This window comes from Betta splendens, chromosome 14, assembly GCF_900634795.4.
Source record: "Betta splendens chromosome 14, fBetSpl5.4, whole genome shotgun sequence".
NCBI classification, from domain to species: Eukaryota; Metazoa; Chordata; class Actinopteri; order Anabantiformes; family Osphronemidae; genus Betta; species Betta splendens.
In genome coordinates this window covers 7,570,884-7,812,075 of record NC_040894.2, presented here as the reverse complement: position 1 = coordinate 7,812,075, position 241,192 = coordinate 7,570,884, and the positions used below count along the sequence as shown (strand labels likewise).

At 44.5% G+C, this 241,192-nt stretch overlaps 20 protein-coding genes and 2 long non-coding RNA genes across 47 annotated transcripts; 11 read left to right on the top strand and 11 right to left on the bottom strand.

Annotated features, from left to right (window-relative positions):
- Positions 1-6,328: 6,328 nt before the first annotated feature.
- Positions 6,329-8,262, bottom strand: LOC114870029 (leucine-rich repeat neuronal protein 4). The gene is made up of 2 exons (XM_029174632.3): positions 8,143-8,262; positions 6,329-7,483 (listed from the first exon to the last, which is right to left on the bottom strand). Exon 2 carries the CDS (start codon positions 7,472-7,474, stop codon positions 6,797-6,799), a length of 678 nt encoding a protein of 225 aa, XP_029030465.1. The 5' UTR covers positions 7,475-7,483; positions 8,143-8,262; the 3' UTR covers positions 6,329-6,796.
- A 2,749-nt stretch (positions 8,263-11,011) lies between these two features.
- Positions 11,012-14,991, top strand: si:ch1073-224n8.1 (zinc finger protein 70). Its single transcript, XM_029174219.3, has 2 exons — positions 11,012-12,191; positions 12,283-14,991. The coding sequence occupies exons 1-2, from the start codon at positions 11,480-11,482 to the stop codon at positions 13,239-13,241; spliced, it is 1,671 nt and encodes a 556-aa protein (XP_029030052.1). The 5' UTR covers positions 11,012-11,479; the 3' UTR covers positions 13,242-14,991.
- A 1,369-nt stretch (positions 14,992-16,360) lies between these two features.
- ltbp3 (latent transforming growth factor beta binding protein 3) lies at positions 16,361-35,291 on the top strand. 4 transcript variants are annotated; one of them, XM_029173954.3, is made up of 27 exons: positions 16,363-17,008; positions 25,823-26,086; positions 26,192-26,331; positions 26,407-26,512; positions 27,529-27,615; positions 27,752-27,868; positions 27,936-28,091; positions 28,209-28,355; positions 28,480-28,557; positions 29,118-29,243; positions 29,475-29,600; positions 29,681-29,809; positions 29,896-30,015; positions 30,100-30,222; positions 30,303-30,425; positions 30,529-30,648; positions 30,818-30,946; positions 31,204-31,371; positions 31,456-31,536; positions 31,664-31,792; positions 31,875-32,012; positions 32,096-32,236; positions 33,062-33,190; positions 33,806-33,967; positions 34,049-34,135; positions 34,243-34,371; positions 34,453-35,291. In XM_029173954.3, exons 1-27 carry the CDS (start codon positions 16,771-16,773, stop codon positions 34,602-34,604), a joined length of 3,645 nt encoding a protein of 1,214 aa, XP_029029787.1. In that variant the 5' UTR covers positions 16,363-16,770; the 3' UTR covers positions 34,605-35,291. The 4 variants fall into 4 exon arrangements, with proteins under 4 accessions (XP_029029789.1, XP_029029787.1, XP_029029785.1 ...); XM_029173952.3 differs by having other exon boundaries at positions 29,115-29,243; XM_029173956.3 differs by lacking the exon at positions 33,062-33,190 and having other exon boundaries at positions 16,361-17,008; positions 29,115-29,243.
- A 4,957-nt stretch (positions 35,292-40,248) lies between these two features.
- LOC114869139 (spectrin beta chain, non-erythrocytic 1) lies at positions 40,249-75,424 on the top strand. 5 transcript variants are annotated; one of them, XM_029173047.3, is made up of 40 exons: positions 40,249-40,742; positions 46,796-46,962; positions 57,831-57,982; positions 58,240-58,413; positions 58,755-58,846; positions 58,967-59,047; positions 59,703-59,818; positions 60,070-60,182; positions 60,293-60,480; positions 60,598-60,715; positions 60,871-61,029; positions 61,119-61,421; positions 62,228-62,381; positions 62,483-62,877; positions 62,979-63,242; positions 63,326-63,537; positions 63,624-63,761; positions 63,876-64,095; positions 64,217-64,753; positions 65,011-65,213; positions 65,310-65,400; positions 65,540-65,686; positions 65,777-66,040; positions 66,229-66,453; positions 66,558-66,647; positions 66,778-67,056; positions 67,138-67,268; positions 67,350-67,554; positions 67,661-68,035; positions 68,124-68,368; positions 68,458-68,596; positions 68,712-68,796; positions 69,062-69,258; positions 69,408-69,532; positions 69,614-69,689; positions 70,312-70,386; positions 71,318-71,496; positions 71,630-71,803; positions 71,950-71,992; positions 72,078-75,424. In XM_029173047.3, exons 2-40 carry the CDS (start codon positions 46,806-46,808, stop codon positions 72,288-72,290), a joined length of 7,134 nt encoding a protein of 2,377 aa, XP_029028880.1. In that variant the 5' UTR covers positions 40,249-40,742; positions 46,796-46,805; the 3' UTR covers positions 72,291-75,424. The 5 variants fall into 5 exon arrangements, with proteins under 5 accessions (XP_029028880.1, XP_029028879.1, XP_029028882.1 ...); XM_029173046.3 differs by having other exon boundaries at positions 40,250-40,742; positions 46,775-46,962; XM_029173049.3 differs by lacking the exon at positions 70,312-70,386 and having other exon boundaries at positions 40,250-40,742; positions 46,775-46,962.
- Positions 46,956-49,827, bottom strand: LOC129605090 (uncharacterized). Its single transcript, XR_008696601.1, has 3 exons — positions 49,748-49,827; positions 48,818-48,892; positions 46,956-48,012 (listed from the first exon to the last, which is right to left on the bottom strand). It is a non-coding gene; the product is annotated as an uncharacterized LOC129605090 (long non-coding RNA).
- Positions 75,425-76,647: 1,223 nt separating the features above from the next.
- On the top strand, positions 76,648-84,048 carry dpf2 (double PHD fingers 2). 2 transcript variants are annotated; one of them, XM_029174035.3, is made up of 12 exons: positions 76,648-76,802; positions 78,127-78,287; positions 78,362-78,469; positions 78,559-78,737; positions 78,818-78,910; positions 78,995-79,073; positions 79,474-79,515; positions 80,777-80,914; positions 80,998-81,129; positions 81,205-81,317; positions 81,655-81,736; positions 81,819-84,048. In XM_029174035.3, the coding sequence occupies exons 1-12, from the start codon at positions 76,771-76,773 to the stop codon at positions 81,899-81,901; spliced, it is 1,242 nt and encodes a 413-aa protein (XP_029029868.1). In that variant the 5' UTR covers positions 76,648-76,770; the 3' UTR covers positions 81,902-84,048. The 2 variants fall into 2 exon arrangements, with proteins under 2 accessions (XP_029029868.1, XP_029029869.1); XM_029174036.3 differs by lacking the exon at positions 79,474-79,515.
- A 312-nt stretch (positions 84,049-84,360) lies between these two features.
- Positions 84,361-100,524, bottom strand: LOC114869393 (sodium/potassium/calcium exchanger 3). Its single transcript, XM_029173612.3, has 17 exons — positions 99,875-100,524; positions 96,244-96,354; positions 91,402-91,478; positions 91,243-91,317; positions 91,079-91,163; positions 90,664-90,767; positions 90,511-90,585; positions 90,404-90,429; positions 89,470-89,523; positions 89,242-89,384; positions 88,975-89,135; positions 88,667-88,898; positions 88,379-88,545; positions 88,090-88,204; positions 87,886-87,998; positions 87,706-87,771; positions 84,361-87,612 (listed from the first exon to the last, which is right to left on the bottom strand). Exons 1-17 carry the CDS (start codon positions 99,975-99,977, stop codon positions 87,502-87,504), a joined length of 1,818 nt encoding a protein of 605 aa, XP_029029445.1. The 5' UTR covers positions 99,978-100,524; the 3' UTR covers positions 84,361-87,501.
- A 3,436-nt stretch (positions 100,525-103,960) lies between these two features.
- On the bottom strand, positions 103,961-127,997 carry zmp:0000001168 (signal-induced proliferation-associated protein 1). Of its 5 annotated transcripts, none has more exons than XM_029173028.3 (16): positions 127,867-127,997; positions 114,513-116,098; positions 114,288-114,412; positions 114,022-114,210; positions 113,417-113,591; positions 113,041-113,144; positions 112,462-112,619; positions 111,482-112,088; positions 111,121-111,395; positions 110,135-110,533; positions 109,902-110,028; positions 109,675-109,804; positions 108,668-108,766; positions 108,021-108,093; positions 107,563-107,641; positions 103,961-106,854 (listed from the first exon to the last, which is right to left on the bottom strand). In XM_029173028.3, the coding sequence occupies exons 2-16, from the start codon at positions 115,624-115,626 to the stop codon at positions 106,711-106,713; spliced, it is 3,798 nt and encodes a 1,265-aa protein (XP_029028861.1). In that variant the 5' UTR covers positions 115,627-116,098; positions 127,867-127,997; the 3' UTR covers positions 103,961-106,710. The 5 variants fall into 5 exon arrangements, with proteins under 5 accessions (XP_029028861.1, XP_029028859.1, XP_055370622.1 ...); XM_029173026.3 differs by lacking the exon at positions 127,867-127,997 and adding an exon at positions 126,938-127,290; XM_055514647.1 differs by lacking the exon at positions 127,867-127,997 and adding an exon at positions 118,806-118,934.
- Positions 127,998-129,504: 1,507 nt separating this feature from the next.
- Positions 129,505-136,004, bottom strand: LOC114869132 (histone acetyltransferase KAT5-like). 2 transcript variants are annotated; one of them, XM_029173031.3, is made up of 16 exons: positions 135,918-136,004; positions 135,771-135,837; positions 135,125-135,193; positions 134,863-134,999; positions 134,485-134,553; positions 134,293-134,400; positions 133,585-133,755; positions 133,421-133,498; positions 132,938-133,000; positions 132,411-132,659; positions 132,228-132,317; positions 131,987-132,127; positions 131,797-131,890; positions 131,527-131,686; positions 131,339-131,420; positions 129,505-131,212 (listed from the first exon to the last, which is right to left on the bottom strand). In XM_029173031.3, exons 1-16 carry the CDS (start codon positions 135,945-135,947, stop codon positions 131,078-131,080), a joined length of 1,743 nt encoding a protein of 580 aa, XP_029028864.1. In that variant the 5' UTR covers positions 135,948-136,004; the 3' UTR covers positions 129,505-131,077. The 2 variants fall into 2 exon arrangements, with proteins under 2 accessions (XP_029028864.1, XP_029028865.1); XM_029173032.3 differs by having other exon boundaries at positions 133,421-133,495.
- Positions 136,005-137,457: 1,453 nt separating this feature from the next.
- Positions 137,458-150,292, bottom strand: abcg4a (ATP-binding cassette, sub-family G (WHITE), member 4a). Its single transcript, XM_029173842.3, has 15 exons — positions 149,750-150,292; positions 147,699-147,918; positions 145,097-145,214; positions 144,885-145,017; positions 144,754-144,804; positions 144,525-144,670; positions 144,318-144,441; positions 144,040-144,154; positions 143,806-143,945; positions 142,998-143,096; positions 142,747-142,915; positions 142,564-142,664; positions 140,984-141,142; positions 140,788-140,906; positions 137,458-140,713 (listed from the first exon to the last, which is right to left on the bottom strand). The coding sequence occupies exons 2-15, from the start codon at positions 147,907-147,909 to the stop codon at positions 140,488-140,490; spliced, it is 1,911 nt and encodes a 636-aa protein (XP_029029675.1). The 5' UTR covers positions 147,910-147,918; positions 149,750-150,292; the 3' UTR covers positions 137,458-140,487.
- Positions 150,293-150,457: 165 nt separating this feature from the next.
- tcnba (transcobalamin beta a) lies at positions 150,458-152,698 on the top strand. Its single transcript, XM_029173844.2, has 4 exons — positions 150,458-151,538; positions 151,610-151,751; positions 151,834-151,967; positions 152,212-152,698. The coding sequence occupies exons 1-4, from the start codon at positions 151,463-151,465 to the stop codon at positions 152,271-152,273; spliced, it is 414 nt and encodes a 137-aa protein (XP_029029677.1). The 5' UTR covers positions 150,458-151,462; the 3' UTR covers positions 152,274-152,698.
- Positions 152,699-162,517: 9,819 nt separating this feature from the next.
- Positions 162,518-168,559, top strand: LOC114870039 (transcobalamin-1-like). Its single transcript, XM_029174645.3, has 5 exons — positions 162,518-162,637; positions 162,969-163,007; positions 163,723-163,858; positions 163,986-164,122; positions 168,016-168,559. Coding segments are annotated over exons 1-5 (375 nt in total). The 5' UTR covers positions 162,518-162,636; the 3' UTR covers positions 168,078-168,559.
- Positions 168,179-170,215, bottom strand: si:ch211-117m20.4 (sushi, von Willebrand factor type A, EGF and pentraxin domain-containing protein 1). 2 transcript variants are annotated; one of them, XM_055514719.1, is made up of 5 exons: positions 169,926-170,215; positions 169,670-169,834; positions 169,420-169,587; positions 169,145-169,345; positions 168,179-169,043 (listed from the first exon to the last, which is right to left on the bottom strand). In XM_055514719.1, exons 1-5 carry the CDS (start codon positions 170,011-170,013, stop codon positions 169,030-169,032), a joined length of 636 nt encoding a protein of 211 aa, XP_055370694.1. In that variant the 5' UTR covers positions 170,014-170,215; the 3' UTR covers positions 168,179-169,029. The 2 variants fall into 2 exon arrangements, with proteins under 2 accessions (XP_055370694.1, XP_055370693.1); XM_055514718.1 differs by having other exon boundaries at positions 169,920-170,209.
- A 456-nt stretch (positions 170,216-170,671) lies between these two features.
- hinfp (histone H4 transcription factor) lies at positions 170,672-173,660 on the bottom strand. The gene is made up of 9 exons (XM_029174535.3): positions 173,198-173,660; positions 172,882-173,108; positions 172,683-172,794; positions 172,412-172,564; positions 172,254-172,331; positions 171,948-172,068; positions 171,730-171,868; positions 171,510-171,634; positions 170,672-171,426 (listed from the first exon to the last, which is right to left on the bottom strand). The coding sequence occupies exons 1-9, from the start codon at positions 173,352-173,354 to the stop codon at positions 171,057-171,059; spliced, it is 1,482 nt and encodes a 493-aa protein (XP_029030368.1). The 5' UTR covers positions 173,355-173,660; the 3' UTR covers positions 170,672-171,056.
- A 361-nt stretch (positions 173,661-174,021) lies between these two features.
- dpagt1 (dolichyl-phosphate (UDP-N-acetylglucosamine) N-acetylglucosaminephosphotransferase 1 (GlcNAc-1-P transferase)) lies at positions 174,022-177,593 on the bottom strand. Its single transcript, XM_029172757.3, has 9 exons — positions 177,016-177,593; positions 176,761-176,881; positions 176,467-176,680; positions 176,187-176,333; positions 176,010-176,094; positions 175,729-175,917; positions 175,524-175,611; positions 175,152-175,307; positions 174,022-175,054 (listed from the first exon to the last, which is right to left on the bottom strand). The coding sequence occupies exons 1-9, from the start codon at positions 177,180-177,182 to the stop codon at positions 174,989-174,991; spliced, it is 1,233 nt and encodes a 410-aa protein (XP_029028590.1). The 5' UTR covers positions 177,183-177,593; the 3' UTR covers positions 174,022-174,988.
- Positions 177,594-178,054: 461 nt separating this feature from the next.
- c2cd2l (c2cd2 like) lies at positions 178,055-191,479 on the top strand. 2 transcript variants are annotated; one of them, XM_055514531.1, is made up of 16 exons: positions 178,056-178,255; positions 178,333-178,356; positions 178,578-179,018; positions 185,331-185,426; positions 185,673-185,792; positions 186,068-186,178; positions 186,686-186,799; positions 186,881-186,985; positions 187,074-187,201; positions 187,289-187,353; positions 187,610-187,731; positions 188,212-188,383; positions 188,491-188,589; positions 188,934-189,067; positions 189,670-189,883; positions 190,250-191,479. In XM_055514531.1, the coding sequence occupies exons 3-16, from the start codon at positions 178,656-178,658 to the stop codon at positions 190,498-190,500; spliced, it is 2,094 nt and encodes a 697-aa protein (XP_055370506.1). In that variant the 5' UTR covers positions 178,056-178,255; positions 178,333-178,356; positions 178,578-178,655; the 3' UTR covers positions 190,501-191,479. The 2 variants fall into 2 exon arrangements, with proteins under 2 accessions (XP_055370507.1, XP_055370506.1); XM_055514532.1 differs by having other exon boundaries at positions 178,055-178,356; positions 188,973-189,067.
- Positions 191,480-191,838: 359 nt separating this feature from the next.
- LOC114869001 (histone H2AX) lies at positions 191,839-192,494 on the top strand. Its single transcript, XM_055514533.1, has one exon. It carries the CDS (start codon positions 191,931-191,933, stop codon positions 192,357-192,359), a length of 429 nt encoding a protein of 142 aa, XP_055370508.1. The 5' UTR covers positions 191,839-191,930; the 3' UTR covers positions 192,360-192,494.
- A 1,790-nt stretch (positions 192,495-194,284) lies between these two features.
- On the top strand, positions 194,285-213,551 carry phldb1a (pleckstrin homology-like domain, family B, member 1a). 9 transcript variants are annotated; one of them, XM_055514525.1, is made up of 25 exons: positions 194,285-194,424; positions 194,654-194,801; positions 197,843-197,941; positions 198,390-198,513; positions 199,177-199,347; positions 200,281-200,406; positions 201,389-202,284; positions 203,867-204,103; positions 204,177-204,308; positions 204,408-204,545; positions 205,014-205,142; positions 205,746-205,901; positions 205,976-206,086; positions 206,162-206,464; positions 206,613-206,735; positions 206,877-206,996; positions 207,211-207,351; positions 207,667-207,786; positions 207,874-207,952; positions 208,111-208,255; positions 208,602-208,692; positions 209,431-209,577; positions 209,855-210,074; positions 212,133-212,218; positions 212,627-213,551. In XM_055514525.1, exons 3-25 carry the CDS (start codon positions 197,882-197,884, stop codon positions 212,765-212,767), a joined length of 3,996 nt encoding a protein of 1,331 aa, XP_055370500.1. In that variant the 5' UTR covers positions 194,285-194,424; positions 194,654-194,801; positions 197,843-197,881; the 3' UTR covers positions 212,768-213,551. The 9 variants fall into 9 exon arrangements, with proteins under 9 accessions (XP_055370500.1, XP_055370501.1, XP_055370502.1 ...); XM_055514527.1 differs by having other exon boundaries at positions 194,373-194,389; XM_029172750.2 differs by lacking the exons at positions 194,285-194,424; positions 194,654-194,801 and adding an exon at positions 196,148-196,300 and having other exon boundaries at positions 206,162-206,251; positions 206,333-206,464.
- On the bottom strand, positions 203,440-207,313 carry LOC129605109 (uncharacterized). The gene is made up of 2 exons (XR_008696634.1): positions 207,186-207,313; positions 203,440-204,212 (listed from the first exon to the last, which is right to left on the bottom strand). It is a non-coding gene; the product is annotated as an uncharacterized LOC129605109 (long non-coding RNA).
- A 4,907-nt stretch (positions 213,552-218,458) lies between the features above and the next one.
- Positions 218,459-223,191, top strand: atf5a (activating transcription factor 5a). 2 transcript variants are annotated; one of them, XM_029174264.3, is made up of 4 exons: positions 218,459-218,696; positions 219,591-219,923; positions 220,153-221,338; positions 221,420-223,191. In XM_029174264.3, the coding sequence occupies exons 2-4, from the start codon at positions 219,698-219,700 to the stop codon at positions 221,604-221,606; spliced, it is 1,599 nt and encodes a 532-aa protein (XP_029030097.1). In that variant the 5' UTR covers positions 218,459-218,696; positions 219,591-219,697; the 3' UTR covers positions 221,607-223,191. The 2 variants fall into 2 exon arrangements, with proteins under 2 accessions (XP_029030097.1, XP_029030098.1); XM_029174265.3 differs by having other exon boundaries at positions 218,461-218,696; positions 219,591-219,839.
- Positions 223,192-223,645: 454 nt separating this feature from the next.
- On the bottom strand, positions 223,646-229,515 carry stk36 (serine/threonine kinase 36 (fused homolog, Drosophila)). 2 transcript variants are annotated; one of them, XM_029174521.3, is made up of 21 exons: positions 229,280-229,515; positions 229,079-229,177; positions 228,855-228,995; positions 228,672-228,749; positions 228,453-228,583; positions 228,119-228,368; positions 227,952-228,045; positions 227,682-227,848; positions 227,404-227,576; positions 227,216-227,321; positions 227,001-227,132; positions 226,722-226,898; positions 226,553-226,644; positions 226,373-226,436; positions 226,186-226,293; positions 226,031-226,105; positions 225,835-225,952; positions 225,617-225,743; positions 225,319-225,499; positions 224,240-225,127; positions 223,646-224,011 (listed from the first exon to the last, which is right to left on the bottom strand). In XM_029174521.3, exons 2-21 carry the CDS (start codon positions 229,160-229,162, stop codon positions 223,919-223,921), a joined length of 3,279 nt encoding a protein of 1,092 aa, XP_029030354.1. In that variant the 5' UTR covers positions 229,163-229,177; positions 229,280-229,515; the 3' UTR covers positions 223,646-223,918. The 2 variants fall into 2 exon arrangements, with proteins under 2 accessions (XP_029030354.1, XP_055370673.1); XM_055514698.1 differs by having other exon boundaries at positions 229,079-229,515.
- Positions 229,516-230,793: 1,278 nt separating this feature from the next.
- adamts15a (ADAM metallopeptidase with thrombospondin type 1 motif, 15a) lies at positions 230,794-239,594 on the top strand. Its single transcript, XM_029174231.3, has 8 exons — positions 230,794-231,928; positions 234,496-234,628; positions 234,732-234,899; positions 236,346-236,629; positions 236,718-236,895; positions 236,989-237,161; positions 237,738-237,913; positions 238,061-239,594. The coding sequence occupies exons 1-8, from the start codon at positions 230,993-230,995 to the stop codon at positions 238,851-238,853; spliced, it is 2,841 nt and encodes a 946-aa protein (XP_029030064.1). The 5' UTR covers positions 230,794-230,992; the 3' UTR covers positions 238,854-239,594.
- The last annotated feature ends 1,598 nt before the right edge of the window (positions 239,595-241,192 follow it).

The following is a 241,192-nucleotide window of genomic DNA, read 5'->3' as shown; positions in this document are numbered from 1 at the left end:
CTGGCATCAGGACAGACGGTCATGTCGCCCACAGTCTGCCCACCTGCTCCTGGCGACCGGAGCCTTAATAGCAGCATATGGCGTCCGAGACGTCTGCTTCATGCTGTTACAGGAACAAGGAGGTTTGTGTAATCATCGGGTCAGCATGGTTTGGAGCTTTAAATCCTAATTATAGTCGCATTATATTACATTAATGAGGCTCTGCTTTAGTGCCTGGTTTTAAATAGTAATCTCTGTCCCTGTGTTGTTCATGACAACAAAAGCTGCACATTGTGTTTGTTGAGCTTTTGATTCGTTTTGTTTCCTGTGTTCAAGTAGCTGCTCCCGCGTGTTGTCATATGTCCTGCGTTGCACTGAGGATGAGCAGAATTTCCATCTGCTTGAGCTTTTGTTGCTGAAGGTTGTTTTGACAGGAGCTATGCTAATAGTGTAGTGGTTGTTATTCTTTGAATCTAAAAGAAAAAAGACAAGACTGAAAAGCAAATTCATACATGTTTGGGAACTGTTATTAATTTATGCTAAGTCTTACTCAGGTGTGTGTAATTATGCTCATGTACTGTGAATGTTAATGAGCCATTTGCTGCACAGTTTGTGGAATTTGGGCAGATATGCAAATTAATGCAGGACTTCCTCAAGGCCCGATAGGAATTTTAGAAATTCTGCCCGCATTGGCCTCGAGACGGTCCGTTGGTCAGTCAGTCATGCTGGATTGATTGACAGGGCGTTTTGCAGACGTTCCCCAGAGAATGAATGCTCGCGGCTTTGGTAATCCCTTACCTTTCCTCTAGATATCCAGCAGTTTGGCATCTGTGCTTCAGGGTGAAACGTCCCCTCGTCTAACGATGGCCGGTTTACCGGGGAACAGTTTCACAGGCGTTTGAGGTCCGTGGCGTCGACGCGTTCTCGTCTAGCGCCACCGTGAGGTGAACGCGTTTGGGTGTCGGCGCGCGTCATTTTGGATGGTTTGAAATCTGCTGCATTCGTGGTTCCCAGAGGGCGAGTTTTAGCCGGTTCTAAAAACAACTGCAGCATATTTACCATTGCTGCATGTACAGTGCTCAGCAGTTTTTAATTGCTTCCTGCGTTTGAAGGCTTTATTCATGTGGCCCAGCTCATTGTTGTAAAGCATGAATTGATTTTTAAACAGATTTGACACAGGACAGGCAGATGCATGCTCTCTCTCTCTCTCTCTCTCTGTGTGTCTCTCTCTCTTTGATGCCCTTCAAGGGAATGTTTTCCATGTAGAGGTTCAAGGGCAGAATCTAAATGTCACAGAAAAAGGAAAAGAACAACCTCAGCACATCCTCCATCTCTGTAGAGTTGCAGTGCATCATGTTGCAGACGCACGCTGTGATTCCAGCTGCATGACTGCGCTGCTTCCTGGTGTATTATGTGATTATGTGCCAGCGTTACATGACGCTGGAATAGGTGTTGAAGGCTTGGGTTGTTGTTTTTTTTTTCTGCCACGAACAGTGTGTCCTCTGAGCTAAAGCGAAGAGAACTGGAGCAAGAAATTACATGCGTCCGCTGCTCCCTTCCAGCACCACCCCCACCCTCTGCTGCACTACCTGTGCTTCTCTGTAGAGGCATGTTCACTTGATTTGTGAGGCTGATATTAAAAAAAAAAAAAAAAAAAAAAAAAAAAAAGTGGCCTGAGTCTTGACACATGACCACGGTGCACATTTGTGTCTTTATATCTCCAGATGGCTCCTCCTCCTCCTCCTCCTCTTCGCCAGCAGGAAAATGACCTAGATTATCCAGACGGGATGTGTTTGCATACATGTTGATGGCAGCGTCCGTCAGGAGGCAGCGCTCTCGCCAGCAGCAGGGATGTTCTTACTGTAACCGGAGCGCCACGCCTCCTGCCTCCATGCAACGCGCTGCAGAGCCACAGATCCCCGCTGTCCTCTGGCTGCATTCATGATGGTGTTAATGGCTATTGATCCCTCTGGCTGGCAGACAGCCAGCGCACATCCTGCTAGATGGATTTATTTTTGCACTGAATCCCGAGCCGCCTTCCGTTATTACACTCGGCAAATGTTTTAGGTATCAGAAAAAGGTTTACATCTCTCTCTCCTCTCTATTATCATGAATATTCAGCAAAGGTCAAGTCCTTGCTCTCCTCCTGAGCTCTCTATCCCCCTGTGACTGTGTCCTGAATAATCTGTCCCTGTTTCCTCTCTTGTTCCAGTGCCTGTTCCTGCCCCAGCTGTGGTGTGTGTGTGTGTGTGTGTGTGTGTGTGTGTGTGTGTGTGTGTGTGTGTGTGTGTGTGTGTGTGTGTGTGTGTGTGTGTGTGTGTGTGTGTGTGTGTGTGTGTGTGTGTGTGTGTGTGTGTGTGTGTGTGTGTGTGTGTGTGTGTGTGTGAGAGATAATAGGGGTGGGAGGGGAAATTGGGATTTATTTTGTTTAACATCTGGTCGTCTCTCAGTCCTAGATTTATGCCTCAGTTGTCTGATATGTGAATGTTTTTACCAAATTAAATGTGTGTCATATCATATTATAATAGATCATTGTTATTATTGAGGTTGGGATGTTTTTTCATGCAGCTCAAACTAGGTTGGGACTTGATGTCAGACTGGCAGTGTGTCCAAGGATATGCTCCAGTGCCCCCCTGACAATAAAACAGGAGGAATATGGTAAAAGCAGGTAGACACACAGACAGTGATGCACACTGACAGTTTAAAACCCAGGCTCCCTTTTAGGTAAGAACACTTTATAAAGCATATTAAGAGCAATCTCCTCCCCACCGACTGAGAGGAGCTCCAAACTAGAACAGTGCAGGCGCTCTGGGAGGACAACTTAACCTCACATGGTTAAATACAGCTCTGCCTCCACGTCCCTGCAGGTTTCCCTGCAGCGTTACACATTCAGCTGACGGCACCATGGCTCTTAGCGAAGCCTTTTACACACCCAGTCAAAATACGCCACTGCTCATGCATTTAGAGGGGACGGTAATGACCAGTGGACTAGTTTGTCAAGGTAACGGCACAAACAAATTAAGGCAGAAGAAACTAGGTGTGAGATCAAATTGAGATTTATGTGTATGAGCAATCGGCTTTTATAGCATTCATGTTGTGGCCAAACAAATCAGCGCAAGTGCTGAAATATTCTGCATCTGAATGACGAAATATTCTCATTTTGCCGAGACCCTGAACTCAACACCACCATTTAGTTTCTACCCGTTCTTTTAAAAATTGGTTCTTGACGTAAACTCTTTCAGGTACAAAAAATAATGATAAAGTGTGTTTTTATGCATCTGGTGGAGATTGATCAGCTGGACACTGACACAAGAACCTGCTTTCTAGTAAAGGGGGAAATTTTCAGGATTCCTTTTTGTGAAATAGGTGAAAGAGCGCGTGGGTACAGTATGTGTGTGTGTGTGCGTGTGTGCGTGTGTGCGTGTGTGCGTGTGTGCGTGCGTGTGTGCGTGCGTGCGTGCGTGCGTGCGCCAGTGCTGATGCCAAAGTGATTGATAACTCTCCTCTCCGAGCTCAGTGTCAACCTCCTCGGCTCTGTCCTGTATAATGCCAGGTTGCCATGGTTACCCCGGCTCCTCATACGAGGAAACGGGGGTAGGCGGTGGGGGGCTAGGAGCGATTTTTCCTCCTCTCCTTTATGAAATGCTCGCGCTGAGCCTTCCCGGGCGGCTGCGAGTGGAGCGCTGACCCGCCTGTCGCAGTGGATGAACGCTCTGGGAAAGCGGAGGCAGGAACAAACGTTTAGCTGCTGTTGTTGTTGTTTTTAATATGAAAAACCTCTACTCCCTTCCCTTTGATGTAGGAGTGTGGCTGAGCTGATTACTACAGCAAACACATTTTCATCCCTATTAGAGCAACTAATTTCAATCTCCACTGCATTCTGGCTGCGTTGATGCCAGCGGTGGCTCTTTGAACTGACGGCGCTCTTGGCAACAAGGACCTCTAGTGGTGGAGGAAGCATGACGCCGGATGCGTTTAGACACAAGTCTGAACCATGAAGGAGGTCAAACTCCTGGCTTTGGCTTTTGTTACTTTTCATCTGTGACGATGCCAAAGGAAGAGACGGGGTCTAATACACGCCCCGCTGCATTTGCAGGAACCCTGATCCTCCTTGGAGCCGCATCCGAGTCACACGCTGACACAGAACTTAATCTTTTTATATACAGAGATGCTGTGTGAGCCAAGACAGACACACACAGTCTAAGACATAACAGAAGTAAACAGGATGAGATGCCGGTGGGGTGGGGGCTCAGTTTGTATAACCACCCACTTACACCAATGGTTTCCGCAGCACGGCCCTATTACTTCCACTGGATGACATCGAGTCCATTACAGGTCAAAGTTTGATGGACACCATTTTTTATTCTTTAATTTTACAGTGGACATAAACTGAACAACCTTCCCACATGTGAATAAACCGCTGTGCAGAGGAGGGTCTCATAGCAGTAATGGCTACTGATGGGTGCCTGACCTACATTTCATGGTTGTAGACGCTGACCTCAGGGGGCAGAGGTGCCTCTGCTGGTGGTGGACTAATAATAAAGGGTTCATTTGCAAAGGAAGGGATGTAATGTAATTTACTGGATACATAAGGGTAAATTGTCATGAGATGAACCTTCAGCTCCAAGGTATAAGTGGTTTTTATTTCTATTATAAGACCAAACAATGTGCATGTGTTAATCAGCCAATTATTGCGTCTCTGGCGTTGTCTGCAAAGAACGTTGACAAGAAACGGTGGAAGACGCTTCACGTCGGGTTATTTGCTGCTCGTCTGTCGCGCCACTTTGTTACATAAAGTTATGTCGCCCATTGTGAGCATAATGATAGCGAGCAGCGCCGCTCCACAGAAGGATATAAATACTTGTCCCATCTCTAATCGTGGCGCACCTGCGCGCGCGTGCAGGTGGCTCCGTCTCTGCGAAGAGCCGCTTTGTCTCGTGTCGCTTCATCGCCTCACGGTTCAAAGTGCCGCCGCCCGGCAGCGGCGTCTAATTAGCACCGGCTCTAATAGAATTATGCTTTGTAGGTATAATTATTATTATGATTGCGTGTTTCTGCATTAATGTGCCCTGCTGCCAGATGCTACAGACAGGTCTGCTCCTCCGGGTTTCCATGTGACCAGCAGAGGGCAAAAAGGAGCCTGAAGGCAGCAGAGGCAGGTGCGTGGAGACGCGTTTCACAATAAAAGCTCTCACAACTCCAGTAACAGCGTTGTGTCTGTGAAGGCGTTCTTAATGAAGATGCTCATAAAAGACTTGGGTTGTTTCGTCATCCTTTCGTGTGGTTCTCATTTTTATTTTTAGATCTTATTTTTATCTCAGCTGAATCATTACACACACCACACACTGATGATTGTTATTGTTAGTCACACTGTCTTAGTTAAACTGTTCCTGCTGAAGGTCGTCACAACGTGTTTTACCGTGACGTCCCACAGCGTGAAATCAGCTGATTCACGCTCTTACTATTCAGGTGAAGAAGCAACAAGTAACATGAGTGAGGAGCTTCCCGGATGACACGGCCGTGAGTCAGCGTGACGTGTCCCGTCGAGCTTCCTGGCATCACAGACCTGGAGCTGACCTCGCACCAATACCAGCCTTGCACCCGACTCAGCAGGACTGAAAATGATTCCTGCCATCAGCCTCTCTCATAACACGTACAGTCCAGTTCAATTCACCAGTAAACATCTAGGATTTTATTAACGTTATTGACGTCATTCAGAAAGGAAACCTACTGACTATGAAATAGGATGCTGTCAGCGGGCAGCGACCAGAACAATCGTCCTGTGTCACTGCTTGTGCCTTTAATTGAACATATTCTGCACTTTCTGGACTCGTTTGTGTGTTTCTGTGGCCTCTTGTCCCAAACTACCTCCTCGTTTGGCTCATGCTGACTTCATATCGTAAAGACAGCTGGAATAAACAGGCCGACTCCAAATTATAGATGTTAGATGAGTGCTAAACAGCTGTGTGTGTGCGTGTGCGTGTGCGTGTGTGTTGTAAGTTTTGGAAGAAGAAAGACGCCCAGAAGCAGCGGAACGGCTCTGTGGCACCAACCAGAGCAAAAAGAGATTAACACATGACTGCGAGACATGCAGATGGAGGCTCGGGCGTGAGATAAACTGGGAGGATTTGAATATGGCACTTTCTTCTCGTCCTCATCGTGACAACAAGGAAAGACGCGAGGAGCCTGGAAGCAGCGTGTCAGCGGCCCAGTGCTGGAGAACTGGGAGTCTCAGCTGGCACGGGACGAGCCGCACCAAATCCATATCCTCTGGAAGACCGCGCTGTGACAGCTGGAAAAATGTACAATGACACAACTTCCGACAAAAGGACAGATGGAAACACGCGACTCAGGAAAAGTTTCACTTTTAATTAAACGGCGGGAGCCATTAACAGACATTTATTGTCCAATAGAACCAGTTCCAGCAGCTCAGTTCTATGTGCTCTAAACTTTAGTGTGCTTCTCCAAACTTATTTGGATTCGTTTAAAACAATCATCATGTATTTCAAGTTCATAAATACAGCATACATTCACATAATCTGTTATGAAACACTGGACATAATGAGCCTCTCACAGAGAGTTTCAGGGAACTTAGTTCCAACAAACTATATTGGATAAATATGTTTTAGTGTGGCGTCTGTTCCTATTAAATAATTATTCTAACATTAGAAAGTTATTCTGACGTGGGGGAAACTCAGTGACATTTCCAGTCAGATATATCTCTCCGTCTTCCTGCAGAACCACAGCTGGAGTTGGGAGCGTCCCCGGACTCGGCCTTATCTCTCAGAGCGTCCAGTCTGTTCTTTGTTCACGGCGTCTAATGAGTGTCACGCACAGAGATGCTGGCCTCCTGTTTCCGCTGTCTCCTGTGCCAGAGCAGGACCCCCAGCAGAACCAGGACCAGGAGGACCAGAGCGCCGCCGATGAGTCCTGCTTTCAGAGGCAGGCTGTTGTCTGTGGGGTGGTACATCCTACAAGCCTCTTGGCCCCTTCCATTGTCATTCAATGCAGCTACACAAACTTCTGTTATGTGATCTATGTGACCCAGTGCTCCGCTCCTCTGGTCCTCCCTGAACATCTGCGTCTCCTTCCCTCCTACTGTTACAGAATAAGATGTAACATATGAATAAGGGGCACACCACTGGATTATAACCTCCGACCCATTCCAGGATACAGATTTCATCCATGGAGCCTCTGGAGGGACATTGTGTAACGTTAACCCTGGACATGAGCAGCCAGTGGAGGCCGATAGGTCAAAACAAGAGGTCTGATTCTCCAGACAGGGGTTGTAGTTGCAGCGCTGAGGTTTCCCTCCGCGCGTCGGCCCTTTCGCAGGCGTGGTCGTCGTGGTGATTTCGTCAAGTTGATCATAGTCGTCAGTCGGGTTCGCTTCCGCAGGCTCTGGCGACGACACAGGCAAGGGAGCGTAACCCTTGAAGGAGACCAGGCCGGTCATCACCAGGGGGAGGAGGAGGTCTCTGATGAGAATCGTCATGATGGCTGCCTGGAGATTGTAAAGAATTCCGTCAGTATGTTGGAAAAATCTGTTTTCGGTGCAGGAATAAAAAGTTTCAGTCCGCTGGGTTTACAGCTACGAGCAGAGCCGCTGTCTTTTGAATAGCAAAAAAGAGCCTGAAAGGGATGATGTAGTTATTTGTCCCCTGATGCGTGCACTGCATGAAACAAATGGCTTAAACGTGAACCAGCGTTGAAGCTGGGAAATAAAAAATCTCCCTGTTTCAACTTCTGAGAGGAAGAAGGTAACCAACATGTGGATGCGTCGTTAGCTTGTGGCTAATTTATGGTCCGTGTAAACATCCACTCAGAGTAGTCCTCATTTGTGAGGATTTGGAGGTACTTCACTCAAATGCAGCATTCCAGGCAGTGTTGCACAACAGGTCCAAAAGCCTACACACACACAAAACCAGAGCACAGCCCCGGATCCAGTTACAGGACTACATGTTCCAGCATACCTGGAATGATCTCTGTGGTGAACACGCATGGAGCACTAACAAAGAGGTCCATTCAGGATCTCTCCCTGTCTCTAAGTCAGGTCCGAGGGAAGCACCGACTCAGTGCTGATCCGCCTTGAGCTCTTTGTCTCTGCCATAACTCAGCTGCTGTCAAGCGTGAAAAAGGACACAACAAAATATAACAACTCACCTCTAAAAGTTTGTACTCCTCCAAAATAAGAGCGAGCGCCTTCTCCTTGTCTTCCTTCCACTTGCTCTGCGCCCCTTTATATGTTTGCCGTCTCCCCAACAATGACCTCCTTCTTTTTGCCCCCCCCCCCCCCCCCCCCCCCCCACACACACACACACACTCCCAGCCCTTCCACACCAGCTCCACCTTCCTCTCTGCTAAATGGCTTTGCAATGTGGCTGAATCACTGAATGCGGGCTCAAACTGCTTCCCGTAACATCCCTGCCCCATTTATAATGAAGTGAACAACGAATTCTTGTTGCAACGGTTAATCACAGCCTGTGTCCCTTGTTAATGAGCTAATGTTGATGATAAATACTCTGTGTCACAGCTTTGATTCATTTTGAAACTGCCATCCTTAGCGTACGTGGAGGAATCCACGCAGACCATCAGATCATCTTAGCCGTTAACCCTTCACCTAAAATCTCTGATCACTGCTGTAAAACCAAAGGGACTGAAAGTGTTCTGCAGCTGTTCCGCTGGCAGGCAGAAACATACTGGTGTGAAACTGAAGCCGTTGCTTTACTTGAAGTCATCACAATATGTGGCACCACTTTTATTTTCAAAAAAGAATAAAACTGGACATGATACTTTGTTCATGTGACACTTTATGGTACGTGACAAATATTTCCCTTCATAAATTGTATAAATTATACAATAATACGTTTATATGTTTATTAATCCAGGCTTAACTGTGTTAAATATTTGCCTTATTTTATAGTAATTCATGTTTACAGTGAAGTAAAATAAATGTTTAGCTAAGAGTGTTCGGGAATCAGCAATAAACTAAGGCACCAGCGCTTTTAGGCTCTAATAGGAAATGTGACGCTGGAACAAATAATACGAAGCAGTAAAAGCTGCTTAGTATGAAATATTTACTGGAAATGACACCAACATAAGCAGCTGCTAGGAGTTAGAGGGTTTTGTTATGCAAGCCTGAGGCGCACGGAACCCTCTTTGCCGTCATTTCATCCCCGACCACTGTGGCTCTCTGGAAAGGGTGTGCTTTCCTCATCAGAAACGACTCCATAAGGAATAAATTACTTTTATATATGAAATGGAAGTGGCCAAGATTCTACAAGGCCCTGTTCTAGTAGAACCAGACGATGTGCAGAGCCGTGTTTGACTCATAACCAACATGCTGAAAGTTTCGTAAATTTCCATATAATTCTTCCTACTTTTTCTACAAATTATAGTAAAAAAAAAATTAATGATATCAAATGAAAAGGAGGATGTTAGGAAGAGTAGTGAGATATGGTGGGGGACATTTTTAATAGCAGGTAATAAAGTCTGCAGCCAGTTGGACTAAACACAGCGTAACATAATTCTGTGGGAAATAAAATGATTAAAAAATAGCCATCATGAGCAGTTATGTTCATGTTTATGTGGAATCAGTGCCCTAACAGCTCATACTACCTGACCTCTGCGTCACTAACAAGCAAAGCAGTCTACACTGCCTCCTACAGGCGGCAGAAGATAAAAAGAAGATCAAATAGAAAAGTGGTTTTGGGTGTATTAAACAAAGAGCCGGGCTGCGTCTGTCACTCTTCAGCTATGCAGCTGGGTGTGGTGTGTGTCATTTACTTTTTATGATGGACTGCACTATGTGTAAACCATCTAAAACCACACAGTCCTTCATTTAAAGCTCAGTGTGCAGTGAAGTCTTGTTAGATTGTGTGTAGTAGCATGGTTCTGTGTTTTCAGCTTGTTTCTCTGTTCGTACAATAATACAATACTTTAAAAAGCTGGGCAAATTTTGAGATTTGCATTAAAAAGAGCAAATGTCAGCACTTCTCATTAAATGGCTGCTTCGCTATTGCAAATATTAGGCTATTTTTCCCTAAATTGTGACTTGTAGGCTGACAATAGGCCAAACATACCTCTCATCACCTCCTATTAACTGTAACAGTAAGGAATAAAATGTAACAGCCAATAATGGTCATCCTATTTAGTTTATTTGCACTGTATTTAATCCTAATAATATATTAATTGATTTACTTTTATTATTTATTTAATCACACACACTCACACACACAAACACACACATCTTTGTCAAGATGTCCTCACTTTGGTAGGAAAATCTCTCTCTCTCTCTCTTTCTCTCTCTCTCTCTCTCTCTCTCTCACACCTCACACACACACACACACACACACACACACACACACACACACACACACACACACACACACACACACACACACACACACACACACACACACAATCGTCTCCTCTATGGCCCAGTGTTTTTTTTTTTGTATTTCTCACTATAATGATAATGTAATTTTTTTGCCTAGTTGAGTTTTAGCCCAATCTAAATATCCTGCCTGTCTGAAATTTTTGTGACTGACTTTTCTGTGCATTATCATAACTGCATGAACCCACCAAGACACATTACTTTTATATGGAGACCTACATTAATTAATCTTATGTCATCTATGTGCACTATCGTGTCTGCTGAAATAAAAACGCTGGATCATTTGAATGGCTCTTTAGTAAAAATGTCGGAATCTAAATCTCACTAGATAACTCCCTTTTGATCGGACACTGAGAACCAGCCACTCAACAGAGGTAGACATATTGCTGTAGGATTTGTTCGTTGCTATTAATGCATCACTGGCAATATAAAATATTTCTTTACTACCAAAACCAAAAAAATACTTATCTTCAACTGCCTTTCCTGAGGTTAAGGGAGTATTTAGGAATACGCACCAATAACTTGATACGGTTAAGGTCGACAGGGTTGAAGGGTTAACATATTGTACTGTAACGAAACGAAGTTGCCTTTGAGTGGCTATTCAGGGCAAAACAAGCACATCAAGCAGTAGTATGATGACGTCATTTCTGTGCGACAGGCCTCCGAGCACCACAGTACCAGTGCAGTTTTGCAGGCAGAAGCTGGAAATGGGTGAGTCGCTGTTGAGGGCCACGGTGTCATCAGAGTCTTGGAACAGTAGTTCTCGGACTTGACTGGCGCGTTTAAATACCATCTGCGCATTTCGTCTGCAGACTCACACCGTTTGCAACAGTCCGCGTTTGCCTGAGTCCCGAGCTGCTCGCTGGAAAGCTAGCAGGCTAATGTTAGCGCGCAGAGCCAGGCCCACCTCAGAGTTGACGTTATATTCTTTTTGTCTGTTAAACAGATAGCGAGGCAGATGTAACTGACAAAACTTCACTTATTAGACTTTACTTTTCTCTCTAAAACCCTCATCACTGGTCCATTCGGACTGCTATTGTAGCGCACTGCTCGTTCCTGCAGCTTGCAAACGCAAAGTTAGCTAACTGGCTTAAAGCTACAATTATGACTTCGAGGAGGGCAGGCTATGCTGGCAGCATGGATTCCTCAAATAGCGGCGGCAGCGCAGCCCACAGCGCGAACCGTAAACAAACTATAATCAACATACCCGAACGGACCGGGACCGAGTCGTGCTACGATCGCAAAGCGGACAAGGGAGGCTACGGAGCTTCGCAGGGCAGCATGACTGTAACGTCGCTGAAATCACGCCTGGCTCCGACTATTCAAACGGCCATGTCCGCAGCAGTGGACACGCTGTTGGGCGAAGTGGTGCTGGTTCTTAACGAGACTCAACAGGAGTTGCTGCACAAGGAGCAGGAGAATGAAAGGCTCAAAGTGCGGCTGGAAGTGTCCGAGAGGGAGCTGAAGACTTTGCAGGAGTGTCTGTGCAGCGCTCAGAAGCTCATAGATCAGCTCCAGATCTCATACACAGGCCCTCAGACGGTCAGTCCGTCCGTTTTTGCCCCATCACTGTCTTCCATGGCGTCAATGACTTCAGGGTTGGACCGGGACCACCAGAATCCTCGAAATGTGAATGGAGCCGGCGTCGACCTGGGACTAGCTGGCTCCGTGGACGAATCCCTTCATGGGTTTGAGCCGAGAGATGACTACAAAATGTGCCAGCTATCAATCCAGCCAGATGGCTCTGTCACCAACCACGCTCTGGACTCGTTTGCATCCAACACGTCTCACATGTGCTCTGAATCCAGCAGACCAGGTAAATCTTCCTTTTCTGGGCATTTCGCATTGACTTACTGTTGTCATGGACATATTGGTTAACATCTCTGTACGTTGTGGGTTGTTTTTAGATGAGCGCCAGCCTCAGGGGCCAGGGGGGCCGCCCAGGTTTGAGATCAAAGAAGAGCAGGGAGTAGCTTCGAGCTCAGGTCAGCCCAACAGGAAGGAGCCTGGTTTGCGTAACGACAGCAGAGTTGGAGATGGAGACCGTTCGTCCCATAACGTTGGCGACCTTAGTTACGTCCAGGTCGGAGAAGGAGGTTCCCAGCGTTCGTTTACTCACGCCCTGCGACACCAAAGACCCGTGCGAGAATGCAGTGATGCCTTGCAGCAGGGTGGACTAGATGGGCAGAAACTGATGGGCAGGACTGGGCGAGGAGACAGTGTTTCCCCGGGCAGAGCAGACGACTCAGCGGGACCCTCCGCTTCCGACATACCTGGGGAGCCCTCCGGAGATCGGCCTCACCACTGCCTGGAGTGCGGAAAGACTTTCCGCCTGATCTCCAGCCTGAAGAAGCACATCCGCATCCACACGGGGGAAAAGCCCTACCCCTGTGCGGTCTGTGGCCGCCGTTTCCGGGAGTCGGGAGCCCTCAAAACCCACCTTCGCATACACACGGGCGAGAAGCCGTATTCCTGTTCCGAGTGTGGAAACTGTTTTCGCCACTTGGACGGGCTGCGCAAACACAGGCGCACGCACACCGGAGAGAAACCCTACGTGTGCGCCATCTGTGGGAAGCGCCTGAGCCGCCTGCAGCACCTCAAGCACCACCAGCTCATCCACACCGGAGAGCGGCCCTGCTGCTGCCCCTTCTGCAACCGCAGCTTCAAGGAGCCGGCGGCGCTGAGGAAGCACATCCGCACACACCGGGAGGAGGGCGGCCACATGGGAATTGTCGCCAGCGACGACACAGACCCAGATGCCATGGACGACATGAACAACCTCCATCCCGCTGCTCCATCCCCTCAGATGAGGTTTGGGGAGTGGGGCGCGGAGGAGGATGACAGCTCAGTTGTGGACTGTGTTTAGATGAACATCAACAGCAGCTGTCTTCACATCCTGGACAGGTGTGTGTATTGTACCATGACGGAGAAGCTTGACTCTGCTGCGTGCTGGTAGTAAAATAACGGCTACACGTAAGCCTAGCCTAGTTTAATTTACGTTTGACACATTCATGTTTTACAGTGTTACATGTAAAAATAAATTTCCAAACATCCACTGTACATTCTTCACGGGACATTCATCAAACAGCAGCAGGTTGTTCTGCTCAGAGGGAGGTGCTGCTCGACGTTACTCAAACACTATTTTGGTGCTTCAAGCACTTGGTCAACCACCAAATGAGTCACTGCTGCTGCTGTTTAACATCGTTCCCACCTGGATTTAACCGCTACCATTCCAGATATAGGTAGAGAAAAGATGCATAGTGCTGGTTCATGCTTCGCGTGTAGGCAAACCACCAGCTGGGCACGTTAGAGTGAATGCAACCTCATGTCCACATACAGAGTGTTTTGGTTACAGTCTTTATATGTTGACAAATGACCATGTGGGAGAAAATATTCTTGGTTTTACACAGTATGAATTAATGTAGACTAAGTTTATGCTTTGTGTCTTATCGTGACTAAGACCTTGTGCTCTGCTTGAATAAAAAAACATTTGAATCGTATGTACTGCATCATTTACTGTTGGGATATTCTTTTCTTCACTCTGTAACTGGTACATTGGATCCGGTCCTGTTTTAAAGACACAAACCTTTTCTTGCACCTGGCAGCAGTTTTTCCTAACAAAGTCATTTCTAAGCTGAAAATCTGAATTCACCCTGCTGTTTGTCTTCATGAAGCATGAACCAGTTAGATATTTTAGTGGATGGGACCTTATTTTAAAGCCACATGTTGCACTGTCATGCAGTTACATAACCCTAAAGGGTTTGAGGAGTATGGATGTTTTTTTCTGCGCCTAAACAAACTGGCTTAGTGTATATACAGAGGCTGTGGGTGTCAGTCAGCATGTATCCACAAAAGCAGCTTGATCAGCTCTGTCATGGACCAACACTTAGGATTCCTTTACGTTTTTAGTTTTTGCCTCTTTTTATCTGCTACTATACGTCTAAGGAACTATTTCATGTTCTGACATTTGTGTGTGTGTGCGTGTGTGTGTGTGTACATGCTGGCCTGTTGGCTGTAAATTAGTGTAATTACTTTTTTTGGTTTATTAAGGGTTAACATTGTAGAAAACTGTGAGACAATAAGATCTCTTTGTTAAGAAACACACTTTTAAAACATTATGCTAAAACACACAATGTGTATATATGTATGTGTGTGTGTATATATATTTATATATATAAAATATTGAGTTTCTTCCTGATGTTCTTCCTGATTCTCTGATGTATGATGATGCATCGGTGTAACAGCTTTTCTCTCTGGCATCATTTACCTTGTATACTGCTTCCATTGAAGATCTCTGCGTACATTTACAGCTGTTAGTCACTTTCAAAGCCACTCGACAGATTAGACATGTCATTGTACGCAGGAACAGGATTCAATTGGCTAGGGTGTTTTTTTTTAGCCCAGATAATCATATTTATTGTTTTTGTATTAAATACTGGGAGGCCTTTGCATGTAGGTTTAAACTGAAATGACATTATTCTGTAAAATGTCAGTGTTAAATGTGAAAATATTGCCTTTTTTATGCTTCTGTGTTCAACCTATACTCCTTCACATCACATTCATCTTGTTACCTACTGTAAATGTTACTATATTAAAGGGCCTTGTTTATACATGTACTTTTCTGTGATTGTTTTTTTAGACAAACACCCAGATGGTCGACATAAAACCTGTAGTCAGAGCGGATGGAAATAATCTATTAACTGTCCTTGCGTGTTGAACTCCACTGACCCTGGACCAGCGCTTCCACACTGACTGAAATGTTGCCAGGCAGATAGTGTATGTGCTGTGGACACGCCCGAAGACAGATCCCAAAATTACACCTTGATGTTCTCTAAATGCTGAATAACGTCATTTGTGTTCTTAAACACAAAGTGGGATTTGAGGAGGTGCAGAAAAATGACTGCAGTTCTGCATTTTGCAAATATCAACAGAGGCTCTTTGAAGTTGAGAAATGAACAGTATATCGCTCTTCGGTCTGAATTACAAGGGTTTTACAGCTGGAACGTGTTCAGCACTTTTTTTGTTCTCAAAGTTGAACCATCTTCAAATCAAACTGTTTTTATCTGCAGGCTGCGTGTGCTGTTTGTCATTACTGTCTGGCCACTTGATGCTGCGGTTTCAGTTTTCATAAGGGGAAGTAATAATATTGCACTAATAATACTCGGCCTCGGTGAGTGTGTGCGACCCGCAGCGTGTCCATGTGTGTGTCTTGGCAGCCGATGATGTTCTGATGGCGAGTAGCAGAGACGCACAGAAATGTGAGAGCAGCCTGTGAACTCTCCGTAGGACCGTGAGGTCATTTCCTCCGCGACTGAAAGTAAACATTCACTTTTCAGAGCGGAAGTGACTCAACTTTCTCTCTCTCCGGCCCTTTGTCTCCACTCCCACCCCCGGCCCGTGTGACCCCACACACCGGCTGACCCCGCGATGGCCACTGTTGGTTCACATGCACTGATTGGACTGACAAGTGTTTGTCCGCTCACTCTTTGGTGTTACATTCACTGACTAATGTCTGGGACTGGTTCCGTTCCGTGGATGGAAGCAGCTTGGCCACATGGTTTATGATGCATATTTACAGTATAAGCAGCCTAGATTCGTGTCTATCCGTCTATCAGAGTTTTTGCTGCTGACCTCAGAACAGCCCTGATGTTTTTCCTGCTTCTGTGTTAGTCATTGCAGGGTGAGGATAATGGCCTTGTGTTTGGACTCTCTGAGGTCCTACAGTAGTAAGTCTGAGGTGACTACCTTGGCTTAGTAACCCCACTTCATATCCACAGCTCAGGACGCTCATAAAATGTATTTTCAGCAACTTTCTCCAAACACAAGATGAAGCCAATCTGTGAGTATATTTTATTTCGAGAGTGACACGCGCAGCTGTGCAGCTGTGATTTGCAGAGTGGGATCTGTGCAGGGGCAGCGGCGAGGAGAGGAGGGGTGTTGGAGGAATAACCAACAAGGAAACCACTCTCAGCTTCGCTCCTGCGCCGCCTGGTTGGCGCGCGGCCAGGCTCCTCCGGAGAGGGCCGGCTCGCGCCTTCCCCTCCTCTCCTCCCTCCGTCCTCTGCCGAAAACCCGCAGACGCGCGGCTCTGCGCAGCAACAGGCGAGAAGAAGGGAGCGGCGACGGCGCGCGGGCCACTTCTTCCACGGGAAACCTCCCGAAGATGAGAAACGCGTCGGCGCGGACGGATCCCCGGGAGTTGCGACGGGAGTGATTTGCTTTTCCTCCAGGAGAAAACAGCCCGGATTACGCGCGTTGCTTTTCCGCCGCATGAGACGTCAAAGTCCGCCTCCACCAACAAAGCGGGCGCCTTTGAGCCGGACCGGACCCCCCCCCCCTCCAGCTCGTGATTTAATGCCCCCGGGTCTCTGTGGAGGCCAGTGAAGGATGCCAGGATGCCCTCTCTGATCCCCCATCTGCTTGTCATCTGGATCAGCGTCCACAGGCTGGCGTGGTGCACGGAGCGCTCCTCGGCACGGGAGCGCTTCAAGGTGGTCATCGCTCCGCTCATCTGCAAGCGGATCTGCCTGAAGGGTCAGTGCCAGGATACCTGCGAGCAGGGCAACAACACCACGCTGATCGCCGAGAACGGGCGGGGGGCCGACACGCTGATCGGACAGGGCTTCAGGGTCGGTGAGTGACCGGACAATGCTGTTTATTTATGAGGGGGTATAATTAGTCCGCTGCCATTAACTCCCGTGGCTGCTCTGACCTCTGGGTTTCCAGTCTTTCTTTAGAGGCCTGTGGTCGCTGTAGGGGTTACCTGCCTGTAAATATGACATGGGAATAAAGTTACACATCAAGAAAACCAGACCTCCCCAGTAACTGCCCACTCTCTGTGAATGTCTGCCACATCATACATGCTTCTGGTATTTAAGACATCATTCCGTGCCTTTAATCCCACTTTATGGTGTTTATTTGTATAATGACGTTGTGAAGGATCTCTATAAAATTCAACATAATGCTTAAATTAGACTTAATAATACAGCACATTACCAAGCCCAGTTTTTAATGTGAGACACTGGTAAAAAATCTGAACAGGTCTTGACTAAAAGTCTGTTTTTAATGCAATACAATGTAAATTCAGCATAGGTGACTCATTGTTCTTCTGTTAGGCTCCTATCTACTTTCCATTGTATCACTTCATGGCATCACAGTGTTTATGTCAAGTCAGTTACCCTCCACTGCATTTACACTTTAATTAGTGAGACACGGCTCATTACGCAGCACAAAAATGTGCTTTTAAGGTCTATACTTTCCCTCTGGACTCCTGCGTCTGGTTGGCATGAGTGGAGCCTTTCTGCGCCGTATCAGATCAGCTGTGGTGAGTCGTGGAGCCTTAAAGTCTACGTGAGCCTCCAGCTCAGAGCTGGAGGCTCACTGGTTCCCTTCAGGCTCTCTGTCCCTGTGAGGAGTATAAGATACTCAGCAGTAAAGGAAAATGGAATCTAGGATTATAGTGAAAAAGGCCAGTGAGTAACGAAGGATGTGACTCCTCACTCACATCTGTGAAAAGTGTTCTGCCTTAAATGATGAGTCAAGTTATTTCTCTAATTTTCTTCCTTTTTGTTTTGCCTCTACACCATGAAAAAAGCTGAAATAGCCTCGCGTTTTGAAGGAAACTGTCCAGTAAAAAGCACCAGTTTTTGTACTTCTGTGGAAATCACAATCCTTTTTCATTCTGTGTTGTAAAAATAGACACGTTCAGCTGAAATGTTCCTAAAACCTCTTTCCCTAAATCCCTCCCTAATTGTTAGTTGTAAGAACAAAAACACCCCAAATCCTTAAGCTACTTATTGCATTTTTGCAGTATAGTCGTACAGATGTCACCCCTCCAGCTGTTTTCTTCAGTTTGCCCATGTGGAAGTGAGCAGGCCGCATTGAACGGAGTGAATCACAGAACCGTGACAATATTGTTCCACTTTGACTCCATGTGGAGTCAGAGACTTGGCTCGGACGCCCGCCGTCTCTCCGCCCACTCGTTGGTGTGTCACGTTTTGGAGCGTCTGCGTCAAATGGTTCCAGAGAGACATTTCGAATTCCAAAAATACCTCATATGGATTCACATTTGGTCTGAATAGTGAACCCCACCACCCCCAACCCCCATCACCTGTCTTCCCCAGTTTACGGTTGAAGAAAGTGCACAAAGATCCTGTTTGAGCTGCGTGAGCCGGCGATGGAGGGTTCAACTCCGGGTTTGAGAGCAGGCGTGTGTTGTGTAGCGCGGGGGCAGGAATGTGCGACGGACCAGTGGAAATTTCTCTCTCCCGTGTTAAAATGGCCACGGCTATCGCGGCAACGACATGAAGACTTTTCCATATTGGAGAGGCCGTGACGTGAGCGCGGCGAAGAGGCCCGACCCGAGCCCGTCCAGACTCTGGTTCCTGCCTCCGGGTCCAGATCGCGTGGAAACGGAGACAGGACGTTCAGTAATTGTGTGCATTTGGCTGGAGGTTCACGGGCCGACGAGCGGAGAGCCAAGAAAGCGTCAAGGTGATCTGGATGTGGGAATATTGGCAACAGATGAAGATCACATTTACGGCCCGAGCTTTTAAAGTGCTGGTGATTTTCTGACAGTGATTATTTTTACTGTGCTCGTGGGACTAGAGCATGTGGGCCAGCGTTCAGCCACAGTCACTCAGACGCTGCTCTTCCTCTTCGACCAGCTGTTGAAAACAGCAGCAGGACGATCGCTCCTCAGGTCATTCGGATGAATCCTCGGGTCCCGCGGTTCTGCGTGGTCCCACGGTGGTTCCTGGCCGACCCCGAACTCCCCCACATGTCACCGCCTGCAGATACGAGTGCATTTATGGCACGCAAACGCTGTCTCAAACAATTGCCCCAGTAGCGCAGTACATCACATAACTTTCAATCAAGTCATAAATATGAATTATGACCTCTTTGATCTGAGCAGCGTGTGATTACGCTGCCTCAGCCTGGGACGACCACCCAGACGTTGAGACAGAGCAGCTCCTCCACTGTATATCAGGACAAACCACACAAAAGCCCGACTGGGTCTTTGGGATTTTATGTCCCATTTGCAGGAATTTCCAGTGAAGTCATTGTCACTCAGACAGTCTGCGATCGAGCAAATTAGTAGCAGTTAGACTGCTGTATGTGCGGGTCTATTTAATGTAGAGTGTAATCGTTATTTGTTCATATACTGCCCACATTATCATTAACAGCTGAGGCCCATGTGCTGTGCTGGTGTGTTTTCTGGGAACCTACCTGTCACTAATAGGTTTACATTCCTCCATACGCTTCCTAAAACGGATGAAAGCACAAACACTTCAAAGGCTCTCCGGCATTTTGGCAAAAGTTGACATGGACTTTTCCTGGATAGCGTGTGTTTTATAGTTGAACGTCCCGTGTCTCAATTCTCATTATCGGTGTTCGGTGCATATTTCTGTGAATCTCAACGCTTCAGGAAACCTCAGATGAACCTTCTCCGCTCTGGTCCACTTCTATCTCTCCTCTGAACCTGAGTCAGTTTGCTGGCAGACGCAGACAGTCCTCATAATTACCTCCATATGTTTGGCCGACAAAATATCCAATGTCCAATTTATGTTTTTCTTTTATTCCCGGCATTTGAAAGCTTGCTGTAAATATAGTCTAGGGAGAAGCAGAGAGCGTGACACGGAGCCTTGGATGCTGTGTTTTTGTTTGTGTGTGTGTGTGTGTGTGTGTGTGTGTGTGTCCACTTGTGAGACGGGAGCGTTACTATGTTTCAGCAGTCGTCACAGATCTTCTTTCATGATGAAGTGGCTCCATAAAAATCCGCGTCTCCGCTCGTTTCGCTTCTGCTTCTGACTGATGCAGCTTTTCCAGCAGTCGCTAACACGGAGGCACCTCATGGATCAGCCGCGTCGACAGCAGCCGCTTGGCTCCGGGGCCGAGCTCCGAGCCGCGTCCGCCGCCTGCGTCTCCTCAGCATCCCGTCTTTATCAGCGCGGGCGCCCGGCTGCTCGGGCGTCTCGTCTTTTTCTTGCACAGGAAGTTGTCTTATCAGAGTCAGGCCCGGGCTCGTCTCCCCTAAATGGGGCATTAGTAGCGGTTGATGCGCCCGTGGTGCTATATTTAAAGGGAAATGACGCTGTGATTTGTTTTCGTTTGGGGTCAGAGGTCCAGAAGGCAGAAAAAAGACTGGGCTGCTTCTACCTCCTCCATTTGAGCAGAGAGTGTGTTTTAGCTCCCAGCCGCACGTCCCTCGTCCAACACAGGCAACCAGAAACCTGCAGCACTCCGGCTTTTTGCCACATTTTGGCCGGAGCTCAGAGGCGAAGCCGGGCGCCGCTCCCGCGCTCACACCCTCCCGAGTGTAAACACACATGTGCGAGGGAGGCCCGCGCTCGCTAAGTCATTTAGAGCTTATTCATCATCGAAGCGTGCACTCGCTGAGCTGTACATGCACGCTGAGGGAGACCTCCACCTCTGCTCAGAGGAGGATTCTTATATTTTCGGATGCACATTCTGCCACGTCTTAATGTCTATTTATGCACCTGGGGAGAATGACACACGCGGTTATTTGGGGGCTGCCATTTTCAATAACCTCATACTGTACCTACGTCTCGCAAGGACACGAGCGTCAGTATGTGATGTATGTCTTTATATAGATGGAGAGAATATATGTAGTGTGTGAAAACCAGCAGCCACTCGACCGACTCGTAAGAGTTAAATGCCCGTATTTACATTCATCAAGGTTGCACCACATCACACTCAGCAGGAGATCCCTATGAAACCAGACTCTGTGTCGTCAGCTCTGTGTGCAGGTTGTTAAGGAGACAATTAGACTTGTGTTTTTATATATCTTACGTGACCAGTGTGTGTGTGTGTGTGTGTGTGTGTGTGTGTGTTTGAACCCAGCTCAAACAAACAGCCTTCTTTACCATCTTTAACACTCTCCTCCCATTTGCTTGGCGAGGGGGGGGGGGGGGGCAGTTATTTAAAGCCGCTCGGAGGAATGCGAGCTCTTGGGACTGCACCCTCACTGTGCAGCTACAGGACCCTGTAGCAGGAGCGATCAGCCAGGGTAAACAGGCTAGCGCGGCCTCGGCCTGCTGCCGTGCGGGTCTACAGATGCTGACCTCCCCCGCGCTGAGGATGCCCCACGGCTGGTGTCTGACGCTGCCTCACCCGCCCGCCCTCCCACGCCCTCCTACACCCTGCTATAGCCCAGGCTTTTCAGACAGTCATTATGTGACGTCATCCGTGTCAGTGCCGAGCTCTTATCAGACTCTCAGGCTTTTTTTTTTTTTAACTAACACCTCTGTTGGAGGAGCTTGACAGGGCGATGCTGGATTTGTGCTGATTGAAGAGTGAGGGAGACAGCGTTGCATGCCTCGATGCCATGTTAGAATCTAATTGTTTGGAACTAAAGATGGATTCAGATGAGGCAGATTCGAGCATCGTTCTCGTCCTCCGCTCACTTCCCGGAGCTCGATGGTTAATGGAGACTCTGCAGGGGGTAGAGCTCCGCGTGTGAAGGCAATGATTTCCAAAGGCAGTGATTATGTCATTTACTCCCAGTGTCTGGCTCAGCAGCAGGACTCGGAGCCGCTCAGCACGTTACACTTTGTCGCTCGGTGCGGTACAGCATGTGGTCTCGCAGTGCCAGCCGATGGGAGGCGTGAACGGCGGATGCGGTTTTGGTGCTCTGAAACGGATGGTGAATGGAAGCACATCGTTCTCTCTAAACCCTGTTTACAGCGTTTGGGGCCCGGTGCTGCTCCGTCCCAGTTCATTAGATGGCAAACACTGTAAAGTAACGTCCAAGTGAGCCACACACCTGTGAATATAGCATTCCACTGTCAGGACACAGTCAGGGAAGACAATGTTTTTTTGTGGAGCAGCTCTGGAGCTGCCAGAGGAACAGTGGCCTCTGTGATTGTGAAATGGAAGCCCGGACTCGGCTTCTGAGGGCTTTCCAGCCACAGGGACACAGAGTAATCACAGAGGGATGATTGCAATGTGAAATAGAGATGCACGAGTCCAGAGACTGGGGTGGTTTCAGGATGACAGCGAGCTAAACAATAAGCCAATCCAGCGCTAGGGTGACTTCAGGCCAAGCCTTTGACTGAGCTCAACACACCGCGGGACCTGACGAGGCCTCGTCCAGCTGATCCGAGGCTCAAACCTGGAGGAGGGAGTGAATTTACTGAATCACAGTGAATGTGAGTCAGGCCGAATGGGCCAGAACTCGCTGCGACCCTGCTGAGTGAACGGGCCACACGGGGGAGAGCTGGGGCGTCTGCAGTAGCTCCCAGTCTGCTGAGCGGGGGAGTGTTTCAGCTGTGGTTTGAAAGGCTGTAATTTGTTGTTTTTGTGCTGGGAGGGTGCGGCTGTGGCAGCGAGGGCAGAGTGGGACGGGGGGGGGGGGGGGGGTATGCGTCATCTCTAGACAGACAGGAGTGAGTGGGAGGCTGGTCACAGGGCACCCACAGTGCAGCGGTTTATTTGTCTTTCTTTCTTTCTTTCTTTCTTTCTTTCTTTCTTTCTTTCTTTCTTTCTTTCTTTCTTTCTTTCTTTCTTTCTTTCTTTCTTTCTTTCTTTCTTTCTTTCTTTCTTTCTTTCTTTCTTTCTCTCTCTCTCTCTCTCTCTCTCATCATGTGCTTTTATGGACATACATGCCTTTTTTTATAAGCATGTCGCGGCCGTCACACTAGGGGTGCTTTACTTAGCTGTTGAGGAATGTACACTATGTTTTCCTTAAAGTAAAAAGGGGTCTGGGAATCACAGAGATCCCACTGAAACGTGGGACACATTGTTTTTTCTCCGGCTCTCTGGTTTTTACATTTGCTCGCTTTTCCCAGATCTGCTGGACAGCGATACGCTCCCTCCATTTCACCTCCCTCCCGTTGGAGTGAGTCTGCGTGTGATGAAAGTGGAGCTCTCGCTTACATGAAACACTCAGGAGAAGCGCTTTAAGACTTTTCCTCATCTTCCTCCCTTTTCATTCAGTTCGGTTGGCTCCTCTCGCCGCATGGGGAAATTATAGTGTCTTGGAACGTACCTGCCAGCAGACGAGCATTATTAAGTTAGGGTTCAAAGGGATGCAAGTGTTTTTTTAGCTTAACTGAATCCAGATTTTACATTGCTGTTGCTGTTTTGCTTTTGATCTTAGCACAGTGTGTTCCCCTTCAATCTGTTACTTACCTTAAATGAAGTAACTGAATCCCTACGTTGTGCAGCTTTACGAGTTTACAAAAGAACAGTGTGGTTCTCCCTGGATTCTGTGACAGGAGCATGTGGAAAAGACGGTTCATCCCACTGTAGCTGCTTTACATCAGCCACTCGTCCCTGTTTATGCCTCGCATTCCCTCAGACCACCAGATAACGCCTCCGTGTGTGTTTGATTTTTAATAACGCGCCACCTCGCGTCTCAGGAATGCGTTGGATCCTTAAAGACAAAGGCGTGGTAGAACAAAGCGTGGAGCAGCCGGTCTGACGGACGAGGGGAGTCGAGGGGAGCATTTTTTGGATCATAAATTCCGCTAATGAACTGAAGGCGATGATTGCGAGGGAAAGTCCGCCGGAGCAAAAGCCTTGTTATGATGTCGACTTTAAAGCGCTGCGTTCTTTTTAATATGTAATGTGGTGCAGTCATTTAACCGCAGCGGCGCTCCAGGAGACGGCAGACCGCCGGCTAACGGCCCTCACGCGCGCGCGAGCGCACGACATCTGCAGAAGACATTAATCGGCGCGTCGCTAGCGTGGCTCCATCAGCGGAGAGATCTGCTGTGTTACTGTGAAACACAAGTTATTCAGTCGTCCTGGAGCCGGGACGCAAACAGACACGAGACGGCTAATTTAAAGGGAATCCAATAATCTGGGTAATTTGGTTGTGTTGGCACCGGGTCGTTCAGAGCTTCGGTGTGTTGTTGTGTGGAGCTGGAAGATTCGGAAACTCCCCGTAGGATCGGTTCAGCTCCACGAAGAGTTCTAGACATTTATTCAAACAGCCTGATACAGATACAATAAATTCAAAAGCTCCAGTAAGAAAAAGTACAAAAAACTAATAAGAAAGGAAATATATCACTTTATAAGTTCTGGATCTTATCATTCAACACATGAAATAAGTCTTTGACAGCTCATCATCTTTTTCTACTTGTAATGAAATTAGAGACTAAAGAATGAAGCACAAGTTACCATGAGGTGATGAGGTCTAACAGATGTCGGCCCGTTGATGTATTTCCCAGCATTTGTACAACAAACTCTACCATAAACTCCACAAAGTCACAACTCGGGCGTCTTTCCAACATGAAACCCCCCTAAAAAGTGAATCACACTGCGCATGAACCTGAAACACGGGTACAGCTATGACAGAGCAGGACAGAGGGAGAGGAACGTCTCTGAATGTTGGACTTTGCTCTTATTCCACAACATTAGACTCTTTCCTCACCTGTCTGACATCTGACAATGAGTCGCCTCCCTCCCTTTGTCCTCGTGGTGTCGTAACGTGCCGCGCTCAGACCCTCAGCTCAGACTTTCCCCTGCGTCGCTCCTCCGGTCTGGGCTTACGTTGTGTAATCGCATTTGGCAAGAAGTAGTTCTCCTCGGAGTCTGAAATTCCAATTTGCAGCCCCCACACCCTTTCCTATTTCCCCCTAATTCGAAATCCACCGCCGAGCCAGTGTGGCCCATGGAAAGCGGGCTCTTATGTCATAGGAAGTCTGAGGAGGTTCTGGTCCGCGCCGCGCGTCGCCATGTCCAGCGTGCTGCCTTCAGGTGCTTCCTGTCAACTGTCTCATTCTGCTTCTGAAATATCCATCTTCCTCCTGGTTAAACACCCTACTGTTGGCAGTTTCATTGAAGTCCCTTTTTTGCCTGACTTTCACTATATGAGGATGTCCCTTCTGTGTTTAAAGTGATCTAGTCCCATAATTACACTGCAGCCCAGACTCCCTGGCAGTGCACGTCAAATTATTTCCATGTGTGCACTCTCGGCCGCTCCTCTCTTATGATACATTCAAGTTATTTAATGTCACAGTTACAGTTTAAAATGAACACAAAGTGACATCTTGTTTCGTCAGAATATTTTGAGCTGGAGCTAGTGGGTTTTGGGAACCTTTACTTTTAGGCTCACTTCACTCACAAACATACATGTAAAACAAAGGAGTTATTTTGGGTTTTGACTTTTTTAAAGTCTTGCTGGTGCAACTCTGGGATACTGGTTGTGTTGTGGGAATTCTGAAAGCAGACCACAATGGGACATCCATTGAAAGTGCACTGAATACCATGTATGCCACAGGCTTTTCTTCGGTCAGCAGCTTTCCCATAGATTCCGAGAGCTTTCCCATATGTCAGAATGGAGCTGCGAGGCGAACCGACGACTTTACCTGCTGCTGCCTGGCTGGAGGGGACCTGTCAGTCCGTCCGTCGAGCCCACGGGCCTCGTGAACCTCGCCGGCACCATTCTCACCCCCCCCCCCCCCCTCTGTCTCCCCGCAGTCGTGTGTCCCCTGACGTGTCTGAACGGAGGCGTGTGCAGCTCCAGGAAGCACTGCCTGTGTCCGCCCGGCTTCACCGGACGCCTCTGCCAGTTCCCGCTGCAGCAGACGCACCAAGCGCAGGCGGCGCGGGGCAACAAGCAGCCCGTGTATCCCATATCTCTGAAGCCTGATGGCCAGAAGCTGGTGGAGCAGCCGGTGGGGCGCATGCAGCACACAGTGTTCACGCTGCCCTTCACTCACTTAGGCTACCACTCATCAGAAGGTATCTCGTCCACTCCTGCACCCTTCCGCTTGTGGGGAACGGTGAACGCCCACTTTCTCACGCTCCATCCTCTCCCCTGTTACTGTGTTGTGTGTGTGTTTCCAGTGCAGATCAACGTGCGCGTCCCCCACGCGTCCGTGGAGCACTCGCACGTCAAGCCGCCCCACAAGACGGCGCAGCGGCCGGCGCCGTCCAGACACAAGCCCAAGGGCCGCTGCTTCCAGGAGACCACGCCCAAGCAGGCTGTGAGCGCCGCCGCCGGCCGCCTGTTGCTTTGGCCTGCTGCCTCCCTCTCACACAGTCCCCTCTCGTCTCCGCAGTGCAACAGCACCCCGCTCCCCGTCCTGACCAACCAGGAGGATTGCTGCGGCAGCGTGGGCAACTCATGGGGGCAAAACAAGTGTTATCAGTGTCCCAATCTACCAAGTGAGCGACTACAGACATCCCTTCTGCTTTTGTAACATTGCATTATTTACTGCCACAGATTATTCTGGCAGGATCCACATCTTGTGTGTTCCTGCTGATAAATGACTGTTTATTAAGCCAGGAATGTTCCCAGCAATTTATACCTTTCACCTTGTGAAATTAGAGCCCCGGATTAAAAACAATCCAGGCCCCCTATAAAAAAGCGTGCGCGAGGATTTGCGGTGAGGCGTGTGAAATGGTGGAGCGGAAAAATGCAGAAGGAATTGGGAGAACTGCACACGGAGACGAGAACGGATACTGTGGAAAATAAGCCTTTGCTCTAAGTATGTTCCTGCAGACCTGCCCAGTCCAGGACTGTCATCACGTTGCTTAAGAGTGGATTTCAAGAAAATCTTGGCCGCTCGTGTTTTTTCCACTCGCCTATTATTCCGTCTCTCCGCTCTGACTCAGACAATGCAGCCTTTGACAAACCCTGATACGTACGTCTGCTTCAGGGAGCTGGATTCCCGCCTGGAGTGCCGCGTGTTTTGTTACGTGTTCTACACAAACTCCTTCTTAAATGAAAAAAGGCAGGCGTTTCATCGGGCGCCTTCAAACTGTTTGCGCGAGTGCAGCCTTCCCACAGCTCTCCAATAAAACGCACTCGCATGTTCGCGCTCCCTCCTGGAAAACAGAGCATTCTGCGGCGCGAGAGGTTCAGGGCTCATTCGGGGCAAGAACGGGGATAAAGAATTGTGATGACCTCAGAGCTCATGGAACACTTCAGTCTGTTCTGTGACAGGCAGGTTTATCAAAGGCGTCGTAAAAACCCATCGGAGCAAAGAAGGAAAACAAAATAAAGACGAAAGGAGAGTTTGCCTGATCGTAAAATCTGGATGAAGGACTAGTTCAGTGGGCTTTTTGGCTTTTTATTTGATGCCTGGAGAATCACATAAGTCATATGAAGCTGGTTATTCCTACATTAGCTGAGCACAAAAGCCTGAAAACCAAACTCATGCCTTGTTCTCCTGCCTCAGATGCATCGGTCAAACAGACCATTGTGGAGGACTATGGGCCAACATGTCCACAAGGCTATAAAAGATACAACAGCACACACTGTCAAGGTAACAGATGAGAGTTATATGCACGGTTTCTTATTAAACCTACGGGTGGAGGAGGAGAACTTCTAGCATCTCTTGCTTTTAAATGCTTGGCTTTACATGTATATGAATGGAATCCCTTTGTTTTTGCACCCTGAAGACATCAACGAGTGCTCCCTGCAGGGCGTTTGTCAGAACGGGGACTGTCTGAACACACTGGGCAGCTTCAAATGCTCCTGCAACAGCGGTTACGTGCTGGACAGAAACCGATGCGTCGGTGAGTGAGAAGCCGTACCCGTGTTCTCTCAGCCGCTTCCGGCCGTGACCGCTGCTCGTTTGTCCAGAGTCTCCGCTGGAGTCGGCCCAGTGCTTCCTGATGGCGTCCGAGAGCAGGGGCTGCGAGCACCCGCTGCCCACCCACATCACCCGGGACACGTGCTGCTGCACGGTGGGCAAAGCCTGGGGCCGCGGCTGCGAGCGGTGTCCGCAGGTGGGCACAGGTGAGAGAACCGAGGCTGAGAGCGAAGGAGCTCAGACCAGGAGCTGTGGCAAAAAGCTGATTTAGTGGCTTAACAGTGCGCATGGAGTGACATGAAACGATGAACTGGTCTCCTCAGTGGCCTTCAGTAAGATCTGTCCTGCTGGGAAGGGCTACTACCTCCAGAGGGAGACCGTGGCCTTCTCCTTCAATCACGACAAGCCTCCGGAGGCCACGCCCCCTGTGCAGCAGGCTCCCACCAGCACCAGCGCGTACCGTGTGCCAGGTAAAGTCCCACCGAGCAGCCACACTTTATTCCTCTGTTACAGCGAGGGGAAGTTACCTTCACAGCGACTGAGCAGGGGCGAGGCTTAACCTGCGCTTTCACTCCGCTTCTGTTGCATCCACAGTTACGAAACCCACCCCTCCTCCCATCGTCCGGCTGACCCCGGGCTACGGCCCCCACGAAACACAGACCAAAGTCCTGCGTGAGTTTCCTACAAACAGGCTCGAACACATTGTTGCTCGTTAGGATGCCGGTTCTTGCTTTATGCGTCTAAAAGCTGCACAAATCCGGTTTCTACTTTCCCCAAGAAGTAGAAAGTATGGTGGTGTTTGATCCATTATTCATAAGTGACATAAGTCATGGTGGCATGCACAGGAAGTATTTCACCTCATATAACACTTCTTATGTTTCTGATTTGCTTTTTGATCCATTTGTGTTCAGCAATGAAGCATGAACCAGGCTTAAGGCCGCATTTGAATGAATGTGGCCTCTAAATGAAAGCAAGAAGCAAGTAGAACTGCATCTCATGCATATATGTATATTGTATATATATATAATATATATATATATAATGTATATATATAGATATATATATATATATATAGATATATATATATATATATATATATATATATATATATATATAATATATATAATATATATATATATACATATATGCATCTCATGCATATATGTATATTATATATGTGTATATATATATATACACAATGCATTTCACTATGCATTTCCTCCTTCAAGCAGAGACAGATGAATGTTCACTAAGCAGGAACATTTGTGGCCACGGAGAGTGTGAGAACAGCCCGAACGGCCACATCTGTCACTGTCACCCCGGCTACCATCTCAACCCGCAGAGGAACATCTGTGAGGGTAAGCGGCAGCGGTGGAGATGGTGGAGGAGGAGGCAGAGATGAGACCGTGATAAGAGCCCTGACCTGCATGCCCTGTTCCAAACAGAAATCAGAAATCATTTTGCCTCTAAGCAAACATTTGTCATTACAGTTAGCAATAAAAACTGGTCTAATACTGTCCATATTATGCGGTCAACAAATGTGCCATTGTTGTTTGACAGTGTTTTGGTCTCCCCACTCTCCTGTTCAGATGAATGTGACTCAGAGCCGTGCGGCCACGGCCGAGGCTTTTGCGTCAACACAGATGGAGGCTACCGCTGCTTCTGTCGTCAGGGCTATAAGCACCTGGTGCAGCAAGGGAGACTTAAGTGCGTGGGTAAGTTGAGCTGTGTTATTACTTATGTTGTTTCACGGGTTACCTGGTTAAACACTGGCTCCGTGGGTTTTAATCCGCAGATGTGAACGAGTGCCTGAAGCAAGACATCTGTGGAGCTGGGGGCCAGTGTGAGAATCTGCCCGGTTCCTACAAATGTGAATGTTACAGCGGCTTCAAGAGCAAGTCCCACCGTCATCCAGCCTGTGAAGGTAGGACACGCGTCATTAAGGCGTCTTTGGCTTGTGTCTACGGTATAATCCAGGCATAGACTGAACCTTCTGCTCCCCGTCCACAGACATAAACGAGTGTTTGAATCCTGACGTGTGTCCCAACGAGCAGTGTGAGAACACGCCCGGCTCCTTCGAGTGCGTCCCCTGTTCCCCCGGTCACGAGGCCCGCGGCGGCGCCTGTTACGGTGACTTTTACTTAACTTTTGTGTCAGAAAAACGAGCTGGAACGTCTCCGTTTGTGTCATCTGACATCAAATATGCTCCCTTAGACATTAATGAGTGCCAGAAGCCTGGTGTCTGCCCTAACGGCCGCTGTGAGAACCTCCCGGGCACCTACCGCTGCCTGTGCAACGAGGGCTTCCTCCCGTCTGCCGACAGCAAAGGCTGCAGCGGTAAGGAGGCCTCCCCTCCCATTTACATGCTGCCGCTGCAGGGGTTTAATGACTGTTCACTGCTCACGCTGTCTCACCAGACATTGATGAGTGCGAGGACGTCAGACTATGCGCCTATGGCCACTGCATCAACACAGAAGGCTCCTTCCAGTGCCAGTGCTACCCTGGATACCAGCGCACGCAGGAGGGCAGCCACTGTGAAGGCATGAACCCAGACCAAACCACATACTGTAGAACCAGAATGCATTTGTTCATTTGAAACATCATCACCACTCATCAATAAATGCTGAACATGATTTCCTTCAGACATCAACGAGTGTGAAAGGCCGTCTAACTGTCAGAGGGGCCACTGCATCAACAGCATGGGCTCGTACCACTGCAAGTGTGAGAAGGGCTACATGCTGGTGGGAGGCAGAAGATGCCAAGGTCAGTCCCCCCCCCCCCTATCAGTAAATGAGAAATGAATGTGTGCGATAGTAAGTTGCCTTTATTAACGGTACCGTCTGATTCCTGGAACCTGGAACCAAACGCTGTTTGCTTTGAAACGCATACTTGCTGGCGTGACTTGTGCGGACATGTGCGACTCCCCTTTCAGACATAGACGAATGCGCCACAGACAGAAGTCTCTGCCAGCCGTACGGATTCTGTGAGAATAAAGCCGGCTCGTACGAGTGCGTCTGCAACCACGGCTACGACCTCTCCGAGGACAAGCACAGCTGTGAGAGTAAGCGTGAAGGGAGTTTAATGCTCGGTCGCTGCCTGTCTCCAGCTCAGAACGTCACTGTTCACATTCAGACCCAACCTGACACCTTGAAATCCACATAATTATCAATCATTAACATTCCAGTGCTACGTGAGCCAAGTCACCAACTTTAAAGACGTATTAGAATAACAAAGCTTGACAAGACTATTTCAAGACCAGCCCAGTGCAGATCTGCAGCCAGATCATCCTAACTTTCACCGTCTTTCCTCGCGGAGCAGTGCAGAGGATGCAGGAAGAGAAGAAGGAGTGCTACCTGAACCTGGACGACACCGTGTTCTGTGACAGCGTCCTGGCCACCAACGTCACCAAGCAGGAGTGCTGCTGCTCCATTGGAGTGGGATGGGGAGATCACTGCGAGATCTACCCCTGCCCCGTGTCCCAGTCAGGTACGGTCTACAGACTGTCCAATAGACTTAACTCTAGAAGGGTTCATTATTATCTTATGCATTCTTTGTATATTTTCTATGCAGCTGAGTTCCACTACCTGTGTCCAAACGGCCAAGGTCTCTACTATGAAGAAAGACTCCAGTACAGCCTCCCAGCGTACCATGGTAGATATACACATTGGCTTTTATTTGAATGAGCTCATTCTGTGAAATATGGAAACAATGTATATTGTTATCAGGATGTTAGTGTTGCAGCTTTAGCAGATGCAAATCTGTTGCTTCCTGTTTGCAGATATCGATGAGTGCGCTTTGTTCGCGGACGAAATCTGCAAGAAAGGTCGCTGCGAGAACACGATGCCGGGCTACGAGTGCTACTGCCAACAGGGCTTCTACTACGACGGCAACCTGCTGGAGTGCATCGGTGAGGGGTTCAATGCGCGCTTCTCAGAGCAAACAGCTGTCATGAAGTCACATTGTGCCTAATGGCTGCGTTTTGGCCTCAGATGTGAATGAATGTCACGACGAGTCTCTGTGCACTAACGGTCAGTGCATCAACACCGAAGGATCCTTCTACTGTAACTGTAACCAGCCCTGGATTCCAGACCCCTACAAGAAGAAGTGTGTGATGGCAACAGTAGCAGGTGTAGATATGTGTCTTCTCTTTTATTTTATAGCTACTGAAAGAATATTCGTGAGCATCAAGTCAATAATTCTTCTTGCACAGATGTGAATGAGTGTGAGGACCCGCAAAACTGCAAGAACGGCCACTGTGTGGACACTCCGGGCTCCTACTACTGCATCTGCTCTCCGCCCTGGACCCTGGCCACCGACCGCAACAGCTGCGTGACGCCCGAGGAACAAGCTGGTGAGTACAGACCTGCCGAACAACAGCAGCGACAGGAGGTCGCTCTGAAAACAGGAAACCAGCGCGTTGGCTTCCTAGGAGGCAGTGAGCGCTGCACGCATGAGGGAAGACCTGGGTCATGGAGTACAGTGATAAATGTAACGCGATGGTGAAACTCTTCCCCCGTCGGGACGTTGAGCCGTTGAGCTCATAATTTGGACGGCTGTGCAGAGATCGTGTTACCGAAGTGCAAATGTGCTGCACTTTCGTTCCTCCGATACTCGGATTGGCGCATGTTTCCGGAGAGCAGGCTTCCGAGACGAGCAGACTAAGAATGCACTGGATTAAGCTCGAGTTCCACCATTTGCATGTCGTCGCAGCGCGGGCCCCGTCTTTTCCGCCGCAGCGCTAACGTCAAGCCTGCGTCTTAGAGCATTTCATATATCAGGCTTTTTTTCAAATTTACTCCACCGCACAAATGAAATGCTGCTGCTTCAGCCAAGCTTCCTGTTTGACCTTTAACCTTTTGCATGCAACGATGGTGCTACAGTATGTTCAGCTTTTCGATTGTAGCGGAAGGAATTGGGTTGCATGCGATCCTTACAGATAGAAACATAGAGGACAAAGCAGGTGGTGGCCACAATACAAATTAGCGTAGCCAGTGCTGCATCTGAAGCTAAAAGGTTAAATTAAAGCATTTCTTAGTTAATTAGGCTAGTTTGTAGCTAGTTTTAAAGCTGACTCATCGTACAGCCGTGCGTTTGTTACTGTGGCCACCACCTTCTATAAGAGCTGGCCCATAGCAGATGTTCATACTGTAACCAGTGTCTGTGGTGCCCTTTGCAGATGTAGATGAGTGCCAGGACCCCTCGTACTGTAAGAATGGGAGGTGTGAGAACACGCCCGGCTCCTTTCACTGCTTTTGCGACCCTCCCCTCACCTTCAGCGCAGCGTTGAAACAGTGCGTCTTTGACGGTGGGTAAAAATCAGCGTCAGCTCGCTGAAGCCTGACTCAGCAAAACCAGCTTCAGTGTCCTTGACATCTGCCTCTCATGTAGCTCCTAGTTAGCACTTCCCAGTTTGGGCCCCCAGCTTTGGCCTGTACTGGGCCGAAGCTAGTTTTCCCATTTACCCCCCTTACACAGAGTTTCCCATTTTTGAAGAGGTTCCACTTTGCATAAATAGAGAGAGTCATAAATGCAGCATTTATGTGAGCAAATCATTTAAACCTGAGAAAAGGTGATTACGGTATTTTTTCCAGCATGTATGTATGTATATATGCATGTATGTGTGTATGTATGTATGTTTTTTACTTTGTGCTTTATATATAAAACAATATTTTATTAAATTATATCTAATATTTGAGCTATTCCTAAGCTTATTGAGTCCAGCTCCAGGTACAAAGACAAGGAAAACACATTCTCAGAACCACTTTGATGAATGAATGTTTGTGTGTGGTTGCACTACTGTGAATGTTTCCACAATCAGAGAATATAAACAGAGGTAACTAATAAATCTAAATAATGCCTCATTATTCCTAACATTTCTAACAGCTCCCGTCTTTCCTTTGCCCCCTTCTTTCGAACCCAGATCGCACCGCAGCCCACAAGGACGTGTGCTTCCTGCAGGTGGACGAGGGCCTGATCTGCAGCGAGCCGAGGAACGGCATGGTGGTGACCTACTCGGAGTGCTGCTGCCACTATGGCCGCGGCTGGGGGCCCGAGTGCAACACCTGTCCGTCCAGGAACTCAGGTGAGCGGGTAGAATCCCCTCTGCCACGCGTCGGCTAGGCTCCATACAGTATAACACACCGCAATCATCCTTCGTGTTCAGAAATGTTCAGCCGTCTGTGCGAGATGCATCTGGAGACGGAGTCTGATGGAGAGCAGGATTTCCTGGCAGCTTTTGCCTACAACCCAGGTAGAACAAAACTATTCAAGATATAATCAAGTTGTATATTTCCCAGAAAATAAATCTTCTGCTTTATCGTGCCTCATCTCTTCTGTTTGCTTACTTGTCTGCACAAGGCGACAGCTCTGAGGAGGATTCAGATGAATGTAGCTGTGCAAATGGCCGCTGTGTGCGCTCCTACCTGGCCACCATGTGTGAATGTAACACGGGCTTTAGGCCGGACCACTCCCGCACCCGCTGCATAGGTCTGCATTTGCTGCCATTCACTTTTTTATCATTGAGAAAACCTATTTTGTGCAAATTGACAAGTCCCCGCCTGGTTTCAGACATCGACGAGTGCGCCGAACCCGGGGGCCGCGGCGGCCTGTGCAAGAACGCCCGCTGCGTGAACACCGCCGGCTCCTTCAAGTGCTACTGCAAACACGGGTTCGTGCCGACGCGCAGGCAAAACATATGCGTCCGCCGCAGAAGCCGGTAGCCACGGTTACAAGCCCCATCTCCATCCCGCACACGGAGCCCGTGCTCAGCCAGAGCCGACGCACAGCACAGCCTCCCCTCCACATTTAGAGAAAGAACCCACGCAGACGGGAAATAGGTTTGTCTGCTTAACGTTTTTGTAATTATTGTTTTGAAGCTGATATTTTTTAAGTTCAAAGTGTGCATTTTACATCTTAATTTGAATCTGTGTTGAAGCTCTTGTTCAGTATTTGCATACTGTAGGAATGCCACACTAATGTTTAAATGTTATGGTTGTTCCCATTCACATTCTCCAGTCCACATTTTTAAATGTGTAAAGCTAAATTGTCGTCTGAATTGTATTTTCCAACAACATATTGTTGATTTTGTGTTATTGTACAGATTGTCTGATGGATTAATGGTTTTTGTTTGACCCTCCTTCCCCTGTTTACTTGTTGATGTAACGTATGAGACAGACTGAAGTTTTTGTATAATTTGACATGTGCACCTAAGTGGACTTTTAAGCTAGGAAAAACTCATGCACTTAGCGGTGAATATTAGTGAGCATATATGCTAAATGTAGCTTGTTCTGAAACTCCAGGAAAGTTTGACCTCCGTTGTCATAACTGCTGCATCGAAATATTTAGAAACCAAAGACGGTGTTGAGATGACAAGAAGCTGATTAATAAAACAAGATGTTTACCTGTGATGCATTTGTATTAATCCGCCAGCATTGCTCCTTGTTCACACATAGAAGATTACTATATAATTCCAGAGTTCAGATAGTTATTTTTGAATCAGAATCAGAAAAAAAGCTCAAAAATTCTCAAACTCCTCAATGATTTCCAGTTTAGCTCGAATGTCTTGATTTCATGATTGGTAAACATTTAACTTATTCCCATGAAGACTGTTAACCGAACACACATCCTCTGTCAGGTCTTGAACCCTGACAAAAATATTAAAGTGTATGTTTGTACAACATGGAACCTGAAGGATCGTCTCGCTAAATGCCACCACCATCTAGTGGACAAACCTATAGGGTGATGTTCTAAAACTCTGTTCATGCCTGTATGTGATGGACTTAAATTAAAGATTCACGTGTTTTCCTTTTTAATGACGTGATGTAAATGATTTGATTCAATTTGTTTGTACGCTTAATAATATCTAAGCAAAAAAGAGTAATAATAATAATCGCAGTGCGACTATGTGGAGTAAATGTCATCTCATTACAGCATTTCGAAAACCTCCACTGTAAATTACGGTCACAAAACTTTTACTGTGTCGTGTCTTTGTTCCCTGTGATGTAATATAGATAAACTTGACAACACACAATTTCTTGATTCAGCAAATTACCCATAGTCCCCGTTCAATCAATACATGTCTAGTGCTAACAAGGCGCCCTGACTACAGCAGTGTCTCCCCAACGTCTCAACCAGCAACCTGCAGTGGCAGACAGACCCAGAAATAACCACAGGGAGCGAAAAGGCCGACGCAGGAGGAAACAAATGAGGCTCCACGCCTGCTGAGACAGTCTATAAGTCCAGACACCACCAAGGCATTTGTCTGTGTCTCCCTGAGCTGGGATTTGTTCATTGACCGGACCTTTTTATTCTTGTTTGCTCTCCTCAGCTCACTCCCTTTTGTACAGTTTTACTGTATATTTTCAACATGCATTGTTTATAGACTCAGCATCACATTAATAATCCTTAATAAAGTGTACATAATACCCCTGACATCTCACACTACTGTTTTGTTGAGATGTGGATACAGTTCAGTAATTCTATCTGACTTCTCAAATGACAACATTCATTATAGCAATGCTGCTGGTATTACGAGGCTGTTTCTTTGTAGAGCGTGTGATCTAATAAATGCATGCCTGCATACAGTAGGAGAGATTTCTATTTTTAAAATAGACCAAATGCAACTCACAGGATCCTCCACCAGTGGGCGCTGCTGGCACAGGCACAGACCTGTAGACGCTCTCCATGAATATAATTGGGTATGTGCTGTTCACAACCGCATCATGGTGTACAGTAGTCAGCTCTGCTTGCAAAATGGATTGTGTTTGTCCACTCTGTGAGTGACCCAACTGCTGTTGCAGCAAATACTGTATGAAGTTTTGTTTTCTTTAAATTTCTTCAATACTTTTACATACTAAATGCAGAATAATAATTGTTTGTTCTTTTTGCACAACTAATGATGGATGCCATTGTTGTGGAAATTAATATTCACATCACACCTGTTGATTTGTTCAATTACTTTCCAACACATACAGATGCATCCAGAGTAAATAAGGATCCCATACAGTACGTTCATAAAGTTATTGATATATATGTAGTTGTTTTTTTTAAATAGTAGTTGTCTAAGTATTTGCTCTCTCTGCAACCTCATGCATTGTGAGGACGCCAGAAAAATAAAGCCCTGACCCCCAATGACCTCATCCCACCAACAAAACCAAGCGGAATAGCGTCTGTCAGAATCAAACACACAAGGCTGAATCTACTTTAGGTTGACATAATTTAAAATATCTGCTGACAAGACAAAAACAACCATGTCCAAGTGTCATGTTTTGGGTACAGGTCTAAAGTTAAAACTACTTAAGGCTCAGGTCTCCTGTGTCCTGTATAAGCAAATGTGTCTAATGTAAGGTTGCCATGTGACATGTTACAGATCTTCCCTACAGATTTGCTCAGCAATAATTCAATGTCATGTCTCTCTTCCTCCAAAGTGATGTTTTGTCCAGGTCTATATGTTCCTCATCCTGTGCAATGAGTCACGTTGCACCATAGCAGCACATCTCCTCACCGTCCTGGTTTCATTCTGTCGAATAATTATATAATTTTAAACTGGAACAGCAGGGTGACCTCCAGCAACTAGTTTAGGGGGAGAGAGATAAGAAAAGGCACAGGAGAGACAGAGAATGAGCAAGAACCAGTACAGAAATAGAGCGCGTGTCCTTGAAAGATGACTTAAAAAGTGGTGGGGGATTTATATAAATATCTTAGTAGGTCGCATTGACCGGAGTGTAAGCCACTGAGTACCGCGGCTGCAGACTGCAGCTTCACTACTTCAAACACACCTTTAGCTGATTTGAGAAGCTCAGGGACAAATGACATAACGTGGAAGCTTTCGCCTGATGAAACAAAAAGGCAGATAATCTGCTGTTTCATGACCCTTAAAACAAATGACTCTACTGTATATTTATGATGGTCATTGCAGCTATAAGTTGCACAGTCACTACTCAGAAAGTAATGATAGTAGGCAGATAAGTGGGTTATTTTACAGCCCCATCACTTTCTGTCCATGGTTTTATGACCCACTGTAATTTGTTTGCTGTGGGTTCCTGGAAATATTAGCTATGAAAGCCTGTTATTTATCAGTAGATCTCACAAACGATTTGACCTACTGTGAAACTCGCATTAGCAGAGAGCGATTTGGATGTGTGGCCAAATTAGGGAGAAAAATTACATGTTATCAGCGTATCAAAGATGTAGCTAATAAAGAAACATACCAAGGAGCAAACTTGCCTTGTAAGGAAGACGTGCTTTAGCTAAATTTAAGGGGCATGAATGTAGGAATTATGCTCCTTAAAAGAATATATCAATCTGTAAACTATGGTGCAGGAAGTTGTAATGAGAAAAGCTAGAGAAACAACAGTGAAGTGTGTGTTACTGTGATTACTGTGACTCTACCTTCATTTTGGACTCCACTAACTTTTTAATATACTACATATATGGTGGAAAGGGTCTGATTATTAATGCTTTACCTTACAGGACCAGGGTCTTTGTCTTGGAGCTGCTCCAGGTCATAGAACAGTTTGTCCTTTTGTATCTGCAGTAAAACCTCACTGTGCTTTTTCAGTGTCTGTCCCTGTTTTATTAAAGAGCAGCACAGAGACCCCCTCCATTATCCAGGATTGGAGTCATATGATTCAGCTTTAAAGCTGGAGTATCAGTCACACACACACACACACACACACACACACACACACACACACACACACACACACACACACACACACACACACACACACACACACACACACACACACACACACACACTGGGAAAACTATTCCAGCCTGTGTCCACCTGGCTATGAAGCAACACAGTCACTTCCAATCCCACCCTGGTCACCATATGCACTAATGATGACCCCGCCCGCCCAGGTCCTGTCTATAGTGAGCAGACAGTGGGGGATTTAGCTCAAACTGCTGCAATCTGCAGAAAACACTGTGCTGGACACACTCTGGGAGCCAGTGGCAGCCTTATATCCCGCGCTCAGCTTTTTCCCTTTGTCATGGTGGATTGTGGATGAGCTCTCTGCTGGGGTGTGAGCCTGAGTACGGGTGGTGTCTGGGGCCAAGGGTGTAAACAGGTTGTGTGTGTGCTGACCCATAAGCGTACAGATCATAAGGCATACGGTAGAGCTCAGACGAGTGATTTGCTTAACAGATTAAAACATTATAATTAAACAATGCATAACTGAGTACATACAAGAAGACATTACTCTATGTGTAAGATATGTGATAGATCTTTATCATGAACAATATGAAACAGCAGAAACATGTGGTCTTCAGCATATGGATTTAAAATGTTGAGTCACATGAAGCGGATGTGTCATTTCACTGAACGCAATCAGAGAGACTTCACGGTCGGCATATACTGTACGATGTTTGAGGCTTCTACAGTATGAATGTTGACACACAGAGACAAACCCGTCAATTGCTCTTAAATCAGTGTGATCATCAGTGTCATTAAACCAGCTTCCCGCATTGTTGTCTTTAGGCCTCTCCCAGTAAACATCTGGCCACTAGCATTACCGCTTTACGCGGTAATATCCTTCCTACATTATGTTTCATTGATGCTATAGCTTCAGTGAAGACGCTCCACTTCACTGCACAGATCCATTCACAGGGAAAATGCAAACTGGAGGCACGTCCACAACACAGCCGAGCTTTTTCATTGCCACTAACTGCTTATAATGAGTAGCGTGCTATTTCCCAAACTGTTAGGACCCATCATCCCACAAAGCCCTCGCCACCGCCACTTTGTTGGTTCAGCTACACCCATACGCGTCCACGCCCAAAGACGCAGAAGTGCTCAAAAATAAGTTAGGTGTCGGGCCGACAGAAGGTGTCGGTTCACAGCGGCTCAAGGCACGAGGAGCTCCATGAATAACCCAGGTCATGAATGGAGGATAAGCTGAAAGGAGACAAGAGTTTGTGAGGCTAATTAGGTGTGAGATACCTCAATTAACCACTGAAATGTAATCTGGGGGGGTGATGTATAGGTACAGTGTGAACTATCAGGGAGTTGTTGTTGATAACACTGATAAGTCGAATCCCATTGATCCCCTACATAATAAATACCTTACAGGAATCAGGAGGCTTTTAAAAGGTCTGCACCCCCATTTGAAGCAATGGCGGAGGATCCAATATTTACACGGTGATATTTGGAAGGATCCGTTAGAAATGAGGCTGATGGAGCGTTAGCACCAGGGACAGCACCAAGCTCAGCAGCAGCAGCAGCAGCAGCGTCTCCTTCACGGCGCCGTGGAGTTCCTGTTCCTGCACGGCGTTTCCCATGTGACCGCGAGGGGGTCAGCGCAGCAAAAAAACCCACCCACGCGCACGCCCACCGACCCACCCACGCACGCGCACACGCCGAACTACCACGTCCGCTCCGAGCCGTTCGCCCTGTTGAACGGGAGCGACTGAGGTGCGGACGGTCCGTCGGATGCTCGGCCGCGCGGGGAAGAAGAAGAAGAAGAAGAAGCTGCCGCCGCTGCGGATATCCGTCTCCTACCTGCCTCCAAACGGCTTTATCACCCCTTCCCCACTGACCGATTTGTGTTAATGCTTGATTTAAAAAAAAAAAAGTAAAAAAAGCTTGGATTCGGTTTCGTAACGCTCGGGCGCTGCGCCGGTAGCGACGCGGACGCGGACGCGGAGATCTTTTCTTGGAGGATGCGGATTTAACGGAAAGACGTTACAACGAGAGGCACCTGGGATTCTAGCCGTTGCCGCTTCGCATTAGCCCAAAAGCGGCCGTCGGCGGCAGGGGAGCGTATTTTCATGCCTGGCGAAATACACACGCAGTGAAGCGGCACAGGAAAAAGAAAAAAGCCCGCTGCCTCTTTGACAGAAAAACGAAATAAGTGGTGAGTGTTTGCCTCCGTTTCCTCCCACGAGCAGCAGCCACACACCAATAACAAAGCGAATGACAGAGGAGCGGCTGACGTCCAGGTGACTGCTGCTAGCTTAACCGCTGCTATTAGCCGTTTACTGGTAACGTTGTTGTGTCCTCGGAGTCTGAGAGAGGATGCGGGCTAAAACGAAGCCGCCTCCGTTCGCGGCTCGTTCGCTGCCCGGTCGGATGGCGTGCGTGGCCGCAGCGCCCCACGTCCCCCCACACGTCTGCCTCCTCTTGCCTTTGTTTGAGTCGATGTCAAACGCAGCCACATCCCCCCCCCCTGCGTGCGCCGTGCAGCCGTTCTGTGGGGTCTTTGATTCGGCATCTGCCGTTAAAGCGGCCGAGCTTCGTCGCCGGGTTGTTCGTATCATTCCTGGATGCTGGTTGCATTTTTGCTGTCGACATTGGGGGGATGTGTGGCTGTGTTGTGGGCTGAGATTTGTACTGCGTGCCCGGCCTAGAGTGAGTCATAGCGGGGGACACACCAGGATAAAGTATGTGAAGTGGTTGGTTTATTACTAGAAGCAACCTGTAAATAAAGGCCAGAGAACACATTGTTTTCAAAGGGGTTCCAGGACACGACCCCCAGTCACATCAGGACAATACAGTGGCTCTATTTAGCAGGCGTTGACATGCTGGTCACCACGTGTAGAACCACGACACGGATACATTACAAATTGATGGTTCTTGTGAAATACCAGTCAAAGACACGGACCTTATCGTGAAATCTACTAATAAGCCATTATTCTTCATAAGCCCGTTGAAACTGTAGGTGTTTGTACAGCGTATATGTGGTAAAGTCTGTCCTGCAGAGCGGTGGTTGTTTAAGGCAGACTAGTATAAATGCACGATTTTTAGTTTGTAAAATCATACACGGATTTATAGAAAGCATTCATAATGCAATAAATAGTCATCAAGTGGGTCGGATGGAGACTAAAATGCAGAATATGTTAATATTGACTTGTTTTAGCGATTGCATTTTTCTGTATATATCTATAATGTGTTTATAATGTAATCTGTTTTACAGTGTTTCCTACCTAAGAAATTCCATATGACTCTCTTTTATTTAGTGACTATACTGCTGCTTTTCTAACTGGTTACTCACTTACAGTACCAGGATCTTTATATAATCTCAGTGCCTTAAAGGTTTTGGTCATGGCTTCAGTTGAATAATGAAGCAATAAAACGAAATTTAAATATCGTTGGATTAAATACAAGCAATTACAAGGTTAGGGTTTCTTTTTGGAAGACTTGCAAGATTTGTCAACAGAATAATATAAGCAGCATGCTTGAGTCACGCTTTGTTTTAGTAAGTCTTCAAAGATGCCACTGGAGGGCGCCATGTTGGCTTCCTTACTGCTCATGTTGAAATCATCCTCATGGAGTATTGTCTGCAGGCAGTGTTAGGTGTAAGGTTGTACTAGGTCACATGCAGTATGTTTAATAATTAACAAGGTGTCTTTGGAGCTGTGGCTGAAATGTATCCGCAGCTGCCGGCTGTGATATGACACCAAATGGAAAACTACAAATAAAATAACAAGACACTTAATGTACCAATGAGGAGAAATTAAAATTCATCTAATATAAAAAATGGCCACATTATGAGTTCATGGTTCTTTTAATGGCACTGTATTCTTAACAAGGCTAATTTATTTTGAAATTTATCCATTAATTAATTTATTCTTTGCAAGGTGACCTTTTATTTGCAGGATGGGTCCTGTGTGTTTCTGTTATGTTTATAATGATGAGGATAATGAAAATGGAGTGCATACGAGATGTCACACACTAGGTCAAATCAACATTTTTATAAGACGGTAATCTGTGTTCATGTTCCCGGTGAGATCAACTGATCATTGTATCAATGGCTGCAGATTGAAAGAATCTTAGAGTCTTTTTAGTGGTGGAACAAATTGGTTTGTGATGATGAGTAGTGGCTGTGAGCTGGTGGATGGCTGTCTAGATGAACAGCATTCAGCATTGGAATGGCATTGTGAATGTGGGCCCCCCATAGTGCTGATTCCAAAAATCCCTCTCCAACAAGCTTTTTTTAGTTCCTGCCATTCACACTTTCTTTGTGCTGCAGTGAACCATATCATTAACCCAGTGTATGCCTTGTGTGCTAATGCTGCTTTCTAATGTGCAGTTCTTCATGCAAAGGCTCATTTTTTAGCCTTAAGTACAGTGGTGGGTTAAGTACGGGTGGCTATTATGGCTGTTCTGTCTTCCAACCTGCCACATGCACTTGTTTCATATACAACCCATCTGGAAGCTTAGTTTTTTTTATAATCTGCTGCAAATAAACAATCAAAAACATTTAGTATGGCATTTAGCATTTTTTCATTTCTTTCCTTTGGATACTTTGCATTAGTTCTGTGATGATGGCTGGACGAAATTGTAGAGATACATTTGATACATTATATTGATATGGTTTTATTTTTCCAGTAGCATTGTCCATGCCTATGATCCTAATCAGTCCTAGTAGTAATAAACTCTTATCCACGAACACACACAGGAGCAGTTCCAATGGCTACATTTGGTTTTAGTTGCTTTTAAACAGGCAAAAGCTAATCAATCTTGGAGTAGCATTACCAAAGCAGAATAATTTTTTTTAGAGTATGGTTAATTTTTTCATCATGTTCCATTGTGTTCAGATGTGTTTAATGCCTGCACCTTAAAGTACACGTGGCTACGTGTGTGTGTGTGTGTGTGTGTGTATACCACACACACGCTGCCCAACTGTGTGATGAATATGATGCTACAGGTCAACAAAGGATCTCCGCTGTCCTATTCAACAAGGCATTCAGGCCAGGATCAGCAGCCTGTAGAAGGGCCTCTGATGCATGTGAGCCTCAGGCTGCCTCTTCTCAGCAAACAGGAAAGGCTGCAATCGCTGTCCTCAACTCTTTGCTGACTCCTTCATTGTGGAACCCGCTATGTGGGCCAAAACGTGTGCTGCGTTAGGGTTCTGAATCGTCTGATGTTTGGGGAAACACAGGATTGTACAGTATCTGAATATGTTGAATTCCTAGAAATTTGTTTATGACAACATTTGTTGCTTTACAGTCTAGTGTAATTTATATTTAGGTTCTTAGTTAAATGTAATTTAAAAATACGTTATGAGTAAAGTAATGTCTGTTACTAATACATGTATAATACCAACAACATACTGGGGGTTTTCTGGTGGTGGTGGGGGTTATAGCAAGGTTTATAGATCCTTTGTCTGGCACTACAGGGAGTGGTTTTGTATGTCTACCCTAATTCCCCTGGTACATGGTGTCTGTGTGGCTGTGTAATGTGCACAGGCCTAATTCCCTGCAGGCAACTGATTGTGGGCTCTATTTTGTTTTTCCTCTCTCCCTGATTAATAGGTTCAGTGACAAACAGACATGCTGGGTAAAGGGAAATGGTTCTGGGAGGGAAAGAAGGATGGATGATGAAGACAGAAAGAGGTGGTGGTGGTGCAGATTATAATGCCTCTGCCTTGCTGTCCTAGCTATTGTCAGTCTACTGTGAATGGTGTGTGTGTCTGTCTGGTCAGAAGCTAGAGTTTAACCTTGAGGCATTTTCAGATGACCTGCTTTTATTCTCCCATTTCCTATAGGAGCACTATGTGCTTCCAATCGTTTGCAGCATATTTTTAAAATTTATTGAAAATGATATTGCAATAATTGTAATCTTTTGCATCTTACTGCAAAATCATATTGACATATGACATATCTACATAAAAGATTCATTAGATTATTGTGTGTCCTGTTGTTATGTATTTGTGGATTAGACCTTGAAGGGATTTTCTTCATAGAACCCCCTTGTTGTTGTGGAACATCTGTCTGTCTGCCTGCCTGTCAGCATTTTTCTGATATAAGCAGTATTCTTGGAAGTTGTACTTCATACCTGTAGGACAAACACCTGATGTCTTTAGAAGGTAGGCTTTTTCACCATTACAGAGAGGTATTTTAGTGTTATTTTTCTGTCACTATGTGGTTTAGGCAGTGGAAAATCACTCAGCTTGCGTGATTGTAGGTGTTGACTCAGGCCCTTCTGTGCATTGAATCCTGACACATATATGGTTACATGCCCAGTGGGTGGCTTTGCATGTGTGGAGTTTAGAAATGATGTGTGTGGTTAGTGACGGTGTAATAGTTCAGCTTAGATTACATGTATGCGTGTGCATGTGTGTGTTCGTTCGTGTGACCGTAGCACATTAGACTGTGCCATAGCAGTAGGCCGGGAGGTTGCTTCTCACTCCACAATGGATCAGACAGACAGATCTTCTTCCAGCCCACAATAAGGAAAGGATTGCCCTTGATTTGCCACTGCCAGACGTCAATGGCCCTGCCCCTTGTCTAGGCTCAACCCTAGCTCCCTCCCAGAGACAGACTGTCATGGACCTAATTGTTGCCAGGCCTGTCCCAAATAGTGTGTCCTTTTTGAGACTGCTTTCATCCTCTGACATTTGGTTATTTAAGCTGCATAGAGCTCTTTATCGTCTGCCCCACACTTGCTCATGGCTTTACTAATTTTTTTTATTAGTTTACACATTGTTATTGTATTTAAGCAAATATCCACAATAGAAAAGAAGGACTTGTAATACCACAGACTTGTACTGTAATACTACAGTAACTTCTTAATACACACACTACTGTACTGTATTGTTAGGGTAACAGCCCATTCTTGGGGTGCCAGTGAGTGGGGAGGTGAGAGGTTGGGGGGCAGTGTGGAGGCGTTGTTCTACCTTCTTCACTAATCCCTGCATTTAGTTTCTATTCCCAGCCATTTAATCTGCCACTAATAGGATTTGCAAAGGTTTTGTTTTATGTTTTGTAGTTTGGATGTTTTATGTGGCTTATCAGATGTAAGGTAGTGTTTTAGGATTGAGATCATATACAATGGTTGATTAATTAAAATGTGAAATTCTGTATATTAAGCACAAGTACGGTATAATATTTATGTATGGGTTAGTAGAAAGCAGAATCACAATTCACAAGTGTTTAACAGTTCAAAATAGATTGATTTGATTTCGTAAGAATAACACACACTTTGCTGCTGTATTTTGATGTTTACTGATCAAATCACAAGTTTGACAAAGGTTCATAACCACAATTAAAAACAAAAGACCCCTCAATTCAAGCGCAGTAACTACAACTACTAATGTGGGTTAGTTGTCAAATTAACAAATTACCAAGTGAATGCTCTATAAAGACAAGACACTTTTTTGTTTTTGTTTTAAATTATCATTCTGTATCATGTGAAACACTATGCTATATGAGTGGCTTCTGACTTTCTTGGAGCTCAATACATGAGATTAGTGGATCTGCAAATGTTTCAGCTGGGGGGTTCTCTGTGGTAAACATAGAAGGATGATGATCTCATTTTTCACAACTACTAGACATGGCATTACTAGACTGGCTACTCAACCTTGTCTAATATTCTGATCAATGCTTAAACAAATGACCCCATTCGGAAAATGGGTCTCTCTTAATCCTAATGTACAGTAGATTCGCCATTAAGTGATGGTACGTAGTACTCAGGTCAGCATCTGTTCATGTCATATTCAAATTGGGTGAAACTACCGCAATAATAAATTAAAAGTAATAAAATATGTGTGAGGCGTAATATACATACTGTAATACATTGTTTATGACTACAACTAAGACTAAGTTTTTGGTTGATTAACTTACAGTACCCCCTTCTTTGCAATTGCTGAACCTATCTCAATGTCGTTATCATCTATTGTACTCCTGGCAGTTAGAATTTCCAAGTCTCCATTTGCATATGTCATTTGCAAATATGAAACTATTGTGTAGCTGTGGGTGGGTCTAGACCGTATTGGTGATGTTATAGAGCATTATTTGATTCTAGATGGAGTAGAATTAGATGTTCTTCTTAACTTAACATCATAACCCTGAGTTTAAAAGCTATTAATGGTACTGTAAGTTTTGCGAAGTGTGCGGTATCATGTACTAACTTTGGATATGTTTGTGCGTCTGTGTTTAAATGCAGGTTGAATGCTTTTTTCCCCAGCCTGGACACCATGAGCACCATCTCGCCGACGGACTTTGACAGCTTGGAGATCCAGCAGCAGTATAATGACATCAACAACCGCTGGGACCTGGCAGCAGAGACCGACTGGGATAATGAAAACAGTTCAGCAAGACTTTTTGAGCGCTCCCGCATCAAGGCTCTCGCAGGTATGCTACAGCTTATACTCCATGGACAGGGCTGCCATGTACTTAACTAACTCTGAGAACACAGCTTCCTCAGGAACTAAGAACAGAGGTTATTCTTAAGGCCAGTTCATAAATTTGGCATATTTTCTGTGGATGGCAGATTCAAGATATACAACACTACAACACTACAAACACACAATTCTAGTACTGTATCATTATTGTAGTATTCTGAACATATACACATTCACACAGATGTGTGACAGTCTGGGCGTGAACTGCTGAGTCCTTAAATGTGTGCCATGAGTTTAAGAAACCTTAGACAAATTCACATGCTAACTGTAATGTGTACAAATTTAATTAGTTTCTGTAGACTGAGGAGCAAACTTAATTCTTTTCTGTCCCAGAGAGACAGTTCTCCCTTAGTAGGGCAGGACAGAAATACTTCTGAAAGGAGGACAAAGCCAGGGAGTTGTATAGTCACCAACGGCACTTATAGAAATAGGTGGCAAGAGTAGACTTCAGAGTTCAGTGGTAGTGAAAATCCTCCTCTGTTGTGGCAGTACATATAAAATCAATTCTAAATGCCGAAGGGGTGGAGAAGAGAGCGATTGCTGATACCAAGTTAATGTCGGTCCAAACGCTGTTACTTTTCCTGCTTACTCTTGGCAGTCTTGATATCCCTGAGCTGTGAAATTACACATGACTCTGGCCAGCAAATCTTATTGGAGGCTCCACCTTAAGAGACCAAGGTGAACCCTAATGGCTTGGTTAGCTATTTTAGTACGCCCTGCGTGTGCCTGCATGAGCGTGTTTGCTTGTTAACTAGCCCGTACCTCCCTGGTTTTAGATTCTCCAGATAAAATGTCTGTCCTTATTATTCATAACAAGCTGTAGTACCATGGAGCTTCCAGTAGAGGGGAGCATCAGGCAGGCACCCAGATGCCCTACACACGCAATAAAAGCAATATACTCTAATCTTTGTGCATATCTTTGAAAGATAAAACTTATTTTACTTACAAATATAACAGCTCCTTTCCATATGCAAACAACAGTCACTGTCTTGTCTTCATTCTGGTTAAAATAAAGTAAAGATAAGATAAAAACTGCATACGTATGTTTCTGAAATGACGCCCCTTGTGTGTGTGCATGCATACCCTCCTGTGGGAATACCTGTGATACCATCTTTGTGTGACAAGTGTGGGCTTGACCTGCGCATTCTTTAACGTGCTTTAGCAGATAGTTTTCCCTAAGCTGAGCTCCTGCCCACCTTTTTATAGTCTTTCACTGAATATGAAGGCCTTCTTCATGCTGAGGGTGCTGCTCACTTGGGCATTTTGCTTTCACAGTCTCTCAATCAAACCGCCTCTGCCGTTCTTCCCATGACGTGTATATGATTACCTCATTTCCCGGTCATCACTTTTAAAGACCTGTGAAATAAATTTACTGATGACGTGACAGCAGTTGGTGCCACTTGTTATACACCAGTGAACCTTCCACGTGTTAAGAGCAAAGTGATTTGCATAAATGACTCACTATCTACCTTTCTGTGTTGTGTGTTGCAAGGCAAGCTAGTCAGACTTACCTTTTGCAAAGTAACAAACTTCAGACTTTGATTTTAACAACTTACTCGTGAAAAGTCATGTAGTAAGAAAGGTTGTGGAATTCATACTTAGGGTATGAGTCAATCTTTCTAAACGTACAAACATGATAAATGTTCTCTCAGTATGCCAAGTATAGTGTATTTGAATTAGACAGGTACTGTATGTGTAATGACCTGCTGTAGGAAAAAGTCAGTTAAATTTGTCTCTGGCTACATCAGAACAGAAAGTGGGTTGTTACTAGCTACAGTGGGTTCCCCTGCAGATCAGATACTTACCACTGTTTTCATTATAGTTCGGTCCTCTGACACCTCCCTCCCCAATGGTTTCTTGGTTTCTTGGAAGGGGTTGTGCTGCAGGATGGGTAGAATTTACAAGCTTGGCAATAGATCTCTCCTTACCCCTTCTGGCTGTGCTTACTCCCACCCCCCCAGTAGCTCCTTTCATCTTTATAGTCTGGGTCTGTTCATGACTTTAGACCAGCACAGATAGTTTTCTAAATCCTGTGGTTTCACTTTGCCCTTTGGTACAATTTTTCACTGTTGTTATAAGACTTGTCAATTCATTAAGTATGTTTATTTTTTAGATTATCTGAATGACTGGCTGCTATTATCAAGTGGAAACTCCCCTAACATCAGATTAGTCTTTATTAGAATTGTGTGCATGATGTATTACCAATTCTCTATTTTTTTACTTCTCGCTGCTTAGTCATTAACAGAAGACACTTTTCTCTAGACTTCATTAGCACAGTTACCCTGCATAAAACCCTGAATGTCTGAACGCCTTGGGCATTTTGTCCTCTAACGCCAACTATACAGATCCTCCCAGCTCATCAGGACAAACAGATGAAAAAACAAGCAGACCTTTTTACTAATGCCCCCTGACCAGACCAGGAAGCCGACCACTATTAAGAAAGACTGTGACCTTAGACCTGACTCTGTTTACAGGCTTGTGTAAATTTTGCACACATGGTCATTTTAGTTACATACTGTATCATTTTGGTTCCTATGTAGCTCGGCTTATTTATGTCATTTTTTTACCACCATTAAGAGAGAGACCAAACTTTATTCAAAATCACAGCTAATAAAATCTCACGTACATAAAATCTGCTTGAGAATTTGAAATATGACACATTTCTCCACCAAGATTGGTATTGATTTCTAATCTATTCAGTGTTTTGCAAATTGTAAGCACTTGCTTCCACCCACCTGCCTCGCAAGCAGACATTCAAGTTCAATTTTAAATCTTGTTCAGACAGGAAGGACCTTTAAGTGTTGCTATGACTTTCTCAACTGTTTCCTTCCTGTCACACTGGCTTATGACAAAGCACACACTGTGAACTGAATAGGGGAGTTCAACTGTTATTGTAGAAAAAGAAGATGAATAAAGAGGGAAACCCACAATGAGTTAAGACAATTTAGCATGACCGGGATCTTCGTGATGAACCTTCTTGGCAGGCCACATCCCATTGCTCCCTGGTATTAAGGTGGAGTTAAGTAATCCGCCTCAAGCTACGCTGAGCAAAGAACTCTAATGGTTTAGTCCACCTCTACACCACCTCCCTCTTATCCTCCCACTGAGTTCTTACTTGGTGCTCCTCCCTCAAACACACCTTATGCAAATCACATTTCAGAAGGCACAGCAGCTTTTGTTTACACAGCTTTCTAACCGTGGCTGGTTACCCACTCTACTGTGCTCTGCTTGTGTAAGTAGAGTTCAGAGCTCGGAGGAAAGGAATAGCCTGTTGTTACTGCACTGAGGCCACCTCCGTGGTGAAATCTTTCACAGGATGAGGTGAAAGGAGATGAGAGTTTGTGATTCAGCTTTGGGTAAACTGATTCTTTTGGAAAAACCTCCACCCCTGCACTCACTGTGGTGATTCCATTGGACAAGGCGGGACAGTAATTGAACAAGAGAACAGGCGGCAATATTCTCAAGCTTTCGTTGAACCTAACTGAGGCATAGCTCTAAGGGAAACTTAAAGGATAAGTCAAGACTTTTTGGATATACAAAACACTTTTTTGAAAACCTCTTAGGATTCCATATATTATAGGTTGCTTCTGGTGTGCTATGCCACAAGATTCCCATTTATTTTTTTGTCTGAGAGAATTACTTGTTTGAGAGATTTGGAAAAAAAAGCCATGGAGTGGGACCACAGGGACAGAGAGCCCTGTCTGTCCCCAGCAGCATTTGTCAATCAGGTGCAATATTCTAACATCCTGGAAGGAAGATTTAAGCAGCTACAAGGTAAGAGTCATACTGACCTGTGTTTGTAGGACATTTTACTTCATTTGTGTGTTTGTAATATACACTATGTTTACATAAGTGTTACTCTTTAACACACATCCTGTTGTTTGTTGAGCAGGAAATATTCAGTTGTATTGGCAGGTGCTATGCTTTTAAATCGGTATCTGAGGAAGCGGAGGTTGAAAAGACTAATTTCAACGTGCTATTATTTCAAAGTTTAGAAATATTTCAAAGCTATAGCGGGCACTGTAGGCTTCAGCTCGGCTTTAAATCAAGCATCGTGGCACCTGATCACAGGGCCACCTGTCCTTTCTTATCTTATTACAATGCACGGCTCTGTCTGTGGCCAATGCCTGTGAGGTCCTGCACGCACAAATCACAGAGACCATTGATTGTGACATAGGACTTAGGAAATAACGTAAACTGAAACACTGACACGTACATGATCTATGATCAACAGCATTGCCCCGGTCTAAAACTAAAAGGTGAATTCCAAGAGAATGTTGCACAAACCTTTTAGATTTGACTTAAAAGCGTGTGATAAACTGCAGTAAAAAGTGACCAAAGACTATTTCAGTTTTTTATGATACATTTTTAGGATATTTGTATTATGTGGTCTGTTCTTGTAGACCTATTCTCCTTATTACAAGCAATGAAATAACCTATTTCCAGCAGCTGTGTGCATATTCCTAATAGTATATATTTATGAAGTTGTATGTTTTGCAGTGTTTTGCTAGTTTCCGGTCTCTGCTGTGTGCAGATGAAATTGTTGAGATGCGAGTCTACTTGAGGCACAAGTCTATTTTCTCAGTTACACATTCTTTGAGTAGACCAACAACATTTCAGTATGGCATCGTCACAGAGTCTCCTAAAATCTTATTGGCGTGTTCAGGAAATAGCTTGAGTTAAATCTGAAACATGTCTAAGTGCCTTTGAACGCATGTAAAATGCGCGCTGGAAATAGTATCTTTAGTGAAAGTAGGATTTACAGCGTGCACCATCACACAAATAAGCCAACACACTGCTGTGTGAGTTGTGGGGTCAAATGTACAAACCATGTGCTGATTATTCATACTTCCATGCAACCACAAATATGAAACGTTTGCTAAGTTTGTGCATTTTTTTGACAGGAGATGATGTAAATATAGTCAGGCGCTTATGGCTCGAGACGCACAAACACGTTTTGGCAACACCCACTTGTACTTCCAGTTTGACTACCCTTGAGGCTCGTTCTTTTTGTCACTTCTTCCGTTAAAGCATATGCCCTACATAGTTACTTATTTGAAACCCTGGCATTTTCTATAATTTTTGTCTGTTGCAGGTAATACTCAAAAAACAAACCATGTAAAAACTCACATTGCTTTAATAAATTAACACAATGCTTGTGCTGATGTCCTGCTGAGTTCCATTAATAAATGCCATGTGAGTTTGGTTAAACAACATGGTACTGGGTCGAAAAGACACTGACCTAACTACCTGACCCCTCTAAGTCAACCAAGTTAAATTAGACTGCCACTTCCTTAGTAAATTGATTGCACTTTGAAACAGAGACTGATTTCACACAGTGGTGTCAAGGTAAAATAATTGACCACATGTTTGCTTTAAAAATATATCCGACTAATTTCCTCAGTAAATGGTATGGAGCGAGTGTCTTCTTCTGATTTGTTTTCCCTCTAGGTGTTTCAAGGACTCTTTCAAGGATAATGCTGGGAGCTGTCAGTGTCATGTTTTCGGGAAAATTTTAAGTTCAGAGGCCTCTATGAAATCAATATTGAAACTCAATATTTCTAACATTCACTGTGAAAACTCTGAGTCTCATGGCCTCCAGCTGTCACGCAGTGGTATTACAGTACGGTGAGAGTTCACTGAAACGAGTGCACATACCTGTGCTCACAATGGTTTCTGTAGCCCCTAATCATCAACATGACGACTAGATTCCTGCCCAAGCTTGGAACTCCAACTTCATTCTAACCCTTTAATAAAACCAAGCATGACTCACACAAATACAATATAACCTTCTGTTTGCAAAGTTATACTCGTGTGGACAGTTTCTTCTTGAAAAAGCAACAAGGTGTGATTCTAGGAGCTTCAGGGTAATTATCGTCTCTTTGTCATTCTGCGTCCAGATGTTGTGGCTGAGAATTGCCTGTTCCTGTCTTTTCCCATGGGCATGGCCTTGGCCAGCCCTCTCCTCCCCTATCAGCTGCACATGGCATAGAAAGGCATGATCAGTATTTGCACTCCCTTCAGTAATGTATGCCATACTGCCCCTTTCATCTTATTCAGTAGAGCATTTTTATGTTTGTTGAAATTAACCTGTTTTGAGACAAAACACATGGTGATGTTACGTATCGAATACGTGACCTTACTCTGTTAAACATGTAAAAATGCCTCATGCTTCATCTGGCAAGGCAACGGTTTTACCACAGCCCTACTTTCAAAGTACTACGCAAAGGAAGGGTAGTTCCGCTTTTTTAGGGAGAGAATGTCAGAGTATGCTGTGCATCTGCATGGGGTGTTTTTCTCACTGTGTTTTGCACACACGTTCCTACTCTCCAATATAATTTGAATATTATGAATAATTAACCATACTACAAATTCAATATACCACAGAGACAGCAAGCAGATACCAACTTGCATCTTCTTTAAGATTTACCTATAAAAAAAAAATATTTACAAAAACTTTTTAACTAAAGAGACCTTTACTGTACTATAGGAAGCATACAGGTTGATTCTTTGAGTACTGGTAGACCAGGGCCTTCCTTAGGTACTGTAATGCCAGAAAGGGTGAGGCCAAAGCCCTTCGTTCTGGGTTTAACGTATTTCAAGACAAATTGAAGGGGTATGGGTAGAGACCAGGAAGGTACATGATCTGGGCAGGACATTGCAGTTGATGACTTATGTATCGATGGTGCTTAATGTTTACCAGCCTGGCTAGAGGTCAAAGTGCGTTATTACCTCTGCCTGTATCTCCCTATAAGGCTTTGTACATATCGGAGAGTAAGTAAATGAACGGGCAAAACCTGCAATACACATTTGCTGCAACTATGTGAATTGCTTAGTGTGATGAAGTATTTATGGATGATCTCACTCCTTTTTAACTGTGCTGTAGTGATGACACTGATTGTGGGTAAAGAGCATTGGCGACAGCAGGTCGACGTTCTTGTGTGCATATATACAGTAACAACACACAAACATTTCTGTTGCTCAGGTATATAAACAAACAACATTTTTGTTTGTAGAAGTCAGAGAGCTGTGTGTGTCACAGAGCTAATTGAACCTCTCCAAAAGTAGTAGTCTTCAACTAGCTTGTGTCATTGGCACATATTTTGAGTCTTTTTCTAGTATGACGGTGTTGGTGCATGACCAAGCAGGGTGTTAAATCAAACAAGTGCGCGTTGGTGCCTTGTTGGCTGAGGAATATGCTGTGTCTTAAGATAATCACATTGTGTGCTAGCAGGACATGTCCTGTTCAAACAGGTCTCAGTTAGATTTTTGTTTCTGACTTTCAGACTATGAATAAATGGATAACATATTTTCGGTCCTCCGTACTAATATTATCATCAAACATTAGCCTGAAATCTGTAGACAGTATAGACAGGATTAACCTTCTGGCGGCATATTTGCTCAGATTACCTGCAACGATCATTATCAACAGTGTTTGGAGGTTAAATATGAAAGCAGCAGTGAGCTAAGCCTCAGCAGTTTAACTATAGAGAGGGCACAGACGGAGTGCCCCCCCACTCTCCTCCCTGCCCTGACATATACTTAACGCTCAGTACCAGAGGCAAACACGTTCAAAGTGACTGGACTTGCCCAAATATGCTTTAGAAACGTTCAGTGACGTCTCTAACCACTAGGTCTGCAAACATGTGCAAAATGTAGAACAGAAACGTTTAATCACTGGGTTTTTGTAAACACAGAGACCCCAAATGAAGGCTTTTAAGGCACCTACTGCTGTGTAACATGTTTTAAAATTGGGACTAGTGTTCCTTGTTCTGTGTAGAGTAATTACTGTCCAGGCATTTTGTGTGCTGTCAGACATCTGAAACACATTTTTTACCTCACCTTCCAGTTTTCTGCTTTAGACACTAAGCATTTATTGCTTAGGTTATACTGTAACACACAATAAACCATTTTGAACTGGATGTGCAACCACTGCAGTTGACGTATCCTCCTATGCTCTAACCGTACAATCCACAAATGTCACACTTAGAGAAAACAGCTGCACCAGGTTTTTCCTATTATCTATCATAGAACAGCCGATGACAAAGTTGTGTTTGCTTGCTGTAATGAACAAACATGTCAGATACTGATGTCTGTGTTTGTGTTCTCGTTCAGTAGCCTTGTTATTAGAAACAGAACACCAGAGAGGCAGCAGCCGTCTCAGGAGGAATGTACACTCCTCTAGTGTAGTCTTCCTGCAGCAGTAATCCACCTCTGCGGGCTCATTGAACAAGTTCAGTTCACATCCGGTAATAACTGAATCACCTGTTAGTGTGGCAAAAGAAACAATGCAAGTTTAGCCAGATAGCCAAAATCAGAATTAGATTATTACATAAACAAAACAACATCAATGAAGTAGGGCTTTTTGACCCATAGTAGCTGTTTGAATGCAGACCCATAAGTTTGTCTTGTTTATCTGATATCCTTGAGTTAATGTAAAAACATGTATCCAGGAGAAAAGGCACTGATACTGTTGCTGGAATAGCAGAGAAAAGATTGTTTCTGGCTCAGTTCCAGCCTTCGACTGCATTGAAGTCCTGTCACCCACTTTAAATGAACTTTCCTCCATACAGCCCCCTCAATATTCACTTTTACATGGTAAATACAGTATGTTTCTTTACTTGTAGATCTACTTCCTGAGATTTGAATGCACAGCTTCTTATAATGCATTGTTTGAAGCCTCTTGTCCCAGCACAGTGCTGTCATACAGTACTGTACTGTCTGTCTGCGTAGTTAGATGATAATATCTTTTACAAAAATAAGAAACAAATGACCGCACCCTAAGATTCCACATTCTATTAATGTGACTTTGTTTTGAACGCCACCGGATAAATACTAGTTTTAGACAGGCTTTTGTGTGCTCGCGTCTCACACCTTACTCAAATACATAACCAGTGACATCATCTGCAATGCACACAGGTTCAGATAGGTCAATCAGAGCACATAAAAATACATTTTCCTTAGATCAACATTCGGTTGTGTGTTTGATATCTGTTCATGTGTATGTGTGCACACCATTGAACCATGTCTAGCGAATGTGCCCCTGACTGCTGCACCAGAATATAGTAAAGGTACCCAATAACCAGACACTGACTCTGTAGCTATGTAGTCTTGTCAGAGATATCTCCATTTAGCAAGGTTGTGTTTAGATCATATTTGATGTTGTACTAAGTTTCGTATTAGAAGAAATAAAACCCAGTTTGGATATGATTCATTTGTAGCTACGTGACTTGTATAACACTGTAAATTCAATGACACATTGATGACACAGTTTTTCCCTGATACTTTTGCTTTCTCTCTTGAATGCATTATTTTCTGGCCATTTTGACTAAATTTCATTCATTTGACTAAACGATAGTTTGGACAGCCAAACAAGTGTAAACGTGATCATAGAATCTATTCTGGCCTTGGGCAAACGGAAGTTCTGCAATATTCCTCCTAGAGCTTTTCATTTAAAAAGACGTGAAAGTTTGTGGTTACGCTCTGTATTCAACAAGAGGAGCTCTCTAGAGTGTCGCTAAAGAGGAAGCACCTTCAGCTTGCAACAGGTCAAGCGTTATGTGACACTACGCCGCCTAAAAAGGCGTAGCTGTAATTTCAAAATGTGTCCTTCGTTTTACTGACTCTTGGTGGAGGGGTTGCTTGCATAATGTGCAGTTCTTTGTGGCCTCACATTGATCTTACTGTATTGTGGTTTAGAATAGTGTTTATGTACATGTAAAACACACTGTATTACAAACCATTCGAAATAGTTTTTTCTAGTGTTTTCTAAGCATCCTATTTTTCACTATTCCACACCAATGGCCAATAATACAGTAAATAATAATAATAATACAGTAATTTGTTTTAATGCAGTTATTACTCTTTTAGGCCTGTTTTTAAGTCTTTGTTTTGTAGCACCTGAGGTATTCGTCATAGAGTTGTGGGGCTTTGTTTGTTGCACCAAGCTGCTTTGAAGTGTATTGTAGAGAGTCTGTGCAGGGTATTCCTGCTTTGTGCAGTGACTCAGTCCCTGTCAAAGAGGTTTTCTTCTGAAGAGCTCACTGTTAATGGTTTGATTAAACATAATATGAAAATGTAACGCCTACAGTTTGTATTCTTTTAAAATGATTTTTCTTCATGGGCGTTATAATTCATTCCACGGTGCTGCAAGTACAGTAGGCTTTGTTTTGTTAGCTTATTAGTACAGAGCTGCTCCTCTGATCCATCATCTGTATGCGTACGCGTGGTTCTGGGGCTTGTTAGGTTCAGCGCATTAAGTACAATGTTAGAACAGTGTTTTCAGAAGGCACGGAGACCTCGTGTCCTAGAAATAAGGTCAACTTGTTAGGTGGTGGAGCAGGATTAGCTTCTTACTCCCCTGGTCCATATGTCTGAGCTGCTGTTACAGCTTAATTTACTGTGATTCCTTCTTAGACCTACTCTCATAAAACAATAATAAAACACTCACTGTAAATGTCATCAGCTTCATGAGTAACTTTATGTAGTCACTTTACTTTTCACAACTTTGATCATTGTTGCAGTTAACAACATAAACATGAGTGGAGCTTTCATTGAACATTAGACAAAAAAGTTGTTACACTGAAGTTAAGCTGTCAGTGGAGTGATCCCAGAGGCTTAATTGCATAGCTTATCTGTGAATTTAACTGCTCAGGACCAGGTCTTAAATCCTTATGATTCTATGTTACCTGTGTGTGTTAGGTGTTTTGCAATGTTGTAGACTACATCAAGGCTGGTAGTTTTTTTTTGTCCACACTGTCGGCGGAGTTCCTGGTGCAGTGTGACTTCACCCTTTGTCTCCTTTTTGGAATTTTGCAGATGAGAGAGAAGCAGTACAGAAGAAGACCTTCACTAAATGGGTGAACTCCCACTTAGGTAGAGTGACCTGCCGCATTGGGGACTTGTACACTGACCTGCGAGATGGCCGAATGCTTATCCGCCTTCTGGAAGTACTCTCAGGAGAACAGCTGGTCAGTATCCCTCAGATACCAACTTTCCCTGTACAAAATCTGCCCCAGACAATCTACGTGACCTTCACACTGCACTAGAAGTGCAGATGAAGGACAGATGTTGTACTTAACGCCTTCACTCTTTTATTGTGACTTCTCCTCACTTGTGAATGTGTGTGTTTTCAGTTCCTGCCCACATTGTGTCTGCATGTAATTTATGATTTCTTTGTTGAACATGAACCAAGCTCCTCTTTATTCTTTTTTCATAATTCCCACAGCCAAAGCCCACTAAGGGACGCATGCGTATCCACTGCCTGGAGAATGTTGATAAAGCTCTGCAGTTTCTCAAGGAGCAAAAAGTGCATCTGGAAAATATGGGCTCACATGATATTGTTGATGGGAACCATCGGCTCACGCTGGGTCTCATCTGGACCATTATTCTTCGCTTCCAGGTATAATATGTATAAATTAGCTGTGTAAAGCTAGATCCTCTCTCATACCAGCTGCCACACTGCAAGCCAAAAGTGAGTTTGGTTTTGGGACATCAAGTCTCTACACGTAGCCTAGTCCATCCTTAGGCACATTCACAAACATGGCAGTACAGAATAATGTAACAGGAATGTTGACAGTAAATTTGTCATACTGTATGACTGGTTTGTCACCAATTTTAATACAGGTCATTGTTTTTAAGTTGTGAAATAGTGACAGATAATAAGTTGAATTAATTATTATGAGAGATGACTGATTAGGAATTACTGTATGTGGCATTAATAAATGAACACTTTGGTGACAGATCCAAGACATCAGTGTGGAGACAGAAGACAACAAGGAGAAAAAATCTGCTAAAGATGCCCTGCTACTATGGTGCCAAATGAAAACTGCTGGGTGAGAAATGAGAGGGAGGCGGCAGGATGGGGGTTAATGACACAGGATAAATACTGCTATTCGTTACTGATAAATCGTGCTGTGTTGAATGATTAATGACTTTAGATCTGCTCTCTGCAGATACCCCAATGTCAACATCCACAACTTCACAACCAGCTGGAGAGACGGTCTGGCGTTCAATGCCATTGTGCACAAACACAGGTCATTGACCTCTTCCTGTCCTTATTTACTATTTAATAATGTGAAATAGAAATGGTACATGTACTGTATTAACACACTTCATTTTAACAAGGCTTTTTTTAAATTGAGAATTTAAGTCTGACTTTCAGAAAGGTGTTAATTATCTTACATTATTTGGCTCAAGATAAGCACCTGTCGCCGTATTGTTAGACTTCTCTGGGGTGCTTCTATCCTGTTTTCTATTTAGGTCTTCTCCCACTCCTCCCATCCCTAAAAGGATGGAAATAAAATGGGGACTAAAATGACCTAGATTGCAGAAATAATAACCCACTTATTTTCTATGAAGTCATACTTGATAACTCACTTGCACCCCCTACTGGTAACAATGTCACATCAATATATAAATGAAAAGCAAAGTTATTGCCTTAAACCCTGACTCTTATAGTATATGCTTTGGACTAGTAAGTGCAGTGAACAGGTTCACAAATCCACATATCCACAAAACTGAATCTAGTGGATTATTTAATGTGATTTAGTCAGTAAACAGAGTTAGTCTTTCTTTCTCCTTTTTTACTGTTGTGCTTTGTCATCATGACTAATTGCATTTAACATACACTATACTCCGCTCTCTTGTGCAGTCTGTTCTTAATTAAACTATAATTCTCTCAAACTGCAGACCTGACCTGATTGAGTTTGACAACCTGAAGAGGTCTAATGCGCACTATAATCTCCAGAATGCTTTCAATGTGGCTGAGAAAGAACTAGGGCTTACAAAGCTGCTGGACCCAGAAGGTGGGTAGGATGCTGTTGACTAAGACACTAAGTTCATGTGTATTTCACCCAAACCGACTGATGGGTGATAAACTGTGGAGGATTACTGCAATTAGTGGTCCCTAAAACTATGTCCAAAAATAAGAAATTGTTTTTTTATTAGACTGTCAGGCTGCTTTAAGCATTTTGTCTGTTTGTGCCAAAGATAATTATTAGAAGTAAAAGTTGGTGACAGTTTTATGTGCAGCTGGATCATGATCTTTCTTTTTCAGATGTTAATGTTGACCAACCTGACGAAAAATCCATCATCACCTACGTAGCCACCTACTACCACTACTTCTCTAAGATGAAAGCCCTGGCAGTGGAGGGGAAACGAATTGGCAAGGTTAGCTCTCTGTGTGTTTCTGTTCAGATATTTGTGTGCATGAGTAAAAGAGTAGCACATGTGCATTTGCCAACAGGTTGCCTTGATTTACAGAACTCTATTTGTTGCAGGTGCTCGACTATGCTATTGAGGCTGACCAGCTGATAGAGAAGTACGAGACCCTGGCCTCAGAGCTGCTCCAGTGGATTGAGCAGACAATAGTCACACTTAATGACCGCCAGCTAGCTAACTCGCTAACTGCTGTGCAGAATCAGCTCCAGGCTTTCAATTCCTACAGGACTGTGGAGAAACCGCCCAAGTAAGCATCAGAAAGCTTTAAAGCAGCTGCCTGAAACCCAGTGAAAAACCCAATTCTATGAATCCAACATGTGAAATGTTGCAGTATGTTTACCAGAGGTGCTGTCTGTCTCTACAGATTTACAGAGAAAGGAAACCTAGAGGTGCTCCTCTTTACTATCCAGAGCAAAATGAGAGCAAACAATCAGAAAGTCTACATGCCAAGGGAGGGCAAACTCATCTCTGATATCAATAAGGTATAGTCACAGCAGGTTGTTTTTGGTCTTTGGTCATGTTTTTAGACTTTACTTAAAAGCAAGTGTAATTTATTCCCAAGTGAAATAATAATGAAGTAGAATATGCATGCCGTTTGCTAGATATCACTAACTTCTTGTTTTCATTGATGTGGCAGGCATGGGAACGGCTGGAAAAAGCAGAGCATGAACGTGAGCTGGCACTAAGAAACGAGCTAATCCGCCAGGAGAAGCTGGAGATGCTGGCTGCTCGTTTTGATCGTAAAGCAGCTATGCGGGAGACGTGGCTGAGTGAGAACCAGAGGCTGGTGTCTCAGGTAAACGGACTTGAAATAAGAACACATGAGTGCATGACTTTGGATGTTTTCTTCTTTAAAGCGATGAACTAATCTCGGTGCATTATCAGGACAACTTCGGGACTGACTTGGGAGCAGTGGAAGCTGCCACCCGTAAACATGAGGCGATCGAGACAGACATTGGGGCATACTGGGAGAGAGTGGCTGCTGTGGAGGCTGTTGCCAAAGAGCTGGAGGCAGAGGGATACCACGATGTGCGGCGTATACTCGCACGAAGGGACAATGTGCTTCGACTCTGGGAATATCTGAAAGAACTTCTGGCAGCACGCAGAGAGCGTTTGAATGCCCATCGCGACCTACAGAGGCTGTTTCAGGAGATGCGATATATTATGGACTGGATGGCTGACATGAAGGTACTGACCCAGTCAACAAACCAATTGATTTCTCCCAATAACAGTGTTTGAGTAGTTTTAGTCATTTAGTCTTAAATGAGGATTTTAATTTACTTTAATTGCTATGTTTTCAAACTGCTGCTATTACTAAACACACTCACCTGATGGCCATAGACACAGTAGGTTGCATCTTACTATAGGTGCCATTAAAAAAGTAATCTTCAGTTTATTTTAGTGGCTCAAGTGATTGAACAGTCGATGGCTTTAAGTGCCTTTAACACAATTTTCTGCTTATGAACTGCATCCTGCTCTAAAGTTAACTACTGACAAAACCACACAAAATAAAAAGTTAACTACTGAGGTTGTGTTTGCATTTCTCATTTGAGAATGCGGATAGTCACTTGTTTAATTTAGCTGGAGACAGCTGGGTTGGAGATATAGTGTATCTGCTCTTGTTTGTCTGGGATGAAGTTGAGTATTCCACTCCTCCTGTAATTTTCTGTGACAGTTGGAATGGTGATGGGTATGTCTCTGTGAATCATTACAATATACAGTAATTAGAATGCGTGTATACCATCTATTACTGGATACATGTGTATGTTGGTAGCACAGTGCCGTACTGTCATTTGATTGGTCTTCTGCTCTAATAGCTTGGATTGGAGGGACATCTCTGGGTTGTACAGTTCTAGCTCCTATAATGTTTAATGGAGTAAAAATGTTCCTCTGCTGAACACACTGATTACTCTAGTACTGCCTTGCTGGTGCTGTTTTGGATGCAGTTTGGACGTCTGTGTTTATTACTAGCTTTTATTCTATGTCTGTTTCAGGGTCGTCTGCAATCTCAGGACAGTGGCAAACATTTGCATGATGTTTTAGACCTACTTCAGAAACACACGCTGGTAGAGGCTGACATTTCAGCTCAAGCAGAGAGGATCAAAGCAGTGCAGGGGGCTGCAAATCGCTTTACTTCCTATGAGCAGCGTGAGTCTTGAAACATTTATTCAAATAATTTAGCAAAATACAAACATTCAGACTTATTCGTTCGCTCACATGTCTAAGTACTGTGTGTTTCTAATTGCCAGCCTACAAACCTTGTGAGCCAGGACTAGTTAGTGAAAAAGTTGATCTGCTGGGTCAGGCCTATGATGAGCTTGGCCAGCTTGCTGGAAATCGCAGAGAACGTCTGGAGGACTCGCGCCGACTGTGGCAATTCCTGTGGGACCTTGGGGAAGAAGCAGCCTGGGTCAGAGAACAGGAGCAGATCTTGGCCAGTGGGGACTGTGGCCGTGACCTCACTTCTGCCCTCCACCTACTCAGTAAACATGAGACTTTCAGGGACGAGATGGCAGCCCGCTACGGGCCCCTGAGTAACAGCATCGCTGCAGGGGAAGCTTTGATTAAAGAGGGACACTTTGGAGCCCCAGAGGTCACAGAGAGGATTCAAGACATACGTGCACAGTGGACACATCTGGAGGAGGTGGGTAGTGATCGTACTGTTTTGTATTTGTTTGACAGTTAGTGGCAGTCATTAACATTTAAGTGTTTTTTGCACAATTCTCCGGTCCTCATTCTCCCCAGACAACTAAACTAAGAGAACAGAAGCTTAAGGAATCCGTGGCCCTGCATCAGTTCCAAACAGATGCCAATGACATGGAGGCGTGGATCATGGAAACGCTTAGACAGGTGTCAAGTCCGGAGGTGGGCCATGATGAGTTCTCCACTCAAACCTTAGCCCGCAAACAGAGGGAGATAGAGGAAGAGATCCAGAGCCATCATCCTCTCATCGACTCCCTGCACGAGCAGGCCCAAGCACTGCCTGAGGCCTATTTACATTTCCCTCAGGTATGCGTGTCTCAGGCTTCATGCTTCTTCAATGACGGCATACAGTTTGTAGTACTAAATTATTGTTTACTGCTAACTGCAAGGTGGACGGCCGCCTGCCTGCTATTGAGCAGAGCTATGAAGAACTGGCGACTCTGTCAGTAGCTCGCCGCCAGGCGTTGGAAGGCGCCCTGGCCCAGTACCGTATGTTCAGTGAAGCTGATGCATGCCAGGTGTGGGTGGAAGAAAAGGAGCAATGGCTGCACGGCATGGAGATCCCTACAAAACTAGAGGACTTAGAAGTGGTGCAGCAAAGGTGAATTTCTGCTAAGGATTATATGTGAATTTATTCAACAACAGTTAGCCTTTTTCAGAATTGATAATATTTTTTTATGCCTGCAGATTTGAGACTTTGGAACCTGAGATGAACAACCTGAGCAACCGAGTCACGGATGTGAACCAGGTGGCAGAGCAACTGCTGAGCTCTGAAAACTGTAGCAAAGACCAAGTTCATCAGACACGAGACCAGCTCAATAACCGGTAAGAACTATTATATGCAGCCAAGTAAAACCCATCACACTACACAACATGTACAGTATATGTAACTAACAGGTACAGCTAATATTATAAATTTGGCATTTTTGTGTCTCACAGATGGACGGAGTTTGAGAAACTTGCTGGTCAGAAGAAACAGGCTCTAGAGTCGGCTCTTAACATCCAGAACTACCACCTGGAGTGTAATGAGATCCAGACCTGGATGAAGGAAAAGACCAAGGTGATTGAATCTACCCAGAGCCTGGGAAATGACCTGGCTGGAGTAATGGCACTGCAGCGCAAACTGACTGGCATGGAAAGGGACCTGGAGGCCATTCAGGTATGAAAATGTCACATAGGTGATTGGCATGAATGGTGAAGACAACACGTGCAATAAATAAATCTTGTATGATTGTGCCTTGTTATTATTCCTGCTTTAAAAACATGTACATTTCTTCTAGGGCAAATTAGATGACCTAAGAAACGAAGCAGAGAAACTGGCCAAGGAACACCCAGATCAGGCTGAAGAGATTCAAGGGCGCCTGGCAGAGATTCAAGAAGTGTGGGAGGAGTTGAATGATACCATGAAGCGACGTGAGGAGTCACTGGGTGAAGCCAGCAAGCTGCAAGGCTTCCTGAGGGACCTGGATGACTTCCAGTCGTGGCTTTCCCGCACCCAGACAGCCGTAGCCTCCGAAGACATTCCCACTTCTCTCCCTGAAGCTGAAAGCTTACTAGGCCAGCACGAGAGTATCAAGAACGAAGTGGATAACTACAAAGAGGACTACGAGAAGATGCGAGCAGTTGGTGAGGAAGTGACCCAAGGTCAGACAGATGCCCAGCACATGTTCTTGGCCCAGAGGCTCCAGGCGCTGGATACTGGCTGGCATGAGCTGCGTCAGATGTGGGAGAATCGCCACAGTCTTTTGGCCCAAGCTTTTGACTTCCAGACGTTCTTGAGAGATGCAAAGCAGGCAGAGGCTTTCCTCAACAGCCAGGTTAGAACTTTTCACACTACTAAACTGAAGCCTAATTAATCAAGGTAAAATCTTACTGGCTCAGTCTCCAGGAACTATTTTGGTTTTCATGTAGGCACCACAGGGGGTCTTTTGAATGGTGTGGCCTGGTAGTTTGAATTATTATCTTGAACTTATTGCAATGCAGTAAGATAAAGATGCAAGCCTAACAAGAAAAATGAATGGAATTAGACAAATAAAATTTAAAATGTTTTAACATTCCATTCCTCTCTGTGTAGGAGTATGTGCTGTCCCACACAGAGATGCCCACCTCCCTTGAGGGAGCAGAGGAGGCCATTAAGAAACATGAAGATTTCCTGACCACCACAGAGGCCAGCGAGGAGAAGATAACTGGTGTAGTGGAGGCAGGACGGCGCCTTATTAATGACTCTAATGCTAACTCTGATAAGATTCAGGAAAAAGTTGACTCCATCCAGGAAAGGTTAGCGCAAAAGTGTATACAGGGAAGAAAATAATTAAAATATGATATTTGAAGAGCCTTTTCTTTAACTTTCTTTAACTTCTAAATTTTCTCTAGGCATCTTAAAAATAAGACGGCTACAAATGAACTTCTGTCAAAGCTTAAGGATAATCGTGAACTGCAGCACTTCCTTCAAGATGGACAGGAGGTAAAATTTAAATTTAGACCCAAAGGAAATAATGATTTTCAACCAAAGGATACACGTTGTAAAATGTGTTTTAATTGTTATTTATAATAATGTTGTCAATAACAATGTTTATCATGTAATGCTGTCTTGTTCTTTATAGCTTACATTGTGGATCAATGAGAAGATGCTGACAGCACAGGACATGTCTTATGATGAGGCCAGAAATCTTCACAGCAAGTGGCAGAAACACCAGGCCTTTATGGCAGAGCTGGCCTCCAACAAAAACTGGCTGGACAAAATCGACAAGGTGTGAACAAAATGGAAAAAAAAACATATTTTTCAGTGCTGGACTTGTACATATACTAATGTATGTGTCTGTGTTTGCTGTCTTTAAAAGGAGGGTCAGGTGCTGGTGGCTGAAAAACCTGAGCTGAAACCTGTTGTCCAGCAGACCCTAGAGGACCTGCAGCGTCAGTGGGAGGAGCTGGAGAGCACCACTCGCACCAAAGCTCAGTGCTTGTTCGATGCTAACAGGGCAGAACTCTTTACACAAAGCTGCTCCTCTCTGGATGTCTGGTTGAAAAACATTGAGGGTCAGCTCCAAAGTGATGAATATGGCAAAGATTTGACCAGTGTCAACATCCTGCTCCAGAAACAACAGGTAGATGCTTCTGTATTATGGTGAAATTATGTGTTAGATTTACATTATTAATTTTTTATTATTATTAAAAACAGTAAGAAGCCTCATGTATTAGTGCCCTAAAATATTGAGTCCAGTAATTCTTACAGAACGATCAGCGGAGACTGTCAGATGTTATAACGTGTTGTTCTATGTCCTCTGTACTGTAGATGCTGGAGCACCAGATGGAAGTCAGAGAGAAGGAGGTGCAGTCGCTCCAGTCTCAGGCACTGGCGTTGTCCCAGGAAGATGCTGGACTGGCAGAGGTAGATGGTCTGCAACGGCGTGTCACTGACAACTTCTCAAACCTTCAAGAGCCTCTCAAACTGAGGCGACAGCGATTGCTTGCCTCCAAAGAAGCACATCAGTTCAACAGGGATCTGGAGGATGAAATCGTGAGTCCTACTTTGGTCCATGTATAAATTAGACCTGCTTTATTGGTTAAGTGAAATGTTTTTTCCTTGATGCTTAGGTTTTAAATGTTCTGTTTTTCCCTCAGCTATGGGTGAAAGAGAGGATGCCCTTGGCTACCTCTACAGACCACGGAAAAGACCTCCCCACTGTACAACTGCTAATAAAGAAGAATCAGGTACATCAATTATAGTTTTTTTCATGAAATGGCAGAGGGGTTACTCTACTACTAGGTCTAGATGGTAAATGTGGGCTGAAGCGTGAGATTTGGCATCCAGATTAACTCTGCTGGTCTGTTTCTGAATCAGACATTACAGAAGGAGATCCAGGGCCACCAGCCCCGCATTGATGATATTCACAAACGAGGCAAAACTCAGAGCCAAGTAGATGGTGAGAGGCATTCTGTGCTAGAGGAGCGCCTTGTTGAGCTTAAGGACCTCTGGGACCAGCTGATTGCCGAGACAGACAAACGGCATGCTCGTCTGATCGAGGCCAATCGCGCCCAGCAGTTCTACACGGATGCAGCAGAGGCAGAGGCCTGGATGGGAGAGCAAGAACTGCACATGATGTCAGAGGAAAAAGCCAAGGTTAGTCAAAAAAAAACATGACCTGGTGCAGCTTTTTCCTATTTTTTGTCTAGGGGAAACTTAAATTTCTTTGCATCCCAGGATGAACAAAGTGCACTGGTGATGGTGAAGAAGCATCAGACCCTGGAACAGGCCCTTGAAGACTATGCCCAGACCATTCACCAGCTGGCCAACAGCAGCCGGCTCATGGTCACCAGTGAACATCCAGAAAGGTGAGAAGGTCTCAACTATAACACATGACTTCTTATAAATAAAACAACTAATCAGTCTTGCTCTTATTTCCACTTCAACAGCGAGAGAATCACTTTACGGCAAGCCCAGGTTGACAAGCTGTATGCGGGGCTGAAGGACCTCGCTGAGGAGCGTCGTGGGCGACTTCAGGAGCGACTGCGGCTCACGCAGCTGAAACGCGAGGTAGATGACCTGGAACAGTGGATCGCCGAGAGGGAGGTGGTTGCTGGCTCACATGAACTAGGACAGGACTATGAACATGTCACAGTGAGTTTTCTTTCCCCCCCCTTCATTCTTGGGAGATTTTAAAGCTTGGAACACGTTGGTAGGAAAAATACAGTTCTCACTTTCATGTTCATTTCTCCTTCAACAGATGCTGAGAGACAAGTTCCGGGAGTTTGCCCGCGACACCAGCACCATCGGCCAAGAGCGCGTGGATGGTGTGAACGCGCTGGCCGATGACCTCATCGAGTCAGGACATCCCGAGAACGCCAGCGTCGCTGAGTGGAAGGACGGCTTAAATGAAGCCTGGGCCGATCTGCTGGAGCTGATAGACACGCGTACACAAATGTTGGCAGCTTCCTACGAACTGCACCGCTTCCATCAGGACGCCATGGAGGTGCTTGGGCGCGTTAAGGAGAAGAGGGAATCGCTGCCTTCTGACCTCGGCCGTGATCTGAACACTGTCCAGCATTTACACAGACAGCACAACACTTTTGAACATGATATCCAGGCGCTCAGTGGCCAGGTCAGCTACTGGTAAAACATCTTTCAGATTCCCTGAAAGTGCTGTGAACTGATTACTCGACAAGTTCTTTTTACGTTTGACCCGCCAGGTGAACCAGGTACAAGATGACGCTGCGCGGCTACAGAAGGCTTATGCTGGAGAGAAAGCAGACGACATCAACAGGAGTGAACATGCCGTCACCTCAGCCTGGGAGGGTCTGCACGAGGCCTGCCAGGCCCGAAAGGTGCTCCTGCTGGACACGGTGGAGAAGTTCCGCTTCTTCAACATGGTACGAGACCTCATGCTCTGGATGGATGGTGTGAACCTGCAGATTGATGCTCACGACAGCCCCAGGTAAATGTCGTTTGAGGTTTATTTTCCAGTTTCCATAAAAGAATGTTGTTGCAGTCAGTGTTACTGTGTAAATCTCTCTCTGTTCCCAGAGATGTATCTTCTGCTGGGTTGGTTATTGCCAATCATCAGGACATCAAAGCAGAAATCGAGACCAGGGCAGACAGCTTTACTGCCTGCACCGAGATGGGAAATACTCTCATCAACAATAATCATTATGCCGCTGATGAGGTATTATGCAGCTGGTTACTGCCACTGTTATTTGCAGTTACTGTACGTTCACGTTCATGCACGTCACTTAGCCCGAGATGTTTGACGTGTCCTGTTCTCTTTTTGTTTGTCACAGATCAGAGAGAAATTGGCTCAACTTCAAGAAAAAAGAGAAAAGATCAACAAAAAATGGCAAGACAAGATGGACCATTTACAAATTGGTATGTGTGCATAAAAGGTTTCGGAGCCTGTAAGGGCACATTTAGTCTGATAGGAACTGGAGGAAAGTCTTGGTGTTGGCATGTTACCACAGGCTGCAGAAAAAAAAAACAGGTCTATCCAGATTAAACCTCTTGATAAAGCTGCTGATATCTATCCTACCATCTAAAGTTTCTTCTTTTGTAAAGACAGAAAGAAAGGTTAAAAGTTCACTGATATGCACATTTGCATTTATTTTTCTCTGCTCCTTTTGCCTTTGCCTCTCAGTGCTGGAGGTGTTGCAGTTTGGACGTGATGCCTATGTGGCCGAGTCTTGGTTGGCGGGACAAGAACCTCTGGTCCGAGCAGCAGAACTAGGCTCAAACGTGGATGAGGTAGAGAGCCTAATCAAGCGTCATGAGGCCTTCGAGAAACTAGCTGCAGCCTGGGAGGACCGTTTTGTGCTTCTGGAGAAACTCACTACAGTACGTAAAACGATGAAAACGTTTATGTAGTTGGAAAGGGTTTGTTCAGAACTGTTTAGAAAGTATGCGATACAGACAACAAAACCCTATCTTCTCAGTCAATTAAGTGCAGAAAGCACATCTGAGTTCATGGTTTATGTTTTTTCCAGCTGGAGGAGCACGAGATGCAGAGGAGGAGAGAGGAAGAGGAGAGGGCACGACGGCCCCCTACACCACCGCCGGCACAAGTAGCACAATCTGACGCAGAAAGTCAAGCACATGATTCCGCAGCCAGGTAAGATCTGCCAAATCACAGCACGTGGCACATTGACAGGGTTGTGTTTCTCATCCGACATGCCTTTCATCTGACACACAGAACCAGTCTGGACCAGACCACACTCAATCAGTCAGTGTCTGTGAATGGAGTACACAGTGACAATGACACATCTCAGGTAAGACAGGGACCGCTGTAGCACATGCCAGTGTTTGACAGACTGTGCTGTCTTGCTCTTCAACCTGAAGTCGTATACATTTAATATTCATGTTTATATATAGATAGAATTGAAAGACACATTGGCTCATCTTTGAGTGTTAATGAGATATTAATGTGGAAACATACAGTAAATTTGCAGAGTAGACATATACCTGTAAGTGTGTCATCTACATGAAACATGTGTACGTGTGTGTCTCTGTCTTTTTTTTCATGTCCGGTCGACAGTGTTGTTTCTGATGTCATTTAATAACGATAATTACTACTATCTTTGAAATGTAACATTTGTAACAGGTTCCAGCTGTTTGATTGATTTCTTTAATGTTGATTTGAGCAACACCAGCCAAGATGTTTTATTAGCAGTGTAACAAAATGATTAAGGCCACTGAGGGATCGTACAAGTTCTTATTCATGACAACAGGGGCCGTTATTCAACAGGGCACATGTAAGGAAAAGGTTTGGCAGGATGAACTCTGAATATTTGCGTAGACACACCGAAGCTCCTCATGTTTTGGATGAGCTCATGACAGTTTACAACAGCTGACTAAATCTTTAACAACTTCTTGTTGCGTTTTTACCACCAGTCCTTATCACTATCGTTGTCAGTGGGAAAGAAATCAGAGGCTAAGCGTGTGTGTAAGCCAAAGCAGCCGGAGCGTGTGAGTACCACGTTGTAGTCGGACTAGTAGCTTTCCCTCGCCCCTCACAGGCTCCGCTCAGCTCCTGGTCAGCCGCTGCGGCGCTCCTTGTCTATCAGGATGCCATTGTTTGCTCACAGATGCAACCATTGCTTTGTTTTTTCACACCCAATGCAGTGTCATGAATGAGCCACATCGCTGTTTGAAGGCATGATGCAGATTCATGAACCCACTGTTTTCATGGATCAGTTGTGTTTCCCTCTTTTCTATGTGCTTATACTGACCAGGATGTGGGTAGCTGTAAATGTGCAGCCCAGAGTTGTTAATGTGGTGAATATTGTCGCTTCAGTCGATTTAAATGTAGCTTGTTTTAGTCTTTCCCTTTATTTGTACACTTCTTGTAATGGGTTTGTTGTTTTATGAGGGGTTTATAGACAAATCTCCAGGGTTTTGTATAATTGGATGATTTATTTATTTCAAAATCATTTAAATTCTACATGTAAGTCAATGTATGTCTGTCTGTGTTCGTTTGGTTATCAATTATTTATCCATAGCTTAATGATCACAACATATGACCTACTTTTTCTTAAAAGGCAAACAGTACCTTTAATATTTGTTATGCCATATAGTATCTGCCGTTGCCAATTTCAACAAATCTAATATCAATATTTTTACTGTCTGTGTTCTGTGTGTATGCATGTGTGGTCATTGTAGTTATGTCTTCCCTATATGAGTGACTTTAATCTATTGTTCTCCTGTAGATGTACTGCTGTATATGATAATGTGGACCCTCTGAAATCATGCTATGCTCTTACCATCATTCTTAATCAGGCAAATGTCATCATGGCTTTTCATATCTGGCTGTCAGTGGTTGCATTGCTGCTCTGACCTCCATCCACCAATTTAGCTCCACCCTTTTTTTAAAAAGCATTATGAATCATTTCAATAACAGGGCTCTGAGTCTGAGTCTGTGAATGGACCTGGGAGGGACAGCGGGCTGGCATCTTCTCGCCTTGAGCCATCTGCCACGCTGCCAGGCCGGGGTGGAGCCGAGTCAGAGCCAGAAGCCATGGAGGGGATGCTCTGCCGGAAACAAGAGATGGAATCCCACAGCAAAAAGGCAGCTAGCAGGTGAGCATTGTTCTGATCAACATAGACTCTGGACAATCGAGACGAGTTATTCAAAAAGTTCATTTAACATAGAAGTTAGAAAGTTAGTTGGATGCATCGTTGGGGTTCTAATCAAATTCTTTTGCTCACATAGGTCTTGGCAGAACGTGTACTGTGTCGTAAGAAAAGGAAGTCTCAGTTTTTATAAAGACAGCAAGAGCGCAAGTAACGGTATTCCATTCCATGGAGAAGTACCCATCAGCCTGGGAGATGCTGCGTGTGAGATAGCTCACGACTATAAGAAGAGGAAATATGTATTCAAGCTCAGGTCAGAGGCAAATAAGAAGTTGTGATTACAGTCTGGATTTCATATTTGAAATGAGAGGCCATGATGAAATACTCAGTGAGCTTAATAGGTGTGGTTAGTTATTTACATTTATGTCTAATTATTTCTTTCTTTCACACTGTGTGCAGACTGGGAGATGGAAAGGAGTATTTGTTTCAAGCTAAAGATGAGGTGAGATGTACAGGACACAACTAAAGGCTTATTACTCTCCCGTGCTCTATGATGAAGTGACTTAATTCTTTCCTTCTGTCCGAAGGCGGAAATGAGCTCCTGGATCCGTTCCATCCTCAGCTCCATTCCTCCGGGCTCCTCCGACTCGCCCGGTGGTCCGCCGCACCTCAGTCGTGCCATGACAATGCCACCCATCTCCCCCAGCTCAGGCGAGGCTGGAGGCGTGACCATGCGCAACAAAGAGGGGAAAGAGAGGGACCGCGAGAAGAGGTTCAGTTTCTTTGGCAAGAAGAAGTAGAACACTTGTTAGGTGATCGATGGAAACAGTAACATTTGTCCAAATTTCAACAAACTGAAGCAGACAGAAAGGAAAGTACAACGGTTCACACAAACACACTGCTCTCAGCGCTGGCCCCGAGGAAATTGTTGACAGCTACTGTACGTAGCCTCCAGAACTTTGTTTCGTTGCTTTCTCTGATCCTCTTCCTCAAGGGTTTTATCTGCCATTTAGCTTTGCGTTCACCAATCTGAATTTCACATTTAGCTGCACCCAAAAAAGAAAGCCGTCATCCAAACAGAATTTTAATTCAGCCAGCAAGAGTTTCTCAGATAGGGTTGGGGTTATCCACGGATGGCAGGTATCCAGATCTAGGTCTAAATCCGGTGTAAATATTGTCTCTTCAATGAGTCTGGACTAGCAGAGTTGTTGATGCTGTGTTACTAATAAATAGATGGATGGTGGCTTTCCGCTGTGGTGCATTCTGGTTTGATTTACCCACTTTTAAACATTCTCTTTGATTCAATCAGTCTCTTTTTCTGTTCTTAGTATTGATGTTACTAACCTGATATAACGATTATCATTCTTCTTATTTATCGTTTGTTTTTACTGGTTTGAGAAAACAGTAATTGGTTTGACAGTAGATAATCTTTATTAATGTTGTGGAGAGACACAAATTTGGTTAAACTAGTGAAAATGTTCAGCTTGCCCTTGTATGTATTTTTTTTGTTTTGTTTTTTTAGGAATGACAATTTATGGCTTGTTTTGAGGAAACAATAAAGCTCATGACATTTTAGGAGTGTGCAGTAAGTGATCGCAACGTTCAGTGGGAAAATTATATATATATATTTAATAAGTGGTTTTATTTTTTATTGTATTTCTAATTTTGCCTGACTTTGATTAATTCTTTCAATTGATCTTTTCTGCTTGATTTTCAACCCTCTTCTGTTCAAGGCAGAGAAGAATAGTTTTCTAGTGTGTGTGTGTGGGTGCGAGTGAGTTGTGGTGCTGTGGATTTTGCACGTTTATGTTGTTCCTGATCAAACAGGGCCAGGTGGATGCTGCTTCTCAGTACTCAAGTGTAGAGAAAAACTCAGCACACAAACCCAAAATAACAGGAGTGGTTGCATAAAATGAGCTTCTGTTGGCTTTTTTTTATCATTTGCAAACTGACATTACCAGTAAAGTTTATTCTTGCCGTCTCCGTCATCTGGTGACTTCCGTTCTCTTGCAGTCTGACGTTGTGAGGGCGTGGGGGTGAAAGGCTGAAGCACATCTTCTGAGCAGGACAGATAATGACAGGTCCCGTTCCAGGTCGGGTGAGGGCTGTGGAAGTGGCAGTGAAGAATGTGATGAGAGGTGTACTGGGCCTTACTTGAACCCACTACAGAAACACTCACCCTCCATTCAAACAGTCTTAATGCAGGTTTTCTTAAAGGTTGAATGTTAGAACATGCCCTGTGGCAGTGATCTGATATATGTAAGTGGATTGTTAATGCATTAACAGTAACTAAAGTGTAGCTCTGCAGCAGAGAGGAGCAACCCCTAAATCATAAGATGAGTTTAGAGCTCGTTCATATGCGGCATGACTTCATGTAAAACTCGAATAGTCTCACCTTCGCCATCCGTTTCCTTATGTGTTGATGTACTTCATACCCACAGGTTGAGAGCAGATAATTTTACAATCATCCACAACAAGATAATGGCAGTTAAATGTTTAGGAGCTTCCTCCAATGCTGCTCATGTTTAACAGAAAAGGGGCATTTACACTAGTGCAACTGTATAAAAGTACATTGATACTGCTAGTACTGGACAAGAATATTGGAGTAACTTAGAAGTAAGGTTTTGAATCTATTGCCAGGATGTGTATACAGTACTTTGAAGGGCTGATTAGTTCATTGGAATGTTTCACCCAACTGTTGTGATTACACAACATCTGGAAGCAAGTGTGCTTTAATTTGCTGTTTAAACAGGTTGGCCTTATTGTCCCGTCCCTAATGAATGTGGAACATTAGCTGAGGTCGGCAACTCTCCAAAGCAGAGAAGTATGCAGAGAATCTGCTCTGAGCCGGTTGCAGTGGGGGCCCGTTGCTCAGTCCTGACCAGACTTGCCTGGTTTGTCAGAGGAGCTCTGTGCGGTGTGGCCGAGCCCCTGGTCCTAGCCTTAAACCAAAAGCTGACCAGGTTAATGAAGTCGTTGCATGCAGAAGTGAGCCGGCGCCGTTTGCTCACGTTGTGCACAATTCCAGGCGGAGGTGTCGTTCTTCCCCAGTGGGTCAGCTGTTCTGGCAGCCGCCGCCACCTTCTCCCTGCCTGGGCCTCGGGACGCGGCTCCCGGGCGGTGGCAGAGGCTTCAAGTTTAAAGGTGACACAGTGTATTTTCTTATCAGCTCATTTGAATGTGCGACGATTCAAATTAGTTTGGCCAAATTGGTCATGTGAAGCAAAAATATTTCTCGTACTTGACGTCCTGCACACGGGCTCTTTCTCACAGACTCACATTGATCCTGTACTGTATGTTTAAAGCGGAGCAGTCTTGTGGAAACGCCCTCAGCTGGCTGTGATGTGATGTTGCATATGGCATCCTTTTAAAATAATATTGTGTGAGCTTTGACCACATCAGTATATATTATCGATGTCAACGAAATGGGTTTTGGGTAATGAGAGTACTTGATGAAGAAAAAACTACTTTTACTTGTTAAGTATTAGATATGAGTGAAAACAAACTGGTGACAATTTGAGCTTCCTTTTTTTAGAAGAAGGCAGGATATTTGCTGTCTAGTGGGAGCTTGTATTTTTTCATCCAGTTGTCTGTCTTGCAGCATTTGATAAGCCTGTTCACCAACCTTCATTTCTCTTTCCTTTTGACAAATGTCTGTTCTTTCCTCTGTTTTTCAGAGTTGTTAATACCACTACTATTATTAATTGCTATTATCATTATTGCTACTGTTGTTACTATTACTACTACTGTTACTAATGCAACTTATTGCAAAAATTATAACTGCTGTCCATTTTCAGGTACGTGTCTGTAAAACCAGACCTTTCCACACGATGTCAGTGTGCTGTGGAGCATTTTCATTACAAATCGAAGATGTTTGTTGACTTGTGTATCTACATCTAATATTAGGAATAATAAAACATGGTTCAATCAGAAACCTAATGGTGTTGGTATATTTGCATGCTACTAAAATAATTGCATCAAACATATTTTTAGTTAAAGAGTCTCTGAATACTAATGTTTTGTGTTATATTCTGTTGAAGATGGTAAACTTTAGTCTTTCTTTAGCCTTTAATTTAATAATTTATAACAAATGTTAACATAAAAAAACAATAGAATGAAAAGTAAGAGCAAGAGGCTTTCTTCTAAATGTGGAAAAGGTTTGATTTCTATCTCACCTCCAGGTTTGAGTTAAAACCTAGCCACACTCCACTACAGCAGCTGTGAAGATAAAGATCTACAAGGAAAGCTGTTTGTAACATAAATGTACTGTAGAACAAGTTTGTGTAAAGAAAAACTTTAAGCTATTTATTGTGAAAAGCCAAAGTATTGTATACAAACGTCAATATAAAAATAATCACGTGTTTAACAGCGAAACACAATTTGTAACTAAAGTAAGTGATGATGTTTGATCTGGTTTTTCCCTCCAGCTTGTAGTAAATTTAATGTAGCAGTGGCGACATCTGCTGGCTAACGTGCTCATTACAGCTTTATTATGCTGTAACGCATCCAAAACAAGAATAAATGTCATGATAAGGCATAATATAGACGAAAGGAAGTATTTTCTACTTAGCTTATTAAATAAAGATGAAGATATGTAATCACAGCAAAACATATTTTATTGTCAAGAGAATATCTTCCCAACAGCGCAGGATTCTTTAGAATCATTAACTAGATTCTATTTCTATTAATCATCAGCACAAATGTTTCTTTTGGTGCACACAATATACTATACAGTGAGACACATTAAAGGAAAACCAGTGTGAATTTATTTATTAACTTGCACTATGTGCATGATGACTCAGTGGAAGGTTAGAAGGACGACGTTAGGTGAAGATCCTCAGATAATATACAGTGACAATGTCCATTCTGTCACAATCAGCACAAAACAAGAATTTGGTATTTGGATAAAATAATTTATTAGATTTATTATATTCCATAACGTGGTGGTAGATGGTCGTGAGTGAGAGTTGACACAATATAGCTTATAATTAAATATGATAACACTGACTCGATGTTTTTTTTCGGTCGGTGACTTATCCAAATGTCTTCCAATAAAACGCACTATAATTTAATTTTATTCCCGCGGCGTGAGTGAAAACACCTGCTGGGCTTTAAATCTAGCTTTACTGCTTTGTGTAATAAAATCCGTTGGATTTAGCGTGAAATCCGTCGGTCCGCAACGTCGCCGGCGGAGGGCGCTGTGCCGCCGCCGACTCTGCCTTACAGTCCAGACAGAGGGCATAAGTTGCCCGGAGCCACTTTCCCGTGTATGAAAACAAGATGGCAGCTGTTGTTGAGAATGTTGTCAAACTGTAAGTGTTGGACTTCTCTACTTACCGAACACCAGGCTCGCTGACACACACCGGGGCCGCTTCGTAACGGCAGCACGACCACACGGCCGCCGACCTCGTCGCTAGCTAGCTTAGCAGCATTCCCACACATTTAGTGAGGTTAGCAACGCAGTGGCACCGTCGTGTTCTCACATCCTGGAACTGAAGAGCAGCGTTAAGTTAGCGGAGCGACGCGCGACGACGCGCAAATCACACGTCCGAGTAACAGAACCTGCGTCCGTTACATGCTGTGTGTTTGTAGCGATGTTACGCTTAATTGTTGCGCATTTCTATGTGAAACGGGCGCAGTGCTAACGCCAGCTAACTAGCATTGAGGTGAGACGCACGCTAACGCGCTGCACGGCGGACGTGTGGCCGCCGCTGCTAGCGCAGACTGGACGAGCGGTTCCGAATGAATGAAACCCAGAACATCACCGCTGTCACGCTGGGTCCACGGACCGTCACCTGCCGCCGCCGCCGCCGCCACAACTTTTGTGTTTACAACCTCATGTTTGTGGCGTGAGGTTGTAAACGTGCCTTCGTTTCCGTTGCTTTTAAGTAGCGCAATAGTCCAGATGACATTTACTGTAACTAATGAGAAAACGGTGGAAAACGTCCAGTCATCACAACATATGCGATCACCAAAACGAGCCACCTGACGTTTAGCTACTCACACAGTTGTGCAACTTTTATCCAACTTTATTTTGGAACACAGCGCAGCGCAGGTTCTGTTTAGGACTTGTGCCAATTCATTATTCAACCAACAAATGGTGAAAAGTTTGAATCCATAGAATAAATATAATCGCATCACGTTTATTAAATGGCGCATTGTTGATGTTATTATAAATGTAGTCTAGTAGAAACACCTCAGTTTATTTTTGACCTCTCCAGGATGAACATTGAGCAAGTTGAACATTATGAAGATTTGTTTTCGTTTTCGCTGCTGATCAGACGAAACAGGGAAATGAAAACTGTGGTCGTGACTTGTTTTTGCAACTCCTTGCTGAAGTTGAACTGTAAATGCCTTGCTCCAGGGTTCTGGTAGCCTCATCAGTTAGGCCTGATGGATGCTGATTAGTGATTAGAAGAACCAGTGCAGAGGTCTCTGTCATGAGGCAGCACAGCCTGTAGCTCGCCTGAAAGCACCATGCACTCGATCAGCTGTTTTTGTGGACAGTTAGTTGACTCTTGAACCTTTTGTTGATGATGTAACAGTACACCTGCTGTTGGTGGAACACGTTCCCTGCTGTGCTCTGAGCTTAGACTCTGGTCAGAGAGCTTCATGCAGCTCGGGGTTCATTTTCAGGCTCGGGGAGCAGTATTACAGAGATGCTATGGAGCAATGTCACAACTATAACGCCAGGCTCTGTGCTGAGAGGAGTGTCCGGATGCCCTTCCTCGACTCTCAGACTGGGGTGGCTCAGAGCAACTGCTACATTTGGATGGAGAAGAGGCACAGAGGACCAGGTAGGACACAAGCAAGTGTTTGTGGGGAACAAAAGTGGGCACTGAATGTGATGTGTTGTGTGGGGTTCTCTTAGGCATGGCCCCAGGACAGCTTTACACCTACCCGTCCAGGAGGTGGAGAAAAAAAAGGCGCTCTCACCCTCCAGAGGACCCCCGGCTCATTTTCCCTCCCGTTAAGTCAGGTACCACATCAGCCTTTAGAAAAAGTCAGAAAAACAGGCACACTGAGAATGAAGCGGAAAAATGTGGTAAAGGTGGGTTTTCTTCACAGAACTAGATTTAGGGTTGAAGAAGGATGCGCTGCTTTCGTCGGACGGCAGCAGCCTGGAAGCCCTGCTAAAGGGGGAAACGTTGGATAAAAGGACGACTACAGAAATCAGAGGCTCTGAGGACGATTCAAACATGAGCGACTACATCGGGGGCTTGAACCCTGCGGCTCGCAATAGAAAGGTTCTGATTTCCAGCAACACATGCTCGCATTCAGAAAAACACAACATTTTCTCATTGCCGTTGCTATTGCCTCAACACAGAGAATCATTGAACCGGACGACTTCCTGGATGACCTGGATGATGAAGACTATGAAGAAGATACTCCTAAAAGAAGAGGCAAAGGGAAAGGAAAGGTAAATAACGTCCGTGCACATACATCACGCCAACCTGTTTGTGTGTCAGCCTGTCCGTCGCCTTAGCAATGTCTCTGTGCTTAGGGTCGAGGAGTGGGCAGCAACAGGAAGAAACTGGATACTGCAGCACTGGAGGATAGAGACAAGCCGTACGCCTGTGACAGTGAGTTCTGATCGCGGAGTGTCGAACAGAACACAGTTTAGAGTCGAGGGGCACCGCAGAGCTGTGATGTTTGTCGTCATTCCTCATTCACACCCTCTCCCTCTTCTCTTAATGTCTCCCTGCATTCTAGCCTCTCTAGAGATCCTGAATGTGCATTTGTCATTATTCAAATGTTCCTCGTACCCGTGTTTCACATCCTTCCACGGGGAAGCAGTTTCTCTTTGGTGTTGTCAGGTTGCATATTTGTACTGCTTGCTGTGTTTTCCTGTACTTCTTCTGTGAAGCATGTACACTTACAGTTTCAGTGCTGACTGACTGATCTTCTGTCAGTTTACAGTATGAGCCTATTTCTCTGAGTCTCTGTCTGTGCTTTCTCTTCTCCTTCTCTTCTCTCTTTCAGACACTATCAAACAAAAGCATATTTCAAAATCTTCTGAAAGAGGTATATTTCTCTCATTTCCTTTTACTCCGGTCTGCCTTGTTTTTTTGTCTCACTGCCTGTATTTATTTTCTGTATGTGTTACCCAGTAGACGCCCTCTTTGTGCACTTTAGTTTTTGCGGTAAATGTTTTGTTTAATTGAATGTAAAAACATAGAATTAGGTCAGGGCTGTGTTATTATTCCCACCAACTAAAATGCAGTGTATAATCAGCCAAAGCTATGAACCCTCTCAGCCCACAGACCACAAAAGCATTTCTTTGCCATGCATCTGGTCCTTAACTCCCCTCAGATTGACATGAGATAAAACCTGGACCCTACTGCTGTTTGTCTTAATATGTGCAATTTGACTGCACCACTTTTTCCCCCTCTGCATTTTTGTCTGCACCCTGTACAGCTCAGTTTAAGTTGTTTAACCTTTAGGCAGCTGTGGGACATAATTTCCCTTTTTAGATCACTGATAATCTTTAGAGGAAGTGAAAATGAGAGAAAGTATGGAAGTGAAAGAAGAAGCACTTTGTCTTTGGTTGTCATCTTATGACACACCAGTGACAACGGCATCTTTGTGAAGCAGGCACAATCCCACTGGTTCAGAGAATTTGGAGCGTGTAGCTGTTACAGTGACCACATTAGTCGACGTATAAACAGCTCTAGTCAAAGTAAACCCAGTCACACACACCTAGCAGCTCAGTGTCTCGTGTGGTGGTGTGAGTGGCTGAGATGCTATCTTGCTTTACTTGGATTAATGGCTACACACAGCTCTGGCTAAGAGCATGTGCTGATGCATGTATTAAAGAGTTACTTTTTTCGCCTTCATTCCCCAATTTCATAACCGCCATGTTTCTTTGTGCTGATCTCGAAGTGAGTAAATATACTGACACGTGAGTCTTAAGGCAAAGACAAATGCTGCATGGATCTCGTTTTCTGCACATCTGGTTATATTCAGTAAAGTGTGAGTGGATAATTTGTTTTACTAGTTTTCCTTCTCATTTAAGTATCCAAAGCTGTGTTTAAATAGGAAATTTTTTGATTAGACAAAAATGCAGAAAGTTCCTATATCATCAAGGCAGATGGCCAGTAAACAGTCTGGATCTTACAGTCTGTCGACAGCAGCACCAATAGTATATTTTGTTAAGAAGTGAAACATTCCTTAAGCACCTAGTCATCATTTTCATTCTCTTCCCCTCCCTTCCTCACTGACCTTATCCAGCATGGACACATTTCTTTGTTTTCATGCATGTTGTGTTCTCTGGTTTTGGTGGTAGTCTGTGGGAAGCGCTACAAGAATCGCCCTGGCCTGAGCTACCACTACGCCCACTCCCACCTGGCTGAGGAGGAGGGTGAGGAGAAGGAGGAGATGGAGATCAACGAGCCTCCCCTGCAGCTTCCAGAGGAGCCGAAGAGTAAGACATCAGTCACCCCTTTCGTCATTCGCTTCGCGTATCTGATGAATAAATCTCTGAATATTATCATCTTTGTTTCACAGCTCCCAAGAAAGGCCCAGATGGTCTTGCGTTGCCTAATAATTACTGTGATTTCTGCCTGGGAGACTCCAAAACCAATCACAAGACCGGCCAGTCAGAAGAGCTGGTGTCCTGCTCTGACTGTGGACGCTCAGGTATATTTGAGAGAATTGGTTACTGTAGAAAAGCTGTAACACAGAAGTGAGACTTGTTTCGTTTCTTCAACGCAGGCCACCCTTCCTGCCTGCAGTTCACGCCTGTGATGATGGCTGCTGTGAAGACGTACCGCTGGCAGTGCATAGAATGCAAATGCTGCAACATGTGCGGCACCTCGGAGAATGACGTGAGTGTACCAGCATTGAGATTGAAAGTCTTCATACTATTCCTCTTTGCCCGCTTAAATGTGGGAAGTTTTGAAAGCAAAGATTCAAGGTGGGTGTCAGCATCTACATTTACTGGAACACCTTTAGCTGCAGTGTAAATCAGCAAAGGCATTCAAAACCTTATTCAGGTGTGAACGGTTAGTAGTGATTTGCCCAGAAGACTTGAAGTTAAGTTGTAATGACATAATGTGTTTTAAGTATTAAGTTATGGGTATAAATATTTACGGAATCACATTTTTTTATATTAAAGGCAGATTGTGAATGAAGGGCTGAAGCGTTTTGTTTCCTTTCTTTTAGGATCAACTTCTGTTCTGTGACGACTGTGACAGAGGCTATCACATGTACTGCCTCAACCCACCTATGTCTGAACCTCCGGAGGGTAAGTCGAGCACATGAGCACACAGGAGAGAGCTTGATGTCGGCTGAAAGGGCTACAGTCAAAACCTCATTTTGTCACTCAGGGAGCTGGAGCTGTCATCTATGTCTGGAACTTTTGAAAGACAAGGCGTCCATATACCAGAACCAGAACGCCCCGCCATCGTGATGGCCGCTCCCCTGCTGCTCGCCTGCACACTCATCACTCAGCCGTCCCACAGCCGCATGGTTTCCCCTCCTCCTCAGAGGGAGCACGCTCAGCACAGACAGATTGTGAAAAGGGAAGTATACCTTTACCTGACTGCCCTCATTTGACTCCATATATGACTGTTACGCGGCATCAAGCTCAGATTTTGCCCTATATGTTTTCACTTCTTTGCCATTTAGCCAAATTGGGCAGTGATGAATTTCACCACACGTACAGTACATAGCATAGAGAAGCCAAAACGACTTCCTGTTTACCATGAGCCTACACAATGTTGCTAAATCCTTGTTGCTATCCTGCAATGTGTTGATTTTGTGACTATAACAGAATAGATCTCAGTTAAGTAGCATGTCAATGCTTCCTCGTCATAGACATTTTATAATATTTATATATTTCTATGGTATATTATAGTGTAATGTATGTACACATTGGACAAAGAATGGCAACCTCTTGGTCTCTTCATAGTGCCTATCGAATAATTATGGTGAAATCCACCAGTTTTTTAATGGCACTGTGGATATTTAGTGATTGAATTGATGGTCGAAGGGATCTGCTGACATCACCAGACATCAAGTCATCATTTTTCATCACATCAAGAAACAATGGCTTGAACTCCTGACGTGCTTGCACAACAGGCTCTAAAGGCTAACGAAATCTGGTCTTGAGTTTGGTTGTCAACTCGTTTTTCCAGTGGCTCACTGAGCCGGCCAGAGATTATGCACGAGGATGTGCTTGTGCTTGTCCCGTTCGGTCTTTGGAGCCTGTTTAACACGACAGCAGGAAAGAAAAGTAGACTCGACGCTGGCACCCCCAACTGAAAAACTTATTCTGCACACCTGGCTCTTCTTGACAGGTTTCCTAATCCCACTTAAATAAAAAACCTAGTTGCATTATCAGCCAGGTAAAGGGATAAATTGCTGTGTTGTAGCAGTTTGCTGATTATGCACTATTTCTTCTATTTGTTGATGCTGTGGCACCACTAGAATATTTAAATGGAAATGAGAACTATGCGACCGTGTAGATGGTCACCTGCTGACAAAGTAAGAGCAATATTAGATCTCCTGTTGGAGTCTGGGAGGACAGGGACGCATAGCGGAGTTAGTTCAGCTCAGATAATGTACGATAATGTAAGGTGTCTTCCCCAGAATATGTTATTACAGATAGGAGCGTGGAAGGCTCCATATTGTAGAGAGAGAGATAAGGTGTATATGTGCAGTCCTGTGGAGAGGCGGCTGTTTCTGTCGCTGCTTCATGCACTTCATAGTTTTATTATGCAATGATTTCCTTCTGTGGCAAAGCTCAAAGAACGTCTGGCTCGGCTCCTAAAGCAGGTACTTTACCTCAAACAGAAACAGTATTTAAAGGTCGAAACGTGCTGTAGATAGACGAGAAGGACCGAGGGACAAATAGTAACACAGCTGCAGTGTCTGCTTTAATAACTGCATATTCTACAGTTAAACAAGTGCATGCTCAGTAATTGTCAGCACTCTCATATGCTACATAGTTGTATCAGAGTTAGATTGGTGAAGGTGTTGGGAAGTGGTGTAATATAAATTAACCCTGATATCATGTTTCAATAGCCAACTAACAATAACTAAAGCATTAGACAAATATACCTTGGTTTTTTTTCTCATCACGTTTTAACTGTTATTTAGAGACAGTGGCTAACAGACTATTTTGCTTTCTTCACCAATGACGTTTGCGTACGCTGACGTGTGGAACATTTTGGGAGCTAAGTGGAACTTACTTTCTAGTAAATCCTATGATCCAGGTCTGGACTGAGCCACTCTCTTCCAAAGCTTGAAACAAGATGCAAAACCCCATAATGTGATTAAGAAGCACATTCTAGAGCTGCACCTTCAGCACTCGAGTGTCAACACCAAGACCAAGTATGCAACATCTGAGGCTGCAGACAGCCCCGTTTTACTTCAGATGATGGTTTCTTGTCTCCAGCTTTGGGAGATAATTGTCCATTATATCAAAATGTTTAGACCACGATCATTGGTTTACCCAGTCAGCAAATTCTCTTAGGGTGGACTTATTTGGTTTGCGATGAAATGTTTTATTGTATGAAGATTGTCTGCAGGAAAATAAAATACTAGGCACTATGACTGGCTGGTGTTGTACTTCAGTGAAACGCTTGTGTTAGACATTATGTTGTAACATGTGATGACACTGGGTGCTGCAGAGACTCATTGCCTCACAGTGTGTCAACATGCAGAATCTGCTTCAACACCGCAGTGACCCCTCACAGGGTGGAGGTGTGTAAAAAAGGGGAACAAACACCAAAGTGAGCATGTGAACCGAGCAGAGCCCACACATTCCAGATATGTTTCTGGTTCACTCCATTAGATGGCAGTCTAGGACTTATCAGCAGGTCACTCGCATTGATTCACACCTACAGAAAATATAGGACAGATAAATTGTTATTGCACATTTTTATTGCACTCAAGATACAACAGTCTATGATCCAATACGACCTCTACAGCAACACATTTGAACTCTAAACCAACATCACAGCAGAACAAACAGGACATTCTGGGTGCTGTGAAACCACAACAAGCACTGAAGCTCAGCGGTTGGATTTGGTGCTGTCGTGGTCGTTTACGTGCTGTGAGAGCTTGCAGCAAAGACTGCGACAGGTGACTCAAAGAACATGTTCCCCTAAATTGTCCTCAGGTAGAGTTGGGAATGTTTAGCATGGAAGAAGATCCAAAGAGACAACTTCTGCTTCCGGTAATGCAAAAATTACCCAAAAAAACAAAAATAACATCTGCAATTAGGTTTCCAATTAATTAGTCTATAAAATGGTAGAAAGTCACATCCTGATTCACTTCCACAGACCAGTATTTAGCTTAAAAAGTAGTATGTGCTATAGACTAGTGAGCCTAAAGACTAATGACAGATTAATGAATTTCTAGTTATTGAACATTTTTGCTGAACATAATTCAGTCAACATTTGAGCAGAAAAGATACAGGGTTTTAAATTCACACTATATTGTGACCAATAATAGAAATGTAATTCTAATTAAATAGAAAAAGGATAGTCATTAAATTAAGCAGTACTTCTTATCCTCCATGTTTGCAGGTAACACTATGAAATACAAAAGTACAGTAAGTAAGTGTAGGGCAAATGTTAGGGCATGAGAATTTTGAATTAACTAGCTTGTAATATTTTACAAATATAAAAATCAATTAGAATAAAACAGGTTTCAGTACGTCAATGTGACTAGTGAAATTTCAAAAAATCTAAACGCTTTTTCAACTCAATTCCACGCACACACAGCGAGTCTTATGTTAACGCCTTAATATTCCACTTAACAAAAGATGCATTCACTCTGTTACAATGGTTCACAAGTAGGCTTACATTTTTCAAAACACCACAAAACTAGTCAGACATTCATTATGTAAAACTATGTTATTTAACATTTATAAACAGTAAAAAGTACACCAAGTAGACAATTATAATAATTATTTAGCCATTTGAGAAAACAATGTCTAAACGCTTTGCTGGAACATTTAGTCTTGAGTTTACGGTTTAAATAACAATAAATAAAACAAACTAGAGTTTAAAAAAAAAAAGTGAAATCAGTTTTATGGGAATTGCCTGTTTCTGAAAGCCAGACAGGCAGCTGGTAAATACAAAGAGATGCAGGCAGTGCACACACAGTGGAGCCTGAACCCTTTACTCACTATTAAGACAAAAACGTGAGTTACTGTTTGTACCGTGCAAATGATCGGATCAAAATGTGTTTGGCAAAGGTATGTGAACCATAAAAATGGAGAGCATCTAAGACCTGGAAGTGGCTGACTAGCAAATACTAAAGTGCAATACGGCAGCACATGAAGTGTCTCCCATCTGAAGAACACGGTGGCAGCATCATGACGTACAGTAAGCTGAGGAACCGATTCTACAGAAGATCCAAGCACCCACATGCTAAAGCTCGACATAGTACAACAGATACACAAGTTATACTACAACAGTTTAAAGCGAAAATTCAATACTTTGGAACATCAGGTCATGAAAGGAAGCCAATAAGCATCCCTGAGTTGAAGCTGTTGAAGTTATTGCTGCAGAATGGGGTCGGACCAATGACTGAAGACACAGGTTCACATACTTTGGCCCCACACAAATAAAAACTAATTGCATTAACCAGGGTCATTTGCCTAATTTGTTTACATTAGTTCCCTTTAATTAGTTTAAGGACGAAAATTCTAAAGGAGACATTTTTTTAAATTTCACAACTCTGAAGCCACAAAAAGAAAATGTTCCAACAAAGTGAAATAATTTCAAATAAACATCGATTGTCGTACCTAAACAGGAAGTTTTACAACTAACCTTTACTCAAACTCATCAAGGTTTGTGACACTCAGAAATACAGAATGTATTAGGTTTCATGGTAAAAGTCCCCTAAAAATACTGCAACACTAGATTAATCTTTTTACGTACAATACTTGCTTATAAGTAATGAGGCAAATGCATGAACGTATTATCACAAGGTGCATTGTCATGTCAACCTTTCTACTGTGAGTCTTTTAGGCGTGGGCCTAAATGCTCAGAGGTTCTGTGCTTTAGTCAGTCAGTTCAGTGCCACCTGCTACATTTGAATGCATTTAAATATCTGCACACTAAAGGTAAAGTCAAAGAGGTTTTACATTCAAAAACAAACAAGGTTATTCAAACCTAAGGCCAACAGTCAATTCCATTAATGTGATGTATGACATGGCAGATTATAATGCCTCATTTCACCTGCAGCCGCTTCCAGCTCAGACTGATCGGACGGACTGTACGAGCGACACGACAGGGCTGTGTTTCTGATTCAATCAACAGGCTAATGATCCTGTAATTAACTAGCTTGGCCACAGTCTCAACGCATTACAAATATAAAATGTATTAATCAAAAGCTCTGCACCGTCAGTAATCAAGAGCCCCTGGAAGGATGAGACGCCGGTGGAACGACTCGTACTCATTGAAGGGAACATAAACCAATGCGTAGAATCTGCATGTAAACATATATTATCATAACTAGTTTGCCGTGAAGCTCATGTGGCAGATCACAGCAACTACTGTTTAAATTAGGAAAAAACAATTTAATGAGATTAAAAATGAATATAAACTATGAAGCCAATGTCAAACAATGGACACTTCATTTTTTTTGCTTATCATTTAAATATTAGTTACGCATCCACACAGTGCAACCACCCGACTCATGTCAGGTGGAATCATGTTACCACATTTGCGCCACTCTCTCTTTCACAGAGCTACTGAAGGCCCAGCGATCCAGCTGCTTCCATCTGCCATGTCATTCAAGGTCTGGTGCCCTGTTCGATCCTGAAAAGTCTCACGTTCAAACACTACACCGTACAAAGACGAGGGGAACATTTGCTGTTTTGTGTAGTTGCATGTGTACAGTGTAACTCTAGGAAACCTACAGAGGTGCACAGAAACGTTCACAAGGAACACAACAACGTTACCACTCTTTTTGGCTTCAGGAACGTGTGGTAGACAGGTAGATACTCATATAGCATGTTGTCTGACGGGGTTGACCTTTGACCCTCGGGCCTCACATCTGCCCGAACAGGATGGAGCAGAGCAGGAAGATCGCATAGAGAAACATCAGGCCCAGACCTAGTCGGCGATCCAGCTTCCAGTGGTTCAGATGAACACTCACCACCTGCAAACAGAGCAGCAGCTGGGATCAACTCCAAAACCAAACACGAATCAGCTGATCTGATAACACTTGGTATCTAGTGCCTATTTTACTTACTGTTAGAAACACGGACGCCAGCAGTAAGACGACAGAATACACCAGCCCCTTATTATTTATGGGGACCTGTTGGGGACAGTTACATGGTCACAACGCAGCTCTTTTTGCTATGTCTCTCGATACTGATGTGAATGAGGAAAATCAGACACAGAGCAAAAGAGGGAGATGAGGTGGGCGTACTGATGATCCGTGCTCCACCACAAGGGTACGCAAAGCCCAGGGGAAACCCAGACCCAGCAGGATGTCAAAGATATTGCTGCCTATGGAGTTAGACACCGCCATGTCCCCCATGCCTGAAAAGACGACGACGAGAGGACAGAGAAACAGTGAAGCACGAGAGAGAAAACCAGAGGGTGGAGAAAAAGAAGATTGATTTTTTTTTACCTTGTCGAGCTACAATCAGGCTGGCCATGCAGTCTGGCACGCTCGTCCCTGCTGCCAGGAAGGTTATTCCCATGATGTAATCTGGGATGTCTAGTGTGTAGCTGATGATGGTGACCTTATAAAAACATTAGGACACAGTGTATTTTCCACTTAACATACAGTACGTCAATGCAAATGAATGTGTGCTGAGGCATGGTGTGTATTATAAATACACCGTCAACACACATCAACCTCCTCAAGCATCACTCCGTTCATTGAACTTGGGGGTCGGACTTCCCCCTCTGCTTACCATCCACACCATGAGGTAGGAAAAGACAGCGATCCACAGGGTGGAGGCCACGAACGTGACCATGAACCAGCGGTGCCAGCGTGGCAGAACACAGTTAGGCACAGTGAGGTAAAGCAGAAGTCCCAGAGGCCACGTGATCACCCACTTCACCCGCGCACAGCAGCCACCTGAGAAATCAGACCACGGTCAATGGAAGGACTTCTGCAAATTGTTAGGGGATTCACTGACACCAACGACTTCAAGTGATTGACATGAAAGTTTCCTTCTGAAACGTGACGCAGCTGGTACCAGGTATGCGGATGGGACTAAAAATCCCATCTTCATCCTCTTCCTCCTCCTCCGGCTGGGACACCGCAACTCCTGGCTTTTCCCGTGACTCTGTGTCTCCTATCCCAGGTCTCCCTCCTCCATTCTCCAGACTGCAGGAGCCTGTTCTCTTCAGGCTGTTGCTGGTTGAGCCTCCCCTTGAGCCGGCGTCACCATCGCGCTTGTTCTTTGAAGTACGGATCAGCCTCTGTCTCTGAGAGAAGGAAGTGGGAGGTGTGGCAAAGGTCTTAAGGTGTGTGTGTGTGTGTGTGTGTGTGTGTGGGGCCTACCTCACTGATCAGCATGCGTCCTGCCATGGTGAGCCTGGTGCGTGGGGAGAAGTGGGGGGTGATCATGATACGCAGACCAGCTTCGGAGAAGGAAAGCTTGTGAGGGTTGAGGATGAGGAGTTCATCCACCATGATGACGGGAGGAGGCTCCTGACTGTGGGCTTGGGATGAACAGGAAAAACAAGTCTTCTTTTTTAGATCCCTTCAAACACCTATGAGCGAATGACTAAAAATCGCCCACTGAACAGAGCAGCGACGGCGTCTGACCTTTGCTGAGAAGCACCATGGAGGTGTTGCAAGCGGAGGCGTCTTCTCCCGCCTTGTCCTCTCTGGCAGCCTCCGACCTGACGCAGCACGGTCCCACGCTCTTGAACTGGCGCTTCACAAACACCATAATCTGGGAGTTAAACCTGCATCCAAACAGATGTGGGTTTAAACATACACGGTGCGGAGGACGCGGTGTCCACACGGTCAACAGCCAGAGATCAGACTTACTTCATGATGATGATGTAGACCACATACATGGTCATGAGCAGCAGGGACTCCCACCTGCACCACAAACAGGACTTGTATTATTCTAACATGACGTACGGTGCAGAACAACAAAATGATAGAGAAGATAAAATACAGATAAAAATAAAAAGGTCTCAGGTGACTGTGATTTTGCATTTACAGAGAAACCCTCACATTCACAGTGTGAACAGCTGGCAAAGTCAGGAAAACATAAATCTGCACATTAGGGTCAGTGGTGAGGTGAAATACAGGGATGCCCTCGGCTTGGCACAGTGTGCTTCAATAACAGGCTGCAGTGGATCACTGTTCACTCTACTGGAACAGGCAGCATTAGATTCATGGATAAATCTAGTTTTTCATTAAAGCCACCGACACCACAACAAAAGGTCCTTGAGCAAAAGGCATCAGGTCGAACCAATAAAACAAACAAGCTTAGACATTATTACGGATAAAGTAAATCAAAATGGCCGCTCGTGTGGCTCTGACAAATTAAATAAATGAAGTCATTTTTACAACAGCTCTTATCGCCACCGATGACTCTAAATGAGTGACTGCCTGAAATATCGATTCATACGTTCAGTTATTTGTTGATCCAAATCAGGATCCAGATGAATTAAACATGTCCTGTAATCAGTGAACGTTGAACCCGCTGACAGCCGTCGTCGCCATTTGAGGAGGAGATAAATGTGCAGATGTGTCCGTATGAATACGTTCCCGGTGTGGATGCGAGTAACGATCCATCAACTCTAATCGCGAAATCTAAAGCCTCTTTAATTAAATTCCTGGCAGAAAGCCTGAGGACCTTTTCCCCAAAGATGCAACTAAACCAGTTCCTACAGCTAATATCTGACGCCAACATGTATGTAGGGCAATATTTCTATAAAGTGTGAACACAATTCACAATATGTGGACTCACCACACCACTCTGGCATCATAGATAACCTAGATAGAGAACAAGATGTATTAAAGCGTACTGTGGGGATTTAACACACTCGGATGAACGTAATAAGAAGAACGTCTGACCATGATGAGAGCCAGTACAGAGAGGATGTAGTAGGAGGAATCTCTAAAAAGGGACCACCACGTCAAAGTCACAGTCTGTAGAGAGAAACAGGGGCTGTTAACGTTCACCGCCTCAACGCCAGCCGTGGCGTCACCGTTTCAACAGGGTTTTACCTGGCCTGCAAAAATCCCACTCAGGCCGATGATGACCAGGATGTTGAAGACGGCAGAGCCCACGATCGTGCCGACCCCGACGTCTCCTTTAGTGATGAAGACACCTGAGGAGAGGAGGAGGAGGGGACGTCAGACATGTCTGTTCAGGGTCTGCCTGCGTTTGCTTCCAGGTTGGGCAGAAATCCCCACAGTCTGTCATCCTCTGTTGTATCAGCTTCTGTGCTTAGACAAAGCCTTTGGTAGGAAAAACAAAACCTGGCTTCGGAAAAGAACTCCGCTTCAGGTTAATTCGGGTAATTTATCACATTATGGATGTTTCAGTGATGCTGAAAAGACAGAGATGCCAATATTTATTTAGTTAAACACCACAGGTGAAGGTAAACTACACTTTGGTGACATCTGGATCCGTACTGACCGATGAGAGAGGTGAAAAGCTCAGGGGCAGAGCTTCCTGCAGCCATAAACGTTGCCCCGGCCACATCTTCACTGAGCTGCAGGTTCTGGCAGATACAAAAAAAACACAGAATATTAAAGAAAAGATTCAATTAAAGAAACTGTGAACGGAGGCTGTGACCTCACCTCTGAAATCTTCTCCAGGGAAGGGACGAAGTAGTCGTCACAGACAATGGCCAGAGCGTAGAACATGTAGATCGCCTGGAAGACAGCGCAGAGCGACCACACACTCAGAATAAACCAGTTACACTAGTTGATAGTAGAGTTCATTGGTTTAGTACTCACACAGAGGACATGTAGAAGCACAGCTCCCTTCTTCCTCTGCTCCTTGGTGAAGATGTCCTCTGGAAATTCATGGATGGCTGTGGGGAGCAGAGGGGGTTCATCACTCTTTCATTCTGAACTGAGAGGATGTAAACTCAAAAACCTGAGCGATATTTTTCAGAATCCTCTGACAGATCGTGCAGACAGTGTTTGTGTTGAGACAGAAAGTGAGGTGGAAGTGAAAGTGGCTGCTTCCTGTCATTCCTTGGGTGTAAAGAAGAAGCCGCTGATGACGGCGTTAGCGTCCCTGCGCTCCCTTGCCGTTACAAAAGAGCCTCGAGAGCGCGGTGCAGCTCCAATTTACAACTCTGGGCCGAGCTGGATGAATTCAAACTACTGGGGAGCGCGGGGCTATTTATAGCCGCGCCGCTGTGTGAGACAACAGTGGGTCGACAGGCGCACAATGAGCGCGGCGCAGCGAGCATCGTGACGGCTGCATGGAAACCCAACAACAGCCTGCGAGGATTAAGAGAAGCTCCCTCGCGACGGAGGGTGCGCGATGTGATCTTTGACACAGCACTGACGGAGAGGAGGCGGCGGCCACGCGGTCCCGGGGAGTGGACAGTAATTTGACCGTGTTCTGTTAAAAAAATGTAAATGTTTGTGCACCAGTGTTTAGACTTGTGCGAGCGTGCCAGAGCGCTGCCTGCCTCCGTGCTCACGGTCCAGGCCTCCAGAGGATGGGAGTTTGAGGTTTGGCACAGCTCCGTCAGAGGAGGAGGAAGAGGCCGCCCTCTCGTGCCAGCTGTTGTATCCGAGGCCGGGCCCGTCCTCTAAATCATAAAGGCTTAGGATGTAAACTGTGCCGAGACGGGAGGCTGCGCTCCCTCCCGCAGCCCGTCGGGCTCATCAGCTGCTGGACATCTGTGCACGCCGTGCCTCCGCGTCCTCCGCCTTCTGCTCCGCGCGCCGCGTCCCGGCCGTCGGCGCCGGAAGCCGCCGGCCCGACGCGAGCTCCCAGGTCGCGCCGTCGCGGGGAGCGCGGGGCTGCAGCTCAGATGGACGCGTTGACGAGTCGCTCTGGTGAAGGCAGTTGCTATGGTGACCCTCTCCCTGGGGGCAGTTTTCTTTTTTTTTCTTTTTTTTTTGATGGGTGGCAGTAGGAAGCCAACAGCAAAGCAATTGCATGAACAGTGAGAAAGGGGGAGGTGAATATGCGTTTCCCATGGTCGGGATTTATGAAAAATGAAAAAAAAGGGAAGTGACAGCAGCTTTGGAGCGTAATGTCTAAAAATATTTATTTTTCCTCACAAACCCTCAGGAGAGGTTTGAGAAAGGGAGGGGGGGTGGGGAGGTCTGGAGACGCACAGAGACAGAACCAGTGTACTGGTTTACGGAAGGTTGCTGGACAGGAATGTGCTTTGCCAAGACCCGTATGCTGCGGTTTCTCAACACGAGACCACAAACTGAAACGCGAGGGTAAAAGATGACCGCACATCTGCAACTTCCCAAATCAGGGATTTAAGCCAGATGTGCCATCGGCTCAACAAAGACGGGAGTTTTGTAATCAGAGGTCAAGCACTGACACTCATTGTGTTCAGGGAAGATTTAGCTGCAGTGTTGATGTATAGACTCTGACAATACAAGTGCCTCCATGCTCCAAAACCACCTCTCGCTGTGCTCGGAGTGTTTTTACTGTCAGTATCACAAACTGCTCCCATAATTCTCCTCTGGCTTCACAAGCTGAAGTACATGTCACCTTTATATAGCAGCTCAACCTCCCTCTTTACTGGACAAACTTGACTGGAGTAGTTGTTTAACTAACCTGATCAGTGAGTGGAGGAGTAGAGAAGTGGAGGAAAGGTTTTATTTATTAATGGAGTAAGAGAAGATCCTGCATTGTTACTTGAAGGCGAGCACCTGCTGGTTCAGCAGGCGTTCTGTATAGAGGAGTTTGTCTTCAGTTAAAAATAGGTCACAACTTTCAGAGGTTTGTGATGCCGTGTGGGTTCTTTTTGAAGCTTTGGCAGAGGAAATGTTTTCATCTCAGCCGTGAGCTCGCATTTGAAGTGAAGAATGGTGTCAGTGCATGTAATGCTGACTGTGGAAGAGCTCTTCATAATAGAGAAAACTCACTCAACCGAGTATTAATGTTTTAGTGACATCTGGTCCAAACTAATTTCTAATAACAACATAGACATGTAGTGAATCACAAAATATTTAGCATCGGATTGGATCGACAAACAAAAGCTCAGTGTCAAGACAATCTTTTCAAAGAAAGTGAAATGTCCAATAAGTCAAAGCACTGATGTGAGAAGCTGAGCTGCAGAAGGACTGAATGTGTGTGAATGACAGGCAGTGGGCAGTACATAATAACTATTGATTGGAAAGTCTGCAGGCCGTCCTAGAGTCAGGCTCCTCTATCGACTTACAATAAAGTCGTGCCACTCACCACCCGGCCGGTGTTGACGCACACGCACGCGCGCACGCACGCACGCGCGCACGCACGCGCACACCAGGTGTGTAATGTAAATTCAATTATGCATTCTTTGATCTAGCTTTTCTTTGAGGCAGTTTCAATACGACGCCGATGAAATGGAAGCGGGGATTCAAACCGCACCAATGGCCCTGATTATCAAACACTGAAAATCATGTTCCACTATTGTGACAGAGTAGAAAAACGACAACAAAAATCTGCCACCAATTTTCCAAAAAGTCAGGCAGAAATTGATCACATTAACTGCTGTTTGTTCTGTATCATCACTGATAAAAGTCCAAGAATATTTGAAGACATTTTTGATTCTGGGCTTTTTAGGAAGGAAAAAAAATACAAATAAATAGGAAAAAACAACAAAACGATGGCTGTGGAAAAATACTATTCTCAGCTGAAGGTCCTTTGCCAAAACAAACAAGATAACAAGCTTCAACAACACGCGGGGTATGAACATTTAATTTACATGAACTGGATTCACTCACCTCCCCCTCATCTCCTCACTGTCTATTTTTAGATCTCTGCTTTGCAGTTTTAATGCCTGAAAGACAGAATTGTCTGGGTCTCAAAATTTAGCATTCAGTTGCCTAGCAACAATGGTCTCCAAGGCATGTCAGATGAGGGCGGATCACACCGTCTCCCTCTTGTTAAGCGATGGAGAGCTAAAAAAAGATAGAAAGAGAGTCGGGGGATGGACATTACTGTGCAATCCCCAAGATAATTTCCCTAAGGTCCAGGGCAGGCTTTTTAATCACACTGCAGATTATGCAACCGCTGCCAGAGAGCCTGCTGAGGAAGAAGGCGGCATCCTCATGGAGCCCGGCTCAATCCGGCATCGTTCTACCTGTCCTGCCTTGGGCTCACCTGCTTGTGCAGTGAATTAGCATTTTACAATATATTAAGTCTGTGGGGCAAAACAAAGAATAGCGTTTTCTATGTACAGAGGCATCTATATATACACACTCCATTAACAGATACAGAGGAATTGGAGCACAGGTGGAGGATGCATGGAGCCTGAATATTCTCTCGCTCGCACCTGATGTGATATCACCGACGAGGATGTGTGACAGCCAGCGGTGCAGCGAGGCCCCGCTAATGTCAGCGCCCACTGCCGCGCTGAGCTCCACCGCTTGTTTCCAGTCAGTCAGTCATCGTGCGCCTCTCAAACATGAGCAAGTCGAGAGTGTTACCGAAAATAGCCGTTATGTCACGAAGATGTAAAACCACAGGACACGTTTAATATTTAATGTTTGTCTCCAAAAATATCCTGGCTGCAATATGGTCTGCTTGGTTTGCAGCAACTATTTCTACAGTAACTATGAAATGCTCCTTCCTTCTAATATTGACTATTACAGTACGTTGGGAGGTTAAACTACGCCTACTGTATGTCTCAATGCTGTTTAGTACAACTGTGTGCTATTATTAAATCTACAATAGAAAAGCCAGTGCCAGATGTGTATTACATAAACCTTTCGCACATAAATTAGGAAGCCCTGACGTGATAATCTTTCCCAACTGCTGAGATAAGCAAAACACAGGAACGTCTTAGAAAGTCTTTACACCGTCACAATGAGCTTCATGTCGTATGCAACCATCACTAGATTCAGAGAATATCAACATGATAAAGCATTTGCTGTGTTCGTGAGCATCCTTCCACATTTCATAGCTTTAGTGGGTTGCTAGAGCTGCTGTTCAGGTGCTTTGTGCAGCTTGTTTGTACAATGTACTATTATGATTTGATCGGCATCCATTTCTACGTGAACAGGACTGACATTTTGTGCATTTTCAAGCTTGAAAGAGCTTGAAGATAAAGAACCATATTTATCTCAAGGCAAAATATTTCTTATAGTGCGTTTGCTTATTTTCTATTCGGTCATTTTTTTTTTTTTTTTCAATCTGTCCAAACTGTTCAGACTCAGGAAGCAACGAAAAGCAGCCCGATGCTTCCAAAAACAGAAACAGACCACCTTATAAAATCTAATCAGACCTTCACACAGCAGCCTCATCTCTACCCCTGACAACTAACACAATGCTTAGTCTGCCTGACCTTTTAGTTCACCTGCAGGGGAGAGGCAGAAATCTGGCTCACTCCACCCTCATGGTTTACCTGCATGCACTACACACATGCACGGTCCAACAATAACCTCAGTAAAACCCCTCTAATGAGCTTTTATACAAAAAAGAACCATAAATAAACTGTGTGTAAAACAGTACATTAATATGTTTAACAGTCAAACAGTATTAGTGCACCACCCGGTTTCTGCTACTTCTGCACTGAATGATGGGGGAGTTCTGCAGACAGCCTGGCAGAATCAGCACGCGTGCGCTGGAGGGACACGCTGCATCTGTGCAGGTACAGGACTCTGACTCACCTGCTCGAGGCTGATCCAGGCTCTGGTTGTCCGACTTCTCCTGCAGAAGCCTGCGAGTCGATCGCCACGTGCCACCGGTCACGCTGGGCCGAATCCCAGAAGACCCGGTCTCTGCGACAAAACATAATATACCAGATACATTATAAGGATTTAAATTAGTGGCAATAGTTTCTTTTTTCAAACACTAACTCAAACTGTTTCTGTGCAGATACATTTGGATCATTTGGATCTCACTACTGCTGTGGATGAAAGCAGGATGTTCAGTACTTCAGCCTGTGCTGCTGTCAGAAATCATTATATGTCAACTTCAGCTCTGCATTTTATTCCTCGTTAGCTAGTCTTCGTGTGGGATTCAGCATTCATGGCTGTACAAGCATGAAATCCATGGAACACCCCACAAAGAGATTTGAGCGATGGTGTCATTTAAAATACACATGTCTTCTAATGCCACCCACAGAAACCTTCCCACCAAGAGCTGAGAAGATAGTGAAGCCGTTCTACCGAGACGCTGTCCTTTTATGTAAGAGGCAGCTTGATGTCTGTGTCTGATGCATTTCGTGATTACCCAGCTCTAGAGTGTACCTTTGTGCCCATTTCCACAGGGCAGCAGTTGTGGCTGAGATGACACGTGAAGGCTTTCATGTTGAGGCATCAAATGAATCTACTTGTATGAAATTCAAATAGGTTTTCTGACACAAAATGGCTCACAAAGAAAAAGGACACAAGTGTAAAACAAAATCTGTACATTTCATTTGCAGATTTGAAGACACCTAATTTACATCAAGAAAAGTTTTAGGATTATCTGACAGTACTGATATGCATTAAAATCCTTATTCACTATGTCTGTATTTGTGAATTCAATAGCCATCATTTATTTATGGCCTTATTATCTTCCAATAAGTCTAAGGGTTCTGGTCTTGCTAACCCTGAACAGGGTTTCCCCCAGGAAGCGGTGCAGCTCAGGTCGTAAGCGCCACAGATCTTGGCACCTTTTGTCTCGTGAACAAGTAGGTCAGCTTGCTTATAAGCCAAGAACGGCCGCACTGGTGAAACATGACGGCTGCAAACAAACTGTATTAATCTTTGTCACCTCTACTACTTGATATATAAATTCATGGCTTAAAATAACCTAATGCTTTAAATGTACTTGCAAAATGCAATGCAAATGCAACACTGCCTTCATTCTGATCCTGACCTTTGAATTAGAGGTTGCTTATGATTTGGTGATCTATTGCGCATAAGGCAACGCTCCTGGCACGCTGACTGTTCATCCAAGTAAGACCTGCTAAAGGCCTAAAATGTAAATATAAAGAAAAGAGGTTTACAGAAGGATTAGTCATGAACGCTGACACAACATAAAATGTGGTGTTTTATGGAAATATCTTAATCCTGCTCCCACATTGCTCCACATAAACACAGTGGCTGGATGTACAAATGTAAGAGTAAATACCATAGTGTTAAGTGTAAATAATATAAATTATAACTCGTCTCTACACATACGAGTCCTTATAACAGCTCTGGCTGTTGAGACGTCAGTCGCAGGCACAGAAAGTGAGAAAAGAACACTACTAATTCTTTTTACTACATCACAGCTGACCACTTGTAAAAGAGTTGACTCCTTAAAGCAGGAACGCCACTGACAAACAAGCTGGACAGACCTCAGTAACACTGAGCGAACCAGCCGATCCCTCCACAACCTGCCATAGTAAAGTCCCTGTCTCCCACAGGTAAACACCACTGCAGCTGAATCTTCCGGATTCACACAGTATTTTATTGGAAAATGTGAGTTTAAGGACCAGCAGTTTGAGCATCTCTATGTAGTAAAGTCCTTCAAATCTCCACGCTGACATTCAGAGAGTGATGCTGGAGTAAACAGAGCTGATGAAACCTTTGGTTTGACCTTAAATGGAACGTAAGCACACAGTTATATAAATTACAGATTAGGACTCGACCATGAGGGCAACTGGAGACTGCAATATTTATCCCATAAATATGTACATTAACATAAACTGTTATTACCGGCTGTGGATCGTGGGCTCTCTCCATGATGCCTTAGGTGTCTACATCATCAGGCCATGTTAAAATCTCATTATTCCCATTCATGTTGCGGAGATTGTCTCAAACCCTTTAGCTCACCCCTCCAATGCGCTGTCACATACAGACATGGCATCGGACATTTTGGTGCAATGAAATGTTAATTATTGAAGCCATGAATGCTGTAGAATGTGCAGATCATAACTGTACTTGTTGAAAATTTTTATATTGGGGTATAACTTCTGATAAATAAATGTGTGCTTTTGCCTGAATCCGATCAATACAACACACCCATACATGGTCACATCAGCAGTGATGCTCAGAGTGTCTAGTATTTTCCATAGTGTAACCTGCTTGTCATCATTACAAACAACAGACTATCAGCTTTGTCCAGGGCTTTTATAGAGTTTCAGCGGAGCGACACGGCTCATTCAGCGGGAGACTCTTCAATAAGAAGGACGGCATGCAACACGAGGATGACAGTTAAATTTAAATCAAACTATAAAATAAAATAAAGTTAGTTTGTCCAAACCTTCATGATGCATGCAGGATTAGTGAAGAAAAACGGTGCTGAGCGTGCGACTGCATAAGTAAAGGTGACGAGAGGATAATGAGCAGAAGGGGAGATGACAGGGGGGGGAGGGGGGCAGGAAGATGCCCATTAATGCATCTAGATCTGAGTTCTTCATTTGCAAGAAATAAAATAGAAATGTGCACATTAAACGAAAACAGATGCAACTGATTTTATAGCGGCTCATGATTTTTAAGATGAAGGAATTTCTGAGCAGGATTATTATGCATGAGTGGTAATGAGAAGCCGTGATATATCTGACGTGAACTACGCTGCATGTCCTTTTATAGATGTACTGTACTCACTGTGTCAAGTTTATTTTACCACGAAGACTGATGAGGAAGCAGCCCGTTGGGAAAACGGGGATTATTTTAATCACATGTGCTTTGTGTGAGTTATATTGTGTTATGTATGGAATGACAGTTAGTGTAAACAACTGGGGATAAATAAAAAATCTATTATCTATTCACTATATTCCCAGCATGGGGAAAGGCGGAAATAGAAAAGAAAAAAACACTATGACTATTCAGGTTCAAGGCTCAGCAGAGTCACTCCTACACATGTCCAGCGATACACAGCATGTCCCCTGAGCTGAATAAATGATGAGTGAACGTGTGGCGGCTCTCCACCAACCTATAACTAAACTTATCCGCAGTGATTGGATTTGCATGCCACAAATTGCTCCTGCTTCATGTGCCGCACTCAACGAACGGTCGCATTCCTGCACAACATAGATCAAAATCACGACCACACGCGGACGGATTTCAGTATTTAAAACAGTGTCACCGTCTTTGTAGAACATGCGTATGAGTAATAATCCTTGTGGAAACATACAGTATTTGCCTTGATATTGGTTATTTTTACATAACCATTATACCTGTTATGCAATTATTTTAATATACAAGATAATAGTGCATACCCCCATTTTAACTAATTACACATCAGAGACGCACAGGATATTGATTTTATTCATTCTTGCGCGCGAGGGCAAGCACGCGCAGCCCAAACGCCCCCAATAGGTCTCACCTGGTGCCTGGATGATCTGCGCGACCCAAATGACGGCGACCAGCCCGACTCCACAGCAGCAGAACCGCTGGAAGGGCCGCCGGTGCCTCGCTGCCGCTTTCATTCCGACCTCATATCCACCAAAAACATCTGTTGCTCGCTTTCCCACGCTCGCTTCACAGTTTCCCTGCAAACAGCTCAGGACGGTGGAAAAAAAAGGCACCTCCAGCAGAAAGCAACAGCGGCAGGCGACTTCTCTGCCAAGTTGTGCCAAAAAAAAATCCCCCGCAGACGATCCTGGTTTTCCCCTCCAGACTCGGAACAGCCGCCGTGCCGCTTCACCCCTTCCGAGCTTTCCGGTCGCACGTTGCGAGTAAATGCGTGGAGACGCTCGCTCCGTTCATGTGTACAGCCCGAAAGGTCGACAGCAAATCCCACAGTGAGGTGCAGCAACAGGAGGCGACATGCTCTGAGCCCGTGTCTTCACCCTCTCTCTCTCTCTCTCTCTCTCTCCTCACACGTGTTATTCTCAGTGGCCACCAGGGGGCGACAACTCCCAGACGCAAACGTCCAAAAGCGGGGAGAGAAAAACGCGAAACAGAGCGACCGCTCAATCATTAACACGCACAAAGTAGAGGAATTTAAAAGCAGCAACTTCCGCCTGTAGCTGCCCCGAGTTCTCCGGCGCGCGCCGCCTGATCAGCTCCTGGCTGGACACGCTCACTGTCCCTAATTAAGCACGCGCGCGGGCCAATCAAAACAGCTGTGCGTCAGACCTGCACCACACTGTGCACCACACTATAACAAATAATAATCCGCTTCACGTGCGCTGAGCTCTGGGGTTTTCGGCTGTGCACCGGACTTGACTGATGTTTACGTGCAGCCTGACAGGTTTGAAAAAGAACAGTGGGCGCAAAAGAGGCCAAGATGTCCTGACTCCTGAGCTCCCAGCGTCACAAACAGACTTCCCACAATGCCTCTGTGCGAAATGGCTGCATTTACACAGCCCTTTATCCAAAGCGCTTTATAATTGCCTGTCATTACGCAGGCACACACTAATGGCAACAGCACACTAAAAAGTTCGAGGTCACTTTGAAATGTCCTTGTTTTCCATGAAATCATACAGACCTTCAATGGTGCAAACTAATCATGAGTTAAAATCCTGTTGTTTTCATCCACGGGGGTCGGTGACATTAACAATAACTAGACTGTATTTCTATTAATGGTGCATGTTCTATGTTGTAGATTTATTACAGTCTCACACACTGTTACAATCATAACGTCTACTTATATAATCAGGTTTTGCACAAATGTGTTTTTTACATATAAACATACAAATGTCAGGATGCACTGTTTGTATCTATATGTTGCATAAGGTCCAACCAAGCATGTGTTGTGGAAGGCGAGTGTTCGTTGACTATGGGATCTCCATTGACACCAGAGCAGCTCAAAGAGACAGTGAGAGCAGGACCGGCCTTATTTGATGTCGGGGGCCTAAATGCTCTTGCTGGACGCCCTGGGGAGGGGACTCTCACAGCTGTCCCCACTCCTTTAAGTGTCTGAAACAGATACTCCTCCACTCTCTACTTTGATAACACAACAGACACAGATACTGACACAGTAGAATCCACAGCATAGCATTGTTTTCTTTACCCACGTCATGCAGTTTGTTTTCATTGTAACAGTAAAATCGGATGTTGTTTCAAATCAATGCAAATTTGGTGGTTTATACAGTGTTTGTGGGCAGTATAGTTGTTGTGCTGCATGAAAGTGGTTCTCTTGTGCAGGTGTTGCTCTTCTTGTGTGCACCCTCTGCAGGCTGCGCTCAGCAGGAGGGGCTTTTAAAGCTCCCCCACCCCCGAGAGCTGCGACTCGCTGCAAATGTCCATCCTGACAGCTCCCTGAATATATATTATTAATATCACCAAGTTACCAGTCTGCCTGTCGGACCAGACAGCTTGTCTCCAACAAAGTTTCACCCACTGTATTATTCGAAGATCAGGCTCTGACTGTCTCTTTGTGTTGTTTCTCTTCCTTATTTTCACAATAGAGACAAAACCCAAACCTGTCACTTAGACGCCTTCCAGATTCACTGAACAGTAACAAAAAGCCTAATAATCCTTCCAGTTTCCCAGAAACTACGATAGAACTGGTTTGCGTGAAGCCGCTAGTGTTCTAGTCTGGTTTATATCTCCTATTAAATATCAAGACTTTAAAAAGAGACGTGGTTTGACATCAGTCTTTAATAGTTAACTTTATGAGACGAGAGCAGGACGCCATGACTTGTTCATCATTTACAGCCTGTTGTACAAAGCGCAGCCCTTTCTTTACAAAAGTTAGTTCTTGAATCGGAGTAAAACAACGACGCACCCCAGTATAAACACACACACACACACACCACAACACATGGCCTCTGTATTTCCAGGACACGGATGAGTGGACGCAGCAATTAGTCCCTGGAGCAGTGTGTGACACCGCCTCTAGTCAAGACTCCATCCTGTGCGAAAGCCCCAAATAAAGACATTGGCGGGTGCGTTGTTGTCATCAGTTGTCCTCCTGTTGTCAGGGCAGGAAAGACGGAGCGCTTCTCTGTGGCCGGTGTTTAGGAAAGTCTTCCAGGGGACAGAGTCCTGGGAAACGTTTGCATGATGTTGTCTCGCTCTACTGCGTTCACGGAACGAGCTGAGGAAAGTGCATTTGTTTCATCTCGCCGGGAGTTCAAACAGAACATACCACAGAACTACTTGATTACAGGATGATTGCGATTGGAAAGCGCAAACTCTCCCACTGAGCTTGAAGCATCTTGCAGCTTTAAAGGTTGATGTTGGCCTGTTATTCAGTTTTTTTTCTGATGAATGATCACTAATGATATTCCCTCAGCCTCCGCTCTATTTGTTTTTAGTACCAATTAGCTAATACAGGCTTACATGCTGAACTTACTGTAGATGATGAACATTGTAATTACTGTAATTGAATCTGTCTAACACCAGCAGTCCTTGTTGGGCTGCGTGTGCGTTTCCTGTGTGGATAAATGCTGGTGTGAGAACGCCACAGACGTAATTACAGGCAAATCATTTCAAAATGTGAATCTAAGCTGAAGATGTGTCAAGGTTCACCCCGTCAGCGTTTCTCACTTCCCTGTAGGGCGAGTGAAGACAAACACACATAAAGCCGTATCGTGAGTTGACGGCCGGTATCAGACGCGTGGAGGGTCAGGGCTGGGGTTTGTCGCCGCGTGTGCTTGCTCAGCTGATCCAAGAGAAAAACAGGAAGCCAAACTGTCCGTTTCTTGGACACTTGCTAAATACAGTACATGCACTTTCAATCTGTCAAGTGTCCTTGACAAACTCTGCCCACTAATGCTCAAATGAACACTAGAATCAAATGGCTGTGATTAAATCCAAATGTAAAACTTTAGAAATGCAGAAATGACTGATGACCAATGTCGACCTGCCAATTAATTTATGGTTGAAATTGAAATGCTTTCATGTGTCATGCAACACAAATTTGATGCACACCTTTTGGTCAATTACACAGAAGCCTGTAGCCTTTGAGATGTGCTGGTTTCCACAGATGTCAGTGTGAGTTAGTGTGTGTTTGTTCGCATTCCTTGCACGTTCGTCCCTCTTGATCAAATGACTTTCACATCCTGTTCTTCTTATTCGGCCGTGACCTTTGACACCCATCACGTCGCTCTGTCCAGGCTTTAAAGAGGTTTCTGCCTGAGCTACTGTAATGACAGCTCCACCTTTACCTCCACATCAGTTCTGCTCTTCATCCAAACTCTTATAATGAACATCGCTCCATTGCCATCAGCCTTTTTATAGTTTTTCATAGACTATTGTCTTTAATGCTTTAAAGTCTATATTAGAATAAATGATAATACACTTTCCTTTTTTGTCAAAAAATAAAATAAATGACAAACAGGAGCTAATTCTAACTGCAATACTGTAACAACTTAGCATTATTTGCCTTTGGGTTATTCCTCACTCTGTTGACAAAACAGATTAGACTGTAGTTTACTGCAGGTCAAGCAGTTAAAGCCTGGCACAACCAAATTACACTGGTTCTTTTTTTAATCAAACAACATCTGTATTTGCTGGATACTTCTGGATTTTCTAAGACAGTTTATTTTTTTAAATATTTAAATACCAAAATATTTCTCCCTTAGAGGAAGCAGATGCCATTAAACACATTCATTTGAATTTAAACTTCAATTTCAATGCATCCTCAGTCATTTTCAGCACCTTTTCCTTTTTAATTCACTTTGAAAAATCATATATTTGATGGTTCGTTTAACAATCGATGGTACTCATAGAGCTGTAAACCTTCAGTGAAGCTTGAGATTAACAACACGCATCTATTATTATCTGTTCTTTTGGATCATGTGTCACTCAATGACTTTTCCTCCCGCAGCGGATGAAAGACCAGCTGTTGCGACGGTCTCTTAGAAAATCCTTCATCTGCCACAGAAAAACCCTCAGTAAGTGCAACCAAAGACAAGGAAATGAAATCACTAAGCAGGGTTAACATACATTACATTTTCAGGTAGGCACAAAGTCAGAGAAATAAGTCTTCACGTACTATAACACCAGTATGACCAGTTTGACCATCCATTCTGAGAGTTTCACTCATTAAGGCGTACCTAATGGTGTCTTAAGACCTTATTAAATATATAAGAACTATAGCTGAAATAGCTCAATAGTAGAATGATAATAAGAACCATAGTCACATTAAGCAAGAGTTGCAGATAGTATTTTGTCATATCATGGTTGTTGGTTCGCTATAAAATAAACTTTATAACCACCTTTCCTTTCTGCCCCATATGATCATTTCCCTCCACTTTAAACAGCTACAAGAAAATCCACATTTGCATGATTAATAAGTTACATTTTTTTATACATACACACATACAGGGGGGAGCTTGGAAGTCGCTGGGCACATTCTCATGCTTGACCAACTTCCTACAATCTAAATAACTATACAAGACACAGTAAGACAGGTCTTCTCACGCCACCGTCTCCCTGTTGAGTCGCGAGGCTTGGGCATGTACAGCAGATCAGCCAGGAGCCTGCACGGGGCAAGATGAACACGTTTCTGCATAATCATCCTGCAAAGGGAGGGCATACACAACCCAATGCACTAAATAACATGGAACAGTTCAGCTGTACATACAGTATATTCACATACTAATAAAGTTTAGATTCATAATTTAATCTTTATATACTGTATCTTAATATGCTGGTACCAGGTATTCACAGTGACTCTAAAATAAAATTACAAGAGGAAGTCTGTACAAGAAACAAGAGTCTAAGTCACTGGCATTTGGCATCCCTTTTTTGTCAGAGTCCAAAGTCTATATAGTTTGAGTCCATCCATTCTGTTTGGGGGGGTTGGGGGGGGGGGGGGGTGAGCTGCCTGGGCTTTTTGTTGGCACTAAGGAGCAGCAGTCCATCTCCTCTAAACATGGCGCCGTCAGCAGTGGACACAAAAAGGTGGGTGGGGGGTGGGGGGGTTCTTTCTTATGTTGAGCAAGACATAACCTCAGGCTGAATCAGCCCTGTCCAGTGCTGATTTTACAAATAATAAAAAAAAAACAACAACAGAAAAGTGCAAGAGCGACACAGGAACACACACAAGCACACGTCAGACTTCACCTAATGTCCTTTACTGCCGCCGCTCATTAGCGGAGCAGTTGTCCAAGCTGTAGACGCCTGCCAAACACTAGACACATACAATATTCTGTATTTCACTACTAGTTGAAGGTGTTGTATTCAGACACCTAAAGCTATGTCGCCAGCTGAAAGAAAAGCTGCCTTTTGGCGTTTCGTAGTTCAGGCCGGCAGGACGTTTTCTACAGTATGGCTGCTACAAGATTGAGGTTAGAAGAAAACAGCTACAGGCAATTATGGAAGGAAGCTGGAGCAGTTCTTCCCCGCCATCGTCTGTGTCTTCAGCAGAGGTAAAATCCCTTTAATACTGGGCTCACACACACTTCCAGGCGGAACAAGCATGCTCAGTTTTTTCTTTTTTTTGAGGGTGACATTTCCAGTTTGTCCTTTCCATTCATGAATTTTTTAAAAGCTATCTCTCCCTTAAAAACGCCAGAATTTCTCAAATACCGTACGCCTTTAAAATGAAGGAGGGCAGAGACCGGTGTGGTTACATAACGGACCTTGCTCTGAGGCCAGTCAGTTAGCATCATTACAGCTTTTGAAGTAGAAGGCTGCCTACGGGCCTGTGATCGTCGGCGTCTCCGCTTTTTTTCCCTCGTGTTTTATTCCAAAGCCTTTCACACTAGCAGCGCCAGGCAGAACCATACTCAGACATTGCAACTACACATCTGGCAAAGAGAGGATAGCGATACTACTGCTCACATATATTACTGGTGTTATATATATACACTTTTGGTCATTTCAGAAAGGACACCACCAAACATGCTATACAGTGTCTCTCAGTCTTCGTTGCCACTTTTTTATGCAAGTGCTATTCGACCCAGTTTGTCAAGTATTGGAAGCTAGGTACAGTAAGAAATGCACACACACGCACGCACACATATCCACACACACACACACACACACACATACACACATAACAACTGTGGTACAGCAGCAGTTTGAGAGCTGCACGTTGGTCAGTCTGTGAATGTCATGGGACGCTGAAAATGTCATTTTTCTCCTTTATGTTGATTTGCATACTCCCTCACTAAGAGCGGCTCCAGAATGTGTGCCGCGGTGATGCACAGGCTCAGGGGAACAGGTGTGTGTATTTGCGTTGGCAAATATGCATGAACAGGAACATGTGTGGAGGGACGTCGCGCGACCGGCGTCCGCTGACTTGTGTGTGGACGTGTGAAGCTAACAGGGTTTGTTGACGTTGCACAGCAGCTCTGTGACTTTGATGAGGCGGGCCACTGTGCTCTGCGACTCCTCCTGCAGCCGCTGGTTGTTCTGCCTGAGGCTTTGCACCTCGGCCTGCAGCACCGCTTTGTCCTCCTTCTCCTGAAAGACATCGGCACACAACAAAACACAAGCCGTCGCTCAGATCGCTGTGGCAGGAACGGGAGGGGAGCGACAGGTACAGCGGTGGCGTTAAGGAAACTAGTGGGCACACATAAACACAGAGCTTGAAGTAAAACAACACAAAGTGTAGAGAAGCACATTACACTGCAGTGAGGAAGAATACAAGTCTGAAACAGTGGCGACACAGATAGTGGCTAAATGGATTTGACTGACATTACAAAGAGTCGAAACGTTCACCATATAGAGTCCAGTTGACTTGATTTAACTTTCACACAACACCTTCATGACTGAGAATCATCACCAGCAACCGTCACTATAGGTTCAAGTGAAAATTCACCAGTACATAATTACTAAGAGAAGATGTTGGACTCATCTTTGTGATAATAAAGCTACTGTATTCTTATATGGGAAAATATAGAAAATATGGAAGTACATGATCAATATATCAGTCAGATCAGAGAACAACTGATTTACAGTGCTGTTTCTCTGCCTGTGCTCAAGAAGGTTTTGCGAGCTCCCAAAAAGATATGAGCCCTCACCCCAAAAGAAGCAACATCAAATCAGTATTTTAAACAGATAGATGCGTTTGTAGTACTTTCATCTCTGCGACTCAGCTGGGACCTCAAACACTACACGGGGATGTGTGCATAAGAAAGAGAAAAAATGAATTAATTTCTGAACGTTTACCTTTTGTAAGTCATCCTGCAGCTTCTTCAGCATGGACTCCAGCTGTGACACCTTCTCCTCTAGGTGGCCGGGAGAGTCACTGCAACAGAAGGAAAGAGCAAACACTGGGTGATCTCTTTCCTTGCATTTCTACCAGGATCTAATGTAGTTCCTGGAGCTGGCAAGCATTCTGGATTAGTGTGCACAGCCATCCCATGATGCACTGCAGCAGTGAGCGAGTGATGCATGATGACTATGCCCTACAATACTAGAAGCAGTATGAGGAAGCTGTTTAGACGATGATGATTAATAATATAACTATGAGTCCACTCATACTATGTATTTAAGTCCATTAATGCAACTTATCCTTAACCCGTATATGTACTTAAAAAAGAAGAGAACTATTTTGTGAACAATAATTATTTAAAGATACTAAGTATAGACACGCTTAACAATCAGCTTGAATTCCAGTAACACACCTGTCCTTGGAGTCCCTCCACTTCCCGTCACTCTGGTCTGTTCCTGCTTGTGAGGAATCGCTGGCTTTGCGGTCTGGGAAAAGACACATTCATTAATATCATTCAAAAGGGTCAGAAACCAAATAAAGTAAAGACGAGGGGACAAAGATGGTAGATGTCCTCTCTTTCTCGCACACAGTCCCGCATGTGGACACTCGCTGCCTCTAAAACCAAGATACTGCTTTTCCTCTTGGAAAAACTTTGTGTCAGTCTTTTTTTAAAAGCACAGATTGGTTCCCATCCGCCCACCGGAGCACTGCTGAGGTCAGGCTCTGGGTGATAAGGCCTGACTCACGCTCGTCTTCACGATTTGCCCCAAAGCTCTTTATATGGACTTGAGGTCAGGGCTCTTTGTGGGACACACCAAATTGGGAAAACCTTAAGAAACAGCATTACACATTGTGCTTTGGGGCACTGTCATGAATGAGTCAGATCCTTCCCCAGAACACAACACGCTGCTGTAGAAAACAGATGCGTCTATTCACACAGCAGCAGCAGCAGCACGGGACAAGTTTATCCTACGGTTTATTACAGTTTCAGTATCTACAGTCATTTGAGGATGAGATGAGCACATGCATGAGTCCGACATGCAGATCCAGTTTCCTCACCCTCTCGGGACAAAGCGTCCAGGATGCTGCGGCAGGCTGTGGCCAGGTCAGCGATGGACTGCCACTCCTCCTCGGTCGGATCTGTCGTCTCTGAGAGAACTGAGAGAGGGACGTCCACATTCATCACTCTATGTTTGAAAAACGTACCGGTGAAGCGCCTGGCGATACTAAAGGCGCTACAGTAATCTGGAGCCACCACTTGGGGGAGCTGCTGTGTCGCTGCTGGCCAGATTCAGGGCCAGCGTACAAGGACGAGCAGGAAATGTCACAACTACATTGTGGCGAACCTACAAATCTCACTGAAACAATAGTCAGACTCTTTGCCAGTTTAGATCATTTTAAAGCGACAGTAGAAAAAGACAGAAGACGTGTCTAAAATGTAAGAGACTTTAAGCTCTCTGTAAACAAATCGCTGCAAGGTCATTTAGTGAAATGATGTATTGTTGTTGAACCGGAGCAGCTGTGATGCAGACTGTCTGTGAATGAACGTGAGGCCAGAAACCTATAGAGGCAGGAGCCGCCCCCACAAATCTCAGAGTCTGACGGGAGGATGAGCAGGCGTGCTCCTCTGGCGGTTAAACAACGAGTCCCGTGGTCTCGGTGGAGGCAGAGCAGATGGTGCAAGAGGGGTCCCTTGATTTGGGGCTGCCTCAAGCTCCGCCCCTCCCACCACCCATCTGTCCCCCTTTTATCCCAGCCATGGCAGGGGGTGGCAGCAGAGCAAGGGTGATATCAGATTAGCGGAATAGGGGGCAGCGCGGTTAAATAAGGAGGGACAAAGGGGATGCAGCGGGGGGCAGTGGCAGGATAATTGCAAAAAGGGTTTAGGAGAGAAAAAACCTGTGATCTGTGGGAAAGGAACTTGAGTTTCAAGCCAGGCAGGGATGATCTGCAATTTTGGGTCAGCTGTTGTTCTAATATCCCCACGTGGTTCATTTTTATGTACAGTAGAACCTAAAGATAATTCAATCTAAACGCATAATCTGCAGGAACAGAGGAGAACTCACTCTTGGTGATGGAATTGTGAAGGCTCAGGGCTCGCGAGTTCCTCTCAGCTCGGTCAATGCTCGACAGCCGCGAGGACGAGAGACAGTCGCTCGCCGAAGCTTTGTCGTCGCCGAACGCGTCCCCGGCGAACTGAGAGAGAGAGACAGAGGTAAAAGGAAGGCAGGCGGCGGCGCGTCGGAGGGCTCGGACGCCGCTCGGACGCCGCTTTGTGTCAGTGCCGCGTCACCTGCTCGTCCTCCGGCGGGACCTTGGGCTTGACGGCCAGGATCAGGTCCGGCGTGGCGTCTCTCAGCTCCCCGACGTTCTCGTAGATGTGGCTGTCCACCTTTAGGCCCACGTTGTCGTACATGTGCCTGGGACAGAACAGACGCAGCCGTGAGAGGAACAGAGGCCGGCGCCGCTTTAAATGTAATCCCGACGTGGAGACGGACCCGCCACCACGTCGTCTATTCCTCTCACCCGTCACACGTGTCGCCATAGGACGCCTGCCTCTCCAGAGAGTGGCTGCGTGTGAGCTGCGAGCTGCCGCCCTCCTGGTCCCGGTCCGCCGGCTGCTCCTGCAGCGACGTGGCCCGTAACAGAGCCAGGCTGGGCAGCGTCAGGGCCGAGCCGTGGCTGCCGTCGCTCGGCCCGTCGTCGCCCGGATGCTCGTCGGCCTCCGCCCGCACCTCCGCCGCATCCACCTGGTCGACCCCGGCCGGGTTCAGCTCCTCCGTCCTCGCCTCCTCCCCCTCCTTCTCCTTCTCCTCCTCCCCCTGCTCCTCCCTCTCGTCCAGCACCCAGGCCTCCCCGGACTGGTCCTCCCCGGGCTTACACTCCGCATCCTTGATGGCCTTCTGGTACAGCTCAGAGAAACTTCTACAAAGCACAAAGCAGTTATTATTTAGTGGGTAGAAAAGCAGGGCGGCTCCCCTCTCTCTGTCTGTGATGAATGAATCTAAAACAGAGCCGCGCTCTATTTGTCTAAGTTGAAATCACAAAGGCACAGATTGATGACATCTTCATGCTGTCACAGGACACTGGGGTGTAAATAAAGGGCGGTTCTCTGTGCTGACAGCTTTGAAATGTGAACCTGCAGAGGTGTTAATAATGGGTTTATTTATTTTAGCAATTTTGCCCAAGGCTGTTTCTGACGTCAGCTTAGACAAACTGTGCAGGAAACAGTGTGTGACGGTGAATATCACTGTGATTGGAGCTCATTAGTCGGATTGATTGGTCGTTAGCCAGCCGGTGTGACACCATCATGCGCCGCAGAATGAGCTTCGACCCCAGGGTGGCACTGACCCCCTCCCCTTTGTTTGCTCTCAGCCTCACTGTCGCCCTTCGCTGGTCCCGCTCCTCACTTCCTGCTGCTTTCTTTACACCCACGTCTTTTGACCCAGACGTGTCCTCGCCCGTGCCCCCCCCCCCCCCCCCCCCCCCCCCCCCCCGTCCCTCCCGCCCACCTGCGAGGCTTGCCGTTCTTCTCCGGCGGGATGACGGTGATGTGGATCTTGTGCGCGGTGCGGAGCAGCCTGGTGCGCTCCTCCGGGCTCAGGTGCACCAGGGAGCGCCCGCACAGGCGCACCACGCGGGCCCACAGCTGCAGGCCCCCGCTCTCGGCGTAGCAGAACCTCTGCAGCTCCGTCACGAAGCCTTCCTCGTTCATCAGGAAGCCCGGCTGGCCGACGCCGTCGCGCAGGGGGGTCACCTCCAGGGCTTCGCAGCCTCGGGTGAACAGCTGCACGCGAGCACGAGGCGACGGATTAACCAAACAGGTATAAGGTGCACCCCTGCCGCATTTCAGACCTAGCTAAAATCGCTCACCTCAAGCCGCTGCACCACCTCTCGAATGTCCTCAGCCTGACTCTCCATTACACTGATTGTCACAGACTCCCCTCGCTCATAGAAGATATCCAAGTATGGCCCCCCCTCTTTAGTCTCTGTCACCGCCTTCCAGCCGATGACGTCCCGGCAGGAGCAGTTGAACACCACCCTGCGTGTGCATCGCTCGATGAGGACCACCGACTCAGCCGAGACCCCGAGCAGACACGGCAGCCTGTGCTCCCCCGCCTCCCCCTCGTCCCCGGCGTTGACCATCACGGCCCACACCAGCGCGCCTGCGCTGTGCAGCTCGGCGCCCCTGGTGCCCTTCAGCTTGTCCTTGCGCTTGCCTCCCAGGGAGAGCAGGGGGAACTTGGTGGAGGAGTCGATGGGTGTGGTGGTCACGTAGTTCTCCGCCAGGTCCTTCAGGTATTCCTGCCGCGTGCGCGTGGCCATGGAGCGGAACTTCTCCGACTTCTCGGCGGCGTTCTCGGCATTGACTGCTTTGGCCAGGAGGAAGTCTCTGAAGGCGGGCGAGCGGGGAAACCGGGCTCCCTTAGGGAACAGCGGGCCGAATAATGGGATGTCTTTAGAGCGTGTCACAGCCACCCTGAGAGGGAACGAGAGAAACAGCAGAGTCAGAGACAAGGAACAACAGACACATTCCATCCATGTCTTGTTCTCAGTGCTGGAGCAGAACTACAAACATTTAAACTGCTGCACAGTTTTGTGTGTTCCTCTAAGTTGTTACTACAATGTAGGCTGAACACGTGTAAGAATTTACATGTAAACATAATTAATAAAAATCACTATAAGGTTCTATAAACTATTACATCTTTACTTTTATAATTAGATTATCCCAACTTTTTCAATTCAGAGTGTGCAATCAAATGTGGATTAAAAAATCCTGTAGATGTTCTATCTTATTCCTTCTTACTAACGGCACCATTTAGCTGAGAGTAAAAAGGTTAATGGAGTCCCACCTGTAGTAGGTGTTCTCAGAACAGGGTTCGTGAACCTGCACGATGATGAAGACATGCTGGAAATGGGAGCGGATGGACTTGGGAGTGAAGGGCAGCGCGCCCGGCTCCTGGAACACGATTGTCACGATGTCGTTGCCGATGTGTCGCTTCCTCAGCAGCTGACGTGACGAAGCAGAGTGTAATTTAATAAACACACACAGTCAAGGCTATGATGGTTAAACTGACACTGTTTCAATGCATTGAATTTTGAGGACTGACTTTAATCCTTGTTTAGCTCCTGCATTAATGTGCAGATGGACTAAAAGTTAAATTCCTCTGTTTTAATGTTTTTCCTATAGTATAAGTATAGTATAGTCCAATTATAACTATAGTTATAACTATATAAACTAAAATCAGTCAGGAGAACAAGAAGGAAGCAGACAGGTGTCAGTGAATGCAGCACCTTCATGGTGGGAGTGAACACTGGGGGGCAGGATTTTCATGTCATGCAGAGCACAGAGGCTTTTGCCAAGGCAAATTTCCAATGACAGTTCAGGGAGTGAAAGAGGAAATCCTACGTCTCTTGGCTTTTTTATTTACCTGCTGCGTGTTGTTGGCTGTGTAGGGCAGCATGGTGGACACATGGAACATGATCTCATAGTCCTGGTAGCGCGTATAGAGGGAATGTATCCCGGTGGAGTCCGCTGCACGAGAGAGGCGGACAGATAGAGATTTAGCGACAGCGTGTGTCTGTTTGTGTGTCTGTGAAACACGAATCAAACGCTCCCCCCGCTCACTGACGGGAGAACAGCCCGGAGATAATCGGCAGTGACTATGCCATTTTCCAGGCATTACTCAGATTACATGTAGCTAGATAGGAGTTATCAGACTTCCACTGATGCCCTTTGGATAACAATACAGAGACAAGGTGAGATGCAGCCAATAGATCCGGGTGTGGTGCGTGTTTGCGGCTCACTCTTGTTGTCCAGCTGAGCTCGGTATTTCTCCCAGCCCTTCAGCCGCACCCGCTCCCCGAGCAGATCCAGGAACTCCTCAAACGCCGGCCCGGAGCTCTCGTTGTTGTACATGTCTTCCTCTGAGCTCTGCCCGGCCCGGCAGTACATCACTCCAACCTTCCGCTGGAAGTTTAGCTACATGGGGAAAAAAACGAATCAACGATTTTATAATAACGCTTGTCAAAGGGAGATTGTGATGGTTATGCAGAGATAGGTCATGCATCACATAGTTTAAGCTACCAAATAAACTAAAAGAGGTTTAGCCAGATGCTGCATCTTTTTAAAGTACAGTATAATAAGTTCACATCACAATTTGCCCTGAGACATAAATTAGATGTACATTCAGATTTCTACATACACAACAGTCAGTGTTTTGGCAGATGAGTTTTCACATTTGCCACAACAGCCACTGAGGACAGTAGATGATAGATGATGATAAATAGCCTTTTAATAGACTCCACACACGTGTTGTGACCTTTCAGAAAGTGTCTTCTGAGGCTTCGTGACGCTAGATGACGTCCTGGCGAGCCCTCAGTCGAGTCTCAGCCGCCGCATCCCTACTCACCCCCTGTTCGTCCAGCTTCAGCAGGGTGTCCCGGACCTTCGGGGAGTTCGACGCCAGGCGAAGGCAGTGCAGGTTCAGCTCAGGCATGATGAACTCCAGCAGCCTCTTGGGAGACAAGCCTCTGGGGGTGGCGTGACGGGCCGCGGACGGCACCGACTCCTCCAAGATGGAGCCGCGCAGCGTCTTCAGCTGGGGAGAGGATTCACACCCGTCACACCCGGGGAAATCAATGACACCCGCTGAGCATGGGAGGGGCGCTGATTTACCTCCGTGGTCCGAAAGACGATTCTGTAATTGTACTGGGCTCCGCTGGTTCCTTCTTTCTCCTCACGGCGAAAACTGATGGCCACCGGACCAAGGCGGTCGTCTATGCCGAAGAAATTCTGGTGTTCTGTGAAGACAAGACGGTCACAAACATACAACAATGAAAAACAATAGGTGGAAGTCAGCAGGGTGTCCAGTGACCGGCACCGTGTTAGCAGCTCACATACCTTTCATGTAAAAGTATTTGCGATAGTAATGGGCTCCCAGATCCGCATGCTCTATGAAGTAGTTGCTCTTGCCCTGCTGCTGGATGTGACTCTCTCGGGGCTCCTCGAGCACCGACACTGCGTCGTTGGGGGTCCGCAGGCTCGACCAGAGGCCGCGCCGGCCCTGCGACCGGCCCAGGCCCACCTGCTCCTCTCCCCCGGTCTCGTTGCGGAAGTGGGGGCAGCTGAGCAGGAGCTCGTTGTCGTTGCCGTCCCCTTCGTCCAGGAGCAGAGACTGCTCCGGGTCCTCGGCGTTCCCCCCGTTTCCTCCCCCTCCCTGGGCGGGTGAGGACAGGGTGGCCTGGCACAGGGGGCGCAGCTGGGAGGCAGCCGAGGCCCCGGATGTGATGTTCTTTTTCCGCCCGATGCTGTCTCTGTTGGTCGCCACCTCTGTGAGGTCAAACAGTATGCTCTGTACGTCATAGTGAGCAAAGTTCCTCACCCAAGCTCCGCCCCCGATGTTGTCATTGGGTCCTGGTTGAGGGATGGGCGCAGGCGCGGGTTTGGCCTTCTTGGTTAGACCTTCAGGCTTTGGCGGCTTGGCGGGCTTCGGCGAATCCCCTGTTGAGGCAGACAGGCCCCGAAAGAAGCCGTCGGGCTCTGGAGGGTTGCCCTGCAGCCCTAAAAGCAGGAAGGGGTCCTTGAAGCGGAGCGCGCTCGGACTCAGGGGCCCCTGGGCATCTGTGCAAGGTTCCTGTGCCTGAGTCTGTCTCTCCAGTGAGGAAAGGCTGCCGTATTCCCTGTGTAGCAGGACACCTGAGTCCCCCTGAGCCCCAACTCCCGCCTTCTCGCCCACTGTCCGGGCTGCTTTCACCCCTGCTTTTCCGGAGGAGTCCAAGTCGCCCAAGGTCACATCGCTGTTGCTCCTCTGCATGATGTGGCCCCGTCCTACCGACCTCAGGCTCAGTCCCACGAGACTCGGGGTGAGGGTGTCGCCATCAACGCCGTCCCCGTCCCTCCTGGGCGGCCATTCCACGACACTGGCATCCCGTTTGGTGTCGAAGTTGACGCTGGCGATAGGTGGCCGCACATTCTGACGCCGAAACTTGCGAATGAACAGGTCATCGGACTGCATGGTGCCTGAGGACGCAGATCAACCGGTTTCTTCTTCCCTCTCACTAAGTGCTTACTGCTCCCACTTTAATTTCCTTATTTGGTCTCGATGGTGACCCAAGAGAAAAAGTCCTCATTCACACCAATTAGGAGAGTTGACCTCTTTCCACGCTTGGTCTCTCATAGATGCCTCTGAGAGTTGTCACACTTTGTTTTCGCGTGTAAATGAGTTCTTGGGATGTATGTGGAGACGACAGAGTGGACCATTCAGCTCGTACTCGCATCGGGGGACCGTCCAGGTGCGCAGATGTGTGCTTGGGTGGTGGTCTGGTGGTGGGGTGCTCCTTCCTGTGCAGCGAGGATAGCAGGATCATCACTGGAGTCCCACTCTGAGTCCTCTGTGTAGAAGAGGCTCTGCCTGTATCAACATGGCACCTACTCGTCGGCACTCCTTGGTGCTTACAACTTCCTGTTTGGTCTCATCCACTGGACACCTGTTTAGAAAAAAATAATAGTCACTTAGGCTGCTGTTACGTAAATGGACAGTTTTATAGTCAACCCGCAGCAGCCTGCTGGTGAGTACACACACCATTGCCTTGGTACCTTTTATTGTTATTCTTTCCATTAAATATTTTCCATTCCAAAAAGTTTCCCTAAATAGTTCCGCAGCGACCTTAAAGCTCAGCACGTCCACCCTGCACACGCTTACAATGGATGCTATTAACACAGGGGAAGGGGGTCTTCCTGGCTCACCGACGGTGTGCAACACGCGAAAAGTAAGTGCAAGTCGTCAGTTCCCTCCCACTCTCGCATACAGTACACACAAACACAGTATAAAAGAACACACAAACAATAAGACAATAGTTCCGTTGCTGGAATTTATGTTTTTTGTCAACACCTCTGAATAGAGCTTCTAGGTACAGCTGTTACGCAGCGGTGCACTTCCCCTTTTTAATTCCTAATTTGTCGAGTTTAGGATCACAACTTACCATAAAAGTGTCTTTGTTTAGGTCAGTTAGATCCGGTTCTGTCATCGTACATTGCTGACGCGCCGTCTTTGACCAAACTGAACAATTACCATAAACTGAAACCGCTTGTTGCTCTTAGGAAGCTTCTTCCTGTCTAGCTGCTTCATATGCATCTTGTCTCTCGTGCTCACAGCCTAAAGAGCAGGTGCAGTGCAGCCGCCAACACACACACACACACACACACACACACACACACACACACACACACACACACACACACACACACACACACACACACACACACACACACACACACACACACACACAGGCTTAAAATACTACAGCGCAAGGAAGTCAAATGCAATCTTTGTTTCCCTCCTTTGCCCTCACATTCTCTCCATTTCCTCACTATGTTATCTGCTCGAGAGACATTGTTATTAGCAGCAATAAATCTTTGCAAGGCTGTAAACAAAAACTGAAAGTTCCATAACTAGATCAGGGAGAGCGATTTTCAGTAGTGTGGCAAGAGATTCAAATGAGTTGCATGCACTTACACTATCTGGAAGACGTTCTGTGATCGAGACGCGCTCCGTGTTTGCAGGAAGTGTTGCTAAAGGCAGATGCAGCATCTCTGAGGTTTTTCTCAACATGGATTATGTTTATTGAAAAAGGTTTCATGCCATATTTGTTTGCTTTAGGCTCCGTATCCTGTTCTTTTTTATAGTAAGTTATACTAAGTAGTATTGAACATACAGTAAAGAAAATGATTTGATATGACTTAATAAACATTGACGTTTATATTTATCTAGAAACTTTCATTAATACTCTTATTAATAACTGAATGAGTCCTGTGATCTCAAAATCTGCACAGCATGGACAAACATGAACATGTTAGAGAAACTATTTTTTTACTTGTACCAAAATCATTCCTCATTGTGAGATGATTCACCTCCCAACAAGCACAGCTTGGTGATCCTGCCCTGAAACAGGCTGACACGGATCATGACTGAGCTTATAAGAGATGCACAAGAATAACAAAATAAACAGATTTAAAAAAAATCAAAATTGCAAATGCAAATCTCCCAAGTGCAACCCAGCCTGATTAAAAAGGCTAATGACATTCTGTGTAATGCTCATCAGGAAGCCATTTACATGTGAGACTGTATGTGGAACCACACATTTCTGGTTCTGCAGTTTTTATGACATAATGTGCTGCATTACATTGTTTATGCTTCTTTCTTGTACAGTAAACTAAATCTTAACAACATTATTCTGTGGACTTATTGTTTCTTTGCCCGTCTTCAATTATAAAACGCAACATCCCGTGGATGTTTCACTATCATTTGGGAAAGTGCGAGCACTTTTTCCTCCACTGTCTCTACGTGGGATGCTGTATCAGTGGCAGCAGGGTTGATTTTAAAAATCACACATTGCCTTCAAGTTGTTGCTTCAACAAACTGAAAAGACAGAAAAACTCCTGCTCCTCCAGCACAGCGAGGGTTGAACTCGGACATTAGCTGGCTTTATACAAATCACTTGCTCCTGAGCTTCTTACAATCCTCAACCCATGGTTCGGCCCTTGTTTCCATAGCAACCTGTCTGGCGCCACCCTTTCTCCGTGTGACATCCAGTGTATCGTTGCTTTATAATGAGTCTGTTTACTCAGAAGAAGGTGGGAGTGCTCCACTTTTGTCAAAGCCGACCAAGACTGAGGTGTTTGGTCATTTTCCCTCAGTAAACAACAAAAAGGCAAGAAAAACAAATACGCAGCATCCCGTGGATGTTTCACTATCATTAAGACCAAGTAAGACCACCCTTCCACAAAAAAATAAATGCATAGATGTAAATAGACTACATTTTTTTTAGTGAGTGACATTTTGATGATTCTTAGATACTATGGAAGACATTATTATTTCTAATAAGCCCTTGAGGCTTTTGTATTCTCTCCCTGGCAAAGATGTGAGACAATACAGTACATTTAACTGAAAATCAGGGCCTGTGTGTTTTCAGTATTTACAGTTGTTAATTAGTCTGATTTTAATTAGCAACAAAAGGGGAACTGCATAAAACTTCAATCACAGAGTAATTAAAATGGTTCATATCTACATAACGTGTCTGCTGTTAATCATCTGTGTTTACCACTGAACAAGGGCAGCAAACACGTTCCCTTTGAAACATCAAACTCTGGAAATAGCGAAAAGCATGTGAAAAAGCCAGACAGCCATTTTCTTACCAATTCAGACACTTGAATCCTCCATCAAATCCTTTAAGCATCCTTCGTGTGCGACCTCTGTTTGAACAGAAACTGTCACAGCTACTGTATAGAGAAGTGTGTGATGCACCTTAGACGTAAAACGGGGGGAGGAACTTGTTCTGTTCCTGTGCCTCCTTACAGTTCTGCTTATTTGGAAACCCATTGTTTTTAATAGCAGAACATTTCCTGCTCCATGCATTAGGGTCATTTGACCGCCATTGTAGCATATGTCCTCCCAACAAAAACACACTGAGGCTTCATTATTCAAAGGAGGACTTGCTTCCACCTTCGAGTTAAGGTAAAGGGAACATAATGAAAGGCTGAAAGGAAAGGAAAGTTCCCCACTAGTCTTGTCACCCTCCTTCAGACAAAGTTACCTTCTATACTGTACAACGATCTTTTGATCTGAAATCTGCTGCACAAGAAAAATATATCAGTTACCAGTGAACCAAACCAAACTCTAACGCAGACATAAATGGCTCATGTCATGGAAACAGGATAGACTGCTGCTAACAGAAAAATACAGAGGATATGATTAAGACTTGAATAACAAAGAGCAGCAAGACAGATGATTATGATTAGGCTGTGGTGGTTTAAAACAGCAACACTGAAAACTTCCCATTCTTCAATTCCTGTTATGAACAGGTTTAGTTATGATGCTGAAACAGAACTATAACGTTTTAAATATAAAGATTAACACTGACGTTCTGGCCCGAGGTGTAGGAGGTTCATTTTAGAAACATGAAACAGCTCCTGGTCCATTCTTAGAACACTACGTCTGATTCTTTATCATTGCGCTGGTATAAAGGAAGCTAATAACACGTAGCAAATACCACCAACAGTTGTAACTGCTTTCACTCTGGCTCATCACATCCACAGAGCGAACGCACTTCACCGCGTTGGTCAGTGACCTCCGATGCTCCACGAGCCACAACTCCACCACCATGGACAGAAACTTGACCCTTCGCTGGACCAGTGCAGGAAACACTTAAACACTTTGTGATAAATAGCTGCGCGGATTTGATTTGCGGACTTTTTGCCATGATTTATGTCTCGATGACCTGCTATACAGCGTATGCTTCCCTGATCCGCAATTGGCTCTTCAAAAAAGCCTTAGTCATTCTGATGATGATACAGACACACTGCGCTCTTCTACAGTCAGAATATTACATCAATCAACTGCTTTTTTTGCAGAGTATTTGGTACCATTTGAATGACAATTGGTTAAAAATGGAAACGATTAAACTGTTTTACTTTAGTTTGGAGGAAATGACATCAGGCATCCGATGACACGATCCTGCACAGATCCCATCACGGCATCGCAGCCATCTCCATCCCAGATGAACCCAGTAACACAGGTCAGGTTCTCTAAGTCAGGGCTTAAACTCAGCCAGTAAATGTAGAAATGTAAAGGTAGAAATGAAGCAACATTTGTGCTTCACTTTGTGTGCTGTGAAGTAATGACCGTGATCAGTCATGAGTCAACTCAGTCTGGTCAGAAAAACAAAAGGTCAGCACTAGGATGAGTGTATATTCATACACTGTACACTGGTGGCAGTACTGCTGGATTGTTTTTGCAGCAGGTTGACTTTGAAGGGTCACGGCTGCCCAGGGTGGACGCTTGGATTAGCTGATAACCGCAAAGGAGATCCACTTCCACGCTAAATCCAGGACAAGGTTAATCGGCCTCTGGCGTAAACTTTCAGGACACAAGCTGAAGTCAGACGAGAGCGGTAAAAAGCCCACACGGTTTTGGGGAAGTCACGGCCACCTGACTTATGTTGCACCCGCTCGTGCGAGTCTGCGTCCTGTGTAACAGGAAGCGGCGGCTGACATCTGAACTTTTAGAGGATGGGTGTCGTCATTGTTTCGACCCAACACTTCCACACCTATGTCAGAGCGGCTGCCATAGTGTGACTGAGGCTGAACAAACCTAAAGTCCACCTTATGCGCTTTTATCATAATTAACAGTGCAGCATTTTGAGGTATTCGCTGGTAAAAAAAGAGCGTGACACAAACCAGTGAGATCTAATCGGCCTTTTCTTCAGGTGAAGCTGCACGAATCGGCTTAACAGCTTAGCAGCAATTAGATGTGATCAGTGGCAAAAGTTGTGCTCTCGCTGCAGCCCTATCAGCTCTATCGCATCGAGCTGCAGCAGCCGCAGCGACCTGCAGATTACGGCTGCGTCCGTCCATCTGTCACATGGGAAGACGAGCAGCGCGTTACACGACGTGGATCCCAGAAAAGGAGGCGCCGTGATGAAATACACCGGGAGGCAACATGCGTAACAGAGCTGCAGTGAATCAATGATAAGAGAGACACTGAGCACGACTTGAACTCTTCCATAATCAATCCCCATTAGGACCCGCTTCACCTTGATTCAGATCTGCAGTGTCAACTTCATGCGACGGCTTTTTAGCGTCTTACTAGAAACAGCCGTTATCAGAGCTGCCCGACTGTCGCTGTCTATCCCTACAAGCTAGTTAAAAGCTGCCCCACTGATTCCCAACCACAAGGTCTAAATCAAATCCTAATCACGATTGATTTTGGGGGAATTTAGAGCCGGGCTCGCTCTCACTTTCGCTATTGATCCGGTGCAGCCCTGGTGCAGCTGAGATCAGGTTGCACGCTCTGCTGCTGCATGTGGGACCGCGGCCTGAGCTGCGAGCAGCACTTTAAGCAGTGGATCTGTATTAATGTAGCTGGATGTGATTCAGAAAACCAGTTCATTCTTATGCCCAACATTTGCTCCAGGGTCCACCCCCACCCCTCACCACCACCACCACACTGCGGACAGCGAACTGGGCCGAGTCCAGAAGCTGCTAAGTGAGTGGTACTGCAGCACTCTCTCTTTGTTACGTGCTTCATCTCCCATCTCGTTCAGACGCTTTGCAAACGTCAGTCTGAGCGATTGGTCCCAGAAGACAGAGGAGCCGACATCCTGGGAACCTGGAGCTCAACGGGGCGGCTGTTAAAAAACAGCTTATGTGCCCAGAAAGGGTCCCACCACCATTGTGAGCAAAGGAAATTAAAAATAATCCATGTCACCACTCGACTTGCACTGAATACTACGGAGCTAATCGTGTTGTCACAGCACTGCGGTGATGCTGAGAGATAGCAGTCGACATCACTTTTATCAAACGTTTTTGTTTGCTTCACATATGACGAGAACACACAGCGTCTGCCGTCACTGAGCAGGAGGACGATGGGCTGAAAATGTTGCATTGTGACTGTCCTGGATGTGAACTCGGAAACTGGAAGTTACCGTATCTGCTGTGACAATAATATTAGTGACGCTGGGTCGAGTGGCCGAGCGTGACTAAGACGTCAGCCGAGCGTCGCACACACATTTATAATGTCTTACTTGTTTGTCGCATGCACGGCTGAGGTCATCGAATGTGCGGCTTCAGCGGCGTCTGCTCCAGTTTCAGTTCATTAAAGCTATTACAGTAAAGAAGTGTCACACGCTTCAACTGGGGCTCGCAGCGTCACGACTAAATGACTTTTATTTGTTTTGTATCGCACTGTACTCGAAGCACAGGCACCGCCGGTGAGCCTCGCTCCTTCGCAGAGCTTCTTCTGAAGTCATTTCCATATTAAAGCCCAGCTTCCTCTTGTAAAACCGTACAGCGGCAGCTTCGAGTGCTTTGTTTCAACACAACCCACTGCACTGTGCCGCACAAAAAGTACCGAACTATCGCACTATTGTTTCGCACGTTAATCGGCAACAACCAACATTGTAGCAGGGAGAGGACTGCCACTTCCTGTGTATCTGAAAATACACCTTGTAGCGGGGCCGTGTGTGAGGCCGGGGGGGTGGGGGGTGGGGGGCGGGGGGTCAGAGAGATTTAGGGCCAAACACAAGAGATCAGTTCAGTGCAATGTTGCTGACTCGATAAAAGCGTTGGACTCTGGATGTGGTGCACGGTTCACACAGCGACAGGAAGAGCAGCTGTCCCTCTGTGGCTGCTGTGTGTGTGTGTGTGTGTGTGTGTGTGTGTGTGTGTGTGTGTGTGTGTGTGTGTGTGTGTGTGTGTGTGTGTGTGTGTGCGTGCGTGTGTGTGTGTGTGACATGAAGAGGAACTGACCTTCAGCGTCATGACTGTATCTATTATGGTGAGCTCAATGCTCCTCTGTTGCCCCTCCGTCGACCGTGTGAGGCTCTGAGTGAAGGAGGTGGCTCGACCGCGCTTCGGCGGCGCCCTCCAGCACCACGGCCGCTCTCAGAGGAAGAGGAGCGGCCCTTGGCCGCTTCCTCGCCGCCCCCACTGTCTGCGAGAGCGCCGGTGAAAATGGCCGCAGAGCCAACGGCGCCTGGACACGGTTTGTGGGAGCAAATGTCTTCACTTACTCTTCATGAGCGTTTCTTATGAGGACACAGCAGGGGGCAAAGACCACCTCTGACTGAACACACTGAACTGTCTGTGGGCATTGGGAGCCCAGTGGACACCTGCTGCTGTACAAATACGAAGCCACACACACACACACACACACACACACACACACACACACACACACACACACACACACACACACACACACACACACACACACACGCGCTCTCGTGCTGTTCACCCCAGCAGCGCTGCACCTTCTGACCTACATGAGGAAACGAGCGGCTCGGCGCCGCGGCGGAAGCTGGTGTACTGTAGCTCGCCTGTGATGCTACAGTACGTGCGTAAGCGCCGGGCCAAAAAGGGGAAGAGGTTCGGCGCGTCCGCGGTTTTTACACCTGAGCGAAACCACCCGGTGCGTCACGAGGGGCCTGCGCGCTGTCACTTCACTACAACGCTCATCTGCAGCTTTGCCTGGAGCCAGCGTTACTGTTTCTGCTGTTAGTGCCTTTTAGAGCCATAAAATAAATACTGTCATGTATAAAGGGACTAAAACAGGTATTGGTGTCACATTTCCAGACAATATGGCACAACTCCATTTGAAAGTAAACACGAGTCACCCCCCCCGAGTCTCACGTCACTTCCTGTGTGCGGTCGCTGTCCCTCCGTGAGGGAACGAACAGCGACGAGAGGTGCCGGCTAAAACCGCCTCCTCGCTGCTGCTGCTGCTTCTTCTTCTTCGTGAGCTGTGACTGAGCGGCGGAGCAGTGGAGGTCGCAGCTCCATCCGACTGTGGCAACACAAAGTGATCCTTCAGCCGATGCAGATGCTTTGAATCTGGAGGATTTTATTTCCTAGCCCGAGAATAGAATCAACCTGACCCAGGTATTTTCACTCTTCCCGTCGTAGGAAGTTTTCTGACCCTTTTGGACGTGACATGATGCAAAGCGGTTGGTCCTGATCTACATTAAACTTCATGGTAAACATATATATGACATAAGTGAGAGGCTCTGACGAAGCATTGTCTGAGTTTTAAAGAGGTGAATAATAATAAAAGACAAGTGTATTATCTACATTCATAGAATGGAACATGCAGGTTTTCCAGTGATCGCAGTGAGTTGCACAGCTGCGACCGAACCCGCCCGGGGCCCACGTTCTGTTAGGACCACCGGCCAACGGGCCAGGTGACAACCGGGCGCGCTGCGAGCGGACCCGCCGCCAACAGCGAGGGCTCCAGGTTTAGCGCCCGTGTAGCAGGTTCCGCCCGTCCAAGCGCCCCCCCGCTGAGCCCCCGCAGGGAGCCTGCCGGGGTGCAGCCATGCAAAACGGCTCCGACAGCAGGAGCGGCGCGATGCTGACTCAGAACCGGCACGGATCTGCCTGGTAACCTCACAGCGCGCTCACGTTTAATGACCGGCAGAACATAACTACGCTCATGAAAATGAAACGGGGAGACAGTTAAAGAGTCACTATCCTTCACATGACGAACTATGATATAAATGCTAGCGCGCTAATGGCTTCAGAAGATATTATCCTCGATCTTCTGGCCCTGACAGTGACTCAGTCTCTATTGCACAACCGTGTGAAGCTGCTAACGAACTGTCATCATGATTATTCAGTGCAAAGCACACAAAGGTTATTCCCTTTTCTAAACAATGCAGCATAATCCTAGTCTTCCTTCAATGTTGATTGTGAGGTTAGCATGATTAATGAATTATTGTTTCAACAGCACCATCTCTATGTTTGGACAATGCAGACAAAGATCAGAACCTGCATCATGACACACACACACACACACACACACACACACACACACACACACACACACACACACACACACACACACACACACACACACACACACACTCGTATACTGTCAAGTGCTGCTGGCTCTGGTGCAGAAAATAAAAGTGGGCCGATCGATTCAAGAGACTCCTCTGACTCTGCTTCTCTCCTACTCAACCTGGAATAGTCCCATGGAGGAGAAAGCCATAACCAGAGGTTGGAAATGAAATGATTGCATTAAAATAAACAAAATTCATCATCATTTTCAGACATTTAATTGACTATATGAGAGCTTAAGGATTCACACTACAGGAGAATGTGTTCAGTGAATATGTCATAACCAGAATAACTTTTTTTTTTTGATTGGACAAAAACATAAAATAGATTTTTTCATGGCATCTTCAGGCCAAGCATTCCATGAAATGAGAAAATAATCCACAGATTATTCAAGAAAAAAAAATCATATTTGTGGCCTTAATCCAAATGTTTATCACTCGTCATCCCTTGAATTCAAAGCTGGAACTCTGGGACAATTAATGAGGTATTTTCAGGAAAGGAAACTGTATCACTTAATTTTTTCAGTGATAGCAAAGCAAGTTATGGACCATGACGATTCACAAAGAGATTTAATGTGTCTAAGGGAAACCAAACCCCAACTGCTAAAGCAAGCATGAGCTAGGAGGCTATAAAATCAAGGCTGGCAGCAAAAAAAGCTGTTTGAAGCCGAGCAAAATGTCCAAGTAAAGCAGAAACAAACCACACACACACACACACACACACACACACACACACACACACACACACACACACGCACACACACACACACACACACAGTTCCAGATGAAGAACATCACACCCTCCTCACAGTCTAGTCATCCCTCCATCACGTCAGGCCAAACTGCAACACTCACGTCAACCACATAGATCCCATATTGCATGAGGATCCGTGCGGCTCATTGTAAATTAAATGGCCTGTCTTTTGAGTGCACTGGCTTATATAACCCCCCCCCACAACCCCCATTGAACTAACTCTCCATCTCTGCCTTTCTTTCTTCCTCAGCAGCCCTGTCCAGCCCCTGGAACCCAAACGTCTCGTAAACAGACTCACACACGGACCCATCCTAATTTAGAGAGCGCAGGAGGTGGCGGGGAAGGAGGGGAAGGGGAGGGGGGCCTGCTCCCGCATCCCTCATTTTCCCTGCCACCTTGAAAACAACACTCAATCCTGGTTTTGTCTCTCCATTCCATCATTGTCTGTGCTCATCACATGCGGCGGCGCTACAGCCCCCGTCGGCCACACGAACCCCCTGCAGCCTCTGACCGACGACCGCTTCTCCCTAAAATTGTGGCTGCTGCCTTTGAGAACACACATCAGGAATAAATCCGGCTCCTCTTTTTTTGTTCCCCGCATCTTCTTCCTCCCTCCCCCCCTCCACCTTGCCCCTCGTCTGCGAGTCCGGCGGCCACAAGCGCCCGACAGCGTGGCTTTGCGGCGGCTTCTTGACGATGTCACGCCGCCGTTTTTAACGCGATCCTGAGGGCGCACAATGGAGGGAGACAGGGAAGATGATGATGATGATGATGGTGGGGACGGGGGGGGGGGGGGGGGGGGGGGGGGGGGTTGGGAGAAAAGGGGGGGAGGAGGGGAGGCTGGGGATGAAATGCGACAAAGGTTGCGAAGCTGGATTCGAACCCTGCGTGTGTGCGTTACGGACAGAACCTCGAGAGCCGAATGCATTTTTAAGGCTGACGGCAACACAATGGGCAGAGAGACGGAGAGGGGGTGAGGGGGGGCATGATGATATGATAATGGCAAGCTGCTATTTTACATCCTCTGTCGCTGTCTCACATTGTCTCCGGTAGCGTAAGGCCAAATGCATGCCTACACAGAGGCACGAGGCCGATCCGGATTCATTACCATCAGAAAGGGGACGCGGGGAGGCTGGAATGTGGATTCTCCGTAATCTGGGTGCAGAAGGAAAAAGGCTTACCTCCACATTTCAACTGCGCTCGACCCTGCCGCGCTTCATCCTGTTCCTCTCTGCCGACAACCTCCCCTTCTGTCTCCCCATGACAGCATTTTTCTGCTATCTATCTCCGCGGCGCGGCTCCCTCTCCTCCTCCTTCAGTTCCTCCTGTCGGCTGCTCTCTTCCTCTCTCCGAAAATAAAAGGAGCCAGCGGAAGACGCACACGTCCCGATCTGTGTGTGCGCGTGTGCGTGTGTGTCCGCCAGCGCTTCTGTTTGCTTCTTAAAGTCAAGAAGCAGGTTGATTTGTGCTGTCCTCCTCCCTCTTGCTTCGAATCTATTCCATTCACATCATGCTAAAGCCAGTCCCCTCTTTCTCCTCCCCCCTGCCTCACACACACACACACACACACACACACACACACACACACACACACACACACACACACACACACACACACACACACACAGCTTTACCCGGCCTCTCTCTCCTCCCCCTCGTCATCCCCTTGTCAGAGAGAGAGGCTGAGGCAGCGACAGACAGCAGCAGCCGAGCGCCGCGTCTTAAACTGAAATTTACAGGGTTTCATTGGGACGAGTTTCACAAGCAAACTCTGCATCAACCGCTCCCACTGTGACACGCACAGGAGGAAATGAGCCCGATTAGATACTGATGCACCTTCTCGTCGTTTTAAATAATGTACAATCAAACACGTGGACTCCAAGTCTAATTCAATGCGTGCCTAAATGACATCACTGCAACCCGAGTGCAACAGATGCTGGTTTGTGTTTGTGTGAGACTGTGTGTTTGTTTGTGGAGACCTCTGTGTGCTCCCCAAACATACTCAGCGTGGGTTGAGACCCCCCCCCCCCCCCTCTAAAAAGCCACAACCGTCCAGGAGGACAACAGCCGGCCCCCGTCATCCACCGCACCGCCTCCCTCAAACACTCACCTGCGAATCTGGACAGAGAAGACGCACTGTGGCGCTCGGCCTCCGCGCGTCCGGCACCATCCCCCTAATTACTGCGCCCGGGCTCGTCCCGGCCGTACCATATGGCCGCGTGCGTTACCAGGTCAGCGGCTGTGGTCAGGGGCTGGGGGCGGGGTGGAGGAGCCTGCCCCGCTGGTGGTGTGTGTGTGCTGAGGAGATAAGACAAATAAAAGCAGACGCACTAGTTGATAGTGGCTGAAGTGCTTTCTTAAAAACAAGCAAACCTCAGTGTGTGCATCGTGTTTTGGGAGTTTCATTGTACACACAAATATTTACAATAGATATTTACAACCGCTAGAAATTTTATTATCATCATCTGAGACCACTAAAACCTTACAGTCTTTACAACACAAAGTCTTGCATATATGGTTTTATTTCCCGGTGCATGATGTGTGATGGTGTGAATCCTCTGAGCTTCACAACGTGTCACACCAGAGGTCACTTAGATAGAACAGCTCCACATCCATCAGTGCTGCAGTGACCCCGTGTGGAAATGTGGCTTTAAACGCGTCCAGCTTCCCTGAGTTTTTGTTAGGATATTAATTATAGATGGTTTCATGGTTAAATGCAGCTTTTAATCTACGGGTCAAACGTCACTCCCAAAAACACTTAAAATTTAATTCATGTAAAACATGCCTACATTTATATTCTACTTTATTTTCTAAAATAATTCATATTTCCCCCTGCAGTATACTGAAAAAGCTTCAAACTATCCGAAATGCTGATTATCTCGTTATAATCTGACAGATTTTTCAGTTCACTATCAATTAATCAACTAAATCTTTCTCCAACAAGCGATTTGAGACGTAAAACAAAGATGTGTGTGTCTGCCACCAGTCGGGACTCAGGATGAGGAATGTCGTATGTGTCAGGAAGACGGGCCCAGTGACTAACGCGTCCAGGATATTAGGTCAGCGTGAAATTCCTCCCCGTCCTCGCGGGGACCTGGGCGACTCTGCCAGGTGCACGCGCAAACGAGCGACACGTGACTTCAACAGAGACACAAAGCTGACGCCCATTCTAACAAAACAAGACTTAGCCCCTTATTGTGTAAAATAACATTAGTACCAAGTGCCTTTCTGTGCCAGCTGTGTGGACTCACCGGCAGCACACTAACTACACAACTATCTGGTCAATTGTGTTACTCACGCGGTGACATCAGGCTCCTCGGTATCATATAGTGTCATTTCATCTCGGAGCATTAGTTGATAGATTGACTAAATCCAGTAACAACATCACTTCGAACAGGTTGCGGTCACACGTGTACGCGCCTGGTCCAATCCTAATCCATACTTTTAAATTGGGTAACGCAATTGACCGTGGTTTGTAATGCTGCCCCCTGGTGGCCGGACTCCATGCAACCTCAAAACAGTCACATAACCTCTTTTGGCACTAATTTACAGGTTAAATAAAATTCCACCTCCTCGAAAATGAAGCGAGCTGCAGCTTTGTCAGTGTAAGCAGTGTGTTTGCTGCACAACCCTGGGAGACTCATTTTTAAAGCTATCCATCAAACTATCTGTGCTCCTCACCTGCATCGCAGTGAAAACTGGCTCTCAAACCACATTATTCATAAATAATAGACAGCAAAGGGATTGATTTAAAGTCACAGATTAAAACATCTTTTAGGCTTTTATACCTTTTTGTTAGCATTTTTAACCAATTTATCAAGTTTTTTTACACCAAACATTCATACGCTCAACTGTGTTTCACATACAGATATACTAAGTATCAACAGGGCAAATTTAACATCCTTTTTGACATGTAAACATAAAACACACACAGAAATATATCACTTGAATTGAATGGTCTTCTCCTGTTAATAATGTGCAGCGTATTAGTACATTAAGTAAAAAAAAAAAAAATGACAACTGTACAAAAAATTTACATTCCTCTAACAGTTCAACATGGCTTCTGTCTTCTAATCAATTTTACAATCAGCTTCAGTACAAACACAGGGACGATGTTTAACTTGGGGAACTGACTGCACATGGTGCACAGAAGGTCATAACAGTGTGTTATCTGAGAAAAAAAAAGTAAAATAAAATTCACCTGAATCATTATATAAAATATAAATACGCCCCACTATTCAAAAAAAAGGGGAATGAAAAGCAGCATTACCGTCATAAAAGATAAACCTGATTTGACCAAGTTGGTTCTTAAGCAGCAATACGTTATGTCTATTTTTGGATTTTTGTGCCCCCCACTAAAGTAATTCTGGCTGTGTGACTATAAATACTTCAACAAGTGAGCCATGTTTGATTTATACGATGACACTAAAGTAGCTGCAGTCCTACGCATGGGTTTTTACGAGCACACTGTCCTCAAGACATTAAAATTTTGCACAATCATAAGATGACTGTGTTGAAATGTGACTAAATGAGCAGATATCACACATACAGCTCTGAAAATGTGATTCCCTGTGCTTTTTATCTATATACACATTCAGGATACATATCCTACAAAGCCATGATTAATAATTGTGGGAGTTAGTATAGCAGGTCCCTTTGACAGTGGGCTCCGGTTCCCAGGAACTGGCTTTTTCACAGGTTTCCAAATCTGCACACGGTAAAGAAATTATTTCTCAAAGTGACACTGTGGAGTGTTGTTCAGAAAGTTGTTGTCCCAATGCTCATTGAGTGGTACAAGACTACAAGTCTAATACAGTATACACCCACTAAGACTTTAAATTAAATGAATGAAAACAAAAACACCACACAAGAAAGTCTACTTGCCTGTGTTCCTGGGAAACATAATTGTCCTGACTTTTTAATTCTTTGTGTGGCAAACACAAAAGAATCAGAGGGGGAAAAACTGCCTGTAATATGTTAACAGAAGGTTTAGGTTCTAACAAACTGGACATTTTTGATCCACAAACCAGCATTTTGTTTTCATTTGATTGTTGGTACAGTATGTTCACCATTGCAGACTTAAATTTACACCTATAATGCACTGTTTAAGTAATAAACAAGAATGTGTCTTTTTGGCTGTGCCACTGTTTGAGAGCTTAAGTTCACAATTTATGAAGAATATTCACAATAAGGTCTCACTCATCTCCAGTGAGTTCATGTTCATTGCTTTTTTTCTTAAATAAGAGTCCAGGGTCCAAAACAGTTTCAAGGTTAGACTGTTAAAAGCTTTGTGACCCACTGTTTCAGGTTTGTGACGGTGACTACCACTTGCCCCTCTTGCTCCAATCCTTGGGCGTGAAGTGAAGGCATTTAGGATCTATGCGCAAGTGTCTCTTCTGCATTGCTCTTTCATGTCCCTCCACAATGTCCTCAGAGAGAGTCAGGATGTACTGACCCTGGATTCAAATGACAAGGCAAACTGATTACAAGGTCATCATTATGCATAAATCTTATCTTAAAAATTAGAAATACATTTTTTTTTATTTATATTTAAGTTTAGTTAAACAGCTCTGATTCCTCACCTTGTAATAGTTGATTAGATTGAGGTACTGAAGTGTTGAAATGACATCCTCCTTCTTTACACTTGTGATCTCACTGATCTCGCTGTTTAAAAAAAAAATGAAAACAACACATAATGGTTAAATTTTCCATTCTGAAAACTATTCCTGAGAAAATAAAATATTACTGAAAAGTAATATTTGACACATACTTGATCGTGATCTGTGGCCTTTCTCCGTTGTCAGGTTTAAGGTCCATGAGAATCTCCAAGATGGTCTGTGACCAGTAGGAACGATAGGATAGAAGCCCTAGGTCCGAAAGCGGCTTTTCAGGGGTGCCGGTCTTTCCCTCAACCTTTGAAAGCTCATAACCTGGCAGAAACATGCAATCAACAGATAATTAGCTGACATGAAATGAACGCATAACTAAAATTACTGTCTATTCTCTGAACATTGTGCTACTGTTTTCATAGGACACTTACTAAACTCAATGAGCAGTTTGCCGTAGCCTCTACGCTGGTAAGGAGGTAATGTCAGGATACAGGCAACGTTATAATCTTCTGTTGACTCTTTTTCCTGCACTCAAAATAAAATGGGTTTAGTTTTGGACATTCCAGGTTTAACAGCGATTAGATTTAATTAGAAGATTGTTTATCATTAGTATTTGTGTACCTTAGAGAAGTAGCCCACTATGTGGAAGCCTTTGGAGTCATATTCCGTCATTACATAAAAAAGGAAAGGGTCTGTGTCGTAATATAAAGTTTTGTGGTCCAGAAAACATTTGGCAAGTAAACACAGGTTCTGGGAATAATTCTGGAAATATATATAAAAATAGACGTTACATCACTGAAAAACATACAACAAAAAAATTGCAACAAAGACTGAGCAGAAATAAAGATATGCTGCAACTAACTTTGTTTTTTCTGCCATCAATCTCAAAAAATGAGATGGTGCCTTTACGGTAGATCTCGTTTCCTGGAGGATGTCTCAGATGGCATTTTGTCTGTCAAAGATGAGCAAAACAAGCATGAGATCACTGTGCAGCATTCCATGAAGCCAGAAATTAATGTCCTAATATAATGATAAAGCTGTTTACCAAATGCCTCTGGAGACATTTCAGGCTTTTGAGGTACTTGAGGCAGAATTCACAGAGGTAGAGAATGGGCAATGTGGTGAGCTCCTGTGGGTACGGCGAGAAGTACCATGGCTTCAGTCTGTGACGTCCCAGCTCTATACACTCTATGTTTTTCATCCTGGTGACAATGTCATCATGGCTGCGGTCAGACACCAGACTGCCCGTCATGCGGGGTGCAGATGGGATACCATCTGAACTGTCCTGGGAATCCTAGTGGCAAACAGTAGACATTAGGCACTGTTAATGTAGTTCTTTCTAAGCAGTTAAAAATGACTAAACAAAGAGGTTCTTGATCAAACGAAGCACAAGGATTCTAAGATGTCTACATTTCTAGATGTTGCTGAAACATAAAATTTAAATCTATTGAACTTATTACTACAAGTACTACATTTTCAGTTTACAGCAACTTTGTTTAAATTTCACCGAAGGCACAGATGAATTTGGAAAGTAATACACAATCATTTGGCATAATAGGGAAAACAACAGACCTCTGGTGGTGGTAGAAAGACATTGGCACTTTGAGGGTTGTTATACTGCAAAACCTTTATCATCTAGCAGAAAAAACACACAAGAACACAGGCTTTAGAAAACCAAACGGTGCAATTGTAAACATGCAAACAGATATAGTGAAAAAGGGTAATGCAAAATTCTCTAACTCACTGGTAATGAAAGTGTGTTAAGCAATAGCAAGTACAGATTTTTACATCTATTCTTAAATATAGCTCTGTTATGACAAATTAGTATGCTTAACCATTAGATCAAGATTGGATTCCACTCATGAATGACAAGGAAACAAATAAACATCCAACAAAATAGAATGGGTGCAAATGCTGACAAATAATTCAATTTGAGAATTGCATCACCTGTGAGCATTTCTATATGTATGTTAGCGCAAACTAAAAAAAAAAGGTTACACATCACTGTTTGCATGTGAAATGACTTGAAATGAATTGTAAACTGAAATTTCATACCTCATCATTTCCCCCACAGTTGGCTTTTCTCTTCCTCCCAGGCTGTGCGGGAATGAGTCGTCGAGCAGTGCCATTCTGCTGCGATACCAAAATAAAACATTCCACATTAAATAACAGATTCTAACGCAAACTTAACACAAAAAATCCCCTCAAACTTTATTTACCGTGGTAAGTGAGGCGAGCGGTTCGTGTTCTTCACGGGCCTTAAAGGTAGTGGTTTCCCTCACAACAGGAAAAACAGAGGCCTGAGTGGCTTCAGTCGAACTTGGCAGAGAGGGGACAGGGGTGGCCGGGGAGACCTGAGGCGCCAAGGGGACAGTCTCTACTTTCCTTTTCTGCAGCAAACAAATATTGTTAGACATCTGCCTTAAAATTAATGTAACAACAATGTAATAACAGATTAAAGACTAATTCAACTTCCAAAGGCCGACCAAACATACAGACTGAAGTCCTCAAGATACAAAACATTTTAAAGCTGGGTACTCCACCAGGAAGGAGTGCCATCTTAATGTTTGCAGTTTGTTCTGTAACAGAGCTAAGACTGAGTTTAATAGCCACAAATTAAATTGAGCAGGATTTACTCATGCCAGGTTAAACTATTCCAAACTATAAATTGTTACCTATTTAAACCTGGTATTAATATGCAACAGACAAAAATCAGCTGCTCTGGCTACTAAAGACAGTGTTAAAAAATTATGAAGATATTCCAATATTCCTCCCCAAGAATTAAATATTGTAACACATAATGGCAACCATCAACACCTTCTCAGTTTTTTTGGCTTTTCACTATTTACTCTATTGCTAATTCAAGGCATTTAGAAAATAAAGCATGTGATGTCTCTTAAACAGGAAATTGTGCACACCCAACATACATTTGTATATACTGTCTGCTGAACTGCTTCCAGATTGATCTGCATGTCTCGATCATTATTTTGTATCACAGTCCGTTTATTTCCATGTAGAGCAGCATGACCCAACACCTGTATGATCACACAAGATGAATGGTAATACCAGGTTTAAACAAGGTCTCAGTCATTTTGTGAATGGGTAAATTCAAGTCGTACCAGTTGGGGGAGGGTTTTGCCTCTGGAAGGTGGTGTAGCAGATTGTAGATTGAGATCTAGACTCTTCCTCTGAATTGAATGGAAAGGAGGAGAAGGAACGTGGTTAACTCACATTCATATTAAGCCTGAAACTAACCATGAGGTAATTCTCAGGTACTCACTGTACACAGTCTAATATTTGAAATAATAAAAAAAAAAATTGACAGTAAATAGAACCAAATTAGACCTATAACCTTATAACTTATAAATAATGTTTCTTAAAATGAAATTTATTCTTGGGCATAAATGATTTATCATCTTTTTTTTTTTTCTTTTTTTTCTTTTTACAACAGATGGTATTTTTGCAGCTGTAAATCAGATGATACTTAATCTACTTACCACTTCCCTCTCTGGAGAGCTGGGACGGGACCCGGGTAGGCCATTCTTTGTTGGCGTTTTTGCTTCCTTCTTAGGGAACTGAAGCTTCTTCAAGTCAAGCCTATCTGACGTGACCCACTCATCCAGACGCTTGTTGACTTTTAGCACATACAAAAAAATTACAGCAACTTAAACACAACCTGATGTGGTGTACTATGAAACGTATTTCAACCTACAGTGAGCGTACAATAGCTGACAGAGTAAAAGACAATATTATGCTTACAGTCAATGTAGTGCACATAGTAGAGTTTTCTTGAAGAAGCTTCCTTCACACTTAAAATTTCAGCCAAAGCTGCAAGAAAAGCAGAGGTCATATTAAAAGGCTAGATCAAACAACACAACAACAGAGATTATAATATATGGAGTTTTTAAAACTCATAAAAACTTGAGTGAGAAAACGAAAAGATCATCAATGGTCTGTACTTGTGGTTATACGCTTGTAATTATAACGCCATGAATTACAGAGTCACTGGGATTTCGGGCTCATTTTGGTTTACTTTCAAGTGTTTTTTAATGTTCTCATTTTCCGTGCTGCCACAATACGTACAGTCAATCTGGACCAAAGTCAAAACACGGTGTATTCTGGTAACAACTGTTGCTGTGGGTGTTATTTAGCTCAACAAATTTGTTTCTTAATATATTGCAGTGAAGTGAATTTTACAAAACTGTCGTTTACATCTGGCTGCGTATTTTCTTCGTCGAGAAGAACAGTGGTTATTAAAATTAGACTCTCTCACGTTGTGACTGCCATGTGTGTTTACGGTGTTTACACCGCTTCAACGATAGGCCGCGGCGTCTTTTAACAACAGCTGAGCTAGTTAGCATTAGCATTAGCTAGCCAAACGCTGGAAAAAACGGACAATACTTACGCCATTCGTCCTCGTGTTCTTGATTTTTACGAAGAACTGGTAGGCGACAGCCTTCAACAATTTCGACCTGTTGAAAACAGTCACTTAATTTACACATTCAAAAGAAGCAATGTCTGTAAAACAAAAGTACATATTTCTGGAACCTACCGATGATGCGTTGTCCGCCATTTTCATCATCTGTTCGAGAAGGAGCAGGGTGTTGTGGGAAAATGCCGGTTCACGTCAAAGATAAATAGACGACAAGATAGAACATCACCGCTCATTGTGAGGACCGGAAGTCGCGAAAGAACCCCGAAGAAAGGAGAAAAGTGTTTAAATGTCCTGAGATAAAGCAGATTTAATTTACAAATTTCTGTTTCAGATATTTTGCCAGCACGTTTACTATGCAGATACAACACTATTTCAAAACAATAACAATGTCTATACCTTCCAGGTCGCTGCTATAGTGCACTGTTAATACTATACTATATACTAAACACTCTACACAGATTGTGAAGACGTTGAAAAACATTCTTAGTAATTACCAGCAGGGGTCATTGTTGTCACATTTATCTGACCTCAAGACAAAAATAAAAATATATACAGGATGTGTACTTCTACTTTCACTAAAAAATAAACACATGTACTCACTGTAAAAAGTACAGCAAAATAAACAGGACAATTAAGTCAAATCTCCTCTCTGCATGTGTTAAGATGTTTCATGATGATCTCATCATTATGTCAAATCAATTAAGACTATGTTTCTTCACCATACTGAATAAATTTATTATGCACATTTGTGAAACCCTTTTAGTAAATCACTTACATCATGCTGCTCTGAGCTTGCCTGCAATAACTGCTCTCACAGTCATTAAAAAAATTAATCTATTAGCCTGAAAAATGTGTAAAGGAGGTGGAAGTATTCATGATGTTCACTTCCTGTTCTGCATAATTTTAAATTTAAAGCAAACAAAATTGTTGTAAGATTAGATAATTTGTCACCCGTTATGATATATATTTAATACAAAGCAACAGACTGGATCTTGCCTATTTCCACTCATTTTTGGACTCTGCTTTTACCCTTGCGTGGTTTGTGATGGTGCTGGAGTCTGTCTCAGCTGCCACAGAGTGACAGGCACGCTGCACCCTGAACAGGTCATCAGTCTGTCACAGGGTTGACATGTGGAGACAGACAACCAGTCATGCTCACATTTACATCTACAGAATGAGCAAATTAGAGTCACCAGTAAACCCAAGTATAGAACCAAGAAGAAAACACATGCAAGCCCTGGTGTGTGCCCAGAAGCCAAGCTTAGTGGGTATTTGAGGTGGTCGTTAAAAGGTGACTTTGACTCTAACATCAGTGTCCATTTATCCATTCATGCTAGAACCAATCCCAGCTGTCAAGAGGCAGGGTCGAAAGTCCAAGGACTTGCTGTTAGATTAGATTAATTTGAGTCTCTAAATTGCCTATCAATATGAATGTGAGTGTGAGTGGTTGTCTGTCTTTATGTGTTGGCCTTGTGACAGACTGGCGACCTGCTTAGGGTCTTACCCGCCTCTCACCCAATGACAGCTGGGACTGGCAGTGGCACATTTTTGAATGGATGTCTCTTTGAACAAACAAGATATAATAATTACAGTTTGGATATTTTTGTTCTTTCACCATCTGCAAATAACTGAACAAAAAATGTCACTGTGCACGAGCAAAGGTTATAAATGATCTTTATTATAATCCTTGAAATAGCGTGTAGTATAGAGAACTAGCATTTTTTGAGTTGAGAAACAACAAATTAAACTGTAAAGGATAAATAAATTAATCAGACTTAAACAACAACCTTTGTTAAACAGCCTTTCACACTCGCGTTCTGCTTATTATTGTTCTCCATGCATGGCTGAGTGCACTAAAGAAAAAACAAAATACAGAAGAAAGTCATCTGAACAAACGCTGACCAGCTGCATCTCATACAGTCACTTTCCTGAAACATGAGTACATTTTGTTGAAACTGAATTATTAGTGGAGTCAAATCATATGTGATAACAATAATTACATTTCTGACATGAAGACACTGGAAAAAAAGAGGACTGGAAGATCACAAAAAGGAAAATCAGTGGGGTATGGGCTACTATAAATGATGTTTGACATCTGTTTTTGAGCACTTTCCTTGCTTATGAAATTAAGATGAACGCTTATCTCACTGAGAATTGTTCTCATTATATTAAATTTTCAGTAGAGAAAGGAGGATTTGTTTATTCTTTGGTACCACACACATTTCTAGACACATTAATATTTCAGCACTGTTAATTGAAGCTCTTCACTTTCTGTAGCTGCTTTTTTCTACATGTCTATTTTTACCCCACAAAGTCATAGCCATTACATATGAACAGATAAAAACAAATATTTTTGTTTTGGCAGTAAAACTGAGTTTATACAACATGGTCCACACACTACAACGTTTTCTGCATTTACATGTTTTTTTAATCAGGGTAAAAAAAAATCCAGCAGCTGTCTACATTGGATTTTAATATCATTTCTTTTCTTTAGTCATTTAAAATCAATGAAATACTTTGAGATTGACCCACTTAACATGTCCACCATATTGGCCTATTTTGAGGTTGAACAGAATCAACAAAGGCACAAAAAATGATGAAAAGAAGCAACTTACAGCATTACTTCCCTTCATGAACTGATGTCAAAGGTTGAAAAAAGAAAGGTTTGAATTTTTTATTGCACACAATAAACCAGGTAGAAACTAAATTCAAATTATGGTCTTATTATAAAAGATATCTCCTGCATTGAGAGGTTTAACAGTTAAACCTCCCAATGCTGACTATTGCTATTAATGAAAAAAACCTGCAGCTGCCTCTTACGTCCTCTGTGACGCAGCTGCTTCCTAAACAGACCGACAGTCTCTATAGCTACATAATAATACGTTTGGTTGACTGTTATTTATTTTTGCCTCCCTCCATCTGGTACATTTCACACACTTCAACATTACCTTTGCACTCTTTCTTCCTTTTTATATCTACACCAGTGATGCACACTTGATTCCAGACATTTCAAAAACGTTACACGAGCAGAGCGTCCACATCTCCTCAAACGTGACAGGTTACATGAGGAAAATAAATCATAATGCTTTAACGCGAAATTTAATATTTCATAAATTTCATTCCTAAAGTGAACATGCAACATTCAGTTGCTGTTTTCCCATTATACTTTCAAGCAGCACTTGTCACATATATATATATATATATATATATATATATAAAATTAAATACAAATAAATTAAAAAGTAATTGTAAGAATAAACATACACAGAAAAGTGCAAATATACATTTGTTTACAGCATGGCATACTCACTGTACAATCATTGATTATATACTCACATAATTTTATGCATTATAATAAGGATTACTAAGAAGCATAGTTTAAGTAAGAAATATTTCATAGCAAGTCTATTGGAAAATATTTGCATTGCCCTGTGACAAGAAGAGGCTATTTTATACATTGCCCAGGATGAATGTGTGTGTGTGTGTGTGTGTGTGTGTGTGTGTGTGTGTGTGTGTGTGTGTGTGTGTGTGTGTGTGTGTGTGTGTGTGTGTGTGTGTGTGCAGGAGAACCAGCACGTATGTTGACATTAAGTGTATGCACAAACAATGAAGCAGAGAAAACTCAAAAATCATTCTAGTTCAGAGGCACAAAAAACTGCCCGGCCAGCATTTCAAGTATCTAGCATTGGTTTGGACACATCGGTCAGACATCAGCGAAGCAGAGAGAAAGGGAAGAATAGAAACAGGAGGGGAGGCGGCTAAAGAGTCACACAACAAGTGGAAACAAGCAGTTCAACAAAGAGTGTTAAAGAGAGACATCGATTAGACAAACATTGCTGTTTTTAACCACAGAACAGGCTATTGCACTTCGTCAGTAACATTGCTCTCGTGTTCGGCTGGAAACAACAGTCACGCTCCCCTCCACCCCCCGGTCCACGGGGCTTCCTCGGTTATGGCAGAAACAAATGTGGGATGATGAGGAGCGTGAGGGGTCATGGGCCGGGTGGCAGCGTGAGAACCACTGCTGGCCACCGTCAGAGGGAGAGCTCAAGGCCTTTTGAAATGATCCACACAAGAAATGGAGGAATGAGGAAAATCATCCACTGGCAGTCGCTTTGTTTTCTTAAGACAAGCCTTTGTGGTCAGGACACCTGATCGTTAGCCAGGTTGGAGTAGTGCTGCAAAACATCTTCTGGCTTGGAAGGCATCCATCTTGAAATGTTGTTCCTGTTCCATCTCTATGGGCCATTTAGGTATAATATAAGTAGAAGTAGCTCTAATCTGGATCTTAATTGAGTTACAGGGTATGACATACTCCTGCACCATGATGGAGACTATGGCTCACCGTGAATCCAGATGCATTAGATTCATGTGGCAGCTTCTTGGTGTGGCCAGATAACCAGGTATAAATCCAAATTTCTCAGTTCATAGAAACATGCTTCCTGCTAATTGGTCAGGTTAAAGGTACTATTATCATCACCCAAAGAACCACCAGGTATGGACAGACAAAAGCTTCCCTTTTATGTAGCATACCAGTTTAAAGATGATGCACTCTGGGTAATGGTTCAGTAGAGCTCCACTGGATGTGTTTAAGTCTTTGTACATGTGTGTGAGGAACAGACAGAGAAGGAGAGACTACAGGTTGGTTGATGCCGTCCAAACCCGTCCGTGATTGTAAGTGAATGGCTTAACGCTCCGACTTGACTTTGTAGCGGAGGACCAGGTAGGTGGCCAGTCTGAGGACCAGGAAGAAAACCCCCAGCACCATGAAGTCCACGTAAAGCTTCGCATCCTCCACGTCCAGCAACTGCAGAACCTCCTCTGGCTTTTGGAACTTACACACCAGGCCCGGACACTCCAGTTCTGACCGGTTCATCCCGTAGATAGAGAGTATGACCCCTTCAAAGCCATATCTGCAAGTCGGGGACGAAGAATCATTTCAAGCCTGGGTACGATGACCCACAGCATACGTAAGTTAGCGTCTTACCTGACGTAGGACACGTAGGAGCTCCACTGTAGGTATTTGGGAATGGTGTCAAAATTGACAAAGAAGCCAGAGAAGAGGAGCACCGGTATGGCCGTGACCGGACCCACAAAAGTTGCCACCTGTGGAACAAAAAAGCGTATCTTGAAAAGAAATTCTTGAAGCGGGTTTGTAACTTCAAGACATAGCCATGCATTACCTGCAGAGATGTAGACGCAGCCCCTATAAGCAGACCCAGGGACTGGGCTACCAAGGCCGTGGAGGTGGACAGGGCCATGAACAGCAGGTAGCGACCCGCCTCTGGGGGCTGCTCCGTCATCCAGTACACAATACTGCAGTACATGATCGGACAAAGCACCTATGAAGGAAAGGTTTTAGTGTCATTATTTTAAGGTTAAAGGAAACCTCAGGTTTTGTTTTGTAAACCAGTCACGATGGAAGCTGACATTATCCAACCTACAACGTAATGAGGCTGCTCTACAGTAACATGTCTGTCCTCTAAAGTTACTGTACAGAGCAGCCTTACTTTAAGGACACCGACCCGTTCTCCTCCCTGAAGGTTCTGATGATGGAGGCCACGGTGAAGCCACTCAAATATGGCTGTACTTGTTGCCCAGCCCCCCTCATACACACCATGGACAAGGACATGGGCAACTACAGCACGACTACAGCGTCTCAAATTTCATCCCAGACTGCTTGTCTCCTTGTCCTTCCTTGCTCTCCTCCTGCTTTTGCTCTTTCACCTATTCTTTAATTTCTCAGTGAATCCATTGTTCCACAACCCAAAGAACTGATTCTGGGCCCTTTTACAGTTTTTATCAGTCGCTTTGATGCAGCCGTCCGATGAAACAACACATTCTCCTAACAGTTCACACACAGGTCTAACAAGCTGCTCCAATGTCATAATGACACACTTTGTTTGCTAAAGGCTCTAACCGTCAAAACATTTGAAAAAAACCCCAGCAAAAACTCATTTAGCCTTTAAACAATACAACTTGCAACCAAGTACATGAACACGTTTAATCAGTCATAACACAGTGGAGATCAAAATACAAATCACTGATCTCAGTGTGAAGCAGTGCTTTATTGATCGTCATTGTAGCCTGTTGCTATTTGTTGTCTTTGTAGTTTATGTCAAATTTACCGTTCCAGATTAAGAAATGCTTTGATTTATTGAATCTATGACATTCATTTTCAAACTGGCAGAAACTGAAATATTGTAAATATTACAGAAAATACATGTAAAATAAACTACAGTCAAATCTATTGGAGGATGAGACACAACCACTGTTAATACTCAGTCTCTGCTTTAGACCTCCTCCATCCATGCTGGTAAAGAGAAACACAGACATGGTTGCATTTTTAAAGGTCTAAAGACTGATAGCAAATTGAAGATTTTTGTGTAGAGTGTCAAACAGGTGCTATGGCATGACTGATGCACTGCTGTAACAGTGATGATGAAAATAAGTGGAACCTAGTTATGCATGTGTTATGTGTTGAAGAATCTGATATATATGTGTTAAATTTTAAAGCATGAAGACTGAGTGAAAAATTTTAAATACCAGTGTTTTCTAAATGAGCACACAGAAGCTGAGAAATGACGGAATTTGTTTGTAAGATTTTGCAGGAAGAGTTCACTAGATTTCACCCATGAGTCAAAGCAGGGAATAGTGTCATACCTCATAAAAATGGGTGTGCTGCTTTGAAAATTGACGGAATATTTGATTTACAGGGCTTGTTATAGTGTTTTAGCGATCAAGAAAAACAGCGAAATGTTACCTGGAAAGGTACGTCAGCCATGGTTTTGGCTAAGTAATAAGCCTTCAGGCTGTACCAGTAGTTGAGATGTTCTCTTACAAACACGGACATCTCGAGAGGAACTGAGGAGAAAGAGCTTTGTTAAGACACCACAAGCAGGAAAAAACAACGGAGTCAATGCCTCCTTTTCCTCACTGGACTTACAGGTAAGGACGGTGGGCATCAGGGCAGCAAACATGAGGAACAGCATGGAGAAAAAGAGGAAGCCGGTGTTGTTGAAAACCTTGCTGGCGTCATTTCCAATTTTAAGGTAAAGCAGGCCAATCAGCACTCCAATAGACAGGTGGGACATCACCCTGAGGTGGGTCAGCACCTTGGAACAGCGCAAGAACAGAGCGTGAACACATGAAGTAGACTCACGAAGAAAAAGAGAAAGGACCGTGTGTTATAATCACCATGTCTCTGCATATTGTGATGAAGGTTCTTTTAAAGAGGATGCAGAACTGTGTGAATGTACTGGTGGCAAAGCTGTGTTTCTCAAGTGTCCCTGTGTCCTGTAGAAAGAGACAGTCCAGTTAAACAGCACATCAGCCCACTGCATCACACACAGAGACCATAATACAACCGCTGTGCTACAATAAGCTGGTAACAGCTGGCTACATCTGGTAATAGCCTCGTATCTGAGCGATGGATGGGAGACATTCATCACAACAAACCTTCTACCTAATAGCAATTAAGTGTGCGCTACCAAATGTCAGACTATTCCCCAAACAATGCTGCTATGGCAGCGTAGACAGATATTTTATCCATAACTAATTAAAAACTTTAAAACAAAACGCGTGTGCACCACCTTTCAAATTGAGATACTCTGAGTAAAAGTACTGGCACAGTGTCATTTGTAATGAAAGAGGCCGTAAGTTACTCGATATCAAGAAAATGATTAATTGCAGGAGAAATCCTAGAGTCTTTGTTGTAAAGGTTACCAGTTGGTGCCTATACGCAAAAGTAGGAAGGTGGACAGAAAGGAATCAATAAAAGAGTCAAACATTTAAAGGTGTAAAAGGGCAAAACAGCACCTGGTGAGTGAGTGAGTGAGTGAGTGAGTGAGTGAGTGAGTGAGTGAGTGAGTGAGTGAGTGAGTGAGTGAGTGAGTGAGTGAGTGAGTGAGTGAGTGAGTAGATTTTTGTTGTCTTTGTGAACACATTACTTGTGAATTTGGGTAAAGCACAGCAACATTAGCGCTCAAAGGCTGGTATCACTCACACTATGGCATTGAGAAGGACAGGAAGAGTCACTCTTGTCTCTTGAGTTCTTCTTGCCCTCATCGGCGCACATACCACCCTGAACCGCCTCAAACAGCACTGGATTTAGGTCCCCGTACTCCCCTGATGCCACTTCAATGACTGGGAACAGAGGAGACTGCTTCATACTGTAGGACTCAATAGCCACACATACAGCACACATTCACTCATGGTGGATTCCACACGTATGACTTACTAAAATCCGCCGGGTTGTGATATGTGGGGCAGTGGAGGCCCAGGTTCTTCAGATACGGGATGAGGTAAGGGACCGTGCCCTTGTATATGCACTGACCCTGACTGAGGATGTACAGCTGGACAAAGAATGCAGATAAAGAGTAATCAACATGCTGTAGGTTCCAACACACTCAGTCTCTGAATAATATATGAACGCCAGACAAAACAAGAGGCCCGAGTATCGACTCCTGCTGCTTGTCAGCTGGATAAAATGAATTACGCTAACCTGTGTTTACCCACCTTATCAAACATCTCGAAGAGCTTGGCACTGGGCTGGTGAATGGTGCAGATGATTGTCCTTCCTCCCTGAGCCAGCGACTTCATGAGGGAAACCACCTGGAAGCAGGAGGCGCTGTCCAGGCCGCTGCAAGCGGAGGAGGGTCAGGCGCTCGCAGAGACGCGTGCATTCAATCTGGAGTGACTGCGAATGGCGGAGCGGCGCTTTACCTGGTGGGCTCGTCGAAGAACATGACGGGCGGGTTGTTGACCAGCTCCAGGGCGATGGCCAGTCGCTTACACTGGCCGCCGGAGAGAGCGTTGGTGCGCGTCTGAGCGCACTCCTGAAGGCCGAGCGCCGTCAGGATCTCATCCACCTTTAACAGACGGACAGTAGCTGTCGCCTCTACTGGTGCGGACCAGGTTCCACAGACTGTGCATAACTGTAACGCAAACTCACCAGTTCTTTTTTGACCTGCATGCTCTCATTCAGTTTCAGATTGGCAGAAACCTGGAACACACAAACGAGCGTGCTCCTTATTCTTTATTGGGACAAAATGAGGTATTGGGGGCTTCTTTTGGGGACCTCACCATCATCGCCTCCCTCGCGGTGAGGTGTGGTAGCAGCATGTCATCCTGCATAATGTAGCAGGACATTTTCCTGAAAGTCCTCAGGTCCCTGGGTCGACCATTCACCATGATCTGGCCCTTCATCCCAGTTTCCCTTCATCCACACAAAAAATAAGCAATAGTGTATGAATGCGGCCATTCTATCAACACTGAATGTAAGATGTAAGATTCACCTGTATCCTGCCAGAATATTCATGAGTGTGGACTTCCCAGCTCCAGAAGGCCCCATGATGCCAATCAGCTCTCTGCTGTTGAATCTTCCCGACAGACACTTGAGGAGAGCCTTGTAACCTGACAGACAGGAAACGGTGCAGTCGTGTTAATTGCTGTTATTTCTTAATTAATTTTTGACGTTTTACTTTCATTATATACCTATCAGAACTTTAATTTGAGAAATGCACCAGTTGTAAATTTCTGTATTTAATATATATGAGCCAACACTGAGATTTAACACGACGCCCTCAGTGGCGCCGGCAGAAAACCGTGACGTCTCTGCAAATGTTTTAAAACGGCCAGTAAAACAACCAGTGTTACAATTAACAGCTACCACACGTAGAATAGATGCAGTAAATACTCGTCGTCCCTTCCTCGCTTCACCCACGTCTTCACTGTCTGCACTCGTGCTTCATCCCGCCTCAGGCCGTAGTCAGGGTCTCACCAGAGCCTCCAGCCCCCTTCAACCCCCCCGCCCCCCCCCGGTATTATTTCATCAGCCAACCTCCACTCAGACAGCAGAAAAACAATGAGCGGAGCAGGCTGCTCATGTGGCGCATACTGATGACCTAACCTGCTGCAGTAGGCCGTGCATAGCAATGCTCTTATCTGTATGAGACTGCAGGCGCATCCTGATCCCCCGTCTCACAGGAGCCACTGACTGTGCAGCACGCCGCTCCGTCTACCGACACCACAAAGACTCACTGACATAACAGCGTTTGACAGCATTTGCTCAGTGACTCTCGGCTGATTTCCAAGTAATTGTTAAGCAAATTGTTTTCATGGCTTAAATGGAATCATGCTTATAACTGGAGCTCACAACACAAAAATATAAATAATGATGGAAATGTAATTATTTCCATTTTTAATGGCGCAAAAGGCACCTCTCTTCTTTATAATTTACATTGTTCAGCAGTGAAGCAATTGCATTAAAGAACAAAATGCAGAGCTGAAAGTATGAGGACGCATGCAAACATTCCTTCCCCCCTCCCCTCCTGGTGTTTCCTCCTCCGTAGCTGGGCTAGTGTTACACCAGTTGTCTCTCTGGGGATGAGACTATGCCTCAACATGAACCCAGGTCACAGCAGCATCATCCCCACAAGATAAATGACTTCCAGAGGGCAGCCTGTACAATATAAGACCCGCTCAGAAGAAAAACAGAAGCAACACATTTACAGCGTATTCATTTATGATGCAGACATAAATAGTCTTCGCTTAGTAATCTCCTCCTGTTTGTCACAGACTTTGAAGAAATGACTCATAGCGCGAAGTGACTCAATGACTGAAACACATTAAATTCTATGTGACATCACAGATTTAGGGCTCTCGATTTCTGTTGCTCATCAGCCTTTGTTCTCTCTTCTTTCCTCCAGCTGTGTAATTGTATTCAGTGTAATTTGACAGAGAAAATTAACCTATATGCTTTTATTTATGGGGATAATTTATCACAGCAGCACAGCTCAGAACAACAGCCCTGCGTAATTACACATGCAGGATGAGAACGACGGCTGAGGACTGCTCTAATCAAACACTGACAAATCCCCCAGAACCAAGTGCAGCATGTCAGATATTAGCCACGCGGTGCCGTAATAAAACAAGGTGAGGCTGGTTGGAGGAACAAGGTGTCTGTGGCAGGACGCTGAGCGACATTGTCTGGGAAGAAAACGTGTGCCTCTTTGTGGTTAATTAGTAAAAGCTGAGACATGAGCATAAATGCAATGCAGCAAAATACTGATTTATTGACCACGGCTCACGAATCCCTGGCTGCTCCTCTTCCTTTCCATGATTCGCCTCATGAATGTCTCCATACATTGATAAAACCCTCTGCCAAACTTTCATAATGCAAATCAATACTATCCTATAATAAACGCACTGTAACCTATAGTGATTCATGGAGGGCCTCTCGTGAGGAAACTATGTTTGGAGGTGGAGTGATGTTTGTCAAGTCTCCCATCTCTGCCCTGTTAAATACACAGACCTTTAAGGTAGATGTATTCATTTTAATAGTGTACACAAGGTGGTTTATTTGACAAGCGGGGATAACTGAGCGTAGGAGATTCTTCCCCATCAGGACATTTCATGAGCAGATCAATCGCAGGCCCGACTGAACGCCACCGCCTATCGACACACAAAGAGAGCCGACAGCGTGCCAACCTGCAAGTGTAAATTATTTACTATGTCTAAACTCTGCTGAGTGCAGCACCGTGTGCAGGCACTGACTGCTATAACATGGTGCAAGTCCCTAAGTGTGTGTGTGTGTGTGTGTGTGTGTGTGTGTGTGTGTGTGTGTGTGTGTGTGTGTGTGTGTGTGTGTGTGTGTGTGTGTGTGTGTGTGTGTGTGTTAGAGAGAGAGAGGGCTGAGCTGGACTGTATGCGCAGAACAATAGAACAAGGCCAAACAGAGCAAGACAGGAAACTCGGAAGGGAAAAATGTTTTCTGTAAATGTCACAAAGGCTTCTTAACGCCTCCCCTGAAATTTCTGCACTCCAAATATTGATCGCCATGGGTGGTGCTCGCTTGCTCATCCATCATAGTTAGTGTTTAAACTGGACCTGCAGTACCTCTCCTCCTCCACCAGGGGCCTTCTCGGATCGTGTAGGAGAGCTCGTTGAACTCCAGGTCCACAGCGGAGCGGCGGGGGAGGTGGGAGAAGCGCTGGGCCTCAGTGATGTGGTTCTCCACTTTCTTCAGGTGGGTGAGCAGCGGCGCCTCCTGCTTAGTCTCCTCCATGGGGATGCTGACCGAGCCCTGCTCCAGCGTCTTCTCGGCCATGATGAAGGTCTGCAAAGACGGAGGGACAAGGCACCTTTCAAACTGAGATGACTCTTTTGAATAAATCTTCAGTACAGCTCATAATATGCGGATGTAGTTTCATTGAAAATAAAATAATGAAACGAAAGAAAACAAAACAAAACAAAACAAAACAAAACACCTATTTTGTGTGATTTCATTTTCTGGTTGGTTGATTGACTGACTTGTTGCCTCAGAAGACGTGTTAGTGGAAAGACTTTGGTATGACTGCAGTCGCTGTCTTTAAACTAGGTGCTGGACAGGATCTGATTATAGTCCATTTAATGGGCCAGCTGCTTCAGGCAATGAGATTGTGAGTGTGGGGGGTTAGGATCTGGTTTCAGCCCTGCAGTGTGCCTGTATTGCTGATTCACATAAAATTTCCGGCCACACAAGAAGTCTGTCTGAAGTGTACAACCGTCTAAAGTCTGATGGTCTATGAGCTGCTCAGTCATCAGAAATGCAAACAATAATCTGTTCCTCTAATTTCAACATAAGCAGAACACTTGACTCTATAGGATATAAGCAGTTGTTGTTTTATACATAAGTCTGCATTTATTAAGCAGATCCAAATGAAATAGATCAATTTGTTATGTCATGTATTCAAATACACTTTTAAACAACAATCAAGTCATCAGATTTAGTGCAGCTTTAGATTATGAATTCAGGTAAATCTCAATTTTATGGATGGTGCTTATTGCTCAATCTGTTACCGTAAATTAATTCAGCTTTCTCCTCACTTATAATGATGAAAATAATGAAGATAATGAAACTAAAGTGAAACTGAAGGTAACAAATATTTATATAAATATAACGAATGATTAAAAATATTACAATCCTAAATTATCTGAAATTGAGTACAGTACATTCTCAAACTTGTTTCACTTATCATTTGCTGACGTTGGAGGTAAACTAAATGTACTTGACTAATGCTACTGTTTACTCATTAATGTGGAAACTGTTGCATCTACATTAGTTAATCTCAGCTTTGACCTTTACAAAGTAGCAAGGAATTTGTATGTATCCATCTGACATTCATTACAAGTTTTTCAAGTACATGATACATAGAAATTTTGCCATGATTCATCAGTCACATTCTTCAGTCAGAAATGTATTAGTGAAGCCTCTGTTTGTTCTACTTTTGACCTCTATAGATCATTGTAGACATCTGTCTTGATGAGATGAGCTGGGATTAGTTCAGGACGCATCAGCGAACGCTAACAAACTCATCAACAAAACATGGCAAAGCAAACAAAACCTCAATACAGTCAGCATGTACAATAATATTATACACATCATCACTGTTGCCATGCAATGCACTGCCTTGCACCTATTACCAGCAGCTACTCTTCATGACCCACTGTACAGTATGAGTAATAAAATATCCTGATGTGAAGAGGACGAGCGCAGAAAACTGACCATGGCTCCTATTGATCATCCTGCCATTAGTGAATTTCCATTATCAGCCTACACATACGCTAAGCTACAAGCAGACTTGACTTAATGGCCTCTCAGTCATCTGGATGCCTTCATGTTCTGTCGTGTACGACCCCAAAGCCAGAACATGTGCGCTGTACAAGTCCCCCAAGGGGATGGGGTGTGATTATTAAAGGTGTGTGCCAAGCATCCCCGAGCTGCCTTGACTTGGCAGCACAGAGGGATGCCCCCAAGAAAGCACCTGTTAACCACGGACTGATGGGAGTGGAGGCAGAGTGGGTCGGCTACGTTATCCATTAACCTGCTCTGCATCTGGGGTTTTGATCGCACAGTATGTCGCGCTGCACATGCACGCGCGCGCACACAGGAGGGCCACGGGACATACTTATTATTGAGCGTTGAAACGAGCAGGTGAGCGGCGGAGCCCCGGTTCCTGCGGATCGGATCCCGTCAGACGAGACAGCGCCGCGCCGGCCCGTCCTCATCAACCAAAAACAACAAGATGCTCACGGTGCGCCACAGTCCGGCGAAAAATCCGCTTCGCGCGCGAGACAGGCTGTGACAGAACCGAGCTGCGTTCTCCTTATTATCAATAACTCCCGGGGCGCGGCGCGCAGCATCCCGCATCCACGACAGCAAGTCCCGCAAATAAAAGCATGCCAGGCGTCAAAAACTGCGTCCCAGAGAATCGTCAGGGGAGCAGAACGCATGTCATGTGTCCTCTCGGCCGGATCGCCGCGTTCGCTAAATCCATCCGTCCTGAGCTCGTGTGGAAACAGTCGCACTCATCCTCGGAACTGTCGTCGATGACGCTATTCTGCCGCTGACATGTGCAAGGAGGCAGTAAAACGGCACAAGCGCTGCTGCGGACGCCCAAGCAGCTCGATATGCGCCGTAGCAGCCGCCGTTATCCGCTCCCCGGTTGGTGCGTCTGTGTACGCACGCCGGTCTGGGATGCAGGGCGTTGCTGGCAGGATGCTGCTGGAGGAGAGGGATGTCGTTATGGTTCCGTTTACACGTACTTCAAATGCTGTAAAATCATCAAAGTTTTAGGAAATAGAACAAATGTAGGACAGAACCTTACAAAGGGAAAATGTATTTCATTATAGAGCGCAAATCATAAGGATTTAACAAGCTGGTGATTTAAGACTGGAGCGACAGTGGGATGACTTCAGAGCTATTATCAGAGAACTGTTAATTGGCTTCTTCAATATTTTAGATTTACTGCGAGGTTTTTATTTCCTATTCCCGAGCTCAAGTTGTTCTCTCGGGGGAAATGGGATAAAAGAGAAAAAGCCGGTGAAACGACAGCTGGGCTGAACGAGAGCGTTGCTTTTCTACTGTTCCACACACAGGATGATGAACACCGCTGTTAACTGTTGGTATGAAGACGGGGAAGGCTTTGATGATATTTGGGCCCCACTGTCTCTTTAAAGGCCGCACCTGCGCAGCTGCCCGGTGCTGATGCTGCAGTGCCCGGGTTATTTTCGGTGGAACAGACGGGGTTACTCGCGTTCAAGCGGGCCTACATGCCTTACATCACCCATGAGAGGAAATCAAAGCCAAATTTAGCCAATCACCTGCCTCCTAATTAGAGCTGTTTGAACTACATTCCTTCTTAGAGGTAGATACCAACAGTATATGTTCAGTCTGAACAACATGTACTGTAAATACAGATTTCAGAACCTCGTGCTCCTTTTATTTTAAATCTGCCTTGATCTCGTGCCGATGAATGAAATAATAAATATAGCTGTACTGATTGTACTGACATTTCTAAAGAAAGACAAATATTACATTAACGATTTAAATAAACGAGAAAATCCTTTTTACATTTTTTACATCTAAAACCAACAACCTCATTCATATCTTCAAGGCAGATCATTAATCAGCTAGGTCACTTCAAGGGTGAAGTTACTGAGTTCACGTACAGTCGTCATATATTAGCTGTGACTGGCTGTCAAATCTTTAAAAAAAGAGAGCAAACACTTATGTTGGCACTGTTGAAGGTGACTGGGATAAAGGTGATGTGGACCTGGTGGGTACAGTATAAATACTGAGCTCTGTGCTCTAAGGATCACTTTGAAAAATTAAAGCCAGGATGGATCTCAGACCGGCTGCTCTGCTCTCTCTGAGCTTTCTCCTAGTGTGGGCACATGGACGTCTCACACATGAAGGTGAATTTATACATTTAAATTTTTGGCTGTGCTATGCCTCACTGTAACTTCACATATGTTATTGCGTGCAGGTTCAGCAACTCTTCCTATCAGACTGACTGTAGTGAACAAGTTGGCTAACACGAGTCCTCAGGCCTTCTCCAGCTCTGTGTTAGAGGGAGGTATACTGGTGAGCGCGTTGAGGAGGCTGCAGGAGGCCAATCAGCGGTTCAAGTAAAATCATACAGGAGGTTCATTTAATATTCTTTTGTTCCTAAAGCTCCAGTTGATCCATGTCCTGCCTCCTATTTGCCAGGTTCACAGTGATAGACAACCCAAACTTTGGCCTGTTTCTAGAGAGTGTGAATGGAGTAGCTGGAAGTGACAAAGATAAGACGTATTGGGAACTCCTGTCAGAGAGCTCAGGAGAATACACCCGGCTGAGTGTGGGTGAGTATCCTCCCCAGAGTTATAATGCATCATAGGGGAGGCTTAATGAGCTGTAATGAGGCAGATGGATTGGTCGTTCTTTCACTTATTACCACAGGTAGACCTTAGTGTGATTATCCTTAAACTCTATTAATGTGACAGGATTGTTTGATGTTTATTTATGAAATTACATAATAACCATTTATTTGTTTAGTGGTGTCAGATATAACCATGTCTAATCTAAACCCGTGTCCCCGTTTGACAGGAGTTGGCTGCTACCAACCAGCAGCAAATGAACACATCGTCTTTAACTTCACCACCTGGTGAAGGGATGAGTGTGCTACAGAGCAGAAAGAAGCAAAAACGAAAAAATCACCTTTATTTGACTCTCAGTTCTACATCAGTCCCTGTTTGAGGATGATCAGGTCCCTTGTATAATAGTGAAGAAGTGAAGAATAACAGCAGCATCTAGTGGCTTTTGGGATTAATACACAACTATAACGTGGGTTTGCTCATATAAACTCAACTTTCCTGGTATATAAAAAAATAAAGTGCCACTGGATGAAAATTATTACAAATACTAACATTTAGATGTTTAGATTGAGTGACAACTAAATAATTGGTTTTATGAAATAAATACAATGAACAAAAAATATGAAGAAATTATGAAAACCTTCACACAAATGATTTCTCCCCAATCAGCACTCCTTTATTCTTTCAAATGTATCATCAGGTCATTATTTTACATGTATTAATTCATCAATTCATGTATAAGAAAATAAAGATTTGATTTTGCAACAAAAATAGATTATTTGTGCTGTTTTTAAAAGTATATTCTCTATAAAGACCATTTATTTATAAGGTGTATAAAACACTCCTCATGTCCACACTCAGCTTGCTTTGTAATAAGATTAAGGTTTCAGCTCCTCCAGGACGTCAACTGTTAAAGGAGAGACACTAATCTGTGTGATTACACTCCTCTCACTCTCTTTATTCCTCCCTCCTCTTATTTTCTTATGTTATTTTTTCTACTTATTTCATACTATATATTGTTATTTACTGTACTTACATTAATGAATTGAGTGAACCTGAAGCACTGAAACCTTATTGTCAAGTTCTTTACCTAAAGTACACACAGAAAAGAAAAACCGATGAAACTGAACTATGTATTTCTGAGGTGTACCAGCTGTCAGTCTCACTGTAGTCAGTACAGTGATTTCTCCATGTCTTATCTGCAGATGCTGAAAAAGAAAAAGAAGATATATTTCTTGCTTGCAGTTTCTCAAAGGAGCAAAGACTCACTGTTTATATTACTTGCTAAAAAGGGTTTTAAGGTTTTTGGTGATAACTGTTTTCCAACCTGCATAATGTTGTTTGGCGCAAAACTGTCTGTCAACTTTGGTCTTAAATTAACTGTGCTGATTACTTGAAATTGAAATGATAATTACAAATGTTTTTGTGTTAAATCATGCATTCTTGCAATGACACCACGTTTGTCATTGTGGTGTTCGATTGTAACAGCTTCACATTGGCAGTCACTTGTGTGTATGACAGCATTCATTCTGCAGGTATTCAAAGACATATTTTCATACACCTGAGCATTTTGTGATGGAACGGAGCCTTGCTTCTGTAACTGTGACACCAACCAGGAAAGATCAACACCAAGTACAAGTACTCTATTGATCCGAGTCTTTGGGATTAAACTGATGTCATGTGTCGACTGGTAAAGATTTACATGTAGTCCTCAGATGAAACAGCATCTTTGGTTACACATGCCTGTATCAATGTCACGGTGGAATAAATCATATTTGAATGTGGGTATCTGTAACAACCTCTGCGTTGTTGTCTTGATCAACAGACATTTTCATTTCATGTGACACTTACATCTAACCCTAACCCCAGGTAATAAAGTACTGTGGTGGAAATTTCCCATAAAGAGGCAGATGAGAGAGTTGTCTTTGTGTGATTTATTATAAAAATAAAGGAAAAAAAATAATGGGGGAAGCAAATCTAAAACATGGATGTTGATCGTGCACATCGACAAACCAAAAACCTGCCGGGAAGATCAGTGCACACACCACGAAGGTGTGATGCAAAGAGCCCAAAATCTCTGCCTTTTAACCCCTTTCTCTGGGTCTGGTGGAATGTCTTTCTGCACCAATAGAGTTGTTTGTGCCACCTCATCTCGCTGTGAGTAAGAATGTGTCTTGTTATCCAAAGGAAGGAACACCAAGCTTCGAAGACAAGATGCATTCGGTTTTACTGCCTTGGGTCTGGTGGGGAGTCAGATAAGATGGAGCCAGAGACTGGGTGTAAGAGACAAACACATGTCATAAACTATTAGTCAGTCAAATGGAACATCAGATGTTTAAACTTGATGTACGACAGGGCACAAGAGATTAGTTGTTCGTGTAAGAATGTTCAGTATAGCACTTAACCAGCGCATGATGACTGTTTTGGATAAGAAAAAGCACAAAGGCACAATTTTTCCCATTACAGTGCTCAAGAAGATACTGTCTATTTCCTGAAAACCTAGATTTTTCTGGGTACAACCAGCGTAAGCGATCCCTCAGTGAACAATAGTTTATCCAGATGCCCAATTATAAGAAGTATTTTCATGCACAAGTGGATATGACCATATGACGTGTACGACTCCAGCACAGTATATAAAACAGCATTTCACACGGCTGCAGTAGTTGTTGATCGAAGAGCGAAGCAAGTACTTCCTACTTCTGCGTTTTTGATAGCAAGTAAAAATGTCTTAGTTTCTTTCTTTATTTTTGTCTTTTAGCAGGGTATATTATTTAGGATTGTCATGCTAGAGTATTGGTAAAACTTCAAATCGATTTTGATGCAACCTATTAAATTTCTTCACAGACGTTAAAATGCAAAATTGTCACTATTGAAGGTGACTGGAATAAAAGTGAGCTCTGTGTTTTTCAGTTCACATCTAAGAGAGGAAAAAACAGGATGGATCTCAGACCAGCTGCTCTGCTCTCTCTGAGCTTTCTCCTGTTTTTAACACATGAAAGTGAAGGTAAATTTATACATTTACAATTCTTGTTTCGTCTTGTTGTAACATGTATTTCATTATGTGTACAGTAGGTGCAACATTTGTCCCCATGAACCTGACTGTAATGAACGAACTGTGTAAGAAGAGTCCTCAGACCTATTCCACCACTGTGGCAGTGGGAGGTATACTGGTGAGCGCTATGAGGAGACTGCACAAAGCCAATCAGAATTTCACGTAAGATGAGATTCCCTTTCATATCCCTACAGTTCTGCCTTTTTTCCTTGTTAGAAGACCAATTGCTTTGGAAGCTCCAGCTAATCCATGGCCTGACTCCTATTTACCAGGTTCACTGTGACAGAGGATCCAAACTTCGGCCTGTATCTGCAGAGTGTGAATGGAGTAGCTGGAAATGTGCAAAATAAGACGTACTGGGCACTCCTGTCAGAGAGCTCAGGAAAATACACGTATCTAAATGTGGGTGAGTATCCTCCCCAGAGTTATAATACATCATAGGGGAGGCCTAATGAGCTGTAATGAGGCAGATGGATTGGTCGTTCTTTCACTTATTACCACAGGTAGACCTTAGTGTGATTATCCTTAAACTCTATTATTGTGACAGGATTGCTTGATGTTTATCTATAAAATTACATAATAACCATTTCTTTGTTTTGTGGTGTCAGATATAAAAATGTCTAATCTAAACCCGTGTCCCCGTTGACAGGAGTTGGCTGCTACCAACCAGCAGCAAATGAACACATCGTCTTTAACTTTACCACCTGGTGAAGGGATGAGTGTGCTACCGAGCAGAAAAACTTCAAGAGCAATAAATAAATAAATAAATAAATAAATAAACTTTATTTCACTCTCAATTTTACATTAGTACCTGTTTGTGGATGATTATGTTCCTGTAAAGTGTAAAGTAGTGGAGAATACCAGATGCATCTAGTGGCTTTTGGGATTAATACACAACCAAAATGTGGGTTTGCTTATATTGCTCTGATTGCAAACAATCAGTGACACTGGAAATTATTACAAATACTAACAGCTAAATGTTTAGAGTGAGTGACAATTTAATAATTAGTGTTTGTGAAATAAAAACCGTAGTCGACTGGTAAAGACTCATGTACATGTGAAGCCTTCTGCTTAAACAGCACCTGTGGTCACACATGCCTGCATCATTGTCACAGTGAAATAAATCATATCTTAAGTCATCTGGTTGCCTCTAATGAGATCAGCCAACTTCCTCATTAATGTCTTGATCCAGAAATACTTTCACTTTATGTCATAATAACTTTAACATTACTCAATAAGGTATATTTACAGAAAAACTAGTTTTACCTAAAACACTAAGAATTGGTGAATCTAAAGTAGAGGCAAGGTACTGTACAGCAGACTTTCACAAAAACATTTCTCAGTGAATGGTTTATCCAGAAGCCCAGTGATGACTACTCTTAAGCAATAATGGATGACTCATACGACTCATACGAGTATATAAAACAGTATTTGGCACAGCTGCAGTAGTTGTTGATAGATGATAGATAAAAACAGCAATAAACAAAGATAATGTAAAGAAATTATTAAAACCTATCCCTTCACACGAATGATTTTTCTCCATTCATCTGTTTTATTCTTTCAAAAATATTAGATCATTATTTCACATATGAGAATAAAGCTTTAATTAATAAAATTGATTATTTGTGCTGTTTTTTAGTATACGGTTTAGGTATCTCTATAAAAACATTTGTTTGTTGGTGGCTTGGTGGCTCAATTGGTAGAGCATTGGGCTGGGGACTGATGTATGTAAATAAAAACAGGACAATGGATGTTTTTCTAGTGAAGGACTTGGTTTGTTGTCAACATTTGTCTTTGCAGACACCAAATGAGACTCAACCTGTTGAGCAACAGGTTATGAATCTCAAAGGTTTGTTCAATATTCCTTAATGTAGAGAATTGTTCAGGTAACAAGATGAGAAGTCTGCAGCCATGGAGCAATTCAACGATGCTGTAGCCTAAAGCTCCTTATTTAAAAAAAAGAAACTGTCGAAACCTATGGTGATGGAGCCTTTGAGGGTTCAAAGTGACCCCACTACCAAATGGGACACTGCATGTATGTGTTAGTTAATTAAAAGTTTCTGTGTAATATTATTTCCAACCCAGCGGTTGGAGGACAGGCTCTAACAAGAGATAATAAGATTAAGTTTTCAGCTTTTTCCCAAGATTAAAAGACGCCTATTACTCTATGTTGCTGGTTTAAAACTGTCTGTAAACCTTATAAGTATTTCTGTATTTAATTTTGCAGACTTGCAATGAAAATCATGGAGGTCTTGGCTGCTCCAGACTTCCAACTTAACAGCTCCACAGTTCCAGCCACATGTATGTATGACAGCATCCATTCTGTTTGTACTAAAAGAACATACTGCACATTAGACACATGTTTTTATTTACACCTGAGCATTCTGTGATTACTTACTTCAGTCACTATGACACAAACTGGAAAATAATAGGAATGTATTTACCCAACTCTTTGTGGTTAATCAGGTGTCATGTATTTGTTGTTAAACTTGCTTGCCTGGAACTGGACGTCCCAACCAAAATGGTTCCAACCACTCTACTGACAAAAACAAATTACCGTAGTCGACTGGTAAAGACTCATGTACATGTGAAGCCTTCTGCTAGTTTTACTTGAAAAACTGTAAGAGTCCGTGAATCTAGAGTAGAGGCAAGGTACTGTACAGCAGACTTTCACAAAAACATTCATCAGTGAATAGTTTATCCAGAGGCCCAGTGATGACTACTCTTAAGCAAGAATGGATGACTCATACGACTTGTATATAAAACAGTATTTGGCAAGGTTGCAGTAGTTGTTGATAGAAGAGCAAAGAAAGTACTTCCTGCTGCGTTTTTGAAAGCAAGTAAGCATGTCATAATTTTGTTCTTTATTTTCATCTTTGATTGGTCCAACTTATAGAATGGCGGTTGTAAGATATGTACTTTATATATAACAATGTGTATTGTTTAGGTGTTTCTACCTGCATTATTAGTATTGTTAACCCTTCAAAGCCATGCATTTTGTAACCTGTTACATTTTTTCATAGAATTAAAAATGCATTTTTGAAAACAAAACAAACACTTATGTTGCCACTGTTGAAGGTGACTGGAATAAAGCTGATGTGGACCTGGTGGTACACTATAAATACTGAGCTCTGTGTTCTTAGGTTCACATTGAAAAGGAAAAGCCAGGATGGATCTCAAAATAGTTGCTTTGCTCTCTCTGAGCTTTCTCCTGTTGTTGACAGATGAAAGTGAAGGTAAATCTATACATTTATACTTCTGGCTTTGTTTTGCCTCATTGTGACCTTAACATAATAATATATATGATATTATTATGTGTAGGTGCAACATTTGTCCCTATGAGATTGACCGTAACGAACAAGCTGTGTAAGAAGAGTCCTCGGACCTATTCCACCACTGTGGCAGTGGGAGGTATACTGGTGAGCGCTATGAGGAGACTGCAGCAAGCCAATCAAGGTTTCAGGTATGATTATACATGAGATTCCCTTTAATATCTCTACAATTCTGCCTTTTTTCCAAAAGTGTTACTGTCAAAGACCAATAGCTTTGCTTTGGAAGCTCCAGCTAATCCATGGCCTGACTCCTATTTACCAGGTTCACTGTGACAGAGGATCCAAACTTCGGCCTGTATCTGCAGAGTGTGAATGGAGTAGCTGGAAATGTGCAAGATAAGACGTACTGGGCACTCCTATCAGAGAGCTCAGGAAAATACACGTATCTAAATGTGGGTGAGTATCCTCCCCAGAGTTATAATACATCATAGGGGAGGCCTAATGAGCTGTCTAAACTTGTGTCCCCATTGGCAGGAATTGGCTGCTACCAACCAGCAGCAAATGAACACATCGTCTTTAACTTCACCACCTGGTGAAGGGATGAGTGTGCTACCGAGCAGAAAAACTTCAAGAGCAAATAAAAAATTAATCAACTTTATTTCACTCTCAATTTTACATCAGTACCTGTTTGATGATCAAGTTCCTGTGAAGCATATAATAAACAAATAAACAATAAGCAAAGAGCACACAGGTAATATAATATCAATAATAATAATATAATAATTTAAAGAAATTATGAAAACCTATACGTTCATAGAAATTATTTCTCTCTTCTTCAGAACTGTTTTATTCTTTCAAATTTATGTAATGTAATAACTTCATCTATATCAAAATAAAAGTTTGATTTTGCAACAAAAATAGATTATTTGTGCCGTTCTTTTATAGCATATTCCTTATGAAGACCGTTTGTTTGGTCTTCACGTAAGGTCTACACAATACTCTTCATGCCCACTCAGCTTGCTTTATAATAAGATTAAGGTTTCAGCTCCTTTAGAACGTTGACTGTGAAAAGAGAAACACATATCTGTTTGATTACACTCCTCTCACTCTTTTTTCCTCCTGTTCTCCTGGACTAAAATATTATTTCAGCTACAGCATCTGGTGGGCATCCATGCATCCACGGTACCACCCTGGAATCATTTAGGTCCCTTTTGGCTGACAGAACCATAAGTATGAACCTTGTTGGTTCTGAATCTTTTTTAGCTCCTGTTATATGGAGTTCCCCAGGGGTCGATTTTGGGGCCACAAATTTTTTCCCTTGATCTACTTTCCCTGGGTTCCATCCTGAGAAAGCATGGCATTTCTTTTCATTTTATGCTGATGACAATCAAGTTTATATGCCACTGAAGAAAAGCGATGCTTTCTGTTTCAAATCACTTCTGTCATGCCCTGATAACATCAAGGACTGGGTGGCCCCAGGTTTTTTAAAGTTTAACACTAAAATAACAAAGTGATAGTGTTTAGACCATATGGCTCCACCAAACCCTCCCTGGTTGACCTAGGCCTTTTGGTTCAGTTTGAGAAGCAGACAGTTTTTTTCCACCTTAGGCAGCTGGCAAAAGTAAAGCCTTTTGTTACACAGTAGCATTTTGAAAGATTTAAAAACAGCACGGCAGCTAGCCTTAGCATATGCCCATCATCCTCGGCCTTACACCGCTGCGCTAAAGTCTCTCCAAAGGAAATATGGCCAACTCTATCACCTTGTTCTGATAGAAATTGCCTTCATACGTATCCTTCAACCCATGCGGGCTGGAGATCCCCAAGGGTTTCAGCCAGTTTGCTGTGTGGATTCAGGCGCTGGTCAGCATGCTACAGTCCTGGGGCCAATAACGAGGAGCAATCCTCACCGTATATCGAATCGTCGCCCACCAATATGACCCTTTTGGTTTCATTATACCCTTCACCAAATGTGCTAGGGTCCTGTTCTAGCAGTTGTGGATGAAGCTTGCTGGGGGATGGGATGACCCAGATCTTTCATAGGGCATTAGGACTACCTGGATTGCATGGGAGAAGGAGTTACCAGGCCATGTATTCTACAATGCCTCAGTAGAACAAGCATATGGATCTGTTGCCTACCTTCGTTTAACAGATGGAAATGGTGCAGTCTGTGTTTCCTTTGTCATGGCACGTTCTTGAGTAGCTCCCAAAAAGACCATCTCAATACCACGCCTCCAGGGACCCCCTTTCTTGTACTTACCCTTTTCACAGTGGCCGTAGTTCCCAGCTCCAGTCTCCAATGACCCCTTGATTACTCACAACACATTTCTTGGTCTGAATTGATTGATTTAGCCGCCAGCCCAACTGGAGGACTTCCTGAAAGTCCAACAATCATGTGTTGAGTGCCAGAAATGGAAAAATACTCCCTCAGTCCCCTGAATGGCTGATCTTCCTGCTTCTAGGCTCCAATTAAATAAGCCTCCTTTCTGGTCCACAGGCATGAATTTTTTCGGCCCATTCACTGTCAGAATTGGTCATCGACATGAGAAAAGATGGGGCATCCTATTTAAATGTCAGACTATACGGTGTATTTATCTTGAGCTTCTTTCAGGACTAGATACAGAGTTTCCTTCTTGCCCTTCACGGCCTTTGTGGCCTGCCGAGGTTGCCCCTATGAGTTACCTTCCGACCAAGGTACCAACTTTAGAGAAGGTGAGAGAGAACTCAAAGAAACCTTTGCTCAGCTCAGTTCTGCCCTTTAGGACACCCTGGCACAGCAGCAAATCAAATTCAGCTTTAATCCACCACATTTTCCACATTTCGGTGGCAGTTGGGAAAGAGAAGTATGATCCATCAAGTCTGCTCTATGGGCAACACTAGGAACCCAAACAGTAACTCCCTCGTGGATCCTGGCCCATAGGGACTGTCTGGTGGGGTCAGGCCAGCTAAGATCCTCATTAAAGGTAAGGGTAAACGTTTTATCCGTCCTGTCAGCCGCTTAGTGGTGCTTCCCGCCCTTCCTGACCACTACCAAGATAAGTGTGTGTAATAATTTTAATATGTCTGCATATTTGGGGGTGGCTGTGGAAAATTACCACCTGTCAGGTGACATAGTGACATCACTATAGTTCCCACTGTCACCTGTCGTGGTCACTCTTACCTGGTTACGTTACAGTGGAACCACTGCATACAAGCAGTGTAAGTTATGTTTGTTTGTTCATTCATCCTTTTAAGTAACGTGCCGACTGCAGTATTTCAAAGGCATGGTTGTGATTGTGGTTGCCGATTACCCATACAAAGTTTCATTCCAGTGCAGTAGCGGCAGTCACTGTGTACATTAATTTGTTTGTGGAGATAGAGGAGGAGCTTATTAATTAGCGTTGTTTTTATTATTTAATTTTATTATTTTCTTTAATTATTCGTTTTATTATGCCATTACAGATAGACCAAAAGTGTCTACTTTCTGATTATTGTGCATGAAGAAATAAACTGGAACAAACTCATGAATTTGTATACGTTTTAATGGACACACGATTTCTGCAGCACCACATCTGAAACCAATACCACCAGCCTTTTAAACCTTTTAAAACTAAGCAGATTTTCTACAATTACACCAACCATGAAAGAACAACCAACGTCATGTGTTTGTTGCTAAACCTACAGGAACTAAATGTCAAACTAAAAGAGTTTCAACCATCATACTGACAAAAAACAAAGAACCATAGTCGAGTGGTAAGCCAACTTCCTTGTTGTTGTCCTAAATCCACAAACACTTTCATTTCATGACATAATAACTTTCACATTACTCATCAAGGTCTATTTCCTGAAAAGCTAGTTTTACTTGGAACACTGTAAGAGTCATTCTAGGTTAGACCTAGGGCACAACACACAAAAGGATTCCTCAGTGATGACAACTAGTCCTAATCATGGATGGAAGACGTATAAGACTGTGTTATATAAAATAGTATTTGGCACAGCTGTAGCAGGTGTTGATAGAAGAGCGAAAAGCAAGTACTTCCTGATTAATCATTTCATCTAACTTTTGGCAAGTTACAAAACTTTGAGTGATTTAGAATATGTTGGCCAACAGGCTAAGTCTCATTGTGTGTCTGCAAAGACAATTTTTGACAACAAACCAAGCCCTCCACTAGAAATATATTCAATGTCCTGTTTTCAGTTACACATTTCCATAATGAAATCAGACTCTGGGAGCAACATAGACAAGGAAACCAATGAGGGAGCCAATCAGAGTGCTGGGCTGCCATGGCTAATATAAACTCCCAGAGTCTGAGCTGGAGCATAGATCTACATCTTCATCCACAGCAGCGATTTCAACAGTAAGGTTTATTAACTTTGAGCTGATCTATTTGCTTTCTTATATCAAAATACCCAGGTTTCAGACCTGAAATATGACACAACAAACATTATCATGATTTACCTTGGCTAAAATACAAATATAATTGTTTTGTTTTTTTTAGCCTAGCCCTTGTTTAGTTTAGCCTAGTTCAGAGCAGGTTACTTTTTTCATTCTTCACATTTGTTTGTCAACGTAAAACTATTTCAGTCATTCTTCAAGGCAGGCCACTGAATACAAAGTGTTTATTCTCATGTGCAACATGAGGAAAATCTGTTTCCATCTACAATTACATGTTTCTTTGTCGTTCACAGTGAGTAGCAGAAGACCTACAAGCAGTGATTCGGAGAATGGTAAAAACTATATAAGTGAAAATAAAACTATGCACAATTAAAATATCCATGCAAAAGCAGCAGGAGTACTGTATTATATATGTGCAAACTGAACTTAGTGTGCAAAGCATGTACTGACTGTTTATTCAAGGCTTCTGGTTGTAGTTTTATAGTGACTGATTTAGTAATGTGTAGTGATGCTTCTCAGTTATATGACAACAATGCATGGCCTTTGCGCCCTGCAGAGAAAGATAGTATGGTACAGTACAGTACAGTAGGTGATCTTCAGTGTCTTAATTCTGGGTGTCATGTCTCACTGTAACTTCCATCCATCCATCCATTTTCTTAACCGCTTACTCCCTAGTGCGGGGTCACGGGGGTGCTGGAGCCTATCCCAGCTGGCTACGGGCGAGAGGCAGGGTACACCCTGGATGGGTCGCCAGTCCATCGCAGGGCAACACATAGACACACAACCATTCACACACACACTCACACCTACGGGCAATGGAGAGAAGCCAATCAACCTAATGCACGTCTTTGGACCGTGGGAGGAAGCCGGAGAACCCGGAGAGAACCCACGCAAACACGGGGAGAACGTGCAAACTCCACACAGAAAGGCACCAGGTCCGCCTCCGGGAATCGAACCCAGAACCTTCTTGCTGTGAGGCGACAGTGCTACCCACCGCACCACCGTGCCGCCCTCACTGTAACTTTACATATGTTGTTGTGTGTATAGATATTCTCCCCATCACATTGACTGTGGAGAACATGATCAGTCATGCAAAACCTCTGCACTACCCCACCTCTGTGATAAAGGGAGGTGTACTGGTCAGCGCTCTGAGGAGACTGCATGAAAAGGATAAGAATTTCACGTAAGACCACACGTGACATTCCCTTTTATATCCCTGCAATTTTACCCTTGTTCTTAAAGACATCTCTCTAAATACCTCGCTTTTCTCAAAGCTTCATCTGATCCATGTCCTGACTCGTATCTACCAGGTTCACAGTGAAAGACGATCCAAACTTTGGCCTGTTTCTTGAGAGTGTCAATGGAGTAGCTGGAAATGAGAATGATAAGACGTACTGGGAACTCCTGTCAAAGAAACCAGGAAAAAAAGAAGAACCGCTTAAAGTGGGTAAGTATTCTCCCCATAGGGGAGGCCTAATGAGTGTATGTATGGGTTATCCTTACACCCATAGGTAGTGTACAGTAATATTTTTTCAATGTGACAGGGTTGTCTGATATTTATCTACATATATATATAATATATACACACACACACACACACACACACACACACACACACACACACACACACACACACACACACACACACACACACATATATATATATATATATATATATATATATATATATATATATATATATATGTGTGTGTGTGTGTGTGTGTTCACTCATTGTGAACAGTATCCTTGCTGTTCCTAGGACTGCACTTTTCTGGACTGAGATTTCGGATGTTTTTCCAGGGATCTGTTGTAGCCACTCCTCCAGTTTGGGGTGATCTAGTGCTCCGATCACCACAGGCACCACTGTGGCCTTCACCTTCCAAGCCTTCTCCAGTTCTTCTCTGAGCCCTTGGTATTTCTCTAGTTTCTCATGTTCCTTTTTCCTGATGTTGCCATCGCTTGGTATTGCCACATCCACCACTACGGCTTTCCTCTGCTCTTTATCCACCACCACAATGTCTGGTTGGTTCGCCATTACCATTCTGTCAGTCTGGATCTGGAAGTCCCACAGGATTTGGCTCGCTCGTTCTCTACCACCTTGGAAGGTGTTTCCCACTTTGACCTTGGGGTTTCCAGTCCATACTCCGCGCAGATGTTCCTGTATACTATGCCAGCCACTTGGTTATGGCGTTCCATGTATGCTTTGCCTGCCAGCATCTTACACCCTGCAGTTATGTGCTGGACCGTCTCTGGGACCTCTTTGCACAGTCTACACCTTGGGTCTTGTCTGGTGTGGTAGATCTGGGCCTCTATGGCTCTGGTGCTCAGGGCCTGCTCCTGTGCAGCCTCCTGTGCAGCCAGGATGAGTGCCTCTGTGCTGTCCTTCAGCCCAGCCCTTTCAAGCCATTTGTTGAGATCAGCCACTTCAGTTATGTTCCGGTGGTACATCCCGTGCAAGGGCTTGTCCTCCCATGATGGTCCCTCTTCCAGCATCTCATCCTCTGTTCTCCACTGCCTGAGACATTCACTCAGCACGTCATCTGTCGGGGCCTTATCCTTGATGTACTTATGGATCTTGGATGTTTCATCCCGGATAGTGGCTCTCACGCTCACTAGTCCTCGGCCTCCTTCCTTGCGGCTAGCGTACAGTCTCGGGGTGCTGGATTTGGGGTGGAACCCTCCATGCATGGTGAGGAGCTTTCGTGTCTTAACATCTGTGGTCTGTATCTCTTCCTTTGGCCACCTTATTATTCCCGCAGGGTATCTGATCACTGGCAGAGCGTAGCTGTTTATTGCCCGGGATTTGTTCTTGCCATTGAGCTGGCTTCTTAGGACTTGCCTTACTCGTTGGAGGTATTTGGCTGTTGCCGCATTCCTTGTTGCCTGTTCAAGGTTGCCGTTTGCCTGTGGTATTCCAAGGTACTTGTAATTGTCCTCAATGTCTGCTATTGTTCCTTCTGGGAGTGAGACCCCTTCTGTGTGGATTACCTTGCCTCTCTTTGTCACCATCCTCCCACATTTCTCGAGTCCGAATGACATCCCGATGTCCGAGCTGTAGATCCTGGTGGTGTGGATCAGCGAGTCGATGTCTCGCTCACTCTTGGCGTACAGCTTGATGTCATCCATGTAGAGGAGGTGACTTATGGTGGCCCCATTCCGGAGTCGGTATCCATAGCCAGTCTTGTTTATTATTTGGCTGAGGGGGTTCAGACCTATGCAGAACAGCAGTGGGGACAGTGCATCTCCTTGGTATATGCCACATTTGATGGATACTTGGGCAAGTGGCTTCCCATTGGCTTCAAGGGTGGTTCTCCACAACCTCATCGAGTTTGCAATGAAGGCCCTTAGAGTTCTGTTGATGTTGTACAGCTCCAAGCATTCAGTGATCCATGTGTGTGGCATTGAGTCATAGGCTTTCTTGTAGTCGATCCAGGCTGTGCACAGGTTGGTGTGTCGCATTCTGCAGTCTTGGGCGACTGTTCTGTCTACCAGGAGTTGGTGTTTGGCTCCTCTGGTATCCTTACCATTGCCCTTCTGTGCTATATATATATATATATATATATATATATATATATATATATATATATATATATATATATATATATATATATATATATATATATATATATATATATATATATATATATATAAAAAACTCCCTTCTCACCCCACGTGGGTGGTCTCATCCACTTTCCAAGCTCGGGTCCTCTACCAGAGGCCAGGAAGCTTGAGGGTTCTGCGCAGTATCCTTGCTGTTCCTAGGACTGCACTTTTCTGGACTGAGATGTCGGATGTTATTCCAGGGATCTGTTGTAGCCACTCCTCCAGTTTGGGGGTCACTGCCCCCAGTGCTCCAATCACCACAGGCACCACTGTGGCCTTCACCTTCCAAGCCTTCTCCAGTTCTTCTCTGAGCCCTTGGTATTTCTCTAGTTTCTCATGTTCCTTTTTCCTGATGTTGCCATCGCTTGGTATTGCCACATCCACCACTACGGCTTTCCTCTGTTCTTTGTCCACCACCACAATGTCTGGTTGGTTCGCCATTACCATTCTGTCAGTCTGGATCTGGAAGTCCCACAGGATCTTGGCTCGCTCGTTCTCTACCACCTTGGGAGGTGTTTCCCACTTTGACCTTGGGGTTTCCAGTCCATACTCTGCACAGATGTTCCTGTATACTATGCCAGCCACTTGGTTATGGCGTTCCATGTATGCTTTCCCTGCCAGCATCTTACACCCTGCAGTTATGTGCTGGATCGTCTCAGGGGCCTCTTTGCACAGTCTACACCTTGGGTCTTGTCTGGTGTGGTAGATCTGGGCCTCTATGGCTCTGGTGCTCAGGGCCTGCTCCTGTGCGGCCAGGATGAGTGCCTCTGTGCTGTCCTTCAGCCCAGCCCTTTCAAGCCATTGGTAGGATTTGTTGAGATCAGCCACTTCAGTTATGTTCCGGTGGTACATCCCGTGTAAGGGCTTGTCCTCCCATGATGGTCCCTCTTCCAGCATCTCATCCTCCGTTCTCCACTGCCTGAGACATTCACTCAGCACGTCATCTGTCGGGGCCTTATCCTTGATGTACTTATGGATCTTGGATGTTTCATCCTGGATAGTGGCTCTCACGCTCACTAGTCCTCGGCCTCCTTCCTTGCGGCTAGCGTACAGTCTCAGGGTGCTGGATTTGGGGTGGAACCCTCCATGCATGGTGAGGAGCTTTCGTGTCTTAACATCTGTGGTCTGTATCTCTTCCTTTGGCCACCTTATTATTCCCGCAGGGTATCTGATCACTGGCAGAGCGTAGCTGTTTATTGCCCGGGATTTGTTCTTGCCATTGAGCTGGCTTCTTAGGACTTGCCTATGCTAGTGACTTATGCTCACTGGATAGCTCAATCGTAAAGTCGCAAGACTTGTATACGGGTGGTCCCCGGTTCGAATCCCCGTTAGGGCGCATAGGCATCCAGTGTGGGTCCTTGGGCAAGACCCTTCAAGCTACCGCCTACCTCATATCATGAGAGACAATGAACCACATGAGATACCGGCTCAGACGTCGCCCGGTCTAACAAGGTCTGCGTCAGGTGTTGGGGAACCAGAGCACCTTGGCGAGAAGTGGGCTACTGGAACAAGAAAGAAATGGCTGAGATATATATCTATATCTATATATATATATATATATATATATATATCTATATATATATATATATATATATATATATTATCATTTAATACAATGAGCATTTCTTTGTTTTGTGGATAGTTTATTGTGACCACTTGTAAGAACAGCGGAGCAGCACAGAATCTGTGTTGAGGAACTCAAATATAACCATGTTTAACTTGTGTCCCATCTGGTAGGAATTGGCTGCTACCAACCGGAGAAAAATGAAGAAATCATCCTTAAGTTCACCCACTGGTAGGGATGAGTTTGCTATTGAGCAGAAAGGCTTCAACAGCAGTTAAAAAAAATCTACTTTCCTTCATTTTCAGTTTCAATCATTACCTGTTTGTGAATGATTAGGTTCCTATTAGGTGAAAAATTGTGCTAAATGTTGTGACCTGACATATGATAACAATCAGAACAGCAGGATCTAGTGGCTTTAAGGATCAACACACAACCAAAATGTTGGTTTGTTCATATAAACTTCACTTTATAGAAAAATACAAGCAAATAATCACAGTGACGCTGACAGGAATTAGATTGTTAACATTCAGCAGTGAATTGCAATGTAATAATTAATGTATCTGGAGTAAATACAACAATGAATAAAAAGCACACAAATAATAGGATTTTTTTTAATGATTTCTCTCCAATCATCACTGTTTTATACTACTACTGTATTAGATCATCATTTTGTATTAACCATCTATATGCAAATAAAGCTTTGATTAACAAAATAGAGTATATGTGGTGTTTTATTAAAGTATTTTCTCTATTAAGACAGTCTGTTTATAAGGTCTATACAATACTCTTCATGTCCACACCCGGCTTGCTTTATAACAGGATTAAGGTTTCAGCTCCTCCAGGATGTTGACTGTGAAAAGAGACGCTAATCTGTGTGATTATACTCCTCTCTCTCTCTCTCTCTCTCTCTCTCTCTCTCTCTCTCTCTCTCTCTCTCTCTCTCTCTCTCTCTCTCTCTCTCTTTCTCTCTCTCTCTCTCTCTCGCTCTCTCTATTCTCCCCTTTCACTTTTCCAGTTCACTTTTATACTCATTGTCACTATCATTGACTCTAAGTGATGAATAGGTAAACCTGGGGTACTGAAACCTTATTGTCAAATCCTTTAGATAAAGCAGGAAAAGGAAAGGAAATCTGATGTTCAACTGATTTGTCCATTAAACTGAACAGTGTAGTTCATTTCTCCATGTCTTAGCCCGCAGATGCTAAAAATAAAGAAAAAACAAATTTTTGCATGCAGTTTCCCGAAGGAGCAAAAATTGTCCACATTCAGGTATATTTTGAGTTTCTTCCAGGACCTACTCACCACAAGAGCGAGCACAGTCACAAATGCAGGGGACACACTGTGCAAAGAACCTCTTCCAGCCGGTCTCCTTCTTCCTACAGTTGTCTATGCGTGTGCAGCCTTGTTTGGGTGGACCCATATAGCTTTTAAACATGCAGGTGGAGTTACAGGTGCCATTTAGTTCCCTCTCACTGACTTCAATGCGCCCTCGCTGACACATTCCTAAACAGGTGGATAAAATCATACAATAAGCTAAAAAGACTTCTACAACATTTGTGACATACACAGTTACTCACTGAGGCATGAAGGCTTTGGAGTCCAGAGGCCATTAGACTGGCAAAATCTGGTAGAGTTTCCCACCAGCATGAAGCCAGAGCGACAGGTGTACCTCACCACTGAGCCCACCCACCAGTCGTTACCGTACACTACGCCGTTATAGTCCACATCCGGCCTCCCACAGTTCACTGCCATGGAAAAGAAAATCCACAGATTAATATGAGCAGACACAGAACACAGTGCTGGCCAGCGCTGATTTGTAATTCCGACCTCTGCACATGGACTTGAAGCCCAACCAGCAGCAGCTTGAATCTCCACAGGGATCTCTCTTCAGCTCCTGGTGCCGCGCTCTACAGCCTCCCACACAAATAGGTGCTGAACCAGACCAGTATGTGTCATCTAGGAAATCTGTTTGGGGAATCCATCCTGTCTCAACTAAAAAAACACAGTCATTTTTTTCTTCATAAACCAGAGGTATTCATTGGTTTAATCTATAGAATCTATAGAATTCTGGTCTTACCACTACCTTCCACTTCAGTCCATTCAGGCAGCTGAGACGTCACTCCCTGGAAGGACTCAGCAAACAGCAGCAGCAGCAGTGGCCAAAACCTCATAACGCTTCTACTTCTACAGATCAGTTTAAGCGAGAAACCTGCAGATTCATCAGCAAAACTATACTAAACATCATCAGCCTGGCAAAGGCAACAAAAATGACATCAAAACATATCCCATGAGGGCTGATTGCACGGAATGCAGGAGTAGAGTGCAGGATGCAACACTTTGACTAAGCTCTGCTGCCTAATCACCTACACACAGTTAATGCTATTACCTACTGTGAACCATGTAATTACTGAAAACACGTGCGATTCTGGAGACTGCAGTGCTACAATGTAGTACACACAGCACTACTACTGTAGTACATATGATTGAAAGCCTAAGTATTGTGGTTTGAGATTAGTTTTATAAGCAAGTAGAATATTTATGATGAGTAAACTGCAAGGAAATTTAATTTCGTTCTTACTATTTTGATTGGTGAGTTTGTGAGGGTGATTATTATGGCACCATTTCAAATTACATTAAACTAATATGTCTAGTAAGGACCAACTTAATGATTGAATACACCAGGGGGAGCCATAATGCAGAAAGACATGGTTCATCTGTTACATACTGTAGAGTAGGAACATTTGCTATTTCTTTGTTAATTAATTATTAAACTTAGTTATAGGCCAAAAAAAACACATACATAAAACACAAATAATCTGAAAAAGTCAAAACTATGTCAATGTGTTTATTGCAAAAACTTATGACACAACTTACTCAAGCGTCAAAAACACAGACTTTGATGCTGTTAGATTCCTTTCATTTAGGCAAACATTATGAACAAAACACAATTTTAGTCAATCAAATCAATGCCTTCAGTTTATGGAAGATGTGTTTCTAAAAGACAATGGTCACCCATAATGCGGTGGTACAGTACGATCTCCTGTAAATTTTACAATAAAATTAAAATAATTTCAAACTAATTGATAGAACATTTGTCCACAAGACTTTGACCTTTCAATTAAAAAGGTCAGAAACAGCACAAACATTTTCAAACACCACAGCTGATAACATCATGCACTGTGATTTATTACACATTTGGGCCGAGTTCTGGCAGTCAGACAACCTGCATTCCATGCTGCTGGGCAGAATCCTGGAGCTGCAGCAAGACAGAGTCCTCCCCTTCCTGTGACAGACCTCCAGTGAGGATGTACAACATGCCCTCTTCCTGACCGCCCTCCTCCAAACTGCCTGTGGGCTTCTCAGTCCTTTGCTCCTCCAGCAACAAACCTCTTAGTTCAACTGGCAGCTCTGAAGGAGCTGCATGTGGCGATGCTTCCCCTAGCTCCTGTCCTTCAGTTTGACCATTGTCTTCATCCTCCTCACCTTGTCTGTTTTGTCGTTCCCTCATCAACTGCTCAGTCAGTTCCACGCTCTCGTAGCGAATTAGCTGCAGCCGCAAAAAGCCGTCCTCATGCTCCTTGTACCTAATGGGATGATCAAACCACAATCTTTGCTGCAATGCTGTATCTTTACAACACTACTTGATTGGTATCAATGCAAGACTTACCTGAACCTGGGATGTCCAGAGGGCCATTTGAATTGGTGCTTTTTATGCAGATGGACAGTTAGGTTGTTACCTCTGGTAAAGCACTGGCCACACACATGACACTTGTAACGAGCTATAAAACTCCCCTAATTAGGAAAACATATGAAAAAATATGAAATAATGTGAATATATTGTATTTTAGGTTTAATAGAAAAACAAGAGTCTCAGGTTATTCACGTACTTCATGTTCCTTTTTGTGATGAATCTTTAAGGTGCCATGGGTACGAGAAGTAAAACCACAACCAGGGATGTCACAGTGAAATGCTGGTTTGCTGCTGTGCGTATCCAGATGTTTGCGCAAGTCAATCAAGTTCTTACAGCTACAATTGGACAAAGAGAAAAAATTTCAGTCAAAATGTTAATAACCTAATGATTTGCTGCAGCTACAGACCACAATACCTGTATTCACAGTATTCACAACTGTATGGCTTCTCATTACTGTGCCGGAACTTGATATGATTGCGCAGAGAAGATGGTGAAGGACAAGTCATGTCACAGAGCGGGCATTTGTAGTGGCTCACTGCACAAAGGGAAAAGACGATCAACAGTGACTAGACATTATACTGTAGGATCATTTTGTTACTTTGTCTACCATCAAGTTAACAAACACTGGTAAAACCAATTCATTTTTCTAATGATACAGACAGTTGTTCAAAAGAATCATTTTTATGGTAGTACTGTTTAAGTGTTTAAGGTGGAACTGACCATGGGTTCTCATGTGGTCTCTCAGGAGTCGTTCTGTTGCAAAACGTTTGGAACAGTGAGAACACTGAAACCTCTGGCCTAGAGAAACATACATAAGGAAATTAAAGCTGAAGTATAAGTAGGTTTTCAGCATTGCTGTTCTGTATTCAGGTTTTTACCTTCCATGGCGCTCTGTCGTATGATGTGGTCAAACAGCTTGGTGTTGCTGGCGTACATTCCTCCACAGCCTGGACATGCCACTACCTTCTCCTGGGTGTGGCTTCGCAGATGCTCCCGCAGCTTAGGACGACCCTTAGCAGTGGCTTCACAATCTGGAGGGTGCAGAGCGTTCTCTCAACCTCCCCATATTTGTATTATGCTACAGACAATCTACTCATTCTTTTAAACACTGAAGACATATCTGAAGATAAACCATATTAGAAATGTTACCTTTCCATCCACAGCGAAGAGGAAATTCACAGTCTCCTGCTGGTATGTCTATACTCAGGCTATGCATCTCCACATGTCGATAAAACCACTCAGGGTTTTCAAACGGAGGTTGCTTTGACAAATGTAGAGAACACATAAATACAAATATGGAAACATGTTTGGCTTATGAAGAAATGATGATGACCATTTCAGACTGTACCTCACAATTCTCCCAAAGGCAGCAAAAATTGTCAGGGATTTCAGGAATGATGTTGCGGTTCTGGTACCCAATGGAGCAGCTCCCGATCTCTAGTTGGGCATTAAGCACCTGCTGGCCCAGCTGCTTCAGCTTGGTGTGGTAACAGTGAAAGAACACGTGACGCCGTAGCTCTTCAGGACCCTCCACAGAGCAGAAACCACAGTCTCTCCAGAGGCAGGTTCTTTCATCTTTCATAAATATCGAAAATTGCATTAGTAATCACTAGTACTAGCGTATAATGTGCTCTACAACATTTCACCACCAATCGAGTCCTTACCTTCTGTTTCTTCGTCGTCCTCCGCCGCGTTTAGAGCATTAAGGTGACTCTCCACATGCTTGCAGAAGTTTTCCATACGACTAAAGGACTCTTGACACGAAACCCATTCACATTCAAGTTTAAGCGTTTTCTTCTGTATCCGCTTATTCGGCGGCATCTTCCTAGGCCCAGAGGTAAAATTCAGTAATTCACAACGAGACCTAAGCTACAATCGTTCCTTGTTTGACATCACCATTCATCCACCAGGTGTTGACGTTGGCTAACATTAGGAGCTGGTTGAGAACTGACCACACAGACTCCAAAATATTAACCGGGAATAAAACTGTTCTAGAAACACCTCCCTAACGCTATTTGTAAAAAAGAGACATAAAAACAACACATTTAACACAAACCATTACACAGTATTAAAATGTCGGACTTATTTTGGCTACGAACCGCGGGCTGTGTGCAGCGCTAACATCCTTCGAGAAACAGATTGCGTTACAAGAGTTCCGGATATGATGATTCTCCGCTTGACTTCAGAGACTTTTAGATAGTCACTAGATTCTCATACTGTACTTACTATAATATTTTTTTACTTCATGCTAAGTTTTTAATTTCACAGTTATTGTTGATATTTATAAACATTGTATAGAATTAATTCTTGAAAATCCTCCTGCATTTTGGTTACAATTCAACTGATCTCAACTTGGCTTCAACTTGTACTGTAAGGTGTGTGTACATCACATTCATTACATGACATATAACATGGTCCCAACATCATATTTCTATATTATCATCAAGAGTCAGAAAGGTTTTACCAAATAAAATGGATTACACAATCATAGATTAAAATCATTTATTTTATAACTCTGAGCCTTCCATCTCAGCAGTAAACAGCATGCGCAGGCAGTTGTTGTTTTTACAATAAAAAAAAGGCCAGTGTCACTTAACTTCACATTGTTGTTTGCTGTTTCCTTAGAAAAAGATAATAGCAATCCAAAAGAACTCATCCATCCATCCATTCATTCATTCTCTACCGCTTATTCCCAGGCAGGGTCGCGGGTGGTGATGAAGCCTATCCCAGCTGTCTTTGGAGAGAGGCGGGGTACACCCTGGACAAGTCGCCAGTCAAAAGAACTCATATGTATCCAAAATGAACTGATCTTCACAATTGTGTCATTAATCAGGACATTGCTCATAATTTTTTCCCACCAGTTCCCCCCTCATGACAATAACTTCTTTATATTTAATTTTATTCACAAAGTCCATTTTGTGTGCTTTCATTCAGAATTCATTCATTAACTGATACTACCATAGCTATGGAAAGGTGTGAATGGTTACTTGACCTCATACAATTTGTGTCATATTTAAGTAAATATGTATCAGCCTTCATTTTATAGAAAATCTACGACCATCAATGACATTTCAAACGATGGCAATTAAGAAACACTCAGGCACTGATGTGCCCTGAACAAGGGAGAATATCCCCCCGAACTTTACGTTCTCAGTAGGAAATACACCCTTTATGACGGACACTCAAGCTTATTGAGATTTAAGTACTTTCCTCCTCATAATTCCCTCAACACATAGTGGAAGAATAGCACTGCTGCTGTGCTCAATGAAACTTTTTTTGTCTGTATGTGAAAATGTCTTACCAGAATGAAACATAACTGAACATTACACTAAGTTGAGTTTGAGTCAAAAAATAATAAATGAGGTAATAGAATCAATTATGAGGAAGATGAACCGCAAGCCAGGAAATTATTTCCATATTTTGTCAGTTTGTGTTCTCTTTGGTTTCATGGAGAACTAAACGTCATAGAAGAGACGGACCAGATGATAACGGATCCCAAAAGCGACTGCACTGCCCATCACCTGGAAAGTGAGACATGGAAAGAAGTAAAACATTTGAATCCTTATTGAATTCAACACCATGATAGTGTATTCGAGCACTGCTTGTGCTTCGCTATACCTGTATGATGAGCATGATGACTGTGAGATTCCTCTCATGGATGGGGCCAAGTAATTTCAGAACAAGATTTATTAGGGTCATGTTGTTGCACTCAATAAAATCATCATCTTTCTCCTGAAATCTTCGCACTTCAAGCAACTTCAATAATTCTGCAACCTGTTAAGAACCAAAGGACAAATTGTAAAACCAATAAACACAAGTGGGTGTGTGTGGGTGGAAGTATTAAGAATTTTAAGATACTGCTTTTCACTCTTGATTTCGTAAGCGGTAAAAACAGCAACTTTAAAGTACCTACAGGTATAAGGTGAAATGTGCCAGCTATGTTTTCTTTAGTCTATGAAAAAAAAAAGTACAAAACAAAAAATACTTTACCTTCATAATGAGATGTCCTAGTTTAGAGAGGTCTTTTCTCTTGAATTTAGAATAACTCATCCCTAGTTTGCCCGTGTCTGGATTCAGTCTTTCATCAACAAGTAAGAAAACAAAAAAGGATCAAAAAACAATGAGCTACACTTTGAGTATGAATGATTCGTTATCACAAAACACAATAATAATAAATACATCAGCAGCAGCATACCTAGGTAGTCGATGTCTGGGACAGGGGATTATGTGAAACAGCTGAGGCAAGGAGTAGACAAAGTTAACTACTTGAGGAATGAAGAACAACAGCATTGTTTTGCTGAAGTGTCCCAGGATGCCAACTACAGCAAAGGTCATCCCAGCAAAGTAACAGAACGTGTCGCCCACAAACACAGATGAAGGGTACCTGGAATAAAACAGGGTATAAATTGACAAATTATATGAAATGTACCACTGCACTTTGAAAAGTCAAAGGTTCTGGTAATAGGTATTACTCACCAATTGTGATAAAAAAGTGCTAATGTTGTAAAGAAAAATGGTATCATAAAGTACAGAGAAAAGACATGATCATCACGAAAATCCCCTGAAAAATAAAACACAAGAAACCCAAAGTCACAAGAGGAAAAGTGCTCAAATATCACATATAATCAATACAGAAACAAAACTACTACGCACCACTGAGCTCCACAAGGTTGAAGATGATAATGGAGCCAGAGATAAAAAGGGCTTGACCAGACTCAATGCCATTGATGCCTGCTAAGATGTTGATGGCATTTGTGCAAAACACAGCAAGCATTCCCATGTAGACATAGTAAAGAATACCTGTAGAGATGACAACTTCCATTATTGAAAGACCATTAATGTTATAGACATATTGGTTGTGATATTAACTGACATGTGTGACATGTGTCTAGTTAACTGTACCATTTATCAAACGAACAACTACACAACTAACCCAAGTCTAGATGCAGCCCCAGCAGGGCTCTGAAGGGCTTCGGCACCACGATGACGGTGTTGCCAAAGTTGGTAAAATAGACCATGAGTAGTGGCAGCGACGCCACTGTGGGGAGCAGAAGTTTGTGTCGCCAGCGTAGGTTGAGCACATCGTCAGCGAAGCCCAGAAAGATCATGCAACAGATGGCCAGAAGTGCACCGATCAGCTGGACAAACTGAGCAAGGACAAGGCAGGTTTCAGGCTGTGTTTCAAATTTGAGGAACTTCACAAAATAGAACACCTCTTTCAACCTACCTCATCGTGGGGGAAGCCCTTGCACTGATCTCCTACAAAACAGCTAAGGAAAGGCACTGGGATGAAGAAGAAGAGGATGATGAGGAAGACTGTGCCACTGATGACTCCTTGTGACTCTGGCCTGCAGAAGTGGATGCCCACAAAGAGAAGCAAAGTTAGATTCATTACAGATTATAAACAATAGTACTAGTTCTGGAAATACATAAAAGCCGCGTCCTTTAAGATCAACTAAAGCACCAAATCAAAGGAACATACACTTCTTTTTTGGAAGTTTTGTTGAGGTCCATTCCGTACAACCTGGCTGAGATAAAATGGTCCTTGAAAGCAGGAATGAGTTTCATTGTGGCCATGCAACCGAGGACCGACAGGAAACCGTTCATCATCAGCGGCAGTACCGGCACTGGTGATATGTTCTCAGGCATTTTGATGTGACTGTTTCAAAAAGATCAGTTCACGTTTCCAGCTAAAGTGGCGATGAACGGGCGTTTGGCTGTCTCTCCACTCAGGCAACAACACGTCATTCCGTCATGTCTGAACAAAATGCAGCTCAGCAACTCCGATGTCGGTAGGTCCATCCGTAGTCCACTAGTCGCAATGGCAATGCATCACTACTACCACAGAATCTACAATAACGACGATTTTATCGGCATACGTCTGATTGTTCAAACTCCACAAATGACAACATACAATCCAGGCAGTCCGGAACTTTAGGAGGGAACATCCGGAAAAACTTCCGGATAAATGCTTCAAAATAAAGATAACTTAGACGCTTCGCAGAGGTAGACGAACATTTAACATATGAAAACATATAAGAAAATAATTCTCAGAAACTGTGCTACTCAGAACACAACACAGATTACAAATAAGTATAGTATAAGTAGCTTGCGTTTTAATTACGAACGGAAGTGACGCTGTGTTCCTTCTGCTATTGGTCCGGCGTATTTTTGCGTTTGTTGTCAAAACCTTTTTAACACGTTTTTTACATAAAGTCATATCTCATAATGATAAAAAATAGCCATCCATAAACAGCATTTAAAGTGTGTTTTCTTTAAATCTTGTATTTACTGTAAAACAGTACTACTAATGCAGCTAACTTATCATAGCTGACTGACACATTTAACTGTATCGAGGTGAATGTATTCATCTTGTTGTCTTATCTTGATGCTTGTTTAATAAATAGATCACCCGAACTGGTGCAGTCATCTAGTATACTATAATGCATACCTTTATTTTGAAGGATTTGCTTAAACTTCCTTTAGCTACAGTATTACCTTCCCGCTGTACAGCGCCCCCTCGCGGACACTGCCATTTATAGTCAAATCAGCATTGTAGAGAGGTGGCAGCGGTAGGAGGGCAGCAATCAGTGGATATAGTAAAACCTGCCGGAGCCTGTAACGCGTTAAAGGAGAGCGGGAGGTTCGGGTTTGAATCGATAGATGACAGTAGAGAGGCGTCAGACGACACGTCGCCGTTGACTCGGAGATGGGTCACACAGGTTTGTTGTTGGCAGCGCAGGATTTCTCCGTGGAGCCACTTACATGTTACCGATGTCTCGCTTTCGATTCCCTGCAGCCCGCACCTCGGACCCTTTAAACGGTAGGTCGGCTCGCGCTGTAGCGACACTTGGTGCTCGATAGTCTCGGTGTTATTCGTTTACTAGCGCGGCGCCGTCTATTCCGTGCATTTACGTAACGTTAACGCGTTTCTGCGCGCTTTAACACAACCCAGGGGCAGAATCGGCAATTTCAAGTTGCGGGTTCAGTCCCGTGTGTGTCTGCGATGTTCCTCAGTGTCTGACCGCTTGCTGCCTCTCACAGTTTACACAGCTGATCCACTCTGATCGTCCTGGTATTTCCATCTGGACCTGATGATATGAGAGGCTCCAGGAGGCGGTGATGGAGCTCCGGGAGTTGGGCTGGCTGGTTCTGGTGGGTCTCTTCTTCGCCTCCTTGCTGATCGTGCTGGGATGGCTCCTCCAGTACTTGCAGACCGTGCTGCGGCTGTGGCGATCCAAAAAGACAGCCAAGCCGGACCGGACGGAACCAGTGTGGTGGAAGGTGTTCTCCCAGCCCCGCGGGAGGCACGCGGGAGGCGTGTGGGGCTTTCTGATGAAGCTCCGCACCGGCCGGGATGGAGCGCCTGCACCCGAGGCCGGGGTCAAAGGCCTCGTGACCTCGCTGCTCTCCTTCAAGTCCTTCAGGGAACACTGGCAGAGAACCTGGCTCAAAGCCCTGAATGAGCAGGCGTGCAGGCAAGGGGTGAGTTACTGATCTGACACGTTCAACCCATGAATATGGAGAGGTGGATGCGCACGTCCTACAAAGTGGAGCTGAAAAAAACATGGTGGCATTGTGTGGTAGAGAACACCTGAAGTTACTTCACTAAGCAAGAGGCATGAATATTTAAAGTAGAGCTGCTACAGCCGGTGTACCCCCCCCGCCCTGGGAGGCGTGTGTAGGCAGGGAGGTGGAGGTGTGGGAGTTGGAGTGTCTCTAATCGTTGAGAGGATGGGGGTGCAGAGCCTTGCGTAACAGCTGTGAATCGATGCACATAAGAGCGAGAGGCAAGACCAGTCAGCATGAACACCCACACCTCGTAAAAATAGCCCGATGCCCCCGGCCTGGGGGGAGAGGGGAGGCGCGTCTCAGCAGGAGAAGGGTCCCCTTTGGCTCAGCACACGATCACACGCAGAAATAAAGCAAAGTCAAAGTGCCGCACACATGATGTTGGACTCACGGGTCGGGTCAGTGCTGCAGACAGGTGTGGGTACGGCACGTGTTACAGTAGAGGCTTATCTGGAGTTTCTAAAGGTCTTTTTCCTTTTCAAGCCTTTCTTTTTATCTGTGGGAATCAAAGTTCAGCACGCAGTCAGACGTTCCCTATGAGCAGTGGTGTGTGTGTGTGTGTGTGCGCGTGTGTGTGCGCGTGTGTGTGCGCGTGTGTGTGCGCGTGTGTGTGTGTGTGTGTGTGTGTTGAGTCTGAGATGAGTTGGCAGTGAGTTTAAAAGAGTCAGATCAATCCAACGCGCTGATTCAAATGTGCCTCCCAACCTCTGGATGTCTGTCAGCCTCCGCCTTCGCATGTTTAGGTTTACGTGAAGGAGGTCGATGGTGCACACTGGTTTGGGACAACTACACTTGGTGCTTAGCCTCACGGGGCTATTAATAGGTCACCGTTTGAGGAGCCAGATTAGGAAGATGTCCAACTGCCTGCCTCAGAAGTCAGGAGCATTCATTACATGATTGAGTTTTCATTATGACATTAACTGATGCTGTAGATAACGACTGTCCGCTGGACGGGTTTCAGATACTCAACTAACAAATACAACAGAATGAAGTAAGTATAATAATAGAATATCACCAGTTTAGCAGGGCACATTGAGGACACGTTACTGTGTTCTTTTACACTGTGTTTGCTTGCAGTGATTGCGTGTGATTGGTTCATGTGCTGAGGCTCTGTGTGCATTTTGAGTGAAGGGACCATGGTTGTTTGCTGGTTATGATCGGCGCCACTGATCCGCTGCCTGGTACCGAACCGGAGCGTCCTCCGCCTGTTTGGGCCCGTGCTTTGGTAACGTTGGATTTCCGGTTCGCTGCCTTTAAACACTGGTAAAAATGACACGTCAGTGCATTCTAGCCATTGTGTCCTTGAGCACAGCTACTGTTCGGGATATGGCTGGTAACTCTAAACGGATACTTGGCAGCGCTCGGTGCACGAGGGAGGCTTGGAAATTACACAAGCTGCCTTTAAGGGGTTGCTATGGATATTTTGTTACAAACCTCTTACATTCGTGGCTCTCTGTGGGCTTGATTTATGTCTGTGTGACCTTTACGCTTATAAATCCTAAGAGAGGGACTTGAAAGAAGTTTAAGTGCGTCTTTTCACCCGGCAGTGACGAGCTGTTTGACGTTCCTCATGCGATGAGTCTCCAGACTGTCGGTTCTGGAGGGGACAGTCGAGCATCCTTGTCTGTTCGTCCGTGTGGTGTTTAGTTTGTCAACTCCGAACGTGAGCCGAAGCTTTTCGAGCTCAGACCTAATAAAATATCTGCCAGTCATTGCGTTTGCGTCAACAATCTGTTTGTCTAAATGCGTCTGGGGAGCATGCAAATGCTTTGGGAGTTTGACCACTGACAGAGATAACAAATCACGAACATGCCTTGATCGGCTGATTTCATCTCCAGCCTGTCTGGCCTAGTGGTTGATGAACGTCTAACTACATAGTTACAGCCGTCATAACGTCTCATCAGCACATGCCAAGGCGCCACATTTAACTGATTTGACTCATCCCATGTTCTGTGTCTTCACCTGCCCTCTGAGATCGGATGGAAGAACCTGCTGAGGAGGTTTGTGGCGATAGGGCTGGAGCGTAACCCGCTGCTACCTGCCGGGCCGGTTGCTGAGGCCTTTTGAAAGCAGACACTGGAGCGACCGCTCTTCACGGCTGCGTTTCCGCAGTCGAGGGAACTCGACGCGAGCCTCTCGGAAGAAACGCGGCTCGGCTTCAGTGTCGCCGTGCAGGGATTAGCAGGCAAATCCTTTATAGCATTAGCCTAAGTACCACTCCGGCCTTTACGGCCTTTAAATTGGAGATGATTTAGAGACATTAAAAATGTCTCTAAATAAAGGTAAACGTAATGCACCTGCATGGAACGTTATACAAATCTAAATAAGAAGCCTTCGTTCCACTGCCCCTATGGTTGCTCACACGGTAGAACAGCCGCTTGGGAAACCTGTTGTGGCTGTTTGTGTGGGAATTAGACACTTGACATCCAACTACTTGGATTTTCAGCTATATTTATGTCTTGAAAAAAAAAAATTTATATCAGCAGGCGTTTTGAAGCACCTTCGTGATCATGAAATAAAATGAAAGATAATGAATCCTATCCTTATTATTGACGATGTTGACGAGGATGTGAGAGAACCATGAAATCACATGCAGATTAACAAACAGCTTTGATATTGTTATTCTTTAATATGCAGACTTGACCTTTTTGCTTTTTTCCTGTCAAGTCTCTGGTTTGTTCCGCCGTAAGAACTTGTCGTCTTGATACGACATCCAACGGGGCCACAGTTGAGTCTGTGTTCATGTGCTGTGACAGAAAAAGGCGATTTTCAGAGCTACTGAACTTCACAGACCAATTCAGATGTTTTTGATCCGTCTGGTCTGGGCCTTATTGATGTTCTCTTCAGTGCGGCAGAGAGTGATGTAAGCCACAAACCCTCCAACACTCACACGGGGCCGCGTAAACACTACGAACTTATAAAACCGCTCGTGCAGTCTGTTGCCGCGTCCTTGTAGCCAAACACCGGTCCTGAGGGGAGACATGACCCTGAGCCCCCAAGTCTGATTCAAAGAGATAAAAACTGACAGGAAGCCCAAAGTTGTTACATAATAAAGCAGCTAATGCATCGTACTACAACATGTGGGTGGTATATGGGGTCAAAGGCTCTAATTGTTGCTGCAGAAATGTTTATCTGACAGGTGAGCTCTGACCTCCTGCTTTACGATGGTTAGTCCAAGTTTGGTTTTACAGCATATCTAAAGGTTAATGTGAATGAAACAAGCCGTCCACAGGTTTGAGCTGTTTGAAGCGGGTAATTTAAGCACGCTGTATTTCTGGGTTTATTACTCTGTGATGCAGCTTGTTTCATGACTCACTTGTTTATTCGGAGAAAAAGTCCGTCTGCCACACCGTTACTGTGGGAGCTTTTGGAAATAACCTCGCCTTGGCAGAATAAACCTGATATGGAGCTGCTCGGATGTCTCTGGATGCATTAGTTTGTGGAGGAGGCTTGAGGGAGCGGACTGGTCGGGACTGATCCCAGCGGCACCGTTAGCATCTGCAGCTGACACACGACGTCAAGGCCTGGACACTGGGCTCAGTGGGCGGAAGTGGACGGCTAATAAAGCGTACAAGTGTGCATCTGCAGGGAAGGAAGCTCCCTGACCATTCAGGATCCGCAATTATGAGGAGGCTGGTGATTATCTTGAGGACTGAGTTCACGTTTGTCCGTCTCTGAGTGTGAACTGCCGGTAGATGAGTAATTCCCTGTAATTATACTCAAGTAGGTTTCTACGTAATGACAGGACACTCGGTGCTCGTTTGCTGTGATAGTGCAGGAAGCTAACCTTTTTATGTGTCGGACCCAGATTTAAATTCATCATCACAACATTTCCTGCACAGTCACTAAATTATTAAGGTCTGTCTGTGGTGCTGAAGCTGCTCTTTGTCTCACCGTTTAAAATCATGATGCACATGATATATTAAGCAGTTTCTTACTATATGTACAATGTGACGTAAGAGTCTTTTTGTTTTTTTTGTTTTTTAAATTTCTCTACATCATTTTAATTCAATTCAATTCAAATTCAATAGACTGAACCGTAGCTTTCTACTGCTCCCCTGTGAATGTGTCTGGCTGTGTCACATGAGCCCTGTCACTGAGAGGCTGGATGCTAACAGCAATATTTCTGCATACTAACATGTTGGGATTTGTCATGTTGTGCGTGTTGTGCGTGTTATAATAGAAAAAAACTACACTTGGTGCTTAGCCTGCAAGCACGTCAACACTTAAAGTCTGCGATGTGTCGTATCGTGAACCTCCGAAACATGTGGCCCAAAAAAAAAAGACAGGAGAGGAAGATGAGGGTCATCGGCCGCCTCAGGGGCCGTGTATTTGTTGTTGACCCACATGCTTTTCAAAGGCGTTCAGCCATTCGGACCCAAAGCGGCGGCGCTGACAAACCTGAAGTGACACCATGGATGTCCTCAGGTACTGTCTCTTTCCAGAAATACCCTCCACATACACAGTCGAACAGCGGTGCTTCACAAGGACAAATCTGGGGTTCTGCTGCTAGAGTTGCCCTCTCCGTGATGAAATGAGCTCCGTAAACTCTGCCAGGAGGAAACGACACCACAGTGCAGCAGATGGCTAACGATGAGGCCAATGGATGTGAAATGTCTGAGTAAACTCCCCTTGGAAGGAGCAGAAACCTCACAGATACTAGTTAGATGATAGATATTCTAGATTTTACCAGACTGAAATAGCCGATAATATAATAATAGTCAGCACGTTATTCCTGATGATTTTGCACAGATTTTCTAGGTGATGACTGTTTGAAAATGCTGACTTACCACCGGTTTAGTGAGTTCTATACAGAAAATATTATAAGCACAAACATAGGCTGAAAATATGATGAGCCTGTCCTCTCTGAGGCGTGCGAGACTGTGATTGACACATCTTGGCAAGCCTGTGCAGCCGTGCGCCCTAAAGCAGTAAGAAGATATGACGTTGTCGGTTTCATTTGTCACAATTTTTTTGTTTGACATCAAAACAGGTCTGTGCTGTAAAAGCATAACTTATCACAGACCAAGGCCTGGGAATGAGCAGTTTTAGACGTGATACTGGGAGGCGTTTGATGACCTGGTAATGATGTGTAATTCTTATGTAATTACTCTTCCAGGTCCATGTTTACGTTCTCGCTTTTGATGTCTAATTAGGGCAAAATGGCAAAAATGCAGTGGAATAAAAACTGTGATGCATGCATTTTTTTTTGTCTGAAAAACATCAGTGTGTTGGTTCTGTGCGCTGGATGTAATAACGGTTGGGCCAGTGAGCCGTACTGGAGGTTCCAGCCAAGCAAAGGAAACACAGCCAGTTGTAGTGTGTAGTCATGTGACTGCAGTGTTGGTCCAGGGAACCTGCGTACGCGTGCAGCATTGCGCTTGGCTTCCTGCCCTTCTGGAACAAACACATACACGCATATGTCCAGACACAGCACAACGTTTGTAACGTCATCCTTTCTTCTGTGCGCCTCCTCCTCCTCCTCTGTTGTGTTTGACGGAGACTGGACTCTTTGGACCCAGACCTAGAGTAACATATGCCTGGACAATTGGGGATTTAGTTTTCTCTCACTTGCATCTTCTGAGCCAATTAAAGGCGTCCAGTGAAACAGATCTTCTGGCACACTCCCACTATGATACTAGGCCACTACTGCTCTGCATCTCACCACTAATAAGCACCCATGCAGTAAGGATTGCCTTGCTCTAAGCATGACTAAGCATTGACTGGCGTGGTCTTAATAACGCGTCCTGCCTTGAGGTCTGAGCAGCCTGAACCAGTTGCAGTTCATTACGATGATCCACAACTTCCTCAGCGGTGGAACCGCTCTTTAATTTACTCTTCAGCCAAACAGCATTGCAGTTTTCTGATAGTGTCTTGAGGCAGTGATCCCTGAGCGCACAAATCTTGGACTAGGCTTAAAACCACGTTTGTGATTGGCCATGCTTTAATAGTAATCTTGGATCTCACAAAATTAGTTAAGGGAGTGATTTCGTTTTTGCACATGCTAATGTTATTTTTATATTTTAAAGTCTGTGATTAGCTAAAGTAGTAAGTCATTTAATATGTGATACAGCTGGACCCTGGTCTACTAATTGGCTGAGACACAAGGCCAGAGGCTGTGTGACCACAGGGCTCCGTGTTCCACGTCGTCCTCTGTGCGTCTCTGCTCTTTCTCTCATGTCATCCTTAGGATTCATTTTATCCTGATTTCTCTGTCTCTCCCAGAGCTCCATCCAGATCACATTTGACAGCGGTCTCCAGCTAACTGCTGCCTCTGCAATAGATAGCGTGACCTGCGCTGACCAATCGCCACACAGAATGGTGAGTAATCATTTCGGCCCATGTCCGCTACAGCTGTGAGTCAACACAGGGAGCAGGCACATTTAAGCAGCCACCCAGCAAGTTTTAATTGGAGCAGTGCAGAACATCACGAGGAATTCTCTACGCAAATGTCATGCACATGAAGACACATGAATTTAAATAGGCAACGAGCAATCCTGTAGTATTGTGGGATATTGTGTTTGTTTTCTGTCTATCACAAAACTACCCCTCTACTTTATGTTATAGGTCTTGGACTGCAAGTGTTGGGTGGACACAGTGACATTTCCTGTGACGGTCACCCAGCAGTCACCTGCTGCTGTTTCCATGGACACCTATCAGATCAACATAGCACCTATGATGGCAAAGGTACAAAAAAAACACACCTCCTGGATTGTCTGCAATTTGCACTTTTGAGGACAGGCCTCAGTAACAAATGAGACTGTCCGAGCATCATTTGCATTGTTATTCAAATGTGTCTTGCCTCTGTCTTGTTCCAGCACTGTTGTTTCAACTTGTTGTTTGCGAGAATTCAGGAATATCATGATTATTTTTATGAACACTACATTTTGAGTCCTTACTGTTTATCTGTCTCAGTTTTACGAGTGTGTCCTAACTCCGGTCCTCATGTCTGTCTCTGTCAGGTGGTGGTGTGTTTGGAGGAGGTGGAGGACGAGGGCCTGCTGATGTCCTGGACTCTTTCCAAGCAGCCGTCTTTTTCTTTGACAGTGTCTCAGTGCAAGCTGCACAGACAAGTGAGAATACTCAATCTGATACTGAAACCACCCCTGTGATATGTCTCATGCCTCAGCAGGGGCCTCCCTTCTGAAACGTTTTACAACCTACAAGGTTATATATATCACAAAAAATACACATCCTCCATAAGGCTGAGGAAATAAATCATGTTTGGTGCGTGAGTCACATTTTAACCGTATAAATGCATTGAGTCATAAAGAAAATGGCATTCTTAAACCTCATTACATAAACCTGTGACAGTAGAACAAGCAAATAATGGGCACCAGACATAGTTCTCAGCATTAAAGACTGTGCATGCTCTCTATACCTGAAAGATATACTGAAATTTTGTAGTATAAAATGTTTTTTTCAATAAAATGAAATTGGTGTCAGATATGACGTAATAAATGGTCAGTCAAATATAAAAAAATGATGTAAAGCTCGTTTTAATACATAGACCACTACTGCTACAACGTGCATATTGATTAATGATGTGGAGGTAATCTGTTTTTGCTTTTCGTTCCTAGGGCGCTGAGGGTGAGGCAGACCTATGCACAATTAAGGGACTGATAGAGGACACTCTGTTCAGCACTCAACCTGCCATGGTCCTCAACCTCAAGACCTCTGCACCCAGTTCTGTGGTGAGAGTACGCAGCAGAACATAGAGAACTATGCAAAATATGAATGACGGCTGTGACACCTTTCTTTCTGAATGCCCATAGTACCCTATGGACCAACTATCAGTGGGACAAAACTCAATATCACAGGGTGTCTTTGTGCAGCGACTACTGCTCCGGCAGCTCACGGTGACCTTAAGTAAAGGTCAGGTATTTTCCTTCAGCATCAGATCATTTCTGTCTGGCTTCCTGTCGACTGCTGGTGGCGTCACCGCGTGGCTGTGTCTTTGCAGGTCAGTGGTCCAGATCTGGGGAGCTGTGCTGTGTTCTGAACCTGGACCAACCCTCCGCGGAAAGGACGACCCGCTTCCTGTCTGTGCCCAGCAACCCCAGCAGCCCGCTGGAATGGAGTGAAGACATTTCTCTGTACGCTGGCATCTGTGGCTAAACTGCTATTAATGTACTGCGATTGTGTCGATGCATGGCAGCAGTAACGTGTTGTTTGTGTTAAAGGGAGCTGGGCCCAGATTCTAAAGAGCTGAGAATAAGACTCCTGGAGCGGAGCGGCAAAAGGGAACGTAAGCCATTGCTTGATAACAGTTTCGTTTTGGCTGCTGTTCAGTAACCTGATCAGCAGGAATGTTTAGACTGCTTAAGCAGAATCACCAGTGCCTATAATGCACTGCTGGCAGCCTCAGTGTAATGGTCTTTGTGAGCATTTTAGGCTCTATAAAATACCTCAAGAGGCTTTTATTGTAGCCTCAGAAAGAAAATGTGGTACATTCATGTATTGCATGTTTCTATATGTGCTAAGATTGTGTGTTTGTTGGACAGAATTCCTGCCTGGTCATGCATCCATTGCTCTGGACCCACGCTGCAGGACTCCCGCTGGGCAGCATATACTGTCAATAAGTCCCGGCCACGGTTTGGCACCAAACGCTACCGTCACGGCTGAGGTGAACGACGAGTTGTTTGTTTTCTGTGAAATTGTGGAAAACAATATGAAAGTCATTATCATTTGAAGCAGAGTTATATCAGAGTTATTATCTAACACAGGCTAAGCTGGAGTGAAACAATCGTAACAGCGGAGGTAGCGTTGTATAACATCTGCTACATAGTTCAGCCTATAGTAGCTTTCCCATCATGTGTGACCCTTTTAGGATGCAAACTATTTATAAATGTCACTAGTCTAACATTTCTAGCAAGAATAATGTGCAGGATACGTCAAATTTGTGAGTTTTACTCACTAATGGATCATCTGAAATTATCTGTGCACGTTGAAATCTCTGCTTTAATTGAGCGACCTCCTTTTTAATGAAGTGCCCTCTTACTTAATGAAGTGCTCACTTCCTATGCGCATTTGCTAAATGAGAAATGCCCATTTAAGCGTCTGACTCCATGCAGTGACCCATTCTTTTGCTTTCTGACTCTTCCAGCTGCTGTATGGGGAAACTGAGGACGGGCACAATGACCACAATACGTTGCCACTACGGACGTCACTCACTCCCACCAAGAAAGTAGATGTGGACCGAACTATCATGCCAGACGGAACCATCGTCACCACCGTGACGACTGTCCAGTCCCGACTTAAAGTGGAACGCAGCCCAGGTAGATAGACAGAGTAAACTATGTCCAGGTCCTGTGTATAATGTGAAATGGAAACAACAACACAACTACTAATGTGATCAGTGACATATAGTTGCAATGCGTTTCAGGTGATTCTCCTTTGCGTTCGCCATCAAAGGTGGAGGTGACTGAAAAGAAACCCACCATTCTGTCCGATGGGAGAGGCAACCCCAGCCCCAACCCCAGCAGTGAGTTCTACACTGAAAGGCTAGACAGTGTTTTACATAACAGATGCAAAGCAGGATAAGAGCCAAGCAGCAGTACAACCTGAGATAAGAGCTATGTACTTATCATGCAGGTATTCTGTTCAGGACCTCAAACCCCAGCAGCACTTGTTCACATGGCTACTTACTGAAATAACGCTATATTAAAGAAAACACAAAGGACAAACATCACAGAATTAAAGCTAAAGGGTTTTGTATCTGACACAACACTTTTAAATGGACGAGAAAAATCTGTTCAACATTCTGTATAATTTCAAAAACCAAACTAGTGTAGTGCAGATTTACATATTCATGCTATCATTGGCCAGGAAGCAGCCGCCTGTCTAATGGCCTGGATCCCGTTGCAGAGACGGCCATTCGGCAGTTGACGGAGTCCGCCACCAAAGTGGCGCGCAAGACACCAACAAAAAGGAGCACGTTGATCATTTCAGGCGTGTCAAAGGTCAGTAAGTGGAAACCTCAGTGAGCTGTTGAATTTGTGCAATCACTGGTAAAAATAAACAAATTGAGTCATTTTCCACTGTTTTAGAAATGCAGTAGTTTGTTTGATTTTTCTATTTTTAGTATCACTCAAGCAGGAGGATTCCGATTACACACACTCCCTTTTTAGAAATGGAAAATACTGTTTCAACACGGTTTGTTTGTTCTAGGATTCACCAAACTTCACTTTGATCTATTAACAGCCTACAAACCCAAATCTTGAGAAATCTAAAATAGAATTGGGAATCTGGCAAAATGAGCTTGATCTAAATTTAGTCCACAGCCCCCACTGGTCCACATTAGAGCACAAGTCTTCTGACCTGATTTTTGCCTGAAAGGCTGCATAAAATATCATCAGCTATGGAGGCCAAACGTAATCCCAGAAAATAAAATCAGTGGAATGTGCAGGTGTCATGATGATTTTTTTTTATTCAGTATTATTCTTTTAAGGCTAGAATTTCATCTCTGTCCCAGTGTCCTCTATGACCTTTTTAATTAGTCACGCTAACATATGTACAGACACATATAATGAAATAAATTGACTGAGTATTGAACAATCAACAGGTTCCCCTTACAGAAGATGACTGTGTGTTATCAAGTAGCTATGCCGCTGCCATGGATGCAGCCATGCATGGCAACCATTTTGGGGCAGGGCATCAACTGGACCCAGATGAAACTACGCCGTCTGATGTCTCAGAGCGTCCTTCTGTGGAAGATGTGGAATCAGATACTGGTTCTACTGGTGCCTTGGAAACCCGTAGTCTCAAGGATCATAAAGGTAACCTGCTCCTGATTGTGTTACTGCTCGGTAGTTGTTTTCCAATTGTAAGTATAATTTTCAATCATTGTATATTCTATTGTATGGTAGGCTTTTCTTGTTTTGAAAGTTTAAGTTATAGAATTAGATTAACCCACTATTATCCTGACCTCATACAGCCTTACAGTTTTGATTGAGCAGTCCCTGATTTACAGAACATGACTGTGTCTGACATGCTGCTTCCCTCTGGTGGCCGTGCTGTAAGGTGCACATTCTACTAAAAAAGCAACGTGATGAGGAAGCAATTTGTCAGTTAGCTTTGAAACTAAATGCTCTCTATGGATTCCTATTTCAACAAATGTCAAATGTTCTGTCTGCTTCATACAGTGGGTTTTCTGCAAAGTGGGTCAAAGCTCTTGTTCCGCAGAAGACAACGGGAGAAGGAGTCTTGCCTCAGCCAGTCCCATGAAGACATCTCCAACATGGGCAATAACTTTGCTGCTGCAGCAACTATTAATCGTAAAAAGTCTGGCAGCTTCTCCAGGCGACTCATCAAACGCTTCTCTTTCCGCTCATCAGGCAAATCAAAAGGCAAAAGCACTGCTACCAATGGAGGAGCAAGCTCACTGGATGCCTAATCATTTTTATACTGTCACTCTGACTTGGATTGTTTCAAGGCATCTGCTATCAGAGGAAATGCTAAGTCCAGCTTGTGGAAGGTCGTACACGCCAGGCAGACTGATACCCGGTGATTGCAGCTCAAAAAAAATCCTGCAGCCAGGATCTTTTGCAGACTTTTCAAGCCAGATAACAAGTTGAAACTGTTTAAATTCTGATGGTTCTGTCATTATTAAAACCATGATCAGGTTCTCCTCACCTTGTGTTTCCAATTCACTCCCGTAGGTGAGAAGTACATCAAAGCAAATTATAAAAACTGCTTTTTTATTGCAATAACTATCATTATTGTGCAGCAAGTCTGCTGACGTGATCAACTTATAATCATCAAAAGAAATTTAGGAGTAATATAATGTAGATGTTTTTAAATTATATTTAAGTCTCATATAGGTGACAAGCTGTTGTAACTATCTGAGGCAAGATCTTTACTCAAACAAAGTTTGTGACGGGTGGTAAGTGGTGTTAATGTACTCAGGGTTAGACATGGAATTGCCACTAACAATTAGCGATGTGAGGAAATGTGCTGTATCCTTTTAATGGCAAAAAGAACCAGTGTGTAAGAAAATGTACATACATTTTTGGCCATTTGTGTTTTGTCAAATGATAAAAACATGTTTTAACTGTCTGTGTTAAATATGGGACTTTAGAACAAGATAAATTATTTTGATTTATTGTTTGTGTTTGTTTGCACTAGTCTAAGGAGAGCAAATAAAAGGGATCACTGACACTGTCAAAGGGACACAAATGAACATGTTCCTTGAGCAACCAAATTAAAATGCTGAAGAAATGAACAAAGCCACTACACTGATTAAAGGCACATTATATACTGTATATATCGCTAGAATGTGACACAGAAAGTGACTGCAATATTTAAAATATGTATGTCTCTTGATATATTGAAGCAGTTTAATTTATTGAAAATAAATTATTTTTCAAGCATCATCTAGTCTCCATCTGGGTTCTTTTTGTTCCTGTATTTATTATTTTGCTTACATCCAGTCTTTCACTAATGTTAAAATGTGTTATACTGAGGAAATATATTTTATCTATTGTGTAATCAATATCAACAAAATCAATTCGGCAGATTCTAAAGAATCGATTCGCATTTCTTTTACTATACAATTTGCAAGCGCGCCAAAAGTTTTGAAGCTGGAGGGAAAGAGTTGGATTGGTCCTTTGTAGTAGAACAGGAAACAGCAGCCAATCTGTTCAACCAATAGTGTGAGACTTCCTGTACCCTTTGACCTATCACATTGGGCTACTTTCACCCCAAGAGCCAATCGTGTCGTAGGGCGGGACAAACAAGGAGGTTTATATCCAGGTCGGGCAGCCTGTCGATCTTCTCGCCTACGAGTTCTCACAGATTTAGTTATTTTCAGCTTGATTATCGACAATGTCTGGAAGAGGAAAGACCGGAGCTAAGGCCCGCGCTAAGGCCAAGACCCGTAGCTCCCGCGCCGGTCTGCAGTTCCCCGTTGGCCGTGTCCACCGTCTCCTCCGTAAAGGTAACTATGCAGAGAGAGTCGGCGCCGGCGCCCCCGTGTACCTGGCCGCGGTGCTGGAGTACCTCACCGCCGAGATCCTGGAGCTGGCCGGCAACGCCGCCAGGGACAACAAGAAGACCCGCATCATCCCCCGCCACCTCCAGCTGGCCGTCCGCAACGACGAGGAGCTGAACAAGCTGCTCGGCGGGGTCACCATCGCCCAGGGCGGCGTCCTGCCCAACATCCAGGCCGTCCTGCTGCCCAAGAAGACCGGCCAGGCCGCACCGACCTCCGGCAAGGCGGGAAAGAAGGCTTCGTCGCAGTCCCAGGAGTACTAGCTCCGCAGCTAATGCCCCGCACCCCAAAGGCCCTTTTAAGGGCCGCCACTCACCGAAAGAGCAACGCTTCCTTTGGCCGCTGACTTGTTTTACTCCTCAATCTGGTTTTTATTCAATAAACGCTCGTTTTGTAAATGCTTGTTGCCGTTAGTGGTGTTGCTAAGCTAACTGTTAATCCAGTGTCTGCTACATGCTAAATTTGTAGCAGCTTTAAATACCACCACAATGTACGTATGTTTAACAGCATGGATTTGGTGATCTACTGGTGCAGTCGTTTTTGGCGTTCGATCGTCTAAAGAACACTTAACTCAGTCGTTTTCGGCCAGATTAACTGTTTATTTATATACTGCCAGTTCACAAGTAATCTCTAAGGGCGCAGTGAGGTTTGAGACTCACTGGGAACAAAACACGCAGATCCTGCAGCAACAACCCACGTGCCTCCTTCCAGCGTGACTGCAGGTTTTGTTCGAGCTGGGCTGGTGTTTACAATAAGCTTAAAGGTTCAAATGAGGCCTTCAGCAGTTGAGTAAAGCAAAACGTGCCTTTTTTTAAAAACTGATTTCTCACACAGCATTGTATGGGTTTAAACGAGTGCTCCAAGTTGAGTATATGGGGTGTCTTTGTGGTTAAACGCTGCATAACACGGTAACGGCTGCAGCCTCCAGGTGTTTCCCTGTTACACATGAAGGAACTGGTGCAGGCGGTTAATGTGAGCTCAGTGACGCCTGAACACCAGGCACATTAGTCTATAAGCCTTTATTTATAAGCATTTAATTTGTCTTTGAGTAACACGTTTCTGAATGCGGTAAACAACTGAGCCACAAGCATTGGAGGAAAACCTCAAATCAGCACAGTGTGGTGCTGTGCATTGCTATGCTCTTACATAACGAGATGTATGTGACACTTATCCATTATGGAAGGCGCTTAGCTGTCTGTCCTCATTATTTAAGAAGCAGGGAACTTAGTTTGATGGTGGGGTTGCACATTGCTGCCTTTGCCACCAGGGGTCAGCCGTTCCACACCTATAGCATCAGTGTCCTATACATGTGCATACAGCCAGCATGTTTTCTTTTTATGACTGGTAGTGCTTCATCTGTTCTAACATGATCTATCATTTACATCTCAAGAGTTTTCATTGTAGAATAAGATTTATTGTATAATAAATTATTTAAAATGCTATCTTGTCTTTCTAAAACCCATAGCTGACTGTTTTTCAGTAGATTCCATAGCATTTGTAGGTATTTTATCTCATCTCTGGTGCAGGTTACTTGTTTTCACATGCCTCAAACACGTCCAGCTCAAACCTTTCCACAGGAGGAAAGCCTGCTGATGTTTCTGTCTGCTTTGACTGTTTTATTGATGGGAAAAGCAGCGTGAACCCAGAACAGGCTGAACCAATTACTTGGGACTTGACAACGTGTCCAACACCAGCAGCCAGGCTAAAAATTCCAGCCTGAGAGGAACATGTGACCCTCCAATAGCTGTGATAACTATAATTTCGTGACTGGCATGTCGTCAGACTTTGAAATCACTGCCGCTGCTTCTCAGCTGTTTTTCTTTTTTGTGGCGGTTCAGCTTTTCTGTAATTCTATGCATAAAAAGAGATGTGACATCACATGTGGTTGACTTTACTAGTCTCTGAAATGTCACTTGCATTGCTGTCAAAGTGAAACCAAACTGCTTATTCCAGATGTCTGTCGGTCTGAATACGATGCAGTAAAGGAGCAGAAATGCTCTTTCAGTGTTTCTGATGGGAGAAATTAAAGTTACGAGCTGCTTATGTATCTGTATCTGAGAATCTGATGTCCAAAGTACAAATCTGCCTGAAGCAGAGTGCAATGTGGGTTGTTTTTAGAATAATGGAAAAGCACTGAAGTGGGGAGGGTAGAGGGGTGGACACAGCAGACAGATGTATGCAGATCCACCAAAAGTCTGAGGCAGCACTGGAGAAATACTGACAGCGTGTTTCCATCTTCAGGAGCAACTGGGAGACTTTTCTAGTGAACAGCTGGGAAGATGCCTGGTCTCTGGTGTGTTTAACCCTGCAATAGGAAGATGTACTTGGGTAATGGGAAATAACAATATTTGCTTGATGGTGCTGGTGTGTTGCATGGAGAGAGAGACTGGGCAACAGGAGGAGATAATGGGGCTATTGTGGCAGCTTGTAATTGTAGGTTTCAGCCAAGTGTGACCCAGTTATCTCTCTGTTCGCTACGTGCACATTATCATTCATTCCACTCATAGCTTCAGTATTACAAAGGAGCAGGTGGAAGTCATCTGGTTTTATTTTTTAGAAAGAAGGAGAGAAACAGCTGGATGTGTGACTGGACACTTCAGTGTGTGTCTGCCTCTGGGACTTGTGCGTGTAGTGAAGTACTTTGGTGGAATTACAGACTGATGAAGAGCTTCCTCAACGGGAGTGTGAGCTGCACAAGTGCCTGAGTGAGTATATTTTCAAACTTTTAATTAATAATAGTAAAACCTTCCAACATGATCTACTGTGATGCAAGGAAATTGGCTGAATAAACTTAATGATTACAGCTGTTTGTATGTAGATAGGTCTTATTTTCTTGTCAAGGTGAAGGAAACAGTCCTGAGGAATGAGATGGAGATTTGGGAATTCCAGCAGTTTTGTCTTGTGTTTTATTCGGCATCGTCTGGGGTCAAACCTTCTCAGGATAACGTTTGACTGAAGACAAGCTGAGACAGTGTCTGTACTTGGTGCTAATTACTGTAGTTTATACTTATGTAATAGTTGCAGGAGCTGGAGTAAAGCATCAGATGATGGATTTTGCATTTCAGATTGTTTTGGCCCATCTTGTGTTTTTTCTAACTTTAAATAGAAAGTGAGTCATTTCTATGAAATCAGCATGTGTGTGTCATTTGCACATCTGTACCTGCACATCAGCACTGTCTGTAAATGACCCACAACTTCCACATTACTGCAAGCTTCACTTTAACGGCAGCCTGGTTACTTAGCTGCGTCTGTTTGTTTGTTTAGTATTTTCCTCAGTGAGTCATCATCTGCCTCATTTCCTCCATTGCTCCTCTGACCATGGGAAAAGCCTTGAGAGATCAATAGTGGAGGCTCTCTCCCACTTTCTTGAACTCTCGCGCTCTGTCCCTGAGCCATCTTTTTCCTGTGGGATGTTAAAAGATGGCCCACATGTGTTCCCTCACATCCTGTGGAGCTCACATTCTCTTTCCCATCACCACTCATGTAGTAAGAAGGCGATTTGAAACACTTTACTGTGTCACATTATCATCAATTGTTATTTAACGATGTTCCAGAGTGGAAATTCCCTCTTTCCAGTGTTACATCAGTGGCGTGGAGCTCGGAGCAGGAAGCGTGGGGACACAAGGTCTTTTCCATCTCCTACTCCTACAGCCCATGTTATTTCCTCCCTGGATCAGTTGTTAACACCTGCTTTACCAGTAGACGTTGCTGAGGGGAGTCACAGCATTGCAAGGATTGGTTTCCAGTCTCCTTTGATCATCTGGTGTGGCCCATCTGATCTTTCAGCCACTGGAAAAGCCATAGGACTAAATACGTCTCAGGGAGTCTCTGAGGAGGATATGAACTTTTGTTATGTTTGGAAACTGGACTCCAGTGTGAGAGCAAAGTTCTTTAGGCTTAGGTTTACTGGCCAAAAGAAGCACGGATGACAAAAAAGAGCATTTAGTAGCAGAAGAAAGCGAAAAATTCCTTTGAGAGGGCAGTGCCGATTACAGGTCCCCCTCTGCAGCATGTCGGGATGTAACTTAGCACCGGGATGGGGAGGAGAAGGGGATGGGAGGAGGGAAATAGCAGAGGAGCTCAGAGAGTGAATGAAAGACGCAAGCAGCAAGACATAAACAATAATGTGGACGCTGCGCTATGGATTAATCAGTTTGACTCATGGATCTAGCTGCTGTGCTGACGCTGTGAAACTAGAAGCATGGTAAGAACTGCATGTCTGCCAGCAACAGCAAATCGGCCTCTCAGCGACTCTGGCTCACCGGTCTTCTTCTAATCAGCCGTCTTCCTGTTTAATGTTATAAAACGACACTGTGCTTTCTGTTGATTGATCATTGTGATTGTGAGTTTCCCTCTTGCGCCACTGTCCTCTGCAGAAGTCGTTTCTCTTTAAAAGCAGCAGCCCAGACTGTGCGGCTGGCGGTGTCTATTTTCAGACGCTCATGACAACTCTGAAGGGCAGAACTGCCCCCATAATGACGGGTTACAGCGGAGGGCCCTGCATTTGCAGGCGTTATAACTACTCTCCGGCCTGGGTGTGTACGTTAAATGGCTGTGGCCTGTGGGAGCGGGAGCACATGTGTGTGAGTCAGTCCCATTACCCTGCCTGCTCCCCGGTCCCGGGTCTGAATGCGTGGCTCAATGTGGGCCAGTGTTGACAGCCAGTGGGCTGACAGCGGAGACACGAGGGGCCCGATGTCCGAGGCGAACAAAGAGGATGGCCTGTTCTCCGTGTCAGTGGGTCCTCGGAGGCCCCACACACTGGACGGGATTATCAGGCGTGCGGGGTTTCGCCCAGCAGCCGTGTGTGGAGTGACATCAGACGCAGCTTCAATGCTCTGTTGTCCAAAACAGCCCAACCTAAACTTTTTGGGGTATTGGCAAGTTTTTTTCAGGAACATTGTTAATGTCTACATTACAAGCTACTGTACAAAGAGCTGGGTGAAAAGCATCAAAGGTGAAAGGAAAGATAAGAGGAAACAGGAAAGAAAACCCTGTATGGTTTAAAAAGCAATAAAATAATGCAAAGAGTTTATTCTCTCCCCTTCAAGTCACTGTATCATTAATATAAATCTATAGATCCTTTGGAGACAGGATGATCGCACTAATAATTTAAGCTTTCTATTCATAAACACTAAACAAAACAGACCTTTAAACCGTGTCTATTTTCAGATTTCTACTATCCACATGTGGGTGATAGTGAACAACGGTGTGAGTCATCTGGGCCGGTTGTGTGTCTGCTTCTCTGGGGCACGTCTGGTTCTCGCGGGTTGTTGTTGTTCCGCTCTCGTCTGATTTGAGCGTGATGAGCAGACAGCTGGATCTAATCAGCTGCGTCTGTTTGCGAGCGAGGGTGTTTGTGGGATGTGCACGCGTGACTCACAGTGACTCAAGGATGTAGCGATCAGACCCTCGACGTTCGGGGCACCTGCGGATCCTGTTCCCGCCGTCAGGCGCACTGTTATGATGCTTGTAGTCATTCTGCAACATGGAAAACCAGCACTCCTGCTGACACCCAGCAATAAATCAGCTGTGGTTTTCTCCATAAGTCGATTTGTGCGGCTCTTTCTGGAGAAACAATTCCCCACTATAATAGTCGGTCACATGGGCCTATAACTAGGGCAGCAGGCTTTCTAAGGAAAGCTCTGTTCCCATTGTAGTACAACTGTAGTAGCAGTATTCCCACTGGTCTCAATCGTCCCCTGCTGTCGCTCCTTCTCTCCCTGCATGTGTGTGTCGGCTTCAGGACCTTCACGTGTCAGAGACTTCTCACACTTCAGCCGACATGGAGCGTGTGAGCAGGAATAAAGTGGAGCACGGGCGCCAGATGCACCAGATTTTACAGGTGAGGGGCCAGTGGCCATTTAAACTAACCTTAAATCATCTGAAACTAAATACTTCAGGATGTTCTACAGGACAAGAGTTATTTTAAGTGTTATTTAAAGTAACTACATACACATCAGTGTAAAAGAAGGTGTATTTTTATATGATAAACATTCTTTGGATGTAAAGATGAGAATGTGTATCATTATCTTAATTCGCTATCTTTCTGATTTGTGGCGGATTAATATTATTCTGCATGTGAAAGCTGAAGTTACTATTGAGGACATCTCACATATTTCAAATTAGCATTTAAAATCATTCTGTCTGCTCAGCGGTCTGATATCTGAGCATGTTTCAATATTCAGATGTGTTTTGTTGCATTAAATCTATGTGCTCTGTGTAGAATATGAAAAAAACAACAACAATCTGGTTCTTGTGGTCATCATTTTAAACTGAACTTGTTTTGCCAGAGCACTCCTTTGGACCTGATTGAGACAGGCAAGTCCCTGAAAGTCCAGGCAGAGCGCCCCCACCTGGTCAGTTTGGGAAGTGGACGACTGAGCACAGCTATAACTTTGCTGCCGCTGCTGGAAGGTGAACAGCTGTGTGTGGATATCTTGAATAGAACCAAGAAGCTCTACTTTATTGTGCTGCTGACATGAATAAATGTATATAAGTTCATAGTCTATTATACGAATATTGCAATTACTATGTAGTAAAAGAACAATAATAAGAACAATAGTGTCTACGTATACACAAGTGACACAACCAGTCATTGTCAAAAACTGATGACACATTACTTCTGAACCGTCTTGTCACTACTACTGTGTTGAAGCTTCACACCCTACAGCTGGGAATCTTGTCTCCACTGAGTCTAGACACCAAAGAGAGAGAGAGGGAGAGAGAGAGGAAAGGGCGTGGCAGCAGGACCCCAGAATAAAGTCCTCTGGGTGTTTCTTTATGCTGCATCTCTTATGTGTTAGTGTTTGTTTAACAGCAATAATAATCACACTGCACAGCAAATAGTACTTTGTTATATGAATTGGAGCCTCTAACACGGTCAGACACATGCCGGGCCAAGCACATGTAGCCTAGCACCTGTCGCCCAGCATTTAGCCACATGCTGATTTTATTAGACTCCGCCCCCGTGGCCTTGACCTCTGTGACGGGCGCCTCGGAATGCTCCACTGAGGTATTCTGGGTCCACACGCATCGCCAGTAACCGGCGCTGGGGAAATGTTTTGTCCTGTCTCGCAGGGAGAACCACGCTGGGCAGCGAGGGCACCGACATCCCCCTGCAGGGCCCCGGCATCGCCGCGCGCCACTGCTATGTGGAAAACCACGCCGGCAGCATCACCTTGTACCCGTGTGGGAACCGGTGCTCCGTGGACGGGCTTCCCGTCACCAAACCCTTTCGCCTGACCCAAGGTAGAGCGCAGACAGTGGATTTCCTCTAGGCGATCGAGCTGATCTTGACTGATTTTGTTGAGAGGCGTCAGTGTCCAGTCAAAATGCTCACAGTGTTTATATTTAATGTCCTTCCGGTAATATGCATCCTTGCCATAAAAAAGTCATAACAGTCCCAACCCCCTCCCTCTCTCCCAATGGGACCCAAGCCAGCAGCTACACCACAATGTCATTTGAAGCCGAGTGGTCCTTTGCCGGCGAGCGTGGCTGCAGCAGCTGCCCTACGAGAATACCTCCGAAGACTTAGATTCATTCATTCAAGGCAGAATTCAATGCTGACTTTATTATCTGCGAAGCGAGAAAGCGGCGCGCTTTGTTGTCTTAAGGAGCGATGCTGACTTTACTTTGAAAGAGGAAATAAGCTCCGAGCTCCCTGCGGACTATCCATAAGTAGAAACCAGGCTTCACCGCGTGACCCTCAGGAAATATATGAGGCATTTTTAAAAAGGCGCCGGAAATGCGAGGAGCCGCGAAGCCCTTTTTATTTACTGGCTAATTACACGTAAGTTCAGCTTTCTGTTTACTCAGGACTCCCAGGCATAAATAAAGGGTTTAGGAGGTGGGCTGCATCACCATCACAATGATCCAAATGAGAAGGAACGCTGGGTGAAGCTTGTAATTTACTGACTGCATAAACAACATACGTTTGATTATCTATAAGAAAACTGCTGTTTGCGACCATTTACAATAGGAATTCATGAAATGTTAATCTGAAGGCACATTCAAAAAGTTATACTGTATAAAATACCCAGGCGATTACATTTATTTGTAATGATCTGGATTCTTTAGAGTAATGTTTGAATGTAAAAGCGCAACTTGGGCTATTTGAGCTGTTGGCTGAGTGCGTGGCGAACCGGTGACTCACCGCTTTCCCTCCACATCTCCTCTCCACAGGGTGCATGCTGTGTTTTGGTCAGTCCACCTTCTTCCGCTTCAACCACCCGGCAGAGGCCCTGAGGATGAAGAGCATGCTGCCGGCAGGAGGCCGCGGACCCGGCGCCCCGACGAGCCCTCCTCCAGGTAGAGCCGCTTGAAAGGGTTCCTTTATTAGCAGAGAGTTTAGGGCTTTAGATCGTATCCTCCATCCTTACGGTAAAAGTAGCAGAGTTGCATGAGTTCCCACTGATTCTGGATGAGGATCATATCGTTTGATGTGCAGTTGGAGACAATTACAGCGTCTGTCTTTGACAAGGATGTTATGATTGTACATGATTAGCTGTTTTAAATATTCATGTTCTAATGGTTTCATCAGCCCGAAATACCACATGCAGAAAACATGATGAAAGATCAATGTCAATACTTTGATTGATAGTTAGATAATCTGAATCTGCTTCTTTAATCTGACACAATACTTTTCATCTCCTTTTTTCTCATCTCCCGCCTGAAACATTAGTTATTATTACCCACAACAGGATGCAGAAATAGCGCATTCACAGCTAATTATCTGTGGCCTACATTGGGATCTGGTTCATTTCGATAATTTTTCGCTGAAGGTCTGACCCGGTTGTGGCAAAGGGTCATTTTAATCTGGATCTTCAGACATTTACATCGCGCCACGTTATTCTCGGCGCTCTTTCCTCGCGGCGTGGCTGATATTTAAAACCCATTCTTCCCTGACCTTACTGGCTCGGCCACCACACCCTGCGCGGTGTGAGCTGCCCACGCTTTCCGGACCGGACCCTGATTTCATCTGCTCTGAACGAGGTACATGCTTGTAGCCTTTATATTTAGCAGCTGTAGATCCCTTTAGGATTACGACATAAGTGAGGAGTACAACGTCCAAAACGCGGAGCTTGGGCCCTGAGACACTGTGTGGACGGTATTTCTAATTGCAGCTCTGACTTGAGGTGTGGTGGATGTTGGGTCAAAGATGACGCAGGACAGGCTCTTCATGCTGTGTGTTTGTTCATGTGTGTTTGCACAACTGTCTGTTGTGTGCCTGACCTCCTTATTTATTTAACAGGAATAGTCATGCACAAGTGTTTCTGTGTTTCTTCTGCAGACCCCCACAGTTTTCTGAATGGGAATCATCAGTCGCCCTCCAACGGAGACTCGAAGATCACCAGCACAACAGAGGACCCTTCATCATCATCATCATTGTTGTTATCATCAGCTGGTAAAAGGCCCGTTCCTCAGCCCTCGCTCCAAAAATTGCTCAACGGGAAAAACGGTGCTACTACAGAGAACAGCAGCAGCAGCAGCAAAACCCCTCCAGTACCTGCCCGGTCCAGTCACCCCAACCACAGTCCTGCCCCCCCTGCATACAGCGGCGCTGGGGGTCAGAGAACCCAGGAGAGCCCCAAGCTTCTCAGGAACACAAGGGCGGAGAACAGTGGGGCTCACAAACCGTCCTCGGCCAAGTTTTCCTCCTTACAGAAGCGATCCCCCAGCCCCATGCGAGAGCCAGGACGAGTGAGTGCCCCTCAGAGACACAGGAGTCCAGGACCAACTGCTGCCCCCGGTCTGAGAGAGCCTCCCCCCCACAGCCCCCACATGCCCCGCAGGGGGACTCCAGGAGCTTTCCCCATTGCCTCACAAGGCTTCACTGTTAAATCTACCCCCGAGAGCCCCCAGGGCCGCCGCAGACTCCCGACGAAAGCCGAAGCTGCCAGAGCTCTGCGCGCTCAGAGCCCATCGCCGCTCCCAGGGCTGGAGAAAGAACCTGCGAGCCCGGCGAGGCCCGGTCCAGGAAGTGGCATCACGCCGGCTCCGGATTTGTCTCCCTTCGCGAGTCCTCGCAGCCACAGGAAAGCCAGTAAGGAGCAGAGCGCCATGAAACCGCACACCCGGGAACGCAAGAACAGCATCTCTGAGATCAGCGACAATGAGGATGAGCTGCTGGAGTATCACCGCTGGCAGCGGGAGGAACGGCTGCGGGAGCAGGAAATGGAAAAACTGGTAAGTGATCCCCACTCAAGACACATACGACCACATAGATGCGATGTCCTCTATTTGCAGTATGGTGTGAACTATGGCTGCTCCCACTGACTTCAGTACAATTGGTTCGGACGGCCATGTGGAGTGATTTGGAAGGATATAAATACGATTAAAGGAGGTGCTGTGGCTGCTGGCATGGCAGACGCCATGTCTGCATTCACATATCGTGTCTAAATCTCTCTGGCGCGCTGCCACCAGCTCATCTCCCCAGGGCGCTGCTGGAATGGGCCAAGTGGCACGGGGTGAACATTCCCCCACATGTCTTCAGGTCCAGAGAGGGCAATTGCTCAACGCTGCACCAGTCACATTTCCCTGCAAAGCCGCCCCAGTGGACTGAAGACCCTGTTTTCGAGAACCACCACAGTCATAGACAAACGTGTTACGTGCCCTCAATCTGCACCCACCAGCCCCCCAGGCCCCTTGGCCCCCACCTCAGCCTGCCTCTGACAGCTGAATGAACGGTGGGGGGGGGGGGGGGGGGGGGGGGGGGGGTCCCTGCCAGCCCTCCATGTACTCAGACTATTTCAGGAACCAAAAGGTTTCTGATAACAAATAAGATTCTACTCACAACAAGCATGTGCGCTGGGTGGCAGGGCGGTGACGGCCTGCAGCCGTGTTGAGTCATCGCATGTGAACCATCACCTGCAAATACCGATGGGGAGCTTTGAAGACGAGGAGCAGATATTTCTTTGCCTATAAATGTTAAACTGGTACTTTTATTATGAATCCATATTTGTATTTTTGGCTTTACATAGTTTTAAGTATTTTTTGTGTGTGTAACCTTTACCACGTTAATGATACTGGCTGCTGGCCAGGTCAGCATACAATAATAATAGTGTCTATGTTCTTATTCATTCGGGGTCCAACTTCTGGATTCGCTTGTATTCTAGCTGTCAACACACACAAATTAAAAATGTCAAACGTAGACATACAACTGGGAGAAACAAAGAGAGGATTTCCTCTGAGTGAAAGTAGTGCCCTGTGTCTGCGTTTGCCCAGTCGGCACAAATGTGCAGATTTTTCTCCTGATTTAATAGAACTTTATTGTTATCGTCATATCTGTTTGTGAAGCTTGTCTCGTTCTACCCGGATGGAGCAAATTAGACCTCTGCTGTGTAATGCACAACTTTTTTTTATTGTGTTACTCAAGGAATAAACAACTGTCTGGCTGTGAAAGCCAATAACCACTACAGAGGCGTTGGGCTTGTTTTACCAGCAGTTGAGATCATTTAAATACCAGACAAAAGTGGGCTGGTGGTTGTGGAAACAACAGTGATTCAGCTGCTGTACATCACTCACAATTGCCCCTCGTCTTGTCAGACTCATTATTCTTTAACAATAATGACGATTACATATTTCTCATTGTCGGTGTAATAGATTAAGGCCTATTGTTCAGAGTGACAGTAGAGCAGGCCACAAGCAAACCCAACACAACACAAGGAAAAAGGAAAAAAAAATCTCCTACACTAAAATGTGGTTTAATGCAATCTGAGTTTAAATAGATGATACTGTCATCTATTAATATTTTTCATATCTTCTATAGGAGCGACAGAGGCTGGAGACCATCTTGAATCTGTGTGCGGAGTACAATCATGAAGATAGTGCTGTGGAGCTGGCGGAGGTAGTGGGGAGTGGTCTGCCGGGGACGACCAGAGGAAGCAGCTCGGCCACAGGGGAGAAGGTTTCCCCTCAGGGAGTGGAGAGAGCTCAGAGGGCGAGGGACCACGAGGAGGACACACAGAGAGAGGAGTCCAGCAGCACCGAGAGCACGCATCAAGAGGTAATGAGTGAATTCTCTATGGGAGGATAGGATTTTATTCCCCTGACGAGTGATTTCTCCCAACTTCCTTCAGTTTGAAGAGCTGTTAGCTGGTCATGACGGTGTTTACCTGGAGGAGGAGAGGAACAGGATCATGTACAGGGTCGATGACCTGAAGGACAGAGTTGGTGAACTGGAGCAGCAGCTACAAGAGACCAAACAGGAGGTTGAACACGCGCCACAGTCAGACGGTTGATGAAATATAATAGGCTTCAACAGAGGTTCTGAGTGAAATACTTGGTGGCGTGCTTGTCTCCGCCTCTAGGTGGAAATGGAGCAGGCCCTGCTGCAGGCGGAGAGCCGAGCGGAGCAGGAGCAGGTGGAGGCTGAAAATGAAATCATCTCTCAGCTGCAGCTCAGGCTCAGCCAGCTGGACAGAGCCACCCAGAAAGCCAAGGACAAGGTGGGCGTCCGAGGAGAACGCGGGCCTTCAGTAAAAACTTTTCTGTGCACGTGAATGTGGAAACTAACTCCGAACACAGAAATGATGACCTCAGACAGAACCTGTGGATGGTTCGCAGACATCTTGGCTGACTTGCATTGCGTAGATATTTATAATAAAACACAAAGCAGTAAATCTGTGTCCCAGGCTTTATATACTATAAATTTTTTTTTTAGTCTTGCATATACCTTTATAGTTTATAGATGTTTTATGTTATTGAATATGTGAAACATTTAACCTTTAACACCGCTGCCTCTGCTGCAAACCTCTAACATTTGACCTGTCTTGCCTTGTTAACATTACAGCTCGGCTGCATGGATTTTCGGTTTCTGTGATTTGTTTTGTTTCTCCCTAAGATGCAACGTGTGTGTGACAGTGGACCATCTGTGTGTGTGTGTGTGTGTGTGTGTGTGTGTGTGTTGTTTTTAGGGCAGGGCTAATGTGTCGGCTGAGCGGAAGGTCCTGGAAAAGCAGAGGAATGAGTACAATGAGCTGAAGAGGCAGTTTGATAAATGCCCCTTGTCTCTAAGGGAACAGTTACAGGAGCAGCTCAGCAGGGTCAGTGTTCTCACACAGCCCACTGGCTGGATACAGTGAGTTCTAATACGATCCAGTACCACAGTTCTGTATGATCTGCACAGGAACAGCCACAGACTTAACTCTGACTGTTTGAAGCTCTCAAAGACGCTGATTAGTCTGCAGACTGTTTATACAGGTTCCTTTAGTTGACATTGTTATTACACATCACATGCTTTTGCTATTTTAGCAGAGATGTTAGACTGCTGCCTAATCACTGCTGACAGTGTTAATAAACAGTAATCCTGAATGTTATTAACAGCTTTGCTCTAAAAGTATGCATGCTTTTAATGCGGGAAATTTAACTGTGAATAATTAGTCGCCTACACTAATTTAGGTTTTTGCACAAATGACATAAGGCATTTTTTTTACTTAATCTCTTATCACCTCCAGTGAACATGTAAATCTATAAACAAGCAGGAGACTATATTGTGCTGCTACTATGTTATACTTTAGATTAACCTGCAGTGGTGGCTATCAGCCTGCACGCTGCCATGAATCAGTAGCAAAAAAGGAATTTTTCTGATAATGTTTTAGTCTTACAACTAGTTTCAGAAGCGTATAACAGCTCTTGTATTTGCACAGAAAGCTGAAGCTCTGGAGTCTGGGACCAAGCAGTTCGAGGAGCTGGAGTTCTGCCAGCTGGAGGAGGAGAGCAGTCTAGACGAGAATAGGGAGACACAGAGCTCGCACATTCTCCAAAAACAAGCCGAGTACCGCTGCAGCGTGGCCAGGAGGAAGGTGGGGACACACGTGCAGCTGAGGTGTGATCAGAAAGGCGGGCGGCGTGTGACCGTGGGCGTGTTGATCCGCAGGAGAGGATGGCTGCTCTGGACGCGCAGGTGAAGCAGCTGGGCTCCCAGGCGGCTCAGGACTGTGAGAAGGCGGCCAAAGACAAGATGGCGGCTCTGCAGATGTTGCACCAGGTCAGAGTCTCACAATGAAGCCCCATCAGGATAGTGACGAACACATGAACACACGTGACTGGTTCTGCCACGCAGGAGCAGGACAGGTTGTCCGCCCTGGAGAAACGGCACCTGGCGCTGACAGGCGGGAGGGGCTTCCCGAAGCCCAACGGCGGCGTGACAGAGGTGAGCGGCGGCGAGGCGCGAGGCACGATGCGCGAGCGCTCGACGCCCCGCGGAAGTGACATGGATGGCATTTTTAAACAGGAAGTGCTTCACATCAGCGAAGCCGACCTCGTCTGTGCGGACGGTCATCCTCATAGCTCCTGTCCCTCCTCTGCCTCCTTCTCTTCCTCTCACCCCACCTCCACTAAACCCCACCCTGTTAGGCCGCAGGAGGTAAAGCTTTGTAACAACTGTTACCTAACTGTTCCCTAATGTCTGCCGTAGAATGACCTCCATTTGTTTCTGGAGCCGCCGGGCATGACTCTCTAAGTGTGGATGTCGGTGTGGTCTTCTCATCCCTGTGTTCTGGCTGTCGATGCAGGAGTACCTCAGACTGGCTGATGTCTATAGGATGTATGGAGGCGCTTCCGTGCGGCCTCGCTCCTCCACCCCCGCCGCTCTCCACTGTCTCTCCCTCGCTGTAGCTCCGGTTCTGCCATGTGAGGTAGACGCGCTGCCCGCTCTCAGGCCTTTCTGCCCACGTTAGCTAACGTCAGCGCAACGGCGGCTGTGTGGGACCGCTTCACCTTCCTGACGCCTTTCTCCCTGTTGTGTGAATGTGTGTGTCTTGTTCGTCCGCGTGAAGGACTACATCACCGTCACGCAGCTCAGTCAGATCTTTGGGCTGCAGAGAGTCGACCCCTCCTCTTCCTCCGTCTCACCATTCCAACTTGCCTCCGCTGAATCCTTCTCGCGCCACTCAACTGCAAGTGTTCCTTCCTTCTCCTCTCTGCACTCGTCTGTCTTTGCTGGTTCATACGATTCCGTTTCTAGGATGCATTTTCAGTAACTGGTAACAGACACGACCAGTCACAAAGACTTGTCCACAGTTATCTTTTCTCGCTGCCTGATGCTTCCGTTATTTATATGCTTTACTGCTTCCTTATTTACTTACTGGCTTGATGCTTTTCATCACTCAGAGCCAACCTGAGCTGAGCAGGAATGCAATGCCGCCTATTAACCTCGAACGCTGGTACCAAGACATCATGGCTGCTGGAGAGCCTGAGTCATGTCCTCCACCGCTGCCTGCAAAGTCTTTTTCCACACGTAGACACGGGCAGGTAAATCCTTGGATTCTGCTTCTTGCCTTCTCAGTAGCCACTAGTCATTGTGGGAATTCAGTAAGGTTCAAAGGGAGCTAACAAAGGACAGATGCAGCCACGTCTAGATTCCCCTGTGACTCATACCCCTGTTCATTTTAAACAACTACAGTGCCCTCTAGTGGACAAAAATAAAGCACTTTCATGTCTTTAATGACAGAATTTACATTTGCCTGAAATATTTCAAAAATCAAATGCACAAGTTTAACAGAAATCCCTCCAGGCTGTTGGTTGCCTTCACATCAACAGAAACAATGACACACTTTCCTCCCTCAGCTGCTAAAGTCCAAGTCAGATGACGACTTTGGACGGGCAGCGTCCGTCACTCAGCTCAGCAGTGCCGCAGCCCTTCCACCCTCCGGCGGTGTTACCCATGAGAAAGATTCATCCACCAAGGTGAGCATGTCAGTTTCACCACCTAAGTCACAGTACGATTCATGAGATTTACGAGACACTCTGCCTGAGGTTCTACACCCTTTACAGGGGTTCCAGTTAATGCTGAGAGACCTGTCACACCCACTCGACATGGAGCCCAGGAGGCAGTTGGCTCTGCAGAGTAAAGGTGCAGCCCCACCTCTGATCTATTATTTAGTTTTAAGTTCTACCAGTAGTTACATGCATTGGATTCAACTAATCACAGCGGCAGCAATAGTGCACTGTCAATAGAGGGCGCTGTGAGTCTGTGTGACAGCTGTTTCTGCGCCCTCTCTGCTGGTACAGATGTGTCTCCTACAGTCCATCACTCCATCCTCCATCATCAGCCGCCACCAAGCGGGAGCCAGGCGTATGACACGCTGAGCCTGGAGAGCTCCGACAGCATGGAGACCAGCGTCTCCACCGGCAACTCTGCATGTACCCCAGAAAGGTGAGAGACTGGATAATGAGCCATTTGCCCTGTTTCCATGGGAACACTCAAGTCTGCCCCATCTCTCAGGAGAAGGGTCACTGCGCTTTGTTCCCGTGACAACATGTTTTGTTACATGTCTGCTCCCATGACTACTCGTACACTGGCTGTTGCCATGCCAACGCCTTTAAGTTTGCCCCGATGCTTTTGTGCAAGTTCAAAGACTCACTTTTGGCTACTGGAGGCTGACGCTGAAACCTTTGTCTTCATCTCCTGCTGCGTTCAGTGTCTAGTTGTTTTTACTGTTCTCACCCCAAGCTTTGTCATAGCCGTGTCATCAGATGCTCCTTCCCTCTGTGTGCTGCAGTGCCGGTGGACTGGAGGCCCAGAGAATAGAAGAGATGGAGAAGATGTTGAAGGAGGCGCAGCAGGAGAAAGCCAGGCTTATTGAGAACAGAGTGAGTGTTTACATGAATGGGCAACAGATTCCAGTCACTTACTAAACGTCTCCGAGAGTGTTTCAGGTTAATCAGTTAATTCGTTAAAAAAAAAGAAAAAAATGGGAAAAAGCTGAAGCTTTGAATAATAACAATATTAATCTTTTATTCAAAATCTGAAAATGACCCAAACCCAGAAATTTGAATATAAGGCTGTCAATATAAATATGGGCTTTGGTGCTAAACTCTACTAAAACAAACTTGGCGAATAGAAACATTTCCAACTGTTTCACAAGATCAACCTGCTCTCACCACTTACTTTGGGTGTGGGTTGTTCTTAAAAACTTGTGGTTTCCTTGCAGAAAGTTTATTCAATCCAACTTTTTTTTAACAACAGTAGTCTCAAAGTAGCAAGTGGATTTAAAATGTGGTGAAATGAAGACGCAAATAGTGTATTTACCTTTTGTATTATTTCTTCATATTGAAGCAAAATAGACTCTATGTAAGTATCTGAAAGGTGCAAAGGATCATTTTACATCAGCAAAGCTCACACTTCTATCTACAGACTTAAGGGATATATTTTACAAAACCCTGGGTTGGGACTTGAACTCTCCTGTGCCTCTTCTGACAGTCACCCACGCTGTATCGCAATATTTGCCTATCATTAACATATTCTCCCCGACTCCCCGTACCCTCTGTTATGTTTTTTTATTCTCCTCTCTCCATCTGTTCCCCTTTCTCCTCTCCCGACGCTCCCAGGAGAGGGAGGTGCACACTCGGCGGCAGATGTTGGAGGAGGAGCGGAGGAGGCGAGAAGAGGCCGAGAGGAGGCTTCAGGACGAGACGGCCCACAGGCAGAGGCTGGTGGAGGAGGAGGTGAAGATGAGAGAGAAACACTTCTCCCAGGTCAGTGGAGCAGCGGGAGGAGACGGCAGCGGGAGGAATTAGAGAGAGGGGGGGGGGGGGGTTCTGAGGATGAGAAGTGAGACACTAAAGAGAGGCTGGATATAAGGAAAGATCAAAGGCTGTCAGAGAAGGGAGAGACAGGGGAGAGAAAGAACTTGGGTGTGGAGGGATTGCTGTACAAAAAGTGTAATGCACACATAATTGAAGCTTTAATCTTGCCAGTGTCTGTTTACTGACTACAAATATGGTCACATTCAAAACACGCGGTTCCACGCAGGCCCGTCCCATGACCCGCTACCTGCCCAACCGCAAGGAGGAGTTCGACCTGCGCGCCCATGTGGAGTCGTCCGGCCACAGCGTCGACACCTGCCCCTTCGTCATCCTCACCGAGAAGATGTGCAAGGGCCACCTGGTGAAGATGGGCGGCAAGATCAAGTCCTGGAAGAAGCGCTGGTTCGTTTTTGACCGCCTCAAGAGGAACTTCTGTTACTACGCCGGTGAGGACGCGCCCATATTTCATTGATGCTATTTAAACACACTCAGGCTTGAAGCTGGCGAGGACTAAGTAACAACTGCATGGGGCCTATGCAAATATCAATACACAAATGTATTGAATATAAATAAGTCAATGTCCTATTCAAGTGGTTACAGCACAGACACAAACCCACAGTTTCCCTCTGGTTAAGAAAACGTTCAACCAGTAACAAGCTGCAGCTCTGTTTTATATGGATGAACACACTCTGCTCCTCCAGAGTCTCTTTAAGTGTCATCCCACACATTCTGTAGGATGTTAGTTCATGTAGTGTGAGCTCCTCCTGACATCTACGACCACTGATGGCTACTGACGCGGAGGCAGGCGCTCCTGGAAAAAACACCTTCCTGCCTGTGAGGCGTGTGTTACAGCCACTCCGAGCTTCAGGCTCGTTTACGGAGAGAGAGTTTAAGGTGCTCCAACCGTCCTCTCACGCGAGAATCCACTAGTGTCCGCTCGATTTCAAGTTAACGTCGAAAAGTTGTGAAGACGGTGCATTTACACTGTCTCCAGGCCGTCTGATCCAACCAGCGCCCGCTCGTCTGGAGCCTAGCGCGAGTCCAAGATGCACCAAGTGAAAGTGTCATCTTTGTCAAAAGTGAAATCAGTGTTTGTGCTCCGCTGTCCCCTGAATTTGAAACGGCAACGTTTAGCATTGTAAATAATTCACAAGCGTTCCTTACGAGACATTCTCCTACAATCAAGTTCAAAATGGAATCCGAGTATCATTTCATTATTGTCGCCCCTGTTCTCTTCGCGGCTCTCCCTCCACTCACTTGCCTAGCCTTTTCACCCCCTCGCTCCTGACGAAGATGATGGTGATGATGGTGATGAAATAAGATGCAATACTTTCTCTGGATGTGTTTTTCTTGGGGAGGAGGCTAGCTCCTGGCTTGTTCGTGACTAATAAAACGAAGCTCACTTTTCAAAAACATTTATCTCATTACTAAGCAGATTTGACTTATGGAAAAAGGAAAGCGAGAGGAAGCGTCGGCCGTGTTTCAAAACACTGCCCTAATTGTTGCTGGGAGTTTGCTTCTTAGCTCAGCGATGGAGCGCGGAGGAGACAAAAAGAAAAGGCCGCTGTTCGTTTGAACAAGGCTTGAATTCGGAAACTCTTGAAACACATCTAATTTGAAGAAAACTGATTTTAGACTAAAAAAGTGTAAATGTTGGCAGTTTAGCCATAAAAGGGAAGAGAAGGGCACAAGTCTGATTGTTGTGTCCGCACCAGCATCAACTGCGGGTTTTCCTTCCAAACTCCTCACAACGGAGCGAATTATTCTGTGAACAGAGGAGCCCAATCACTGGACATGAGGTCGGACCTGCCTGGAGGGAAATGCTGAACTGGAAGATCAAATCCTAAATTCAAAACAGGCATTCCTTCCTGAGGCTTACAAAAAAAACATCTCCACCTCGCCAGCAGGGAAGTCGCTAAAAAAACAGAGACAATCCAGAAAGAGAGACTGAAGAAAACAAGTCAGATTAATGGGATGGCGAAGACTGCAGGCATAGCTGGAAATAGACTTGCACTTTTAATTAACTTTTATCAGATTCAGTGCTGCTCATATCTATTCATGGGTTTTTGTGTTGCTGGGAAAAAGAAGTTAACACCTTTAACAACACCTCTTTTAAAACTGTGTGTCTGTGTTTGGCCTCTTCATCCAGTAACTTATTGCCCTTGTGGTTCATTTTCGCTGCACAGGTTAAGAAAAATAATGCATTTAAAAAGATATAATTAAATCTAATTAAGCTTCAATTAACAATCCTCATATATTCAGCACCTAGTTGTGACCATGCTGTATCTTTATTGAACTGTACCAGTTGTTACTTTGACTTTAAAACAATCGATGAACATTTCTTTAGAAGTGTCCTTTGTTACATTAACAGAGACAAACATAAGGTGTCACCCCACATCACTTGCTGCTGTTACTGCCTGGTGTTCAGGCTGGCAGAGGTCTTGCATAAGTAGAAGGCGTAATGTAATGTATCTTAATAATTTTTTTTCCGTTTCTCCTCTCAGACAAGCATGAGACCAAGCTGAAAGGGCTCATTTACTTTCAGGCGATTGAAGAGGTTTATTATGATCATCTGCGCAGTGCCACCAAGGTAAACACTGCTTCTCTACTGCTATTTTAGATTTTGCATGTTATATATCATTTTTTGTAAATCTGAAGGATTCAGAATCAAACATATTTTTGTTTACATTGGGACAGATGTTTACTACTTTATTCAAAAAAGAATTCATAGTAAAATACATTTGTTCTGATCCTCAACCAGTTCCACCTTTAAAACATGTATAAACACATACAGCAGAAATGAATCTGTGTACTACACTCATTTTATCAGTGTAGATCCTGTGGCACATACAAATGACAGCATGCTTTTAAATGCATAGAACTGATCTAATTTGTCTAGTTTTTACTACAAATTTTACATTGTGTAGTTGTTAATAATGCCTCTGAAGAAAACAATGCAACAGGTGCTTAATGCCTCCCTCTCTCTCCACGACCCCAGAGTCCCAACCCGTCTCTGACCTTCTGTGTGAAAACCCACGACCGCCTATACTACATGGTGGCTCCGTCCCCAGAGGCCATGAGGATCTGGATGGATGTCATAGTAACAGGTGCCGAGGGCTACACGCAGTTTATGAGCTGAGGGACCCACGGTGGGGAACAGATGTGGAGCTCCACAGGAACCGGGCGAGCCCCCCCCACACACACCTGCGAGTGGACCCGGGCTGCTCTCTGCCCGAGCCGGAGCCAATGTCGACGACACGCGACCTCACGGCGTGAAACATGTGGACGTCTGAGGAGAGGAACAAACTGGTGCTCACATTAAAAGTCAGACGCTGTTGAGAAGTGTGACAGGAATGAATTCATGATTAGGAGCTATGAGTTGTATTTATCATTCAGCCTGTGTGGAAGGAAAGACTATTTGAACAACCTGCCAGTGGATGTATGAGGGAAGATGGACAAAGCAGCATCACAGCTACCAAAATGTATTATTAATAATTAAAATATCACTTTGAAGATTTTCTACTTCATATAAGCTCAAACAGTTTACACCTCTGAAGCCGGTCTGTGTTACCACTGACTTTGATACATTTGTACTTTTTTCTTTTTGGTTTCTTAACTTTTCTCAGATGAAAAACATCTCCTCATTTCAAAGTATAATTAAAAGTAAGTAAACACATTTTAAAGACAAATATATATTAAACATCTAAACAAAATAAAACTTGCTTATTGAATTAATGTGACTTGGAGCCAAATGCAATGATTTGTCAGCTTTTTACAATATAAATCTAAGTATTATTGTTTCTGTAGTTTACAAATATTTTAAAGTAAACATATTTTAAACTAAACATAACTAAATTTTTATCCCTATTATAATATTGTAAAACTACCATGTACACGTCATAAATAAAACTATGAGGAATCAGTTCGTTTGTCTGATAAACTTTGTTGCATTGAACACATTTATGTGTGAAAACAAGTCATTAATTACCACCTGTCTCTAAATAATCTCATATGACCTGAGCTACTGGCATTGATATTTAATTAGTTCTCACTTAGCAGGCAAATAATCAGGTGGTTAATTGAGTAAATTATCTTCCTTAGTCAGATTATTTATTTTTCGCCCTCGAAGTGGTAAAATCATACCTTGTTTGTACTTTTCAGCCTGGCGTAATTAATTCTATGGCTCGTTCTGCAGTGGGGAGGCCACGTTAAAGTGAAAACAACTGAAATAAAATTACATGTAACATAACATGCATGATTCAATGTTGAGAAATTCCGCATCATGTAAAAAAAACATATCAAGGAGAGGATGCCTTGCGTTCCGGCAAACCGGTTTTTCCCATAAATTCTGTCATGAAATATTAATAAATATACATGTTTATTCTCAACACAGATAAATAGTAATATATTCAAGACTTGTGTGGATAATTTATTGCAGGCATCACTGGAATATTTAACACACGTGCAGGTAATCGTGGAAACGCACCTTGCTTCCTGTCAGGCACCCATTAGATTCACTTGAAGATGTTCATTTTAGACGGCTCAAAGTGAAAACACGTTGTTCTGCCACCGGTGTAATTCATTCTCCTTCCATTCTCACTGCAGGTGAGTGTTTTGACTCACTCTGTTTCTCAGTGCCTCGGTGACACCGTTCACAACATTTGCATTCGTCTGACCTTGGCAGAGATTTTCACATATCACGCCTTCCAGCGTCTTTGAGACTGCAGTGTGCCCCACCGAATAATAAACAGGTCTTTAAGAGGGCAGTGCCAGCTCATTTCCGTGTTGATCAGCATGAGTGACACCCAGCCCTATTGTTGGTGAAATATTAATGAGCTATGTGCTCTCCTCTCACTTCCACACATGCAGACCGGCCCTTTCCCTTGGCCCTAGATCACAAATAAGCTACTCCGGCACTGAATTAGCGAAGGTCTCACATGATTTTGTCAATATTAATGGGAGATATTAACCTTGTCTGAAAACAAGCTCTGAAAAGCTGATGAAACATAGATATCAGTCAGCTCCGAGGGTAAGTTTAAAGCAGCACCTGTCAAAAACTTCCACTCCCACATCTTTCATTTTTGCTAAAGACATTTGTAATGTTTAACGTTCAGAGTAATTTAGGAGATTAAAGAGAAAATCTCCTGCCTGGCCTCCTAACCACACACGCACACACACACACACACACACACACGCTAAGACAGCAGATGAAAGCGCTTTTCACTAAAAGCGCCTCATACACAAATCAAAGTTCCCTTATTTAATGTTTACCACTTTGAGCAAATTATCTTCTCTGCCTTGAAGGGAATGCGAAATGAAGACAAAACAAGGTGCATGTTATGCAAATCATTAAATTACAATAAGAGAAACATGTTTTTGTGTTTCATGACAAGCGCAACAATGCCATCTGAAAAACACCTAAAGGGGAAACGAACCAGCGTTGACCTAATGAGGCCAACATACGATAAACAGCTGTGTGAGGGCTCTATTATTCTGTCATTTTGTCATAGTTGTAATATTCATTGTTCTTTTATATTTACCTGACTGCCAATTGTGGAAATAAAGTATCATACTGAAACAAAGAAATCCTATTTTCAATTTAGCAGAGAATAAATCGAGTAGAAGTTAAATGTAGATCTGTTGAGTTCCCCGTTTAAGCTCGAAGCATATGAGCTGAATGAATAAGCGTTGAGTGCATTGAGCACAGAGGTGACAGACGTCGACTCTCTGGGGTTTAAATGGTTCTTGCAGAGCAACTTATCACAGCTTGAGTGCTGTGATCGACGCTGAGGAATCATTAGGGACCTGTTTGACATGTTTGCTCAAAGAGCTAAACATTTGGAAAACTCTGCAGAGACACGATTCAGGGAAGATACTTTTCTGTTACTATGGGAGTTTGTGTGTTGTGCACTAAATCTACAGCTATAAGCTCTTTTACACTAGGAGTTACATTGTCTATAATACCTGGTACTTCTCGTGTATCTTGCATGACTTCAGTGAGATGCCTTTAGCAGCTCGAGCTGGTGGGAGTGATCTTCTAAAAGCGGTTACATCCCAAAGGAAGACAAAGCAGACGCTGTAGTCCTTTACATCAAACACCTCTAATTTACCATAAAGTCCTTGAGGAACAGTAAGTAAACATAATCATGTGAGTGACGGGTTCAGATGTGCCACCGCTGAATGCAAATGATGTTAGCCTAGTTTGAACATTCGAGAACACAAAATCCTATTTTGTCAGAAATTGATTAACAGTTTTCGTGTGTAACATAGAAACAAATGAATAATTTTCAAACTGAACACAGGGAAAAACATCCCCAAATCCCCTCTGAGCGGCTTCCATTCACAAGTTGTAACTGAATTCCATGTTTTCTTCATGTGTTCAAAGAGGGGCAAAAGTTGAGGACAATAAATTCTGAGAGAGATGATGATGAAATGATGGTGTAAGCCTTACTAACATGCCATACATGTACTTGGCATGCAGCATTGACTTTTCTGACTCCTTGGCTTATACACAACATCCAGACAATGGATGTGGCTGTCAGTGGATGGCCAGCCTTGTCTCGCTATAGAAAACTATTACTGTTTGAAAATGTAGTTGATTTAAAGTTGTTTATGTCAAAGGTCTTTTCCATAAATCAGCACTTATTAAAATGTGTGTGTTGTAAAGTAAAGCCCACTGGGTGATCTAGCAAACAGCAGAATTACGGGGTTTTTGCTGTGTAATTAACTCATTTTACATCCTAAATGATGATGGAGTGAGCTGTATTTAATAGCGGAGACAACAGGGAGACGCGGCAGCGCTGTCAGGAGCGGCACCTTGGATTCCTCTTGTGATGCGCAGACAGGAAGCCCTCTGTGGACCAATTAACACAGGCAGAGAGAGCAGTCAGCGATTTCCTGGGAGACCCTCCAACTTCAGCAGCTACTATCTCAATCAGCGCTCCATTACGGCCACATTTATCCGGATTGCATCAGGTTGCTTTTCTACAGATCCTTTAAAGGTCCACACATGTGATACTACACAGTGGACATTTTGCTGAATAGCCAGTCTGCATCAGAGCTGTCCCTTTAAATGACTCAGATGAAGCAAAGACTGACTTGCATAGAAGTCTACATAAACATTTGGTGTTATTTTTATTAGATTAAGGACATGTCTTCTCCTATAATCCTTCTGGATAATATTCTAATATTCATAAAGGCTTCATGACTTTCATTCACTTCACAGACATGTCGCTCAACTGACAAATCAATTAGAAACCATGGCTGCTAGAGTCCCGCCAATATGCAAATTCAGCAGATCTGGAAATGGGCCAGTTGGTTTGGACACAGCGATAAAGCCACAGGGATGCAACTCAGCAAATGAGATGAAGGAATGGTTGGATGGGGAGGGGTTCGGGAACACAGTGAGGTGGAAAGAAAACAGCAGGTAAAAAGAGAGAGAGCGAGAGAAAGATGCAAATCCCATGGCAACAGCAACCAGAAAACAAGTCTAAAATAGGGGGCAGTGTCCGTTATTACTATAGCAACAGGAGAACAGTACTTTCACTCAGCTGCAGGATTTGCTGAAAAAAGATAAATGCAGCTTTATTTCTCACATAATTGTTATTGGCATCCATTATCAGTAAATGGCATTGGTTCCACCTGCTGTGTCCCACTAAATGAACCGCAGAAATTAGGGTTCGTAAGTATTTTAGCGTGATAGTGAACAAAGCGGAACAACTGATCCTGTTATTCACTGACATGATGCCATTTCATTAAACTATGCTCAGGATCAATTTAATGCTTACATGAGTTCAATTAATAAGTCAAAAGTAAATACTCTGAATTAAGCTCTGATTTGATATGTTTACATGAAAATAACTTATAATAATTATATCATAACATCAAGAGACGCTGTGCATGTGATGACAGCATGGAATGAATTGTATTAAATAACACAGGCTACTGTAACCTGCAAGAAAATATTTAAAAAAAAAATTGATAGACCTCGAGCTTCTGTTTTGATAGTATGTGAATGAGTTCGTTACAACTGCAACACTTTTCACAGCTGTGCAGGCTGTAGCGCATCTCCACGCCCGGTTTGTTTACCTGAAACATGTGCACTGCAAAAAAAGAGCAGAATAACAGCGACGGTCTGCCTTGCCTACCGCTGACCAATCAGATTTCACATGGAACCGATTTCAACCAATAGCTGATGGATTATCTGAGCACGCGCAGCCAATCGCTCTGAGCGCGGACCACTGATGCAACGCGAGTGCAACAGCGTCGTAGTGAACAACAAAGTGCGTTGTGAATAAAATAGTCCCCCTTCAAAACAGCACCGTGGCTCATAGCACTGTACAGTGTCCGAGGTCCGTTCAAGTGAATCCAAGTTTATTTAAAGCACCGCGTAAAGCGCGTAAACTAACGGGACAGACACGAGCGCTACCCCGTTTCTATGGTAACAATGGGCAACGAGAGTCCCAATAACAAAGTGTAAGGCGTTCAAGGGGATTATTATGATTATTTACCGTAATGCTTCTAAGTTTAACACTCAACACGCTCATTTCCCATTCCAAAGGTTACATCTGGTTTGGTCGAATTGTTAATTAGTTGCTAATTATTTGTTTTTGCAAGACATTATAACAAAGTAGCCGACCATGTTGAAAGTAAATGTTCGTGTGTGTCCTGTGTAAGGACGGTATGAATTAAATTAAATTAAATTGTAACCAGAAATGTAAAGTTTTATTACATCTTCGCCAACGCGCACTAAGTCGCTCTCCGCTTGAGCAGCCGGTGGGACGTCCTTCGGTTTGTGGGTGGGGCGGAGGGATCTGAGCGCCACGGTTCGCCTCGGTGACGCAGTCGGTTGCTAGGTGTGAATGGACTGACGCTTTCTCACAATTAAGCCGCTCCTCAGTTTACAGGTCGACCACAGCAGGGCAACAACCGTGTGTTTACGCTGCAACGGATATTCCGAGCTCTATTATGGCTCTTTGAATTCGTGAACTTGTTGGAACCGAAAAGAAGTCGTGCTTTGCTTTAGCAACGCACCCTCAAGTGCTCTACGATTTTTCTGCAAGAATGGAGTAAGTGAAACTCTCCCCACTGTACAGCTGGGCAAGTTTGCGGTTGTTGTTGTTGTTGTTACAGTTCTTTGTTGTACCTGGGGCCACAGCTGGCTATAGTCATAATAGGGTTCATTTTCTGGGTGACTTTCTGCGTTTAGTTAATTAATTTTAATTTATTTTAATAGACAGGCGCATTAATTTTTATGTATCTGTAAGGATTTGCTTTCTAGGATTTAGGAGGAAGTGTGTGTCAGCCTGAATATCAGCTGATGTGTAAGATGTGTAGTTGTTATTAGATGGTGTGGTGGAAACGCAATATTCTGCAGGTTCTGGTCACATTTTTCTCACTTTCAGTCTCATGTCCTTAGACTTAGTTATAACTTAGTTATCATGACTGTGATCTACACCAACTTATTGATCCAGCAGAGAGCAGTGGTTAATTTAGAAGGAGCATGCCACCGGATGTACAGTAGGCGATCCGCATCAATCCTGTTTAACAAGCAGTTTGTCTCTTAGAGAGAGTACCTCTTGTCAACAGTTGGGCCCTTGACAGATTCCAGGTCCCATGTGTTTTGAAAACGTAAAGTTCTATTTGCTTTGGGGCAAAACCCCAATGGACAGTCTTCAGCATGACATCTGACAGGATTGCTGATGTAATGTTGATGGGGTTTGTTGATAATTTTTTTTGTAACTGACATTTGCTAGAAAGTGCACATGTAGGGAAGGTAATTGTGTTTTTGCTTGAAGCTGAGAATGTGTGGATCCTTTATTTTGGTCAAAACAGACTGAGTCATACTGCAAAACTTGCTGATGGCAGCAAGAGGGATATTTCTGATCCCACCAGTCGTAAAAGTAAGTTGGATGTTTTTTAGCGGCGTGCATCTCTGATCCCTGTTTCTGTTCACCCTCTAGGTTTCATTATGCTCACCCAGCCCTGCTCTCTGTGGCCCATCTGTCAGACCCTGCGAGCTCTCAGCATATGCTTGGACTTGGACTGAATCAAAGCGCCAACAGACAAAATGATGGCAACATCAGCTCCTGTTTGGAAGAGTCTTCGTGTCTGCCCAGCAGACCTCCTCGCTCTCTCTCACCCACAGGCTAACCACAGCCAATCACAGGGGTGCAGGGGGGAGGTGTCAGAGGAGAGTCAGCACTTAATTGGTGAGTTGCAGCGAGTACGCTTTTTTATATTTTTCCCCATTTCAGGTGGGCTCGGCACTGCAGCACATTCGTCCTCCTTGAACAGTAAGTAATAAAGTAGCTACGCCTAACATACCTATACGCTGCAACTTTATTTTGAAAACTCTTCTTCGGCATATGCTGTTTTCGATTTGATTCCGCTTTTGGGAAAATACTACGTGCATTGTTGGATGGATGATATTACTATATTTGCTCGAACAGCTACTTTTCTACCGTAATAATTTCTTTACCAGACATCTTTTAACAATCGTAATTTTTATACCCTTCTGAATAGGTGATGGTCTCGCTGACTGGATGACGGAAGAAGTGGATTTCTCCTCGTACCTCCCAAACCCTCCTTCCCCTCCCTCCTCCACCAATGCATCCCTTCCCCCTTCACCCCTTCAGAATGATATCCAGGTGCCCTCTGACTTGGAGGTCATGACCTCTCTGCTGCAAGAGGAACTAGCTCAACTTGAGGACTACTTCCTGTCAGAACCACTGCCAGAGAAGGGTCCGAGGCTGGGAAAATGTGACAGGGGTCCACAGCCGGCGGGTCCTCAGCCGTTCAGTCAGCTGCCATACGCATCATACTCGACGTCCAACCAATCAGAATCCAGCCCACTTCTTGTTACCCTGGCAACCGGAGAACTGGACCTGCTGAGCATCTGTGGCGGGCCCATTGGGCGATCCAAAATACCAAGACACACCCCATACAGCTGCAGTCGCCCCACTGGGTGTGGTAGGAAAAGAGTTGATGGCGTGAGGTTCAGTGAAGGCTACGATAGCAGTTTGTTGAGTTCCAAAGGAAGTATCTCAGGTAACTCAGCAGTGACCCTCACAGGTAGCTATGGCTGTGTAGAGGACGAGCAGCTGGTTGGAAAAAGCTACTGTCTGGGCAGCGCAGTTGAAGTGAGAAGATGTGCCGTTCTGCCCAAAGAAGAGAAAAATTGCTGTTACAGTCAAGATGGGATGAGTGGCGCAAAGGTTGTTGGTGCTGGATTTGGCTTTGGCGGATCACTTGATGTCCCGCACAAGAAAGAGGATTTGTTGATGTATAGCATGAGGGAGGTCAGCGGAGCCACTGGTACCAGTGAGGTGCTGAACAGCATCAAAGCTAGCGTGGAGGTGACAAAAGCCACCGTGTCTTGGAAAAGCGAGAGCAGCGAGGGCTGTTACCTCACAGCAGCGCCACAATCTGAGGCCTATCATGGCTTCATAGGCAGCATCAACGAACAGGTCAAAGCAGAGGGTCTACAGATAGGGCAACATGACTTACACTGTAATTTCCTCGAGGATCAGGGCCCAGAGTGTCTTTTAATGGCCAGGGAGAGTCTGAACCTCGAGTCTTCGGGTCACAGGCAAGCTTGCAGGCTGAAAGACGACCACTGTGCGTTGAAATACGAAGTGGACCTCCTCCCAGCTGAGGGCGGAGAGCGCAAACAGAAAAAGAGAGATCAGAACAAAACGGCTGCCCACAGGTGACTGTTTAGCTCTTGCTCCATGAAACAGAAAGTTTCGCATGAAGTAAATTTTTCATCAATAAATCTTTGTTTATTCAGGTATCGCCAGCGAAAACGAGCAGAACTAGATTCTTTGGAGGAGCAGCTGCACTGCCTTGAAGGGAGGAACCGGGAGCTGCGGGACAAGGCAGAGTCTGTAGAGCGTGAGATCCAGTACGTCAAAGACCTGCTGATTGAAGTTTACAAGGCCCGCAGCCAGAGGCTCAAGCAGGACACAACAGCCTAACACCCAGCTACTGCAAGTACATTCAAAGAGGATGGAACAGGGAAAACGTTGTAGTGTCTTTATGATTGTCCAGAACTGAATGTCTAATTTTTTTAAATGGTGAGTTGGATAAATGCATGCTTTGCTAATGTGAGTCTTTTTTTTTACATTTTAAAACGACACTATCCGATGCTTCCATGGCTTTCACACTCGAATCACTTGAGCCTGCACTGTGGCATTGCAATGCTTTAAATGACAATCATTTTTAACAGACTCCACACAGCTTGAAAATTTCTGAAGTGATGTTATTCATTATGCAGGTTTAATCTAATCTAATAATAGCCTTATATAGTAATTGATGTCAGCAATAGAACTTATGTTTCCTTATTTAAATTGCTTACTTTCAGTTAAATAGCAGAAGTTGTCAAAATATGTTTTTGTTGAAACAGCATCCTTTTATTTTCACATTTGTTGTTCAAACCAAATACTTCTCTAGAGTCATTTTATCGTGACATGAATAGCAAATGATTTTAATTATTTTATTTTAATTTAATCATTTGAATGTACTGACACTTGTAAATGAAATTGAGGAAACAAATTCTGAGAAAACGAAAGCACATTTCATCATTCTAAGCAAAGCTGTTTTTTTCTTTTGATGTATTTAAAATCATTGTGGCTCTGATACGTTAAAATTACAGCTACCCCTGCTTTTTGGAAAACATTACTTTGTTTGTTTAATTGGTTTTACTTCTGTTATTTCATTACTTTCAATCTAACAAATCACTTGCACCTATTTAATATTTACACTCTTTCCAGGGTGAATACTGGCATCATACAGTGCTTGTGGAAGGTTTATTAAATATTATTGCAAATTATAAAAAATCATTTTGAAGCTCAGGATAAGCAGTTTATCTAAAATAACTAAATTCACAGGGTTCTCCTAACATGCATACTGGTTTCCTTATGTACAAACGCTGTAAGTAGTGGAGTTTTAGCAGTCTCCCTCTGCATGTTATTTCCATAAATGTACTCTCTCGCTCTCTTTCTTTCTCTCCGGAATAGAACATGTAGCTTTTCGGAAATAAGTCGTGGATTCTTCCTCCAAACTGCTTGTTAAGGCAATAAGTTTTTTAGGCCTCTGGCTGATCTGCACTAATTTGTAACAATTTTTGTATATTCAGGGAGTGGAGTGTGTTAGCATTTTCTTTGTAGGAAATTAGCTAAAATAACTCATTACATTATTTGTTTAGGCTTTTGCAGTGTTAGCTTTGGTGTAAGAGGAAACGGTGTCTTTTATTTTTCAGTTCATTCGTTGCTGTTCTAATAAAATAATACTTACTGTTACACATACTGAGGGTTTTCTATGTATTTTATTTTAGGACAATCTTGAATATAAGCGCAATTGTATGCATATTTATTTATGCTGTTTATTTAGTTTTTTTTAAAGATTGTTTTATTCCGATTGTTTAAACCAAAAATGAAGGCATTTCATTCGTTTGAAAGCGCACTATGTTGCTTTTTAAGGCCGACTTAATTCCATCTTATACACATTTACTTTGTACGTCGTCACCCTTTTCTTTTCCAAATAAAGTGTGTACCCAACTCAGTTTGTTGTGCTTCTTTAAAACGTCCACCACATATGGCGTTTATCGGCACCGACACGTGCAATCTGCAGAAAACGCAGCATGGACACTTTCCGTCGTTCCGATAAATTCCGTTTTTGTTCCTGGCACAACATAGTTCAAGGCCCAAAAGCCGCTGATGAACGCTGCGGTGCAGATCCCGCGGCCCTGGACGCCCGTTACAGAGAAGAACAAAAACTATTTGTTCTGACTATAAATATTCAGAATTCGATACCGTGAATTTCCAACGCCTCTCGATCAAAAATACTAAATTTTATGCTCCTATCTCGACCAGACGGCTTCAGTCAATAATTTGACTGATCGTCAAGTGTCGCTACCTGAAACTGTTTTAACGTCTCTCCAGCAGACAGCGGCTCCCACCATTCATTCTCATAGGGGAAAGACGCAATTCCAAAGTAAATATAAAACAACCGAAGCTAGAGAATAAAGTTTATTAAACATTTAGTCTGCTGTTTCACGGATGCTGGATAAGATCGCACCGAGAAAGACCATAAAGCAGAGATAAAACGTCGGGTAAAACACTGAGCAAAGTTTTTTTTTTTATTTTAACGCACAGTTACAACTGCAAGAGTGTTTAATTAAGACGTGTGTTATTCAAAGTAGGATTTTAGGTTCATTTGAAAATACAAGTATAAAAATAATCAGGGAAAATCACAAAGTATAAACAATGGTTACACAAGCTGTACACACTCATAGCAGTTCAATAAGCTGATGATAATCACAGTGAGGCGCATGATGAGATGCTTCAAGAAGTTTGTCACTGGCCTGTAGAGAAATCAGGACCTTCAAAAGAAATAACACATATATTTAAATGTTCAAATTGCAAATACACATATATAGATATATAAATGTATATAATATATTATGAATAAGATTTTCATAATTTATAAGACAGGTATAAAATGTAAGACGGAAACCATAATAAAAGTGAAATATTGAACCATGAAATATCATTTTATCTTTCACTAAAACACAACCTTGCAGCCAAGCTGCCAGACATCATTGTGTTACCTGACGTGTTGAGTCCTGCTGGCCATACAGACACAGTGTTGCTATGGCAGCTTGTCTCACTGCATCATGGGAATCCGTGCAGGCAGCTTTTAGAAGTAAACTTGTCACGTCTTCCTCCAACAACAAGGACGCAGCACCGTCCACGTTTAGCAGGTTTGCCAAGGCGGCACAAGAGTGGCGCCGCGTGTGGGCATCGGGGTCAGTGATCAGTGACGCAAGCTTGGCAGCCGTCCTCCTGGCTTCTTCAGTCCACCTGCTCCCCTCCTCATCGCCCTCTCCCTGTTTGTTTTTATTTTGTTTTTTCTCATTGCCCCACCCCACAAAGTCGCTGCCCTTTCCATTGGACCGAGCCGCTTTAAACCCTGCCTCTGCTGAAATATATCCCAGCCAGTTCCCAACGGCTCTGCAGGCCATTCGGCGCACGGGCAAGCAGGGATCATGAAGACAGTTTGTGATGTTTTTGAAAACGTCAGGCTGCTGGGTGGGAAGTCTGAATGGATCTAAATTTGCCACAAGTCTGCATGTGGCAGCTCTAATCTGGTCATACGAGTGATGCAGACCCTGGTGAAGCACTGAGGCTTCCAGCTGAAGCTGAGGACAGCTGGGCTGAGCAGAACATCGGGCTACTTGGGCCAACAGCGTTAGGAGCTCCACAGCAGAGTCCCACAACACGTCCAGCTGCAGCAAGTCAGCGAGCAACGAACTGGCAGTTCTGGTTAGTGATGCCTGGTGTTTGGAGGCGGTGCGCTGGCCATTTCTGGGCAGCATGAAAAAATCACAAGCAGTCTTCCTGAGATGGGAAACCGAGCGCCCGGGGTCACACAGTAGCAAACGGCTCAGCAGGGAGAGAGGCACCTCTAGTAGAGGAGGAGGAAGAGTCTGAATTACCTGCCAAAGCATGAAAAACAAATCAACAAGCTGTCATGGATCAAAGGTATGACAAGAAACCACCCGATGTTCTCACAAAAGCACAGAGGCATTAAGATATAAAGTGATGTGACTGATGAGCCAGAGTTATCCTGTGTTGCATCAGTTATGTCTGCAATGAGGTCTTTATCAGAGGAAGGGAAGACGCTGACCTGCATGAGGCTTGTGACAATACCGCAGCTGTCATACAGCTGGAGAACTGTGGACATGGTGTGTGAAGACAGGTCCAAGGCAAACGGAAAACACAACAAGTGGCAGCTTAATTCACTCAGACTCTCGTGACTAGGTTCAGGCTGTTTTCTCCCTGGATTGCCTTCAGCAAACAAATGAAGACTGCAGGGTAGAAAAAAGAGGGGATTGTTAGCTCCAGGCACACTGGATGTGCTGTGCTAAGATTTATGGTACAGTAGACATGAAACAGTAGGCTCATTAAGACATCGGCACACCAACCAGTCAGTTCCCAGCAGCCGCCCAAGTGTGTACACGCATTTTGAGTCGCTTTCAGAAAACAGAGGAATGGAAGAGTACGGGTCCTTGGTGAAGACGAGCAGCGATGCAGACAGAAACGAGTACAGCCCTGGAGATAAAATAACGGGAAGAATTAGACTAAAATAAGGCTAAATTAATTGGTCTTCATATACAGGGGGGCACAGGATGCATGCGTTTACCATTTGCTGTACAAAAGTCTGTGTCTGAAGTTTCCATTGCTAGTGAAGCACCAATTTTCCTCCACAAGTCCCTAAAAGTAACTGGATCTAAACACGATGATCCAGAGACATGTTTTTCCTAGGAAAAGAAAATAAATGCCATTTGATCACTGTTATTTATTTATTAAAAAAAATCACATTGTGGTTATTGACTGACCTCGGAGAGTGTGTGTAGGATTAGGGAAAGTACTCCATCACAGTGTCCCCAGCCGGAGGGAAGAGAAAGCAGAGGCTAGAAAGGCAGAGAAGAGCGGAACACTTTGACAATATAGGATCATTGCAGGTAAAGTGCAAAGATATTGCACAACTCACCTTATGTGAGTCCAAGAGCAGGTTCTTCAGCAAAGCGTTCAGTTCATCAGTATCAAGGCTGACGTCAACGTGTTGGGCGAAGAGAGACAAAACAGACGCAGCCAAAGGCTAATGGACCAAACGACAACATCGACTCAGTCACAAGACCGACGTGAGTCACAAAATGTACATGTGCTGATTAACTTACTGCCAGAGTAACGAGGTCCGGATGATGGAAAATAGTGGCGAAGGGCTTGGTAAACTCCTCCAGTCTACAGTACAATAACAGGTGATAAGATGCATAAACTAGCTGCTACATGATGGTCTATGGCCTGCATACAGCACATGCAATGAACAATGTTGTGTGGAGGAATAGATAACATCAAACCTATGTTCTCCTTCCATCCAGTCATAGTGTTTGTCCCAGTAGAGCAAGAGCACAACAATGAAACCTCCAAGCGCTTCCACTGTCCATGAATGCTGATGAGGAAAAAGAAAGTCTGTCAATGTGTGGCAGGAATATTACAATATTTAACTTTATAATCCTGAGGATTAACCTTTATCGAATTGGATTTTTCTATAGTATCACTGATCAGGTCAAAGAGGACATGGGGCAGGCCAAGTTCTTGGCTGATGTGGTTTAACTTGTCAGGGTCAGAAGTCAGAATCAAGTTATACAAGATCTTCAATGGTTGGTGAATCCGCCAAGCTTCCTTAGCCACACCACTCGCTAGCTGGTTAAACAAACAAAGAATAAACACAGAATTGGTTAGATGTAGGAATAAAACCATAAATAATACCTTAACAAACTAATGTACCTCACTGTATCTACTCACCTGAGCTTTAAAGGCAAGAACCTTAGCTTTAAGTTGAGGCATGACTGTATCCCAGTTTAAAAGGTCTTGCTGCAACTTGGTTGGGTCTGACTCTTGGGCCAGTTTCTCCCAGTACTCCTCCGTGTTGAAGTCCTGAAAGAAGGTACCGCAGCATACGACACATTCAGCTTTAAGACAAAACTACTTACTTTATTTAATGTAATTTGCACACTGACCTGCTTGTATAGTGTGGTCTCACTGTCCCCATGGCATCTGCGTACTAGTCGTGGTCCGACCTCTATAGAAGGGAATTCCTGCTCATAATCTCTGCTTATCTGACCCCTACAGAGGAAATAAACATGAATACAGACGTTGTGATTGTTTTCATAGGTAATAAACATTGAGTCACAGATATAATAAATACCTGTGTTTTGATCTCATGCAGGCTTGAACTTTTGCCTTGAGGATTTGATTGTCAGGTGTCGTGACCCCATGACCAGGGGTAACGGAGACATCAGGGAAGGAGGACTTGGCTCTAGAGGATGCTTCCACCATTGCAGGGTTGGCCCTTTCTTTTTCCACTCTATTCTTCTCTTTCTGTCAAGGTACATTTGACAGAAAGAGACAAAGACACAATCATTTAATGTACATAAATTATTACATGAATGTGTTTAGAAGAAGTTCATTTTTGCAGTTACTGACCACAGGTTTCCCTCTGTTACTGTCGTCTCTCTGTTCTCTGGCCTTTCTTAATAATTTACCGCCTGCAACCGTTGGCACCGTCTTTGCTGCAACTTGTTGGAGTTTCAGTGCCAGCATGTCTGGAGTGGGTGTGACTGTCAGGGGGCTGTCACTTGTGTCTGAAAGCACTGTGCAAGCACATTAATAGAGGAGTAGAACGGTTTGAATAAGGTCAATGTTAACATGAATATTTAGGAATGTTTCATAAAAATGTATTGTTTTAAGCATCACCTAGAACACCATCAGCCACAAAGGGATGGTGGAGGAGGTCAGGCCATGACAACCGCTTCTGAGGATCTTTGGTCAACAGACCTTTTAGAAAACTCTATGGGAAAAAAACTTGTGTTTGTTTTGAATCCACATCCAAATACAGCCTGACTACAGAAGCTCTACTGTACCGTGCAGGTGTTGCTCATGGTGTCTGGCCATTTCACTTGGTCTCCTACAATAAGTTGCACCAGGTGGAAGATGGAGTTAGTGTAGAACGGAGGCGCCCCCGTGTGGAGCTCATAAAGGATGCACCCTAACGACCAGAGATCAGCAGTGTGGTCATATGGCTTCTCTTCCACCAGCTCAGGAGACATGTATAACGGTGTTCCCTTTATAGAGGTCAACACCAAGGTGGAGACGCTCATAGCCCTGGCAAACCTACAGAACAAAATAGACCACACATAGAGCGTAATAAGTAAATAATTAAATTAGTCAAAAATATTTAAAAAGTAATATAAGTACCCAAAGTCACACAGTTTCACCACCCCGCCTTTCCCCAACAGTATGTTTTGTGGTTTCATGTCACGGTGGAGAATACGATGGGAGTGTAAATAATAGAGAGCAGAGACCAGCTGGCACGCAATCTCACGGACCTTAGAGAAGAGAAAAATAGCAAAGTAATCCATGAAAGCACGATGAATGTACTGATGACTGCAGCAGAGACGCATGGACTGGGACTACCTGGCCTTCTGGTAGGAACCCATCATCCTCAAGAATCTGGAACAGCTGACCCTCCGCATACTCTGTTACAACCACAACCTATATACAGACATGTATAAATACTTCATAATTAAACCACTACTGCAAATATGCAGTACTACTCAAGATGTGTGTAAACGTCACAGTGTATGGTAATAAACATACGTCTGATTCCGTCTCGAAGTTGTCGAAGAGCTGGACAATGTTGGGATGCTGAAGATCTCTCATGATCTCAATCTCCCTCCTGAGACTTCGTAGCTCTTTTTCAGAGCGGCCCAGCTTCGGCATGAACTTCAGAGCCACCACCTACCGACACACGGACATAGTGTGAAACGGCGCCCCTAAGCAACCCACACTTCACGTACTGTGCTCACGCGTCAACTACTTACCTGACCAGTGTATTTTTTCCTTCCTTTATAAACTCGGCCAAATGAGCCCTCTCCGACCAGCTCCAACACATGATACGAATCCATGCTGACAGCAGCAGCCTAATTAAATGTACTGCAACTTACTTTATAATTGACGAACGGTTAGCGTCGTTGAGATCTGTTAGATCATTTACACGTGAAATGAGTTACATCTGGACTTACAACTTCTAAATGGACACCCAGACGTTATCACACACAGCAGATGCGGGCTTTACTTCACTGGAGGCTCCAACTTTACTGCGTTCTGCGTTTTTAGGTTCGGCAGCAAAACATTTGATGATTTGACAGTACGCAAGTCCAACTGCCGTTTCAAAAAAATAAATAAAGGCATTAATGCGTTTGAGTTACTTTAAATATATACACGGTGCTTATGAGTGCCTACGTTGATAAGCGTAACCTGCCAGTGAACTGTTATTTTTGATTATTTCTTTGTTGAGAAGTGCAGAGATTGAAACAGGCTTCTCCATGGCCAACCGGTACTAAGAGGTCCTTAGCCTAGCAACCACGTCTGCGTTCATAGCAACGGGCTGATAACGGACAACAAACCAACAATGAAACCACATTTCACCTATGAGTAGAAGTGTTTTTTTTTGTTGAAATAAGTAGTTTGCACAAAACAAAACAAAACAAAAAAGAATACAAGAGTGGAATAAAAAGAACAGGGCCTCATACAGTATAAATCAAACCTAAATATTTGCATTCCTTTGAGGACATTATTAAAAGGCGTGCACGCTGTAAACGTGTTCTCTCTCTCTCTCTCTCTCTCTCTCTCTCTCTCTCTCTCTCTCTCTCTCTCTCTCTCTCTCTCTCTCTCTCTCTCTCTTTCTCTCTCTCTAGGTCTCTTTCTCTTTCCATCTCTGCATTATTTCCCTTTATCGTCTCTTTGTGCTGTGAACCAAAAAGGAAACAACCAAACTGTGTATAATCTAATTGTACTACAGTCAACATTCATTACCAAACTCCAAAAGGCTATAGTGGAAAGTGAGTGTATAAATGTATGAATGAATTAGTGAAATTATATATTTATTTCTGTATTTAGTTTCCACTAGATGTCGCTCGCGTTTTACGCACAGGAATAACTCTGCTATAAGAACCGACAGAGAAGACTATATGTGTCTTCAAACTATACTTTTTTGTTTGTTTCGTTAAGATCGTTACTCGTGCAGGTCATTGTATGTCAAACATTTGTCTGCTAAGGAGTTAAAATGCATTTTACTGTTTACTGGAGTCGCCAACACCTGGAAAGCTCCGTTTCCATCACTGACTGCATTGTATGTCTTGCTTCATGTGTGAATGGTGCTGATGGATGATACAAACAATGGCCAGGTGTGTGACAGGGCGAATGGAAAAACACTTTTCTTTCTGCTGACAGGGTGTTATGCGATTCATAAAAAATCGAAACATGTTTACATGAATTAATTTCCATGCGGGTAAAAGTGTCAACTTCGTTATTATTCCAGAAAGTTAAACATATTATTTGGAGTTCATGGGCAAACCGTTTGCATATGTGGTAAAAACACGTTTACATAGCTGCTGTTGCTGTTTGCAGAATAAGTCCTGAGCTGCGACGCGCATCCAGCGAGCTGCTCCAAAGACTGCCCCCCTCCAGGAACATTCAGCGTGCAATTTTTTTTACACATGACGAAAATGCATAAAGTCCACAAAAGGCAAGAGCCGAGTCAGCACACACACAGATGGTGAATGGGAATGGGTCATGACCAGGAGGAGTTTACTCTGCCGCGTCGTTTCAGAACCCCTCGCATTGGATTATGCTCTTCATTGTGACCAGTGTGTGTCACCGCGTCCACTGAGCCTCCGCATTTAACGTCGCGCTCTCGTTGATTGTTGCATTCTCCACTGGATGCAAGCATCGTCATGTTGATCAGAACGACTCTTCTCCTCTACTTTGTGTCCTCACTCTCAGACCTCGTTAGGTGCATGGAAAGTGACATTTGCTTTCCAGTCAGACTGGATAACCACAACCATGACGGGATGGATTTTGACAACGACGTGGATACCAATAATGGAAAACATATAATAAAAATACAAGCTTTCGAGCAAGAGTTTGTGATTGATTTGCATCAAGACTCTAATTTCATTGCACCTTCCATCTCTAACCAAGACTCACTCTGGCTCTCCAACAGCGATGTCACCATTGACCTGAGCCGGTGCTTTTACTCGGGATATGTGAATTCTGACCGCTACTCTTATGCTGCGTTGAGCCTCTGTAAGGGTTTCCAAGGTGCATTTGGCTTCAGAGGATGGGAATATTTCATCAGCCCGCTGCAGAATGACACCAGGGGCGCACAGAGTGCGCACATCATACGGCGCAGAACCAGCGTCCACCCAAAGCTCAATTCAACATCCAGGTGCGCAGTGGACAGCGACGTGAGTCTCCAGGTGCTTCAGTCACTGGAGAAATACCGGCTGCTCAAAGTCCACAGCAACGTGACGGCAACGATGCTGAAGAGAATGGGACGAGCCAAACGGTTCGCTTCGGTCCCCAGGTACGTGGAGACGCTCGTGGTGGCGGACGAGTCCATGGCGCAGTTCCACGGGGACGACCTGAAACACTACCTCTTGACCCTGATGTCCGTGGCAGCGAGGCTCTACAAACACCCCAGTATACGTAACTCCATCAGCATCGTAGTTGTGAAGATCGTGATCATCACGGAAGAGGACAAAGGACCCAAGGTGACCGGGAACGCGGCGATGACGCTGCGCAACTTTTGCACGTGGCAAAAAAAGATGAACAAAAACAGCGACAAGCACCCCGACTACTGGGACACGGCGATCCTTTTCACTAGACAGGTACTATGCCTATTCACTTTACAGGCTGTCATGTTACAGGAGAGAGGAGGATGTATTGATTCATGCACATATGATCCCATTCCCATGAGTTATGAGCCATAAGACAGGGATATGGTTTATGCAGGGATCAGCTCGGTCACTCCCGCTGTGTCAGTTGATTGCGTTTCTCTCCTCTGTTGAACTTGGAGAGCAGCCACTCTGGTCTCATCCCAGCTTTGACACCGAGGCTGGGTCACAAAGAAAATAAATTACCCTCAGCAGAGAAACGGAGCCTCAGCGACCCTCCGTCGCTCCTGAGGGGATAGTTTTATAGACTTGGAACTCACCTCTGAGTTCTGCACTCCCACATATTTGGCAGATGACACAGGATCAGAGATGAAGTCATCACTCACGTTCATTGGTCAGTGTGTAACTAAATAATCAATGATTAACTGTTTGCTGGTGTTGAGTACTAGGAATGAAATGAGCCCAGTAGACACATATTTAGTTAGTGACATGGATAATCTTTGGATATTGCTCAGTTTGCAGTCAATGGGTTCAAGGGTGTAAAAGCAATGGCAGCCTAATTACGAAGTCAAAGACAGAAAATAAAGGTGGTGCACTATGTTTGGCCAGGGTTTTTAACATGACACAACTCAAGGATCACATTAGGCCCCAGCCAACTACGTTATGCCCATAGCTCTACCAGATACTCTGTCTGTCGGTTCCCTGAGGGATTCACAAGTCGGAAGTGTCTCGTTTCTCTCAGTCATTCCCATTCTTCCTCCAGCTGTGTGTTTTCCAGCCCTACCCGCCACCTTTCCTGCTCCTCATTAAAAAGGCCCCAGAAGGGAGACGTTTAATGCCCCACCTGCTCATCCTAAGACTAAAACAAGCTGCTCCAGAGGGGCAGCTCAGCGCAGCTGCAGCCAGTCTGCACAGTTGCATGTTTACAATACATTCTTCAAGCTGTCATACGTTTCCTCTCTCACTCGCTCGCTCTACGGCTCAGGCTTCCTGTTTAGGACACGATATCAAAGATTGGCAGTGCTTTTCATATTTTGGATACTGAACCTAGGCTGGAGGGATCTGGGATCTAGGATGGGGTCATGTGGTCCACACAGTACAGAGTACATCATAAACTCTGCTGTAATTTGGTATCATCTCCACCCAGACTGAAAGACTCGGGAAATGTTTACACTTCAGGTACAAAATGAGTCAACACAGTCAGTGATATTGTGTTGCCAAAGCTCTAAACAGGCATTTGAGGCATGTTCATTGTCTGCTGTTTACCACACCACAGTGTAATTTGCGGGCTTTATGACCAACTCAGTGTTGTCTAGAGGCAGCTGTAATTGTCTGTACTGTACAGCGGCCACCATTACTGTGTAAAGAATCTTGCAACATCACTCTTTTCATTAAGCTAGACAGCTAATTCGCTGATCGGGTCATTTACAGTGTTTTGTCTTTCTCACAGGTTAATGGTTTGAAAATTTGTCTAGTTAAATAGTTGGATGGAGCCTAAATTTTGCACCAGAAGCTCAAAAATGCAACGATAGATGACAGATGCAGGAAGTAGGTCACGTCTCAAACTCATCGACATTTCTGTTACATGTTTTTTCTTCACTTTTCTTCTTTAGCTTTTTTTTAATCCAGAATGGTCCAAATGTTCGGATACTGTCTGCACACATAAGCACATCTGGGATAGATTTACACTGACCGACAACTGCGGTTTTATGGTTTATTCTAGGAATGATTTGTCATAGCGCTCGAAGTCTTCACTTGGCACTGAAGTTAACGTGTACATTCAGCGCAGCAGATGATCGTGGGGACTGTGTCATGTTAAAGCAGCATCTGTAATCGCTGGCAGTCAGAGGGTTTCTTTGTTTTAGAGCATGCACAGGCTCTGCAGTTCAGGGACCAAGCAGATGGGCGGGTCCTCGTGGCGGTTACTGAAAAAGTTGCCTTCAAGAGTCGAGCTGCAAATGAATGCTCAGGAAGATTGTGTTTTAAAGCCTTGTGGTGGAGAAATAGGCCATCTGGAAACTCTGTTATGGGATGGAAATGTTATGATTGGGGACAGTTAAATTAGCTCATAGGAGAAGGTGTGCTCTAAACACTGCTGCCCACTAACACACTTAAAAGAGTGGGTGGTGGAAAGCCTTGCTCACCATTATCAGATCTTTTCAAAATAATGCGTCTAGCAAATCTGGGTGACGACAACTGAAATGCCTGCAAATGTATTTAGTCACAAAGTATGAGTTGGATTCACAGCTGAGGTCACAACAAAGTGTTGGAGCGATGTTAAAGCATCATGGCTTTATTGGGTTTCAAACATTTTAACTGTATTAAATGAGACTTGGAGGAAACTGACATCACAAACTCGGTCACGCCATTGAAAAGCTTTGAAACAAACCCACAGAATTAGCAAATGTTTGGATGAGAGCAGTGGTAAAACCGTTATCCTCCCTGTTGCACTTCTGAAGCTGCCCACTTTTGAGACTCAATTTACAATGAATTGGACTCTCATTACCATGATCTTCTATGACATCCTGTGTGCATTAGTGTAAATAGCATTTCCTCTTTAGGATTTGTGCGGAGCCTCGACCTGTGACACTCTGGGCATGGCGGACGTCGGCACCATGTGCGACCCCAAGAGGAGCTGCTCTGTGATCGAGGACGACGGCCTGCCTTCGGCCTTCACCACTGCGCATGAGCTTGGTCAGCCCTGCCGACACCCCCGATCACATCATTACTCTAATGTTTGATATAGAGCTACTGCATGAGGGCCGTCATGAATCGATGTATCTGTCTGTCCTTGCAGGTCACGTTTTCAACATGCCGCACGACAACGTGAAGGCCTGCCAGGACGTGTTTGGGAAGCTGCAGGACAACCACATGATGTCTCCAACGCTTATTCAGATCAACCGAACTAGCCCCTGGTCCCCCTGCAGTGCTGCAATCATCACTGAATTTCTAGACAGTGGGCATGGTGAGTTCTCACGCCCCCTGACCTCTCTGTTTGACTGCAAACACCATAATGGTGTGTTTGAAGAGGTGTGAAGCCAAAGTTTAGACAGACACGTTAAACAGACAATCATTAATGGACTTCTGGGCCCTGTTAGTCAACGGCCTCGTAGTCAGGTGTCCACTGAGGTGTTCAGTGTATTAACTTACTTCTATACAGTTCTTAATGTCAAGCAGTTTGATTGATTGCGTCTTTGAAGATCTATCTTCAAATGTGACATTTTACTAAAAGGAAATTTTTTGGTTGGACACAAATTTGTTTACTGAGCAGGCCAGACCACAAGATTTAGCCTTGAAGCAATGCTTAACATTTTTAATTTTATTTTAAAACTGCCCTCGCATCTGTCCTAAATTAGAGGTCTTGTTTTAGGGAGAGTCGCCACAGTGGTTTGGACGGCAAGACATGTCTATCCAGGGCTTCCCATGTTGGTTTACTAACGTCTTTGCCTTTGCAGGCATCCATTTTAGAGATGGTCTGAAAATGAACATAAGACACACACACACAAGAACATTTTTGACTTGACAGGCAGTTATTTCTACTTTTATTTTTGCTCATAATGGAGAAAACAGGAAAACACATACAATACAATCTATTGTTTTCCATAAATCCTCTTGGGGAAGACAATAGGAAAGAACAGGTCAGGTTGATCTTAGTCATCTTAGAAGTAAAATGGTTTATGTATTGTCTTTTAATTGCCTGAGCTTTTTTTATCTTATTTTTGACACAATGTGAGGAAGTAAATTTGGCCACTCACTGTAATGTTATGTTATCTCTATGGGAACTACACAAATAGCATAATTGGGTTAAAGGAAATGTGAAAACATTTCTTTTAAAAATATGAATTCATGCAGATAAGACTTTTCTAGGAGACAGAAATACACCTGGAAATGTCCGGCGATAATACAGTAATGTTTCCTGTTTCCAAATCCCTCTTTATCAGTTCCTTGAAAGCATTTTGTGGCCTTTATGATGAGTGGCATCAGTCACCTTGACCTTTGAACTGCTGGGTGCGTAGATTCATAAGCTGAAACCTGAAGCTCAAACATTAAAGCTAGAGATTGCTGCAGTTTTACTGTGTGGGCTCATACATGAAAAGACAAGCTCTTTGGTTTCTGAGGACAGGCGCTTGTGGGGGCGGTTGTGTGTACATATGTCTGTGTGTGGTACAGTATGTGGCATACGTTGTACAAACTGCATCAAGCTGTACGTCTCACTTGAAAGGGCCCAAATTGCAGTCAGGCCAATGGCTGCATACTGCCCCCAACCCACAAGTCTAACCGCCAACAAAACCAAGAACACTGAAGAAGAACCAACTCTAAAGCATTTTTTTTAGATTTACCAAATGTATTTTAGATGAAACTTATCCATTTTTAATAAATAGACCTATGCTTATCATGTTTCCTCTTCCAGGTGAATGTTTGCTCGACCAGCCTCAGCAACCACTGGTCCTGCCAGATGTGTTACCCGGAGTAGCTTACAACCTGGACCGCCAGTGCGAGCTTGCGTTTGGAGAGGCCTCCAAGCCATGTCCCTTCATGCAGCCGCCATGCGGTCGTCTGTGGTGCACAGGAAAGTCCAATGGCCATTTGGTGTGTATGACTCGACACTTCCCCTGGGCAGACGGCACAAACTGTGGGGATGGACAGGTCTGTGACCGAGGTGTCTGCTCTGAAAAACAGCCCCACACTGTGAAGGTAAAATCAGACATTGCCCCATTTGTTGATTTTAACTTATACTTACATTTTGTGTGATTAAATGCTTATTGTAATCGTGTTATTCCAGGTGGATGGCCGCTGGGGCAGGTGGAGCATGTTCGGCTCCTGCTCGCGAACATGCGGCGGTGGCATCCAGCTGTCTAAAAGAGAGTGTAGCAACCCAGTTCCTTCGAATGGGGGCAAGTACTGCCAAGGTGTTCGGGTCAAGTATCGCTCCTGCAACCTGAACCCCTGCTTGGACGCAGGTACAAGCTAAAAAAAAGATGCCTGTTGAGATTTTCCCATACAACATTCCCATGTCTCACTTTCTTTATCATCCCCATTATTCCTCTGTGTAGCTAAGACATTCCGCGAGGAGCAATGTGAGACCAGTGGCCGCAATTTTAACAGCAATCGTATCGCGTCCTCTGCGGTTTGGGTCCCCAAGTACACTGGAGTATCCCCTGACGATAGATGTAAACTCATCTGCAGGGCTAATGGCACCGGCTATTTCTACGTCCTGTCACCCAAGGTAAAGAAATTCACGGTCTAAATGAACAGGTACAGGAAATAGATAAAATAACTTGAGGCTAGATGATAGTAACAAGTGAGAGAATGTGAACACATATACAAGCCAGCTGTGTCTAGTCTAAAAGTGGAGGAAAGAATGAAGGGGGAGCAATTTATATCCTTCAGATAACAGAGTGTGAGCTGAGCTTTAGCAGCAGTGAGACACTGCTCACGCTTCACTCCATCATGAGGAGCAGTAGATAAGATTTCTCAGGGGAGCCTATTGCTCTGCTCTCAGAGCAGCTGGATGTTGTAAGAGTCCTGACACCAGACCAAAAAAAATGAGTCTGTGGTCCTTGCTGTGTCCAGTTCATTGGTTCTTTTATTATGTATGTAAATAAATAGTACATGAAGGGATACTCTTAAATTTTGTCTTAAGTATACTGTGTGTGTTATTTGTGTTTTAAGACTCATGATTCCAGTGAAGAGAACTAAACCGTCAAAAGCCCACATTATAAATTAAAAACAGTTTTACAAAATGAAAATAAATGAATGAATAATTGAAAGTAGAGAGTAAATTTGTGTTTGTACGCTCAAGGTTGTGGACGGAACTCCCTGCTCCCCAGACTCAACAGGAGTGTGTGTCCAAGGAAAGTGCATTAAAGCTGGCTGTGATGGAAAAATTGGCTCAACAAAGAAGTTTGATAAGTGTGGAATCTGCGGAGGTGATAACAAAGGCTGCAAGAAGGTGTCGGGCCTCTTCACAAAGCCTGTGTGAGTAAAAGCCGCCACGTCATGGGATGAGCTTTACAGAGAACTGCTTATGTCATTATTTTTCCCTCTCGAGTTAGCATGATAGACGTATCAACTCCATTCCAGTCTTCTAACTTAGTGTTGACTGTAATATGGTTTGTCATCTAGGCACGGCTACAACTTTGTGGTCACTCTGCCAGTGGGTGCAGCCAACATAGACATCCGTCAGCGAGGCTACAAGGGAATGATGAGTGATGACAACTACTTGGCGGTGAAGAACAGCAATGGCCAATACCTGCTCAATGGGAACTACGTTGTTTCCGCTGGGGAGAGGGACGTTATTGTGAAGAACAGCTTGCTCCGCTACAGCGGCACAGACGGCCTCTCTGAGACCCTGCAGGCTGTGAAGCCTTTGGGAGAGGCCATGACCGTGGAGGTTCTGTGTGCAGGCAAGATGACACCTCCACGAATCCGCTACTCCTTCTACCTTCCCCGTCAAGCCAAGGTGGACAAGACTCTGAAGAAGGAGGCACATTTGAACTCGCACAACAGCGTCCTGTCTGAGGATAGTGTAAAGGAAAAAGACGGAGACACTCTGAAGAGGCCTTACAGCAAGGACGATCCAGCGCTGGAGAAATGGACATCCACAAACTGGGATGAGTGCTCTGTGACCTGTGGAGGTGGGATCCAGAGGAGGCTGGTGCAGTGTCTAAAACCCGACGGGAAGCCAGGGATGGACTGTGACTCTTCACAAAGACCCTCGGCCACCAGGGCTTGTGGAGAGCCGTGCCCTGACTGGCATATTGGGCAGTGGTCGCCTTGCTCCAGGACCTGTGGGAAGGGCTTCAAGAGACGACCTTTGCAATGCAAAACCCAAACTGGGATTCTGCTCCCAAGGAACAACTGCGCTGGCTTACGCAAGCCGCAGGAGCTGGACTTCTGTAGCCTGAGGCCTTGCTAGTTGATGACATGCACCCAATAGAGCAAAGTAAATATAGCTATCACACACATCATATCTGTCAGGTGCAGATTTTTCACCTACCTTTTGAGATACAGTTCTTGCTTGGAAGAACAATAAAGAACAAAGAGCGTGACAACTGCAGGAGGAACACAGTATTTTTAAATGGCATCACTGACTTTAAAAGCTGCCCAGGCGTAACTCTAGCCACAGTCACACTTGAAGTCTGTGTCAAAAATAGGGATCATTTGGCTTAGCTTCAGGCTTAGCATGAAGTAACTCAAAAGATTCACAAAGAAATCATAGTGTTTAGTTAATGGCACATCACAGCAGCATCAGTTACCTGGTCGGGTAACCCTGGTGGGATACATGGTGCTGCACCAGGCTATACTGATAAAACTATGTTTTGGGCATCACTGACTCTGTTACATGTATTTTTTTATCAGGGAAGCTATAGGAATAGATGTAGAATTTAATCAGAGATGTGGCTCTAATGCTACGTGTACTGCTGCTGCACCCAAATATGCATCCATACATGTACTATTGAATCTGCTGGTTGGAAGTTATGTCAGTCCATGAGGGTGTGGCCAACAATAGACCTACTCTAATTGTACACACACATTGTACACACACACACATTGTACACACACACACACACACACACACACACACACACACACACACACACACACACACACACACACACACACACACACACACACACACACACACACACACACACACTTCAGTTTATCTCAGTTCATAGTGTTCAGCCAGTTGTGAATGCCTGTTAGCTCACGCCTGTCTAGCACAGTATCACACGTAATTTATTATCAATGACATGATAAAGCAGAGCGGGAAGAAAACTGGCAAGCTCTCTGTTATTCTGCGCAGAAGATGTGTTTCCTGGATCTCATTGTTCATGGCTTCACAGCCTGCGTCAAGCTGTTCCTCCTGCCTACCTGATGAAATCCCATAATCCATTATATTATTGTTTTGTTTCTTAAAGGGGCCACAGGGTCCAGTCCAACATTCAACTTCAGGATGGGTCTTGCATTAGATGGATTATTATTTTCATTTCATTAGCTTTTGCACGTTGTACAGCAAAAGACCAAAGACCTACATGGGCTGTGCTGTATACTATGTATACATTTATTCAGCCCTGTTCAGAATTATTGTAAATACTTTTTTAAAATCTTTTTTACACAGGCATTTGTAATTGTCTTTGACTTCTGTGTATTTATTCCATTAAAAATAAAGACATTCATTAACAGTTAAATCTGATCACTGCATCTTCCTATATTGGGAGGCTTTTAGTTTGAAAGTGTGTTTTCTTTATTGCTCCTTATTTCTGGGCCACATTTTATAAAGGGCATTTAAGTAATTCCGAGCATTGGTTATAGACAATTTCACTTTAAGATAAGGATGCTAAAATACTAAACTCACTTACATTTGTACAGTAAAAAGCAGTTCAGTTGCAGCAGTTCCCTGCAGTCTGTAAAGTCTCCTTTGCTGTGCATTTGTGTCAAGTTCAACGTTGCACATTTGCAACTACAGATATTTTCCACTGGCTGATGAAGACTCATTATTTCTGTCTGTGCCTGTGACCAGTTCAACAACACAGCTGTGTGTGAGAAGGTGGAAATTTTGAATTGTGCAACCTTGACATGATGACTTATGCATGTCTGAGGTCTTTGAGAAAAAAGAAAGGTTAGCGTCTTGCATGGGAGACCTTCAGACATTTTCTAACCTTTTTTTAAAAGGAAGCAGTATGTCAGAAAAGGCTGACTAGTCTGACCTACTTAAGAGCTGATAGAGGAAAAGCTGGATGTGGGCCAGTGGAAATATTTGCGTGGTCCTCTAGTTGCCTTTTGCTGAGGTTTATAGTCATCTCTTGTTGCAGGTTTGATGATTTTAATTGAGCCAGACTCCTTATCAGAAAGAATTTGAGTTTTTCTGATTTGGGGGAAAAACACAAGATCATGTAGTTATGAGACCAGGACCAGGGACAAATGATCTCAGTGTCTAAAAAAATGCGGAGTTTATATGAAACATGTTTCCATTAGTTAAAAAAACAATCATTTTAGTACTGTTCTATGGGTTTTTAATGACTGTAAACCTATACATGTAGCTAGCAGAGTTAGCTGTGAACATACAGGTATGCTAATATTAAATTGAATGACTCTCTTCAAAGACCACACAAAGATGAGAAAATGCTAGTAAGTACAGACAGTGGACATTTAAAATCATGTAGACGTCCAACTTACAGCGTGGAAAACCAAACAGATGGGAAGAAGAATGACGAAAATGAGTTTGATTTACTATGAACTTAACCAGAATGG

Coding starts and splice junctions, on each gene's coding strand:
- LOC114870029 (XM_029174632.3), bottom strand. CDS start 7,474: ATGACGATTCTCATCAGAGACCTCCTCCTCCCCCTGGTGATGACCGGC.
- si:ch1073-224n8.1 (XM_029174219.3), top strand. CDS start 11,480: ATGACTTCGAGGAGGGCAGGCTATGCTGGCAGCATGGATTCCTCAAAT. Junction 12,192..12,282: donor CTCTGAATCCAGCAGACCAG/GTAAATCTTCCT, acceptor GGTTGTTTTTAG/ATGAGCGCCAGCCTCAGGGG.
- si:ch211-117m20.4 (XM_055514718.1), bottom strand. CDS start 170,013: ATGAGGTTTTGGCCACTGCTGCTGCTGCTGTTTGCTGAGTCCTTCCAG. Junction 169,588..169,669: donor CTTCAAGTCCATGTGCAGAG/GTCGGAATTACA, acceptor TTTCCATGGCAG/TGAACTGTGGGAGGCCGGAT. Junction 169,346..169,419: donor TCCAAAGCCTTCATGCCTCA/GTGAGTAACTGT, acceptor CCACCTGTTTAG/GAATGTGTCAGCGAGGGCGC.
- dpf2 (XM_029174035.3), top strand. CDS start 76,771: ATGGCAGCTGTTGTTGAGAATGTTGTCAAACT. Junction 78,288..78,361: donor GAAGAGGCACAGAGGACCAG/GTAGGACACAAG, acceptor GGGTTCTCTTAG/GCATGGCCCCAGGACAGCTT. Junction 79,516..80,776: donor TTCAAAATCTTCTGAAAGAG/GTATATTTCTCT, acceptor TTTTGGTGGTAG/TCTGTGGGAAGCGCTACAAG.
- LOC114869001 (XM_055514533.1), top strand. CDS start 191,931: ATGTCTGGAAGAGGAAAGACCGGAGCTAAGGCCCGCGCTAAGGCCAAG.
- LOC114870039 (XM_029174645.3), top strand. Junction 163,859..163,985: donor GAAAAGGATAAGAATTTCAC/GTAAGACCACAC, acceptor CGTATCTACCAG/GTTCACAGTGAAAGACGATC. Junction 164,123..168,015: donor AGAAGAACCGCTTAAAGTGG/GTAAGTATTCTC, acceptor CCCATCTGGTAG/GAATTGGCTGCTACCAACCG.
- hinfp (XM_029174535.3), bottom strand. CDS start 173,354: ATGCCGCCGAATAAGCGGATACAGAAGAAAACGCTTAAACTTGAATGT. Junction 173,109..173,197: donor GGACGACGAAGAAACAGAAG/GTAAGGACTCGA, acceptor TATTTATGAAAG/ATGAAAGAACCTGCCTCTGG. Junction 172,565..172,682: donor TCTTCGCTGTGGATGGAAAG/GTAACATTTCTA, acceptor TGCACCCTCCAG/ATTGTGAAGCCACTGCTAAG.
- dpagt1 (XM_029172757.3), bottom strand. CDS start 177,182: ATGCCTGAGAACATATCACCAGTGCCGGTACTGCCGCTGATGATGAAC. Junction 175,308..175,523: donor TAGGACATCTCATTATGAAG/GTAAAGTATTTT, acceptor GGTTCTTAACAG/GTTGCAGAATTATTGAAGTT. Junction 175,055..175,151: donor TCATCATGCTCATCATACAG/GTATAGCGAAGC, acceptor CTCACTTTCCAG/GTGATGGGCAGTGCAGTCGC.
- phldb1a (XM_055514524.1), top strand. Junction 204,104..204,176: donor CCGAGAGCACGCATCAAGAG/GTAATGAGTGAA, acceptor AACTTCCTTCAG/TTTGAAGAGCTGTTAGCTGG. Junction 207,787..207,873: donor AGAAAGATTCATCCACCAAG/GTGAGCATGTCA, acceptor CACCCTTTACAG/GGGTTCCAGTTAATGCTGAG.
- ltbp3 (XM_029173952.3), top strand. CDS start 16,771: ATGCCCTCTCTGATCCCCCATCTGCTTGTCATCTGGATCAGCGTCCAC. Junction 30,947..31,203: donor GGACAAGCACAGCTGTGAGA/GTAAGCGTGAAG, acceptor CTCGCGGAGCAG/TGCAGAGGATGCAGGAAGAG. Junction 32,013..32,095: donor TGTGATGGCAACAGTAGCAG/GTGTAGATATGT, acceptor CTTCTTGCACAG/ATGTGAATGAGTGTGAGGAC.
- LOC114869139 (XM_029173047.3), top strand. CDS start 46,806: ATGAGCACCATCTCGCCGACGGACTTTGACAGCTTGGAGATCCAGCAG. Junction 63,538..63,623: donor TTAGAAGTGGTGCAGCAAAG/GTGAATTTCTGC, acceptor TTATGCCTGCAG/ATTTGAGACTTTGGAACCTG. Junction 70,387..71,317: donor AGCCAAAGCAGCCGGAGCGT/GTGAGTACCACG, acceptor TTTCAATAACAG/GGCTCTGAGTCTGAGTCTGT.
- adamts15a (XM_029174231.3), top strand. CDS start 230,993: ATGTTGATCAGAACGACTCTTCTCCTCTACTTTGTGTCCTCACTCTCA. Junction 234,900..236,345: donor ATTTCTAGACAGTGGGCATG/GTGAGTTCTCAC, acceptor TTCCTCTTCCAG/GTGAATGTTTGCTCGACCAG. Junction 237,914..238,060: donor GGCCTCTTCACAAAGCCTGT/GTGAGTAAAAGC, acceptor TTTGTCATCTAG/GCACGGCTACAACTTTGTGG.
- zmp:0000001168 (XM_029173028.3), bottom strand. CDS start 115,626: ATGCAGTCCGATGACCTGTTCATTCGCAAGTTTCGGCGTCAGAATGTG. Junction 113,592..114,021: donor TGAAGCTGGACGAACAGGGG/GTGAGTAGGGAT, acceptor TTCCCCATGTAG/CTAAACTTCCAGCGGAAGGT. Junction 109,805..109,901: donor TCCCGCCGGAGGACGAGCAG/GTGACGCGGCAC, acceptor TCTCTCTCTCAG/TTCGCCGGGGACGCGTTCGG.
- abcg4a (XM_029173842.3), bottom strand. CDS start 147,909: ATGGCCGAGAAGACGCTGGAGCAGGGCTCGGTCAGCATCCCCATGGAG. Junction 142,916..142,997: donor TCACAATATGCAGAGACATG/GTGATTATAACA, acceptor CGCTGTTCCAAG/GTGCTGACCCACCTCAGGGT. Junction 140,907..140,983: donor CTGCGTCTACATCTCTGCAG/GTAATGCATGGC, acceptor TTTGTTCCACAG/GTGGCAACTTTTGTGGGTCC.
- LOC114869393 (XM_029173612.3), bottom strand. CDS start 99,977: ATGAAAGCGGCAGCGAGGCACCGGCGGCCCTTCCAGCGGTTCTGCTGC. Junction 91,479..96,243: donor CCTGGATCAGCCTCGAGCAG/GTGAGTCAGAGT, acceptor TGCTCCCCACAG/CCATCCATGAATTTCCAGAG. Junction 89,524..90,403: donor TATGATGCCAGAGTGGTGTG/GTGAGTCCACAT, acceptor TTTGTGGTGCAG/GTGGGAGTCCCTGCTGCTCA.
- stk36 (XM_055514698.1), bottom strand. CDS start 229,162: ATGGATTCGTATCATGTGTTGGAGCTGGTCGGAGAGGGCTCATTTGGC. Junction 226,294..226,372: donor CGGACCTCGTTACTCTGGCA/GTAAGTTAATCA, acceptor TTGGTCCATTAG/CCTTTGGCTGCGTCTGTTTT. Junction 225,128..225,318: donor TTGTCACAAGCCTCATGCAG/GTCAGCGTCTTC, acceptor ATGCTTTGGCAG/GTAATTCAGACTCTTCCTCC.
- LOC114869132 (XM_029173031.3), bottom strand. CDS start 135,947: ATGATGAAAATGGCGGACAACGCATCATCG. Junction 135,000..135,124: donor CTATGTGCACTACATTGACT/GTAAGCATAATA, acceptor ATGTGCTAAAAG/TCAACAAGCGTCTGGATGAG. Junction 132,128..132,227: donor TTGATGGCAGAAAAAACAAA/GTTAGTTGCAGC, acceptor ATATATTTCCAG/AATTATTCCCAGAACCTGTG.
- atf5a (XM_029174264.3), top strand. CDS start 219,698: ATGATGGCAACATCAGCTCCTGTTTGGAAGAGTCTTCGTGTCTGCCCA. Junction 219,924..220,152: donor ACATTCGTCCTCCTTGAACA/GTAAGTAATAAA, acceptor CCTTCTGAATAG/GTGATGGTCTCGCTGACTGG. Junction 221,339..221,419: donor AACAAAACGGCTGCCCACAG/GTGACTGTTTAG, acceptor TTGTTTATTCAG/GTATCGCCAGCGAAAACGAG.
- c2cd2l (XM_055514531.1), top strand. CDS start 178,656: ATGGAGCTCCGGGAGTTGGGCTGGCTGGTTCTGGTGGGTCTCTTCTTC. Junction 186,800..186,880: donor CCTCTGCACCCAGTTCTGTG/GTGAGAGTACGC, acceptor GAATGCCCATAG/TACCCTATGGACCAACTATC. Junction 187,732..188,211: donor ACGCTACCGTCACGGCTGAG/GTGAACGACGAG, acceptor TGACTCTTCCAG/CTGCTGTATGGGGAAACTGA.
- tcnba (XM_029173844.2), top strand. CDS start 151,463: ATGGATCTCAGACCGGCTGCTCTGCTCTCTCTGAGCTTTCTCCTAGTG. Junction 151,752..151,833: donor GAGGCCAATCAGCGGTTCAA/GTAAAATCATAC, acceptor CCTATTTGCCAG/GTTCACAGTGATAGACAACC. Junction 151,968..152,211: donor ATACACCCGGCTGAGTGTGG/GTGAGTATCCTC, acceptor CCCGTTTGACAG/GAGTTGGCTGCTACCAACCA.